The sequence below is a fragment of the Rissa tridactyla genome, chromosome 11 (genome assembly GCF_028500815.1).
Source record: "Rissa tridactyla isolate bRisTri1 chromosome 11, bRisTri1.patW.cur.20221130, whole genome shotgun sequence".
Taxonomy (NCBI): domain Eukaryota; kingdom Metazoa; phylum Chordata; class Aves; order Charadriiformes; family Laridae; genus Rissa; species Rissa tridactyla.
This window is the reverse complement of record NC_071476.1, coordinates 21,059,480-21,331,172: the sequence shown is the minus strand read 5'-3', so window position 1 is coordinate 21,331,172 and position 271,693 is coordinate 21,059,480. Positions and strand designations below refer to the sequence as shown.

At 57.8% G+C, this 271,693-nt stretch overlaps 17 protein-coding genes and 1 long non-coding RNA gene across 35 annotated transcripts in view; 9 read left to right on the top strand and 9 right to left on the bottom strand.

Moving 5' to 3' along the window:
* CXXC5 (CXXC finger protein 5) overlaps positions 1-33,490 on the bottom strand; it is a 38,538-nt gene extending 5,048 nt beyond the window's left edge. Inside the window, exons 1-2 of one of the 4 annotated variants that reach the window (XR_008468882.1) lie at positions 3,508-3,902; positions 525-1,682 (exon numbers count right to left, since the gene is read on the bottom strand). Coding sequence is in view for 3 of the 4 variants with exons in the window: in XM_054217664.1 (XP_054073639.1) it covers positions 609-1,394 (786 nt within the window). In the remaining variant the exon portion in view is untranslated. Of the gene's footprint in view, positions 1-524; positions 1,683-3,507; positions 3,903-33,359 lie in introns of those variants that run through there. The other 3 variants (XM_054217664.1, XM_054217665.1, XM_054217663.1) reach the window with 3 other exon arrangements.
* A 46,831-nt stretch (positions 33,491-80,321) lies between these two features.
* UBE2D2 (ubiquitin conjugating enzyme E2 D2) lies at positions 80,322-110,775 on the bottom strand. Of its 8 annotated transcripts, none has more exons than XM_054217669.1 (7): positions 110,676-110,775; positions 101,006-101,069; positions 96,291-96,322; positions 96,122-96,199; positions 95,928-96,033; positions 83,849-83,942; positions 80,322-82,057 (listed from the first exon to the last, which is right to left on the bottom strand). In XM_054217669.1, the coding sequence occupies exons 1-7, from the start codon at positions 110,697-110,699 to the stop codon at positions 82,012-82,014; spliced, it is 444 nt and encodes a 147-aa protein (XP_054073644.1). In that variant the 5' UTR covers positions 110,700-110,775; the 3' UTR covers positions 80,322-82,011. The 8 variants fall into 8 exon arrangements, with proteins under 8 accessions (XP_054073644.1, XP_054073649.1, XP_054073642.1 ...); XM_054217674.1 differs by lacking the exon at positions 110,676-110,775 and adding an exon at positions 110,054-110,199; XM_054217667.1 differs by lacking the exon at positions 110,676-110,775 and adding an exon at positions 106,147-106,738.
* Positions 110,776-120,222: 9,447 nt separating this feature from the next.
* LOC128916271 (uncharacterized) lies at positions 120,223-129,876 on the bottom strand. The gene is made up of 3 exons (XR_008468883.1): positions 129,758-129,876; positions 121,584-121,779; positions 120,223-121,114 (listed from the first exon to the last, which is right to left on the bottom strand). It is a non-coding gene; the product is annotated as an uncharacterized LOC128916271 (long non-coding RNA).
* On the top strand, positions 127,002-137,669 carry STING1 (stimulator of interferon response cGAMP interactor 1). The gene is made up of 7 exons (XM_054217661.1): positions 127,002-127,494; positions 127,825-128,069; positions 128,690-128,870; positions 129,787-129,895; positions 130,053-130,288; positions 132,524-132,710; positions 137,186-137,669. Exons 2-7 carry the CDS (start codon positions 127,825-127,827, stop codon positions 137,377-137,379), a joined length of 1,152 nt encoding a protein of 383 aa, XP_054073636.1. The 5' UTR covers positions 127,002-127,494; the 3' UTR covers positions 137,380-137,669.
* A 7,829-nt stretch (positions 137,670-145,498) lies between these two features.
* On the bottom strand, positions 145,499-151,760 carry LOC128916267 (uncharacterized). Its single transcript, XM_054217662.1, has 3 exons — positions 148,846-151,760; positions 148,451-148,612; positions 145,499-147,050 (listed from the first exon to the last, which is right to left on the bottom strand). The coding sequence occupies exons 1-3, from the start codon at positions 149,176-149,178 to the stop codon at positions 146,781-146,783; spliced, it is 765 nt and encodes a 254-aa protein (XP_054073637.1). The 5' UTR covers positions 149,179-151,760; the 3' UTR covers positions 145,499-146,780.
* A 90-nt stretch (positions 151,761-151,850) lies between these two features.
* On the top strand, positions 151,851-153,051 carry LOC128916310 (SLC35A4 upstream open reading frame protein). Its single transcript, XM_054217760.1, has 3 exons — positions 151,851-151,912; positions 152,050-152,148; positions 152,340-153,051. Exons 1-3 carry the CDS (start codon positions 151,898-151,900, stop codon positions 152,535-152,537), a joined length of 312 nt encoding a protein of 103 aa, XP_054073735.1. The 5' UTR covers positions 151,851-151,897; the 3' UTR covers positions 152,538-153,051.
* On the top strand, positions 152,388-155,065 carry LOC128916309 (probable UDP-sugar transporter protein SLC35A4). The gene is made up of 2 exons (XM_054217759.1): positions 152,388-152,526; positions 153,060-155,065. The coding sequence occupies exon 2, from the start codon at positions 153,124-153,126 to the stop codon at positions 154,069-154,071; it is 948 nt and encodes a 315-aa protein (XP_054073734.1). The 5' UTR covers positions 152,388-152,526; positions 153,060-153,123; the 3' UTR covers positions 154,072-155,065.
* A 7,002-nt stretch (positions 155,066-162,067) lies between these two features.
* Positions 162,068-166,551, bottom strand: CD14 (CD14 molecule). 4 transcript variants are annotated; one of them, XM_054217874.1, is made up of 2 exons: positions 166,142-166,551; positions 162,068-165,233 (listed from the first exon to the last, which is right to left on the bottom strand). In XM_054217874.1, exon 2 carries the CDS (start codon positions 165,221-165,223, stop codon positions 163,877-163,879), a length of 1,347 nt encoding a protein of 448 aa, XP_054073849.1. In that variant the 5' UTR covers positions 165,224-165,233; positions 166,142-166,551; the 3' UTR covers positions 162,068-163,876. The 4 variants fall into 4 exon arrangements, with proteins under 4 accessions (XP_054073849.1, XP_054073848.1, XP_054073850.1 ...); XM_054217873.1 differs by having other exon boundaries at positions 166,285-166,551; XM_054217875.1 differs by having other exon boundaries at positions 166,310-166,551.
* A 2,299-nt stretch (positions 166,552-168,850) lies between these two features.
* TMCO6 (transmembrane and coiled-coil domains 6) lies at positions 168,851-175,836 on the top strand. The gene is made up of 12 exons (XM_054217605.1): positions 168,851-168,944; positions 169,549-169,670; positions 169,911-170,020; positions 170,162-170,345; positions 171,566-171,670; positions 172,320-172,405; positions 172,987-173,103; positions 173,756-173,867; positions 173,962-174,136; positions 174,264-174,358; positions 174,832-174,999; positions 175,484-175,836. The coding sequence occupies exons 1-12, from the start codon at positions 168,857-168,859 to the stop codon at positions 175,646-175,648; spliced, it is 1,527 nt and encodes a 508-aa protein (XP_054073580.1). The 5' UTR covers positions 168,851-168,856; the 3' UTR covers positions 175,649-175,836.
* Positions 175,837-175,985: 149 nt separating this feature from the next.
* NDUFA2 (NADH:ubiquinone oxidoreductase subunit A2) lies at positions 175,986-177,415 on the bottom strand. The gene is made up of 3 exons (XM_054217606.1): positions 177,282-177,415; positions 177,082-177,188; positions 175,986-176,184 (listed from the first exon to the last, which is right to left on the bottom strand). Exons 1-3 carry the CDS (start codon positions 177,386-177,388, stop codon positions 176,093-176,095), a joined length of 306 nt encoding a protein of 101 aa, XP_054073581.1. The 5' UTR covers positions 177,389-177,415; the 3' UTR covers positions 175,986-176,092.
* A 105-nt stretch (positions 177,416-177,520) lies between these two features.
* IK (IK cytokine) lies at positions 177,521-187,804 on the top strand. Its single transcript, XM_054217540.1, has 20 exons — positions 177,521-177,621; positions 178,323-178,389; positions 179,301-179,393; positions 179,885-179,944; positions 180,494-180,661; positions 180,746-180,860; positions 181,095-181,165; positions 181,272-181,318; positions 181,586-181,749; positions 181,854-181,962; positions 182,390-182,429; positions 182,857-183,082; positions 183,388-183,406; positions 183,985-184,065; positions 184,337-184,415; positions 184,988-185,045; positions 185,765-185,853; positions 186,146-186,254; positions 186,892-186,926; positions 187,338-187,804. The coding sequence occupies exons 1-20, from the start codon at positions 177,606-177,608 to the stop codon at positions 187,363-187,365; spliced, it is 1,674 nt and encodes a 557-aa protein (XP_054073515.1). The 5' UTR covers positions 177,521-177,605; the 3' UTR covers positions 187,366-187,804.
* A 687-nt stretch (positions 187,805-188,491) lies between these two features.
* On the top strand, positions 188,492-190,869 carry WDR55 (WD repeat domain 55). 2 transcript variants are annotated; one of them, XM_054217315.1, is made up of 7 exons: positions 188,492-188,718; positions 188,815-188,915; positions 188,995-189,082; positions 189,205-189,384; positions 189,488-189,587; positions 189,680-189,849; positions 190,485-190,869. In XM_054217315.1, the coding sequence occupies exons 1-7, from the start codon at positions 188,513-188,515 to the stop codon at positions 190,798-190,800; spliced, it is 1,161 nt and encodes a 386-aa protein (XP_054073290.1). In that variant the 5' UTR covers positions 188,492-188,512; the 3' UTR covers positions 190,801-190,869. The 2 variants fall into 2 exon arrangements, with proteins under 2 accessions (XP_054073290.1, XP_054073291.1); XM_054217316.1 differs by having other exon boundaries at positions 188,576-188,718; positions 189,015-189,082.
* A 4,170-nt stretch (positions 190,870-195,039) lies between these two features.
* On the bottom strand, positions 195,040-198,776 carry DND1 (DND microRNA-mediated repression inhibitor 1). 2 transcript variants are annotated; one of them, XM_054217766.1, is made up of 4 exons: positions 197,733-198,772; positions 197,150-197,611; positions 196,051-196,449; positions 195,048-195,759 (listed from the first exon to the last, which is right to left on the bottom strand). In XM_054217766.1, the coding sequence occupies exons 1-4, from the start codon at positions 197,848-197,850 to the stop codon at positions 195,743-195,745; spliced, it is 996 nt and encodes a 331-aa protein (XP_054073741.1). In that variant the 5' UTR covers positions 197,851-198,772; the 3' UTR covers positions 195,048-195,742. The 2 variants fall into 2 exon arrangements, with proteins under 2 accessions (XP_054073740.1, XP_054073741.1); XM_054217765.1 differs by having other exon boundaries at positions 195,040-196,449; positions 197,733-198,776.
* A 578-nt stretch (positions 198,777-199,354) lies between these two features.
* Positions 199,355-214,224, bottom strand: LOC128916153 (histidine--tRNA ligase, cytoplasmic). Of its 2 annotated transcripts, none has more exons than XM_054217462.1 (13): positions 214,132-214,224; positions 212,829-212,918; positions 210,834-210,953; positions 210,548-210,643; positions 209,856-209,981; positions 207,668-207,775; positions 206,103-206,201; positions 203,409-203,502; positions 203,129-203,256; positions 202,785-203,027; positions 201,423-201,539; positions 200,828-200,974; positions 199,355-199,857 (listed from the first exon to the last, which is right to left on the bottom strand). In XM_054217462.1, exons 1-13 carry the CDS (start codon positions 214,207-214,209, stop codon positions 199,798-199,800), a joined length of 1,506 nt encoding a protein of 501 aa, XP_054073437.1. In that variant the 5' UTR covers positions 214,210-214,224; the 3' UTR covers positions 199,355-199,797. The 2 variants fall into 2 exon arrangements, with proteins under 2 accessions (XP_054073437.1, XP_054073436.1); XM_054217461.1 differs by having other exon boundaries at positions 199,355-200,339; positions 214,132-214,222.
* A 155-nt stretch (positions 214,225-214,379) lies between these two features.
* LOC128916086 (histidine--tRNA ligase, cytoplasmic-like) lies at positions 214,380-221,152 on the bottom strand. 2 transcript variants are annotated; one of them, XR_008468844.1, is made up of 12 exons: positions 220,875-221,152; positions 220,662-220,781; positions 219,956-220,051; positions 218,199-218,324; positions 217,911-218,018; positions 217,635-217,733; positions 217,231-217,324; positions 216,951-217,078; positions 216,607-216,849; positions 215,701-215,822; positions 215,285-215,431; positions 214,380-215,038 (listed from the first exon to the last, which is right to left on the bottom strand). XR_008468844.1 is itself a non-coding variant. In XM_054217318.1 (12 exons), the coding sequence occupies exons 1-12, from the start codon at positions 221,088-221,090 to the stop codon at positions 214,982-214,984; spliced, it is 1,551 nt and encodes a 516-aa protein (XP_054073293.1). In that variant the 5' UTR covers positions 221,091-221,146; the 3' UTR covers positions 214,380-214,981. The 2 variants fall into 2 exon arrangements, 1 of the variants encoding a protein (XP_054073293.1); XM_054217318.1 differs by having other exon boundaries at positions 215,706-215,822; positions 220,875-221,146.
* A 33-nt stretch (positions 221,153-221,185) lies between these two features.
* ZMAT2 (zinc finger matrin-type 2) lies at positions 221,186-233,555 on the top strand. Its single transcript, XM_054217319.1, has 6 exons — positions 221,186-221,287; positions 224,304-224,397; positions 224,903-225,026; positions 228,772-228,845; positions 230,874-231,019; positions 232,712-233,555. The coding sequence occupies exons 1-6, from the start codon at positions 221,270-221,272 to the stop codon at positions 232,853-232,855; spliced, it is 600 nt and encodes a 199-aa protein (XP_054073294.1). The 5' UTR covers positions 221,186-221,269; the 3' UTR covers positions 232,856-233,555.
* A 10,535-nt stretch (positions 233,556-244,090) lies between these two features.
* LOC128916159 (protocadherin-10-like) lies at positions 244,091-248,520 on the top strand. The gene is made up of 4 exons (XM_054217474.1): positions 244,091-246,592; positions 247,785-247,843; positions 247,949-248,037; positions 248,261-248,520. Exons 1-4 carry the CDS (start codon positions 244,106-244,108, stop codon positions 248,518-248,520), a joined length of 2,895 nt encoding a protein of 964 aa, XP_054073449.1. The 5' UTR covers positions 244,091-244,105.
* Positions 248,521-266,230: 17,710 nt separating this feature from the next.
* Positions 266,231-269,091, top strand: LOC128916246 (protocadherin alpha-2-like). Its single transcript, XM_054217627.1, has 2 exons — positions 266,231-268,735; positions 268,993-269,091. The coding sequence occupies exons 1-2, from the start codon at positions 266,231-266,233 to the stop codon at positions 269,089-269,091; spliced, it is 2,604 nt and encodes an 867-aa protein (XP_054073602.1).
* The last annotated feature ends 2,602 nt before the right edge of the window (positions 269,092-271,693 follow it).

Genomic DNA, 271,693 nt, shown 5'->3' with positions numbered 1-271,693 from the left:
GTGGTCCCCACGGGTGACAGGCGGTGACAGCCCAGGTACCGCCCCAAGCCTCACGCTGCGGGGGGAACAAGGCATCCCCGCGCTCGGCAGCGGCGGCAGGAGCAGGGGTGCTCCCGGCTCGGCTGGGTGCCGGACTGCGGTAACTCGGCTGGTGCCTTATGGACTCACCGGAGCCATCCTGGCTGGGGCCTCACCGCCACTGGTTGCCCCCAAGCTCTGCCCCGAAAAGCCACCTCCTGCCTCCCCACCTTCCCACCCCATCACTGGCCTAGTAGCCGGTCGCTGATGCAGGGAGGTGCAGCCCCCCCAGGACAAGGGATGGCGGCACTGCCCGCTGCCACCCGCGTCTGCAAAGGGGACAAGAGCGCGCCCGGGGACCCCCAGGAGAGACCCCAGCCCTCCTCCCCAGGCCAGTCAACCCCAGTAACGTAAGGGAGGGTGGGGGCTGGGGGCACAGGGGAGAGCACACATCTCACAGTGAGAACTGTTAATGGAAAAGGGGAAAATAAAAAAGTAAGAAGTACCAGGTGTTTTATTATCTAGGGCAAGATCCGAACCCAGGAGCGCAGCCCGAGGAGGGGTTAGGGTGCCTGAGAGGGGCCGGTTACCTCCAGTGCTGCAGAAGGCTTCTTTTTGAGTTCTTCACATTTTCGGAATTTGCAAATCTGGTGGCCAGTTTTGCGATTCCTACAACTGCTGCACTGCTCGCAGTTTATCCGTCTTCGGCAGGGCGGGCACATGCCGCATCTTTTCCGTTTCTTTTTCCCCGAATTGATGGCAGATGCCAACTCATTCTGCATGGGATACTCTGCCAAGCCAGCCATATGGAGCGCGCTCTCTGCCAGAAACACGCCGGCAGGGGTCATAATGAAAAGGCCTGGGTTGATGGGAAAAGCCCCCAGGTAAGGAAAATCAGAGGGGCCGTTCATTGTCTCTGCAGCTGAGACGGCCTCCATGTCAGAGATACCAGTCCCGTGGTCGCTTGCTAGAGGGAGATGCTCCTGTACCACTCTTTTGAGCATTTCTGTCGACTGAGCAAACTGTTGTAGGGCGGTCTGTCCTTCTGAGGAGATCTCCGACACCCGGTCTAATTTGCTCAGCATACTAGAGATGTTTTTGTGCTTTGAGGTAGAATGACTTTTATCCACAGTCGCTTCATTGCCATTAGCTAAGGGGTTGCCTTTCTCTGAATGTTCGCTTACCGAGCTGCTGCTACCAAAGGTGGAATAGTGGGAGAGTGGACGGGACTTCTTAAGACTTTTGTTCAAAGGTTCACTTATTATTCCACTTTTGTTCCTCCTCTCGGAGTTGACGGGGGGTTGAGAGTCATCTTGGTTATTTTTTTCCGTCTCTGGCTTGTTCCCAGTGTCTTGATGGGAGCCCGAATTTGACATGGTGCCCAGAGCACAACAACAAAACCAAACCCAAAATTAAAAAAAAAAAAAAAAAAAAAGGAAACAAAAAAAAAAAAAAACAACAAACAACCCCAAAAACCCACCCCCAACGCCAAAGCGAAAGACCCCCAAAGCCCCTTCTGGTAGCACCAGCCCGCCGGCCACCAGGGAAAGCTCAGACGGGAACGCTCATCAACGGGGTGTCTCCTCCAGCGCTGGCCGCAGAGGGCTTCAGTCCGATCTCAGTGCACAGACATACTCTGTGGCTCTGGGACACAACACGCGGCTCTGCAAGCGGAAAAGAAAAGACAGTTAGCGCTGGCAAGAGCCAACGGGCTTTTCAAAGCGGCTCTTCCTCCCCCTGCCATGAAAAGTCTCAGCGCCGCAAACAAAGGAACTCCAGGGAACGGACCTCGGTGGAGATCCGTTCCGCTGCTCTTTAAAAGGGTCGCCATCCAGATAGAAATGGGGGGTCACTGGGGAAGTCCTGGCCTGGGAGCAATGGCACTACGACGCTTAAAGGCCCTATGTGCCCGGCTCTCCTCCCCCAGGGACTGCACCCCCAGGGAAGTCACGGGGCTCATCTCCTGCTCCGCTCCAGCGGCATGCGGCCCCCATGCCACATGGGACACGGCCGCCCGTGGGATGTCACCAAGCTGGCAAGGGGTGCCTGGTCCCCACCCTGCAGCCGTCGTGTCCCTGCGCCCTCCCAGATGATGCTGCTCACCCTGCTCATGCTGGGCTGCTCCCCCTACCCTCCTCCTCCTCCTCCTCTTCCTCCTCCTGGACCCTTGTCCCTGGGCCACCACTGCACACCAGCGCTGGGCAGGGGAAGGAGGCCACCTAGGGAGCTGTAGTGTCCACCTCCGAGCCCTACAGGGAGCCACAGCATCCACCTCCAAACCCCACCAAGAGCTGCAGCATCCACCTCTGAGCCCCATGGGGAGCCACAACATCCACCTCCAAACCCCATAGGTTGCTGCAGTGGCTATCGCCGAGCCCCTGCAGCATTTATCTCCAAGCCTCATGGAGAACTGTAGCATCCACCTCCAAATGCCATGGGTAGCCATGGCATCCACCTCCAAGCCCCATGGGTAGCCAAGGCATCCACCTCCAAACACCATGAGGAGCCACAGTGTCCACCTCCAAGCACCATGGGTAGCCACGGCATCCACCTCCAAGCCCCATGGGTAGCCATGGCATCCACCTCCAAGCCCCATGGGTAGCCAAGGCATCCACCTCCAAACACCATGAGGAGCTACAGCGTCCACCTCCAAGCCCCATGGGTAGCCAAGGCATCCACCCCTAAACACCATGAGGAGCCACAGCGTCCACCTCCGAGCCCCATGGACAGCCATGGCATCCGCCTCCAAGCCCCATGGGGAGCTGCAGCATCTACCTCCAAGCCCCACGAGGAGCCACAGTGTCCACCTCCAAGCCCCACTGCTGACCTCCTGCCGTGCCCCGGCATGCCTTGCCCCAGGCGCCCGGCTGCTGTGGCGGAGGCAGGGGCTCAGCGGCAATGGTGGGAGCCCCCCCTCGGCGCCGTTCCCCACAGCGGGGGCGATGCCGCCATCCCTGGGGCGGCTCTGGGGCAGCTGGGCCCAGCGTGGCTGCAAACACTTGTTGTGAAATTCCTCCTCCTCCCCTCCGGAGCACGCACGCACGCACGCACAGGCACCGCCGGAGTAATCAGGCTTTAGAGGAGAAAAGCTGCAGGGCTTAGCGGAGCAGGAACCCACGTCCCCACCCCGGCAGCAGCTGGGGGAGGGCAGTGCCGGCAGGAGGCCCCTCGCCTGCCCTGTCTCTCCATCCCGGCTATCCTGGCTGCCTCCCCTTTGGAGTCCAAGCAGGGACGCAGCCATGTGCGGAGAGCTCTGCCAGGACCCAGCGATGCAGCTGAGCGAGGGGTACCCCTGCTCACCCCTCACCCTTCGTGTCCCCTTCGTCCCAGCCGAGCCGCGATGCAGCCCCAGCCACCCCTGCTGCAGCCCGGGACCCTTCGCCATGGACACGGCCCGGCAGCCGAGCCAGGGGCATCGCCATTAAAACGCTGACGGGGACAATGTCCCCCGCGCCAACCACCATGGCAGAGGAAGACAGCCCGTCTCACCCCGGTGCCAGAGCTGGCTCGCCTGTGGAGAAGCCCCCCCCGCCGCCCTCGCGCTAAAAACCGCTTGCTTCAGCTGCTGCGGGATTTAAGATGCAGCGCGGATCGATGCAGGGCTCAGGTTCCAGCCGGGAGCTCGCCAGGCCACGTGGGGAGGGAGGGCTGCGGCCGCAGGACAGACTGCCCTTCCCCAGCGGCGCGCTCCGGCCGGGCAGGGGGGTGCTGGGCGACGGCGAGGCCGGGGAGCATCCGAAATGGGCCCTGCAGCTGGACCCCCCGTCCCCCGCTGCCGGGAAGGTGGGGACACCCGACCCTGCAGGCGTTAGGATGGGTCACACCTTAACGCCCCAAGCAACGGGTGCTGGGGCCGGAGCGGGGAGTGCGGCAGGAAAAGCGCCGGACGAGAGGATGTGAGATAAAACCGCCCGGCGGCGTTATCTCGTGCCCGCCCACGGCCGCCTTTCCTGCGGCCCTGCACCTCTTCCGCCCCAGCGGGGAGCCAAGTGCCGGCACCCATCGGCCCGGGATTTACCGGCCTCGTGGCTGCCGCGGCATGAACCGGGGCTCTCCGGCCACGACAGGCAGCAGAGCAGGAGGGGCAGCAGGACTTCGCCTCCCGTCGCTCCGGCAGAGCCCGAGCCGTGCCCGCGTGAGGCTGGCTGCCACGCCGAGGGGTCCCCCCACTCCCACTGCACACGACGGTGGGGTCTGGGTGCCAAACCAGGGAGGACACTGTCCGCAGGCACGCTGCCATCGCCGCCGCCATCAGTTCACGCCTTCCCCCATGGAAGGAGGTCTTCCCCAGCCGCTCCCACCCCGCCACGTAAATCAGGTGCCAGCGGCTCCGAGCCCCCACCAGCTGCAGCCTCCTCCTGCTGGGGCTGACGGCTGCAGAGCCCGGAGCACGGTCCCCCGGCGCACCCGCTGCTGCGGTGGGTGGCACTGCGGGACGAGGGCACCCCCGCCCACCCAGCGCAGCCCCCCGCCACCCGCGGGGACACGGGGACGCCCCAGCGGTGCAAGGCGGTGCCCAGCTGCTGGTGCGGGGTGCGGTGCCGAGCTGTGCCATGCCGAGCGGCACCGCCGCACAATCCCGCCATTGTCCCGGCCGCTGCTCTGCCTCCGCCAGCTCCCGCCATCTGCAGCCGCCCGCTCTGCCCTCCAGCTCCTCCGTGGCGGCAGGCACCGGGCACCGCCGTGTGCTGGGTCTGTCCCTACGCTGTCCCCCCCCTCCCCGGGAACCCCAGGCCCCGCTTGCCGTGGGGTGCCCAGCTAATTTGCACAGAAGGGGGTGTCCCCCCCAACCCCGGCACCGCGGGACCACCCAGCTCAGCAGCCGTCTCAGCTGCTCCTCGCCAGCCTCTGCCCGGCCGGGGTTGCTAATTGCAGCGGGGGGAGGAATTAATGATCTTAATCCCTTCTTTATGATTGACCCGAGGAAAGACGGCGAGGTCCCGTCCCGTCCCCCCCCGCCCCCCGCCCCATCCCGTTTCTGCCCCTTTTCCGACCCCCATCCCCTGGGGAAGGCGCCGGCAGCGTCATCTGGGTCCCTCCCTGTCAGAAGGTGCTTAGTGCCGGCCGCGGCATTAAGGGGCACGTGATGGGCTCCCTCGCCCGGCTTCGTGCAGCGGGCAGCTTAGCAGCCTGGAGGGACGCCAGGGTTCAAGGGGACACCGCCAAGGTCGGGAGGCCCCAGCACACACCCAGAGGGTTCCCAGCATCACCCCGCACCCCCCCTGCTCTGCAATCCCCCTGACCCACAGGGTCTGCAAGCCCCGGGGGCCTCAAGCAACCTGGGAGCCACAGCACCCAGGCGAGGCCATCCCTTGGGTGTCACCCGCTTCACCCTCCCCTCTCCCACCGAGATCCATTTCCATGGGTCACCCCAAAAAACAGCCCCCGCCAGCCCGGGATGCTCATCTGGGCCGAGGCAGCGGCATGGTCCGAGGAGGGAGAAAGGGAGTCACGCCTGGAGCTCAGCCATCACCACCCCGCATACCCCGCTTCGCTCTGCCCCGGGCCTCTCTGCCTGTCCCAATGCCTCCAAAAAAAAAAAAAACACAGTAAGGGTTGTAAAAAGGAGCTCGGGTGGTCCAGCACCCGGAGAAACCGTCCCCAGACGACGGACTAAGAGTCTCCCTGATTGCAGGCACCATTTACCGGCAGAGGGGAGCAGGAAGAGGAGCTTCGCTTCTCGTAAAAAAATGACAAGCTGTGATTTCCAGCCCGCTCCCCTGTGTTATTTCACCGCGTCGCTGGAAAGCCATCAGCTCCTGCCGACGTAAAAAGTCTCGTCGCCCTCGAGAAAGAACTTCTGCTTTCCTTTAATTTTAAATAAATCAACCTCCTCCCGGAAAAGCTGCCGGTCGGTCAGCTGTGCACAGACACGGCTGTAAAGGGAGAAGAAAGCAGCAAAGCCGACGCCGAGCTGCTCCCGGGCGCCGGAGACAAAGGGAGAAAATAAAAGTTCGGCTTTTTTTCTAATCTCTGGGCACTGGGTGGGCACCGGGGCCGCCGGCTTTGTCCGCCCGGAGCAGACGGAGGACGAGGACGGAAGGGACCCCGGCGTCTTTTCAGCCTCGAGAAAGGCGGTAATTGTCCCCTCTGCCGGGTTTTTGTCCCTGCTTCCTCCCCCTCGCCACGCGGCTGCCCACCCAGCGCGGCCCCCACCTCCCCGGCAAAGCCCTGGGGATGGACAGACAAACGGACGGATGGATGGACAGACAAATGGATGGATGGATGGATGGATGGATGGATGGATGGATGGATGGAAAGACAAACAGACAAGCAGATGGACAGGCTCAGCTGCGCCACAGGCAGCTCTAAGGAGGGCACCCACCACCGGCACTTGCCCCTCTCCAAGGCATCCCAGGAAGGGTGTAGGTCAACGGAGGCTGCAGCTGGAGGGACCTTCCCAGCTGGAGGTACCACTCATGGCTCCAGAGAGGGGCCAGAGATGGGCCCCGTGCTCCTCAACCAACAGCCATGACCAGGACCTCGGGATGGCCAGGACTGTGGGGCCATGGGTGGTGGGAGTGATGCATGGGGAGACCCAAGATCCCTTCAGGCATCCTGGTGTCTGAAACACACCTTGGGATGAGAAAAGCCAGCAGGTAGCACAGGACCACCACCCTATAGCCCCATCGTGGGTTAGAGGGTGCAGCTCCAACCCAGGTCAAAGGCTCAAGAGAACAAGCACCAGCAGAACAAGGTTCAAAGCAGCTCCACGCCCAGTGCCACAACACCCCACTCAGCTTCTAGGCACCCCATTTCCACAGCACAGTTCAACCTGCTGCTCCCTCCACTGGGTGACACAGGTCAACTGAAAGCAGGCGGTGAGGTCTCATCACAGCCTCATTGACCACAAGTCAGGCAGCAGGTGCCAGACCAAAGGGCTACTGGACCTTTTCGACCACACAAGGAAGCACCATCAAGTCTTGAGATGCCAAGGTCTCAGCCAGGCAAGAGCCAGCCACGGGGACTGCTGGCAGGGCAGAGACTTCTGCCAAAGCCACAGCGGGAAACAAGATGAACCAAGAGAGAAATCAAGCCACCACCATCTCCCAAGGTGGAATATCCCCGCAGGACACCCATTCAGGGAGAACATGGTGCCTGATAACTAGGCACGGGCACCCTGAGGCAAAGACAAGCATGTCCTTCACCTACATTGTTTGCAAGTCATCCTCTCTGTCAACCCAACAGCCCCCAAACTCTGCTCTTCGCATTAATCCGCTCAGAAACTGGTCCAGCCAGAAGATCCACTCCTGGATGCAACATGGAAGTTACCCGTCGCCCACTACATTTTCTCTGGACATCAAGAGTGGACGCCCAGGCCTGGGGGAGGTTTGGGCAGTGTCGTAAATGCTAAGCCTCACCCTGGGCGTCCACAGGTTAACGAGCCAGAGGTATGACGGGTTGCCAGATGGGTAACTCGTATGGAGATAGTTCATCTCCCGTGCTCCAGAACATCCTTCGACGGGCCAGTTGTGGCAGCCGCTCAGCTCATCTCTGCTGCTGAGGAGGCACTGAGGGACATTAAGAAGCCAACTCCTGAATTAAAAACGCTATGGAAGATTAAATCCAGCATCTGGAGTTAGCCCTGGAAGCAGATGGCGAATCATCATGGCGCACAGAGTGGCTTTCACCTGACTCCTCCTCGCAGGCAGCCACTCGGCTCTGGTGGTGCCTCCCAAGAGCAGCTCTGGACACACACAGAGCCCGGCCAGCAAGGGCCAGAGACGCACCGTGCCAGGCACGTACTCCAAGGGCGGTGTGGTGGAGCCATGAGTGACGTGGTGAGGCCATGCGTGATGTGGTGAGGCCATGCACGACGTGGTGAGGCCATGCATGATGTGGTGAGGCCATGTGTGATGTGGTGAAGCCATGCGTGACGTGGTGAGGCCATGCCGCCACCCTGCAGATGCCCAGCTGAGCAGGCAGGAGGTGATGCCACCTCCCCGTCGGCCAACTGGGCTCCTGTGCCTGGCCTCCAGCAAAGGTGTCTATTTCCCCGCTGGTGGGGGTTTTCCCCACATCACCACGGGTGCTGAGGGCTTCCCAACCCGCCGGCATGGTCAGACATGTAGGGACGCCCAAGCAAGGCTGAGCCCATCACCAACATGCCCTGGACTTCCAAGGAGGTTACCACCACGGAGAGGACAAGGACGTCCCCAGAGACACCATCACCTCCATGCGCATCCTTGAACCTCCCCGTCCCCATGCACACCCGGGGCCACCACCATGGGGACCGACCTGTGCCTGGGGCCGCCCCCCGCCACCCGGCTGGGAAACGTGGCTGCGTCCCGCCTCTGCGGGGTGGGGGTTGTGGATTAAGGAGTCTTAAATGTCAGACGACCAGGCGCTCCCTGGAAATCCACTTATCTCCGCTGCCACTCGGAGCGGCCGGAGCCGGGCGGTTCTGGAGATAACGCGATTTGAAACGTCCACCCAAGCATTGCAGGGCTGCGGGTGCCCCGCGGACAACGCCAGGCACCTCCTCCCCTCCTCCGCTCGCCCAGCTGCTGCCCAGAGAGCCGGGTGACGGCCGCGCTGCTCAGCCCGGGGGCTGCACCCACCTGCGCCACCCCCTCCACCCCCCCGCTTCCCCAAATCGGGGGGATGAGGGAGGCTTGGCAGCCTCACACCCCCCCACCACAGCGCTCATCCATCCCCCCTCCCCGTGCCAAAGCTGCGCCAATTCGCTGCCCAAATCCTAAAACGACTGTAACTAAAACCTACCAGATTGAGCCTCGGGAAGGGCCCCCCCTCCTGTTTCTCCCCCCCCCCCCCCCCCACTCCCTTTCCAAATGGGATTGAACAGATCTGCGCTCGCACGAGCCCAGCTCGCAGCCAAGCAGCATCTGACATTCACGCGCCGTGGCACGGCTCTCTGCCGCTCGCCCACTCCCCCTGCCTTGGCATCGCCTTTGCTGCCCCCCCCGGGAGATGAGGCATCGCTCCCAGTCTCGCAGAACCCCCCCCTGCCCTCTGCAAACCCCCCCCCCCCAGACCCTCCTGGAAGGACCAGGAGGGTCCCTCCCTCTTTGGTCCAGCTAGTCTCCAGCGTCCCCTCCACCAAGGGAGGTCCCCAAAGTGATTTCAGGGCTGTGCTGTTGAGGAGACCAGGCTGAATGACCCAAGGACTTCGGGGCCAGGTGGATGGGGGGCAGGCGCTGCCCGGTGGCAGATGCCAGCGACAACGGGCATCCCTGCAGGAGCCCCAAGAGCCACCGCAAAGGGCGACGGAGGACCCAGGCAAGGCTTCACCCTGGGGAGACCCACACGCAGCCCGCCAAGGCCAAGCTGAGACGTGTGAATCACTCCCGTTAACAGATGGGGCGATTACAGCGGAAATGACTCGGGGTCTAACCGCTAACCGGGTCACGGAGAGACTCATCAGCAGGCGCAGAGCTCCGAGAAGTTCATTAAAAATAAGAAAAAAAAGTTGTAGGCACAGCTGCATGGGAATATTGGATGGCAAAGAGCCCCAAACCCAACAGTGCCACCTCCAAGTGCCACCTCCAGTGGTGCCCACATCCACCAGTGCTACCTCCAAGTGCCACCTCCAATGGCGCCCAAACCAATCAGTGCCACCTCCAAGTGCCACCTCCAGTGGTGCCCAAATCCATCAGTGGCACCTCCAAGTGGCACCTCCAACGATTCCCAAAACCACCAGTGCCACCTCCAATGATGCCCAAACCCATCAGTGCCACCTCCAAGTGCCACCTCCAATGGAGCCCAAACCCATCAGTGCCACCTCCAGTGGTGCCCACATCCATCAGTGCTACCTCCAAGTGCCACTTCCAATGGTGCCCAAACCCATCAGTGGCACCTCCAAGTGCCACCTCCAGTGGTGCCCAAATCCATCAGTGCCACCTCCAAGTGCCACCTCCAATGGTGCCCAAAACCACCAGTGCCACATCCAATGATGCCCAAATCCATCAGTGGCACCTCCAAGTGCCACCTCCAGTGGCGCCCAAACCAATCACTGCCACCTCCAAGCGACACCTCCAATGGTGCCCGAATCCAGCAGTGCCCCTTCCAAGAGCAGCCCCAGCCTGGAGAGGTCCCCTTGTGCTCCCCCCTCTCTCAAAACCCTATCCCTCCACATCCTGCCAGGCATCTCCACAGTGGCAGAGCACAAAGCGAGGGGCTATTCCAGGTCCCAGGAGCGCTGGCAGTGGGAAGGGCCAGCGCACCCATGCCAGCACCTGTGTCACCACCACCACCAGTGAGCCAGAAGCGCGTCGGCAGTGGGAACGCGCACTCAAAAGCGCCGGGGTGAGCTCAGTGCATTTGAGTTTGGTCATTAAGGGGCGGTGGGGACCTCGTGGTCCTTAGTGACGAGACCCTCCCCACCTCAAGGGTGGCAGGGCAGGGTTGACACCTCGGCGCCTGCGCCCCACAGACCAAGCGAGCGCCGGGAAGCGAGGCAGGAGCTGTGCGAGCAAGGGAGCACCCAGCCTGGCTCTGTGGGCTGGAGAAAACACTGCCATCCAAGAGGCATCTCCACTGCTCACGCCACAAACCCCCCGGAGTGCTGGATCCCTGCTGCTTCTGCGCTGGTGGGATTAAGGTGTGCGATCCCGCCCGAGCAGACGCTCCTGAAGGCGACCGCTTTGGAGGAATTGCTTTTGCCGCCAGGAAGGCGGTGGCCCCGTCGGAAAGCCACCGGGGGTCGAAAACGGCAGCTATTGACAGATGTCTAAGAGGACGGCAAATAATCCCGTCTTCCTCTGGGAGGATTCGGGTCGCCCTCGCCCTCGCCGGGTTTATCCATTGTCTGGATCTGCCGGCGGTTGTTATTTTTGGTCAGCATCGCGTTTTGCTTGGCCTCGCTGGCAGGAGGGAAACAGGAGGAAGAAGAGAAAGGGGAGGAAGGCTGCTTGGCCAGGGCTGGGGTGGGGGGGGGGAAGAAGAGCAGCTCCTCTTTGGGAGGGCTCAAGTGGGGCACCCCGCAGCCCTTGGGGAGTCCAGCTCGGTCTCCTCCCAGCCCCACAGCCTTGCTGAGCACAGCCAAAACTCGCCACAGCGATGGGGCTGGCCAACCCAGGCATCACAGCCTCCCCAGTGCCTGGGAAATGGCTCCCAGTAAGCCCAGTGGACCAGAGAAGCTTGAGGGGTTTTGGAGGGAAGGTCTCGCTGTCCAGCTGCCAGCAGCCCCCCTGCGCCGGCCGCAGTCGGGGTCACCTCCAGCAGCAACACAAAGCGCAGGGGGGCTCCAGCAGGGACAGGCAGACCCTGCCCGCTGCCAGTGCCATCCCAGGCCCTGCCTGCAGACCCCCACCTGCCTCAGCTCCATCCAGATGGGCCAAAAAAAGCTGGGAAGCCTCAGGAAGGCAAGTCTCTGACCCCCCCTGACTCCCCCTGGGCTGTGGACCCCCATCCCTCGCGCTTCATCCCCAGCGCTGCGGCATCCCCGGCGGCAGGGAAGCTCCACCGGCAGGTCCCATCCTCCCCGATGGCTTGGGTTTGCCAATGCCGCAGGATGCAGCTCAGCCGGGATCCGCACCGTCCCTCCAAGCCGGGCACAACGGGAGGTGCGGGCAGAGCCGGGCTAAGAGGCGCCCAAGAGTTCCCGGGGAGAAGATGCGCAGCCGTGCCCCGAGATTTTGCCCTTCTCTCCATCCACCCGGCAGCGACTCGGGGAGCATCCGCGCTCGCCGTCCTCCTGCGCGTCGCCTTTCCACCACCACCCACTCCACCTGCCAAGCGCCAAGACAATAAAAAGCTGCCTCCCCACTCGCCGGGCTTTCGCTCCTGCAAGAGATGGAGGGCACGCCGCACAAAACCGCCTTTCCCCAGCTCTCCCCACGCTCGGTGCCGCTTGTCATTCAAGCAAACCCCGTGGCCTTTAAGCTGCCAAGGTACCAGAGCTGCTCCGGAATCAGAGTTCGCTCGGCTCCTGCCCTGGAGCAAGGAATCTGAAACGCTGCCACTGGAAACGAAACAGAGCATCCGTCATTTTACTTGCCAGGAATATATCCAGCCCCCAAAAAAAGAAATACTGCCTGCTAAAGAGCCAGCAACAAAAGCCCTCGATTTCACCGGCAAAGCAGAGCCCGGCATCGGACATTCCCACCCGGGTCCCGACTCTCTGATGAATTCAAAATCACCCGAAATAAAGCGAGCAGCGGAGTCGGGTGCCGGGTCAGGATGTCTGGATGGACCGGTGGGCTCCGCCCGGGATGCTACAAGGAAAAGCCATGGGTTGGGGAAAAAAGGAGGCAGGTGGCAGAGGCAGGGCTGGAGGGGACGAAGGCTCCCTCCCTCCCTCCCTCCCGCCGCCCCAGTGCGCCCCAGCACAGCCAGCCCCGCTGCGGTGGGTGCTCCCGGGAAGCCACCCTGCCTGCGGCACCCCCCCGGCCAGGCGGGTCGTCACTCTCCGGCCATTCCCAGTGGCATCCCCAGGAAAAGGAGCAGCGCGTTCCCAGCCAGCCCAGCCCCCAGCCCAGGCACGCCAACCCAAATATCTGCGCGAGGCGCTCCCCTCCATGGGAACGGCGACTCGGCACAGAGTTCACATGCCCCAGCAATGCCTGATTAAACTCCCAAACTCCCAGGGAATACCCCTGAGGCTGTCTGAAGATAAGCGAGGAGCGAGGCTGCTCTCAGGAAATGCAGGAACTGGGAAAGAGCAGTCACTTTTTTTTTCCTTTTAAACCCAGAATAATACAGAGCAAACCCCGGCGCGCTCTAGCTCGGATGCAAGCACTCGCTGCCGTGCGCCCCGGGGAGCTTCCCGCTCCCCGGCACCACCGGGAGGTCACGGGTGACCCCAGCGCGGAGCCGGGTCCTGCCAGAGGTGGTGGGGATGGAAACCGGGAAGCCCAGGACGACTCAAGGCAGCGCCGGCGAGCTGAGCATGACCTGCCGGGCTCTGGGTGCCGGGCTGGAAAAGGTTGAGCAAGAGGACGGTGCTGGGGACCTGGGCGGAGGGAACGCTGCTGCTGCTGCTGCCGCAAGGCCAGCGGGCACCAGGGGACGGGGACACTTGCTGCCGACACTTGCTGCTCGGCACTGGTGAGGCCCCACCTCAAGGGCTGTGTCCAGTTTTGGGCCCTTCACAACAAGACATTGAGGTGCTGGAGTGTGTCCAGAGAAGGGCAGCGGAGCTGGTGAGGGGTCTGGAGCACAAGTCTTGTGAGGAGCGGCTGAGGGAGCTGGGGGTGTTCAGCCTGGAGAAGAGGGGGCTGAGGGGAGACCTTCTCGCTCTCTGCAGCTCCCTGAAAGGAGGGTGTAGCCAGGGGGGGTCGGTCTCTTCTCCCAAGGAACAGGCGATGGGACAAGAGGGAACGGCCTCAAGTTGTGCCAGGGGAGGTTTAGATTGGGTATCAGGAAAAATTTCTTCACCGAAAGGGTTATCAAGCATTGGAACAGGCTCCCCAGGGGAGTGGTGGAATCACCATCCCTGGAGGTATTTAAAAGACGTGTAGACGTGGTCCTGAAGGACATGGTTTAGTGGTGGACTTGGCAGTGTTGGGTTGATGGTTGGACTCGATGATCTGAAAGGTCCCTTCCAACCCAGGCAATTCTAAGAGTCTGTGACACCTCCAGGACCCGTAATGCCCTGCAGGTGCTCCATCATTTCGGTTCACCCTGGGGAACATCTCAGACACTGTTTTCACTGGTCCTCGGGTCTCCTGCGACCCTCAATGCCCTTCTCCTTCCCTTTGGCTTTTCCATGACAGGTAGCTGTAGTACTAGACCCAGATTTCCCAAGCCATCCACACGCTCAAGGATGAGGGTAGTCGAGGAAATTATATTGGTGCAGGGACCAACACGATGGGCAAGCTGGAGCATCCCAGGATAAAGAGGAAGGAGATGACGCTCCTCCCTTTCATACCTGCTGGAGCCCAGGGAGCAACCATCTCCTCATCCTCTGGGAGAGCGGAGCCACAGGGAGGGTTTGCACCACGATCTGGGGAGAGTGAGCCCTGGCTCCATGGTGAGACACCGCGATCCCAGCTCTGATGGCAACCGACTGTGATGTCATAAGCTAGAAGTTCCACCTTCAACCAGGACCACTGCTGGGAAGGAGAGCTGCACCGAACGCATGCCGTGCTCTCGGATGGGCGTACGTGTCTGAGGCCAGAGGAGCACAAGCGATGCAGCTACCCAAGCCAAGTTCTCCTTGGGAGGAGATGTCTAACGGCCCTCTTGGTTCTTGACGCTTCTTCAGGAATCAGCCCAAGAGGAAGGGTCTCTTCCTTCCCATTAGCGTGCCAGCAGAGGGTGGAAGAACAGCAGTCCTGGGCAACCTGATGGGAAGAGTCATTAGGAAAACAGTTCCCAGAAAACTGCTGGGACAAGAATTCCTGCCTCAGGGATGTGGTGGCACGGCGGGAAGGGGTTGCACCAACATGGCCCAGCTTGTCTTTGATCGGATACCAGTTTGGCTGCAGAAAGCATTCAGACTGCTACAAAACGCTTAGGTTTTCACTGTGTGTCTCACACGCAGCCACGAGACCTTACCGTGGCCTTTCCATAGATGAAGGAGGCATCTAAGAAGGATGGAGAGAGACTTTTCACCAAGGCCCGTCATGACAGGACAAGGGGCAATGGTTTTAAACTGAAAGAGGGCAGGGTTAGGTTGGGCATAAGGAAGAAACGTTTTACAATGAGGGTGGTGAGACGTGGCCCAGGTTGCCCAGAGAAGCTGTGGATGCCCCATCATTCAAGGCCAGGTTGGACGGGACTTTGAGCAGCCTGGTCTGGTGGAAGATATTGTGGAAGTGCAGGGAGAAGGGACTGGATGATCTTTGAAGGTCTCTTCCAACCCAAACCATTCTCTGTGGAGACAAGCGCTGTGCCTTACCAAAAAAGCAGACGGGAGACAGGTGAAGGTGGTAGATCTCAAAGAACCAGCCACAAGACAGTTGGAAAGCAGAGTGGGGGACCTGGGAAGGAGGAAGGGGTCACCACCACCACCACCAGCTGCGACACAAGTCAGGACCGGGGGGACACCCTCAGATGAAAGAACTGCAGGACACACGGTAAGAAACAGAGGGGCTCACTGTAGGTGTGACCTCGAGGAGAGCCGCCATGGAAAAACCCATCTAAAAGATGTCACAACACGGATGAAGAAAGGGAAGAGCTGCCAGGCCGAGCCTTGAGCATGAAGGAAATGCCGCATTGCGGGAGCTGGAAAGGGCTCGATGTGCTGAGCTTATCCCACTGGAGATGTGCTTCCAGGGGACTTGATTACAGGGCGTAAGCATCCTTCTGGACTCATGGTCCTTCTTGGCCCCAAGTTCTGAGGGTCTACAATTAAAACTACCATTAGATATCAATGCTCCTGCCTTTCCTCACTTCCCCAAAAGCTGAGGAACAAGGTGGCAAGCTGGAATGGCAAGGAACAAGCTGGATGTGGTTGTCAGAGTTGGTGCCTGCCCCGTGGTGGTCCACCCCTTCCCCAGCCAGGCCAGGGTGGGTTCAGAGTCCCTAGCCTTCCCCCAGGGACCTGCCTGCTCAAACGGTGACTCCCCTGCAAGAGAACCATCTTCCTTCACCTGTGCAGAAGGGTTTGACCCTATGTCCCCCTGAAACCCAACACCCACCTCCCCATCTCTGGACGCAGCACTGGCAAGCCTCTGAGATGGCTCCTCCAGAGCACGAGGCACCAACCCAAAGGGTTGATGTCCCCAGTGCCCGTTCTCGGCTTCCACGATGGACATCCTCCTCCCTCTGCTGCTTTCTCCATCTCCTCCTGCTCCCTCTTCCCCATGCTGGCACCGCCACGCCAGGGAGTCCTGCCCTGGGTGACACGCTCCATGGTGGACGAGCCCGAGCAAGCCTGGGGGACGAGCAGGGCTTGTGGGAACAAGCTGGGCAGGGAGCCCCAGCAAACTCCATCCCCCCAGCCAGCAGGAGCTCAGGGGAACTTGGTCTTGCAGGCGGTGGGTGGATCGAGCAGAAAGAACCCTGTCCTTGCAGCGAGGATGAGCCACCGGCATTTTCGGGACTGTCCAGGACACCTTCCTTGGTCTTCTGGCGGGGGGTCAGCAAAGCAGCGGCGTGACAGAGGGCAGGGTGTGGGGAATGCCGTGCTCACACAGCAGGGGAAGGCGCGTTTCCATCCCAAGGACTTCACAAAGACCCATCCTTAGGGTGTTTTTGTTTCCTCCTTCAGTATCTTCCGACACATTTGGACATAGGGCACGGCCAGGTTGAGGGTAGAAAAAAAAATCCCCCAGCAATTCCTGACCGGGTTCCCCTTGACCAGCGTGGCTTCCCCATCCTCGTGCACCCCAGACGGACCCACGTGCCCTCCCCGCGCCTTTCCCCTACACGCCGTGAAGCTGACCCTCAGCACCCGGAGGGGGAAGATCCTCCTTTAAGGATTTTACAGGGAAAGAGGTGCTTTTTCTACCCCAACGGCACAGTTTAACGCATCAAAGCCAAACCCCCGCCTCGCCAGGGCGCTCCCAGGGCTGCCGTCCCTGTCCCTTGAGGCCTGGGGAAGCGGGGCATTCGGGACGGGCGTCTCCGGAGGGTGGCCGCCGACGTCCCCATGTCCCCGCAGCGGGCGGCCCCGTTTCGGCTCAAGGGGTTTAAGCTGAAGTAGTGCAAGTCCCTCCTGCAGACCCCCGAGGCGTAAGGCTCCCTGAGCTCTTAATGGGCTTACGGAGCTGCTGGGACCAGAGCGGCTCCCCCAGCGCAGGGGCTGGGGGGACTTAAAGGCACCGCCGGCCAGCAGCCCCCCCCGGCACCCCCGACACCAGCCGTCCCTGGCACGGCGGGGGCCACCCGCCACCCCCGGCCCAGCTATCCCTGACGGCACCGAGCGCTCAGCCTGCTCCCACCCCATCCCAAATCCCACCCAAGCGTCCCCGGCTGGGTCTCGGGGACAAAGGCGGGTGCGTGCGTCACCCCCCCACCCCCAGCAGCCCTAAATCCCCCCACCCACCAGCCCCAGCATCTCTGTCCCATACCTCAGCCCATGCCCGCATCTCCCATTTCGCCCCACATCCCACCCCGCTGCTGGGCTGAGCCCACCCAGCAGGACCCCCCGGCATCGGGGCAGGATGGGGGCAGGATGGGATATAGGCTTCCCCCCCCTCCCCAGGGGGCTCAGACCCCCCTCAAATTCAGGCTGGGGGTGACAGCAGCGTGTGCCACCCAGCACTCTACCCGGGGAGGATGGAGGGGCCAGCACACCATCCCACGCCATCCCCGGGAAATCCTGGTTTTCCAGGCTTGGATCAAGCACGGGGGGCTGGGAACGACAGCCGTCAGGAGCAGGGCCGTCCAGGGGAAATCCTGCTGGATCCCCATCCCCAACAAGCCCGACCGGCGCTGCCGAAGCAGCCCCCCGCCGCGCTCCAGGGGCAACAGCTCCGCCGTCCCGCTTCAACATATTTTGGGGGCTCGGACTCCAGCGTGCGCCTTCGGGTATTTTCGGAGAGAAATAGATATTAAAAAAAATAAAAAATAAAAAAAAAAAAGGGCAAAACCCACGCCCCCAAAATACCTGGGCACGCAACTAAGCTGCTGTGATTTCCGTATCAGCTGCTGTACACGCACGCGGCATGGAAAAATCCTTAGGAAATTTCTGCTAAAAAAAAACAAAAAAAAACAAAAAAAAAAAAAAAGGAAAACCCACAGAAGGCTGAGCTCGCCGGACACAGCACGCCAGGAGGGGCTGACAGAGCTGTTACGGTCTATTGGGCCAATAATCCACAAACTAAGACGGATTTATTGTACATGGCAGATCGTAACAGCTCCAAAGAAACCATCACTGTCTCCCGGTGCTTAAAATTCACTTTCTTGGGGGGAAAAAAAGGGGCCAAAATATGGCTTTATGAGATAAGATGCGTGGTTGTACCGTTCGGTGACAGACAGAAGCCTGTGCAAACGCATATATGGGTGGGTTTTTTTTCTTCCTATATAAATAAATAAAATATCTCCTCTCCCAAGGCGAGCGCGACTGCATTACCCGGCTTGGAGCGCTGTCGTTACCACCGGATTACCCGGCTTGGTTTCACCTCCCTTAGCAAGATGGATTTGCAGGGACCTTGTTTCCGCCCCAATATTACCACCCGAACGCACCAGAAGATCAAAATTCAATTAATTAGGGCCAACTTGAGCCCCTGCGCCCATCTGCCTCCTTGGGACGGGTGGATTTGGGTCCCCTCTCCTTGGAGGGGCATGCCAGCAGCAAGATGCCGGAGCGGAGAGCAGGCTTTTCCCACCGGCGCCACGCCGCGCCGGCAAGCCCGGGATGGGAGGATAGTTGGAAAATAATAATAATGAAGGGCAGAGACGGTGCTTTCCTGGGCAGCTTCGCTTCTGGGCAGGCAGGAGCCCCAGCCAGCGCGGAGGAGCCGGCGCAGGAGCGAGAACAGCCCGACCCCGGCGGTAATTGCGGCGTCTGTTCGAATCGCCGCCACGCTGGAAATCACGCCGGGCCCGGCCGAGAGCTTACCGGCCGGCTGATCATATCAGACGGGGATCAAAGAGGCTCAGCTAACGGGTTTAGTGCACGGCTCGTCCCAGCCGGCGCTGCCGCCGAGGGGGGAGGCCGGAATCCCGCTCGCCCCGGGAGGGGGCCGCACGCCCAGGATGCTCGCGGGGAGCACCGCAGCGGGAGCGAGTGAACCTCGGTGGGGCGATACCAGAGGGGTGCCGGCCCTGAGCAGCCCCCCCACCACCCCCCACAACAGCGTCACGCCTGGGCGATGGGTTGGATACGCCACGCTCTCGCCCTGCCAACCCATCCCCCCCCTCCCCGCTGCACCCCAAAACCATCCCGGGGGAGGGAAAGCAGTGGGATGCTGGAGCGGGCGACCACGAGAGCGGCTTTCGGCCGCGCTGGGAGACTCGGAGCGATGCTCGCGGGCAGGGAGGGGGTCGCACGGGGTGCTCCAGCCCCCCACCTCCCCGGCAAACAGCGCAGCCCGGCCGCAGAAAGCGACGTGCCGGGCCCGGCTGGGTGGCTCCAGGGAGGGAGCGAAGCCGAGTAATTAGAGCAGGAGGCTGTGAGTCAGCAAACGATGCGTAACCTCGGCGAGGCTGACAATGAGGCAAAAGATGGCAGTTTCGACCCAGAGCGCCCGCCGAAAGGGCATGGGCAGAGACGCGGGAGGCAGCAGCTCCCGGTGACGGCGGGGCGCTGGCGACCCACTCCCCAAACCCGCGGCTCCACAGCCCCCGGCCGGCTGCCCAACATCCCGCGCCTTTCTCCAAAATCATGGCAAATAGAGACGCGGCCGGTCACAGCCCAAATTCGAGGGGAGCAAGGTGGCGGGGACAGCTTCCCGAAAAAGGGGGTTCAGGGTCGGGGGGGAGGCACCCCCTCCTCCGGCACCCCGTGCTGCCCGGGGAGCGGGATGCGGCTGGGCTCCGCAGCTGACCTTGCTCCGGATGCCCGGGATCCTGCCGGCACGCCCGCCGCGCTCCGGGATGGATGTCAAGGGCCAGGTTTGGCTTGGAAGCAAACCCCAGCCCCAGCCATGGGCTCATGTCCCCCACCCCCCCCTGCCCCCAGCTTTTGAAGGGGGGGTTCCATGAGGGCTGCAGGCAGGTAGGGCCGCAGCCCTCGGCGAGGAGAGTTTAATTAACCCCGGAAAGCAATCGTTAAACGGCCAGCCCGGGTAATCGATGCGGAAGGGGCAGCTTGCTGCCGAGGGACCATCTGCTCCAGGGAGGAATGGCAGCCCGTCATCGTCATCGTCCCCCCCACCTTGCCGGGAAGCCGCCGTGGGGCAGCTGGTTTGGGGGCCCGATCCTGAGCTTAACACCGGCCGAGCTGCCCCCCAGCAGGACGGGAGCTCCAGCGCGGGTCCCTCCGCCCCTCGCCTCGACCCTCGCTTCCCGTCAAGCCCCAGGCCCCCGAGCCACGTGATTTCCTACCCGTCGCAGCCCCCCCACCCCGGCACAAAGCCTGGCCAAGGGGGGACCCTGCCAGAGCGTCCCCCCAGAGCAGCCCCCGCAGCCAAGACGCCACTGAAGGAGAGCTGGGCAGGGATGTGGCCAAGCGTCCTCCTCGCCCCGCGGTTATTTTCACCCGTGCGATGAGTTTGGGGCAGTCTCAGCCCCCAAGGGCACAGGGTGGGGGTGTCTGTTGGAGCACCCAGCCTCCCACACATGCATATGGCCACGCTCCCAGGGGAATACTCCAAGGGATGCTCTCAGCACCCCAGCATCACCCAGGCTACCAGCTGCCCTGCTGCAGGGCACCGCGTTCCTGCCCATCCCTGCCTGGGCAAGGATGCTCCACGGCAGCCGGGCGGGAGAGCAGCCGGACAACCCAACCCCCGCAGGCAGGGGCTCCCTGGAATAGCTCCGCTGCCAGAGGGAAACTGAGGCAGGGAAGGGCTGGGATGTGCCCACGCTGAGGGACCCGGATGCAGTTTTTCGTGCTGCTCACCGGCCCGTGGCCACCCCGGTACAAGCGCACGCACGACTTCAAACTCTGGGCCCTTCTGCAACACCGTACTTCCAAGTTTCTCCTAAACTGCTTTTATTTCCACCCAATCGATAACTGATGCCAGGTGCATCGGGGGGCAGCGGGGCCAGTGTAGGGGGGGACGGTGCGCCCACTCCTGAGGGACACAGGAGCTACTCCCCGCTCCGGGACACTGACTCCAGCTCCAGTCCAGGATGGGGGCAGGGATATCCCTGACCCCTTGCCCCACGGTCAACCCCTGGGAGAGCTTTTGGGGTGCACCTGGGGATGCAGCCGTCCATCCAGCCGGGGTGAGGAGAGCAGGATTTTGTCCTCGAGGATGGGGCTCGGCGAGACCGGTGTCCCCAGCAGTGTCACTACTCCCTCTCCTACCGTCATCACACCCGGCCCGGCTCCCAGTGCCACCAGTGGCATGCCCCCCACGGCGGGGAGTGCTGGTGATGCAGATGCTGGGCATGGAGCTGGCATCCTCCTCCCGGTCTGGATCTGTCCCCACCCCGCAGGAGGAGAGGGGGGGACATCCCCGAGGAGGAGGGCGGCTGCATCTCATGGAAAGCCAGGAAACGCCGCGAGGAGCCGGATGGTGCTACCAGAGCAGGTGCTGTGGCAGGGACGGACAAGGAGGGACAAGCCCTGGGACACGCCACAGCCCTGGCACCAGGACAAAGCCCTGCCCTCGTCCCCTGCCCCCGGGACGGAGGGGAAGGTGCAGCTGCTGCCAACCCGGGCGCAGGCAGGGTGACAGATGGGTCCCCAGGGCGGCCGGGACCCGCAGGGTTCAAGGTGACCTGCGAAGCAAAAAAAGTCCCCGGGCTGGGAGACACCTCGGGCTCCTCTCCACCACCTCCTCGTGCTGCCCCAGACCCGCAGCCCCCCGGGGAAGGGGACAGCGTGGTTCTCCCCTCTCCGACAGCAGCAGCTCTTTGGGAAGGGGACGGTGCGCCCTGCACCCATGCGTGCACCCCCTCGCGCACCATGGCGCGGGCATGGGTCCCAGCTCCAGGGAGACCTCTGCTCCAGGAGAAGGTCCTGGTGGATTCAGATCCCATCCGGAGATGGCTGCTGGGATGGCCAGGAGAGCAGGCTCAGGCTCCGGCATGGAGTTGGCCAGGCGAGGGCTTGTCAGCGCACCCCATGGCACCCGAGTTCCCAGCGGAACGCTCCCGAGGGATGCTCTTGGTACCCCAGCATCACCCGGGGTACCGGCCGCCCTGCCACAGGCCGTGGGGATGCAGTGTTCCTTCCCATTCCCGCCTGTCTGGGCAGGAGGCAGCGGGGACACCCCTGGAAGAGCTCTGCTGCGGGAGGGAAACTGAGGCAGGGAAGGGCTGGGATGCACCCGCATGCTTGGTGCCAGCCAAGGGACCCAGAGCCGGCTTTTCCTGCTATCCCATGGTACGAGTGCACACGGAGGAGGACAGGGAGCAAAGAGGGAGCAGGAAAAACCCACCCTGAAACGGTGCTGGGCCCCCCCCAAACCAGCACCCAATGCTCAAACTGGTGCTCCGCTTCCCGAAATGGTGCTCCATCCTCAAGCCAGTGCTCGTCCCCGCCACGCCGGCGCTGGACCCCTGAGCGGGCGCTCAGCCCCCCCCGCACCGCTCCTTGACCCCCGAGGTGGTGCTCAGCCCCCCACCCAGCGCTCAGACCCCCCGAAACAGTGCTTGATCCCCAAGCTGGTACTCAGCCCCCTAAAAAAGCACTCGACCCCCCCCAAACCAGTGCTTGACCCCAAGCTAGCGCTTAGCCTCCCAGAATGAGCCTTGACCACCGAGCCGGTCCTCAGCCCCCCCAAAACGGTGCTCAACCCCTGTGCTGGTCCTCAGCCCTCCGAAACGGTGCCCCCCCCGAACAGTGCTCAACCCCCAAGTTTGGTCCTTAGCCCCCAAAAATAATGCTTGACCCCCCAAGCCAGTGCTCAGCCCCTCAAACCAGTGCTCAGCCCCCTGAAATGATGCTCGACCCCCCACCAAGCTGGTGCTCAGCCCCCTCTCCCCCAAAAAAATCCCCTCCCCATCACCCACTGCCGGCTGTGGCTGCCTGTGGCCACCACCAGCCACCAACTGCCTGGCCCCTGGGGACCCCCGGGGACCTGCCACTGCCCCCACCAGCCTTTTTCCCCCCGGGTCTGGCATCTCCAGACCCTCACTCACAGTCCCATCACTGCGCCATCCCCCCATCCCACTGCCACCCCCACCCCTAAACACACTGCCACCCGCGGCACAAATTCATCCCATTTTTTAATCTTCACAGTGCATCAGCATGGGGAGGGGGGAGGAGCGGAAAACACCTTTTTTCCTTTTTTTTTTTTGGGGGGGGGGGTGTCTTAATCTTTACCTGGGGTCATATTTACTAATCCCCTCGCTAATCCCCCAACGCCTTCGCAAAGAAAGAAGCTGCCCGAGATGCAGCGAGCAGCGGCTGCTCCCGGCGGGAGCGGGGCTGGGAGCAGCCGGAGCCTGGCGAGCGTGTGCCGAGGCCCCCCGGCACGGTGGGTTTGGCACTCAAGGTGACTCCAGTTTTCCCCAGCGAGGTGGCCAAGACGTGTTTTTAAAGGCTTTTTCAGTCGAGGAACCCGAACGTGAGGATGGGGAGAAGGGAGGCGACGCGGCAGCGGGGAGACACGGGTGCGCCGGGCGACGGAGGCGAAGCCTGCGGGTCTCGGCTCGACTGACGGGCTCCAATATTTCGGAAATATTTAGGGAAAGGATGAGAAACTGCCTCTTAGAAAGGATCTGGTGGAAAACCATCCACTGCTGGTTTGCACCCCCCATGGATGAGGTGCACGAAGACCCCCAGGAGCATCCAAGGCCAGGTTGGACGGGGCTTGGAGCAACCTGGTCCTGGTGGGAGGTGTCCCTGCCCAGGGCAGGGGGTGGCACTGGATGGGCTTTAAGGTCCCTTCCACCCCAAACCATTCTGTGACAGATTCGATGACACCCCCCCCAACGCTGGTCCCTGCCTGCCGGACACGCAGGGCCCCGAGCCACGGCGGTGCTGGGGGTGCAGGCAGCAGCGCCACCCTCCTCTGCCTCAGTTTCCCCATGTGTCGAGGTGACGGGTCGCCCCCTCTCCCCGGGGAGTCTGACAGCACAGGCTGCCCTTGAGCTGCCCCCAAGTCCTCATCCATGCCGGGCAGGGGACACTCAGGAACCATCCCAGGGCTCTGCAGAGGTGGGGTCAGGGGTCCCTGGGCATGGCAGGGACACAGGGCTCTGCAAATATGGGGACAGGGTTCCCTGCAGAAGGGGGGGATGGGGGTGCCTGAAGACAGGAGGGAGCACGGGGCTCCAAAATGGGGGACAGGGCCCTGTAGATGGGGGGACAGGGGTCTCTGCAGACCAAGGGGCTGGGGGTCTCTACAGAAGCGGGGACGAGGGTCCCTACAGATGGGGGAGCAGGGGCTCTGTAGAAGGGAGAGAAGGGGCTTCGCAGGCGAGGGGGGGACACAGGGGACGGGATTCACTGCAGAAGGAGGGGACGGGGGTCCTTGAAGACAGTGGGACAGAGAGGACCTTGGAGACCAGAGGGGACAGGGGTCTCTGTCGATGGGGGGACGGGGGTCCCTAAGATCTGCCCTTCTCAGCCCAACCCCGGCGCACTGGGGCTGCCCCCCACCTCTGCCGCACAGACAATCCCCCCCTGCCCGGCGTGGCGGGAGGCAGGGGCTGCCCGCAGCCCCCCGCGGGCCCTCGCACCCTGCCGGCGGCCGGCAAGCTAACCGGTTATGGCAGCGCGGCCCTCTCGGCCGCCAGACAGCGCACGCTCGGCCGCGGCCGGCACCTTGCCGCGCCAGCCTGGAATTTGCAAGCTGTCCTGATGCATTAAAGCGCAAAAACCCGGCGTCCGGCTCCCAGCCCTGCCAAGGCCACGCCAGGCTGTGCTGGGCCATGGCATCCCCTCCCCAGGGACGCCGACGCTGGGGCCAGCTGTCCCCAAGGGCGGCTGGAGCCACCCTCGCCATCTTCACCCTCTACATTCGTGTTTCTCCCCCCCGCCCCAGCTTGAAATAGCTCCTTCGGCAGAGCGGGGAGACGCTGCCAGGCTCCCGCTGCCGCCGCAGCGTGGCAGGGGACGCGGGGGACATGGGAAGCGGAGGGTCCCCACCAACGCTGGCACTGCGGACAGGCGGCCCCGGCCAGGCGGAAGCAGGGCAGCGTCGTCGGCAATGGGGCCCCTTCCGGCGGCAGCCCGGTGTGCCGGGTCGGTGATGTGCACCGGGGCACGGAAGGGGATGGGGAGGCGCAGACGGACACAGGGGGACAGACGGACGGGATTCTCCGCTCGCCATCCCCAGCGGGGAGCGGGTCGGGCAGAGGCACAGGACCCCGAGGTGGGTGGCACCCACCCATGGGCACAGCACCGCGAGGACCACCGGAGAGCCGGCCGGAGACGGGCTGCAGTCCCCCTGGGGAGCACCCATTCCCTGGGGACCCCGAGGTCCCCCCTCCCCTGCACCCACAGCCCCACCGTGTCCCCCCCAGACCCCCTCCCCACGCTGGGTGCTTCCCACCGGGGCCAGCACCCACCACCCCACGTCCCCCACCCCAACGCCTTTCGGAGAGCCCCCTGCTCCCAGGGGACTCCCTGGGACACCCCCCCATGGCCACCCATCGCGTGTGCCCTGAGCTGCCCCTCCAGGTCTTTCCAGCGGGCTGGGCGCGCTGCGGGTGGCTGGGGCCCCCGCCAAGGCTGTGGGCAGAGGGGACACCCGGCTCCCAGCCATCGGCACGCGCTCGCCCCTCGCCCACACGCCCAACGACACCCTCAAATGGCCATGGGACCCGATGCTCGCCCAGCGCAGACCTGCAAAGGGACACATCCATCCCGCGGGACACATCCATCCCGCCGCCGGGCAGGATGGGCTCGACTGGCCCTGCCGATCCCAGCCGGCTCGGGGCAAACGGCAGCGGGATGCCCGTGGGAGGAGGGAACGGCAACAGCCGGCTGGAATAGGAGTGTGAAGAAACGCCTCTTGCGTGCTCTGTCCGGAGCCAGCTAACGAGGCCATATTTGAAATGCTTCGCATACCTCCGGTCATCAGATTAGCGAGATGCAGAAGGTAAAGCAGAGGGCAAGGGGAGTGCTCCCGGAGCCAGCAATCCTCGGCCGCTGGCTCCCACGGGCTGCGGGAACTGGGGGAAAAGTCCCCGGCTGGCAGCGGGGACCCCGAGAGCGACGGGTGCCTGCAATCGACCTCCCTGCTGTCGTCCCAGCAGGACACGGCAGGGATGCGAGATGGGAAGGTGGGGAAGGAGAACCCAGACGGGCACTGGTAGCCCTGGGTTCGGCCGCCCTGGCTGTCCGCACGCCCGCTACCACGTCCTGGCCACCAACCACTGACCTCCCCGTGGCCCAGTCCAGGCCTGGACCTGCTGAAAGACCTTTTAAGACATAAAAGGGGCTTGTAGGAAAGACAGAGGAAGACTTTCTACCAAGGCCTGCAGTGACAGGACAAGGGGCAACGGCTTTAAACTGGAAGAGGACAGGGTTAGGACGGGCATAAGGAAGAAACGTTTCACGATGAGGGTGATGAGACATTGGGACAGGTTGCCCAGAGGAGCTGTGGATGCCCCACCATTGGAAGTGTTCAAATTCTGGCTGAAGAGTGCTTTGAGGAACCCGACCTAGTGGAAGATGTCCCTCCATCTTCTGAGGGGAAGTTGGACTAAATGATCTTTGAAGGTTCCTTCCAACCCAAACCATTCCATGAGGTTACGGAAGGAGGCAAGACCCCACACTGCCTCCAAGCAACACCTGTGAGCACAGGTCATTTGCCCTCCCTTCGCCTAGACCCAAACCCAGAGACAGATGCCTGCAAAGCAGAGGGCAGAGCGCTGGTCTGCACCTCCCACGGGTGTAGACCTCCCTCCACCAGGCTTTGCACCCGTGTTGAAGGGTCTCCAGCCACCCTCAAGACATCAACGCTCCTTGGGCACAAACGGTCCTCCCCAGCCACGCTCCAGCTCCAGGAGAGGCTGGAGAGCAGGAACCTGCCTCCGGGCAGCAAACAGGCACAGTGGAGAAGAGCCTACAGGACATGGAGGCAGCAGAGCTGAGAGCACCCACGTCTGCAAACCCTTCAGGGCGGGGACGTTCAGGTGAGAAGCCCTCAGCCTTCAGGATGTTCAGGTGAGAGGCTCAGGACTCAGACCTGCACCCCAAACTGCTTTTCTTGGCCTGTCTCCGAGGGAGGAAAAGAGGCACCAAAGCCACAAGGGCGACTCTCAGCAGGCCTGATGACCCCAGGAACCTTGGGGACACCAAGAGACCATCTCTGGTGGTCCACGTCTGAGTGGATGGAGCTGCGTTGCTCATTTGGGCACAGCCGAAGACTCATAAGGAAGGCCGTGGGAGGTGAATATTGCCCAGATATCCCTATGAAGTGCTGGAGGACAGGCACGAACTCAAGGAGGGTTTGCAAAGCCAAAAATGAAACACCCATCAAGCCACAGCCGCAGGCGAGAGCAGGGCTGCCTTCCAACAGCGGACAACCACCAGCAAACCAAGAGATGACCAGAGACAGCAGCACCAGAGGACACCAGAGGTGACCATGCCCCATCCCACCATACCGGAGCACAAACTCAACCCTCGCTCAAGCCTGGGCCATCCCCAGGAAGCCCAACAAGTGCTGAGGAAACGTATGCTGGGGTCAGTTGAGGTCTCGTGGGTGGCAGCAGCCTCCCAGAACCCCCTGGAGTCACCCAGAAGCACCTCGCAACCCACAGGGACAGTATATTCCCCAGTCCTGCCACAACCCACTGTCCAGTGCCACACAGGTGACAATCAGACCCTTGGGATGAAGCCCATCTCAGAAGTGCCCCAGAAATGCCAGGCTACATCTCACACCGTGGCACAGGTACCACCCAGCACCTGCTGAAGAAATGTACCACAGCGTTGACGTGGGGCAGAGCCCGTGACCTAAGCCCTTTTCCAGGCCCGACCTCACTGAGCCGGGAGAGCGGAGATGGAAAAGCACATCCCGCTTGGAAAAACCAGAAAATGGCATTTCCTTTCTCTGACACCAGTTCCAGGGTGGAGGCCAACACGTACCTCCCCGCGTCCGGGCCACCACGCCATAGGCATCCCTCTGTGAGAGGCAACGGGTCCTCATCCTCCCCGCACAAAGGATGTCCAAGTTCCGCTGATGGAAGATGCTTCAGTATGAGCGACACGGTTCGAGTACGAGGACATAGAGCCGGATCCACAAATCCCAAGGGAAGATCACGGCCTGGCAGCCAGGCCTTCACAAGGTGGACACCGCAGGGCCGTTATTCAGGTCCCTTCTCCATGCCCTAACGACGGATGGCTGGAACCCAGGGACACCAAGGCAGTCTCTTGAAAACCCTGTGACCTTAAAAATCCTTTTATTCACATAATAACAGGCTGCCGCCCCTGTGCAGCAAGGGCTGTCACTTCAGCCCGTCAATGCCCTCCACCTGCTTGCAAGCCAGGATGAAATCACTCCGAAGACGTTACTGAGGAACCCCTCCAGCCCCGCAGTGCCACCAAAGGACAGAATACGGGGCAGGACGAGGAACTGCCCCACAGCACGTCCGCACCATCAGCGCTGAGACGTTGATGAACCCAAAAGCTTCTTTCAACCCTGGTCTTCAGGCGCCGGAGGGCCATTGGCGAGGGTAAAACATGCCCTTTGGACTCTCCCACAGGTGACGGGACCCAGAGGTCGCCCTCAGCCACTCGTCGGGGTCCCACCGTCCTGCTGCCTGCGTCTCCCTGGAGCTCTCCTAGGGCTCCAACACCATGAGCATCCCAAAGGACACTGGGCATGGATGGGGACACAGGCTGCTCCTTGACCTCATGCCCTTGATGCCCACCTGGCGGCTTCCCCGGCACAAGGAGTCACACACCAGCCCATCTCCCCACCAGAGCACATCCCTCCGGTGAAGGCAAAGTCCGCTGCAGGCCTGATCCTACCCGGCTCTGCCACAAACCCACGTGTTTCCTCCCCACCGCTCCGTGCCCAGGCTTTCCTGGATGGTTCTTCCCGGAAGTTGTTCCCCCTCCAGCCACCCCTTTGCTCTTCCCTCCTTGCCCATCCTGTGCCACTGCCTGCCTTCACGGCATCACCGAAGGGTTTGGGTTAGAAGGGACCTCTAAAGACCATCCAGTCCGAACCCTCACCGTGGGCAGCAGCATCTTCCACCAGACCGGGCTGCTCAAAGCCCCATCCAACCTGACCTTGAACACCTCCAGGGATGGGGCATCCGCAAGATCTCCAGGCAACCTGTTCCAGTGTCTCACCACCCTCATCGTAAAACATTTCTTCCCTCTGTCCAGTCTAAATCTCCCCTCTTTCCGTTTAAAACCGTTCCCCCTCGTCCCATGGCTCACTTCCCTGATCCAGAGTCCCTCCCCAGCTTTCCTGGAGCCCCTTTAGGGACTGGAAGGGGCTCTTAAGGTCCCCCCGGAGCCTTCTCTTCTCCAGGCTGAAACCCCCCAACTCTCTCATCCTCTCTCCATGGCAGAGCTGTCCCAGCCCTTGGACCGTTTCGGTGGCCTCCTCTGCCCCAACTCTCACAGGTCCGTGTCCATCTTGTGCTGGGGACCCCAGAGCCGGACGCAGCGCCCCAGGGGGGTCTCACCAGAGCGGAGCAGAGAGGGAGCATCCCTTCCTCGACCCGATGGCCACCATGACAGTGATGCAGCCCAGAAGACACTGGCTTTCTGGGCTGCGAGCGCACGGTGCAGGCTCACATCCCACCTGCCACCCACCAGTAACCCCAGTCCTTCCCCGCAGGGCTGCTCCCAACCCCCCAGTCCCCCGGCTGTGCTGGGACTGGGGGTTGCCCCGACCCAGCTGCAGGACCTTGGCACTTGGCTTGGCCGAACCTCTCCCTGTTCCTCCTGCCCCGTCGCCCACCCAGCAGGAAAACAGCCGATCCCGCACACCGGCTACCACCAGCAGCTCCATCCCACCCCCAGCCACCGCGGCCCATCCCTGTGTCCCCAGCAGGGCAGGGGGGGGCCACCGTTTCCCCGGGATGGTGGTTTTCCATCCTCCTCCCCAGCCTGGATGGGCTTCAAGAGCCCCATTCCCTGGTGGCGGGGACACCGGGCCAGGCGAGTCCCCCCAACCTCCCTGCCCAGCTCTTCGCGGAGGGGAGGCTGTGAGGAGCAGCGGGGACAACTTGGGGGGCTGAGGGGGAAGGGGGGGGGGGGGACGGGGGGCACAAGACCCCCCCACGCTCCCAGGAGTCCAAGTCGAGGCGAGGGAAAAGGAGGGGAAAAGGAAAAAAAAAAAAAAAAAAAACAAAAAACAAAAAACCAACCCTTTGGAGTGCAATATTTTAGTTGAGCAACAGAGCATGAGTAAAGGAGGGAGCTTTTCGTGGTCTGGTGAGTTTAAGCTATGAGCTGAAAGTTTAACTATTAATACACTTAATCAAGAGGTTGTTCCTACGGCCGGGGTTTGGGAAAACAAACGGGCCGGTGGGGCGAGGAGAAGGCAGGGGAGTGGTGGCACCCGCTGCCGCCACCCCAGACTGTCCCTGCTTGGGGGAGCCGGGGGGACACAGAGGGTGCGGGACCAGCCGGGGCCGGACGCAGCCGAAGGGCTGCAGCAGGAGGTGCCGGGGGGGACGTCGGCTGCGAGGGCCGAGCGCCAGGATCCGGCCCTCCTCCCGGCCCCCCCCACCCCACCCCCGCAGGAGATTTGGCGGAAGGGACAATTTTGGGGAGGGGATGCCACCCCCAAGTCCTGCAGCCTCCCCAGCTCCTGGGCAAGCAGCACCTGCGCCGCCGCCACCCACCCGTCCCCAGCGACAGCGGGGGATGCCGGTGGGTGAGGGAACCCCAGGGTGGGGGATCCCCAAAACACCCCCCTTCCCCGTACCCCCCCAACGGCTTCTCCCCCGCCGCCCGCCTTTGCGGAGGAGGAGGATGAGGAGGGAGAGGCTGAATTTTGGGGCAGGGCGCCCGGAACCCCTCTCCCCTGCCCGCCCACCTCACGCCCTGGGCAGGAGGTGCCGGCAGGCGCCTGGCAGCGCGCCGCGGCCGCCCGCATCTCCGCCACAAAATCCATGTCAAGGACGACGCGGCCGCCTCCTGCCTTCTTCCCACCCAGGCGGGGAGCGGGGGAATGGCGTGCGCGGCTCCCAGCACAAACAACCCCCCCTCAAACCCCTGCCTGCACACACACACACCCACACACCCCCCGGCAGCCAGGCAAAGCCCCCTCCCTGCCCACGAGGCCACCGAGGCCACCAAATCCCAAGACTGCGCCGGACGGCCGTGGCAGGGGGCCAGGACGAACTTCTGAGCGCCACCGGCGAGTCCTTTGTTACTTTGCTTTTGTTGTCACACGCCGGCGCGTCCCCGTCCCCATCGTCCCGTCATCATGTGTGTCCCCCACACACACCCCCCAACGCCGGCCCCGGGGTCAGGGCGCGACATCTGCCAGCTCACGGGGCGGCATCGCGGGGGCGACGCCGGTACCGGCATCCCCGGGTTTGCCAGGCCTTGGGTGGGTATCCGCCGGCAGCCGGAGCCACCACGCGCGGTGACACTTTTCGGGTTCGAGCCTCGGCCCACGTGATGCCGCCACCGATTTGAATTCGATGCGGTGGCAAGAGCCGGCGGCGGCGGCAGCGGGGAGGCGAGAGCTGGCGTCCCCAGCGGGCTGGGATGCTGGGAACGGGGGTGCTGCGAAGGAAGGTGGTTCTGCAGAGCTTTCCCAGATAGGCGTTTTAAGGAGAGACGGACAGACGGACGGACAGAGAAGGGTTTCCATGCCTACGGGCGCTCCCGCTGAGCGGTACCTTTGAGGGGGGGGGGGTCACCACCTCCCCCCCACCTCCGCCTCCTCAACCGACCCCTCCTCGTCTCAACCCTGCTGCCCTCCCGGGGAGGGGGATGCCACTCAACTCCCCGGGGAGCCACGAAGGGATGGGGAGCGCCGCGGGGGCGGGGGGGGGGGGGGGGGGGTGTCCATCCCTCCGCGGCCCCAGGTGCCGCTGGGCAAGGGGGCCGAAGCCGGCGGAGGTGGCGGCGGGGTGGGGGGGGGGGGAGAACGGACAAAGCGGCACAAAGGGGCTGCTGACACAGCAAGGGCCCGTTTCCAGAGAAACAAAACTTCCGCCGGCTCCGGCCTCCGCGCCCCAGGTAGCCGGGCTTGTGCATCCCCCCCCCCCCCCCCATCCCCAAATCCTGCCTCAAACCCCCCCCCCCATCCCCGCAGCATGTCAGCTCCCCCCATCTTCCCCCACCCCCCCCCCCCCACCCCTTCTTCTTCTTCTTCTTCATCTTCTTCTTCTTCCCGGGGTCGCTTGCAGGGAGCGGGGGGGGTAAAGGTTGGCCGGCCCGGGGTCAGGGGCGACGGCGGCGCACACATGTGATCCGTTATCGCAGGATGTGTGCGCAGCTTTGTTTATGCGTGGGACGCGGAGCGGGGAGGGCGGCAGCGCTTTGCCCCGTGTCCCCCCCGCCCCGTCCCCCACCTCCATCCCACCCACACACCCCCCCCCCCCCGCGCCGCTTCTCTCCCCAATCAATCACCCCGGCAAAGAATAAACCGACCCGAAGCAAGCAAACGCGGGCCCGCAGAAGAAGGTCGGCAGCGCTTGCGGGATGTGGTGGGGGAAAAAAAAAATAGTACTAATAAAAATAAAACAAGAGGGGGGTGGAAACCCCCCACCCCCCCCCCCCCACCTTCCCCCCGCACCGTGGGGCGGCGATTCCGCGGAGTTTGGTGCCACAGTCCCAGGGCTCGGGCATCGCTCGCAGACCCCGCGGTGGCTTCGGGGCTGGCAGCGAACGGGGAATATTCCACGGCGGGCGCCGGGATCCGGCGGGATCTCCGGGAGCCGGGGTGCGCCGGGTGTCGTCCCCCCCCCCCCGCCCCAACGCGAGCGGGGGGTTCGGGAATCTCGACTGACGGCGAAGCCAGAGTGGCGGGGGGGGGGGAATTACTTGGGAAGACGGGGTGGGGGGGGTGGATAATAAAGTTGGGCTAGTTGTTGCACATGGCTGGGCGATGGCGAGCGGCGCCGCTCCCACGGCCACCCCGCCGCCGGTCACCGGCGGAGGAGCCCAACTGCCGCCGGAGCCCGGCGCGGCCCCGGGGGGGGGCGGTGAGAGCGACCCACGCGGGGACCCCGAGCGCAGAGGGGCGGCTGCGAGCCACGGCCGCCGGGGGGGGGGGGGCTCCTTCCCCCCCCCTCCATCCCCCCCCCGAGGCGATCCGCCGCGGGTGGCGGTGGCCGGTCCTGCGCGCTCCCCCCGGCGCCGCGGCGCTGCCGCCCCCGCCGCCCCCCGGCCGCGCCGCCACCATTGTCACCCGGGAAACCACCGGGCGATGCCGCGTCGAGGGGGGCGAGGGGGGGGCTCGCCCCCATCCCCCTCCCCCCCCCTCCGCCTCCCAGCGCATCCCCGCCGGGATGCGGGGGACTGGGACCGGGGACCGGGACGGAGTTGGTGGGGGGGGTGGGGGTTCAGCCGCACCGGGAAAAACTTTGCTCGTTACCCCCGTTTCCCCCCCCCGCCTCCCCGCCCCCGGGAAGCGGCGGGGCCGCCGGGGCGCCGCGCAGGCAGCGCGGAGGGCAGGCGGGCAGGCGGCCAGCTCCGCGCCCCGCCGCCGCCGCCGCGGGCAGCCCGGTAACGGCGCCGGGCGGAGCGGGGCCAGCCGCCGCCGCCCCCCGCCAAACTTTTTCTTCACCCCTCTCCCCTTTTCCCACCATCCCCCAACCCCCCCCATACACACACACCCCCCCAACTCCGCCCGCCGGAGCGGCCCCGGCCACCGGGCACCTACCGGGGCTGCCCGGGAGGCGGCGGGGAGGGGAGAGGAGAGGAGAGAGGGGGGGGGATCAGCACCTGCCCGGTGCCGGGGGGGGGGGGCTGGGGAGGGGGGGGGGGGGTGTCCCGGGGAGAGGGGCCCCGAGGCGGGCAGGGTGCCCGCCCGCCGCCGCCGCCGCCGCACACCCACCTCCACATCGCCGCTCGCTCTGGGAGTGCACAGCCCCCGAACCGCGCTGCACGGCGCTGCCGCCGCCGCCGCCGCCGCCGCCGCTGCCCGCGGCTGACGGCAAAACCCGGACCGGACCGCGCCGCCCCGCCACGCCGCCGCGCGCGCGCCCCCCCGCCGCCCCCCGCGCGCCACGCGCCCGGAACGCACACCCCCAACCCCCCCCCCCCACCCCCCCCCACCCTCCACCTCCCACCGCACACACACACACACACACACACTCCCCCGCAGCACACACCCCGCACCCCCTACACCCCCGGCCCGCACCCCCCCCGACACCCGCACCCCACAACCCCCCCCCCGCACCCGCGCCCTCCCCAGACCCTGACACCCGCACCCCCCCGACACCCGCAACCCACAATCCCCCCCCCGCACCCGCGCCCTCCCCAGACCCTGACACCCGCACCCCCCCGACACCCGCACCCCACACACACACACACACACACCCACCCCACACAACCCCACACCCCACCCGCACCCGCATCCCCCCATACCCCACACACACACCCCCCTCGACAGCAGCACCCCCCCCACCCCACACGCCCCCCCGCACTCGCACCCCTCCCGCACCCACCTCACACCCGCATCCCACACACCCCCCCGCACCCATCCGACACCCGCACACCCCCCTGGACCACACACCCGCACCCCTCCCCAGCCCCCGACACCCGCACCCCACATAGCCCCCGACACCCGCACCCCCCGCACACCCCCCCTCAGCCCACACCCCCCCCCCCCCCGACACCCGCGCCCCACACACTCATCTGACATCCGCACCCCCCCCACCCCCCCCCCGTCCCACACCCACCGCCGCGTCCCGGTCGCCCCCCCCCCCCGCCCCCACGCGTGTCACCCCTCCGTGTGGCATCCGCCCCCGCGGGTGTCAGCGGAGCTGCCCCCCGGGTCCCCTCTGCCCCCCCTCGCCCCCCCCCCAGGGGTTCACCCTACTCTGACTCACGTGTCTTACCTGTGTCCCCCCCACCCAGGTGTCCCAGTCACCCCCCACGGGTGTCACCCTTCTGAGCCACTCGTGTCCCACCCACCCACACAGGGGTGTCACCGCGGGCGGTGTGCCACTCGTGTCCCGGCCACCCCCATGGGTGTTAGTGGAGCGTGCCCCCCCCCACATCACATCTGCCCCCCACGGGGTTCACCCTACTGTGGCTCATGTGTCTTATCTGCCCCCCCCCCCCCCGCCATGTCCCAGACGCACCCGTGGGTGTCACCACAGTGTACCACTCATGTCCCACTGCCCCCACGGGTGTCACCCCGCCGCGTCCCCTAGGGCTGTCCACCCCCCAGGGGTGCCGCTGTGGTTGCCCCCACCCCCCGCTTCCTAGCCATCCCCACGAGTGCCATCACAGCGTGCCCACCGCCCCCGCGTCCCCTCTGCCCCCACGAGTGTCACCCCACCACGTGCCATCCGCCCCCACGGGTGTCACCATGGTGTGCCCCTCGTGTCCCAGCCACCCCCACAGGGTGTCAGCAGAGTGTGGCCCCCGTGTCCCATCTGCCCCCCACGGGGTTCACCCTACTGTCACTCACGTGTCCTATCTGCCCCCCCCCCCCGAGTGTCACCGTGGTGTACCCCCCACCCCATCCCTCGTGTCCCAGCTGCCCCCACAGGTGTCACGCACTGTGCCCCCCCCCCCCTCCGTGTCCCATCAGCACCCATAGGATGTCACCATGGTGTGCTCACCCCCCCATGTCCCACACACCCCCACCGGTGTCACCCCGCTATGCCCCCCCCCATGTCCCGTGTGCCCCCAAGGGGTGTCACAGTGGTGTGCTGTCCATGTCCCATCCGCACCCACGGGTGTCACCCCCCTGTACACCCCACCTCTCCCCCACGGGTTTCCCCCTGCTGTGCCCCCCCCCCATGTCCCAGCCGCCCCCACAGGTGTCACCCCACTGCGTACTCCCATGTCCCATCTACCCCCGTGGGTGTCACCCCGGCGCATGTCACCCCCATCCCCTCCTGTGGGGTGTCGTGCTGCTGTGCCTCCCCCCCCCCCCCCGCCCCGAGCGGTGACACCCATGTCCCCCCCCCCACCCCACCCACCCCGTGGCTTGTCCCCAGGGGTGTCACCCTGGCCTGCGCCCACCCTCCGTGTGCCCCGGGGGGCTGTCACCCCAGGGTGCCCCTCCAGCCCCCACAGACCCTGTGAAACTTCACCTCGGCAGGTGGCCCCCATCCCTCTGCCCCCCTGCTGGGGTGACCCCGGAGTGTCCCCCCATCCCTCTGTCCCCACCCACGGGGTGCCCCCCGGCGTGTGCCCCATTCTTCCATCCCACCCCTGGGGTGCCCTATTCCCATGGGATGTGCCCCATCCCTCTGTTTCCCCCCCTCCCTGCCGCGTCCCCCCCGCCATGTACCCCATCCCTCTGTGTCCCATGTGGGGTGCCCTACCCCTCTGTCCCCCTCCCGTGGCATCCCCCCCCCCGTGTCCCCCATCCCTCTGCCCCCCCGCGGGGTGTCCCCTGGCATGTGCCCACATCCCCCTGTCGCCTCCTCAGGGTGCAGAGCCCCCCCCATCCCACACCAGGGAGCTCCGCGTTGGCCGGGGGTGGGGGGATGAGGAACCCCAACCGCGAAACGCCGGACCCCCCGCCAGCTGGGGGGGGGGGACACCTCGCGGGTCCCCAAGGCGCAGCATCGCCCCGGATAAACATCAGATAATCAATAAGTCACCCGGAGCAGGGGGGGACAAATCCCCCTGAGGTTTGTCCCCCACGGGGGGGGGACGGACGACACACACTTGGCCCAGAAGTTTCCAGTTTAACTTTTTGTCAGGATTTTTTTGCTGCTGGGGGAGGTGTTGGGGGGGGGGGTAGGGTGGGGGGCGGAATTTCTTTTTTTATTTCCCCCCTTTTGAAGGGTGGGCACTGAAAAATTGGCGGTTGAAAAAAAAAAAAATTCATTAAACCCCCGCTCCGGAGGCGAGGGCAACTTTCCAGGGACAAACAGCCCCCCCGCCGCCCCCCCCCCCCCCCCCCAAAAAAAAAAACACCACCCCCCACCCAACCCACCGCCCCCCATTCCCGCAGCCTTTCCGCCCGCCAGCGAAAACGCCCCAAACCTCCCCAAAGCAGAAACCCTGACAAAAATGAAACCGGGTTTGTGTTGCCGTTGATTTTTTTTAAAAAATTTTTTTTTTTTTTTTTTTTTCACGGGAATGCGAAATCGCTTCCCACCCCGCTCCCTCCTCTCGGAATGAAACAAAAAAAAATAAAAAAATTTCAGGTTTTAGAGGTTGGGGGGGGGGACTGGGATGGGGGAGCAGCGCGGATGCGCCGTTTATTTGAGCCACGTCTCGTGAACGATGCGCCTTCGGCAGATTCAGGCATTGGGATTTTTGGCCACGCTCCGGCTTCCCAAAAACAACCCCCTCTCCTGGGTGGCAGCGATGGGGGGGGCCATGCCCCATCCTCCCGGGCACCCCTTGTGCCTGGGCCCGGTTGGCATCGCCCCCCTCCCCCCGGCGCGCTCTTCCTCGCCTGCCCCCGCCATTCAGCTTCTCGCCCCCCCAAAAAAAGGCGGCGGAGGAGCCTCATGCCAGGGATGCGGGTGGCACCGGTGACGCGTGAGAGGGGACACCACCCAACTCTGTCACCGCCCGGCCGCGGTGACACCAGCGACACTGCCCAGCATGGGACACCTCCTCACCCACCTGGGCTTCTCGTCATCATTTCTTTTGCCCTTTTTTTGGCTATTTCTCAGCACCCGAGTGCGCCCCGATCCCCTGATGCCACCGCACAGGGTGGCCCATCCCCCTCGCAAAATCCAGCAGCAGGAGTTTGGCACCCACCAAATGTCCTCTCCCGGCCGCCGCGGGATTTCGCTGCTCCCGTGAACCAAAACTCGCCCTTTCCTGAGGGCTGAAGTCCCCTGGGAGAGGGGAAACTGAAGCACGGAGCCCAGTGGGCACCTGCTCGCAGTGGTGGCAGCAAGGCTGGGGCTCCAGCCCGGCGCTCCCCGGCAAACCTCCCGCTCCCCAGTGTCCCCCCATTGGTACCCGCTGCCCGGCACCCAGTGCTCTGGCCCTGGGGAGGACGGGGTCCCCCGGAGTCCCCAAACGGGCGCATCCTCACGGCATGGGGACAAGGGCTTCCTCCTGGGGACGCAGCCCATGAGCCTCCGTCCGGCTGCTGGACCAGTATCCCTTGGTGTGCTGGGGGCTGGGGGGGGCCACGGGGACGGGGTGGAGGGCAGAGGGGACAGGGATGGGGGATGGGGGGGCCAGGGATGGAGGGTGAGCGGGACAGGGATGGAGGGTGAGGGGGACAGGGATGGAAGACGACAGGGACGGAAGACGACAGGGACTGTGATGGAGAGTGCGGGGGCTGGGGATGGAGGGTGATGGGGATGAGGATGGAGGGCGAGGGGACGTGGATGGAGCAAGACGGAGAAGGGGATGGAAGGCGAGGGGGACAGGGATGGAGGATGAGGGGGATGGTGACGGGTATGGAGGGCAAATGGGACAGGGATGGAGGATGACAGGGACAGGATGAGAGGGACGAGGATGGAGGATGATGGGGATGAGGATGGAGGGCGAGGGGACATGGATGGAGCACGAAGGGGAAGGGGATGGAGAGTGAGGGGGACAACGATGGAGGGCAAGAGGATGGTGACAGGGATGGAGGGCAAATGGAACAGGGATGGAGGGTGAGGGTGACAGGGATGGAGGGCAAATGGAACAGGGATGGAGGGTGAGGGGGACAGGGATGGAGGGTGACAGGGACAGGATGAGAGGGGCGAGGATGGAGGATGACGGGGATGAGGATGGAGGGCAAGGGGATGTGGATGGAGGGCAAGGGGACATGGACGGAGCAAGACGGGGAAGGGGATGGAGAGTGAGGGGGACAAGGATGGACGGTGAGGGGGACAGGGATGGAGGATGACAGGGACAGGGACAGGATGAGGGGGATGAGGATGGAGGGTGACAGGGACAGGATGAGAGGGGTGAGGATGGAGGATGACGGGGATGAGGATGGAGGGCAAGGGGACGTGGATGGAGCATGACGGGGAAGGAGATGGAAGGCGAGGGGGACGGGCATGGAGAGTGAGGGGGACAAGGATGGAGGGCGAGAGGATGGTGACAGGGATGGAGGGTAAATGGGACAGGGATGGAGGGTGAGGGGGACAGGGATGGAAGATGACGGGGACAGGATGAGAGGGACGAGGATGGAGGATGACGGGGATGAGGATGGAGGGCAAGGGGACATGGATGGAGGGCGAGGAGATGGTGACGGGTATGGAGGGCAAATGGGACAGGGATGGAGGATGACAGGGACGGAGGATGACAGGGACAGGATGAGAGGGACGAGGATGGAGGATGGTGGGGATGAGGATGGAGGGCAAATGGGACATGGACGGAGGGTGACAGGGCCGGGGATGGAGGCCATGGGGCACAGGGGACAGGGACAGGGTGCCAAGCCTGCCTGCAAACAGCAGCGCCGCCGCCGCTCTCTGCCCACCGGCACCGATGCCCAAACCTCCCCCGCCGCACCGGGCACCAGCGGGGTTTGCAGGAATAACGCGGCGGGGGGACACGCAGGACATGGAGGTGACGCTGGGCAGCCAGGCCCTGTGGCGGTGACAGGGAGGGGGGTTCATGCAGGTCTGTGTCCCCCCCGGGTGGCGGCAGGGCACTGTGGGACAGCAGCTGGAGGGCAGGAGACGCATCCCAACAGCCCCCAGAGCCCAAACACGCTCCAAAATACCAAACCCCAAGCCCCCCCAAGCCCGGCCGCTGCCATCCGAGTGGGTGACAGAGCTGGCACTCGCTTGTCACCTCCTCCGCAGCGGGTGCAGGGCGTCTGCTGGCAGAGGGGACCTAAATCCGGCCAGACGCTGCGCCAGGAGCCCCCGACCGTGGTGACATCCCTGATTTTGGGGGTGGGATGGATTTTTTCCACCATCGAAAGCCTCTTGCAATGGGTTTCCCCATGTAACCTCCCAGAGCTGGGATGGGGGAACCTGGTGGGACGCACTGGGAAGCTGGACGGGATCCTCTGTCTGCTGCGCCAGGAGCGCCCCCCTACCCCCCGCCCCCGGTCCCAGCAAGTCGGGGTCAGGCTGGCACAAACCCCTTGTTTTTTTAGAAACCAGTTTGATGCCAGAAAAGCCAAGCTGGAGCTTTTTGGGCACCGGCCTCCAGAGTGTTCTGGCCACACCTGGGGTCAGAGTGACCCACCGTCCTGCCTGGTGGCTGCCCCAGGGGACACGCCACCCCCTTGTCCCCCAGTTGGGGGGCCACGGGAGTCCCCACCTTCCCGACCCCCAAAGCCTCGGGTGCCAGGGAGGGGGTGACCCGAGCAGCACGTAGCCCTCAGCCGGCCCCCGCCGCCCCGTTAATTGAGGCTCTGGCTGCGTTAATTTTTAACCCCAGCTGTCTCCCACATGGCGGCTCCCGCTGGCCCCGCTTCCCCCGGGGACGTCGCGGTGCAGGGACCGGCCACCCTTTCCTGGAAAGGGCTGGGGGGAGGACGCCGGCCCCCGCTGCCCAGGAGGGTTGCCAGGGGGTTGGTGGCCCTCCTGGGAGCCCAGCCTGGGTCCCCTGGATGGTTCGGGGAGGGGGACGTGGCTGCGGGGCAGGCGTGTGGCACTGGCCTTTGCAAGCCGGGGTGGGGGCCGCAGCCCGGGCTGTTCCCCCGGCTCCTCCGCGAGCGGCCACAGCCGCTGCCCGGGAATGTCCTGGCAGGAGGGACCCGGGCCTCAAAGCAAACAGACGCCGGCGGCGGTTGGGAGAAGGGCAGGAAGCCGCTTTCCCTCTGCCCTCTCCCACCCCGGCATGGCGGAGCCAGGGGGAAGCGCGGCACGGTGAGCAGCCCCCAGCCGCCGGCAAGGAGCCCAGGCAAGACCCCCACCCCAAACCAGCCCTTGTTGGGGGCCGGGGAGCTGCGCCAAGGGACACCCCGGCCACGCCGCCTTTGCCAGGAGGACGGGGGTCTGCCGGAGGGCCGGGGGGGCTGCTGGGCGACCCTACACCTACGTGCCACAGGGACACGGGAGCCGCAGCGTTCCCACCTCCGGGGACCCTGGCAGGCCTTGGATTTTTTAATTTTTTTTTAATTTTTTTTTTTTTTTTTTTTGAGCCGGGGATTCGCCTGGAATTCAGACGCCCACGTGGTCCAAAATAGCCTGGCTCCCAACATCCGGAGCGCCCTGCGAAAGCCATCTGCCTGCGCAGGCAGGGCAGGCAGCCGCAGGGCCGGGCACGCCGAGGCGGCTCCCGGCCCTTCTGGGGGGCTCCCGCGCCCACTGCGGGGGCTTGCAGGGACGCGGTGCCCCAGCCCCACCAAGAAGAGAGGGACAGGCGGGCGCCGGGACGCGCGGCCGGGCAGGGGACACTCGTCCTGGGTCACATTAACACGGGAGCTCTCCTGGCGCCCGCAGATCTTTGGCTCAAGCCAAGCTGCTGCTCGGCAGCCGGGTCTGGGAAGACACACTAGTGACACGAAAGCGCCCATTCTCAGCTCAGGGCGGTTGCCCTTCAGGTGGGAGCTGAAATGCAGAGCAAGCCAGGCTCAGGGGGAAAATTATCCCTGCTCCGCTCGTCTCCTCCCGTGTTTCGCCTCTTGGCCAGCCCTGTGTCACCGTCTCAAACCCAGCACCAGCCCCGTGGTGGCACAGGCGCCTTCAGCCCCAGCGCCTGGGACAAGAGGACGCCTGCTCGACGTGGTCCCTCCTCCTCGCAAGCCCCCACCACGGGGGCTGCCGGGCTGGACGGGGCGATCCAAACGGCACCCATCCACCCAAACAAGCAAACACCCACATGGGTGAGGCCAACCGCGGTTTTAGAAAAAGCCGTGCGAGTTAAATGATTTCCCTGGGAAACACCAGAAGTCACTTATGGCAAGAGCTAACTTGGGCAACGCTTGAGTCAGGAGCCGTGGAGAAACAACCGTGAAAACTGTGCCGGCCTCCTCCTCCTCCTCCTCCTCCTCACCAGGGCATCACCTCCTGCCCAGCACGCCCCGCTCCGTGCTGCGCCCCAGGTCTTGCCCGTACCCCTTCCCGGCAGGCAGCCTCGGCGGCAGCGGGGATCCAGGTTCCTGAGGATGACGGTGAGTCTCATCTGGGCACGTTTGGGTCTGATTGGAGGCCGCAGAGGAGCAATGGCCTGGAGCTCGTAGCCCAAGACCTGGTTCACCGCAGCATCCCTCCGGACATGTTGGTGTACGTGGGCTAGCAGCCAGCAATGTCCACGGGCACAGGAGAAGGAGACGACCTCTGGGTTGCCGAAGCAGGGGACCATCCCCCGTCTTTTATAGGGAACATTTTGCCCCACGGCAGGGCCCAGTTTGGGGGATCCGGCCCCCCGGGAGCGCTGGGAGCAGAGCCCCTTGCCAGCGAGGACGCCAGCCGGGGGGGATGCTCTGAAGAAGAGAATCTCTCGGGAGCCCCAGAGGCACGGGAACCTCAGAGCAGAGTTTAACCCAAAGGGTTATGAGCCCCACCCCGGCCATGGAAAACCCCGTCGTCCATCGCGTCCCTGCGGAGGCGGGTCAGGTCACCCCTTTGGCGGTGAGAAACGGTGAGGCTGAGAGGGCCTGGCAGCCAATTGATGCTCTGTCACCTCCCACGGTCACAAAGGCTCTGAGAAAAGGTGTGTGGTGGGTCCCTCCACGGTGACATCCCGCTCGGATGCATTCCCCCCCGATTTTCACCTCCCCTCTTCCCAGCAACGCAGCCGCAGCTGAGCCCCGATGGAGACACTGCGACAGGGACGTAAGCCATGCACACCCTTCCTTGCAGAGAGGACTCTCGAACGCCACCTTCTCCGCTTGGGTTGGTCTCCTTTGCCCAGTGCCACCACCGTAGGCCTGAGGAGCAATCACCCCCTGACTCTTAGGTGCCCCAAGCCCACCACGCTCCTCTCTGCTCCCGTTTGCTGCCCGTAAAAGGCGTCAGCAGCAACGTGTGATCGATGCTATTGAAAGAAGCTGACGGATCTGACTCTATGGGTATAGGAAGCCGTCCCCCCTTGGTCACCTAAACACCATCCATCATCCAGGCTGATGCCACCTCTGCGCTGATCCGCAGCCTGTATTGGATTGGAAGACGTCAAAAGGACCTGTTACATCCAGATGACTCTTCCTCCAGGAAGGAACCTTAGGGGCTGAGCAATATCTGCATGTCTTTCACATCACATCTGGAAAACACCTAAGAAACCTTCAAGGTATCTCTCCTCGCTCCATCTTCAAGGGACCCTTCAACATCAGAGTTCAACTACAACGGCAGCACCAAATTCTTGGGCAAGCTGAGATGTGCCAGGGGGCCCATCAAGATCTTCTGGGAGACACCTTGTGCAGCCAGGAGACAGCACTCACTCGCTCTCCTGCTGTCACAGAAGCCACCTCTTCACCAGGAAGTTCTCTGTGACCCGGCTGGGAACACTGGTCCTTAATGGAAACGGGCCAGATGGTCTCCCAACCAGCTGCTTCCCATCCCACCTTGCTGCTCTCCTTCGCTGGAGGCTTCCCTGAGCCCACCCATTCCCCACACCCAGGGGGGACCTCTGCTGCTCCCCAGGAACGTCTGGCATTGAAAGCCCCTGCAGGCGGAGAAGAGTTAGGCCTGAAGTTCTGACTTGTAGCTCCATTTCTTCTGGGGCAAACACAACCCAAGAAAGCACGGCAAAGCGCCAGCCTGGAGTTGGATGGGAACAGACCACCATCTCCTTACCTAGGAAGACCAACTGGACTTGTCAAGAGGAAAGAAATTCATCTACATCTCACACATATGGTCTCATCCTAATGGATATGTATGAGCATAAGGGAAGAAGAATAACCTTCTGGTTAGGCTAAGGGCTTGGCAGTTGAGATTTCGCGATGCTATTCTCAGCGCTGTCCACACCTTGCTCCAAAGCCTTGGAAAACTCTTTATCCATCCTCAGGCCTCACACTTCCATCTGGAAACGTGTCCGATACCTATTTTGCGCTCGCAGCGAAGGAGAGAGGAGGGACATTTGAGATGCGTCTCCCTCCTGGGGCGACTCTCGTTTCGAGTTAAAGAGAGCGGTCATGAGAGATGGGAAGAAGGAAGAGCCACGAGGCTCTGCCGGGAAAGTTCCAGCGCTGCTTCAGGCTTCCTAGAAAACTCAAACCTTGGTGGGAAGAGGGAAAAAAGTCCTTTCCCAGCAGTCCGGGGCAGCACAACGCATCACCTCTGATAGCCCAGAGCAAGTTGGAGCTCTCGGAGTATGTTTTCATCCTCATGACCCAGCCCCAGATGCTTCCTGGGCTCGATGTGTTCCAGGAGGGATCCATGGACATGCACTGTCTAAGCCGGGGGTAGCACCCGGGATGACCCGCCGGGCTGTCAGCCGGACAGGAGGCAACAGGCTGGTGGTGGAAACCCATTGTTTGTCAGAAAAGCTGCACCTAGAAGCATGCTGTTGCCTGCTGGAGGATGGTGCCACCACCAGGACCCACACCAGCCGGAGGCCCTGCCTGAGGTGCTCCAGGGAATGAGATCCTCCAGGCACCCCGAGATGTTCCAGGGGCCTGCGGCACGTGGCCGGGCTGGAGCTGGGAGAAGTCATTGGCTTCCCAGAGTTGGATGACGTGTCCCCTCTCCCCACCACTTCCCCATTGCTGGGAGACCCGGTGTCTCTCCGTGCCCATGCTGGGCAGCATCACCCACCTCCAGCCCAGCACGGGGGTCCCACCCCTGTCCTGCCTCTCCCAGCCCCACAGTGGCCTCAGACCACACCAAGGGTGGCCCTCCCCACCCTGCCTCCCCTAGCCCCCCTGCTCCCCCGGCTCGGCACTGGCTGGGACACCGCTCCCCGGAGGGACGCCATCACAGGCTCCCTCCTCCGTCTCCTCCTCCTCCTGCGGGGCATTTCTCCCCAGCCCTGCAAGGAGAACACGGAGCAGCCGTAAATCCTTCCCGGCAGACCAAAGCTCTGCCAAACTCTCCCTTCCACCCAAATTTATGGAAAAGCAGGTCCCTGCCAGCGAAGCGCAGTACAATGGCGAGGTAGAACATGCGGTGCTCGCCGGCTGCCTCCTCCGCTGACAGCCCTTCTCTTTCTCTTCCTCGGGCTGTCCCCCCACCTCACCGTGGCCTGGGGACGGATACATCCCTGCTCAGCCGGAGCACCCAGGGCACAGTTTGCCCCCCCCATCCCGCTCCCCCTGGGGAACACCAGCCCCCCAGGAGCGCCCCAAGCCACCAGTGTGAGCACGGAGCCCCAAAGCAAGGGACACTCCCCACGGATGGGCACAGATGAGCCCCCCACCACCTCGTGCCACCCCCTTCCCCCCTGTAACCCCCCGGGGCTGGCAGGGGGGAGAGCCCAGACGTTGTGGGGGGAAGACGGAGGGCTCGGGGAAGGAGTGGAGAGCCAGAAGCTGAGCATCGCCGGGGATTTCACCACGGTAGCAAAGGTCAGCCGCGTGCCAGCCCCTTCCTCCGCTGTCACGGCAGAGGTAGAGCTGACAGCAGACCCCAGTATTTGCATTTCCTGATGGCTGCGTGCTGAAATTTGCAGTCTTAATGGTGCATTAATGCTGGCTCCTGCATTTCATTACTTCCGAGAGCGAGAAAAGGCACAGGGCGAAAATAAAAATTCCCCTCAACTCAGCCGGGTGAGCCTGGCCACCGAGCGCCTGGCTCCTGCTGGCCACCCGCGCAGGCGTCTGCAGGCTGGCCCCCGGCCCTGAGCCGCACGTCTGCAGAAATCCCATTTTAAAACATCACCTCTTTCCTTCGTTTTATCCTTAACCCCGGGATGCTCCTTCCCGGTTACAGTGGAGCCCGGAGCCCGTGCTCCCCCCTGCCGGGCTCCCCCGGGACCCCCCGGCACAGGGGGAGATGCTCTGGAGAGGCGACTCCTCGGCCGCCTGCCCCGTGTCTCGCATCCCGCGCTGCACAGGTCAGGGAATTCAAGATACTTTTTTGCCCAAATCAGACTTGGCTGCTGCTTCTTTGCCGCAGCCTGGACACGCATTTCTGGGCCTGAGCACTTGGAAACCTCCCTGGTTTCCAGGGAGGAAAGCCCGGGGAAGAGGGACAGCCAAGGGAGCAAGCACCAGCGCTGGAGGGGGCCGAGCCGAGGGACCAGGGGGGAACCTCCCCGATGCTCAGCATGGGCCAGTGCAAAGCTTGCCTGCTGGCCACGCTCTCTGCAACGTGCTTTTTGGGGTGAGTTTTGGGGTGTCCAGCACGCCGATGGCCAGCACCCTCTGTGACCCTGGGGACTTTGACTCATGCATGTGTCCTAGCCCGACCCACGGGCCAGGAGGCACGTGGAGGAGAGCACCCGGGCAGGACCGCAGCATCTCCTGGGGCCTTCAGATCTGCAAACCTCTGTGTCTCTACCCACTTTGATTTTGAGATCCACCATCAGCAGGGTGGCTCCTCTCCCATCCCCTCCCTTGTTTGGGATTCACGAAGGTCTCAGACAGAAGGTCTCAGCCAGAAGGTCTCAGGGAATTAGGTCGGATGAATGTGACTCCCCAATCCCCCAAAAAAACCAACCCCATCCCCAGGGTCTCCAGACCCTCCATAACCCTACTTGAAAGCGACGGGCCAGAGCTGACCCCAAGACCTCCGTCTGAGCAGCCTCCCACCGTCCCCCGGGCCAGGGAGGACCATCCATCACCCCCATGCCATCTGGGGGGCATCGATAGCTGGGGAGCGGGGAGGGGGAGCCCTTCCTCCATCCCCCCCCACCCCCCAGGTGACCTTCCCGATGCCCAGCCTGAAATTCCCGCTTGCTCTCCCCAGCCTGGTTTCCATCGGCGCGGTGAGCCGGCAGCCCCCTCCTGCCCAGGCGGGCCTGCCCTGCCTTTCCCGGCCGTAAAAACAACGGGGGCAGTGGAAATATTTCGGAAACACCTTTTACAGTTCTCTAGGCAGGGCTGCAGTTAACCCCTAAAGGAGCTGGCTGCCATCAGGAAAAACAATTTCATTCCAGCCAAATTATTTCACAGGAAGAGGCTGATTTTGGTGCCATTTCTGACGCGGATGACTTCAGCAGCTTTGCCTCGGACTTTGCCATCTTTTCCTGCTCTCACATCGCGCAACAACCCGCTGCTCTGGCATTCACCGCAGCAAACATTTTCCCTCGTTCCACATTCAGCAGTTTCGGTTCCTCGGGGCGTCTGCCTCCAGCTGCCCCCCGTTTTGCGGGACGGTGATGCTGCGCCGCGGTGGGCGGCTCAGGTCCGGCAGCGCTGCTGAAACCCAGCCCCTCCGGCTATTTTCAAAGGCACCTCCAGAGCATTAGGTCACAGCGACTAAAATAGCAGATTCCGGTCCAAATCGGGGCGATGAGCACATTTTGTCCAGCCCTTGCCCAGGTCCCAAGCGCCCGAGCTGCTCCTGTCACAGCTCCGGGCAGGGACACCGTCACCCCGCGGGTGCCAGCGCCACCCCACCGTGAGGCACCTCATCAAACCTCTTGCTTCCAAAAGCGCTTCTTCCCCGCTTCAGACCTGCTGGAAAAGTCCAGCGCCTGGTCAGGATGAGACACTCCCCCCACCGCAGGGGACCTCTGCTGGAGTCCAGGCGCGGCGGGACGGGAGGGACACAACCCTCCGCAGTGGGGCAAACGGGAGGGTCTGGGGCTCAGACACCCCTCAAGGGGTGCTTTTGCTCCGCACGAATGACACGGATGAGGTCTGCGAGGGGCGAAGGCGCTAAGCTCAGCCCCACGGTGGCTCCTCTCGCGGCGGCGCTGACCTCCGCCGCGTCCCAGCCCCCTCGGCCGCTCCTGGAGACGGCAGCTCCAGGACGTGACATTCCCTTCGTTTTATCTTCACACATGGGCAGTTCTCAACAAGCACTTCGCTCCGCCCACAGCAAAGGCCAAACTCTTCCACCACCTGGCACGTAAGCCGGGATGGGGGCAAAGCCAGGCTGGGAGCGCCCGTGTCCCACACACAACCGGGGAAAAGGATACCCTATCCCCGTCACCCGGCTTGAGCCCACCACCAAGGTCCCCAGGAAGGGACAAACACTGCCTGGAGGTGGAAACCACGTTCTTTCAAGTGATGCCCTGGCTGTGGGGTCAGATTTATGGGTCCCAGAGAAACCTGGTCCTCAATCCAAGAGCGTTGCCTTGGTGCTGCTTGGGCCATGGCACGCTCCTGGGCCAGTCTGTGGGTGGGCACAGAGAATGTCCCAACGAGGGCCTCGTCTACATGTGGCACCGGCAGGTTGTACAAGCTGCCCCGAGCAAGCCAGGCGTGAATGACCTCCTGGAAGGTGAGGAGGACATCACCTCTGTCCCCTGCTCCCCCACTAGCTGGACCATCTCCCCGTGCTGGGGTTGGTGCCCCGGGTGGTTTTCCGCTAACCGCTCCCTCCTTCCTGAGGGCTCAGCATCCTCAACGAGTGCTTCAGAGGCAATCAAAAATCGCTATTTTTTGCCTCTGGGAAAATTCAGCAGCAATGCAGGAAAGAGCCTGGGATTCGGGCCATCTGCATTCGACATCAGTTACCACCCATGGCACACAGGGCTTGACTGAGTCTCTAAATCGTCCCGTGCTACCAGTTTCCCACCTTTCTAAAACAGAGAGGTCATTCCTTTAGTTGTCCCACTCTTTGTCCTCCCTTTGCGCGGAGTGTGGCTTCCCGGCAGCCAGGGGGTTGCCTAAATGCCCCGGTTCGGGAAAGGGGCTCAGGGAGGAGGTAAGGGATGGAGGCATGTCCCCCAGGGCTCGGCTGTCCCAGGAAGGAGCAGAAAAGGTGCCAACAGCCAAGCTGGGGCTGCAGGGGTGGCAGGAGCTCGGAGGGTCTGGTGGGACTGGTGGGCTTCGGAGAGGTGGTGTTATCCCCCAGGAACCCAGTCCCTCCCGGAACCAGGAGAGGGTTTGCAAGTCCATGCTTCCTAGCTCCATGCTTCCCTCCATGTCCTCCCATCTCCTCTGCCCCCTTCCAGCACCCACAGCCCGTGGATCCGGGACCCCCGGTCCCTCGGAGAGCCCCTGCCGCAAGGGCCGAGCAAGACGATGGGTGCCCAGGGTTCATGGGAGCCGACTGAGGGAGCTCCCCCGGCTCAGCTTCCCAAGGGACACCAGACATGCACAAGGACCTCCATGCCCAAGAAAACATCTCCCGCCTGATCTCCTGCACCTGTAGGAGGCGAGGGGGAGATGCCAGGGCTCCTCATTGCTGCCAGCAGCCCCCCACCAGGAGTCCCGGGGGAGGACGCCCAAATGAGTGGCGTGGACTTTGCACCCTGTAGCCAGGCTGGCCACTAGCCCCAGGCTCAGGAGTGCTGGCCCCATTTGGTTTGGATCCCAGGCCGCCTCCCCAGAATTGCCCCCGTCCCTGGAAAGGCAAAGGTCTCCGGCTGAGGCACAGGGAGGTTCAATGTGTCCTGATGGGACATGCCTGGGAATATGGGAAACCATCCGCCCTCCCTGGAGCTGGGAGCAGAGTGGGGGACTACCCCCTAAATGCGGTGAAGCCCAGGTCCCACCTCCCATCGCTGGTGGTGGGAGACCTGGAGCCCCCCCAGGGAGGGACCAGCAGGCTTCCACGGCAAGGGGCTGCCCTCCAACAAAGCCCTCCTTTCCCCGAAGCCCACCTCCCAGGGCACGGGTGGCCCGTCCCCGCCATGGGGCCATCCCGGCTGCGTGGGGTTGGGGGGAGGCAGAGGCAGAGCCCCCTGTCCCCCGTGGAACGGGGATGGAGGAACCGGCGGAGTTGCCATGGAGATTTTCTCCCTAGCAGATGCTCTGGGCAGGTGCAAGAAGAGGCTCTGCCCCCCTCGCTGTGCGGCACAATGCCAGCCGGATCCTGCAGAAACAGGAAGCCTCTGCCACCACCCGCCTGCCAGCCCAACGGCCACCGCCGCCACCGCCGGCCTCCCGGCGAGCAGGCGGGGGCGGCCGGGCCCCCCGCTGGCATCAGCGCGGGGAAACTGAGTCACCTCCCAAAGCTGCCCCCAGGTCCTGGCTTCACCCCCCGCTGTCCCCAGCCGCGTGCGATGGTGGCACATCGGGGGGCTCCAACCCACCTGTGGGACCCACCAGCCCCCCCAGCTGCCTGTGTGGGCTGGCACCCCCTTGCCTTCTCGCTGAGGAGGCTGTCTGCAGGCAGCACGCACCCTGTAGGATCCATAGGGCCCCCCCGACACTGCCGGGGTGGTCCCTCATGGGCAACCAACCTCGGCCAGCCTCTCCAGCCTGTCCCCAGGACCAGAGCGGCACTGCCGGCCTCGGGGAGCCACGCGGGGCAACCCTGCAGGGACGGGGGATGCCATCGGTGGGGACAGGTCCCCGTCCTGGGGGGCTCTGAATCCACCCTGGGACACCCCCCCACCACCACCTTTCCTGCTGCTCCCAACACTCCTCCCTCTCCCGGTCCCTCCAGCCGCTCGCTGCTCCTTAAAAACCATCCTCTGAAGTTCTCGGAGGTGTGACATTGGGTACTTCAAAATCCCCTTTCCCCGGCTTTTTCACAAAGGGTGCCTCGAAAAAAAACCGTGCCGCCGGGGCTCTCATCGTCACGTACTGGGGGGAAAGCACGGCTCCTCCGGCGGGACCTTTATTCGGAGCTGATTTCCAAGCGGGCTCCGGCCAGCCTTGGTTTTTTTTCAACTGTTTGCGTTGCCGGTTGTAAAGCGGTTGAGGCGAGCAGCCGGGAGGGTTTCGAAAGCGTTTTCCCCACACAATCAAAAGCCGCTCTATTAAGTCGGCGGCGAGCGTTTCCGTGGTAAGCAAAAGCCGCCGGTTTGTGTACCTAGCGCAAAGGCTGCGCTTCAAAACACGCTCGGGGTCGCTCTCCCGCTTGCGCCCAGAGCCGAGGAGGAGATAATGGAGGCAGTGTTTGGACATATTTCGGCGCTATCACGGAAATAACGCGAGCCGGCAAATCCTCCTGCAGCTGCACGACGCTCGCAGCACCCTCCCGGTGCCGTGGGCGCTTGCTGGGGGGGACCGCGGGCCTGGCCGCGCCGTGGGGGTGACCCCCAGCTCCATGGGTCAGTCCCCCTCCTGAATTCCGGAGGCATCAGGGGCGGTGGGACACCGCTGTGCCCATCCCGGCGTCCCGGGGAGGGCAGACGTGTGGCTGCTGCACCCAGTTGACCAAGGGCTGTGGGTGGCACTTACACCCTTGGGACAAGCTCTGAGGGTGGCAGCGCTGGGGGGGCGGGGGGGGGGGGGGGGGGCGCAGGAGCTAAGGGGACACAGCGCTGCGGTGTCCTGGAGGTGGGGGGACATACCTGCACCTTCCCCGGGGGTCTGCAGCACAGGGAGCGAGTGTGCAGGGCAGACCCGGCACGGCGCCACGGGGGGTGGCAGGGCAGGGGGCTGGGGGGGGGCTGGGGGGGCAGTGGGGTGGGGGGCTGGGGTGGGGTGATGCTGCGGGACGGCAGGGCAGGATGGCAGGGAGCACGGTGCCCGCCGTGATACCCGCTGTGACACCCGCTGTGACACCCGCTGTGATACCTGCTACGGCGCAGCCCCCGGCGCGGTGCGCTGGTTGTGCCGGGGTGGTTATGCCGGGCACGGTGCCGGCTGCGGTGCTGCCCAGCCTGGTGCCAGGGTGCCCGGCTGCAGTGCCCGGCGTGGCACTGGTGCCCGGTACGGCACTGCTTGGTGCTGGCGCGGCGCTGCCTGGCACTGGGTCGGGTGCCTGGCGCCGCAGGGCCCGCTTGGCGCTGCCCGGTTAGGTTGTGTGCCCAGCACACAGCACTCGGTTCGGTGTCTGCTGCGGTGCTGCCCGGTTCAGTGCCAGCCTGGCTCTGCCTGAAGCGGTGCCTGGTGCCCGGCACGATGCTGCCCAGCCTGACGCCCTGTTCTGTGCCAGGGTCGGTGCCAGGGTCAGTGCTGGTTCGGTGCCCGGTTCGATGCCCAGTTTGGTGCCTGGTGAGTACCCGGCGCAGCAGTGCCCGGTTCCGTGCCCAGTACAGTGCTGCCCAGCCCGGTGCCCAGTTCTGTGCCTGGTTTAGTAACCGATTCAGTGCCCGCTGCAGCCGTGCCCGGCGCAGTGCCCCTTCCAGTGCCTGGGTCTGTGCCTAGTTCCGTGCCTGGTCCACTTCCCAGTTGTTTTCCCAGGCCGGGGCCAGTTCAGCGCCCGATGTGGTGTCTGGTTCCGTGCCCAGTTCTGTGCCTGGTCCAGTGCCCCTGTGGTGCCTGGTGCGGTGCCCGGTTCTGTGCCCGGTTCAGTGCTCAGTGTGGTCCTCGGTTCCATGCCTGGTTCGGTGCCTGGTTCGGTGCCCAGTTCAGTGCCCAGTGTGGCACCAGTTCAGTGCCCAGTTCCATGCCTGGCGCAGTGCCTGGTTCCATGCCCTGTTTGGTGCCCACTCGGATGTCTGGTTCGGTGCCCCGTCCCATGCTTGGCCTGTGCCTGATTCAGTGCCCAGTTCTGTGCCCAGTGCAGTGCCCGTGCTGTGCGTGGTCTGGTGCCTGGCTCCGTGCCCTGTTTGGTGCCTGCTTTGGTGCCCACTCTGGTGTCCAGTTCTGTACACAGTTCCGTTTCCCTGTTCAGTGCCCAGTTCTGTGCCTGGTCCTGTGCCCGGTCAGTTTCCCGGTTCTGTGCCCAGTCCAGTGCCCGTGCTGCGCACGGTGCGATGCCCGGTTCCATGCCCTGTTTGGTGCCTGTTTTGGTGCCCACTCTGGTGTCCGGTTCTGTGTCCAGTTCCATTTCCCAGTTCAGTGCCCAGTTCCGTGCCAGCCCTGTGCCCGGTTCCATGCCTGGTTCCATGCCCGGTGCGGTGCCCAGCACTGTGCCCTGTTCTGTGCCCGGTTCCGTGCCCCGTGCTGTGTGTGGTCTGGTGCCTGGCTCCGTGCACAATTCCCTGCCCGGTGTGGTGCCCGGTTCTGTGCCCAGTCCATTTCCCAATTCAGTGCCCTGTTCTGTGCCTGGTTCCGTGCCCCGTGCTGTGTGCGGTCCAGTGCCCAGTTCCATGCCCAGTTTGTTTCCCAGTTAAGTGCCCAGTTCTGTGCCCGGTTCTGTGCCTGGTGCAGTGCACGGTGCCATGCATGGTCCGGTGCCTGGTGCAGTGCCTGGTTCCGTGCCCCATGCTGTGTGCAGTCCAGTGCCCGGTTCCGTGCCCAGTTTGCTTCCCAGTTCAGTGCCCGGTTCCATGCCCAGTTCCGTGCACCGTGCTGTGTGCGGTCTGGTGCCGGGTTCTGTGCCTGCTTTGTTTCCCAGTTCAGTGCCCAGTTCTGTGCCCGGTTCCGTGCCTGGTCCGGTGCCCGGTTCCGTGCCCCATGCTGTGTGCGGTCCGGTGCCCAGTTCCGTGCCCGATCCGTTTCCCAGTTCAGTGCCCAGTTCTGTGCCCAGATCCGTGCCTGGTCCAGTGCTCCATTCCGTGCCCGGTGCAGTGCCCAGTCCGGTGCCCGGTTCCGTGCCCGGTTCCGTGCCCGGTTCCGTGCCCGGTGCGGTGCCCAGTTCCGTGCCCGGTCCGATGCCCGGTTCCGTGCCTGGTTCCGTGCCCGGTGCGGTGCCCGGTGCGGTGCCCGGTCCGATGCCCGGTTCCGTGCCCGGTTCGGTGCCCGGTGCGGTGCCCGCTCTGCCGCCCGCCCCCTCCCTCGGCCGGGCGGTGCGGCTCCGCGGCGCGGCGTGGTCCAGGCCGGCTCTTCGGGGCAGCGCGGCGCGGGCGTCGCGCCAGGCGGGGTGTGCGGTGCCACCGGCGGGGCTCCCCGGGCCGCCGCCGCCGCCGCCGCACATTGGCTGGAAAGTGGAGCAGCGCGGCGGGGACGGTCGATGCGGATCGATCGCGGCGCGGGCGGCACCGCACGGCACCCGGCACCGCCGCCCCCCCACCCCAGCACCGCTCCCCTTCGCGCCCCCCCCCACAAACCCCCGCCCGGTCCCCGCTGGGGGCTCCCCGCGCCGCCCCCGCATCCTTCCCCCGCGGGATGCGCGCCTGCCCCCCCCCCCGCCCCGGAGCGGGCGGAACGGGAGCGGGAGGAACGCCGGGAGCCCGGCCCCGGGGAGGACCCGCATGGGGGGCTAGAGGGGGCGGGGGGGGAAGGGGGGGGGGGGCGGCGCACCGGTCCCCCCCCGGAGCCGGCAGCGAGTTTTGCTGGGGTGATGCTGCCCCGTCACCCAGTCCTTGCGACCCGGTGGGACGCGGATGGACGGGCTCAGCCCTGTACCCCAGACCCGCCGCGGCCGTCCCCACACCACCCCCCCCCCCCCCCCCAACTCCACTGGATACCCGCCGGGTCATTCCACATGGTGGGGGTCTCTCCCTCCCCCAGATCACGGGGCCCTTTCAGACCCAGCGGCAGGATCTGGCCCTCCCGCCCGTCTCCTTCCATAACCTCCCAGCTCCTTGCAGGTGTCTCCACCACAAAGAGCTCCACGACCGGCCACCAGCGGCTTTGGGACGAGGAGGGGGACGGTTGTGCCCACGGGGACCCCCAGGCTCGCCCCATCCCCGCCAGCTCTCAGCGTCTGCCGTCCCCGGAGCTGGCGAGGGCTTGGCTCCGGCTGCTTCTTTCAGGCTGCTGCACAGGGGACGTTGCCCAAAGTTTCCTTCCTGGCGGCAGGGAAACCTTTTTTAATAGAGGAAAGCCAAGCGTCTGGCTCGCAGTGCTCATGCGCCGCGTCCAGCGCAGCCCCGCTCACGGCCTGCAGCCGCCCGCGAGCGATGGCCGTGTCGCTGCCCTTTATCTTTCCCAGCCAGGGCCGGATTTTCAGGGCCAGGGACACAGCGGCGGTGACAAACCACCGGCGTCGGACATCGCAGCAGCATCTCCCCGTCTGCCTCGGCGGAGATGGGGTGGGGGGGGGATGCGCTGAGACCATGCGGTGCGGGATGACGGCTGTCCCCCAACGCTGGAGCGGGGAGAGAGACTTTTTTCCGAGAACGCCTTTAATTAATGGCAGAAGGAGCTGACGGGGCGGCTCAGCAGCGCTTAGGAAGGATTTTATCCGGGGAGTTGGCCGTTCCCGGCGGACACCCCCTCCCTGCGCAGGCAGCCCCCGGCCGCTGCCTGCTCTGAAGTCACTGGGTGCCGGCAGGACCAAAGTTTCACCGGATGATTTTAATAATAATGCGGCAGGATCCTCTCGCAGCAGGCACCCTGGGGAGACTGACCATCCGCCGGAGGGCCGGGGAGGGGGGGGCGGGGGCGGGAAGCGGGAAGCGTTTAAAATCAGGGGACTGGAAAGACTTGGTAAGAAATAAAAAAAACCCAAACAGCCAAATAAAACGGTAAATCGCGCTCCTGGGTTTGGCGTCCTTCGCTTTTTGCTCCCGTGGCATTGGCAGGGGGGCTGGGGAGGAGGTCACCTATGGCGCTTTGCATGAAGGGGAGGCGTAAGCCCACCTTTCCCTAATTTTTATTTTTTCTTTCAAAGAAGGAAAAGAAAAATCCCTTTCTTTGGCAACTCCTGCATGAATCAAGTTAGAATTTCACAGCTATTTAACACCTGGTTACAGCTTTCGCAGCAGAACCGATGATACTCCACGCTCAGCGCCCGCTTGGCATGGTGGGATCTCGCCCCTTCTCGCGTGGGGGTGGTGGGGGGTGGGACGAGCCTTATTTATTTCTCCTTTATCGGGCCGGGATTTAAGGCAGGAGGTGCTTGGCGTGACTTCGGCCGCGGGTTTCCCCCTGCCTCTGCCCGGCGGGGTGAAGCCCCAGCTCCCCCCGGGCTTTCACCCAACGCGGCCGCTAACCCCGTCCAGCTGCCATTACAGTCGGGTGGGAATCGACTCCAAGTCCTTAAACCCCAAGAGTTAATCAAAGTGCTTTGAATATGTAAATGCTGAGTATTGTTTATCATCGCCTAGAGCTGATACAGCAGTTTTCCTGCTCAAAGCCCCGTTCAGATGGTAGCTCATGAAAATTCACAACAGCCTCGCAAATAGGTGATGGGTATTATCACCCCCCGTCTTCCACACCAGCCAGCGCAGGAAGAGCCACCCCAGCGACGTTCCCTCCCCGTGGCAGCGGGAAGGAGCGAGGGAGGCCGGTGGGGTGCTGGCGGGGGGGGGAGACGGTGGTCTGCCCCCTCCGGGTGTAAATCAGCGCTCTCCCCCTTCTGGCCCAGCGTTTCGTCCCGCGCTGCCGGGCCTCCAGACGGAGTTTGGGACCGCAGCCGGCGATGGCTGGGTGTGACGCTCGCTGAAATACACACGCCGCCGGCGCCGGGCAGATAAATCCGCGCCGGCAAAGTGCAATTTTCCATAAGGCTCTTCTGCGAGGCCTCCAGCGACAAACACTCTATAAATTAATAAAACAACGCGCTCGACCAGGAATGTATGGCGGGCGTACACAGGGGTACCGGGGGGGCGGGGGGAGGAGGGGGCGGGCGAGAGGACTGCAGGCCCCGCAGGCAGCCGGGTGCCCGCGGAGGTGGGTCACCGAGTTGGTCCTAGTGGGGCTCCCCGGGCACCTGCATCCTGGGCAGGGCAGGGGCCGGCAGCCCCGGGGATGGCTCTCTGCCCTCGCCCGGGCTGTGTGGGATGGGGGGGATGGCACGGACCACCCCCCCATCACTCGGCTCCCCCCAGTGAGGGGACCGTGGGGCTGGGGACCTCGGCTCACTTCAGACCCATCCGTATCACCCAGGGTTCATCCCACAGCGCTTCCCAGCAGGTTCCCTCGGGTCAACCCGTTGACGCCAGCGCCTGGAAGAGTTTTTGCCATCAACTCGAGGCGGGTCCCCGCGTGGCCCAGAAGATGCCCCAGTTTTTGGGTTCCCCTGGCGCAGGGCAGGCGACCCTGGAGGTCCAGGGCGGTCTCCCGCGTCACGAGCCCTGCCTGCAGCAGAGCTGCCAACCTCAGGGGAGGCTGGGGGACAGCTGGGAGCAGGACGTGTCTCAGCCAGCCAAATTTAATCCTCCTACGTTAGCAAGGCTTAAAATAGGCTCCCTGCAGCATCGATGAGGGTGGTGGAGTTGGCCTACTCCAGCCCTCCCAAGTATTTTGGGGAAGAGGGGATGGCTGTATTGCAGACAAGCACAGCTGGGAGAAACTGCGCCGTGCTGCTCGGGTGTCCTTTGCCGAAGCCATCCCGGGAATTAAACACACCTTGCGGCACCTTCGCTCCTCCGACCTCCCACCAACGCAGGCTCCTCCTCTCAGGGTGCCACCTCCTCCCTTGCCGTTCTGCCGCAGTCCTCTCCCGCTGTCTCCCATGGCCGGAGGGCTCCTGCCCTGGCTCGTTTTTCCCTGCACCTCATTGAAACCAGCCCTTTTACTCAAGCCCAGCTCAGGGTTTGGTCTGGGTCCACCCTCCATCAGCTGCTGCCCCCAGGAGATGCGGTCCTGAGAAGTGGTCGCCCATGGCGTGACCCCGCTCACGGCATTTCAGCAGCTCTTGGGGGTAGTTGCCCCGTGGGACCGGCTCCTCCGTGGGCAGAAGGCCACAGAGGTGGCCACACCGGTGAGAGGTGTCGGGCTCCTGCTCCTTGTGGTGGAAAGCCCTTGAAGCGAGGCACACGTGGTGACGTGCTCAAGGAGCCAAGCTGGCAACTCTGAAGACATGAAGGCATTATCGACTCATCATCATCTAGAGGGACCATCTCCATGTCCCAAGTGTGCTGGATGTCTTCTCAGTCCTGGATGTCTTCTCAACACAAAATGCAAGCCCCTGGACTGCTGCAGGGCCAGCTCCAGCTGTTGACCACCATGGCGAGGAGCACCCGAGCTTCCCTGGGCTTCTGGCTTTGCTTCCAAGGTAGCCAGAGAGACCTTCCTTGGGCAGAGCCGAGCCCTTGTGGTCACCGGCTAGTGGCTGTGCGTCCTCCCCTTGGGAATGGGTACCAGCACTCGTGGGCCAGTGGAGGAGTCTGTCATTGGCCATCACCTTCCATCAGGGCAACCACAGGTGCTGAACAGGAGGGGCAGGGTGGACAGGTGTGTGTATGTGGATGTGCAGAATAATAGACCCAGATTAGCAACATGCCCTCTCCTCCCCGGGCCGTACACGTGTCATCCCAGCAGGACTCGGCAGCCTGGAAGAGATGTCCCGCTGCAGAGCTGGAGCTCTGCCCCCTCGAGCCAGAAGGTCCATCGGGAGCCAGGATCCAAGCCCAGAAGGTCTGACCACGCTGGAGTGGGACCCTTGAGCATGTCCCAGCTCCCCCCTGGGCAGGGCGGGACGGGGGCTCCAGGACAAAGGGCTCCTGCTTCCCCTCGCCCCCGGGGCTGAGGGGGGGGCTGTGTGTGTCAGTGTCTCTGGGGGACCAAGCTGTGGTGGGGTTTGGGGGCTAGTGCTAGTCCTGCTCCTAGCCCGGTGGCCACATTGGCAATGCCCATGCTCAGCGGTGGGGCTCGGGCACTGGAGCTGGTCCGGCCCCCGGGGCTCTGCCCCCCTCCTGCCCAGCCCCTGCGGACCCCGCTCCCCATCCCCTCCGGGGCCAGAGGCTGGGGCTCCCCTGGGGCTCTGCCCTCCCTGTCCCCCCCGCCCCCACCAACACCATCCCACCTCCCCACCACACCCGGGCATTTAAAGAAGCCGTTTTTCCCTTTTCTCCTTCCTCTGTGCGGCTTCTCCCCGGGCCCACGCACCAGCTGGGCCCCCCCCACCATGCGACTCCCACCTCCCCTGCCGCGCTCCTGCCTGCGCGGCCGCCCGCCACCTGCCTTCACCTGGGGGGTCCGGCCCTGCGCGGGGGGCGGCGAGCGCAAGAAGAGGCAGGAGAAGCCCCCTCCTCCCGTCCTGACCTCCGCCAGCTGCCCGAGCTGGTCTCTTCCTGCCTGGGGGAGCCCCCGCCGTGAGCTGCCCCTCGTCCCAGTGAACCCAGCGCAGGACCATCGCCGCTGCGGGCGTCCCTCCGGGCTCAGCTCCCCCCAACTCTGGGCTTTCCTTCGGCTCTTTGCGGGATCAAAGCTTCCTCGGGAGGGGGTGCGGGGGCAGACCCCCATGTTCCACTGGGCTTTGCCCCCGGCCATGCCAGCCGGGAGCTGGCAGCATCCCGGCGTTGCCCCCCAGCCCAGCGTTTGTCACTTCGCAAGGCTTCGCTTTTTCCTCCACGTCCCCAAAAGGGGCTTCTAGACCGTTTCGACTCATTACCCGCACGGCAACCCAATGGTGTCCGTCCCCGCCACAACACCGTGGTCCTGTGGCAGCGGAGACCTGCCTACGCCACTCTGTCTGCCCGCTGTCTCCGGTGTCGCGGCGTGGACGCGGCTGGCCCCAAAAAACCCAGTCAAAGCCCCTGATTGTGTGTGTGTGGATGTGGAGGAGGGATTTTATTACCGAGAAGCGGCGGCACGTCCATCGTTGGGAGCTGGCAGGGGGTGGCCAGCGGGCAGCCAGGCCGAGCACCACGCCAAGTGGTGGCAGATCTGCTCCTCACCAACTGCACGACCTCCGTGGCGTCCATTCCTCCGTCCCTCCGTCCGTCCCTCCCTCCTCAGGCCCCCTGCCCCAGCCCCGAGGGACCAGTGCAGCTCCATGCATGGAATGTCACCCCGTTTCTCACAGATCTGACGGCCGTCATTGGGTGATGAGGAGGGGAAAAAAAGTCCACAGAAGCTAGGAGAAGTTAGCAAGGGAAGCCAAGGGACGCAGAAACCCCCTGGACCATGGAGAGACGGAAAAGGGCGAGGGTTTCTCCCCAGCAGCAATAAAGAGGCGGCGGTCTGGAGCGTTAGCAAAATGCCAAGGAGAACCTGTGGCGATGGATATTCCCGCTTGTGTTCAGAAACCCTGCTGGGACAGGACAGTTGCTACCCCGGGATGATGCCAAAATGTCCCCAGGGGGTCCGGGAAGACTCTGTCTGGCTGTGGGCACCAGCGCTGGCAGCTGCTGGCACACGGGGAGACCTTGGGATGCCCAGAGCTGCCTTGAAATCCGTCGCGTGCTGATGGCGTGGCGAAAAAAAAAAAACAACTGAGCATTTTGCTGGTATTTTAAAGGAGGGTGTGGGATGCCCTCGCCTGGGACCTCGACAAATGGAAAATTGGAAGGATCTGTTCAATCCAGAGGGGCAGAGGAGCCGGGCAGTTTGTGCCCGTCCAAACACACGAGCTCGGTCTTGCCTGATGCCGAGAAAATCGCGTTCTGCCGGGGCCGATGCGCGGGTTGGCAGCAGGAAGGCCGCTGCCAGGCCGGGCTTCCGCAAGACTTCCTCTCCCCTGGCCCTTCGTTAGGGAATTAGGACGTAACGAGACGAACGCAGCGGAGAGGAAACGAACACCGGGGGAGCCGCCGCCGGGGGAGTTTCGGGGGCTCTGCCCTGGCCCCGTTTGCTCTCGCCAGGGAGGAGGAAGGAAAGGCAGGCAGGCTCCGGCAGGCGCCCCACGGCCTGGGGGCAGCCCCCCGCCCCCGGCAGGGTCCCCAGCCCAGGGGACAGACAAGGCACAGCGTAGAGGCGGGGGAAGGCCAGCGATCGTGGAGCTGGGGGCGGGGGGGGGGGTGCAGCGGGAGGAGGGACGCCGGGGCTTGTGGTCTCCACGCCAGCGCGACAGAGGGTTGACCGAAGAGGTGATGGGCTTGGCGTGGGGCGAGACCGCCATGGGGCCATGGCCAGCCCCAGCGCGGGCAGCGGTCCGGGGCCCATCCCCGCCATGGGGCTGAGCCCCAGAGAGGAGGGGACGGAGCCCGTGTGGGTGGGTGGCTCAGAGCCTGTCCCCGGAGCCATCCTCCCACGCCGGCTGGCTGGAGGATGCCGGGGGGGGGCCGCAGGACGTTCTCCATCCAACCCCCCACCCAGGGAACAGCCTGGGATTTCCCCTTCTGCACTCCAGCCTGGATGCGGCCCCAGCTGCGCGCCAGCTCCAGCTCCAACGTGCTGCCAGCCGGCCATGGAAAAGGCTGGAATAGCCACATCGACTCTCCCTGGGGTGAATCCTGCCGCCCCCCTTCTCCCGGGATCAGGGAGGCTGATTCCCCTCCACGGCTCTCCTCCAGCCCCATCTCCGGTGTTCCGGACCTCTGAGCGGAGCACGGGAAGCTCCTGCCCTCCCAGCCCGGCTCCCCCACGTCCCCCCGGCCCGGGGCAGGGGCAGGACGGGCGGCAGGGATGCCGCTTTCCAGCCCTTCGCTATTTTTAATTGCTCTTTCCCAGAAAAGGCTGGTGTAGGCTCCGAAAGCCGTTTCCAGCTGGGAGCTTGGAAAGCTGGTTCCAGTTAGGCGCCCGGCGCTCGCTCGCCGCGCTCCGAGCTGTTATTTTTAGACGGGCTGAAGGCAGCGGTTCCCGCTCGGCTCCGGCCACGGCTCACGGTAGCCAGTACCTCGCCGGACCCTCGGCTGGGGAACGTCTCGGCGGCGTGATTTTACGACTGCCTCTTTCTATTTTTTTTTTTTATTATTTTTTTTTTTTTTTTCCTTCTTCTGGTGCTTTTTTGGCCAGGGGGGACTTTCATCTCGGCCTGTCCCGCTGTGCAGCCAGGAAGAGCAAAGGCGGAGGATGTGAGCGGTGGTCATCCCCGAAGGGCCGGGGCGCGCGGCGGCGGCGGCGGCGGCTTCTGCTTTTCATTAAAAAACCATCCGCTGGCAAAGTTTGAAGGCGCGAGCGGTGCCTGGGCCAGGACAGGGCCAGCAGGGAATGGCTCCGGGGGTAGAGACCGGCACCGGGGCTGACGGCTGCCCGCCGCGCTGCCAGGACCTCCTGCCCCACACCCGGGTCCTGCCCCACACCCAGGCTCTGCCCTCGCCCCTTCCTCTGCTCCCTCCCGCCCCGCTCACTCTCCCCTGAGACCCCCTGGTGCCACATCTCCTCCCTCCCCTGGTCACCCCATGGATGGCCGTCCCCCCAAGGGGAGCCCTCCCCGTGCCCAGCCCCACAGAGGGGCCCCTGGGCTGCCCAATTTGGGGGGTCAAGGGCTGGGGCTGCCCCTCGGCTGCCCGGCCACAGGCTCCCACCCTGTCCCCAGAGCGGGACCACCCGCTCCCAGCCCCCTGCTGTGGTCCACAGCCTTTTGCCACGGGCCCTGTCCCCGCACTGTGACCCCCATTCCTCTGCTGTGGGGCTCATCGCATCGCTGTGACCCCCCAACCTCCTTCCACAGGGCTCATCTCATCCCCATGACCCTCAGCCCTTTTCCATGGGGCTCACCCTGTTCCCATGACTCATAACCCTCTTCCATGGGGTCCACCCTGTCGCTGTGACCCTCAGGCTTCTTCCATGGGGCTCATCCCATCACCCTGACCCCCAACCCGCTTCCGTGGGGCTCCCGTTGATGTGAACTCCTAGCCCTCTTCCACGGGGCTCATCCCATCACCGTGACCCCAAACCCTCTTCTGTGGGGCTCATCCCTCTGCCATAACTCCCAGTCCTCTCCCATGGGGCTCGTCCCATCGCTGTGACTCCCCCCCAACCCTCCTTCCATGGGGCTCATCCCATCGCTGTGACCCCCCCCCAACCCTCCTTCCATGGGGCTCATCCCATCGCTGTGACCCCCCCCAACCCTCTTCTGTTGGGGTCACCCCACTGTCGCCTCCCCCGTGGGGGCTGACCCATCTACCCCACACACCCCTCAAGAGCCAGGCTCACTTTTCCCCAGCAGAAATTTTTATCCTCGCAGCATAACGCCCCCCCACCCCCCCACTCCCCGGAGACCGGCTCAGCGTCTCCTCGCAATAGCCGCCTCTAATCAGCTGTATTATCTTCGCCCCCATTATTCACGCGCTGGCGGCTGGCGGCCCTCCCAATCCCGCTGCCCCCCAGCACTGCCCCGGCGCAGGGGCTCCTCTCACCGCCCCCCACCTGACCTCCAGCTTTCCTTCCTTCCCACCACCCAGCCTGCCCGTGCCCCCCCGGCCGGCACCCGCCACCCCTGGCTCGCCGGCCCACGGCGTTGCCCCACGTTTTGGCTTCAGCCTCCCCCTTGGATCCCTAAATCTGATAACGGAGAAGCGGGGGGTGAGTGGGTAGGGTTGGGGGGAGGTGGGGGGGGTGGGTGCTGCTTTCAAAGGAGCAGGGCTGACCTTTGCCGCTGCAATGAGAGCCGCATGGAGGAGAAAAATTGGCTGCGGCGAGCGAGGGGGAGCGAGCGAGCTGCTGTGGTTTTACAATCCCTAAATAACGCCGGGAGCCGAGCCGTAAACACATGGCGGTATTGCCTGAGCGCGTCCGCGTTGTCGTCCCCCCTCTTCTCACCCCGCCCCCCCCCCCCCCCGAACCCCGGCTTGAAACCCGGCTCGCAAAATACTGCGACCTTAAGGAAAAAAAAAAAAATAAAGAAAAACAGCTTTCTTGCAAATAAATAAAAAAAAAAAATCTCCTGAATTATTTAGCGAAGGGTTCCAATAGGATGGGTAACACTGCCGGCAGACACTGGCTGCCGGAGCCTGGCGTTGGAGATGGCCATGGGCAAAGGCCGGCGGGAGCCAGGTGGTCCCAGCCCGGGGCAGCCCCCTCCGTCTGGGGGCTCCCACCGGCGCCGCTCAGGGAAGAGGGGAGGGTCCCTGCCTGGTTTTCACCCTGCCAGCTCCTCTGCCATCACACCCCGTCTCGTTACTGGCCGAGGGGGCAGCGGACGGAGCCACCCCGGCCAGCAGAAGGGAAGATGTCCACCACCCGGCCTCTCTCCTCCGCTCATCCCCTCCACGTGCCAGGCGCAGACCCCCAGAGGACAACCCCGGTGGGGGGAGCGGGACGGCCGCGGCTCTCCATCACCCCGGCACCCCCATCCCGCAGCCCCAGCCCACGGCAGGCACCTCGAAAGGCCCCGTCCCCCCAGCCAAAACCCCACCGCCGGCTCCCCGGCAGCATCCCGGCACCGGGGAGGGCTGCCACTCCCTTCCCCCTCACCTGTTTCTTCCCAATTTTTTTTTTTTTTTTTTCGGAAGCAACTAACAGTTTTCTTTGAAGAGCAACAGATGAGCGAGACCCTCCCCGTGCCTTTTATGATGGTAAATTTATTGCCTGCCCTCACAATTGCCGTTTTACCGATGAACACTCCCGCAGCTTTAATGCGCCTGGAGGGCCGGCATGAAAAAAAGAAGCGGGGTGGGGGGACAGGTTGTCTCCCGGCTTCTGGAGGAGAATGAACTCCAGCCCATTTCCTGGTCCTTGCACACAAAGTTTTGCCAAATAGATAAAGCGTTTCATAATTTCGTGGCAGCGCGGAGCTCTGTTTGGTAAGGGAGGCCCTCTGCTGGCACCAGGCTGGCTGGGGAGCCCGGCCTCCAGAGCAGGCTGGGGAACCACCACGGAGGCACCAAGCCTGGGCTGACACCTCCAGAAAGTGGTACCTGGAGAACCAAGCCTGGGCTGACACCTCCAGCAAGCCATTCCTGGAGAACAAAGCATGGAGAGCCACCTCCAGCAAGTGGTACCCGGAGAATCAAACCTGGAGAGCCCCCTCCAGTAAGTGTTATCGGGAAAACAAGCCTGGAGAACCACCTCCAGCAAGATGTGTCTGGAGAGCCAAGCCTGGGGCAACACCTCCAGCAAGCCATCCCTGGAGAACCAGGCCTGAGGAGATACCTCCAGCAAGTGGTACCTAGAGAGCTGAGCCTGGAGAGCCCCCTCCAGCAAGCTGTGCCTAGAGAACCAAGCCTGAGGAGACACCTCCAGCAAGTGGCACTGGGAGAACCAAGCCTGGAGAACCACCTCCAGCAAGTGGTACCTGGAGAACCAAGCCTGTAGAGCCAACTCCAGCAAGCTGTGTCTGGAGAGCCAAACCTGGGGCGACACCTCCAGCAAGCCATCCCTGGAGAACCAAGCCTGAGGAGACACCTCCAGCAAGTGGCACTGGGAGAACCAAGCCTGGAGAACCACCTCCAGCAAGTGGTACCTGGAGAACCAAGCCTGTAGAGCCAACTCCAGCAAGCTGTGTCTGGAGAGCCAAGCCTGGGGCGACACCTCCAGCAAGCCATCCCTGGAGAACCAAGCCTGAGGAGATACCTCCAGCAAGTGGTACCTGGCAAGCCAAGCCTGGGGAGACACCTCCAGCAAGTGGTACCTGGAGAGGCACCTCCAGCAAGCTGTGCCTGGAGAACCAAGCCTGGGGAGACACTGCCAGCAAACCATCCCTGGAGAACCAAGCCTTCAGAGCCCCCTCCAGCAAGTGGTACCTGGAGAACCAAGCCTGGGGAGATACCTCCAGCAAGTGGTACCGGGAGAACCAAACCTGGAGAACCACCTCCAGCAAGCCGCACCTGGAGAATGAAGCCTGGGGAGACACCTCCAGCAAGCCATACCTGGAGAGCCAAGCCTGGAGAGCATGGAGAACCACTTCCAGCAAGCTGTGCCTTGAGAACCAAGCCTGGAGAGACACCTCCAGCGAGCCGTCCCTGGAGAACCAACCCTGGGGAGCCACCTCCAGCAAGCTGTGCATGGAGAGCTGAGCCTGGAGAGGCACCTCCAGCCTCCATCATTGGAGAGCCAAGCCTGGAAAGCCATACCCTGGGAGCCAAGCTCAAAGAGCCATGTCCAGCAAGCCATGCCCAAGGCAACAGGCCTGGAGAGCCCGCAGAGGTGAGCACAAGGAACTGAGACCAAGGAAAAGAGCCTGGGAAATCGAGTCTGGAGAACCAAGCTCAGAGAGCAGAGTCTGGGGAGCCATGGTCGGAGAGACCTGGACCTGGAGAGCCGCGTCTGGCCAGACCAGCCCGGAGAGCAAAGCCTGGAGGGCCATGCCCAGGACCTGAGGACATCTCAAGTCCTGCTTCATCCGAAGGCGAGCCCCATCCCTGCTGCCCACGCGGGGCCACCGGTGGGGCCAGCGGCCGCACTCGGCGCTGTGCAAAGCCCAGGGGGACATCCCAGCCCTCCCCCAGCAGGGGTGGGGGGAGCCCCTGAGCACAGAGCCTGGGGGTGACGGCCCCCGCGGTCCCGGGGGGGCAGCTGGTCCCTGCCTGGGGGAACCTGCTCCCAGCCAAGGGCAAGGACAGGCCTGAGGCTGGTGATGGGCAGCACCCACAAGCCATGGCGGGGGCCAGCCCCGCACCCCACACCCGGGGACTTAACCGAGGACACGCGCTCATCAGCAGATGCCGCTTTATTTTTATTTTTTTTTTTTTTTAACGGAGCCTGAAACTCGGCCTGGGTTATCGGGGAGATATTAAATTGCTGCTGGAAGCACCACCAGTGGGGCGGAAAAGCCGCGACGTGCTCTTACCTCTTCCCACAAGGTCGAGCCAGCCAGCCCCGGGGGACGACGCGTTTGCCGCGTCCTTCCTGTAACGAGGATCACATGTCAGAGCCCAGCGAAGCCCGGAGAAAATTAAACCCGTGAGCTCACCGCCTCGCCGAGCGCAGGCGCCAGCCGTCCCCGCAGTCCCCAGCCTGGGCCGCCAGCCGGGGTGACCGGGCAGCGTTGGCAGCTCCAGCAGGGTTGCCCGCCTCCCCGGGGGACGGCAGCGGTCCCCGACGGTGTCCCTGCAGCCAGTGTGGGACGGAGGAGCTTTGAACCCCAGCGTGCATCACTGGGTGATGGTGAAGGGCCCTCCCATGGGAAGAAGCTGTCTGCCCCGGCAGCACATGGCCGGTAATGTCCCCTGAATGCCCTCAGCCAGATCTCCTCCTGGGATCGAAGGTCTTGCTTGGGCAAAGGGACAGATAGATGGGTGGCACAGACAGGTGGGCAGCCACCTCTTGTCCTTGCCGTCTCCTCGCCATGTCCTTGTCCATCTCCTCACCATGTCCTTGTCCATCTCCTCCACACTTGGAGATGGCCGGGCACCCGGGCTGCATTTCTTTCAGGGCAAGGTGAGTCCTGCTGCACCGTTCCTCTGCGACACAGGGGACGGAGGGTGGACAAGGACAGCAAGAGAAATACAACACCGTCCCCAGCAGAGCCCATGTGTGCATGGGGCGGGGGGGGGGGGGGGGCGGTCACTTGGGTCCCCAGGAACCCCAAGCAAGGACCCGAAGCAGCCCACACCCCTCGGTGATCTGCGACCGACATGGAGGAAAGGGCACCATGAGCAACTCCGGCTGGGGAAGCCAAGAGGGGCCTCCTGCTTGGCGGGGAGGGATGCTCCCAGGGTGCCATGATCCCAGCATCCAGACCCCTGGGGACTGGAGGTGACCAGGGTCCCGGTGGCACAACTGTCCCCACGGTCGACCCATCCCCTGCTGACTCCGCGGCCCAGCTCGGGCAGAGCAAAGGCCTTTTGGCAAAGGATGTCGGGTCTCGGCCCACGGGGAAGGGTGATGTTTCATGAGGGAGAGGACCAAGAGAGGACCCCCCCGAGAGGGGCACGGCTGGAAAAATCCCCGTGGATGAGGGCTGTTCCCGGGGCAACTCCCGCTCTCCCAGCTTTGCTTGCGCTCTCCAGCTCGGGGCTGGGGGGGGGGGGGAGCAGAAACGCAGCTCAGCCCCCGTCTCCCCCCTCCAGCCACGCGCTCCTTCATCACCCTCTTCCTCCTCGCACCAACCCGGCTCTGCCCCTTGGCTCTGCCCCGTCCCAGCCAGACGGGAAGCACCAGGGCTGGTGTTTCACACCACGCTGGGCGTCCTCGGCGGGGAGCGGGGTATCAACGCACCCGCTGGCAGAGCCCGGGGACGCAGCCGCCCCCCCCCCGGCACCTCCCAGCCCCGCTTCAAGCACGGCCAGAGACCCATCAGGCAGTGCATCCCCCCCCCCAAAACCCCTCTCCTGCCACCACGGGGACCCACACGCTCAGCTGCCCCCAAGCCTGCCCCTTGGATGTGACAGTTGTGCCACCGGCTCACCTCGAGTCCCCAGGGGTCTGGATGCTGGGATCACAGCACCCCGCGAGCATCCATCCCCCCCGGGCAGGAGATGAGACGCCAGGGCTGGGGGTGAGGGGCTGCATCCAGCCCCTTGGCAGAGCCCTGCCTGGATGGGGGCTCCAGCCCCACACCACGGAGCCGAGGGGGGCAGCGGGCAAGCGGGAGGCGGGCAGGGATGCCGGCAGATGCCCTTTGGCCAGGAGCAGCTGGGCTTTTTTTCCAGCCCGGAAAAAAACCCAACCGTGGCCAAGCCCCGTCACAAGCCAGCTGCAGCGAAGCGGCGAGGAGGCAGCAGATAAGAGGCTGGAGCCCGCGCCGAGGCCTCACGGAGATGAAAGGCGATTGCGAGCGAGCCTCCCCATCCCCTGCGGACAAAAGAGCTCCTAAAATATTAACGAGGCCCCGTGCCGCCGGGTCCCCCGGCCCCCATCGCCGGCAGGAGCCGGCAGTACCCGCGCTGCCGGCCACGGGGTCCCCAGGGGGATGGAGGCGCGTCGGGGAGCGGCGCAGGATGCTCATTAATTACCTTCCGCGCTCGGCGCTGGCAAACCTGCCCCCCGTTTCCCTCGGCGCCCCGGGGAGCCGTGGCCGCTCCCACCCCAGCGGGGGAACTGCCGCCTTCCCAACAGCTCGGCATTCCAAGCGCAGGGAGCAGGGGGCCGCGCTGGAGACAGTGACCCCTCGCTGCCACCTCAGCACCCTTGGGTATGGCCGCGTCCCCCCAACACACCTCGGGGTGAGCTGGGGGGCAGCCGGGGCCGCTCACCGGGGTATTTGCACACCAAAGTGGGGAAAGGAGAGGGGGGGACAGTGCTTGGTTCGGCTTTTTTTTGTGTCTGCGTGTGGTTCACGCAGCCCTCCCCGTTGGGGATGGGGTCCCTGGGGTGGGGGAGCGGGGTGTCCTGTGGGAACAGCTGAGCCCCGAGCGCCACCCGCCTGGCTGGGACATCCCTGTCGCTCCCGGGGTGGCACCGTTCCCGGCGCCGAGGTCCCTGCTGTGCCGGTCAGCCCGGGGACCCTGCTCCCCCGGCTGCGTCGGCTGCTCCAGCCACTGAGCACGACTCAGTCCCCACCAGTCCCCGTCCTCGGAGCCCCGCGGGCAGCGCGGCCGAGCCACACACCCCGCTCCATCCCCAGCCCTGGTGTCACTTCTCCTGCCTGGGGGGGATGGACGCTCCCGGGGTGCCATGATCCCGGCCGGCATCCAGACCCCTGGGGACTCGAGGTGACCTGGCGGCACAACTGTCCCCACGGCCGACCCGTCCCCTGCTGACTCCGCGGCCCAGCTCGGGCAGAGCAAAGGCCTTTTGGCAAAGGATGTCGGGTCCCTGCCCACGGGGAAGGGTGATGCTTCTGCTGCTCCCAATCTGCCGCTGGGTGCTGGAAGGGAGGAGGAGCGAGATAATAACAGCTCCCGTCGTCGCTGGGTCCGGAAGCGGGTCCGCAGGCAGCCGTCAGATTGGGGGATTTGCATAGCACAGATGGCAGCCCAGGAATTTCAAAGCATCCCCCCGTGCCGCGGCAGCTGAACGGCTCCGTGGCCCCGTGCAGCTGCCGGAGGAGAGCTGGGCTGCCCCGGCCTCCAGGCCTGGGCTGCCGAGCGGAGGACACGCAGCACGGCATCTCCCCGCTGCTCCCCAGCACCGCTGCCCGTGGCCCAGGGTGGGCAGCAAGGCGGCCATGGCGGGTGGCGAGGGGGCCGCGGCAGCAGAAGCCGGGGAACGTGGAGGCTCCGGCGAGGAGCCGTGGGGAAAGGCTCCCGCAAGGGCTGGAGGGGCATGACATGGGAGAGACGGCGGGAGCTAAATTTACACCGCCGCGAAGCGAGCTGCCTCCAAGGAGACGCGATCGCAGGCTATAAATACCTGCGAGGAAACAACGGGGACAGAGGCGGTGAATTATTCACAGGCGCAAGATGGCAGGCCGCGGAGCGAGCCAGGCCACGGGGGGGGGGGGGGGAGCCAGCGCCGTGGGGGCACCCTGAGCTGGATCCCAGCCGCGGGGCGCCATGGCGAGGGGGGTCACCCCGTGTGCCGGGAGCCAGGGAGCCGGTGGCTCCTCGGGAGAGGTGCGAGGGTGCCGGGGGGGGGACGCAGCATCCCAGCCTGGCACTGCCGAGCCCCGAGGTGCCTCAAGGAGCCGATGGCCACGCACCCGCGCCACGTCCTCGGCACCAAGCTGCCGGGAGGGAAGCGGGGGGTGGCCGGGCTGGGGGGTCCCCACCTGCCAGACAGGGGGTGATGGGGGGGGGGGGTCCAGCTTCCCCCATCCTGGCCTGGGGTCTGCAATGAGGTGACGTCCCACACCCCCTGCCCTGCGCCGGGGGCACCCCCTGGGCCCTCCCCGGTATCGCTCAGCCCCCGGCCCCCCGGGGGGGTGCCGAGCAGCTGCCGGGTCCCCTCCCAAACCACAGCAGCAGGACGAGCCCTCTGCATCTCCAGGAGATAACTCGGGGAGGGGGGGGGGGGTATGGATTTGGGGCACTGGAGCATCGCAGAGCTCATCTGGGGATGGCGGAGGGCGGGGGGGGGGGGGGGGAGGATGGAAGCTTGCTTTTTATAATAATAATAAAATATAGTAATAAAACGAAGAATAAGAGCAGCTTCCAAAACGCAAGGCCTGTCCGTGCCCGGCCCCGCCGGCAGCCGGGGGGTGCGGGGAGGGCAGGCGGGGCGGGGGGGGGGGGGGGGTGCGGGGTTGGGGGGGGTGCTCGGACAGCGGCTGCCGGCGGCGCTGCCTTCCCCGGGCCTCTGCTGCCCCCCCCCGGCCGCTCCGCTCCCCGCACGGTCCCGCCGGCCGAGGCGGGGCGGGGGGGCCGGGGCACCCCCTTACTGGTGTGTCGGGGGGGGTGGGGGGGGGGGGGGCGGTATTTCCCATTTTTGGCCCTGCTTGGGGCGGGGGGGTGGTTATTGCCGATTTTCAGCCGGATTTTTTTCACCCATGTCAAGCGATGCGATGGGCTCGCCACTGGGGGGGGGGACAAGTGTGTGTCCCCACCACCACCCCCATCCCCACAGCTCCCAGCACCCACACGCTCCGGAGTCCCCTTGTGCCCGGCTCCGTTTGCAGCTGGAAAGCCCAATCCTGGCCCCACAAATCCCACCCGAGTGACAAACGTGGGTGCCCCTTCCCACGTCCTCGCTCCCCCAGCAGCGCAGTGCGGGGGGGGGGAGAAATTTTGCCCCACAACCCCCCCAGCACCCCATGGGGCCCTGGGTGAAGGTGTGAAGGCCCAGCGCGCCACATCCCCGCTCCGAGTAACGTCCCTCGCCAGGGAATGGGTGCCCTGCGTCCCCCTTTCTCCTGGGCAAAGCCGCAGGTAGCGAGGATCACACAATCCCAGGCTGGCAGGGGTTGGCAGGGCCCTCTGGAGATCACCCCGTCCAACCCCCTGCCAGAGCAGGGTCACCCACAGCAGGTGGCACAGGAACGCGTCCAGGTGGGTTTGGAATGTCTCCAGAGACGGAGACTCCACCACCTCTCTGGGCAGCCTGTGCCAGGGCTCTGCCACCCTCACAGCAAAGAAGTTCCTCCTCGTGTTTAGGTGGAACTTCCCATGGTCAAGTTTGTGCCCGTTACCCCTTGTCCTGTCGCTGGGCACCACTGAGAAGAGCCTGGCCCCATCCTCCTGACACCCACCCTTTCAGTATTGATAAGTGTTGATGAGATCCCCCCTCAGTCGTCTTTTTTCCAGACTGAAGAGACTCAAATCCCTCAGCCTTTCCTCATCAGAGAGGTGTTCCATCCCCTCAGCATCTTGGCAGCCCTTTGCTGTCCCCTCTCCAGCAGTTCCCTGTCCTTGAACCAGGGAGCCCAGACCTGGACCCAGCACTCCAGGTGTGCCCTCCCCAGGGCAGAGCAGAGGGGGAGGATGACCTCCCTCCACCTGCTGGCCACGCTCTTCTGGATGCCCCCCAGGATGCCATTGGCCTTCTTGGCCACAAGGGCCCATCGCTGGCTCATGGGCATCCTGTTGTCCACCAGGACTCCCAGGTCTCTTTCCACAGAGCTGCTCTCCAGCAGGTCACCCCCAACCTGTCCTGGTGCAGGGGCTTATTCCTCACCAGGTGCAGCACCCTACACTTGCCCTGGTTGAGTTCCACAAGGTTTCTCTCTGCCCAACTCTCCAGCCTGGCCAGATCTCTCTGGATGGCGGCACGGCCTTCTGGTGTGTCAGCCACCCCCCCCCAGCTTTGTGTCATCAGCGAACGCTCTGAGGGTGCACTCTGTCCCCTCATCCAGGTCATTGATGGATATATTGAAGAGGACTGGACCCAGCACTGACCCCTGGGGAACACCACTCCTCACTGACCCCCAACTAGACTCTGTGCCCCTAATCACGGCCCTCTGAGCTCTGTCTTTCAACCAGTTTTCAATCCCCCCCACTGTCCGTTCATCCAACCCACACTTCCTAAGCTTCCCTACGAGGATGCTGTGGGAGACCGTGTCGAACGCCTCGCTGAAGTAGCTCCAGGGCCACCATGGCTAGTGCGAGCCCACCCCCGGCCCGCCAGGCAGCTCTGCCTCAGCCCCCCAGCCCTTGCAGGCTGTGAGGAGAAGACTCCTCGATCCTCGCTGGAGAAGCCCTCGAGCTCCCAGCGGTACCCAGAGCCCGGCAGCCCAGGGGCGGGAAGGATGTCATCTCCTTGGAAGGAGTTTCTGGGTTGGGTTCCTTTCTCCGTGTGAAGGCTCAGTCTGGGCCATTCCGCTTCATCTGGGATCTAGGGTCAGATGTCACTCGGGCTCCAAGAAAGGAGCATGAATTCAGCAGATCCCCTCTTTGCAGTAGGTCCCCTATTAACTGAGGTTCAAGGATTCCTGGTCTCATCGGAGGCTCCAGCTCCTCTCTCCCAGCAAAGAAAATTGCGGCAAGAGTCAGAGTCACCGGCTGATCGGCAGAGCTGGAAAAAAAAAACAACCCCACACCTAGAAACACCGAGTTTTACAGCGGTTGCACAAGCCAACTGGAGAATTCCAGCTTTCAGCTCCCAGGGACAACCCCAAGAGGCTCCCAGCTCCCCACCACCCCCATCCCACACCAACCCCTACGGGGAAACTGGTCCCACGGCTCCCGCAGCAAGCGAAGCCAAGGGAACCCGCTCCTTGCCAAGCCATGGGGGGCGGGGGGGGCAGGAGAAGGCTCCCCAGGGCCAGGCTGGACCACCCGGGGGGGCCATGCCCCTTTCCTGGGCTCCCAGAAGCATCCCCGCTGCGCAGTCGGAGCAGGGATTGGGCCCAGGCTCTCCCCGGGAAGGAGTCGGGAGCAGCGTCCAGGCAGAGGTGGGAACTTCACCCCGGTCTTCAAGCCCCCGGCAAAAGCAAAGCGGCACCTTCCGCCGCTGCTCCCACACCTTCCCGAGGGTCCGGGGCTTGGCCAAGAGTCCATCTCTGCTCGGACGCTGCTGCTAAAGCACCCAAGGGCTTGGGCAAGGGCTGGGACAAGCACAGCCCGGCAGAAAGGCAGGTTTGGTGGGAGAAGAGGAGAAAAGAGACAGCAATAAAGAGGAGAAACGGGGCCGAGGAGCCTGAAGGATTAAGGAATTGCACGCGGTCCAGGGTAAGGCAACGCAAGTCACCCCGGCGGGGCGGGAGCACGGCGCTGCCGCGTGACAGGGACCCATCAAGGCAGGGGAGGTTCGAGCCCCACGGCTAATGCCCTTCAGCTTTGCACCAACGGGGCCCCACCGACACCTCCATCCCCATGTGCCCCGTCACCTCCAGCTCCTCGGCACGGGGCTCCGGGTGCCCCCAGGTCTGCCCCATCCCCCCCTCACGGGGCTGAGCTGGGGCTGCATCCACTCCCAGGACCCGGCCAAGAGGAACTCTCCTCCGGAGCGGGCACCGACACAGGGAAGGCCCACACATCCCCCCGCACAAGGAGAACGGTTTTCCCGGTGGGCGCCTTGTGAGGACCACGTCGTTTGTGAGTTGGGTGACTTGACTGAGGCAGGATTTGACCGGAGGAAAGATTTTAGCATTTAAACACGGAGGGACGAGCGGAGCGTCTGTGCTGACCTGCTGTGGGTCACCTCGGACGGCCGCATTTGCAGCCAACAAACCCAGTAGCGTCCACTCGGCAAAAGCCCGTCCTCCTGTGAGGTGTCCAAGATGGATGTGGAGAAGTTCCTATGGCTTCTTCATCAGCGTTTTCCAAGAGCGGATTGCAAGTCGAAACACCGAAGACTTTGTATCGGCATTTAGGGTTAGAACAGGAAAAAAAGCAAACTTACACGGGGCTTTATGCAAGTGATAAATCCACCGGGGTCCATCCCCGTCGCGACCTCGGCAAGATCAGCACGCAGCACGCGCTGCCGACGGCTTGCCAGGGACCCGGGCGCCACGACCGGGCTTCGCAGGAGCCGCTATCTCTGGAGCCGAGAGGCCGCTCGCACCCGCTTCGTTACAGCAAACAGCGCAGGTACGGCCGGGAGCGGGCTGGCACACCACAGCCCCCGCCTCCACCAACCGCCCCGCTCCCTTCCCTTTGCCTTCCTCCAAACTGGAGCTGTTGTCCTGCAAGGTGTTGGCTGAAGGGGATGAAAAAAAAAAAAAAAAGGAAAAATCAGGGAAGCCACGCGCAGAATTGACGGGAGGAGAGCGGCTCGGGCACCGCACAGCATCCCTCTTGCTGGGGGGCAGGCAGGGCAGCGCACGGGGGGCAGCCAAGGCAAAGCCATGAGCTGCAGCCATGGTCTTCCTGAAGCTCTGGAGACACCGGGTTACTCAGCACGACTGCCGCCAGGGCTGCCGAATCTCCTGGAGCTGCTCCCGAGCGCAGGGCGAGGGACATGCGCGGCACCCGACAGTATTAGTGAACCCCACGGTGAACCAGCAACACACAGACACCCCCCAAACAACCCCCGAGAGTCACGGCCTCGGCTGCCAGAACTACCAGGGGGGCCTCAGCAGCTGAGCAGGGAGAGGATTTAGACACAGACCACCAGTTTTTAAGGGAAAGGAGGGCAGGAACCTCTGCAACGGTAACTCCAGGTTCCCCTTTGCTCCATCAGACCACGGAATTAACGCTTCCCCCCACCTAGAACACCACCACCGGCACTTCTTCCCGTCTTGCTGCCAGCTGTGGTGGCCTAAATGTTGTTCCCTTCCCTGGCCTGACCGGCCCAGGTGCCACCACCAGGAGCGGGGAGGGGGACGCTGGCTGCTGGCCCTGGGGTTGGTTCCGGAGCCACCTCCGGCAGCTGAGGCCGGGCGAGGGCAGGACCACGCTGTTCAACCACACACAGGAACAGCGTGGGCCGAGAAGAGGGAAATGAGAGATACAGTGTTAACGGCTTCAGGACACCCATCGCATCCTATCAAGAGGAACGTGGACAACACACCTGCCCAGCAGCCCGCGCTGAGACCAGGACGGAGCCCCGCAGGACACACACAAGACCGTGCCCGTGGCCATGCCCGCTGGCACCACAGCTCGCACCCCGCGCCTGCCCCCGGCCCCATCGTACGGCTTTGGTCTGTGCCGCGCAGTCCTGGTCACCCCACTTCATCCTTCATTGATGTGACGGAGAGCAGCCCTGTGGAAAAGCAGCCCTGCGGAAAAGGACTTGGGGGTGCTGGTGGACGAAAAGCTGGACACGAGCCGACAATGTGTGCTCGCAGCCCAGGTGGCCAATCGCATCCTGGGCTGCATCAAAAGAAGCGTGGCCAGCAGATCCAGAGAGGGGATTCTCCCCCTCTGCTCTGCTCTCCTGAGACCCCACCTGGAGTGCTGTGTCCAGCTCTGGAGCCCTCAGCACAAGGAGGACATGGAGCTGTTGGAGCAGGGCCAGAGGAGGCCCCGGAGATGCTCAGAGGGCTGGAGCCCCTCTGCTGTGAGGACAGGCTGAGAGAGTTGGGGGGGTTCAGCCTGGAGAAGAGAAGGCTCTGGGGAGACCTTAGAGCCCCTTCCAGTCCGTGAAGGGGCTCCAGGAAAGCTGGGGAGGGGCTGTTGGCAAGGGCATGCAGCGATAGGACAAGGGGCAATGGTTTAAACCAGAGCAGGGCAGGGTTAGATCAGCCATTAGGAAGAAGTTCTTTCTGCTGAGGGTGGTGAGACACTGGCCCAGGTTGCCCAGAGAGGGGGTGGAGGCCCCATCCCTGGAGACATTCAAGGCCAGGCTGGATGAGGCTCTGAGCAACCTGATCTAGTTGAAGATGTGCCTGCTGACTGCAGGGGGGTTGGACTAGATGGCCTTTAGAGGTCCCTTCCAACCCAACACGTTCTGTGATTCTATGATCCTCTCCTCCGAAAGTTTGCTTCCAGAGGCAGGTGCTGCCTAAGGACTCTGACGTGACGCTTTATGTGTTCGTCTTGTGACAGCAGCCTGAGAGTTCACAGGTCCACAGCTCCCCTTGGGCTGGTGGGCCCTCTCACCAGCACCAACCTATCAAGAACGTCACATAACTCGACATGTAAAAAATAAAATAAAAAACCCACCAAAAAAAAAAAAAACCCACACAAACAAATCACAAAACAAAAACCCTCAAAAAAAAAAAACCAACCCCCAAAAAAACCAACCCCCAAACCCTCCCAAACTAGGTTGTCTTCTGAAAAAAAAAAAAAAAAAGACGTCAAAGGCCAGCGAGAAGAAAAGCCCTACAAAATTTCCGGTCTTTGTGGACTGTAAGTTCACTCTTGTCGAGACCGAGGAGGCGGTGAAGCCGAGCGGGCGCTCGGATGGGGGCAGGGGCACCTGGGCACAGACCCCCCGCCCTCGGGTGCTGAAAGCTGCTCCCTCTGTGTTTACCTTCCGTTAGGAAAAAACATTCTTCCGTCACGGGCGTCACACACCTGTGCAGCGTTTTCTAAGGTAGAAGTTTAACAGCACTTCTGTTTTAACATTCCAAGTTGTCCAAGTTCCCTCCATCTGGCCGTTCCTGGCTGACCATCCAGGAGAAGCCCTGCAAGCATCGCCAACGCCGCTAAACCGCTTCCGATTGACAAGATCAAACGTGGATGAACGAGAAGAGATCGCACAGAGGCAGGGACAGACAGGACACGTCCACATAGGTCTGTCCAAGAGGTTACGGACCCCGCGCTTCCCCTCAGGATCAGATCGAGCATCCCAGCTGCCCATCCCGTCCCTCTCTTCTCACACCTGCCTTTTACTTTTGGTGACTGGTGGAGAACGAAGAGGGTCCAGCTGGACTTCCAGTGCCCACAAACATGATTCCTTATGCAGGACGGCCGCGCAGAGGCCAAGAACTACCACGAGCGCTCGCAGTGGCGAAAGAAGGTCAGCTCCCGGCTTACTCAGAATTCCAAGGTGCATCTACAAGCCCGTGACTCGGTCCTTCAGCCCACCCTGCATCTCCTCCAGGGGCCCAGCAGACCCCGCTGCCGTCCATGAGAAGCTCCAGAGCAGCGAGAGCTTCCATCAACGGGAGCCAAATGACTTCTCCCCACAGCTGGGGGCAAGGAAGAAGCGCGTACGGGCAAGCAATTTGCCAAGATAAACTCGCCGATAAATCTCTCGCCCAGCAATTCAGCGAGGGATTTCTCCATCAAGAGCATTCTTTATAAACACATTTGTTCATGAAAGGGCAAGAACTGTAAATACACCGGATTCCCCCCCACCCTGAGATGCTTTGACCTGACTGTACGGCACTAAAAACTAACTATTCTCCCGCAGGGAAGGGAAGAGGGGGGACGCCGAGAGGAAGAAACACAATAAAACCCAACCCGCGGATGCCGAACGGGAGGCGGCGGAAGGCCCTAGGGTGAGGCGTGGGTTGGGGGAAAGCCCTGAAGAGTCAGGATGGCTCCGGCTTCCTCGGATGCCACCTCGTGCTCTCGCACCAGCGCGGATCCCAATTCTGCAGAACCAAGAGCGAGGACACCGAGGCGAGGACACCGAGGCGAGGACACCGAGGCGAGGACACCGAGGCGAGGACACCGAGGCGCTGGCAGCAGCTGGGTAGGAAACCACCACTTCCACCGAGGGCGGCGCTGGGCTGGGTGAGAGCACACGCGTCTCCTCAGCAAGCAGAAGACCACCCATGCTCCGCCACGTTGGCCACAAAGTCCTGCCCACGCTCAGGGAGGAAGCCAGGCTTCGCAGGGAATGACAAAAAGCAAGATGAAGGCGAGCGGAGACGGGCGAGCAGAGGACGGAGCGGGACTGGATCACGGGGGAGGAAGGAAAGAGGAGCCACAAGAGGAAAGAAAACAAAATGAGCCCCCTAAAAAATATAAATAAATGGGTAAAAGGCACAGGTAAAGCAAAAAAAAAAAAAAAAAAAAAACACCACGAAACTAAAAAGGAATCAAGCCACGGTAAGTTTAAGGGAATTATTTAATGGTGATCAAATCGCAGCGCGTTACAAGAGTACAGGCAGCGTCAGCACAGACCCCGTCACAGACACCTCCGGGCGAGGGCAGGGCGGCAGGAATCCCTCCCAACGCCGCCGGCCGCCGCCACTCGGGCAGGGCTTGGTCTCCACGCACCTGGGAACTGGACACAGCAAGGCTTCTTCCTGCTTTTAACCTTCCAACCAGGTGCCCTCACCACATTTCTCATCCCTGCAGAAACAGCTTCTGCCAAACCCCCGAACAACTGAGATTTCCGACTCTGATCTGCTCGAAGTCTACACAAAGGAACGAAGGGATGGAAGGGAACAGCGATGGGGGGGATGAAACGCTTTTCCAGCTGTCTGCCGGAGGGGGAGGTAGGCTTCCCTAACGCTGGAGGAGCGAGACAACTGCGCCAAGGTTCTTTCGAGGACGGCCTTCCTCCCAAGCCAACGTGCCACAGGGCTTTTCCTCCCGCAGGAGCCTCAGCCCAAGGGCTCCTCCACCTGGAGTGGAAGCGCAGAGCACCTTCCGAAATGGTGATATCCCAGTTCTTCCGAGCAAGGTGACACGTGAGTAAGTTTTAACCCCTTCGCGCGGTTTTTCCACTGCGTGTCCCACATACCCCAGGTGTCCTGCCCCGCTCTCCCCAGCGAGAGCCGCCCAGGGCGCGGGGAAAACCAGCTTTAACTGGGCAACGCAATTCCCATTGTCCTTCCTTTGGGCTCCCGATCTTCTACCGCGCATCGGAACTGGGAACAGGAGCGGCTCTAGCGCCGTTTGGCTGCTGCGAGTAGCAAGAAGATGATTTAAGACTGTCGGAAAACGCAGCCGGGCGTTTTTGTCAGCAGCCGCAGCCGCCAAACGGGAGGAAAGCCACGGCCCGCAAGGGCCAGGTTAGGGTTTGCTTTCCTGAGCGCGCCGGGGACACAAGCTCATATCCAACTTAGTCCCGCTGGTCTTTCTACACCATTCCATGGGCGCAGACTGAACAGAAAAGTCTGTACACACTTCACTATGCGTCTTACTTGAAAGCATTGCTAGAGCAAGGTAGTAACACCCCAAAAAAAAAAACAAAAAAAACCAAAAAAAGACATCACTCTTGCGTCATCAAAAAGCTACCGAAGAACTGCGGCAGCACAGACTACAGAAGGACAAGCCAGATATTCCATTCAGAGTAACCAGGTCACCAGTACTGCCCAGAGTCAGCTCCATCCCAGCCCATCGAACCCTGAGCCCCGGTAACCTTGAAGCCAACCGGCAGCTGCTCCGTACGCAGCCAGACCAGCTCCTGAAACGCACTGGGCCGTGTTCTCCCGTATGCGAGCACAGCACCCGTGAACAGCCCCCAAACCCCAGGCTACGGGCGAGAGACACTAGGGCAGGGGTACGTGCTGTCACGCAACGCCAGCTGCTGACAACGGCATCGATCTGTCGACCACCTACGCGGGGTGCGGCTCACGGAACGGGGGGCAACGGCTCCTCTCTTCACCCTGTTGCGGCCCACGGACGCCAATGAACGCACGAACGTACCCGGGCAGAGCATTCCAGCTTTACAGCGCTGCCAGAGCCGGAGGAATCTAAGCAGAGCGGCGTTTCTTATTTTAAATAAAACACATTTGGCTTAGCACGTGACAGGGAAAACGGGAAGCTGCACGCGCGATCTACATCCACAGAAGTCCTGCAAAGAATGCCATGCAAAGCAAAGTAGTTAACTTAAAATACTAAGTTAAAAAAAAATAAAAAAATAAAAAAATGGACAGGGACTGCAAAAGTTTGTGACGTGACAAGCTCAGAGTTCCCAGAAAGGCAACAAGCAGAGCCCCTGGCCTCTTGTACCGTTTCACATTAGAACATACACAACACGCAGTTTCAAAAGAGCAAGTTTCTAGTCCCTAAAAAGGCTAATCTGCATCAGGTTTGAGGTTAAATCCTAGGAAAAAAGGCTCCTTCACCTAGGTCACAGTATGAACCCCCAACGACATCTGGTTTCTCTACTTCAGGATCACCAGGCTGGCTTTTACTGTCCCACAGCTTCCGTCCCGCCGCCAGCAAGAACGTCCCACCTGGTCAAACGCTGGTCATCGCGAGTACGAGACCATCGCCCCACGACAAGCAGAGGTGGTGACATGTTACCCAAGCTCCAGCTGCTGTAACCTTCAGGACTCGCACCCCGTTTCAACCCACGTATGGCTGCAGTACTCTCCTGTCACCCAACGCGTGCGACTTCTGCCCCACCAGAACGGGAAACCATCGCCCTCAACTTTGCACTCGCTCCTGCTCCCTTCTCTCGCCAGTAGAGGCCTCTCATCTCTTCCACTGGCTGCCAATGCCAAAAACCAGCCAAATCACCACTAAAAAAAAAAAAAAAAAAAATATTCTCAGGTGGCTCGCTTTTAAAGCACATCAGGGGAATTCCCCCCCACACCAAAGAGCATGCTGCAAGGTCTGCCATCACTCCAACCCACCTCCCCGTACTTCTCCGAGCCAGTACCTGGTGACCCCGCTGCAGAACCACGGGATGACTCTGCCACGGCTGGGGCAGGGTCTCTCCCTTGGTCACAGCGGGTCTCGCAGGCACATTACCCCGCCCGGCAGAAGAGTTCAGTGCCAGGTAGGGCCAGGCACAGCTACAGGTTGACACAGACCCTAGCGACACCACCAGGCTCTGGTTTTGACCACGCAAGTTTTCATCCAAGGCCACGCTTCAGTGCCAGGCCACACACTGCTCCCTACACCAGTACGGACACCAACACCCCACGGCGTAACGCAGGAGAGCCAAGGGCTGGAGATGACCCAAGAGCCAGGTTTGTCCTCCTGCGCAGCATTTTCTCCCCCGCCCCTGTAGCTGTCACCCCTACGCTGTCACGCAGCCAGGACACAAGGCCGCATGCTCCATTTCTTTACAAGCTTTGGAAGCCGTTCCATCCCCACAGCAGCGTCACAGCACCGGAGCAGCTCGCCCTGGCCACGGGAGAGGCACCAAACTCCGCTTCGCCTACACCTCGCTCTAAGAGGGCTCCAAGAAACACGGCCACCATCCACCTCCAGAGGTACGTACACGAGGACATCGAGAGATGAGACAAGCGGAACAAACACATTTAGACCAAAAGCAGTGGACATTTATTCCTCAATTTGTGCAAGAGTGTAAAGATGCATCGGAAAAATGGCTGGGACAGACCCCTGTGGCCGGAGAGCTGGAGGCCACAGCCTCTCCTTCATAGTCGATGGCTTTGTTTACAATTCTACTAAGAGGAGATAAACTTGCAGACTCACCTATTTCACACCAACGATGCTGGCAAATACACTTGTATACAAAGAAAAGTTTCAAACTACATTTTTTTTTTTTTTTCCACTAGATTCAAGTGAAGACTTTGTTCAAAAAAAAAAAAAAAGACACATACAAGTACAATTTAAAACTGTATGAACATTTGCAAATGTTTAGTGCAAAGTAATTATGTAAAAGCTACATTTTATGAAAGTTTGTGCTGATGTGTTTGGTAGGTTTGTTGTTTGTTTTTTTTTTTTTTTCCTGTCTCTTTTTTTACCCTTTTACATCCATTATTTTAGTTACATAAGGTTTCACTTACCTACAGTACATACGCATTGTGTTAGGTCCCATGCAAGTGGGAATAATACCATTAGGCTTTGTTAAAAAAAAAAAAAAAAAAACCGTCACTCAGATTCTCATTCAGTAAACTGCTTATTTGGTTTTTAACAGTCAAGTTCCTGGCACACTACACAGCCTGATTTCATGTTAAGTGCTTCAAAGCTTATGTTTGTCCCGTTCAGGTGCACGGCCTGGTGTGATGCGAACCCAAACCGCTTCGTGAGGCTTCCGAATGCAACCAGTCGCGAATGCAAACGTTTTCCAGAACTCCACCGTTTTAAGTTTTAGCCTGTAACAAACTGCTCTCCAAATTAAAAGCCTATTCACACAAAGTTATATGTAATGACTGTAGTAATCAGTTTATTACACAGATTAATCATTCTTGAACGTACAAGCTCCAGGGGAGCGGTTGGGTCTTTAAATATACACAAGTTTTCTGTCAAATGGATTTTTACCCTTACATCCAGAAAGACCTAAGCAGTTAAAAAACTTAAGAAAAATAAGAGCTATTAGCTATGTATTAACTGAGAAACCACATACAAACCAAAAAAAAAAAAAAAGTATGAAGGAGGGGAGAGAGTTGAAACAAATCAACATCACTTGATGCACTAATAGCTCCAAATCCATTTAAATGTTGACCGGTTAAACTTCGACCTTAAACACAGGATGTGGGTACAGTTTATCTCATTGGTCATAACATTTACCTAAGGTGTAGGTCCTTCAGAATAAAATGAATACAGAAACAGCTTCAAGTTCTTCACCTTGCTTTTCATAACTGTTATGAGTTTAAAAGGATTCCACTTAAAAAAAGCCTTCGTGGATCAGCAACACCGTCCCTAGAAATATGAAATCCACCATAGCTCGCCCATTCACATTTTATTACCCAATTTAAATCAAACGAGGAATGCTTTTAGGCTCACAAAGTTATGACTGAAGAACCAGCTTTTTCACACACACACTTCTCTGCTAGGAGTCAATGTTGGTACGGGGAAAATACAGTATTTCTATTTTGTTGTTCCAAGTATGTACAACACGCAGCACTGCTGTATCAGGTAAACATGTGCACAGGGGAAGATGAGGCGTGGGCTCATAGAAAGCAGTCAAATGGAAATCAAAAGGACTTTCTCTTTCAGAGTTCCCCTATCTTTATTTGTAGAGGTTATCCAATAATTTCTTTTAATTACATCGCATACTTCTGAGTCCATTCCCGAGCTATTCTGTTGTACCTGTATGTATAAAAAGAGGATTTACTCAGCATAACATCCAAACAGCATTCCAGCTCCAGCAGCCTAGGCTACGCATGGCACGAACTCACATTTTCTCCAGCAGTATCAGGAATTTGTAAAGTTTAAGAGCAAACCGAAACATCGGCCAAACCGGGGAAAACAAGAAAGGCCACAGTACTTCATGGAAAAGAAATAGCTAGTCGTATTTACAACAGGGATACCAGATCTTTGTGATTCAAGCCACAAAACAGAGCTAGATAAAAATGGATTAGATTAACATTTCCCCTCCCGCCTCCTTCTTCTTCTTGCCTTAGAAGTTAAGCCCAGTACCTGGTGTCTGCTTGGCTGCCAAACCCCCACAGCCTTGTTTCATGCTACTTTTGGCTATTTCAGCGACTAGCAGGACATAATGATTTGTCCACCGGAATTATTTTTTTTTATATATATATATTCCGAAGGCACAATACGCTCCTTTTCCCAAGTCACTTGTAGCTTTTTGTGCCCAAATGCCCTTTAGAGCCACTGCTAGAGGGAGCTCAGGATACTTAGGTACAACATTGGATTAACAGGACTGATAAAAGCTCGTTTCTGACAACAGAAGGCGAGTTGTTCTTGTCCTACAGAATTCGTGGAAGAAGCGTTAAGACACTTATAGCAAAACATTTCCTAGTTACATACACTGACTAGGTTCTCGTGCTGGAATTCAAGTCTGTAGACAACGTTCTTTAGCTTAAAGAATGAGACAATCCACTCGTGGAGGCGAGGGCATTTGTTACTTCACTGTTCTGAGCCTACTCAAGAAGCAAGTCCAGTTATTGTTTAAGCGCAAAATTTATTTCCCTATTTTTGGGAAAAAAATAAGGAGGGGCCTGCATACACTAAGCGCAGTCAGTGACTATTAGCTGCGTCTCGAAATACGTACTGCTACTCTTGCAGGTCTCCTTAAAAACAGGGCGCATGCACTTCTCTACCACTGCTCCTCAAGTATGCAGAGTAAGCAAGTTTCCTTCCTATCTCGTCCTCATCAGATGACCGTGCAGCTTCAGAAATTAACACTACTGATCACATCTGGAAGGGAACAGCGAGGTAGAAAAGTGTTTTCAACGGTCATTAAGCTGTTGCTTTTAAAAGAAAGCGATTTAAAATCTCCTCAGCGGTGCTACAGTTCTCTCCATTCTCGCTGCTTGGAGTCCTCCCACCCCCCCTCTACCCCACTTGTCCCTTCCCTTGTGCTGTCCAACGAAGATGAAACGGGGCGGTTTTGTTATTTCTCTGCTTGTATGACTCCATCACCAACAGCTAGCACGGAAATATTCTCCCACTAGAGTAACTTGTTCTCCCTCTGCTGGTTACGTAGAATTAAAGCAGGCAGCAAAGGCTCTTAAAAGCAGGGCCACATCCAACTTAAGAGCTCCATATGGAACAGATTTGCGTTATTCACTTCACATTTTCATTAAATCAAGAAAACCTGTAATTAACAGCTACGACACTAATGAAAGACCATTGTGTGGAATAAGAATACAGTAACAAACCCACAGAAGTACAAGGCCTCTACATCCTTCACTTTACTGGCCTATATACCTCCTTCCTACAGCAGCGCAGTGCTGTCAGAACAGCTGCGCCCCAAATCCCAGGAAAAATCTCCAAAGAGACCCCAGTTAAAGTGAAAAAGGCAAATCAAAGTTCACACTCTTTTCCACGAAGCGGGTCCTTTCAGGTCCCCTTTACTACAGAGCAGCGTGGATTCTGCTCTGTCAAGAATGTTACGTGGGTTTTGGCTTCCATACTCACTTTTCTCTATCTGTTTTGTAGATCCGTGCAATCTCAGGCACTAAAGGATCATCTGGATTGGGATCACACAACAGAGAACAGATGGACAAAAGTACTAGGGAGAGAAAAAGAGATACTGAATTAGAGTTTAAGCGCAGCTGAAGACACTGCAAAAGTCAGCCCCCCCAACGTCTTCCCCTCTAGCATCGTTTTTTTAACATGCCAAAGAGCAGCAATACTTCGGCCAAGTGATTCGGAACAAAAATCCTTACCATTTAACTACACAACTTTGCGTGAGCACAATATTTGAAACATCCCCTCAACAGGTAACCTCCTGGATAGGTGTATCCGGCTCCAGAAGGCAGAAGTGTGCTATCTGAAACTGTACCTGGAGCCTTCTCCCAAAACCAGCTTCGCTTTTGCACCCGAAATTTGGCTTTTCCCTAAACCAGACGACCTCGTTTGTCAGTGACTTGCGGAGCACTAACCAAAAGTCGAAAGAGCAGACAGCTCCAACTGAGATGAAGGAAGCATGAGCTGCTCGCAGCTACTCAAGAACTGTTTAAAAAAAAAAATGCTAGTCTTGCAGGGAATTAAGAAGCTTCATCCAATTATTTTCTGAGCGTAAGGTAGGTTGAGACGGATTAATTGTGGAACAGCATTCAAAATGAATCAAGAAAGCTCAGCTTACTGCGCTCATACCAACCACAAAGCCCTGAACGTCAAAGTTTCCCTATAAATATATATCCCAGAAGCCACATCCCATTCATATGGCACCGCTCAGTGTACTGTCAACCTTCATCCCTATCTGGAGCCAGGAGAGCGCCTACAAAGCTACCAACAGCACGGGGCGCGTTCCTACATTCACACCGAAGTAGGAGGGATGAGGAGGCAGCGAGTTATAAGCAAAGCACAACGGGACAACACTACATGAGGCCCGTCAGGGACGTCTTGCCCCCTTCCCCGAGAAATGCCAAGCATTCCCTTGTATTCTTTCTCTCAGCCTGTTTGGATCACGCGGTGCCGCTCCGTATGTCCTTTTGGCAACAGCAGCAGCAGCGGAGTTGTCACAGCACATCCCCCAAGCGAGCTGGAGATGCCAGCAGCCTGAAGTTTGAAGGCACTAAACACAAAGCTGATCGAACTTCCATGGGTCGCTGCTGGCTGCGGAGCAGGAGGCAGAGCTACCGCGCCGAGACCTCAGCTGGGAAGCGAGAGAGCACCGCCGGCAATTCCACCGCTCTGTTTGAGGGCAGGGGGGTGCCTTTTTTTTTTTTTTTTGCTTAAAATAGTTTAAAGTCAAGATTACAAAACAAAGAACAGCCAGATACAGCCAGAGAGAAAGGGGAGAACAAGTTGCAAGAGACCTTTAATACCGAGTCCAATCCTAAACCTAGCACTGCCAAGTCCACCACTAACCCATGTCCCCAAGCGCCACATCTATGCGTCTTTTAAATCCCTCCAGGGATGGCGACTCCACCACTCCCCTGGGCAGCCTGTTCCAGTGTTTGATAACCCTTCCAGTGAAGAAATTTCTTCCTAATATCCATTCTAAACCTCCCCTGGCACAACTTGAGGCCGTTTCCTCTTGTCCCATCACCTGTTCCCTGGGAGAAAAGACTGACCCCCCCCTGGCTACATCCTCCTTTCAGGGGGCTGTAGAGAGCGAGAAGGTCCCCCCTCGGCCTCCTTTTCTCCAGGCTGAACACCCCCAGCTCCCTCAGCCGCTCCTCACAGGACTTGTGCTCCAGACCCCTCACCAGCTCCGTTGCCCTTCTCTGGACACGCTCCAGCACCTCAAGGTCTTTTTTGTGGGGAGGGGCCCAAAACTGGACACCGCACTCGAGGTGGGGCCTCACCAGTGCCGAGTCCAGGGGGATGGTCACTGCCCCAGTCCCGCTGGCCACACTATTCGTGACACAGGCCAGGATGCTGTTGGCACTCTTGGCCAATATTCATGTAAACTGGAAAAGATTTTCAAAGCAGGACAAAAGCAAAAGCTTCACTAGGTCTTAACTGAGCTACTCGCTGAGCCATGAGAACACCAAGAACTCAGAAACCCACTTAGTTCACTTTTCCCACATACTTCCATAGCCGCTTCGGTAACAAACTATCAATTTCAAGTTAAATGCTTCTAGAACAAGTTTAGTAACAAACTGTTCCTGATTTAAGTGACCAGATTTCTTTTTCTAGAACAAAGAACCACCTTTTCCTGATTTTCTATGGCACACTTGTGAAAGAGTTAAGGGCCTAATTATTCTCCACCATCAAGCAACACTCACGCCATTTATTCAACTCCTCCTCAGAACACAGCTTCAGAGTGCGAAGATTTTTATTTTGTGCTGGAAGCACGTAGAAGCTGCTAGTCCTGAACTGCTGTCCCTTAGCAAGGGACGCAGCACGTTTAGCACCTGTAGCACTTTCTATCAGCTTCGGCACTGGTTTTCCCACACACACACACTGATAAAACTCACACTCGTGTTCAGCAGCGAGAATCTCTCTGCCACCTTACACCCAGCCGCTGCTGGTCAGTTTAGCTTCAAACACAGTCATTTCTCCAGCTATTTTCCTGCAGCTCCTTGCTCTGTGTTTGCCAGGCTCCACTGCTCTGCCCACTGAAGCTCCTTCAGCTGGTACGATGAGTAAAACAGGTAACATCTGTCCCCTCCCTTTATCACAAGCCACAGGAAATCCAATCAAAGTTTTCTGGTCAACTATTAGAACTACTCCCTCACGTTTTATCTTACCACACTCCTTTAATAACCAAGGACATTTTCGAACGCGATGGCTCTCCTTTCGTCAGCAGAACCAAGCTGCAAGTCCGTCCAGTCCCCTCTGCCTGCCTTCCCCAGCCACCATCCTGCCCCCTTTCCCCACCGCTCGTGGTCCTGGCTGGGAGCGAAGCGCGCAAGGAAGAACATCAGCCTTGCACAACCCACACCACCAACTGCTGTAAGCACCAGCCCAGACAAAGGCGGTGCTCGGGTGTTGGTCAGCACCGGCACCGGTGACAGCCGGGGTGCTGCTTTGTGTCCTCCAGCTGCAAATCTGCCTCAAACAGCACCTCAAAACCAGGCAGAGTTAGCCCCTGTCCCAGTCTAGGAGTTTTAGTCCTTGGTTTACAGGCTATCAACACGAGGGTATCGCTGCTACTCGCTGGCCATTAAAAAAAAAAAAACCCCATGCTGCTAATACTCTTTACTAAAACGGTCTGTGGTTTGTTAGAACTCAATCAGTAGCTTAAATGCTTCCCATGATGAATTTTGGCAGTCTAGTCACTTCAAAAACAACATTTATAGATTTCATTCCTCAGCAGTTCGCTTGTTTGTGTAAGTATTACTCCAAAAACCTTGACTAAAAATGGGACACAATTATTTGGCTTCAAGCTGCACTGCCACATTCAGCTGCTCTTTTTGCAAGTCTTCATTAATCAAAACTATTCTCCATTCTGCTTGCTCTCGCTGATAACTTCACGTCTTTCCCATTTTATCGGTATAGCCTCAGCAAGAAAAACATTTTTAAGTGAGTTATCTAAACCAGTTTAATTTTAATAGCCTGCTGGAGCCAGTTATTGATCCAAAATAAACTGAAGAAGTTTCTCTCCCGAGGTTTTCCACCAGAACACGGCATACGTGCGTGTCTTTTAGACCAACCAGTGTAAGCAGCCTGCGGAACACTACGAGAAGGCCCTTGGAAAAAGGTACCGTCTCATAAAAAGTTTAAGGAGCCAAGAGGAAAGAGGAAATAATCCTTTAAAGTGCGAGTTGTGTATAGGAGTTCTTTGATGCATCACAGTAACTAATTAAACCAACACTGTGGAACAGAGAGAATCAAGTATTATTGCAATGAATTTCACAGCAAAGCCTTAACGCTTACTAGTCAAATGACCACAACATTAGTAGAAGGCAATTTAACAATAGTTCCCAAAACCCAACTTTTGTAACCACAGAATCGGGTTGAGTAACTACACAAAGACAGGGAAGTGACACTGCTCCACACCTCGTCCTACTCATCCCGCGCGACCACAGGGCAAGGCTGTTCTGGTCGTATCAGTTCCAGAGCATCCCTTTGAGTCTTCCACTGAAGGAGATACAGAAGCGCACACTCTTCAGAATTTAAGTTGGGATTTTTGTCACTAATAGCAAAACAGGTAAGTATTGCTTCCCATTGACTGAAGGGGTTCAAGTACAGAGTTAGTTCTCATCTCCTCATTCTTAGCTGTCAAAGCAGTCCAGTCTGTAGCAAAACATTAAGCAATTTAAAACAGAGTTTCAAGTTCCCTTTCATTCAAAAACTGGGTTTGCTTCAGCTTTGTTTTATTTCACCAATCACACAGCCTATTTAACTCCAATACTTCAACTGCGATCCCCATCCAGCTATTGCAGGCAACGAAAACAGCTTATCCCTTACTGGGCTTCCTACTGCTGTGGACTGGCACGGACCGAGTACTTCACAACCACCAAGGAACTGGAAGAACCAAACTAACCAAGCAGAAAGACTGCTAACGAAGTGTTTCTTGGAAAGTAATGGGCTTAGCTTCCCTGTAGAGCAGTGATACAAATGCATTCTCATCAAGCAGAACGATCACTTAACATCAAGAATGCTCCAGAAACGTGCTCTCTGAGGCAAAGCGAGGCTTACCAGTGCAACGCAGCACAACCCTGACCCAAGTTTCCACTGCAAGACTTCCCTTTACAGAGTACGTAACACTCCAAAATTCCAGGACAATCTCAAGGCAGCTCCTCTGTGCAGAGGATCATGCCATTTATAGCCCGTCAACAAGTTCGGCTACAGTTTATCACTGCCTGATCCACCTCGTCTCCTCAGCAGGCTTCTGTGCTGTGCTCTTACACCATTAAGAGTAGTCTGCCATTTCTGATGAGTAATTTCATCTTCCTGGTTCTACCACACCTCAGACTGGCAGTGCGGGTAGATGCAAATTCAATACGTAAATTCCGTGGCGGAGTTTCTTTTGCTATGAAGCAGCTCAGTCATTAGTCGGGACAATTCATGAAGTCAGCTCTCCGCAGATCCTTCCAACAATAGCCGAATGAGCAATACGTAAAACCATCTAAACCACTACCTGTCTCCTGGAACATCTATTGGCTCGTAGGAATCTAAGAGGCACATCAACGCTCTGGAACTCAGGAGGTGAACAGACTCTTTTTTAAAAGCCACAAGTGCTCAGCTCCAGTTGGAGGGAATAAGCTCCACAGCCAGAAGACGAACGTCTTCCCTAGAGTGTCAACAGGAGAAGGAAGCCAAGAGGTGCTAGCAATTTATACATGGCAATTCGCTTCCGTTGATGAAGTGCACCACACAGCTATGACACACCCTCGCACGTCCAGAGCACGTAGTTGCAGCCGAAAGTTGTCTTTAGGAGTCACAAGCAGCTGTGTACAAGCCACAGTGTTTAACACACCCTTCTGCAAGTTGTGTTGATTTTTCAAGTCAACTGGGCTAAGCTGAGTTCCACAGAAGCTCACCAGTCCAGGTCACCACTGAAAAAAATTCTATTTAAGCCTTGTTAGGGCACAATACAAGACCCAAAAGCTATACCCTCTGGTTTTTCTTAGATACCAGCGCTAGAAAGGCTAGTATGAGTTCTGCCCTATCACCCTGTACTGAGACAGTCATCCCCGTTAATCAAGAAGTATAGAGAAGCCTGAGACATGACAGGCAAGACGCTGACTTCCAAAAGACTGCCAAAAGCAGCTGATCACTATCTCCACTTTCCCAACGCAGAAATCATCTTCCAAATGCAAAACGCAAAGCCTTCCATTTGTTTGCAGAGCCTGAACAGGTCTAACATCTGTCACTTCCAGCCGTCCCCTTAATACAGGGTCCCAGCCACTATTGATACTACTATTTAAGTCTACCTGGAATTGCAAACAAAACTTGCTCCAGTAAAGCGCTCACCTATGGGACACTTCAGGAGAAGGAGAAGCAACTGAGGAGCAATGAAATCTCCAGCTGAATCACAGCAGGGAGATAGAAAGCAAGCACCAATTCTTCCAAGGTAATGAGCTACCCAGGAAAAAAGACATCTGAACTGGTCGTGTTCTGATTCACCAGCCGTTGGGTGCAGTTACTGCTCTTGGAAGAAAAGAGCCAATTTAGAATTCATCTAAAAGGGTTTTTCAGGCACCGAGCAGCTTAGGTCAAAAAGAGATCATGAGTGAAAGCCTTAGCGCTCTCCTTGAAGACCCCTGCTACCTCAACTTCTGCATTAAAGGCAAAGAGCGTATTACTAAATCAGCAGAATGAGGGGAATAGACGAGATGCCTTCTTTTAAAAGAAATTACTCCTATAGACTCAACTCCTGCATGGAGCAAAACGCCCCAGACGACCCCAAGCCAGTCTCCTCCCAATAAAGGAAGGTCCACCTCTAAGGAAGCGCCAGTGAAGTTTTTGTTACAGTACCAAGACAGTCCCTTTGTGTGCCAGACTGTCAGGACAGCAGGATGATACTTCCTCAGCTATCTGTCCTGGCTGAAGTCACACAGTACTCCCAAGATCACCGTATAACCTAAAAGCTCACGCGCTGCCACGGAGCACTGAGATACAACAGGGAAGTACCAAGTCTCACGCACCATGCCAGTGTCACGAGCTCCCAGCACTGGAAGCAGCCCATCCTGCCTGCTAGGCCCCAGGTGAATGACAAATACTACGCCAGGAAGTTCTTTCTATGCAAAGCAATTTGACACCCTCCCGCAGACCAGGCCACAGGCTCTGACAGCGCTGTGCTTTTTGATCCACCTGATGCAGCCAAGTTGCTGAATACGAAAGTAAAGTTTGTCGGCTCAGGTTTAATTCAGCCTGCTACTCTGGGGATTATGAAACATCTCCGTTAGCGTAAATTTGAATTTTGGACACATACCGCTGCTGAGGAATTCTTAGTTCCATTTCAGAGGCTTTATCCAGCTGTCCTGCTTCTCACACCAGCTAGGGCTAACGACAGCCTGACAGCCAAAAGCCTCCACGCTGAGGTCCATTAGATCTCCATTCCTCAAAAATAGGAAGAAAGCTGACTCCTGGAAGGAGTATTTGCCTGTACAATCAATACATTTGAGCTTCAGGCCCCAGACCCTTCCAACTTTTGAGGCATACGGTTGTCAGTGTTATCAGCACTGACAAACATTATGCTTTTGACATTACAACACAACTGAAAACACCACCACCCAACAAGTTCAAGTGTTAGCGTCCAAACAGCAGGCTTCTGCCTGTGAATGAGCAAAATGCATCCAAGAAAATTAAAGCAATTCCAGACTCTGCTCGAGTTAAATCCTATTTCTTAACCATAATCCCATTCCAAACTCTTCCAGCGATCTTACCTAGTCTCACAGGAAGTGTACCTTTAAATCTGAGCAGTTTAAACTTCTTGCTTCAAAGCAACTTGAATTCCTGCTAAGTCAGTTCAACAATTTCTGGTGACAAGAGAAGAAAAGTTAAGTTTTGCCCTGCGCATCACAGGCTGGTTGAGGTTGGAAGGGGCCTCTGGACGTCATCTTCTCCAACCCCCCTGCTCAGGCAGGGCCACCTGGACCCATGTCCAGGAGCCTTTTGAATACCTCAAAGGACAGAGACTCCACAGCCTCCCTGGGCAACGTGTGCCAGTGATCAGTCACCCTCACAGTAAAAAAAAAAAAAAATATGCATTTTCTGATGTTCACCAGGGCCCTCCTGTGTTTCAGTTTGTACCTGGGGTCTCTTGTCCTGTCAACTGGGCACCACTGAGAAGAGCCTGGCTCTATCCCCTCTGCACCCTCCTTGCAGGTATTTATATACACTGGTAAGATCCCCCGGAGCCTCCTCTCCTCCAGGCTGAACAGTCCCAGCCACCCCAGCCTGTCCTCCTGAGATATACTCCAGTCCCTTCACATTCCTGAACCTTCACTGGACTCTCTCCAATACATCCACGTCTTTTGTCGTGGTTTGGTCCAGACTGGCCACTGAGACGAGACTCAAACCAGGACACTCGTTCTCTGCAGCCCAGCCCTGGACACAGTGCTCCAGGTCCAGCTCCACCAGTGCCGAGCAGAGGAAGATCACCCTCCTCCCCTGGTGGTGACACCCCCATAGCGCAGCCTGCTTTGCAGCCAGGACAATGTCTGGGAAGATACACATGTGGCTACGTTAAAGCAGCGAAAGAATTGAAATGCAAGAATAAAAGTTGCCCATACAACCCTAACTCAGCACATACGTAGAGACTGACATGACAAAGTCATGTCCCTCCCACATCATTTGGTTAAGGACTACAACAGGCAAATTAAAAGCCAAGAGGACACTCCAGAAACCAGCTTCCTGATTTCGAAGACTGCCCTGTGAAGGTCACGTTCATTTTGGTTGCTGGATACTTGGGAGTTCCCACCCAGTAAGGCGATTCTCAAACGCCTGCAAGAGCGGCGCCACAGAAAAGTCACGCTGCACGCGGAAGAGTTTGAACAGCACGAGCCAAACTCTGGCGTGAACGAGACTGAAGTTACCCACTGCCATCCACCAGGCAGGGGCTTCCAACGCACTTCAGATAAGCCCCACATTCCCTTAGGTATAAAATACAGTGGGGAGAAGTGGGAGGGCACAGGGCAAGTCAACCTGACCCTTACTGAAGTATTCAGTTTGGTATTAACTCTTGCACATCCACTCACCAAATTCAAGAGAAAGGGGGATTTCCCCCCCCCAAAATGGCTAAAGACTTACAGGGATTCTTATTTATGCAGACTTTGAGATAACGTTTTTAATTTAAGCCTACGCATTCTGCTTAAGCTTTGGAGTTTACATTAACCACCAAGGTGTTTAATATTGTATTTTGAGATTATTTATTCTAAAATACATATTCCTTAAGGAACACTTACTTCAGAACTACTAATTCAAGCAAGTTAGCTATTACGGAATCACGGAACCACGGAATTTCAGAGTTGGAAGGGACCTCTAGAGATCATCCAGTCCCACTCCCCTGCTAAAGCAGGGCTGCCCAGAGCCCTTTACTCAGGACTGCATCCAGGTGGGTCTTGAAAGTCTCCAGAGAAGGGGACTCCACGCCCTCCCTGGGCAGCCTGTTCCAGGGCTCTGTCACCCTCACCGTAAAGAAGTTTTCTCTCTTATTTGATCGGAACTTGCTATGTTCCAGCTTGTGCCCGTTACCCCTCGTCCTGTTACTGGGAACCACTGAAAAGAGTCTGGCTCCATCCTCCTTCAGCGCTGTTCTCCCAGTTCCTCAGAACCCCTTTTAACAAGTCTAGGAGGGGCAAACATTCAGAAAGACAGAACACAACACCCAGATGCCCGTCACCCCTACTGTCATAGCCAAGATCACTTTATCAAATTGCTTACAGAGGGAGAGAGACTTCCTTATTTATTTAGCTGGCTGAAATAAGACTGCTCCAACACCACTCAGGGCTCTGCCACCTTAGCCAGCAAAGAGGGCAGGGGCAGGCTCGCAAACCAGGTCCTCCAGTTGTCCTCTGGAGCAGCCTACCATCCTCCAGAGCACCAGGGGCCAAGACCTCTACCGCTTCACTGAAATGACTAAGTAACACTAACATGATTTTTCACATTTTTTTTTCCCCACCAAAAGTGGCGCTACAGATTAAAAGGAGGTCACTGCGTGCCCCTTCGCCTTTCCCCTTACAGGTGAGGGTGAAAAACATGTTCATGTACCACACATTAAGTGCAACGCAACGCCTGGCCCGTGCGAGCTGCTGACAATGCTGCCACCAGACGCCTCAGGAGGAGGAAGCTGTGTATGAGAAGCTGTTTCCTACAAGAACTGTTTCTAGTCTTCCCCAATTTATCTATCAGTAAAGAAAGTACACTTTTTTTTTTTAAAAAAAAAAGCTGTGTTCTAGTTACCTGCTTACAGATTTTTTAAATTTAAACACCTTGCTCCCAATAGCATCCCCTTTTAAAGAGTGGCAAAATTTAGGAAACACTCTAGGAAATCTACATTACAAATACTATAAATAACCAAAGTCTTTACTCAGTTTTAATTATCTAACCCAACAGCTTTTCCTACTAGCAACACAATTTATTCCTTGATAAGGCTATCAGAGTTACTATAGAGCTGAAACAGCCCCGAAGTCTACAAAGACACAGTTCCAAACTGACTGAAAACGAGATTTCCACCCTAAATGATGGAAGTTGCCTTTGTGGCATTTATTTATACTTGCTGAAAATGGAAATGCTTCTTTTACTTATCAGCTCTTGCCTCTTACGAAGCCGAGGTCTGCTTTCTGACGAGACATCCCTCTTATTTGAGGGCGGTATTCCGAATTTCTGTGAAACCACCCATAAAAATTTCTTTTGCTGCCTTTAATTCCTTCATGAAACGAACACCGAGGCAACTCGGACAGGATTGTTTTCTCGCTGGTTACACCTGTATGGGTTTTGTGCTATATGAAGAAGAGTTTGTGCTTTCACATGAACACTTCTGCACCGAGTGAGAAGCGATCGACAATATCAGACACCTGATTTCAGGGAGCGGATGGTAAGAGGGAGACGGGGCGATAGAAGGGCCACAGTGATCCCATGGCTTACTCTAAGCCACAAGGATGCAGTTGGAAGAGGATGAGGGGAAAACAAAAAAATATTTCAAGGCAGAGAACAGAAGGAGACGAAGGCCTTAAGAGCATACCGCAACTATATTTGGGTTGCAAAATTAATGTTAAGATATATTTTGTGAGTGACTAAAGATGACAGTCATTAACAGGCTGTTCGCTGATGCCCTGTAACCTAGCCTCTTAAATCCTCGCCCCATCTTTTTCCAACTGTCCTAATTCCAGACTATCCTCCAGTATTTCAGATGTGCCATCTATCACCCCACTGCCTATCCGGTCATTTTAGACTCTCTAAAACAAATGAAAGAAAGACACCACGTCAAATTACATATCCTCCAACTCTAGTATTCTAACCAATTAGACAGCAATTTAATCAAAACATAAGGGATGTCAGTACTTAGTGCTTTTAACAGTAGCTAGTACTTGACTGAAAGCTTTTGTAAGGAAAGCTGCGCCAAACCTGACAATCGTCTTCCCTTTACTGACATCATTGCCTCAGTTCTTTCAACTCCCAGTGAGGGAGGAACTTTTGGGAGTTCAGTAAAAGGGAGACAGCTATGATGTGCAAGGGAGTCATCTGTCTAAACCAAAAAGCGTCTGGGAACATGACATGTAGTTGGAGAGAAGAATTACAGGCAACAGAACAGCCTCATAGAGCTGGGACACAGTGCGAAGGCTGCCGTAATTAAATAGGTGATATCTGCAGCATTTAATTACAAAGTGTGAAGCTACAAAAATGAAGCGGTCAGGACACAGTCCATGCACAGAAGAGACCAAAAATATTCTCAATTGCTATGGCTAGATCTACAAACCGTAGATGTACACTTTCAATAGCCAGAAAAACCAATAAAATTCAACCCCAAGTCTTCCTTTAAGGGCTTTAAAAATCTCCTATTTGCAATAAATAACATGAAAACTGCCCTACCCGGCAAACGATATATTCCAGTGGCACAAAAGCTGATGCAGTTTACAGGGACTAAGATGTTTTTAGCTTAAAAAAAAATTAAGATAGTGCAAGCTAGTTAAGTTTTAAAACATGTTTAAGTAGTCCATGTCATTGAAAGTTTTGTTAAAAGTGACCAACATGGAGCTATGATGTTCCCTTGAAAAGCGGACTTCTCTCTTTTTTTTTTTTTTTTAAGATGACAAAAATCAAAGCAGGTTTAGCATGTTTTAAAGGCCACTTGAAATCTTCCATTGTCATGTACTAGGTTTTATTTGGAGGGTTTGGTTTTAAGGGGTTTTTTTGGTTTTTAGTTTAAGCATTTAGACTCTGAGGCAAGGTGGCAAGACAATATACTTGGTATAGTTAAGACTTATCTGATCCCTGGGCAAATTTGAGTGGTCTCCCCATGGCCACAGGGAAATCAGACGTCCAGAGCATCCTGCGCCCATCAACTGGCCGCGAGCCAGATGTGGAGTCACAAGGATTGAAGTAGTGACCACAGAAACGGTTGACAGCAGGAATGCAGCAGTTTTTACATTCAAAATCCCAATCAGTAATTCGTTTCAGCAGAGTAAAATTAAATGAGCATTGGAGGTACCTTTTGAAATAGTTAGTGCTGGGGACCACTGTGATCGTAGAATATCAAGACAAATGCTGCCATTACTGTTAATATTTGGATGATAGATTCTTGTTGTAAATGCAACCTGCAGAAGAAGGAAAATGTCAGTGTGGGCTCACAAATGTACATCACACCACACGGTAATGAACGGATTTACAGTACAAGCCACTCACCTTAGGTGGTTTGAAGGGATAATCTGTTGGGAAGTGAATCGTCAAGAAAAATACTCCACCTTGATAGGGACTGTCATTCTGTTAATGAAAAAGAATCATTGCAGCTTGAGAAGTTATTACAAGATGACCGGTCATAAAGAGCTATGAACATCGATTCTCTCATACTTACTGGTCCCATTATTGTAGCTTGCCAATGGAACACTGAAAAAGAGAAAGATTTACTTCAGTTTGGAGAAGCTCAAGTAATGAACTACTTAATTCCAGACAAAGCAGCAAAGAAAAGTCTATTTTAAAAACAAAGCCTTCTGAAAGGCTGCAGGGAAGCAAGCCAAAAATATGAAACAGAGACAGAGCAAAGTACCCAACGCTCCCCATTCACTCAGTCCACACTTTGGGACTGCTGCGGTAGTACACACACGTCATGCCCTGCAAAAAATTCCTTTACCATCAAACAGATAGCTACAGTCAACATTTCAGACCCGACAGATTTGTGAGTTCAGCTTTGTTGTTTCCAATGAAGTCCCTGAACCAAAGCCCAGTTTCGAATGATGTCCCTCAGAATAAGCTACGGCAAGGGTACAATATGAACTCATGCCATTCTTAGGTAGGATCTCTCCTACGCAGATCCTCAGTTCAACAGAGAGTAAGCCTAAGCTTTGTACATACCATAGCTAAAGAGGCAGCCTAAGCCAGTGGTATCTTGACTGAATATTTAAGCTTAGTCTCCACAAAGGCTTCAAGATTTCATTAAAGCAGCAGAAAGCAATACAAGTCTTAAGAGAACGCGAAAATGACAGTCTGCTCAATACTCGGGACCAGGACGTGCTAGTACACACTTTGGGTTAAATGGACAAAAATTAAATCTCACTCGTATGCATCTGTCCAAGAGAACATCTTAATCTGGTAATACAGATGATTCATGAAGAATGTCTTTATGCTGCAGAACATAAGGAAAATAATCAAAGCTGTTAATCTGTACGAGGCATGTCAGGAAGTTCTGGGGGTTCCCGCGTTCTCCAAAGGCTCTAACACTAGCCTGAGCAAAGAGCACCAGCTTAAATTATTTGTGAAACAGTCCCGTGGGAAGTTTCCCTCCGCATGGATGTCAGCTACATCCCATCATCAGGGCTGGGGAGCTGTACAGAAGACTCCAGTTGTTGCGAGGTAAGTCTTCAAACCACAGAAGTTGAAGCCACCTGCAGCTGTGTACTTAACTTGCAACTGGTGTCTACAGCTTTCAAGACTACCTGTGCCAGAAGTCATTCTGGCCCAGAGCAGCACTACTTGTTCCAGTCTAGCATGAGCAGTTTTTAATTACACATGGCACAGGCATTACAACTGGGAATGAGCTCATACAAGGAAGGGGGAGAAAAAAAAAAAAAAAGCAGAGTGGGAACAGCCCTGCCAAGGCAAGGGGAGAAGAGCAGTTGGTTAGAGCAGCGGGTTTATTACAAAGGGCATTACAGCTGGTAACACCAGCCAGCATCTTGAGAAACTCTACACTCGGTGTAGTCAGGAAATCAAGACAGTGGCTCATGAGTTCATACGTAGTGTTCTCCCATTTTAAAAGGTTCGGTCAGCTTCGCAGAATTCCACATCACCTGCAGCAGGACACTGAGAAACCTAAGACAAGAGGACAAAGGGGCAGCAGAAACCCGGCAGTGAAGATTGCGGCTAATCACATAAAAACCATCAAGAATTTCACAGGCATCAGTAGACGCTGATAAGATCCACGGTGATTGCACTGGACGTGAACCTGCATATCTGCGCACGCTGAAAAGAGAGGCTGATATAACCAACTATTGTCTTAAACCAAAAAAGAAACCAGAGAAGAAAAATGCTTTCACAGTGAAACTTAACTTTTTGCAAGCTAGAAGGGTGGTTTGTTTTGTTGTGAGGGTTTCCCCTCCCCAGCTCCCACCACAGACTCAAAGGCAGTCCTTATTTAAGCTAAGCTTTAGATTCTCACAACATCCAAGACAAGTCTGATGAACTAAAAGACTGATTTGTTATGCAGAGCTTATTTCATTTGATTCTTTATTTTGAAATCAGCTGTTCAAGAAGTTATTAACGAAGTAAGGGGGTTGCTGACTTTCAGTAGCTAAGCAGAGGTACATGTTTAGAAGTGACCTGAGCCACCGCACAGCACTCTGGGAGCACCTAGTGCAATCCTGTCCCAAGGATATTTCCAAAACCAAGGCCAGAGGTGGGTGGAAGAGGGCTAGAACTCCATCAACTCGAGAAAGAAAATCCTGTCCCTACAGTTAACAAGGCAGAAACAGCTCTTCATTTTCCAAAGTCTATGAACGACAGGGACAAGCAGCTTACAACTGGGCACAGTTTACCTCGGCTGGACTAGCCAGGAAACAGCACTTTGCAAGCACGGCATGTCCCGAACTCTGAGAAATGTCATTCTGACAAGGCAAGCAGGGCAGACCTAGAGCACAGGGATCTCCAAGAATGCACCTCTCTGCTGCTGCCACCGCTACCCACTGAAATACATCCAAAGTGTTGCTCTCAATAGCAAAAGTCTTTCACTAGAGGTCTTTCAGAAAGGTGGCAGGAGGAGGAAAAACTGAATATTACTTTAAAGCTTTCCATATTCAGTAGCATGTTTCCATTTTAAGCGTTCACTAACCTATGTTACCACCTCCTCCACCAGACCACCTCCATCACCTTGGACAGTCTTTGGAAACTATGAAGTAGTTTATCGTGGCACAAATCACACCTGCTAATTTAAGGAAAGAAAAGCCTCAGACTGGCTCTACATCTTAGTAATTTCTCTTCCATGAAACTGTAAGCTTCTTTGAAATGCTACTTTGAAAGCAGAAATAAGTTGTGGAATAACTAGAATCAGCTCGACACTACTGCTAAAAACCCTCAAAACCAAGCGCAGCTTTCACTTGTTTGAAAGGATTGCCAAACAGTAACATCTCCACTAATTGCAGTATTTTCATTCTTAGGTTAAGTGCTTTTTTCAACCTCATCCTGGATTTCTATAGGAGTGTGCAAGTTGCTCTACACTTCAGCACTTCCAAATAGTCCAGAAATGATTCAGAATGATCTTGGCAGCTAATTTTTTCCTTTTAGAAAAGACACCTAAGCGTAAACTCAGTGCAGAAATGGAGGGTTTCCCTACTTAAATATCCCCTACTCTCACAAGCTTGGACACCTCACTGAATGCACACTCGTCAGAGACCGCGTTGCACAGCAAGGTTGGTGCATGCTGTTTAATGGGCATCCCAGTCAGAGGTGCCAAGCGTTCTTATGTAGCCTTTTTCTACACAGCACAGCTGCTACAAGACAAGAGCGTGAACGTATTCCCTTATCTCAGGCATTTTAAGCGTTAAATGACAACGCATTTCATACGTAACGCGAGTACCTGAATTTACTCCAAGGCGAAGTACACTAAGTTTTAAAGCCAAAGGTGAATTTGCAACTGTTCTTGTCTCACTGCAAGCATCCTACTGATCTTGCTCATCTAAGCTATGACCAAGAGTTTAACGTTGCTACAAAAAAGTAGTTCACCACAAAGCGTAATAATATGGAGACCACCAGACTGCTTGCAAGGCCTCTCACAGAAAACCACCATGAAGTCCGGGACAACAATTAAGTTGCCTTATTTACAGCTAACCAAGGCAGACTGGGGAACATTACCTAGAACTCGGATAAAGAAGCACTCCTATCAACACCATTAAGCCAAGTCACACGATGTATCTTGCCCTCCTCTCTAGCAAAAAAAATACGTGTGCTAGATGACAGTGGATCTTCTTACTGTAAAACCACGTTAGACAAAATTTAAGGGCAGGTGTTTAAAGAATAACTGCTTTTTTCCTGCTTTAACACGGCTCCTTGAGCTCCGAAATGGACAGAATAATCACTCCAAATTGCACAACGGGCAAACAACATTGCACAGGAAAGACGACCAGCCGATATGCAGGCCAAAAAGATCATCCTAGGGTATTCCCTATATGGAACCAGGCAGGGCCAACTAATTTGAGTTGTTTTTAAACATAACACTACTGACAGATGCTCCACCTGCACTTCTGATCTCATACCTAAGCAGCTACGTCCAAATCAAGCAACAAGTCAGCCATGACAGCAGGATTCCGTCATTCTGGTTTTGCTTATTGAGAAAGCCAAAAGTAGTATTCTAAATTGAGTGAAATCCTGCCTAAAAATAAAGAACCAAACCTGTTTTTCAGTTCTTATGCTCTGGTGTGCTCTATAATAAAACAGCACAGAACAAATTAAAGAACAACCAATTTCCAGTGTTCCTATAACTCATTTGACAACAGTGACTATTAATATTTTTTTTAAACGTCTAACATTACTTGACAATTCTACCAACTAGTTCTCCTTCCCTTCACATTTTAACCTCTTATCCCCAAAGAATACGCGTAGCCCTCTTACAAAATGTAGCGTTAACTCACTCCTGTATAAAATGCGGTTAATCCTCACCTCACTGTACTAATATCTAGGACTAGGAGCAGATTCTTCTACTTCTACAGAACACTATGTATAGTTTAGTTAACAAAGACGTTCAGAAAGCCGTATGAAGCTGCTTGCTGGTTTGGCCACAGAGCTACCGAAGTTTACCGACTTCTGCAGACAGCACGCCCGATGAGAATGCCAGAGCAGTTCCTTTGAAAGGTGTAAGTTAAGATGTCTTCAGCATGCAGTTGCCCAATCGATACAATGGGAGTGACACAGATCTCCAGTGACACACAAGGACGGTATTAAAGGATACAGAAGGGCAGCAAAGGTAAGATTAGTATGTGGAGTAAAAGGAACACACGGGTTCTTGCTAAGGAACTGGACATCCTGTTTTAGAAGGAAAAAGAGTCAGAGACTGCAAGTGTTTGCTGGTAGTAGCATACTTACTGTCATCACCAACAGGCCCTGCTGAACACTGTGCTGGAGGATCACGTGCCAGATCATTCAACTCCTAGAAAACAGGAACAGTTTATTTCATTTCATTTCAAATCCAATTATGTTACTGCTAAAAAAGCTGCTAGAAGCACTTTAGCTAGCGTTCTTGCTCACAAACTCAACGCTCATATCAGTGAGTTTTCTGAAACCACAAGAACGGCAACACCGCAAAACTAGTAGCCAGGACCCCAGAAAGCAAAGATGCATCTTAAACCCAGGTAGCACGCTTGGCATGTGCATCCCTTACCTCTCCAGGTTGCCCTATGCTACTGAGTCACAGCCACCCTCATCAAGTCATAGGGTCTATTAGGTTTGCCTTCATCGATAATAACTTAAGAAAGCCCATGCATTACCGAGGTATTATATACTCCACTATCTCTAGGTTATAGAGAGATAAGATGGCCTCAATCCAACGACTCCCAGCATCAGCCTTATTTTATCCCCTGTATTGCACCAGCTCCAGTGATCTAGTGTATCATCTCAAGCCTGCAGTAGCCTTTTTGCAGTACATAAGCCTTCAGTAAGCCGTGGTTGCCTCATCTCCAGATGCGTGCACCAGTGAATACAGGTGGTTAAAGGGAACAAAACGCAAGGCCTTCCGTACCTATAGATCTGCTAGCCCTTGAATGGAAATCCTCACTGTTTAAGTCCCTGCACCAGTCAGACTTTCCTCCGAAGAAATCCTATTATGAGTCTCAATTGTTCTGGCTAAACAGGTTGACTGACTCAGAACACTTCTGATCTACACCAACTTTCGATTTGAAACAAAATTTCAGCCCAGATCAGAAAAAAAAAAAAAAAAAAAAAAGAGTCCACACTGTCACCAGTAACACACACAAGCAATTTGCCCAGGAAGTGGACATTTACCAGGAAGTGCAAATAGAGTAAAACTTTGTCTGCTATTTCTGGCTCAGCCATTGACCTGCTTTGCATGACAGGCCCAAAAATACTAGCTTTTTTCTGTGCCAGCTCAGTCTAGAAAGCTAAACATAAACACCAGAAAACCAGTACGAGGACAACTAAATCTAGCATTCAGGAAACGCTCCTGTGCTGTCCCTGGCTGCACATTTTCACCTCACAGCCTGCAAGGGCCACCAGCAACAGTCCACAGGGAGTTTCAGATACCAGACTTATCTGAAGCTTTTGATAGACAAAACATTTAAGGACAATGATCAAGACAAGCTGATTGCAGGAATGGAAAAAGCTTGTCACTTAATGGCCTTTTGTTATTTACAGGCAGTATTTAAGCTCTTGAATAGATGATGCCTGGGAGTTCCAGCTTCTACTTCCCATGAATTGGGAGCCACCACTAACCAAACCCTCTTCTGTTACAAGAGAAGAATGCTGCCTCACACGAAACAAGAGAATCTTGGGATTTTTCCCCTCAGTGAGCAGTCCCCCAGAAGTCTGCAGTAGAGATACAAAGCTTCACACATACCCTGACTACTGTAAAGCATACACGAGTTTGGTTTCACTCTCAGCAGCTCCCAACTATTAAAAAGCCCAACTGAAAACCTCCTGCCTTGACACCAGACTGCTGAAGCTCCTCCAGTGCTCCCACCAAGCTTCTGACAGTGCTGACCCAAGCAAACTGGGCTCCCATGCTCCAGGGTTCAGCATGGACTCGGACAGCACCTGCTGAAGAGCCTACCACCTCCTGAAGGTGGAGAGCATCTCCAGATACCCCCTGGAGGAGGAAAGCCCTTCAGAGTTGTCAGTTATGCACGTAAATTAGAGTAGCCAACTTTAGCCAAGCGAGGATTCCTTCCTTACCTCCTGGTGGCAAGCACCAGCCAGCATGAGGGTCAGTAATATGCTCTCACTCCCCACCAGCACACTTCACACCACTCGCTGGACCCCTCAACGCCTTAAGTCCAGAACATTAAATATATCAAGTATCATCCCAAGCAACCAGAAGATTACTGCTCCACCCTAGAGAAGTGCACGTACCATACAAGTTTTCAGAGAGCGACAGCCTGAAAAACGCCGAGTAACAGCCTGCACTGGGCTCTGCTTCAGCATCTGTAAGCCAAGAGCCACCCCAGGCAGTCAGTGCAGAGGAACACGCAGCCACTTACACACAGCTCCACTGGCACCCGAAGGCCACACACCTTCCTCATGGTCAAGTCTAGCCGCGGCTACAAAGAATGAAGTGAGTCTCCACGGGCACAAATTCACAAGTACAGGCATGGAAACTTAAAAACAGGAATAGACCTACTCTATCTAAAGGTGTAAAGAGTACAGTCCACTTCCAAATGCTACTGGACTCTACCCTTCTGGAAAAGGCCATTTAATACTACAGTACCCAAACCCCCAAACGTATCTATTAAGAATACGCCACACATCTAAACCTCTCTCTACCATTTCTCATCCCCTTCACTCCTGTTTTAGGCATTAATATGATGCAACAACACTGGACTCGGAAGGAGTACAGTTGGAAGAATCCATGCTTTCCACCCAAAACCACAACCTACTATGGATTATATTTAAGAACCCAGCACGTACCTTCCCGACTATAAAAGGGGAAATAGTTGTAAACAAGGCTGCACCTCAAGCACATATTTTACCGACTAGTACAACACCCATCTCCAGCGCTGCCCTGACCTTCACCCTACGTCCTGCTGCCCAAAAGCGCCACTTCACCAGACTGGATGAAACAACACACCTTCAGTGACACCACAGGAGATGAGCCTCACAACAGACACAGAGACAACAGTGACCTTCAGTTAGCAGCTGCCCTGTTTCTCCTCAAAATACTATTTCTTTCTCTTCAGTCTTCAGCTGCACCTAGAAGGAATACTTTGGTTTTCTGAAGCGGTGTACAGTAGCTCACCAGAAAGAGATGGCTTACAATGAACACTCATACCACTTGTCTCAGTGATGCAGCTCTCACCTAAGGCAGCATTTCAGGTTCTGCTCTATAAATTCACAGATGGAAACGTCACAGATTAAAAGGCCTGTGTAAAAAGCAACGCGTAAGCTCCTTTCGCTTGGAAAAGTTCAGCCACAACTCTCAATTCAAACCCCTGTAATAGAAAACCTCCCAGCTTTCGGAGAACAACAGGTCGGATAACAGGACACTCTGAAGCAAAGCCTCTAGCTGCAGCAGACCCTCAACTGCCTCCATGCTCCGGAGAGGCTAACACATTACTGATTTCCTGGCAGGGCACAGACAATCGCTTTAACACGCCATTCTCTTCAAGTAAGACTTCCACTAGTCACTGGTCAGACCTGCCGAGCCAAGTTTAAAAACAGGAATGGTGGCTACGTATGGCTGCATTTACCCAGGCACAAGGGAGAGGAGCATCCACAGCACAGTGCCACGCTTTCCCATCTGTCCGAGAGGTTACTTTGCCTTTTGAAGACTTCTCTGCAGCTTCCAAGGTACTGCTAGCACAACGTCAGACCTAGTGAGGCCTCTGCTTCCAGAGAGAGCCAGCTGGTTTGTAACTCAGAACAAACGACTCTGGAGTTCACATAAAATTGGAACAAGTTTTTTTTAATGGGATTCAGTTACAGTTCAGTATCATCCACAAACCACCCGTGACTGCACGCATCGGGTCCTAAGCTGCAAGACCGCTGTATTTCCCTGTGTTCTAGGGAAGGCAATAACCAAGTCTGATCTTGACAACGCTGATTTTAACCTAAAACCTGAAGAAAGCCGTAGCTGGTTACCCTTCGAGACAGCTTCTGATCCTTAAGCACGTGCAGAAGGCTTTGCTTTAGGAAGTTAAAAGTGAAGACTCAAGCAGCTTTTAGATGAAGTTTCAGTTTGAGTTATTCAGCTCCCAGGAGGCCACCTCACACCGAACTGCCTTTAGCTAGGAAGCCAACTTAACAGAGCTTAAAGTTTCTGCCACCTCCCCTACAGCAGAATACCCCTGGGGTTGGGCCTACTGCTGCGGATCATACCATTAACTTGACCCATCTTACAGTTAAAAGTATTAATTAGTTCCTCAGCAAAAATGAGGAAGTGGAAGCATGGTGCAAAGCAAAGCAAAGTTCCAGGTGTCTGGCCCAAAGGCCAAGTTGAACAGAACTACTGACATTACATCCCTGAAACAGATACTCCAAAAGCTACAAAACTCACACAAGAAATGGACATTTAGGCTCCAGAAGTAGATTTAATTGTGTTCTTATGTTCCCAAAAAAAAAAACCTCCTACTCAGGAATTCCAGGAAGGCATTTTAAGGAAGAGGAGCGTGCTTACGCCAAGCTGTGCTTCCCAAGTCACGGGCCTCCAGGCACGCCGGGCAGCCAGTGCCACACGTCTCCCTCAGACCCACACCACCCTCCGTCCCAGCAGCTGCTACACTGCACTGTAATGCATCTTGACCAAGGAGCTCACAAACCACACAAGAAGTTTTTAAAGCACTATCAGACACAAGCGTTTTAAGTCTTACCTTCAAGTTTAAGCCCGCACATGTTTCAAGTTATAATTAGTTTTAATTGTAAACTCCAAAGACATTTGTTAGAGAAGTTCAAATTTATTCCTCTAGACAATTCCCTCCCCAGGCTAACACGCTCCTGGTAAAAACTGCTCCATCCAGAAGATAAGACTAGTTTTAAGGACTAAGTTAATGCTAATACAGCCTTTAGTAAGAATAACCAACATCAAGAAGCCAATCAAGCAAGTAAACGCCACCAGCCTTCAGCAGTCAGTTCCAGCTATTTTAATAAACCTTGGTACACAACAGAGCTCCCCAAATACACTCCAACACACCAGATGTACCCCTCCAAACAGACAAAGATTATCCAAAGTCCTTTTAGCTTGGACTCCATGGTTTTTCCTCCCTACTCCAGAATTGAACTGTAATTTACTCAGAGACCACATCATCAGCTTGATTATAAGCCTAATTTTTGCTTCAGGTTGCTGGTGTAAGCTTTTAATCTGCCTTTAGCAAGTCTATTTGCCTGAAGCCCACGAACCCTTCTGTGACAAGCAATCTAGGCCTACGTTACAAAATTGTGATTTATCTAAACAAAAAGGAACTTTCAGCCACTTAGCCACAAATTGTTAGCGGCTTTCAAGGCAGCAGTGCCAAGCAATACGGAACGAGGGCCAAAGTCAAACTGACAGCACTCTGCCTTACCTCAGCAGCAGGACCACGGCGCCAGGAGTGGCTGCCAGCCACCTGAGCAGGGCCAACGCGGACATCAGGTTGGGCAAGAGCCTGCTGCATGTTCCTTGGGCCAGACGGTTCTACCTTTGTCTGTCACTGGAGGTACTGTGTCGAGTGAGGGGTAAGAGCCCACATCCACCACACACTTCGCTCAGCTCTGCTCTCCACTTGCCAAGCCAGACCCTGTACGAGGTGGCACCCACACCTGCACACCAAGGTCAGATCACCGATTCCCTACAGCACCCACAGGTGCTCTCCTGGCCTACAGGACTTCTGTGATCCCACAGCATCTGCCATTCTAAGGCTACTACCCCTATTAAGAAAAGCATTTTAGTCTTCAGAAAGATTTTAATCCCTTCCCTTTCACAGAATCGGCTTTTTCAATGCTTGAAACGGCTCAGATACACTGACTTTGAGTTCTTACAAGACTCGGCAAAAGTGAGAAAGCAAGCGGTTAAGTGAGGAGCATGAGAAGAGTCAAGCTGCATGAAATACGGCAATAACCAAGGTACAGTTATAAACAAGCTCCGATGTAACTGCTACTTTTTTTTTTCTAAAGCCTGAATAGCAAGACCAAAGCAATGTCTAACTTCCTCGTGGTGTGGAAGCCGAGTATCAAAAAGCCTAGCTAGCTAACAGAAGCTTAACCAGCATTTTCTGTACTAACGACACCCGAGATATTTAACACAGATGGGCTGCACTAGCAGCTCCACGAACGCAGCAAGGGGCCATAACGGAAGAACCAAGTTGTTCCCACTGGCTACTGTAAAGCAGAACTGGTAGCACAGAAATAACCCAAAGTTTTCTCAGCACAGGTAGCACACGTACAACTCGGTGAACGCTAATGCCGTTCAACCAGCCAGCAAGTCTACTGCATCCCACCCACGGGCAGAGTTCATTTTGGCAGAAGTGATACTTAAGCACCTCAGGAGGTCGAGCAGCTCCAAGCTAGAGGCGTACCCATCATCTGCTGCAGCTGAACAGGGACATCACTATGGAACACGTGGTATAGTTCCACAAAGCACTACCTGTTTTTTGGGCCTCTACGTTACCAGCAGGAATAAGCCACCATTCCTCTGCTATAAGAAAATGTTTTGCTTCAGAAGGGCTGGAGCACAGCTTCAATTTCCCCTTCCCCCTCAGTGTAGGGTCCATCAAGCAGTTAATATATGGGGGAACCCATAAAAGACAGTGAACTAACCTTTTACTTGCTCTCCTATTCAAAGAGCTCCAAACCATGCCCTAGTTACTCAGTTATAGGTAACACATTTCCTAAGGATAAGCAACACAGATGGGCATGCGGCTTAAACCGAAGCGTTCTGGCTTAAACCCTAAAATGGAAGCCATTCATTATAGCCCTCTGGTATCACTCCCGTCCTACCCCTGGTTATCTTCACATTGCATTTCTTAGAAAAATATACCCATGTTAAAATAGATCATTGTTATATATATAAAAATAACAATGAAATTGTTATCCCCACACTTCAGGGGGACTCTGGCTGGCATCACTGCCCAAACGTTTCTCACAAGAGTTCCAAGTTTCGGACACGTAAGCACCTAACAAGAACTAAGACCACCACTGCCTGAGAGACTGCGGTGAATAACACAAGCAGCAATCTGAGAGCAGGTCTCCAGTCCCAGCTCTTTGGGAGCATCTGCTTAAACAACAGCTGCTGCTGGTGCGTGCAGACACATTATCCCAGCTCCAGTCTCTGGATAACCCCAAGAGCAGCCATGCCACCAGAGACATGCTGGGATGGACCACGCAGGTTCTTGCGCTACCTCATGCACCAGCCACACCACTACTTACCCAGCTGCAAAAAACTTCTTGTTCTGCCCCTCTTCCAGCCCAGAAGAGCTCAACACACAAAAGGCCATTGCAGGTAACACTGTATCAAAGGTTTACTTTCTGCTTGTTTCCAAGTTCTCATCCCTACAGTATCCAAGGACACAAAAGTTCTGGAGAAAACCCCATAGCCTGCAGTCGAGCATAAAACCCAAACTGCCAAGCACAAGAGCCAGTGGCAAGACTGAGACTTGCACATTGACATATCGAGACTTGATAATATCCTTTAGAACTGCCTAAGCAGCAGCTTTCCTTTTTCATTGCTTCTTTGTACTCAAGTCTATTGGGATTATTCCTACTTGATCCACATTCTGCAGGCTTTTGTTCTTGCCACAAGCTACAACAGCAAAGGTTGGAAACTTGCTGTTCCCCTCCTTATCCTGACAGGGATGGTCGCTACATGCAAGATACCACTGCTTTTCCCAGAGACCAGAACAAAGACAAGACGATGATATGAACACTCTCCATGGGGTTTAAAATAGCTGGTGTAAACAACCAGTGGTTATCACTTAAGTAGTTAAGCAAGACAACCACAGTAACTCAAGACTGCTCCTTTCTAGTCTGTAGCTTAACTCTCATCTAACTTAAAGCACCTGGACTGCTGGAACAAGCAGTTTTATTTCCCTTCACATACTTTGTTTGCTGAAGTGTTGCCTACAGCCCTATCATCCCCCTTCTCCTCAACAGCCCTCACACTTACTCCACTGAAATACTTGGTACTTTGCAGAGCTCAATATACACCACTGCTTCGGCGACGCTCTCACTACTTCCCAAGGCTTTAAGAGACTCTCGTAACCGTACACAGTCCCCATTATCCCTCAGGACTCTTTATCTTTGAAAAGCAGCATGAAGAATCGGCCCATGTTAACAAAGACTCGACACATTCAGCTTCTCTCCTGTTAAAAACCACAGACTAGAAACAGAAGTGCTCCGAGAAGAGTGTTGAATCCTGAACCTCAGCACGCACTAAACTACAATGAAGCAGTTTTTCCTGCTTCCCGAGTTACCTGATAGAAGATACACCCTCCCTACAAAAGGCCTGTACCATCTGTGTGTGCCCCCCGCCCCCAGCAGTCACATTTACCCTGCTCAGCATTCACTGCCGCATCTCCTCGGCCTGTTCCGACAGCAGGCCCAGGATCCGCTCCCGAGGAGGGAGGGCTCTTTCAGAACACCTGCGAGCCCACAAACACGCTGGGGAACCATCTCCACGGTGCATTGAGTATCGCCAAAGTGACGGAATGTTGCAGAAAAACGATACCCAGCTGGAGCACAACTTCCTTATGTAACCCGCTACCATACCCTTCTCTGGAAATTTCAATACACTAAAATTATACTCAAAATCCTTCCCTTTCAAGCTCTACTTATTCCACAAGCATACATAAACCTTCAAGCTCTCTTCCAATTTTCTTCTCCACCTTAGCTTTAATTTGATCAGTACGACACACGAAGCTTCACAAAAACTTCAAGATAACCTACAATCAAAGCAGAGATGTTAACACATAACCCAAATCTGACGCTACATACAAAACAGAGCTAGCAAGCTGATCTTAAATATTAGATAGCATGTTCACATCTGGTTCTAGACAAAAAATTAGACTTACACAGTAACAGAGACCACAATCCCCATAGGAGGGCTGGCTTCTACACCTGAAACCTTACATGGAGATTCCAAACTGACAGCTGCACGTTTTGCAGGGAAGAGGATATAAATTCCCCGTCTGACTCACCGAGGTAATAAAAGTGTACTTCAACAATCCTCTCTTTTTTTTCCCCCCGTAAAAGATACTATGATGATCAAGCAAAGTACGGTTCTAAGACTAGAGGGGGCTCAGCAGCACTGTTTTTCCAGAAGGCCGGGACACCAAGCGCAGTGCACCCCCTGCTCCGGGAGAAGAAGGCACCTCGCACGCCTCCCCCTACAAGCCTACTCGATGACTCAGGTGGCGGAGCACCGCTGGCTCCATTAAAACAATAAATCGCGCTATTTCGACTAGTTGAACGTGACGAGTTTACTACGCTCAGCCCTACCGGGACCGGGGCTCCTTGGGGAACAGGAAGCAGCTCCCGGAGGAGCCACGCCACAACTTCCAGGCGGGCAGCGCTCTGCTCCTCCGGGCTCCTTCTCCGGGGACTGCCGGCCCCGGCTCCAGCCCGGGGCTCCTCGCTGCCCCCAGGCCCGGCGCCGTTCCCCGCAGCACCCCCAGGCCCTGCCCTGCCCCACCGCCGGCGCCCCCTCGCGGCCCGGCCTCCGGGGGTGGGGGGGGGGTTGGGGTGGGCCACGTTGCTCCGGAGGAGCCGCCTAGGCCTGTCCCCGCCCCGGGGACAGGCCACGAACCCCAAGGCCCACGGCGAGGGGGGCCCTTCCCCGAGGGAAGGAACAAAGCGCCAGGCCGGGCCTGGGGGGACCCGCTCCCGGCACGGCGGGGCCCACCGTCCCCGCACCTCGGGCGGGCAAGGCCGCCCGTACCGCCCTCCGCCTCCCTCCTCAGCCGGGACCCGGCACCGGGGGCTCCGGCGCGGCCTTGCCTACCGCCAGGCCCGGGGCGGCGGCGGCCTGGCGGGGTTATGTAAGGCGAGGGCCCGGCGGGCGCGGCGGGGCCGGCCCCGGTGGCGGCGGCGGCGCCAGGGCCCGGCCCGGCCCTACCCTTACCTTGTGGATTCTCTTCAGCGCCATTGTGTGCGCGAGGCGGCGAGGAGGGGCGGGCGGGGAGGGGGCAGCCCGCGGGGACTATTTTCCGAGGGGGAGGGGTAGAAATGGGGGGGGAGGGGGGAGGAGCGCGGAGGTGGCGGGGGGGAGGGGAATGGGGGGAGGGGAAGGAGAGAGAGCAGGGGGGGAAGGGAAGGGAAGGGAAGGGGAGACCCCCCCCAGCAGGCAGCAGCGGGAGGGAGGGGGCCGGCGGGCGGCCGGGCGCGCTGCGGGGCTGGCGGCGGGGCTGGACCTGGCTGCCGCTTCCGCAGCTCCTACCGCATCCCTCCGCCGCCTCTTTATGTGCTGGCGCCTCCTCGCCGGCCTTCCGCGTATCACTCCGCCGCAGCGCCCTCACACACACCACCACCACCCCCCCCCCACCTCCTCCTCCGCCGCCGCCGCACGGCGGTGGGTCGGCGGGGCCCGCGGCAGGGCTGGGAGCGAAGGGGGAGGCCCGGGCGGGAGAGAGGAGTAGAGGCGGGGGAGCGGCGGGGACTATTTGTCCTGCGGCCGCCGTGCAGAACTCTCCAGAAGGGGGAGGGGGAGAGAGCGCGCGGAAGGATCCGGCGGCTGCGTGAGGTGCGGTGTGACGGAGGCGGCTGCGCGTGACGGCGGTTTCTCGCGAGAAGTCCGGGCGGGAAGAAGTCCCGGCCGCGCCGCCGCCGTGGGGCCGCTGAGGGACGGGGGCGCCGGGGCCCGGCCTGGGCCTGTGCAGGGGGCCCGGGCGGCACTCCGCGCCCCGGTAGCCGCCGACACCTCCCCTGCCGCCCTCCCTGCACCAGGAGGCGGTGTCCGGCCTCAGGCTGGGGACAGCAGAGGGCCCGAGGCCCCTTCCTGGAGGAGGGCTGGGGCCTGTGAGGCGGAGGCCGGCCGTGTGCCCTCATCCGGGGCAGGAAGGGCCCGTCGGGGAGATGTGAAGTGGCGCTAAGAGCCCTGCTAGCGACACCTTGTAGCTGGCGGGGGTGGTGTGTGGCTCGGCATCCCTTCCTCATGGGTAGTGGCAGAGGACTGGCACATGGCGATGGGTTTTTAGGCCGGGGAGGACGCGTGGATCGCAGCACACCAAGTAGATCACAGCATGGCCGCACAATAAAGGCTTGAAGCATTGAACAGACTTATGTAGCAAAGTGTTACAAATAACCAGGCTTACGGAGCGTACCAAAAGTGTAGCATTGAGTGAAAAACAAGATGAGCAACCAAGTGCAGGACTCAGGACCCTCCAAGTGTGGAAGAAAAATTAATTTCCATCCCACATCTCCTTGGAGAACACAGATATAGTCAAAAATAACAATTGTTCTCAGATGACCGAGCAGCTTGTATCAGAGAAAGGTCATCAGACCCTCTCACTTGATGACTACCGATGGGCTGAAGGGTTCTGCGCCGCTTCGGTGAACCTCGGAGCCCCAGAACCACGACCTGTTTGTGTGTCTGCACGATCAAAGCGCAAATGGGCACTCACCGCCAACAGCCAGATGGGAAACAAAAGAGCAGCTTCCCTTCAGGCCTGAACCATCAGAAAAGGAGCGAGCAAGGCTGGGAGCAGGACACGGCTTGGGACGAGGACTTTATGCACACGTTCAAACGAGGTACCTCTGCAGGGGAGTTCAGCCTAGCAACCAAACTGCCCGCACGTACACAAACCCGTGGGACAACTTGTAATAGTGAAACATCTTAAAATCTACATCAAATTGGAGCCTTTTCTGTTGGTCCTGCTTCTCTTCCCGCTGCTGGCTTTGGATCATGAATGGGGACTGGACACTTGCCCCTCTGTCTTAGGCCTGTGGTGGCCGGTGCCCTGTGCACCCTTCCAAGTTGGCAACCCTGCCACCGAGTCGAGTAAGGAAAATGCCAAGAAAAATTTTAATCAGGGTTGGAAGTCGTAAGACTTTCCAAGAAAGCATCAGGTTTTGTTCCTTTACAGGCACTTGTAGGAAAGCCTGGTGTCCTAGGGATTTCCCTCTTGTGCAGTGAACGTTTTTAGTGAATTATACTACAATTTTCTGTTATTGCCTGTCGTCTCACCTAATACTGCAGCAGGGTTGTTTTCCACTGTTCTTGTCAATCCCACACCTCCCGTGCATCTCTTGGCTGAGAGGGATGAAAGGCTTGAACAGGAGACTTTAGAGGTAAGTAAAATAACTCAACTCCAAGCAGCAAGAAGCAGCTCTGAGCTTGGAGCTCAGCTCCAAAACTTCTCCCGGGGTCAGACTGTCCCTTGCTAAACCGCCCTTCTGCCAGACGGTCACTGTAGCCAGCAGAGCTACCCAAATTAAGGATTAATTTGCTTGCTGCATTTGAACGGGACAGGGTTTGGAAACCCAGTGCTACTTCAGATGTCGTGCTGGCGAGGATGAGCTCACGCCCGCCTGCCCCTTCCTCCTGCCTGCGTGGCTGCGGCCGGCTGCCGTCGAAGCGGAGGTGAGGGTCTGCCTCGCGGGAGCCTGGGGACGGCAGCCTCTCGGCAATAATTGTGGTCTCATCTCTTGCTGGCTTTGCTGCCAGCCTTCCTGCAACAATTCAAGATGTCTTTTTTGATGGCTTTAGCATGGGGTGCCTTTTGAATTAATTTCCCTTTCCTCTTTCACATTTGGTGTGGAGAAAAATAAATGACAGATTCAGAAAAGTGGTCTCTGGTGGGGTTTTCTTCAACTACTTTGGTTCATTTTGTGGCTTCTTGCTCTTTTCTCTCTTTTCTGTTGCCTTTTGGGTTGCTGGACACCCCTTGATTGCAGAAGAGCAGACAACAACCCTACCCCGGCTCGTTGCTCTGCCCCCCAGCCCCACCCCAGCACAAGGGAGCCTGCTGTCCTCCCTTCCCACAACAGTCTCTACCAGCACAGGGAGCTGGAAATACTCAAATTAAGGTTCCCCCCCACAAGCAAAACTGCTTTTCTTCCAACATTTTCAGCTTTCCTCTCTTATTGCCCAGCCGACAGCTGATCCAGTCAGTCTGATCCTGTTTACTGTTTCTGGGGGGGTTTTCAAAATACCTTTGAGTCACGGCCTCTGGGGGCTTTGCTTCTCAGAGGTCTGCCCAGCAGCCAAGATTAAAGTCATCTTTTTCCAGTATTCTCAGGAAAAGTGTTGGATTTTGTCCCCAAATTGGAAAATTATTTTTGGCTCACGGTAGCAACAGAAACAGTCTGGATTGCTACATTTTCCTCGTCAAGCTTTGAAAAGTCCTCTCTGAGTAATAAAGCGTTGTAAAACTGAGTCCAGAGAATAAACAATTTTGAAAATAAAAAGAGATCGGAAAATTGTTTTGTTGGGGTTTTGGTACCAAGGATAACTGTGACCTGTTCTTTCTTACCAGACGGATGCGAACTTCTCTAAGAAATAAGAAATGGAAGTAGAAAAGTAATTTTTGTTGTTGTTGTTCACGAGGTCAGTCCCCTTCAATTTGCCGAAAGGCAAATCTCGGTTGCGGCTTCTGAGGTCTGTCCTGTAGCTGCAAGCAGGTGGATGGTAACCTGCTGCAGGGAATTGAAGACTGGGCCGTGTTTTCTCCAGGAGGCATTTTCCTCAACATTCACAGTTAGATCTTTGCCTGATGCGGCAAGAGATCAAACACTTTCCGCTGGAGCTTGGACATGTCTAAAAATGCCATGAGATGCCAAGAAAGATCAGGCACAAAGAAACACTAACCTGCGGTCCCAGGGAGCAGAGCCAGGGAATGGCTGGCCCTGTTGAGCTCGAGGTCAGGATTTCCCCACCTGGCTCTTTGCCCCATCGCACTATGAAAAACATGTCCTTTGCATTCTTTTCCCCTTTCCTTCCTCTCTGCTGAGGTTTGTTGTTGAGATTTCCCCTTCGTGGTCCCATCTGCAGCACTTTCTCACTGCCCTTCTCCCTGCTGTCTCTTGATTTCTACTTTCTCGTTAGGATTCCTTATCCCACCTGCTGTCTTTCTCCCTGGCTGCTCTTCTACCGCACCTGTGACTTTTGCAAGTGTCCTCCTGCAGGTTTCCGTCTCTTCCCATAGGAAGTGTGGGCTGGATGAGTGGCCAGTAAGGTGGATGGAGAACTGGCTGAATGGCAGAGCTCAAAGGGTTGTGAGCAGCGGCGCAGAGTCCAGTTGGAGGCCTGTAGCTAGCAGTGATCCCCAGGGGTCAGTACTGGATCTGGTCTCATTCAACATATTCATCAACGACCTGGATGAGGGGACAGAGGGTACCCTCAGCAAGTTTTCTGGTGACACAAAGCTGGGAGGGGTGGCTGACACACCAGAAGGCTGTGTCCTCGGCAGGCTGGAGAGTTGGGCGGTGAGGAACCTCAGAGAGTTCAACAAGGGCAAGTGTAGGGTCCTGCACCTCAGGAGGAATAACCAGTAACAGGTTGGGGGCTGAGCTGCTGGAGAGAAGCTCTGCAGAGAGGGACCTGGGAGTCCTGGTGGACAACAAGCTGCCCATGAGCCAGCAATGTGCCCTTGTGGCCAAGAAAGCCAATGGTCTCCCGGGGGGCATTGAAAAGAGCATGGCCAGCAGGTGGAGGGAAGTCATCCTCCCCCTCCGCTCTGTCCCAGGGAGGCCACATCTGGAGCACTGGGTTCAGTTCTGGGCTCCCCAGTTCCAGAAGGACAGGGAGCTGCTGGAGAGAGTCCAGCGGAGGCTACGGAGATGCTCAGGGCCTGGAGCGTCTCTGTGCTGAGGAAAGGCGGAGAGCCCTGGGGCTGTTCCACCTGGAGGAGAGCAGGCTGAGAGGGGATCTCATCACTGCTCAGCAAGAGCTAAAGGGCCGGGGGCAAGAGGACGGGGCCAGGCTCTTCTCAGTGGTGCCCGGGGACAGGACGAGGGGCAACGGGCACAAACTGGAAGACGGGAAATTCCATCTCAACATGAGGAAAAACTACTTTGAGGGTGGCAGAGCCCTGGCCCAGGCTGCCCAGAGAGGTGGTGGAGTCTCCGTCTCTGGAGACATTCCAAACCCACCTGGACGTGTTCCTGTGCCACCTGCTCTGGGTGACCCTGCTCTGGCAGGGGGTTGGACGAGATGATCTCCAGTGGTCCCTGTCACCCCCTGCCAGTCTGTGATTCTGTGATTCCCAGTCCTGCCTGAACATGAAGACAGTGGGATTGACCCATATGCATTTTTCTGTGTCCCACGTGAGATCATATCCCGGTCCTCTTCTCCAGAAGGATGAGTTCTGCTCACCAGCACCAGAGCAGATGCTTTGGGCTGCATCTGCGGTGAAAATTCTCAGCTGATCCCCATCCGTAGCATCCCCTGCTGCAGAGAAAGCGTTCCTTGTTAGGCAGGTGCTGTCTCCCCACACCAGTTGCTGCTGGCACCCCACCACGGCATTTTAGGAGGTGTTCCGCCTGCGGCCTTCTGCCTTCTCTCTCCTCGGGAGAGAGCTGGTCCTGCAGACCCGGGGTGTGGTGGGGCACTGTGGTCTCTCGTCCCGGGGGCACCGCTGTGTTCTCGGCTCCTGTGCCAAAGAGAAGCACTGAATGCTCCCCTGCCTGTGCCTGCCAACATCCCCCCGTGCCAACGTCATCCCGTGCGAAACAGCAGAGCATCCCCGGAGGAGGCAGCTGAGCCCTGCCTTATCCTCAGATGACTCCTGCCTCCATGTGCTTTTCCTTCACCATCTTCCTCTGACCAGCTCTGCTCGCAGGGTCAGGCTGCAGTGCTGTATTAGGGGGGAAAAAAAACTACACATCCTTAGGCAAAGGCACAAAAATTCAGAGGAGTACAAACTTTCCAGCCTAGCTGGCTAAATCTGATTTTTCTGGGCTTCTGTAACCAGTGAGGCCTTTGTTAGAAAGTGAAAAAAGGTAACTCTAAAGAAGGTGTCTTGGCTTTGGCTGGCATGGAGTTGATTGTCTTCCTAGCAGCTGGTGTAGTGCTGTGTTTGGGATTTAGCACGAGAACAATGTTGATAACACGGTGGTGTTTTAGTTGCTGCTGACCAGTGTTTACACCGAGTCAAGGACATCCCGCTGCGGGGAGCGAGCGAACGGCTGGGTGGTGGTCAGCTGCTGCCAGGTTAAACCAAAGGTAAGTCGCAACTGGAAAAGGACAGAACCCACACTTTACCAATGTTGAGAACCCACACTTTACCGACGTTGGGCAGACGCCAGTGGGCAAGCTCTATAGAAAAAAAAATTCTAGAAAAACAGACCTGAAGGAGTGGAGAAAGTGGAGTGAAGGGTTGGGGAGACCCGCGTCCCTTTCTGCAGTCATGAACTGAGGAGAACTGCTTGTCTCCGGAGCTGCTGAAAACCTCGTGTCTTTAAAAAACAGATTCTGAGTCCACTTTTTCCCCTTGCTGATCCGAGTTTCCTCCGGGACCAGCTGGAGCCCTGTCTGCTGACCTGCGGGCAGAAGAGCTGGTGTAATGAAGGCTCTTCTCAGCACAGCTCCTGCCCCAAAGGCGCTCTGCCCAGCAGCACCACCCGAACGTACAATTTCACACAAATTCTTCCCTCTGTTACACCCTGCAGAGCCACTTCCCAGTGGGACAGTAAGCCGAGGTCCAGGCCGGTTCATCCACAGAAGCAGGAACCATGGCAATTCCGGTGCAGAAGCTTGCCGACCCTGGGGTGAGTTGGCCAGGCTAAAAGCCTCTCGGGCGCAGAGGGGATTTGTCGGCCCTTCAGTTCAAAGCATTTCTAAGGAAAAAAAAAAAAACTTCTGGACTGAACTTACATACATAAGTCGCCATGTCTGTCACACGGAGACTCCCATCGCATAAAACACACTTTTTCCTTCTCCGGCTGCAAATCCTAGGCTTGACTGTACTCGGATGCAGGGCAACCTGTAAGTCAGCTCTAGCATCATTTCTCCATTGTCCTCTCCATCGAGAGACCAGACCGATGAGTATCCACAGCAACAGTTATCAAGGAGCTAATCCTGTGGGTTTTCAGCCCGGGTGAAGAGCTCTAGAAATGCTCTTGTGTCCAAGACCGTGTGTCAGTGGAACATGGGAGATCACAACCAGGAAGGAAATATTTGGAATGATTCCCAGCCACGAGTTTTGAAATCTGAAGATGTGTGTTACTGTAAAATGATTGGACTCCTTCAAAAACTGGAATCAGAAACTTGGGAACAGTCAGGGACCCCTGAGTTTGTGATGGTATGTGGCAGGAGGAAGGTGAAACTGACCACCTGAGCCCAACTGACGTGACCTCCATCACCCACCCCTGAGCACAACTGAGGTTCCTCCATCACCCACTGAGGCAGCAGAGCAGCAAGGTCTCTGCTAATCTGTCCCATGGCACCAGCTGTCCCAGGCTTGAACACGGGAGTCAGTTCAACCCTCAAACCATGACACCATGACCAAAGGACTGTGGAGTGTAGGAACAGAGAAGATAGGATTTCTCATAACACATCAACAAAGGGCAACGGAGCTGGTGAGGGGTCTGGAGCACAAGTCCTGTGAGGAGCGGCTGAGGGAGCTGGGGGTGTTCAGCCTGGAGAAAAGGAGGCTGAGGGGAGACCTTCTCACTCTCTACAGCTCCCTGAAAGGAGGATGTAGCCAGGGAGGGTCGGTCTCTTCTCCCAAGGAACAGGCGATGGAACAAGAGGAAACGGCCTCAAGTTGCACCAGAGGAGGTTTAGACGGGATATTAGGGAAAATTTTTACACTGAAAGGGCTGTCAAGCATTGGAACAGGCTGCCCAGGGAAGTGGTGGAATATCCATCCCTGGAGGTATTTAAAAGTTGGGCAGACGTGGTGCTTAGAGATAAGGTTTAGTGATGGGTTTTGTCAGAGTTAGGTTGATGGTTGGACTCGATGATCTGGGTCCCTTCCAACCCAGGCAATTCTACGATTCTTTATAAACTCTTCCAGTGAAGTATCCTGCCACAGAACAACCTGGGATCTCAAACTTCAGAGAAAGGGAAACAAACTGAAACAACCACAAAGGAAAGTCCAGGCGTTACCACCACCACCTTGCCCGCAAAAAAATTTCCGGCAGGCAGTGCATTGCTGCGGGCTGAAGGTGTCATAGCTGTCAATCTCAGTGACACTTTCTTTGGTGTCACAGAAGAGGCCCGGTACCCGTCTCTAGCTCACTCAGAACTCTGGATATCCTGGACCTGTCGTAACAAGCTTCTCCTAGCAGGACAGAACCCTTCTCCTTCTGTATTATTATGCATCCTAATCTCTGGCATTGGAGGCAGGAGGTACAAATTCACAAATGGCCTTTAAATAATCTAAATACAAACTGTTGCGGTAAGAAGCAGTTCTGTCCCCCTGCCCTGGCAAGCAAATGGCCAGCTGTTCTCCGACACGCAGTTGTGCTTAAATTGGATCACCTGATCCAAAAGTAACTTCTACCTTCTGAAGAACTTCTGGTTCTTTTTGAAATCGCTTGTGCCAACGCAAGGAAACAGGATGGAGGAAGTGCCCCAGAAGCGGACAAAACCACCTCTTTCACTGGTGGCTTTGCCTGAAAATTCATGCAATGCCAAGAGGAGCACGGAGGAACTTCCTCAGTTGCATTTCGGGCACTTGGAGATGTCCCAGAGAAGGTTCCCATCAGCAGCCACCAAACCTGCCGTTCACCAACAAAGTCTGGGTTGTTAACGCAAAGCCAGAACCGAGCCCCACGGTCCCTTGGTGCTGAGCACACACACGTGCACCCGGAGCCATGTTCCTCCTCGCCAGCTCTGACAGGTCTGATGTCTCCTTCTTGAGGTACCCTCCCTCCCTTCCTTCCTTCCTTCCTTCCTTCCTTCCTTCCTTCCTTCCTTCCTTCCTTCCTTCCTCCCTCCCTCCCTCCCTCCCTCCCTTCCTCCTCCCTTCCTCTTCCCTCTCTTCCTTCCTTCTCCCTTACCTCCTTCCTTCCTTTCCTCCCTCCCTGCCTCTCTCCCTCCTTTCCTCCTTCCTTCCCTCTCTCCTTCCCTCCCTCCCTTCCTCCCTTCTTTCTTCCTCCCTCCCTCCCCTCATTGCCCCCTCTTAGCTTCCATTGTGCCCTTTCCCGCCCCCTCACTCTCCGCAGGGGCCTCCTCAGCCCCTCACCATGTTGCCACCTGCCCTCCTGATGCTGCCGAGCAGCGGGTGGCTCTCCTGGGGCCTGCAGAGCATCTCCCCACCTTCTCATCCCTCCTTGGCTGGGTAACAGATGCCCAGGGCAGCTGCTGGAGCTCCTCACGCTGATCCAGCATTTTCCTCTGCTGCAGAGGGGTGCAGAGGGGCTGGATTTGCGGGGGGACCCCAGCAGCAGAAGTCCAGCAGGGGCCAAACAAGTTGGAGGGTCTTTAACAAACCCCATGGCGTCACGTGCCCCTGCCCCAAAGTGATTTTCCTTTTCCATGTCCATTCCTAGAGCCCTTTGCCGTGCGCTGAATGAATCAAATCCAGGACTGGCACAATTTTAAAACCTATCAGAAGTAACTTTTAAGGTGACTCATTCTCAGCTAAATGTGTTTAAAATTAAGTTAGGCCAGAAACTGCATATTATTTTTTCTTTAAAAATTAAAAAAAAAAAATTCTTTAATAAGTGCAAAAAGATCCAAACCTGAAGAAGTATCCATAGGTTTTACAGATCCAAAAGGCTTGTCTTGCTGTTTTGCTGATGGGGGTTTTACTTTGGGTATTTACCACCCTGTCTTCTCCCAAACTCCAATATTTTTTTGTAGGCTTTATGCTGGTTTTGGTGCGAATGTGGCTGTAGCTCATGGCACAGCCCCACAAACAGCTGTGACCGTGGCGGGGGGCGGGGGGGGAGGGACGACACATCAACCTGCCCCTGCCACCGTGTGGGACGCAGGAGACAAACTTAAATACCGAGACTTCGCTTGACCGAGATGGTCAAAAGCTTCCCCATCACTCAAGAACAGATTCATCCTCCCCAGCTCCCCTCCTCCAGCCGCAGGTTTCTGGAGCCGCCGATGGCAGAGTCGAGCCCCGCGTCAGGCCGTGCCAGTCTCAGCGGGAGGCTGGGGATCGCCATCGGAGCCAGGAAACAGAAGAAGAGGGATAGACCCAGAGCTTCTGTCCCAGTCCCAGGCTGGGAGGCTGCTGCGCTCAGCCAGCGCCACAGAGCGCTCCGTGGGATATTGAGGACAATGACAGAACAGTCGTGGAATCGATAAAATGGTTAAACGTCGTCAAAAAGAAACAACAGGAGCTTTTCGGGCAGAAATCCAAGCAGTGCCGACAGCTGTAGGCAGGCCCTGAATTGTTCATTCCCGTGTTCCCAGCTTGCTAAAAACTTTCTGGGCAGTTTGAGCTTCCGTGGATATTTGAGAGGGCATCCCAGCTGGGCCAGTCAGCCCGCATGTGTCTCCATCCCCTGCCACAGTGAATCAGAGACTTCCCTGTTACGCTCCGGGTCTACCCGTCTGTGCTGCGGGGATGGGCTCCGGTACGTCTGTCCTCTCTGGCCGTGGGAGTGCCAATGAACCTCCCTCGGATGCATGTCCCGACCAAGGAGGCAACAATGAATTTCCTGTAAGTGGTTGAAAGAGGAGGAACAAGGAAAGAAACAGGATATTTACACACGTCATCGCACCTGCTTGCATGGACAAAGAAAGCCTGGCACCTCCCCTCTGGCAGGCAGGTTCTGGCTCCGTTTTCCACCCAGCCATTGCCCCTTGCTCCAACCCCAGGGGCTGCCCAGCTCATCCCCCCTCCGTGTGCCCGCTGCCCTCCCAGCACCGCTCAGGCACTGCTGTGCCGGAGGTCCCCGCTCACCCCTGCACTCCTCACCTCCAGGTGGCATCTCCTCACCTCCAGGCAGCATCTCCTCACCTCCACTTCCAGACAGCATCTCCCCACCGTGGCCTCCTTCCCTTGGGAGTGCACGGAGGGCATCTCCAGGAGCCACAAGCGCAGTTCCCAGGCTGCTCCCTGCCACTCGCAATTCCCCAAAGCACTTTTTTTCAGAAAGACAATCTCCCTCCCTACCACACGCTCACCTTCTCCTCTCTTCACCCCCGAGTTTGTGTTGTCCCCCTTTCGTCCTTCTCGGCTGTACAAATGGCAGTCTTCCAGGGTCACCTGCCAGCTCTTCTTCTTTGCAGCGCTGCCCCAAGTGGGATCTGGCCACGTTTGGGGTCTCTGTGCCATCCCGTCGCACGGGACAATCCCGGCAAAGCTGCAAGCCGCCTGCTGCTGCGGAGGGAAGGGGGAACACCGTCACCGAAAAGCGTGCTGAGGTGAGACCCGCTGTTTTGCTCGAGGTCTCGCAGCCGGTTCAGAAGACGCTCTGCTGGCTCCTGTGGCTCCCCAGACATAGGATCCTGGCTGCAGAGACTGTCCTCTCTTCTGCTGCAGAGGTGGGAGGAAGCGCTAGGGAAAGAGCTTTCCAGGCGTCCCTGGGACGGCGGCGCTGAGCAGCCACCAGCTGTCAGCAAGCTTCTGGTGGCTCCGTCCCCAAAGCCAGCTTTGCTCATCCCGCAGGCTCGAAGATACCTGTAAAATAACCCCCAAGCGACCCAAAGGCGTGCGCGTACGCAGCCATTTATTCTGTTGTGGTTTTGCTTGTTCTCAGCTCGGCCCGGTCACGTCCCCACGGGACACATGGTGGGAGGCCAGAGGAGACACAGCCATACACTTCCCCTTCCGCGGCCTCGGTGACGGGGTGACTGGTGACAAAGGGCAGGAAAGTACGAGACTGTTGGAGGACAGAGGGCAAGATCACAGGTGCATGCGAGGGGAGAGGGCCCAGCAGGAGCCCCCCAGGGATCGGTGCTGAGACCTGAGCAGCTTAACACACGTGACCTGGAAGGGGCCTGGAGGAGACAGTCAAAGCGTTTTCACCAGCACAATCGAGTAGAAAACAGCTTCTTTTTGAAGAACAACTGAGTATCTGAGATGCTCCAGCCTGGGAAAGAGATGGCTGAGGTCTGAAGCCCTCAGTGATGTGGGGAGGAGGAAAGGGCGGGTTGCTCATGTCTCTCCCGGCACAACAACAGTCACACCGCCAACAGCCTCGTCACCTGTGACAGCTTCAAAACAAGCAAAAATTAACTTCTCCACCCAACACGTAACTGGGGCCTCAGTGCCACAGGATACTGCGGTTGCTGACAGTTTACAGGGGATCAAAAGACGACGGCGTAAATCACAGATGGATCCACTAACATTTATTAAATGGATAAAAACTCTCTCTTGGGCCGGAAGTTTGGGTTTCACGAAGGAAGGAAGAACCTTACGGGATGAAGGCCACGCAGCCCCCAGCGCAGCCCCACGCCGGGGGGGGTGGAGGGATGGTCCGTGCTGCTCTCGGGATTTTACGCTCCCCGTTGCTGGGGGGTCACAGCCTGGGCTGGGGGCGAGGCAAAGGCTCTCCCAAGCCGGGCACGTCGCTGGAAAGGCGTCCGATCTCCATGTGGACTTTGTGAGAGAAGGTCAGGACCCTGCATAATATGAAGCCGGGGGGGGACAATCAGCAAATCCTTTGGCCAGGAGGCCTCCCTGCTCCCCGCGCTGTCGCCTCTTGTCCCGCAATGGAACTGCTTCGATGAACACGTGAGAGCCGAGGTGTGCTTGGGAGATGGAGGGAGCAGCTTGCCCGCTTCTGCCAGAGTTTACCCAGCGCATCGATGGCTCCTCACTGCGTCAGGGGCAGCGAGCCGGGTCACACAGCCCAGCGCGACACAGAGTATCGCAGAGCGCTTTATTTTTTGCGAGGCGGGGGGGGCGCCGATAAAGCAAGCCCTGTCAGCGCGCAGGACCTCCGAGGGTACACGGGTGGTGCAACGGCAGCACTGAAAACACCAACTGTGGCACTTTTTCAGCCGGGGGCCCCAAAACCACTTTTAACACTCCGAAGCCACTTTCGACACCAGCCTGGCATCCAAACCCTGTCCCCACAGGCGTCCCCGGTGTAAAGCTGTCACTGGGCAGCCTGCCTTTTGGCTGAAGCCAGCAGCTCCACCGGCTTTTGCAAGGCGACGGCACATGATGCAAAAACGCCAGGAGGCAAGCCCTGCTGCAAGGCCCATCTGGCAGCGGGAGCCGGCTCTGTTACGCCCGGACCTGCTCGCCGGGAGCAGCCCTTCACCCAGGGAACGCACCGTGTTCCCGGCCTGGCTTTTGGCTGGGGACGTGCCACACGCATCCAGCACCTGCTCCCCGCGGCCTCGCACAGCGCCAGCTCCGGGCCGGGCTCCGGCGTTAATCCACCTTATACATAAGGCACCTCATACAGGGCCACCAGCGGGTCCCCGGAGGTGGGGGGGAGGGACTTCAAGCAAATTCGCAGCACCTGGCTACCCGCAAGGGGTCTCACCTCCTCTCGCTGCACATTTCCTTATTCTTTTTCCAGGTTATTACAAATTCTCAGGCATTTCACCAAAACCCTTGCCTGTCTAAGCCAAGTCCTGGCTACAGCTGTCCACTGCGCCCATGGCCACCGGGATGTCAGGAGAGGCTGATCCCTTCCCCAGGCCCAACCAGTGCACCAAGACCCTTCTGGAAACCAGCCTGTCTTGTGTTACGGGCCAGCTCAGCCCTTCTGGGTGCTCCCAAGGCTGGAAGTTGTCACGCTCTATGTTAAGGAGAACCTTGAAAGTACAGAGGTCAACTACGGCGACTGTGGAAGCCTTATTGAATGCCTCCAGGTCAAGATCAGAGAGGTTGTCTCCAAGGGGGATCAGAATCACAGCATCACAGAATGGTTTGAGTTGGAAGGGACCTTAAAGATCATGTAGTTCCAACCCCCTGCCCTGGGCAGGGACACCTCCCACCAGACCAGGTTGCTCCAAGCTTCATCCAGCCTGGCCTTGAATACCTCCAGAGTGGGGCAGCCACAGCTTCTCTGGGCAACCTGGGCCAGGGGCTCACCACCCTTACAGCAAAGAATTTCTTCCTGATATCCAATCTAAATCTCCCCTCTTTCAGTTTGAAGCCATTACCCCGTGTCCTATCATTACCGTCCCTGATAAAGAGTCCCTCCCCATCCCTCCTGTAGGCCCCCTTTAGGGACTGGAAGGCCGCTATAAGGTCTCCTCGGAGCCTTCTCTTCTCCAGGCTGAACAACCCCAACTCTCTCAGCCTGTCCTCGTACAGTAGGTAGGATCTTCCAGTAGATATCTGCTATCCACCTCCAAACCAAGACAATAAAGCCACCGAAGCAATCCTTGGGTTACTTAAGCAAGCCCTGGCTCAACAGAACCTGGTTCTTATGTGTGGCTTCAACGACCCAGACATTTGTTGGAAGAATAGTACAGTTCCCGAAATGCGTAGAGGGCTGCTTCCTCATACAAACATTAAATGTGCCAACCAGGGATGAGGCACCGCTGGACTTGCTGCTCACAAACCAAGAAACCTTAAACCAGGACACCTGCTTTGTAATACCTCAGTTAATGATAGCCTTGGCTGCAGTGATCGCAATATTTTTTGTCACCCCTCACTAGAGGAAAGACACTGAGGTGCTGGAGCGTGTCCAGAGAAGGGCAACGGAGCTGGTGAGGGGTCTGGAGCACAAGTCCTGTGAGGAGCGGCTGAGGGAGCTGGGGGTGTTCAGCCTGGAGAAAAGGAGGCCGAGGGGAGACCTTCTCGGTCTCTACAGCTCCCTGAAAGGAGGATGTAGCCAGGGGGGGTCAGTCTCTTCTCCCAAGGAACAGGCGATGGGACAAGAGGAAATGGCCACAAGTTGCGCCAGGGGAGGTTTAGATGGGATATCAGGAAGGAAAGGGTTATCAAGCATTGGAACAGGCTGCCCCGGGGAGTGGTGGAATTGCCTACCAGCTGTCAACTTCCTCCTCCTGATCCCCTGGCCTGTAGTAAACACACACAACATCGTCTCCAGCGTTAGCCGGCCCCTTAATTCCTACCCATAAGCTCTCAACACATTCTTCATCCAGCCCTGAGGCAGAACTCGATTCCAGTTGCTCTCTCGCATAAAGAGCAGCTCCACCACCACCTCCACAGGCCTCGCTGGCCTGTCTTTCCTAAAAGGCCATCCGCAACAGTGTTCCAGCCATGCGAGCTCTCCCACCGCGTCTCTGTAATCGCAAGGAGAGCACGGCCCTGTGACCACACGCAGATCTCCAGTTCCTCCCGTTTATTCCCCGTGCTGCGTGCGTTGGCATACAGGCGTTTCAGAGCGGCAGTCGAGCGTGCAGGTTCCCCTGGAGCGGTGCATCCTGTAGCCAGCCTGGATCTACCCATTTTGGCTACACAGAGGCCACAGGAGACCATGCCGAAAGCTTTGCTGAAATGAAGGTTCTCCCCTCATCCCCACGGCCGGTTATCCCACCTCACAAGGCACTCAGGTGGGTCAGGTGTGACGTGCCCTTTGTAAATCCCCGCTGCCTGTTGCCTTCGCATCCTTCAGGTGCTCGACAGCGATTGCTGGGAGGATTTGCTCCATCACCTTCCCAGGGACAGAGGTGACAGAGGTGCCGTTGGGCAGGCGGCAGTTCACCAAACCCTCTTTCTCCCCTGCTCAAAGTTGTGTGGGACGTTTGCCTTCTCCCCTTCATCAGGAACCTCCCAATTGCTACGATCTTCCAAAGACATGAGGGAGGAGCCTTGCCATGGCACTGGCGAGCTCCCTCAGCATCCTCGAGTGCTTGGCACCCGGTCCTGTGGGCTTGTGTATGTGTGCCCTAAGTCACCCTTCCTCTAGGATGGGCGATGCCTCAGTCCGGAGTTCTGGAGTCAGGAATGCATGGGTCGGGATCAAAGGCGGATGAACAGACAGGGTCCTCCTCAGACATCGGACATTGAAGAAGGAGGCTGACCCTTTGATCCCTCAGCTTTTACACTGAGCATGGGGCAGATGGGATGGGATACCCCTGTTGATCAATTTTGGGTCACCTGTCCTGTCCGCTCCTCCCCGCAGGTGGGACCCCTCTGCGCTTTTCCATTTCCGACCCTCCAACTGGGCAAATAACGAAATTAGCTGACCTTGGTTGTTACAGCAATAAGTATAAGCAAGAGCCTCTGTGCACACCATTCCTTGGCACTAACTGTAAACATTGGTCTTATCACGCTGAGAAGGAACCATTTTCGGCACCACGTGCTGTTAATTTCAGAGCGTTAGAAGAGGCCTAGCTAAGAAGTAAAATTACTGCATGGAAAGTTGTTTCTGTCTTTACCTCAAACCAGGACACCGCTGCAGCCTCTGCTGCTGGGACCGGGGACCTGGGAGCCTTGAGGGCAAACCTCAGCAGTAACGGCTGCGTCAAAGGCGGCCTGGAGTACCTCAGCTGCTCCGGGTTTGTGGTCACCAAGACCTGAGAGGTTTGAGGGCCTCACTGGCCAGCAAGAGCCCGGCTGCGGCAAGCCCCGCTGTGCCACCAGTGCCTGTGGGACACTGAGCTGGCATCTACCGGAGCTGCCTGGGGTGGGGGGAGCCAGGGAGCTGTGAGTCACCCTCTCTGCTACAGGGAATTTTCTTCTGTTTCGCCCCTGGAAACCTGCTGCACTTAATAAATTCAATCTCTAATAAATTCAATCTCGATAAATTCCGGCCTCCTTCCTCATTCCAGCTCGGCTCAGCCCCGCTCTGACCTGACAGACACGGAGGGGCTTTCCAGAGGTGTAAGCTCAGGGCTGTCGAAACCTGACGCATCCACCCAGCGCTGCCTGGTGCCTGGGAGACCTCCCGGGTGCCCTGCGTGGGAGGGCTCTGCTGCTTTCTGCAAGTTGCTGGCCGCCGCAAAAGACGCTTTCGTTTTCATTTTTCTCGGTGCCTGGAACTGTGCGGCTCCACCCGTGGCACCAGAAGCCACTGCGGTGCAGGGGCTCCCAGCCCCCGCAGCGGCAGCAGCTTCCAAGAAGAGCCGCGGCCGCCCAGGCTGGAGCCCGGAGCCCATCAGCGGCAGCGCAGGGAACCCAGGCAGCGGCCGGTCCCGCGGCTGGTTGGTAACCGCTCCGGTGAGCGCGGCGCGAGGCGCGATGGAGAAGCAGGGAGGGCTGGCACAGGGTTGGCATCGATTTGGGAGCGGGGTGGCCAGCCAAGCTCCGCCTTGCCAAGCCCATTTGGGCATGGGGGCCGGCCCCGAGGTGGCCTGGGCAGCACGCAAGGGAACCTCCCCAGAAGCGGCTGCATTTCAGCAGCTTGCAAAGGAAGGGACGGCTCCGCTGTGTGCTTTGGGGTGCTCAGCCAGCGCTGGGTGTGCGCGTCTGCCCCCCTTCTCCGCTCCCTGCGGCGCTGCTGTGGGCACTGGGGACGACGGCTGCTGCTGACACCCCCCTCTGCCGCAGATGTCTCAGGAACCCCAGCAGCCAAGACAACCCACCGCCCTGCTCATCCCCAAGGCCCGGGGAGGGCGAGCGCAACGTGCCACGTACCTGCTGCTGGCCCTGTGCGCCGCCGCGCTGTACCTCGCCGGGGAGCCCCTCATGCCCGCCGCCCGCAGCCTCACCTTCCACTTCGTGGCCCTGGAGATCAGGGCGCTGCTCAAGGGCATCTGCTACCTGGCCGAGGAGATCTTCCACCTCCAATCCAGGTGAGCCATCTCCTGGGCTGCTGGAACCACTCTGGAGACAAGGGTGTCGCAGCCTCCGGGTGTTGTGTGGGGATCTGCTCCCTCGTCTCTACCTCCACACGAGGCCTCTGTGGCAACGCTCTGCGGCGCCCCGGCAGCCCCCACTGCTCTCCATCACCCTCCCGTCACTCCCATCTCTTCCTCCCTCTCCTCCTCTCCCCCTCTCCTGCTTTCTCACATCCCTGCGTGTCTATGGACCTCGTCCTCCCCTCTCCCTGGTAGCTCCATAGTGTTCCCTTTCCCTGGGGGACAGATCTCTGCCCCCAGCCTCTCCCCACCACCCAGTGCCGGAGGGCACGGGGCTGTTGCAGACAGTCTCCCCTTGCTGTCCAGGGCGACGTTGCATCTGCTCTCCACTGAGACCCACGGGAGCAGCAAGGGACCCAAGCCCTCCCGCGGCTGGGGGCACCCAGGGTGCGCTGAGCAGGGTCCCGCAGGGCTCCCTGGCTCCGCGCCGCTCCAGGAGCTCAGCGGCACTGGCAGGCAGCTGGGAGCATCCCCCGGCCAGCACCCCAAGGGCTGCGATGGGGATGGCGGGCGAGTGGCCACCAGCCCATCTCCTACCCCCCTCTCCCACCCAGGCACCGCGGCAGCTTCTGGAGGGCCCTGAGCGCCTGCTTCTCCCTGCGCTGGCACGGGCCCCTGCTGCTCGTCTGTGGCTCAGCCTATGTGGCTCTTCGCGATGGAGATAGGCAGCCACTCGGCCTCCACCTCGGCCTCATCAGCTTCTGCGAGCTCCTCGTCCTGGCTCTGGGGCTCCAGGTAAGGCACCGACGCCTCCAGCCCGGCCGTCTTCCCGGGGAGCAGTTCAGCCCTGAGCAGCCGTGGGGACACGCGGCCCGGCCCTGGGTGGCCCCTGCGCGTATGGCCCACCCGCACGCAGCCCCGCAGCGGGAGAACTGCTCTCCTTAGCTCAGCCCCGGAGAGCAGATCTCCTCGGCCGGCGGCAGGGCCAGGCTGCCTGCTGATGGGCACGGCCACCCCGCGGCGCTGGCAGCAGCCCTGCCGCAGCCAGAGCCCCGCTGACACCAAAAACGGGGGGATTTTTAAATCTGGCAGTCAAGCTGGTGCTTCAGGGGAGAGGGGAGCCTGCGTGGTCTCCAAAGGGTTAATTATCACCCGTGCTGTGGGCGGCAGAGCCAAGCTCCAGGTACTTCTGCAGCACTGGGAGGGCTCTGCTTTCCCCCAGCAGAGCTGGAAGGGGAGAGGGGTCACGCAGGCTACGGAAAGGTGCTTTGGGGAGGGCAGCTGCCAGGTGCCTGCGGGGACTCAACGCCCATTTTCACGTAAACAAACACGCAAGAGCTGGCAGGGGCCACTGGTGTCCCTGGAAATCCCACCGTCAGGCGCTGGGATGTCTCCTCCCGCAGGCTGGAAGCACTGGGCTGGTGCACAAGTTGCACCGGGACACGCGATCCCCAGGGAAGGGGCAGCCAAAAAAGTGCCCGGTTGACCCCAGCATCAGCTTCCTGACCTGCAGGGGCTGTGTGGGCTACCCAGGGCTCTTGGCCCTGCGGCCCAAGGTAGTGGTGGTGGAAGGGGGCAGCGGGGCTCCTCACTCTCCAGATCTCTTTGGAGAGGGCGGCTGCTCTCCAGTCCCTGCAGAGACCCGACCGCTGAAGAAGAGCCCAGGTGGCGGCTTTCCTCACCTCTGGCCTGTCTGTCCTTCCCTCCGCAGAAGCCCTCAGCAGTGGAAATATCCGAGATGTCTGAGAAGTCCAAGCAGAATGTCGCTCACGGGCTGGCCTGGTCTTATTACGTTGGGTACCTAAAAATAGTCCTGCCACGTACGTAGCCGTTTCCCTGCATTATCACGCCTACAGATAGAAATAGCTCCTAATAAAAATCCTCCCACTTTTAGAGTGTTAGCAGGGAGATGGGGAGCGAGGCAGAAAGCAGCCGTACTCACGCCAGCCACCTCTGCCCCATGCTCTCTTCCACCAGGGGTGAAAAAGTCGATGGAGGAATTCAGCAGAGCCAACCCCAACGCACTGGTATGCAGGGAGACCTGGAAGCTCCACATCTTGGTCCCTTTGAGCTGTGACATCTACGATGACCTGGAGAAAGCTGACAGCAATATCCAGTACCTGACAGACCTCACCGAAACCACCCTGACTCGAGCTGGCACCAAAAAAAGGGTCTACAAACACAGCCTCTACGCAATCCGGGATGAAGACAAGGTACACCGAGCACAGTGTCGGGAGAGCAGTTGGCATGTGTCAGCCCAAAGGCCTTCCTGGCCTCAGATCCCAGACCAGAAGTGGCCATAAGGGCAGGACAGCGTCCCCCCCTCCTATCAGATACTCCCAGCTTTCAGCAGGATTCCACCAGTTGGAGAGGTCCTGTCCATGCTGGCCACCTGCACTCCTTCCTCCTGGCTGCCTCCTCCCAGGCTCAGCCCTTTGCAGGGACGTTGGGATCACTTAACCCCTCCGGGAGTTGTTTTAAGTCACGGCTGTGGACAGAGGCGTCGGCAGAGCGATGCTTCTCACCTGGGTCTCCCCAACTTCATAGAATCATAGAATCGTAGAATTGTCAGGGTTGGAAGGGACCTTAAAGATCACCTACTTCCAACCCCCCTGCCCTGGGCAGGGACACCTCCCATAGATCAGGTTGCTCAGAGCCCCGTCCAGCCTGGCCTTAAAAACTTCCAGGGATGGGGCTTCCACCACTTCTCTGGGCATCCTGCTCCAGTGTCTCACCACCCTCATGGTGAAGAACTTCTTCCTAACGTCCAGTCTGAATCGTCCCAGCTCTAGTTTTAATCCATTCCCTCTAGTCCTACCCTTACGCGACATCCTAAAAAGTCCCTCCCCAGCTCTCCTGTAGGCCCCCTTAAGATCCTGGTAGGCCACTATAAGGTCTCCTTGGAGCCTTCTTTTCTCCAGACTGAACAGGCCCAACTCCCTCAGTCTGTCCTCATAGGAGAGGTGCTCCAGCCTTCTGATCATCCTCGTGGCCCTTCTCTGGAGACATTCCAGCACATCCATATCTTTCTTGTAGTAGGGGCTCCAGAACTGGATGCAGTACTCCAGGTGGGGTCTCACGGGAGTGGAGTAGAGGGGGAGAATCACCTCCCTCGACCTGCTGGCCACGCTTCTCCTGATGCAGCCCAGGATATGATGGGCTTTCTGGGCTGCTAGTGCGCACTGACGGCTCATGTTGAGCCTCTCGTCCACCAGCCCCCCCAAGCCCTTTTCTTCAGGGCTGCTCTCAAACCAGTCGCTGCCCAGCCCCTATCGGTGCTTGGGATTGCCCCGACCCAGATGGAGGACCTTGCACTTGGTCTTGTTGAACTTCATGAGGTTGGCATGGGCCCACCTCTCCAGCCTGCCCAGGTCCCTCTGGATGGCATCCCTTCCCTCCAGCGTGTCAGCCGCCCCACACAGCTTGGTGTCGCTGGCAGACTTGCGCACTCTATGCCACTTGCCCTTTCGACGGTGGCTGAGCGCCGAGCTGCTGCTCTCCAAGCCCTGCCTGCAGGGCCTCCCGAGCCCCTTTCCTGGCCAAGCTCCTGGGGAAGTACAAACGCAGCCTCGGGTTTTTCCTGCTACCGCGCACGCACCGATGCTGCGCTTCATCTGCTGAGTCACTCGGCACCAAGCGAGCTCCAGCAGCTCCGCCGCCCGGACCCGACCTGACCCACTGCGTGCTCTCGCTGAAATCCGTCCCTCCGCTTGCTGCCCAGCCGTGGGTCCACGCGTGTGCGGCAGCGATGCCACCCCCCACCCTTGGCACCCATCCTCCACCTCCAAGGCTATTAGCTCTTTCCACGGCGCTGCATTTACCCAGGGATCCCGTCCCTCTTCCTTTTAATGCACTTCACTAAACTTCCCAGTTTGCCCAGTATAAGACTTACCGGTAACCGTACTCCTCCTTGGAATTTTTATGGCCTTAAATCTCCCCTCGTTTGTTTTGCTCTGCCTCTTTCTAGCTGTGTGTTTGCCTGGCCAGCATTTATCCTCTTCTCCCTTCTCCTACTCTCCATTGGTATGCTCGGACTTCTCCTTCTCTAGCAGAAAAGCCACCATGGTGGTGGGACCAGAGCTGGGTAAGGGGCATCTCCACAGAGGACCAACCTCCATGGGGAAAATCCCTCCCCAGGCTGCAGCTTGGGAGTGCTGCCATAGCCAGGGGCCCTGCGGGAGGGAGGCAGCTTCATGAGCCCGCCCGGCGCGCGGGGCACAGCCGTACCTGCTTCCCTGCCGGGACGGTGGCTCAGCGCAGGACGGGGGGACACTGGGGCCAGGACCAGCGTCCCTGTCCCGGGGGTCCAGCACACAGCACCAGCGCAGGGCAGGCCACGGAGCTGCATCGGGGTCCTTCGGGCTCTGCCCAGCACCGCTGTCCCCCAGCAGCCCTTTGCCTGACGCTTGGTCCTCCTGCCCCCATTTCTTTTTCTTCCCTCACGGCAGCTCTGGCACTGCGCGGTGGAGTACGCCACCCCGCTGCAGTCCCTCTACGCCATGTCCCAGGACGAGGGCGCTGCCTTCAGCCGGGAGGAACGCCTGGAGCAGGCCAAGCTTTTCTACAGGACGTTGGAGGAAATCCTGAAAGGCTCCAAGGAGTGCGTGGGCACCTACCGGCTCATTGCGTACGAGGGTGAGTGAGGAGGGGAAGGGGCTCCCCCAGCCCCCTAAGTGACCTGGGATCCGGGCAAAGACGGGGAAGCTGGGCAGGATTCGCATAGCGCGTGGGTGATACACCCACTCACACGGGCGTGGGGGTCCCTGCCGCAGTGGGAGGAAGGGGCTGCTTCCCGACGCAGAAGGATGTCTTGCTGTGGGTCTCAGAGGCGTGGGGAGGGTGCTGGCAGAGCTGGTCCCGGTTGAAGTCCCCAGAGTCACCCGAGACAAACGGTCTTCTGCTGTGGCAGCAGGAACGCTCCCTCAAGGATTAAATACAACAGCAGGAAGGAGCAGCTCCCTTCGCTGCTGATGTTCCTGGGAAAAATGGCTGGGGCCACCAAGCCGTCCCCAGCCCCGGGAGGAGCGGCGGTGTGTGAGCTGGCTCAGTGGCATCCCTCCTGACGGGGGATGAGGAAGAGCCAGGCTAGCCCTTCTTCCTCTTCATTTCCCTTCTCCTCACCTCTGCCAGAGCAGCAGGGCTTGAGAAACAGCTTGCTGCTTTTTGCTGAAATGAATCTCCTTGTTTTTCAGAGGAAATTCGGTGCTTTCCCTGACGGGGAGCAGCATTTAGAATCATAGAATCATAGAATCATTTAGGTTGGAACAGACCTTTGGGATCATTGAGTCCAACCATCAACTCCACTCTACAAAGTTCTCCCCTACACCACATCCCCCAACACCGCATCTTGAGTCTTGAACACATCCAGGGACAGTGACTCCACCACCTCCCCAGGCAGCCTATTCCAGTGTCTGACCACTCTTTCTGTGAAGAATTTTTTCCTAATGTCCAGCCTAAACCTCCCCTGCTGCAGCTTGAACCCCTTCCCTCTTGTTCTATCACTACCTGTGAGAAGAGACCAGCAACAACCTCTCTACAATGTCCTTCCAAGTAGTTGTAGAGAGCGATGAGGTCTCCCCTCAGCCTCCTCTTCCTCAAACTAAACAGTCCCAGCTCCTTCAATCGCTCCTCATAAGATTTATTCTCCAGGCCCTTCACCAGCTTCGTTGCCCTCCTCTGCACTCGCGCCAGCACCTCGAGGTCTCTCTGGTATTGACGTGCCCAGAACTGGACACAATACTCAAGGTGTGGCCTCACCAGTGCTGAGTACAGGGGGACAATCACCTCCCTCCTTCTGCTGGTCACGCTATTTCTAATACAAGCCAGGATGCCATTGGCCCTCTTGGCCACCTGGGCACGCTGCTGCCTCATGTTCAGCCGCTTGTCAATTAGAACCCCCAGGTCCTTTTCTACCGGGAGCTCTCCAGCCACACTGCCCCAAGCCTGTAGCGATGCATGGGGTTGTTGTGGCCCAAGTGCAGGACCCGGCACTTGGCCTTGTTGAAGCACATTCCATTAGCATTGGCCCATCGGTCCAATCTATCCAAGTCTCTCTGTAGAGCCTCCCTATCCTCATGTAGATCAACACTCCCGCTTAGCTTCATGTCATCTGCAAACTTGCTGATGATACACTCTATGTCCTTATCAAGGTCATCAATAAAGATGTTAAACAGAAATGGTCCCAACACTGAGCCCTGAGGGACTTGTGACCGGCCGCCAGCTGGATTTGACTCCATTGATCACCACTCTTTGTGACCGTCCATCCAGCCAGTGCTTGATCCAGCAGATCGTATGCTCATCCAGGCCATGAGCCGCCAGTTTTTCCATGAGAATTCTACGGGGAACAGGGTCAAATGCTTTTCAAAAGTCTAGGTAGACGATGTCCACAGCCTTTCCCTCATCCAATAAGTGGGTCATCTTGTCATAGAAGGAGATCAGGTTCGTCAGGCAGGACCTGCCTTTCCTAAACCCATGCTGACTAGGCCTGATCCCCTGCTTGTCCATTATATAGACTTGTAAAGGCACTCAAGATGATCTGCTCCATGACCTTCCGTGCTACCGAGGTCAGACTGACAGGCCTATAGTTTCCCAGATCCTTCTTTCTGCCTTTTTTGTAGATGGGCGCTACATTTGCTACGCTCCAGGCCATTGGGACCTCCCCAGTTAGCCATGACTTCAGGTAGATCATGGAAAGTGGCTTGGCGAGCACGGCTGCCAACTCTTTCAGCACTCTTGGATGTAACCCATCCGGTCCCACAGACTTGTGCACATCCAAGCGGTGTAGCAGGTCACTGATCACTTCCTCATGAATTGTGACGACCTCGTCCAGCTTCCCCTCCCTGTCTCCCAGCTCACGCGGCTGGGTGCCCAGGGAACAGCTCGTTCCACTGCTAAAGACTGAGGCAAAGTAGGCATTGAGCACCTCAGCCTTTTCCTCATCCTTTGTGACTATGTTTCCCTCTGCATCCAGTAAGGGAGGGAGATTTTCCCTAATCCTCCCTTTGTTGTTAATGAATTTATAGAAACATTTTTTGTTATCCTTAACAGCTGTAGCTAGGTTGAGCTCGAGCTGCGCTTTGGCTCTCCTAATTTTCTCCCTGCATAGCTTCGCTATATCCTTATAGTCTTCATGAGAGACCTGCCCCCTCTTCCAGAGGTCACAGACTCTCCTTTTGTTCTTGAGGTCCAGCCAAAGGTCCCTATTTAGCCAGGCCGGTCTCCTTCCCCGCCTACTTGTTTTTCGGCACACAGGGACAGCCTCCTCCTGTGCCTTTGAGACTTCTCTCTTGAAGTATGTCCAGCCTTCCTGGGCTCCTATATCCTTCAGGGCAGCCTCCCAAGGGACTTTGTCCAGCAGTCTTCTGAACAGGTCAAAGTTTGCCCTCTGGAAGTCTAAGGTGGCAGTTTTACTAACCACTCTCCTTGTTTCTCCAAGAATCAGAAATTCGATCATCTCGTGATCACTGTGCCCTAGACGGCCACCAACCTTTGCTTCCCCTACAAGTTCTTCCCTGTTCACAAGAAGCAGGTCCAGGAGGGCACCTTCCCTGGTCGGCTCACTTACCAGCTGTGTGAGGAAGTTATCTTCCACACATTCCAGGAGCCTCCTGGATTGTTCCCTCTCAACTGTGCTGTATTCCCAGCAGATATCCGGGTGGTTAAAGTCCCCCACAAGAACAACGGCAAGTGATGGCGAGATTTCCCCCAGCTGCTTGCAGAAAGCTTCGTCCGCCTCACTACTTTGGTTGGGAGGTCTATAGCAGACTCCCACAGCAATAGCAGCTTTATCGGCCCTTAACCTAATCCAAACACTCTCCACCCCGTCATCGCTATACTCGATTTCTGAGCTCTCATAGCATTCTCTAATATACAGGGCCACTCCTCCACCTCTCCTTTCCTGTCTGTCCCTCCTGAAGAGCTTGTAGCCATCGATTGTGGCACTCCAGTCATGTGAGGCATCCCACCACGTTTCTGTGATAGCCACTATGTCATAGTTTCCCTGGTGCATCATGGCTTCAAGCCCTGTTTCTTGCGCATACTGCGTGCATTGGTAGAGATGCACTTCAGATGTGCCAATGACTCCAGCACCTTTTTGTGGGTGTGGGCCCCATTTCCCACCAGACCCCTCTCGGGTGCTTCCATGATTTCTGAACGTCTATCCCTTCTCTCCAATGAAATGGCAGAGTGAGAGTCCTCGCTAGCCCACCATCCTTCAAGCCCTGGCATGCCTCCCTTGGGTTTACTCCTGACAGGCCCAGTTGTCTCCCCTTCCCCCCTCATATCTAGTTTAAAGCCCTGTCAATGAGCCTTGCGAACTCCTGCCCCAAAATTCTTTTCCCCTTCTGGGACAGGTGCCTTCCACCTGCCACCAGCAGGTCGGGTGACTCCTATAGCAGCCTGTGATCAAAAAACCCAAAGCCCTGCCAATAACACCAGTCCCAGAGCCACGAGTCGACCCGATGCCTCTTCCTGTTAATTTCCTCATTCGTGATTGCCACTGAAGGAACAGAGGAGAACACAACTTGCGTTCCTGACCCCTAAAGCTGCCGCCCCAAGGCTCTAAAATATCTTTTAATCGATTTTGGGCTCCTTCCACCCACTTCATCACTACCCACCTGAAATATTAAGAGGGGGTAATAGTCAGAGAAGTACTTCTAGTAATAGTAATAGTAATAGTAATAGTAATAGTAATAGTAATAGTAATAGTAATAGTAATAGTAATAGAGGGGGTAATAGTCAGAGAAGTACTTCTAGTAATAGTAATAGTAATAGTAATAGTAATAGTAATAGTAATAGTAATAGTAATAGTAATAGTAATAGAGGGGGTAATAGTCAGAGGAGTATTTCCACCCAGTGAGGCTGTTCCCGTCACAACAAGCACTACTGGGAAACCAGCACGTGGTGCCTGTGTTTCACTCTCCTCCCTGCACTTTGTGTTTTATTTTCTTTCTTCTGGCCTGCTGAAAGGGGAAAGTAAGAACCGTATTTTGACTCCTCAGGAAATTCTGCATATTTTGGAGCGTCTCCCAGAGACTCTGCTCTGGTCCCTGCCCAGACTCCTGCCTCGGGCCAGGCCACTGAAGGTGGGTTTTGTCTTTCTCCTGTTCCAGAGTCGGGCGAAGCAGAGACCCACTTCTTGTCCAGAGAGATCCTCTGGCACCTCCGGCAGCAGCGTCACGAGGAATACACCCTGCGCGAGGGGAACCAGCCGCACAATCCATCCACGACCCTCAGCTCAACGGAGCTCAACATCCAGATAAGTGAGTCGGATCTGCCACAGCCCCTGCGAAGCGACTGCTTCTGAAGCACCAGCGCCGCCCAGCCCCTCACCGCCACCTCGGGGCTCCAGTCCCCCTTCCCCAAGCCCCTTCCTCTTCCAGCAAGTGCTGCCCACGGTAGCGATCCCCAACCTCCTGCAGGAACTGCCCACCAAAGCCTCCTGCGCGTCGTGGTTACTGGAAACAGCTGACTCAAACCACACTCCTGTGACACACTTCCCGTTTTCTTTGTTATATGTATCTCATGTATGAATCTGTGGGTGTTTTGGTTTTTTTCATCTGCTTTGATTCATATTGTATAAAGCGTTTTCCTCTGGAGTAAGTTGCGTTATCCTGAATGTCGGGCATGATGTCTGCCCTTGGATATCCTGCGGTGTTGGATGGGGCTTTGGAAATCCCAGCCACGAGCGCGTCTGCGTGGGCTGGGTCCAACATCTCCAGGGTGTTCTGGCTAATCTGATGGCTTCCGCCGGGACAAGGAGCACGCGCAGGACTTCCAGGGTACTCTCCAGGCTGTGGGCCCCACTGTCCACCTCACGCATGAACATCCTCACTTTCCACCCACTGGGGATGTGGAGGTGGAAGAAGAGGTGGTCGGGTCCGGGGAACTCTGACATTCGGTGGTCCCAAGGTGCGGGAAACCTCCCTTCCTTTGCTCCATCTGGTAATTTCACACCAAGAGCCACCTGCGGTGCCTGCTGATGCCCTGCATGCCCGCATTCCTCCCAAGCGCTCCGCAGAAGTGTTTCTCCAGCCCCAAAGGATGTGCCAGCCCCCCTGGAGCTCTGGGAAAGGGGCAGGGTGCAGCCCTGGAACAACTTGCGTGGGGTTTTTGCTGCGAGACATCACCTCTTGGGCTGCTCGGGGCCCTCCGTGCCTGGGGGTGAGGTACCCCCGACAAGCCCAGCGAGCCGGGCTCTCCCTGCCTGCTTGGGCCCCACGTGGTCAAGTAGAAGCCGGGCAGAGGACGTGCGCAGCTCTGAGACAGACAATTTCTTAGCTCTGCCTGTCCTGATGCTCCTCCAGGATGTGCCTGGAGCTGCCTAGGCTGAAAAGGGGGCTGCACCTATGCCAGCCCCCACGCCTGGGCACCCCACCTAAGGCCACACTTGCTGGAGAGACCCAGCTTGTGGGGGATGGAGCCTACTCCCGAGGGACTGCCCAGGGCCAAGCAAGCAGATGAGAAATACAGTCCCCATGGGGGGCAGCTGGGAAGAGAGCAAAATCCCAAAGGTGTCCCGCATGACCTGGGCCGGCCATGGGGCAGGGGAGCCAGCCGGTCCCTCCGGCAACCGAGCATGAGGGATGCAGCATGGCCAGAGCTGCGCGCCACAGGGCAGAATGGTCACCCCAGGGCTTGTTGCCTGATGGAGATCGTGGTAGAGCTTCGCTGTGGTGCAGCTTGGCAAGGCCACGCAGCAGGGGCCGGAGCTGTGCGTCCGCTGCTCCATGCCTCAGTTTCCCCTTTAGTCAAGAGCTGAAGGAGGATCCGGCCAGCCAGTTGTGCCCTGGGAGGGAAGGGGAGGCAGCAGGCACCCAGTTGGATTGTTACCCTCTGAGGTTGCAGCACCCCTATGTGGATGTGATCCTTTTGGTCCCTCCCAACCCCCAGGACTTTGGCAAAAGGACTGAGGTCCCTTGAGAGCTCCCATTCGTGCTCAGCCTGAACTTCCAGCACTTGGGCCAAGCCACAGCTATGGCCTTCCTCTGGGCTAGCCATGGAGACCCTGAGGGGACTGTGGAGTCCAGGGGCCCAGAGGAGGTGACCTGGCCTCACGGCTGAAGATGGCGACAAGACTGCTGTGCCTGCTTCCCTCCTGGCTCCTCTCACAGCTTCCTGGGTGGCTGTTCCTGAATCCAGACACACGAAACTCCTAGGATGCTGCCACCTTTGTGGACACTGAATCACAGAATCACAGAATGTGTTGGGTTGGAAGGGACCTCTAAAGGCCGTCTAGTCCAACCCCCCTGCAGTCAGCAGGGACATCTTCAACTAGATCAGGTTGCTCAGAGCCTCATCCAGCCTGGCCTTGAATGTCTCCAGGGATGGGGCCTCCACCACCTCTCTGGGCAACCTGGGCCAGTGTCTCACCACCCTCAGCAGAAAGAACTTCTTCCTAATGGCTGATCTAACCCTGCCCTGCTCTAGTTTAAACCATTGCCCCTTGTCCTATCGCTGCATGCCCTTGCCAACAGCCCCTCCCCAGCTTTCCTGGAGCCCCTTCACGGACTGGAAGGGGCTCTAAGGTCTCCCCGGAGCCTTCTCTTCTCCAGGCTGAACCCCCCCAACTCTCCCAGCCTGTCCTCACAGCAGAGGGGCTCCAGCCCTCTGAGCATCTCCGGGGCCTCCTCTGGCCCCGCTCCAACAGCTCCATGTCCTTCTTGTGCTGAGGGCTCCAGAGCTGGACACAGCACTCCAGGTGGGGTCTCAGGAGAGCAGAGCAGAGGGGGAGAATCCCCTCTCTGGATCTGCTGGCCACGCTTCTTTTGATGCCACCGAGGAGACGCTGGCGAGTCTCCAGCTAAGCCAGCCTCCCTGCCACTATTTCTCCAACGTGGTTAGGGTCCCCCAGGCCCTGTCTGGACGTGGCAGACAATTGCCAGGTGCCAGGTATGTGATGTCTCTAACAGCAGGCTCAGGCTCCCCAGCAGAGCCACGGCTGCCCAGCCTTGCCATGTCCTTGCTGCATGGCTCCTACTGGCGGCACCCAGCTCCTCTCAGGAGCCCACCTCCCGCTGGGCTGAGCGTGCACAGCCTGTGTGAGCGCCGCGGTGCACTGGAGGGGTAACAAAACCAGACAAGAGCACAGAATCAACCACCGCTGTTGGGATCACAGCAGGGCACTGGGTTTCTTTGTCACCCCCAGGCCAAGGTGAAAGTGTTTGTGGCTGAGCAGGCTCACCTGGGACAAAGAGACACCGGTGGGAAGGGCTGGGTGGGCGCAGGCTGGGGCCGAGCCCGTGCCCCCACTCCTGCCCTTGGCTGCCCATCTCCTTTAACTCCCATAACCTTGCCGCTCCCATCCCAAAGATGATGGATACACATTCCTCTGCCCATGGCTCCCAAGGGAATGGTCATGCTTGGACACTCCTGGACACCTCCCTGAGCTGGGAACAGCCACAGGCCAGTGCTTCACCCTTCGGCAGGAACACGGGTGCCCCAGCCAGAGTCCCAGCCTGGGGGGCAGGGGTGCCTGGGAGCACCGGAGACAAACTGAACGGCTGCACATAGAATCACAGAATTGCCTGGGTTGGAAGGGACCTTTCAGGTCATCGAGTCCAACCACCAACCTAACTCTGACAAAACCATCACTAAACTATATCTCTAAGCACTATGTCTACCCGTCTTTTAAATACCTCCAGGGATGGTGCCGGATACAACAGATTTGGAGGCAGGGGGCTGTGTGCACAGGGCTCCCAGCAGGCGAGGAGGCAGCTCCAGTGGGCAGCCCAGCACAGCAGCAGGCGTTGCTGGGAACCAGGTTTAAGAGCAGCCTGTCCGTGCCGCCTCCAAGGGCAGCCCAAAGGGCTCCGACACGGCAGCGCTGCTTCAGCCTTGTTTGCTCCGCAAAGAGCTCACTGGGCTCATCTCAGAAGCGCAACCACACCACCCAGGGCTCCCCTCTGAGCGGGAGGAGAAAAACCTGGCTGTATGATTTTGAACAGATGGATGAAAGCTTGGGTGATTGGAGGTGGTGGTGGCCCCATCCCTGGACACGTTCAAGGCCAGGCTTGATGAGGCTCTGAGCAACCTGATCTAGTTAAAGATGTCCCTGCTCTCCTGGACCGCTCTCCTGGCCTGGAAGTGCGGTCTGTGCTGAGACACAGAATCACAGAATTACAGAACGGTTCGGGTTGGAAGGGACCTTAAAGATCATCTGGTTCCAAGACCTTGTGCCCCCAGCGTGACCCTGAGTAAAGAGGGATCGGCTACAGCTTATTCCTCTCTCATCTAAAGCACTGCGTGAAACAGCTCCGGTTCCTTCTGTCTCTCCCTCCCTTTCCTTCCCAGGATAAAACTGCTCTTACCTGGCAGCTGCCTCTCAGCAAAGCACCCCAGGTGAATAACAGGGCTCCGTCTTTCGCACACATGGGAGAACGTGGTGGGAGATGCCTCTCCCCGGCTCCAGCCCAGCGAGCTTACAGAGGAGATTCGACTGCACGTTGGTCCCGCCGGGACTGGGAATTGGAACCCATTTCAGGATTCAGTAAAACCTTAATCTGCAGCCTAATCTCTGGGTACTGCATCTGCGCAAAAGGCAAAAATGACAGCTGAAAGGGATGTTCAGGGAGGGTTTGTGACAGCAAAAGCTACTGCAAAGAGCCAGCTCCTCTTGGCCTGCTGGTCCGCAGAGGTGTCAGGGGTCTTTGTCGAGGTCTCCGGGATGTGCCGAGTGCCGGGAGCCGCACTGGCCGGGGAGGTGAGAGCTGTGCTGCTGCAGGACCTCCTGCTGGTGGCGTACCCCTGGGTGCATGGAGCAGAGTGCTGCGCCTGAGGGGTCTGGCCTTGGGGCGTGGGACGTGGGACGTGGGTCCTGATCACCCACCTCCTCTTTTGGAGCGGCGTTCCCGAGGGCACAGAGCAAACTCTGCAGGCCCCTGCTGAGATTCCAGGTAAATGCATGGCATCGGGGCTGAGCTCAGCAACATGGGAACAGCCAGAAGCGGCCGCATGAGGAGCAAAGCCAGTGCCACCACAGTCCACCAGGGTCTGCACCTTCGAATCCACCGGGATGGGCCACAAACACCGTCTCCTTCCTGACTCCCTGCTCCCTTATCTTGCGCTTCTTATCTTGCCCGTCGCCACCTTCATTCAGGTTGGGCTGGAGACGGTGGATTATCTCAGCCCTTTTTATCAGGGGACAGGTATAAAGACAGGCCCAAGCCCAGAGGAAACCTGATAGTAACCTTGTTCCAGCAGAAACTGTGCTGCCAGCCAAAGGCTCAGCTCCTGCCAGTGCTCAAGGGCAAAGCTGGAGACAAGAGAACAGCAAGGTGAAAGCTTGGTCGCAGGCAGAGTGGAATCAGAGCAGCAGGAACAGAAGAAGGTTTGAACCTCAGAAGAAGTGCCCAGGATACTGGCCCAGGTTTCCCAGAGCGGTGGTGGAGGCCCCATCCCTGGAGACATTCAAGGCCAGGCTGGAGGAGGCTCTGAGCAACCTGATCTAGTTGAAGATGTCCCGGCCTACTGCAGGAGAGTTGTAGACGTGTAAAAGGCCCTTCCAACCCAACACATCCTACGGTTCTATGATCCTAAGAAGTGGAAGCTGGCTGCCCAAGCTGGCAAACAGAGTTTAACCAGTTTCCCTAACAGCACAAATCAGCTCAGTTTTTGCGCTAATTGCAGCGTTCCACATCAGACCTGACACAGGGCTCCCCGGCTTCTGCGGGGGTTGAAGGTGCCGCAGGGCGTCAGCAGCACAGACACAGCCTGGCGGGTGCTGGCATGCACCAGGGCAGCGGCGTCCCCACGCAGCCCCACGCCCTCATCACCACTGTGCCCGCTGCCGTGAGGGGACAAAAGCCCTGGATGTCCCATGCTCCGGCACCACCTTGCTCCAGCGGTGGGCCATGCTCCAGTGCCATGGCTGCCCATGGGAAGCAGAGGTGTGAGTGGCACCAGCACTACCCCGATCTGGAGCCAAACGTGCAGGGACTACCAGGGCCGTGAGGACTGATGAGCGGATTTAGAGAGCATCTTCAACCTCAGCCCCCCGAGCACAAGCTGTGGGGGACAGGAGCATGGCACCAAGCCTAACCATCATGGAGAGGTGCCTGACAGGGGGCTACGAGCCCCAGTTATTGCTTATCCCTGGAGCAAGCACACAGCCATGGGAATGACTCATGGATGGGCTTGGAGCTGCAGTGAGAGATGGCTGGCACTGCTCTTGCCCTACTTTTTCCTCTCTCCACTGCTTCTCCACTGGGTGAGGACATGTGGGACGAGGAGCTGAGCTTTCCGGCCAGCTCTGCAGTGGGACTGCTGGGTCCCAGGCATCCAGGAGCCAAACCTTATGAAGTTCAACAAGGCCAAGTGCAACGTCCTAAACTTGGGTCGGGACAATCCATGTTATCAATACAGGCTGGGGGATGAGGTGATAGAGAGCAGCCCTGTGGAAAAGGGCTTGGCGGTGCTGTTGGACGAAAAGCTGGACATGAGCCGACAATGTGCGCTTGCAGTCCAGAAGGCCAATCGCATCCTGGGCTGCATCAAAAGAAGCGTGGCCAGCAGATCCAGAGAGGGGATTCTCCCCCTCTGCTCTGCTCTCCTGAGACCCCACCTGGAGTGCTGTGTCCAGCTCTGGAGACCTCAGCACAAGGAGGACATGGAGCTGTTGGAGCGGGGCCAGAGGAGGCCCCGGAGATGCTCAGAGGGCTGGAGCCCCTCTGCTGTGAGGACAGGCTGGGAGAGTTGGGGGAGTTCAGCCTGGAGAAGAGAAGGCTCCGGGGAGACCTTAGAGCCCCTTCCAGTCCCTGAAGGGGCTCCAGGAAAGCTGGGGAGGGGCTGTTGGCAAGGGCATGCAGCGATAGGACAAGGGGCAATGGTTATAAACTAGAGCAGGGCGGGTTTAGATTAGACATTAGGAAGAAGTTCTTTCTGCTGAGGGTGGTGAGACACTGGCCCAGGTTGCCCAGAGAGGTGGTGGAGGCCCCATCCCTGGAGACATTCAAGGCCAGGCTGGATGAGGCTCTGAGCAACCTGATCTAGTTGAAGATGTCCCTGCTGACTGCAGGGGGGTTGGACTAGACGGCCTTTAGAGGTCCCTTCCAACCCAACACATCCTCTGGTTCTATGACGAGGTATCAATTCCTTTGCATCCAGCATCACTTATATTTTGTGGGTACATCGCTATTTGCCATGGGGAAATGACCCTTTTTGTCTCCAGATTCAAGCCTTCGCACGGTTCCTCTAGCCCCGAGACTGTGCATAAGTCACCGCTTTCCTCAAAAATCAGAAAAACTTCCCGCGCCATTTAAATTCATTCAGTTTGTGGTGGGAACTAGAGTTGATCAAGTGCTGTACAAAATGCTTATGTACCCACTTATCATGAGCAGCAGCTTAAGGAAAGACACGTGGCTTAAAAGAAAGAGAAAAGATGCAGCATTCCTTGCTCTCGGCTATGCTCTCACTTGCTCATGTGTGAATCCGAGCAGCTGATCCGGATGCTGGTTGTCTCCCTCTTGCTCTCCCTGTCTGTGCTTGTGGGACCTTGTCCCTGCAAAGGCTGGTAAAGAGACTATTCTTACAACGCTGCTGGTTCGCGACCGGATTGTGGAAAATGTGTTGAGATTTCTCATTTTTCGCCTACATTCCTGGTAACTACCGTCTGCTGAAGTCTTACACCAAGCACACACCTTGGCTGTAACGTTTCTTTCTAACAGAAGAGCCAGAGTCAATTTTGACCCTCAAAATTTTATGCAAGGGCTTGAATATAAATGTCGGCATTACCAAACCAGACCTTCTAGAAAAGACCCACAAACCTGACCCACTGCAAGGCCCTCTCTGGTGCTGAGATGCAGGAATTGCTCTCAGCTTTGTGCTGCCGCCCCTCCGCTCCTGGGAACTACAAACTCATCCTGAAATTTGGGCCCTGAAGCCTTTGGGCAGAAACTTTCTGATTGTTCGACAAGGTCAAATTATGGAGCCTCGCAAATGCAGGATCATAGAATCACAGAACGGTTTGGGTTGGAAGGGACCTTAAAGACCACTCAGTGCCACCCCCTGCCCTGGGCAGGGACACCTCCCACCAGCCCAGGTTGCTCCAAGCCCCGTCCAACCTGGCCTTGAACCCCTCCAGGGATGGGGCAGCCACAGCTTCTCTGGGCAACCTGGGCCAGGGGCTCACTGCCCTCAGATAGACCCTAAAGCTGTGTAAGCCCTGAGTATGGAGAGGGAAACTGAGGCACAAGCTTGCTGGGGAACTAAGCTGCCATATCCTTCTGGAGAAGCATTGCAGGTTTAGGTGCTTGTGGGAATTCCATGCTTGGTCCTTCATCCCTTTCCTTGAATTCATCAGCTTCAAAGCTCCCTCCACGCTTCTGTATCTGGGGCAGGAGGGGAGAAGAAGCCAAAGGTAACTATTTCTGAAGTTTGGCAACAGCTAGAAAGATTGCCCAGGACCTACTTTTATTTGCATCCTTAAATCTTTTATCTGTGTAATTTCTAAAGAGCAGGTGAGTTTGGTCCAGAGCAAAGAACTCTTTGTGCATGATGATGCTTTACAACCAGCTTGTGCGGTGGCGGTCACTTCGCGAGGCCGAAATAACACAAGTGACAAGGCGTGCCTGACAATCAGGGAGGGTCGTGTGCTTCCATGGGGAAAAAAGCGCAGGAAAGTGTTTGTGAGGTTGGCCATGGATCCACCTCCCGTGAAGAAACAGCTCCAGGAGGCGAGCAGCAGTGACTGTTCGGTGGGGCTATGCTGCCCTCAAGCGTTGCTTTATAGCAATATCCAAATTTTCGAAGTCCGCCTGCACCGTTACGCTGTCCGAGGTTTGTGGCCGTGCACCAAAAAAAGGCCCTTGCAATCACACTGATATTTTTTTTTTTTTTTTAATCTTTTCACGTAGCAAAAGCAGGGCTTGAAAAGTGTGTCCGTTTGAAGGGGCTGAGGAAAATGGCAAGTTCGCCAAGTTCACGCCCGCCTGCGGTTAACGCTCGGCATCCTACGGAGCGAGGAAAACAGCAGCTCGGCGCTGCGGCTGTCGGCCATGGTGGGCCTCTCACGTCTCTCGGACTTAATCTGGCTATTAATTAACCGCTTTGTGCTGCACCGGCTACTGGCTCCACAGTCCCTTTCGTTTCCTCTTCCCAGTGGCTCAGTGAGAGCAGGATAATATATATATATATATATAGTGGGTGCGTATAATCGAGAGCCAGCAGCCTGACGGTCCAGAAGCCTTCACAGGGCTGTCTTCACGCCCTCGTACGCTGCCCGTTTTAGCACACAGCTGTGCCTGCGAATTCACACCGTTAAATCCCTGAGCCTTTAAGTCCTGGTGTAGCATCCGCGGGGGTAACATATACGTAGAACCCAACATCCCGATTTTTAATTAAATTGTTAGCCAGGCACCCGAAACGTGCATTTCTCACAATTCCTCACTCTTGCCTGTAGTTCCGTAGCGCCTCTTCCCCGACCTGAAAGTGCTGCAGTTTTGAGTTTCGCCGGCACCTTCAACGGATGTGTCAGATGGAGTACAGTCCCCGGCACGACTGCGCGACGCTTAGGTCTCACAGAAACGTGGACAAAGAAATGGAAAAACAACTTAAAGCCCCGAGTAGGGAAGCAGGGTTATTTCTGAGAGCCAGTCTGGGGTCTCAGGCGGCTCAGTGGGCCCTGCAGCTCTTCACTAAGCCAAGCTTCTTACCAGCAAACTGCCAGCTCCAGCCCTCAGATCATAACTTCACGGTGTTGGTTTTAGGGAGTCATTTTTGTTCTTTCCTCATCGATTTTGTTCTGGGCTCTGGGGTCTGCGGTAAGAGCAGGAGCCAGCCAGTGCCACCGGCCTGCTGCTCCCATGGCAGCTCAGCATCCCCCTGGACTGGCCGGTGTGGCACAAAGCCGTTCGGGGCAGCAGCGACCTGGCTAACGGTGGCCACGTGGATGCGGAGAGGACGCCCCGAGTCACCCTGAGCAAACAGCAGCGCCACCTGAGCTGCTTCGGCTGCCGAGAAAAGAGCGTGCACAAACACATCCTGCTCGTGAAAGGGAGAGGAAAAGGGGTTAATTAGGTTGGGATATGTTTTGTCTCTTTTTCCTGCGTCTGGCGCTGCCCCTGGGCTGGGCACAACCTCCCAAGGCCGGAGACGGTTGTCTCTGCCCTGAAACCAGCAGCAGAGAGCGTGGAGGGGGGTTGCCTCCACCCCTAGCTGTCGGGAAAAGGATGGCTGTCTCCGTGCTGTGGCCTAGGGACAGGAAGAGGGCGGGAGGGATCTCGAGCCACTTGACGAGGCACCACGCTTGGGACCAAACGCATCCTGCCACTTGGGCCTGTCACCAGCCCCACGACCAGTCGCTGGAGCCTCCAGTGCAGCTGTCCGCCAGGCCCACGCCAGCCCCACGCGGCGAGCGCTTGCCACAAGAGCCGGAGCAGAGACGGGATGAGACACAGACTCAAGCTGTTACCTGAAATAAAAGCCCTCGAAAACCAAAAGTAGTTTAGGGAGGAGAGACTGCTTTATTCAACGTCGGGTGCTAGGGGGAAAACCCACAAATCTAGCACCCCTGACCGGGGATATTCACCCATTATTTATACACAAAATAGTCTCATAATTCCGCCTACCTAATACGTAACTCCACCCAGGCTTACAGATGGCCAAATAGCCTTTTTGCACATGTGTTTTAAATTTTGCTGTGTTGGCAAAACGCTTCCAGGCAAGCATGAGCTTCTCGGTGGTCGTTTGGGTAAGAAGACCCTTCCTCACATTATCCTTTTGAGGTATTGAATCATCTCAGGACAGTCAAAGTTCGCTGTAAGTTTGCCAACTTCTTGAAGATAATAAGGATGTTCTTTGAAGTAGCTACAACTCTATATAAAAGAACCTCAAAGTGATTAACTACTTCTCGTTATCCCATCCTTGGTGACGAGCTACTTCTGGCTGTCTCCTCATTATCGCTATCTGTAACATCAGCTCAGTGACAAACTGTTTTCTCACACAGTAAGAAGGTCAGTAATTAGCTATTTTCTCACATAGGAAGAAGGTCAGTAGGAAACAAACAACATTTTAGTTAGCAGATGACTATAAACAAAGCCGAGGCCTGTCTTTGGTAACAAAGCCCTTGATGTTTTGGTACCGATCCCTAAGCTGGAAGCTGCTTTCTACCTTTCTGTGCTCTACACCTCTTCAGGAGCCGCACTAGCACACATTCACCCCCACACGGCGCTTTTCACCAACAAACACGTTGCAGGTAGCGATGCCCAGGGCTTAGCTCCCTCTGGGTTCCACGGAGAGCACACCCTTACCCGAGGGCTGCCCGTCTCCCGCCTGGGCTGTGGGGACGGCGCGCTCTTCCTGGCCACCCCCATGGGGTGAATCCCTCCCTCGCCTGCTCTGGTGGTACAAGGATTGCACACACATCGACAACTGTCTGCTACCTTTGGGAGGTCACCTTTGGTGGCCCTTGGCTTTTCTCTGCTGGCCTGGAGGCACTGCAACACAACCAGATGGAGAAGGGTCCCCAGCTCCGTAGCGTCGCCGTGGTGCCCCTCTGAGGAAGACATGGAAGGGGTGCTCAAGTGCTGAAAACTCCCTTTCACCTAAGAGGGGATCAAGTCGGAGTTGGTGTTTATTAGAAGACCTTTAAGAAGGTCCATTAGATGACTATTAACAGACTCAAGCTGGTACCAACCGCAGATAACCAGCCCCACAGCACAGCCGCTGACCAACAAGGGTCACTCATGCCCGCTCGGGCAGCAACAGCTGGACGCCGACGCCACCTGCTCCCCGAGTGACGCACTGACACACCAGAGCCCACCAGGAAGGCGCTCACCATGTCCCTCAGAGGGGCTCTTCTCCCATCAGATGCTGTATAAAATCCTGCTGTGTGCGATGGAACCGGCCCAAGTTTCATGCCCCCCAGCTGACGCTCGCCTGTGCCGGGAGCCTCGTGGTGTCCTACGCTCATCAGCTCCTGTGGATTCAAAACCGCTGCCAGCCTCCGGTCTCTCATCAGTTCTTGGGGGACTTTCACAGCATGTACTTCTCTCCGGCCTCCTGCTCTGTGGTAACTATTTCTCCATCCACACCTACAGCATCTGGTCACAAACTTACACAGCGGCATCCTTTGGGACACAAGAGCCGGCCCATGTTGGCCTGAAGGCATGGTACCCTGTGATGGGCACCATGTACCGACCAGCTGCCACCCAGGTCACGGGGAAACATCTTCTGCCTCTTGGGCGGGCAAGGGAGAAACAGCCATCCATTCACAAAACATCCTCGCTGCTATGAAGGACAAACCACGCCCCATGTCACTGCTCACGAGCGGGGCAAGACAGCGGTGTTCTCGGAGCACACATCTGCACCAAGGTGCCCCATGGCATGGTTGCAGGCAACCCAGCAGAGATCTCCTCAGACGGGTCCCCAGACATCCCAGGGAAGAGACCTGGAGGGAAGAGGGGCTGCAGAGGGGCAGGTCACAGCTGGGCCGTGCCAGCCTTGACAGCGCTTCCTTTGAAACCCAGCTCTGGACTCTGTCTCTCATCCAGCTGCCTTTGTCACCTTTGGTACCTCGACACTTTTCCTTCACATGTCCCCTCTTCTGACAGCAGCCCCTGCCCACAAGTGCATCACGGCACCTTCGGGAGATTGCGGGTAGAGGCAAACAGACCGACAAGCGACTCCTTCAGCCACAGCTCTGTACAACTTGCTGTCACCACAGCTAACTTTCGAGCTACGCTGAAAAACACAATGCTTGGAGGCATGAAGCACCAAGGCAGAGGAAGGCTGAGGTTTCCACCATCAAGGACCCCCCTTACCTCCCCCTTCAGTTCAGGCAGTGGGAGCAAGGGAAAAAACAATGACTCAAAGGCTCGTCCCAGCCTGCCCCTGTCTTCTGTCACTTACCGTGCAGCAGATGTGACGTTCCCACAGTGATCTCCACTCACCGGAACCATCCCCGCGGGGCCAGCAGGAGAAGGCTGATCCCACACCACGCTGCAGTTTGTCCTCCACCAGTGCGACAGACAGCAAAGGCAGCAGCATCCCTTCATCACCTCTTCATTGTACCCTCATCATCCTACTCATCTTCTGCTGCTCCCTTCCCAGGTCTGAACGCCAGGCTGTGACTGGAACCTCAAGCCCAAGGCAGAGCTTTGCCCATGTGGGCAAAACAGGACAGAAGGGGAAACGGAGGGAAATGGTACATGCAGCCACTGCAACGCTGCAGCCAACCCAACAGCACGGCAGCATCTCCTGGGGCAGAGACAAGGGGGCTCTGGCAAGTCACTTGGACACCTGTTGCCATCAGCCGGCAACTAAGGACTCCTAAGACTCAATTTTGGAGCGTTAAAAAGCAGGCATTCCTTATTGCAGCACTGCGCGCACAGGGGATTGCTCCGCCTAGTGCGCGCGCCAAGTTGCTCAACTACAAAAGTTGTAAGCGATCAGAATATACATATTCATTACTGATTAACATATTCATACTGTCACCTAGAGCTCTTTAATATATATAAATGTCCTTGACGCATGCGCATTCGTGACCATAGGTGGTCTTCTAGGGTCCTCTGGTGGTCATCGACAGTCTTCCTCACCGTGTCTTCAGGCGTGCTCAGTTCGTCTTTTGGCTTAGTTTGCAACTCCTGTTGTCACCCAACCAGCGTATTCTAGCACCTCTCCCCATCTACTCCACTCAAGGATACAATGTCTCAAGACTTCCTTTTATCCAGCTAAACCCTGCAGATGTTTAACCCGTCCGGTTACAAAGCATTTCAAACGCAGCTACATTATTCCAGTAAGGAGGAAACCATATGTTCTTTTTAGGTCGGTGTCCGTAAGGCCTGAGGGGCCTTCCACCCCAGCTATGTACGTGTCCTTTCGTGCTGTTGAAGGCTACTGTATCACCAGCTACTGTCTCACAGCTCCCTGCTGGGCCTGGGAGGGGGGAATCCCCCTGTGCTGCCCAGGGCAGACACTGGGCTGATCCTTGGACACCCGCAACAGAAACCGCCACGCAAAGAGATCCCCCTGAGAACACTGCCACAGGAGCATGCACCCACCCTGGGTGGGAGGTGTCCCTGCCCATGGCAGGGAGCTGGAACTAGCTGATCTTTAAGGTCTCTTCCAACCTAAACCATTCAGTAATCCCATCCTGTGCTGAAGGACCCCACACCCCAGCCATGCCAGGCCAGCGATTGCACACAGAATCCCAGACTGGCAGGGGTTGGAAGGGCCCTCTGGAGATCCCCCTGTCCAACTCCCTGCCAGAGCAGGGTCACCCAGAGCAGGTGGCACAGGAACGCGTCCAGGCGGGTTTGGAATGTCTCCAGAGACAGAGACTCCCCCACCTCTCTGGGCAGCCTGTGCCAGGGCTCTGCCACCCTCAGGGTAAAGAAGTTCCTCCTCATGTTTAGGTGGAACTTCCCGTGTTCAAGTTTGTGCCCGTTACCTCTTGTCCTGTTGCTGGGCATCAACACATGCACTGCCAGCAGCTCCCACCTGCTCGGGGCAGAGCAGGGCCACAGGCACAGCCCACAGCCCCACTCCAGGCCCACCAAGGCCCTTCCCTCACACAGGCACAGGACAAACAACTCCTCTCAGGGTCTCCTTCCCCGGCATCAGCCACCGCTACCCAGCACCGAGTGCCCCGGCAGCAGCCACCACAACTCCACTGCAACGCCCTCCGCCCCCGCAGGGCCGGCCCTCAGGGGGGAGGTGGCGTCCTCGCCATCATGGCGGCGCCCAGCCAACCCCCGCCTCAAGATGGCGGCGGGAGGGCCGGCGGCGGGGAGGCCGGGGGGGGGGGCGGTGCGCGCGGCGTCACGTGCGTGGCCGCGGCCCAATCAGCGACGGGCGGTGCCCGCGCGCTGGGCGGTGCCTGCGCTAAGATGGCGGACGATAAGGTGAGCGGGGGGGCGCGGCGGGCAGGGCCGGGACGGGCCTGGTGGGGCGGAACTCGGCCTGAGGGGTTCCCGGGCGCGTCCCCCTGTCCCCGGGCGCCGTGCGTGGGGCCGGGCATCATCCTGCGTGTCTCCCCCAGGACTCGCTGCCCAAGCTGAAGGACCTCGCCTTCCTGAAGGACCAGCTGGAGAGCCTGCAGCGCCGGGTGGAGGACGAGGTGCACGCCGGCGTGGGGCAGGTAAGGCGCTTCCCCAGCCTGTGTCCCGCTCTGCGTGCCTCGGGGTGCGCCAGGCACCCCGTTTTGAGGGAGCTTCGTTAAAAAAGTGCCTGGGGCGCATGCCTGCTTGGCATTCCCCACACAACCCACCCACCCACCCCACCCCCCCCACCCCCCCCACCTTGTGTCTCACTTTTGGCTCTTTTCCACAGGATGGCTCTCTGCTGGCCTCGCCCTTTCTCAAAGGCTTCCTGGCGGGCTACCTGGTAGCCAAACTTCGCTTCTCGGCCGTCCTGGGATTCGTGGCTGGGACCTGCACAGGGATATACGCCGCTCAGAACTATGCTGTCCCCAATGTTGAAAAGACAATCCGGGACTATTTGAGCTCTCTGAAAAAAGGTCGGGACTAGCAAGAAGTCCTTTGGCAGCAGTGACTGTAGGAACGGTACTCCTTAGTTAGCAGGCACGGAAGATTCCTAGGGCTTTCAGAGGCACATCACCTGCACCGTTATTTTCCACTGGAAAAGGGCTTTACACCACGTCGTTGCGAGACATCAGCGGGTCTGGTTATGGGGTACTTATTAGAGCACCGTGACAGCAGTGATCACTCCACTAACCCACAGTAGCTTGGAAGCATCGGCGGCCGACGGTTTGCCAGCTGCCTTTTCCCCTTACCTCTCTCCCCATGCCCCTGCGGACTGAAAGGCTGCCTGTGACATGTCATCACACTCACCACCCGTACGCCCTTCCACCGAGCCCACGCTTTGCCCTAGGAACATGCTTTGTGTGGCTTCCTGGGGAGGCTTGTAGTTCTCTTCCTAACAAAAGACAAAACTGTTCTCTTCCACTGCATCAGAAATGTAGCAGGTAACATCCTGTTTTAACCAGGCTCATTAAATTAATGGTATTTGGTCTCTTCTTGAATGTTCTAGGGTGGGAGTCTGTCTGACCTCTCTGCACTGATAGCAGCTCGCCCTCGCTGGCTACTGCCTGAAAATGGTGATGTTTGGTAATGCTGCTGGCTCTGCAAACCGGGTGCTCCGGAGGGGGCTGTGGGGACTGATGCTGGTCTTATCTGTAGCCATATACGGCTCTCATGCTCCCCTCCTGACCCTGTGCAAGGTCGACGGGATGATCCCCTTCAGCTCCGCCTCCGTCGTGGTTCTCGTTGAGCTGACAAAACTGGTCTTCTCCCTCCTGTTCCTGCTGACCTGGGACCGGGAGCTGTTGGGAGTCGCCGTGTCATGGCGCCACGTTGCCCCCTTCGCCCTCTCTGCCCTGCTCTATGCTGCTAACAACAACCTGGTGGTTCACATGCAGCTCTTCATGGATCCCAGCACCTACCAGGTCTTGAGTAACTTGAAGATCGTCAGCACCGCGCTCCTCTACAGCCTCTTCCTGCGCCAAAGACTCAGCATGCGCAAATGGCTGGCTCTCTTCCTGCTGGTGGCTGCTGGGGTGAGCTACAGCTGTGGCGGCCTGCAGGACCCTGGCAGCCCCTCCGTGATGCGGCTGCACATCACGCTGGTGGGCTTGTTGCTGATCTCGGTGTACTGCCTGATCTCGGGCTTGTCTGCTGTCTACACGGAAGCCATCCTGAAAACTCAGGCACTGCCTCTCAGCCTTCAGAACCTCTTCCTTTACTTCTTTGGGGTCCTGCTCAACTTGATCGGCTACTTCTGGAGCAGCGCAGAGGGCGGTTTCTTGGAGGGCTTCTCCTCCTGGGTGCTGGTGATTGTGGTCAGCCAGGCCGTCAACGGTTTGATCATGTCTGTGGTCATGAAGCACAGCAGTAACATCACCAGGCTCTTCGTGATCTCCTGCTCTATCCTGGTCAACGCCTTCCTGTCCGTCACCCTCTTCAACCTGCAGCTCACCCTCCTCTTCTTCGTTGCCGTCTCATGCATCGGCCTCGCTGTTCACTTGTACTATGGGGTCACGTAGCTGCTGCCTTCCTGCCCTGCGTGCGTCAGGGCAGGCTTTAGTCGTTCCTCAGGGGTGTTTAGTGCTTGTGCTGGGGCTGGCGTTGGAAGCACAGCGGTGTTCTGCTCCCTGCCCTGCCGTTTGCAGGGAGTCGTTACTGGTGGGCACATGCAAGACTAGTGGGGTCCCCTGGAGGAGGTGTGCTGAGGGGGAGGGTGCCCTGTCCCTGTGTCCAGGGGGGAAGCTGGACCCTATCCCAGCCTGGCCGGGCTCTGTGCCACGGGACTCCTGTGCAATTGCATGAGCCCAGCCTGGAGGGTGAGTCCCGAGTGCCTCGTTCATGTGACGTATCGTGTTCTCGAGCTGCTTCCCCCATCTTCTCCACACCAAAGGGCGCACACATTTCTCGTGCCTGTCAATGCTGCTGCAGTGGTGAGCTCCGCCGTGCTGCGGGCTCTGCGCGCGGGCAGCCCTGCTGCACAGTCGCTGCCAGGCCAGCCTTGGTCTGAAGCACCCCGTGGATGGTGCTTCCCCGTGGCAGGGCGGCCACGTCCATCCAACATGTCCAGCTGACGCCCAGCCCTTGGCTTCAGGGGAGTCTTGGCGCTGTGGGAGGTGACTCCCGCTGGCCTGTGACCTCTCGGAGCCCCTGGTGAGGTGGGGAAGAGGGTTCTCCCTCCAGGTCTCTAGAGGTACGAGCCCTTGGCACGGGACTGGGTGCCGCTGCCTGGAGAGCCGCATGCCACAGCCAGAGGCGTTTCTCCCACCTCTCCGTGGTTTTCCAGACCACCACTTGCCCCAGCCCCTGGCTCAAGGGCTGCTCTCCTCTCAAACATGGTGTTGTTGCTCGGAGTAGAGCAGATGGGGGACTAGAGGGATGTGGAAACTGTTTCATCTGGTCCCCAAAAGGGAGACAGCACCCAAATTTGTACCGGTGCTGTGGCTAGTGAGTTCCCGGCAGGCAGAAGTCGCTGCTGGCTGTGGCTGGGGTTATTAAAGTTGCGGTTGAACAGCAGACGTGTGTCTGTCCTCCCTGCGGGAAGGGATCTGTTTCGCGTGGCAGAGGTTTGGGGGCCAGGGGCGCGTCCAAGCCTGATGACACTCATCAGTGAAGGGGCACATGCTTTATTCCATGTGGCAGCCGGGGGACCACCAGCCCTCCCACCGTGTCCACTGCTCCTCTTGCAGGGCTGTGCCCGAGCCCGTGCTCCCGCAGGCATGTGCCCAGCAGCAGACCAGGGTTTTCTCGGTGGGGGCAGAGGGCTGAAGCGCTCCCCCCCTCCTGCCAGCGAGCACGCTGCCTGGGCCGGGTTTCTGCAGGGAGCACTCTCAGCAGGCGGGGCGGGAGGCCTTGCCCTCTGTTTTAGCTGGGGCTGGCTGGTCCCCTGGCATCGGGGCTGGTGGCTCACTCCAGGGAGGGGGGGGTTGAGGTGGCGGGGGGTCTGCAAGCACCCCATCCTGCCGGGGCAGCAGTGCCCACCGCCCTGGCATGCTGGCTCAGGGCGTCTGTGTGGTGGCATCGGCTGAGCCCGGCCGCCTGCCTTCCCGCAGCTGCTGGTTGTGAGCTGCGAGCTCCGCGGCGTCCCGCAGCACCTCCTGCAGCAGTGCCCGGTACCGGCGGTCCAGTGCCTCCCTCTGCTCCTCTGCCAGGCGCTGCTGGTCCCGAAGCACCTGAGGGGACACCTGAGGCTGCCTGGCGTGGCCCTGGCAGCCTGGAGGTGTGTCCCCAGCCCTTCCTGCCCACCTGCCTGCAGGCCTGCCTCTCCTGCCGGTGGCTCTGCAGCAAGGCCTCCAGGTTCCACTCGGCCGCCTCCCGCTCCCTCCGGGCCGCTTCCAGGCTCAGGCCCAGGGTGGCCACCTCCTGTTGCCAGCGAGCCCTGTCCCACTGAAAGGGACAGGGACAAGGGACAGCTCTGGGGCTGCCCTGGGACAGGAGAGCCTGGAGCCCACGGTGATGGGCTCTCTTCCCATGCCCACCTCCCTGGTTGCCTCCTGGCCGGGCGCTGCCCCGTCCCCGAGCTCTCGCTGGAGGAGCCGGCAGTGGTGAGCCCGCAGCCGCTGCCTCTGCGCCTTGGCCAGGGCGTGCTGGACCTCCAGCGACGGGCACGGCTGGCACCACCGCCCTGCCTGGCAGAGAGCAGAACCGGCTCGGGCAGCCTGGGGACTGCGGGCCCTGGGTGTTGCCCCTGCCCAGGAGCAGCAGCCGGGCACCCAGTGGGCTCCCACTCACCATGTCACCCCCGGTCAGTGGCGCTTCGTTCGGTGAGGGCTCCTGCCCTGCACTCACCGGGGCCCGGCTGTCCCCTCCCTGGCTGCTGTCACCGGCACCCGCCCCTGGGTGGGGAGAAGGAAGGAGAATGAGCGTGGCGGGGCCGAAGAAAGCAGGTTAAATGAAGGACTGAGGCCTATCTCAGGCCGACCAAAGCCGTTTCCCACCACGCAAAGCGATGCTCCGTGCCCACATATCAGCCACCCAGGCGTGGGGCACGTGCCCGTCCCCACGCTCCCCACCTGCCGGCTCCAGGCTGGCACCGGTCAGGGGCTTTTGGTCCCCAGGCTGATGGCCCAGCACTGCGCTCCCTGCGGAGACCTGGTCCTGTGGGAGCTGGAGGAGACGTTATGGAGACCAGGATTCAGGGCTTCTACTGCGACCGAGTTGTCCCTGGATGAGGGAGCTGTGGCTTGACCTGTGCCCACCTTGTCGCTGGGCTGATGCATCTGGCTTGTGCTGAGCTCCTCGGCTGCTGCCTGCTTCTTCTCCCACCTTTGGCTCTTCAGCACCTGCAAAATGGGTTGGGGGTCCTTGCTGGGGTGCTGAAGACCTCCAAGGACACGTCCCACCCCCCAGGCAGGCAGCCCCCAGCCCCTGCCCTCAGTGCTGGACAAGGATGGAGCCCAGACCTCATCCGACCAGGCGAATCGGTGCCGTCCTGGTCCCACCTGGTGGCCAGGGGCATTTCCCCACCTGCAGCTCCCGCAGGGCTCTCCGCAGCCGGGCCGCGGCCATCTTCTGCTCGGGGAGGCCATCTCCGGCCAGCAGCTCCGTCCGCAGCCCTCGGATCTCCCTGCGCCGTGCCGCGACCTCTTGCGCGGGGTCCCAGAGGGTGGCTGAGATGGTCTTGGCCAGCCCCTTCACCCGCTGGGCCAGCCCCAGCGCCGCTAGCGTCTCTTCTCTGGAGGTGTCTGGGACAGCAGCAAGCCCTGGGCAGGGGCTGCGGGTGTCCGCCAGCACGGGGACATCCCGGTGCCTGGCACAGGGTCAGGGCTGACGGGGATGAGCCGGTGTCCGGCTTCCGATGGCTGCAGGTGTCCCCCGGCAGCAGCCAGGGACCGAGTGCCGAGCGTGGGGCAGGGTAAGGGTGAAACCTCAGGGAAGGGACGCCCCAAAGCGGCGTCCCAGTCCCCGGGGGCTACCTGGCAGCGTCACGCACAGCAGCAGGAATGTCAGGCTGTTCCCCTCCAGCAGCCGCTCCACGATCCAGGGCAGGCAGCCGGTGTCAGGCGGGAGGTGGCCGGCGACCGATGCCCTGTGTGTGGGGTGGGAGAGGGATGGGGCTGGGACCCACATGCCCAGGCGGGAGAGCCCGGGGATGGGTTAGCCACACTGGGAGCAAGCCCACAGCCCTGAGGGGTGGCAGCAACCCCTCGGCTCCCTGTTGGGGTGTCTGTGTCCCTCCTCCATCACCTGCAGGTACTGCGGGGGTGCTGGAGAGGGGACCCGGCTCAGTACGTACGGCTCGGGGCAGGGCCCCACGGCCCCGGGGGACGCCAGGATCCTGAGAGCTGAGCGCTGGCGCCTGCCGCCCTCCAGCTCCCGCTCCACGGTGAGAGTGAAGAGGCTGCCGGCTCTGGGGAGAGGCCGGAGCGTGAGCAGGGCTGCGGCCGTGCCTAGAGCCAGCCCCATGCCCGCTCCTTCCCGATCCTGCGGGATATCGACCTAATCCCTCACCCCGGCGTGGCCGAGCGCCCGCCTGCGGGGGGCTGCAGCGCCGGGACGGCACCCAGCCCCCAGGCATAGACACTGATGGCAGCCTGGGCATCGGGCACAGTGATTTCCATCGCCTCCTCCACCATCCTGGAAGCAAAGGGAGGTAAGAACGAGCGAGGATGGTCGTGTCCACCCACCTCCTGCACACCTGGGCCCCCTGAAGGATGCCCCTGGCTGGGCACTGTGCTCCCTGCCCAGCCCCATGCTCGGCGTTGGGCTACCAGCCCCCCCCAGGAGTAGCTGCCCCACCACGGAGCATCAGGTACCTACAGGCCCAGGGGTGCGACATCCATCACTTGCAAGGCTCGGCCGTCAGGACGGAGCAGGTCCCAGGCTTTGTCATGGGCACCAACCTGGAACGGGGCTGTGTTAGGCTGGGGAGGGGGCAGAAAGAGGGGGCTCCTGGCATCCCGCACCCCCCGGGGGCCCCGGTTGCTGGTGGCCATGCACAGGCAGGGGCTGGGAAGGGCAAGATCTCAGGGTCACTTCCAGCTTTTCCAGCCCCGGGGTTGGGGAAAGGCAGAGGCCTGGGAACTCCCGAGCCCTTTGCGGAGCTTGGCAGGTCCCTGGCAGCATCCCAGAGCCAAAGGGCAGGACCCAGCCTGGTGGAAGGAGATGGCATGGCTCCTGTGCCAACCTGGCACACGCTGGGGGGGACCTTCAGGCCGCAGGGAGCGGTGGCTGGTACAAAAAGCCCAGCCATGCGGTGGGCAGGGAGGTGTTAGAGGGCTCCCCCGTTCCCACCGTGCTGCCGGAGCCTGGGAGATGCCCCACGGGCAGCCCAGGCTTCCCACCCCCGGGAAGTCCTGCGAAGAGGTGAGAAAACCTGGGATCTGAAGGTATCCAGCTCACAGTCACCTTCTGGCATATGGAACTGGACGCCAGTACTGGGGCACCACATGCCCCTCGGCGCAGCAGGGTCCGGCCAGTGGCAGAGGGGGGACGGGACCCCCACCCCGGGGCACCCTGGCCAGCCCTGCTCCTGCCCTACCTGGACCAGGCTGACAGTTTGCAGGTGCTGTGCGTCGCTCCCCACGGCTTCCAGCTCTTGGAAGACGGTGTCGATCACCTGGGGACAAGCTGGTCAAGCTGGGAGCCGTTGGGTCTTGGCACCCGTGGCTGGTTCTCACACCCGGACCAGCAGGACTGGGGTCAGTCGGACGACCCGGGAGCCCAGCGCCGTGCAGTTGCACTGTCACCTCTCCCTGTCACCTCTCCCCTGCCATGCCCTGTGCCCTCACCCGCCAGACGATGCTCTGGAATGGCAGCTGGGTCCCGGGGCCATGGGGGGCCCACAGCAGCAGGGACACGCTGTAGCCAAGGGGAAGCAGGGCCAGCTGGGGTCTTGCCAACTCCAGGATCTTCTCCTGGCGGGAGAGACGGCGCCAGCAGAGCGGGGATGGTGCGGCACAGCCAGCATGGCACGGCACAGCATGGCTGGGCCACCATGGTGCAGGTGGTCCAGCGCAGAGGGCATTGGCGTGGATCGGTCAGCACAGCACAGGTAGCCCAGTATGGATGGCACGGTGTAGATGCACAGCATGCAGGGCATGGGTGGCATGGCATGGCATGGGTGGCACGGCATGGCACGGTGGCGCACAGCACACCGGAGAGAGCACAGCAGGGGCAGTGGGGCACGGACAGCACATCCCAGCACAGCGGCCACCTCCCAGCAGCCAAGAGGAAAGAGGGAAGGGGTGAGCAACAGCAGCAGAGCCACCCATAGGACCAAGCCCCGCGTCCCCAGCACTGCCTGTGACACCCGAGGAGCTGGCAGCGGTGCCCAGTCCCTCCAGGACCGCGGCTTGGGCCAGCGTGTTCCTGGCTGAGGACAGGGGTGCAGAAGAAGGGCCCCCACAATACCTGTCCTGCATCCAAGCGGAAGATGCCATCGACAGTCAAGCAGCTGTCCTGGCGCGGGGGAGGGAGGGTGAAAATATTCAGCATTCCCCCATCCCAGTATGACCAGCGCAGGCTAAAGGAGGGGCTGGGCACACTGGGATGGAGATGATGGGGGTGGGGGGACACCCCTTCCCTTCCCCCGCTCTCTGGTAACCCCCAAAAGCCCCCCACAAGAGAGGGGCCCCTGGGGGTGCAGGGCAGGATCAGCCCAAGACCTCAGCACCCATCTGGGTCCCAAGCACGGCCGGGGGCTGCAACAGGGCTCCCTGATCCTGTCTGGTTCCCTGGGGACCCTCGTCCCCTCCATGCCCGTGTCCCCATCGCTCTCACCTGGATTTCCTTCCCAGCAAAGAGAAGCTGCAGAGGGTCATTGCCGCTGGCCCCCCAGCTTTCCCCCGGCCCTGAAAACACCGAGCGTGGGGTGGTGCGGGGGGTTCATCCCCACCTGCCCCAGCTCCGCCTCCCCCCACAGCCTGGGGCTGGGTCCCAGAGCTTCACACCCTCCCTGAGCCCTCCCGCTATGACCACTGTGCTCAGAGCCACCAGGGTCGGGGGGGACGCCCCCTCCCCATCGTCCCCGTCTAAGCCAGCCCCACCAGCGTGGCCAATGGTCCCAAGTGCCACCACGGCTGTGGCTGCTGCCCTGGCCCGTCTCCCCGGCGTGGGGGTTCGGGCTGAAGGCAGGTGTCCCCAGCACCAGCTCTACCTGCTGCCTGGTGGAGTCCCACGGCTGCTCGTACGGAGACATCCCGCTCGGCCTGACGGGACACAGGGCAGAGGGGCAACGAGCCGGCTCCTGCTCCACGCACCTGGCGCCAGCCAGGAGCCGGAGCAGCCCCTGGGGAGCTTGGCAGCGTCCGGCCATGCCGCACCGAAGGCAGGGGGACAGATCCCTCCAAACCGCCCCGTGGTGTCCCCCAGAACGGCACTCACCTCCCCAGCGTCCATGGCCAGCTCAGCACCGACAGCCCCTGAGCTGCTGTTTCAGACAGGGGCGGGGATGGGGTTACACAGGGGGGATCGTGTTCCCCTGCATTATTAATGGATGCCGGGCACAGCCATGGGGGCAGAGCCGGGTACGCACTGAGTCCATAGAATCACAGAATCACAGAATGTGTAGGGTTGGAAGGGACCTCTAAAGGCCATCTAGTCCAACCCCCCTGCAGTCAGCAGGGACATCTTCAACTAGATCAGGTTGCTCAGAGCCTCATCCAGCCTGGCCTTGGGGGCTGCTCCAGCTCCTGGCTGGCTCCGGATGCATGGGGGAGGAGCCGGCTTGTTGCCCCTCTGCCCTGTGTCCCGTCAGGCCGAGTGGGATGTCTCCGTACGAGCAGCCCATCTCCAGGGATGGGGTCTCCACCACCTCTCTGGGCAACCTGGGCCAGTGTCTCACCACCCTCAGTGTCAAGAACGTCTTCCTAATGGTTGATCTAACCCTGCCCTGCTCCAGTTTAAACCATTGCCCCTCGTCCTGTCGCTACATTCCCTTGCCAACAGCCCCTCCCCAGCTTTCCTGGAGCCCCTTCAGGGACTGGAAGGGGCTCTAATGTCTCCCCGGAGCCTTCTCTTCTCCAGGCTGAACCCCCCCAGCTCTCTCAGCCTGTTCTCACAGCAGAGGGGCTCCAGCCCTCCCACCATTGCCGGGGCCTCCTCTGGCCCCGCTCCAACAGGTCCATGTCCTCCTTATGCTGAGGGCTCCAGAGCTGGACACAGCACTCCAGGTGGGGTCTCAGGAGAGCAGAGTAGAGGGGGAGAATCCCCTCTCTGGATCTGCTGGCCACGCTTCTTTTGATGCAGCCCAGGATGCGATTGGCCTTCTGGGCTGCCAAGCGCACATTGTCGGCTCATGTCCAACTTTTCATCCACCAGAACCAGCCTGGAGGCACCGTGTTCTAGAGGCTGAGCCCCGCTGGGCAAGGAGGCAGCGGGGCTGTGGGAGGCAGGTGGGTGCTGGGACCCATTCACACCGTTAGCGCGCTGCCCGCTGCAGGAGGGACATCTTTGCAAGCCGGGGACAGGAGATGAGGGACCTCGGACTATCATGAAGGGTTTTCTAGACACCAGAAGGAACCACAAACCACAGAATCACATTTACTGGAGATCAGTCATACCAAGAAAGCACAAAAGGAAATGCTGAAGCTGAGGATCTACATGGTCTGTGGAAATGCGGCCTGTGGGAGACAGGAGGGAGGTCCTGGCACAGCTCCTGCCCCTTGCATTTGGACAGGACCAGGCGCAACAAGGAGACCCACGCGCGTCCCTCCATCTGCCGCTATTCCCCGTACAGAATGAGGTTACAGCGTTGCTCCTGGCTTTCCGAGCCCCCGCCTGCCCAAACGTCTTCAGGCTGGACATAAGATATCATCGCACCCAGGGCTCCATCAGGAGCGGAGCACGGGGTGGGTTTGTGCCTCATGTGGGTGCTGCGGAGGGAAAGCAAATCCTCGGATTGGGAGACACAGGGATTTCTCCTTCCTCATCCATCAGACGGCGGCTGCTGCTCCTCCTTCCCATGGTCCACCCAGCAGCGGGGCCGAGCACCAGCCCCCGGGCGCAAAAGCAGACACCAGGTGTACACACAGGTCCACGCGGGCCCACACGAGCAGAGCGGTGGCCTTCGCTGGCACCCATCTAACCACCCACGGCGCTCCCGGGAGCACAGCACCCGGGCGCCATGGCCCCAGCCCTCCCCTCCAGCTGCTCAGGGCTGACGTGAGCCCGCGGCACAAGCCCACACCCCCACCCCTGTGCCCCGAACAGACCCCAAGCCCATCACGGACCCGCGGATGGACCCTGCACCCTGTTTAGCCCCAGCTCCAGCCTTGGGTTTTTCCAGGCTCCGGTTTCCCACCCACCGGTTCGTCCAGCCCGTGTTTGCTCACGGGGTGCACGGACACGTGCACAAACAGAATAGAGCGGGGTGACAGAAATTACCCGGGAGCAGATTTTAATGAGAAGGGAGGACAGACCACGGGGACGAAGCGCCGGGCAGGCGAGCGCTGCCTGCCTACGACCAGACCCCTCCTTCCTCGTCCCCATTTTCCCACCCTCGTCCCTTCCCCACCCGCCCACCGTGATCCTGCCTTTGATCCTCCCCGTAAGCGTTCCCCTGCTCTCCCTCAGCATCCCGCAATCAATTTTTCTCTTTACTATGAGGCGTTTTCTGAATAACCCAGAATAAACCCGTTTCTTCTTATCAGTTAAAAAGTTTCCAGTTAAATCTCTTTGAGGTGACACTTGAGGGGTTTGTCCACCAGTGCCTTGAGAGCTCGGCTCTTGGTTGCGGTCTCTGCTCCCTCCCGCTCGTTAGCGTTTGCATATAGGGGTGTTTAATTTATTCATTTTCCTGTCTTTTGTGGTTTTTCCCTTATGCCGAATAGCAGTTAAGCAGCCACCCTCACAACCCAGCCGCCCTCACAGCCGTGGCCCAGCCATGGAGAGGTGGAGGGTCAGCAGAGGCTGCAAGGACGGCCGGGCTGGGAGGGCACAGGGCTACACGGTGGTGGTGGGGCTCGGGGGGGGACGGACACCACCGGACCCCAGCGAGGCTTGGGGCATCTGAGCACCACCTGCAAATATGATGGAGCCAAACTCCTCGTGTCCGGGGCAGACGGTATCACAGGGCGACGGGTGCACATTGGGGCTTGGGGAGTTGGAGTTGGCCATTAAGGAAAGCCCCTCTGGGGGGGTGCAGCCCTGGGGCAGAGCACGGCAAGGGGTTTTGCTTGGGGGGGTTTCCCCAAAACTTGGATGGGCAAAGCCACAGCCACCGTGGGAGAAATGCTGGGGATGGTCCCCTGCTCCTGGGGACACCGATAGAGCCCCTCACCAGCACTTGGGGGTCCCGTGAGTCTTCCCACGGAGCTCCTGGCCTTGCAGCCCCCGGGGCTGATCCCCTGCGGGGAAGCACTGGTGGGAAACGGTGGCACAGCCCCTTCACACCCTGCGGCAGGGCCGGAGCAGCCCGGGCCTGGACCTGACCAGGAAGACAGCACCGGCTGCGCCGAGCAGGGCGAGGGCAACGCAGACGGGGGCGATCACCGCGGCACTGTTACACCGCAGAACCGAGACCGGCACGTCCTTCACCAGCCTGCCCCGGTAGCCAGGGGGGGACTGACAGGTGTAGTCCTGGGGCCAGCCCTGCCCAAGGTGGCCCGTGGCTGCCAGCGCCTGCAGTCCCCCAGCCCCGGAGCACGAACAGTTGTAGGGGTTGCCAGCAGCAGCCACATCCCACAGGTGCTTCACCTCGTCCCACGGCAGCTCCGCAATCGAGTTGTTGTCGAGGTGGAGGGTGTCCAACATGGGGAAATTCCTGACGGAAGGAACAGCCCGCAGCATGTTTTGGCTGAGGAAGAGCTTCTTCAGGGAGCTGAGGGAGATGTCTACAGCACGGAGGTGGTTGCAGCTCATGTCCAGCACTTCTAGGCTGGGAGGCAGAGGTGTGAGGACTTCATCCAAGCCAGTGGCAGACAAGTTAAAGATTTGGAGGGCCACTGGCCACTGGCAGGAGGAGGATGGGTCTGCCGTGAGCTTGTTCTGGCTGAGATCTAGATGCTGAAGCTCAGGCAGCAGCCGCACACTTTCGCACACGCGGTGGTAGGATGTCAGGTTGTTGCCTTGCAGACTCAGCACCTGGAGCTGAGGGAAAGCCCCGCTGCAGAAGGCGGACGCCAAGCTCTCATCCCCCAGGCTGTTTTGTGCCATGTCCAGGAAGAGCAGAGCTCTGAACACCCTCCCGATGCCACAAGGCAGGCTGGTGACGTGGGAACCAGTGACAGACAGCTCCTGCAGGGTCCCCAGCCAGCTGCTCAGGCTGGAGAAGTCCTGCTGGCGGCCCGTCAGCAGGGCAGATGTCACGTTGTGGAAGCGCAGGGACAAGATGGGCAAGTCCTTGTTGGCCATTTCCTCCCAGTTGCCTCTCCCTTTGAAAATGCAGCTCTCAAACACCAGCTCCCGCACCGGAGTGTAGGAGAAGAACTTCAGGACCCGGGCAAGGAGTATCTCAGGCACCAGGAGATCCCTAAAAATTATTTTTCTGATGAGAAGGGAGCCCAGCGTTTCAATGGAGGAGGGGTCCAGATCGCTGATGGGGAAGGCTACGTATCTCTCCAGCTCTCCCCCCTGAAACTCCACGACAGAGGCTGCGAGGCACTGGATGATGCTGCTTACAGTTTCCTGGGACAGGTGGTAGCACACACAGTACTCCTGAGTGCGATTGAAGAAACACCTGCCTTCTGCCTCCAAAAACCCCAGCCCCAGGAGGAGGAGAACAGCCACGTTCATGGTGAACAACCTAGAAACGAGGAGAACAAGGGTGAAAGGCAGCTCTCTTGTGGCAGCTGAGGGGGACCATTCAGATCCCTCTGGCTTGGGCCAGGTTGAGCCCCGCAGAGCCACCACCGCGCCGCCCTCATGCCTCCTGCCCAACCGCCCTCCGCGTGGGTCCGGGGCACCCCACCAGCACCCGCCTGTCTACTCCTGACTCAGGGGAAAGCTCGAATCACCAGTGAAACACCCAGGAGCTACGCCTGTGCCACCCGCTCCCGGGCAGGGAGTCGGTGGCGCTGGTCTCACCCCACCCCAAAAGCGGGGTTTTTCTGCACAGCTCCTCCTGAGGCGGCGGCCGCCGGGCTCCCTGCTTTCCTGCCTGGGCTGCCGGGCTGCGGACTCCCGTTCCCAAGTGAGCAGGAAATCCCAGGGATCAGGAGAAACTTGAAATGTCGAGTTACGGACGGTGAAGCCAGACATCTCTGTCTGACCGCAGGATGGGAGAGCCGCAGCTCTGTTTGCTTCTCTGCGTGGCACGCGCTGCAATCTGGGGCAGGAAATTGCAACAGAAGGCTTCATATTTTCCTTTCCCAGCAATCTAATTCATTACCAGCCTCCAAGGGGACAGGAAAAAATAATTTTGGAGGGTCTGTGTGCATCCCCGTCAGCATCGAGTGCTGCTTTGCCACCCAGCTGACGGGAGAGTCTTATCAACAGATTGCAACGGAGCAGCAAGCAAAGATTAACGGCTCCTCAGAATGTGCTGACTCAGCTCTGCCCGAGCACCCAGCCCCGGCGGTGGCGAGGAGCCCCTGGGGGTCTCCAGTCCAACCCCTTGCTCTGAGCAGGTCTGTTGCTGGCACTATAGCCCCGATCAGCCACGGCTTTTCTTGGCCGTGTCTCACAAACCCGGGAGGACGGAGCTCTCCCTACCTCTCTGTGCCGTGCCGTGCCGTCCCTCCCGGGGGAAAGCTCTCCTGCAGCCCTTGCGTACAGTCCCCCTCGCTGCGAGGGCAGCTCGAAGCTGGGGTGGATTTGCCCAGTGACTCACCAGCCAGCTCACACCAAAACGTTACCTTGCCCCACGGCTGCTTCCTCTACCTGCTGCCAAATCCAGGGCTGAGTTGCCAAAGGCTCTGCGAGCGCTCAGCTCCCTCCCCCTGCCTCCAGCCGGAGGAGACCTCGCTGCCTGCAGGTGTCTTCCCACTGCTGTTGGTGCTTTCACAGCCCGTCCCGCCGCCGTTCAGATCCTCTCCGGCGCGGACCTGGCGACGGGCTCCCGGGCTCTCCCCTTGCTCCCGCCAAGTGACTTCCTGAGCAGGATGGGGACGGCTGTGCCACGGGAAGCCTCGCATCACACAGCAGCCACCCGAGTCACTTCTGCTTCGCCCCCCTGCGGAAAGGGGATCTCGCAGCCGCAGGCTGGGAAGGGTTTTGGTCTAAGTGCCCATGCTGCTCGCTTTCCTAGGAAGGGTGAGGGAAGAGGGCACGGTAAAGGTGCCCTAAATGCGCTCTCAGGACCAGCCCCAACACACTTCTGCTTCCAGGTGCTCTGGGCTTGCTGTGCCTTGGAGCCCCCTGGGCGCTGAGCGATGCAGAAGGACACCAGGCTGTCATACCCAATACCCAAACCATCCCCAGATGCCTGTGTCCCATGTAGGACGGGGACGGGGCAAATTCCCAACCGCTGCGTGCGCAGCCCAATGCTGCGAGGGGCACTTCTTCACCCAGCGTCGGCTTCCTTGGCAAGCTGGCTACTCAGCTTGGCCGAGGAACTCCCATCACTTGCCCCGTGCCCCGGCCGTGCCTACATCAAGATGTTAACGCTCTGCATCAGCGAGCGGAGACCACCAGGCGTTTGGAAAGACCTGTCAGGGATTCTTCATTCCCCGAGGACTTCTCTGCTTATGTTGCTTATGCTCTGTTCTGAAATGAAAGTGCCTCAGAAAGGCAGCAAAACTGCACGGCTAGAAGATGCGATTCCCAGTTTGTTGTTGTTAATGCGGCTTTACGGAGAGACACCGTCAGTGCGAAAGCGGCGGGGCAGGAGCTGCCTGTCCCACGCACTCTGCTGCTGGGACGGATGAAGGGAAGGTCTCCTTTTGGTGGTCACACCTACTGCAGCTCGTTTCCGTGATCCTGGCACCTCAGGCGGAGCACTGCACTGCTTTGCTGCCTTGCCTTGAGCGATTCCTGGTGCAGAGGGGTTCAGCGATTCTATCATTCCCCTCCTCCACCCTCGGGTTACACGAAACTGCTGCTGTGTGCACCGCGGAAAAGTCGTAGCAGCCTTTCTGAGCTCTCCTCGCTGCTCCTTTTGGCGAGGTCAGCAAAGGCCTGGTGCCTTTTAATTGCTCATTCCTGGCCGCCAACGGCGACTTCCTCCAAATGCCTTTCTGGGGAAAAATAAGCTCTTCTGTCTACCCAGTGGCCAGCCACACCCTGCTTCAGACATGTGGGTTTGGAGACTTTATTCTTTTCTTTGCCACCACGGAAGATCCCAGGACACCAAGACCTGTTGTCTTATGTTTCTGGGAAGTCTCTGGGCTTTTTTGGCTCCAACAAACACGCAACCCAGCCCTGTGTGAGGGCAGGAACCCCTCCCGAGCTCGGAGGCGGGCTGGTTTCTGCCCTGCAGGGCTGCTATGGCTTGAGGAACCCACAAAAATTGTCGTTTAGGCAATTATTCTGTCACCCAAAGACCCCTCCCCACCTGGGAAGGGGAATCGGGGGAAGACAAGGAAACCCGAGGGATGAAATATAAACGGATTTAATAGGATAGGACTAGATAATTAACAATAATACCACTAAAGAACCAGTATTGATGCCGATACCAATATAAAATAGACACGGACTGTTCTCAGCCCATCCCACCAGCAGGAGCCGTGCACTCCCCGCAGGGACAGCCAATGTGGGACCCTGCGAGCGCTGCGGCTGCGGGAGGAAGGGAAGGGCTCAGGGCTCCGGCATCGGGGCAAGCAGCGCTCTGGACCCTCGCCACCAAGGGAAAGAGAGAGAAAGAGAGAGAATTCGTCAGCAAACCTTCTAATTCATACTGAATATGCAGTTCGTGGTATGAAATAGCCCTGTTGGCAGCTTGGGTCAAGTGCTCGGGTCTCGCTCCTCCTCGTCCCCGCATGTGGCGAGGAAGTGAGACCTTGAAACCCGCTGTAACGTAAATATTTTCACAAACCCGGACACCAGAGTCTGCTCAAAGCCCAGTTTTCCCAAGAATTAGAAGAGACTTTAAGTCCCGAGTAGCCCCAACCAGGCCGCAGGAGCTCGTCCTCAGGCTGGTCCCCACCACGTCCCCGTCCATGTCCCCGTGTTTGGGCCCTGAGCCCCGGCCCTCACGACGGCCACCGCGACCCGGCCCCGGGGAGGGCCCGCCCCCGTCCTCCCGCGCTGGGGAGGTGGGTGGTGCCCGGGCCCGGGCCCCAGGGGCTCCCCGGGCCGCAGGGCCGAGCCCTCCGGGAGCGCACAGCCCCGACGACGGGGCTCGTCCCGGCCACCGGGACTTCCCGGGGACCAGGCAACGGCAGCGCCCGGCCCAGCGGCCGCGCCCGGCCCAGCCTCCTCCCCGCGGCCCGCCCTCTCCTCCTCCTCCTCCTCCTTCTCCTGCCGCCGCTCCTCCTCCTGCCCGCCGCCATGTGGGGCCGGCGGCGGCGCGGGGCCGTGCCCGGGGGCGGCCGGAGCGCGGAGGAGCTGCGGGCCCGGCGGCGGGAGCGGGAGGCAGGTCCGCGGCGGGGACGGGGACAGAGGCGGGCCCCGGGGGGGGGTTTGTGGCCGCCCACATCCCCCGGGGGTGTCGGGGCCAGGCCCCGGGGCGGTTGTGGGCCCGCCCATCCCCCGGGGGTGTCGGGGCCGCGGGTGGGAGCCCCCTGGTCGCCATCTCTGTCCCGCAGCAGGAGCCAAATAGAGCCCCGGCCCCGTCTGGTTGCACATCCCCACTGGGAAATGGCATCTGTGGCCTCCCTGCCCACTCCGGGAAGCATTTTGCAGCCTTATTTTGTGGTGTTTTTTGTTTTTTTTTCATTCACATGCCTTTTCTGCCCTGGGTGAATCAGTTGCCAGTGATTTGGGTTTTCCAAGGTCTTGCCTATGGACAACCGGCCTTGTGTCCCTCCCACCACGCTCCTCACGCCTCTCGCCTGCCTTCATGCCAGTTTGCCCAGCCGTGGCTTCATGGCCGGTCCCAACGTGGTCACTGCCTCGTGCCTCGTCCCTCCCTGCCTTGCACGAGGAGGAACTGGCAGTTTCTCCCCGTTCAAAGGCTCTTTGGTGGGATGGAAAAGCGGCTTGACCCAGGCAGGTGGTGACGGGGACCAATTCGATCGCAGCCCTCAGGAAAGCCCGGCGGCAGGAGCAGCTGGTCAGCAAGCGGCTTCTGCGGGAGGACACTGCAGAGGAGGGTGGGCAGGATGGAGCAGAGAGCGTGCCGGGCCCTCTCTCGGAGGACGAGGTGAGGAGCATGATGTTCATATTGGTGGGGGTCTGAGAGGACTTCCCAGCACGTGGAAGACCCTGGGTGGAGGTGGGTTTGGGAGCGTTCTCCGAGTTGCCACCACACGGTGAGAAACAATGAGGTTCTTTGTGACCCTCTGAACTTGTGCCCTGGGTTCCTTTGCCTCCAGGATTAATGCGATGAAATTCCAACCCTGACGCTGCTTGAAATTCACCCGTCTTTTAATTCTTGGGATAGGTTCTTCAGCTGCTCAGAGGTGTGCAGAGGGGTTCAGAGGACAGGAAAAGCTCACTCGGCCGCCTCCGCCGGGCTCTGCAGAACAAGGAGACTCAGCAGAAGTTTGTCAGGTCAGCCCGGGTTTGGCACTGCGGGGCTGTTACCAAGGGCACGTCCAGAGTGGCCCTTTGTCCCCGTCGTTGCGTGGGTGAGCGGGTGCGTGGCCGAGGGTGAGAAGGCAGGAGGTGACAGCACCCTTTGGGTTCCACCAGGCTGGACGGCAGCATCCGGACACTCATCGGGCTCTTCACCAGCAGCCTGGCTGACATGCAGATGGAGGCGGCCCGCTGTCTCCACGAGCTCTCCCACTCCAGTGACCCTGCTGTGGCTGAGGCGTGTCTACCAGTGACCTCCTACCTCCTCACCTACCTCTCGGGACACAGCGTAGAGTTCACGGTAAGATCCGTGCTTGCGTTTGCCAGGCCTCTGGCTCCTGATAATCCTTTGGGAGTGGTAGGGTGTTGACCTCTTTTGGCCAGCCTTAGCCTAACATGGCTCACATCGGAGTGCTGGTGGGAAGGGGCCCTCAGGAAGTCTCTAGTCCGTTCTTCCCCTTGGAGCTAGCCCAGGGTGGCGAGGCTTTGTCTGGCCAAGTCTTGGAAATATGGAGACCCCCTTCACTGTGCCCCATCCCGACACCAAGAGGAGTTTGGTTCCATGGTGTTTGCACCTCCTTCCAGGTAGCTGCAGGCTGCTCTTCAGTTCTCCCAAGGCTCATCTCGGACAGGGAAATCCTTCTGCCGCAGCCCAGGACACAGGGATTTGCCCCGTTTGCGATGGGCTGCTCCTCTTCAGCTCCAAGCTCCGTTTGGGGAAGCAGGGACTGCAGGCTGTGGCAGTTGGACTTCATCATCCGAGACGCGTGGGGTGGCCTCTTGACGCGGGCTGGGCCTGGACAGGAGGTACCTTGGTGTCTGTGTGGTGGGTAAAGCAGAAATAATAGATGCAGGTCAGTTTAGGTGTTTGTAAAGATCTTGGAAAAGTGAAAGAAATGAGCGGTGGCAGGCTGGGATGCAGGGACGGCAGCTTTGTCAGCTTACCTTCACGCAGCCAGCAGGGAGGCTTTCCTCCAGGTCCGGAGAAGAGCAGAATGGCTGTAGCTCCGAGCTGTGCAGTTTGATCCGGGGTGAAGGAGCCGACAGGCAGAGTAGCTCTGGGACGCCCGTGTGGTTTGCCAGCTGCCGAGCAGCACGCTGCGCTCCTCTGAGAAGCAGACGGCATCAGGGACGGGGTGGGGAGCAACCCCAAGGTGATGACCACATTTTAACGCAACACACGGGCAGCCTCCAGGAGAATACCGTGGGATTAGAGGAGACTCAGGGAAATGATGCAGCAATAATTTCAAAGCCTGAAAAACCTCCGAAGTAGAAGTGATCATATCCCAACCTGAGCCAGGTAGAAAAAGGAGAAATTGAAGCTGATGCAGCTGGGAACGGGGTAACTGGAGAGTCCGGCAGTATCCATCTGTGCGCACCCCTCTGAAGACAGCTTCTGCCCTGCTCAGGGGAAGCGTGTGCCCCGGTCCCGGGGTGCAGGGCCCTAGAGGCCCTGCCGGCTGCCCCGGGTTCCGCTGGGGAGTGCGGAGGAGGTGACCCGCTCTCCTGGGTGTGTTTCAGGAGCTGTGTTTGTACACGCTGGGGAACCTGGTAGTGGAAAGTGAAGCTGTGAGGAAGCAGCTTCTGCCTCAGGGCATCATTCCGGTGCTGGCATCCTGCATCCAGGTACGTGAAATGGCTCGGCCGCACTCTTCCCCTGCCCTGCCCCAGAACAATGTCGTTCCTTATGCCCTTTGGACACGTCTGGCAGTGCGGAGTTACCAGCCCTCCTGCCGGCTGTGGCTACGGGCAGACACCCCTCTGCATGGGCCTTCTCCCTTGTGGGTGAGGGTCTCTCATGGGCTTTCCTGCACTCCATTTTCGGGGCTCAGGTCGCCACCTTGTGCCCTTTTCCAGCTGAATCTCTCACATCCATAACCGCGGCTTGCCGATAAACAGTCTCTAACGCGGGGAGCTGCAGGCTTCTCCCCTCCGTACCGCTCGGGTCCAGCAGGCCAACACAGCGAGCAGGGCTTCATGTGCAGATCTGAACGCCCACGGCGGCACTGCTGCTGTGTTTGGGCTCATGGGTCCCATGTGCTGCAGCCCGTGTGGGTCCGGGGAGGGGACACAGCTCGGCTTCAGTGTGGCCACAGCTTGCTCTGTCACTGCCGGTCCCCTGCTGTGCCCCCCTCTTCCCCAGGCGCGGAGGGACTGCGCCGCTCAGCTGCTTGGTTTGGCGTTACAAAGAGGTATCGCCCTCTGACCGCAGCTGGCACCCCGGGATCCCCCCGGCTCTGTCACCCGGGATTAGCTCTGTTCCCTTTGATTGCAGTCCCCCCACGAGGCTGTGCTGGAAGGTCTGGGCTACGTCCTCTCGCAGCTCCTCCAAGCCAAGGAAGCCCCCACAGAGATCGTGCCGTGAGTCCGAGCCTCTTTAACCCTGCATCGGGATGGGCCCTGGGGCCCGGCATGGTATTTGCGTGCCGGGCACAACAACGCCTTTCCCATCCCAGTGATATTAATAGTTCAGAGCAGAATTCTACCGGAACTACAGAGGTTTTGTTGCGGATCAGGGCGCGGGGCCTGACTCCTTTCCCTCAGCATCATCTGAGCAGACAGCTGTGGTATTTTGGTAAAGGACAGTGTCGAGCAGGGTAGGCTCACAGGGAAATTATGGCCGTATTCCTCCTGCAAAGGAAAAGATCGGCTTGACAGGCCCCACCCCGTGGGCCCCCCCCCCCCCCCCCAAAAACGTGACTTCAGCCAAGGTGTCCCCGGGCCCTGTCACCAACAGGGACAGCTTGTGCGGGGCCTTAGAGGCGCCTGAGGCTGCAGCCCTTTGGGAAGAGTCTCTTCCAGGCGTGTTTTTGGAGCGTGTGGCCCCCAGTACGGGGGAGAGCAGGTCCCTGCTCGCCAGGCTGGGGTAGCGTCCCCGTCGGTTGTCTGTCCTGCTTGTGCTCTGGCCTGTGCCTCCGTTAACTCTGGTGTTCTGACCCCAGCTTGGTTCTGGACTCTGTTCTCCCCCAGCACATGCTTCGGCTGGTGTGCTCCGGCCTCAAGGCTGGGACGGGAGCAGCCGTGGAGTTTGCGTGGTGTCTGCACTACATCGTTTGTAGGTAAACGCGCTTTTCTCCTCATTTTGAGCTCCCCCCCGGGGGCAGCCAAACAGAGAGGCAGGAAAGCTCAGGGTCCTGCAAGGGGACCTGGATTGCCTCCCCTTGGGAAAGCAACTCCCCTGCCGTCCTGGGCGTTCCCGCTCTCTGAGCACACACACGCTGTTTGCAGGATCACTGGGTTCCTTTACAGGGTGATAACGGGCGATAAACCCGAGGAGGCTGTTCCTAGTCCTCTGAACCCCTCCCGAATCGCCTCCCCATGTCTGGAGTTGTCCCCTGCGCTCCCCAAGGCAAGCCCCCTGAACCCAGTGTCACCTGGCCGGGCTGGCTGCTGCCAACAATCTCCGCCTGCCTTGGCGTGGCTGCTCCGATGCCACCTCTTTCGGCAGCCCCAGCAGAAAAGAATGTGGGGGTACTCAAAGAAGGATCGGGGCTGTTGTTTCCAGATCCGCACCGATAATTCCAGTGGATCTGTTCTCCATGGGCTCTTAAACTTTCTCATAAGCACAGAAACAAGCTGCTATTCCGACACGAAAAAAAGCCCTGTGGTGGTTCAGGAGAGCGCTCTGAATTTCCGGGCCCTGTTGTTTGGCGAGGGCTGCGGCGGTTTTCCCCTCTCCGAGCGCCACCACGCTGTCCCTTCCCTTTGCAGCCATACAGCCAACGCCGTCTTGCTGTCGCTGGGGGCCTTGCCTGCCCTCACCTCGCTCTTGCTCGACATGGCTTCTGAAATCCCCCAGGATGCTCCCGAGGGCCTGGAGCTGGTAAGAGACGGGCAGGGTGTGCTGGCGCTTCTCGGCATTGCTGCGGGGATGCGGTCTGTCCGGCTGAAGGGCTTTGTGTTTCCCACCGTCACAGCTCGTCTGCCCGGTGCTGCGGTGTCTCAGCAACCTGCTCGCGGAGGAGACGGGCTGCGAAGGCCAGATCCAGGACGAGCGCCTGCTCATCGCCCTCTTCCTCATCCTGCAGAGCTTCTTCCAGCAGCACCCGTTCATCGTACAGGAATGTCTCTGGCTGCTCAACAACCTCACGGGTGAGTGTCCCACAGGGATATCACCAGAGCCAGAGCTGCTGCTGGGACCTGCCTCGATTGCTGGCAGGTCTTGGCTACACAGACCGCTCTCAGAAACAGTGAACTTTATCGATGTTTCCTTCCCTAGCGGATGAGCCCTTCTTCTGCTCCGCTCTGCTCTCCCTGGATTTGCTCCCGGCCCTGCTGCAGCTCCTGCCCTGTTCCCAGATGGCTGGTGTGTTGGTAAGACCTCGCCTGGTGCCCCGGCTGTGGGGAGGGAAAGCACTGGATTTTCAGGAACATGGGTCCTGCACGTATGGTGTTCGGGTTGGAGCTTGGCTCAGGGCAGTAGCAACAGCTTGGCAGAAAGTCTCGTGTTGTGGTAGTGTCACCGTGCCCCTCCCTTGAAGTCACTACGGCTGTATTTACCCTTAACAGAGTCTGGTTGACCCGGGGATGAACAATGCAGGTGGAGAAGGCTTTTAAAGAGCATTCAAAATCCAGGCAGTTGGTGGGCACGTGGCTTTGGGGAAGCACCTGGTGGGACCTCCAGGGAGGACACAGGGAGTTCTTTGGAGCCCTGTGGGCACGTGGCTTTGGGGAAGCACCTGGTGGGACCTCCAGGGAGGACACAGGGAGTTCCCTGGAGCCCTGTGGGGAATCCTCCGCCCTCTAACGAAGCATTCATTGCTCGTTCTCATGCCTTTTCCACCCAGGTCCTGACAGTTCTGTGCAACGTAGCGGAGAAGGGCCCAGCCTACTGCCAGCAGCTGCACCACCAGCCTGCCCTACCCCTGCTGCTGCCCGCCCTCGCGCTGCCCGACCCCGAGGTGGTGGGGCAGTGCCTGGAGCTGCTGCACCTCCTCTTCCTGCACTGCCCGGAGGTGAGAGCCGGGGAGTGGGGAGTGCCCGCCCCATGATCAAGCACAAGGTCATAAAGGCCGGGATGGGGATTATTATTACTATTGAAACGCTACTGCCTTCAGCCATTGCCACGCCAGCCCCCGTCCTTAGCACCCAGATGTGTGCCTGAAGGGGGACGCTTGTGCGATGCAGAGGCGGGGGAGCCCTTCTTGTGTCTCCGGAGAGTTCCTTTTCATTGACAAAGACTGGTTTTTGGGCAGGCTGGTTGTACCCTTTGAGGTTGTAATTGGGGGACTCCTTGATTCAGTTGTGCGTACTTCCAAGCTCTGCGCGCTCCCAGCCAGCGATCAGCACAGCTGGAGTTACCTGGCTTGGGACTTCAGCGTCTGGCTGGGCTCTGGGGAATTCCTTCAACTCCGTTCCCCGGGCTGTGCAGTGGTGCTCTGGGCAGACAGGATCAGTTGCAGCAGTTACTCAGCTCTCCCCCCTTCTCCTCCTGCACAGGCTGCTGCTGACTTCGTCAGGCAAGGCGGGCACCGGGCCCTCGAGCAGCACCAGAGCACCCCAGAACTGCAGGAGCGTGTGCGAGCGCTGCTGGACATGGTCGGGCAGCCCCTGGGAGCCTCCACCTTCAGTTCGTGCCACGCCGCGCTCTCTGCCTTCTCCTAGGCCATGCCGCCTCCCTTCCCTCCCCCTGCGCTCCGAGGAGGAAGAAACCCTTTGTTCGTCCTGTGCCCTGCTTCCCCAAGGGCTGGCCAGGGGTCTAACCACCAGCTGTTAAGCACCGGTGCTGGCTGCACTGGGATGCTAGTCCTGGGGAAGATACTGCTGTTCCCATCCTTGTCACCACCAGCAGGCTGCCCCGTGCCTCCCCAGCGCTCGGGGCAGAGCCCAGCCGCAAGCCAGGCAGACGGGCTCTTGATGCCGGGGAGGTGGGGCCTAAACCCTGCTGGGTGAGCCGTTCGCTCCAGCTTCTCCTTATGGCTTTAAACCCAACACGTGAGGCTCAGGGTAAGCACTTTGCATTTATGAGACGGATAAGTTAAAGATACACGTTTTTACATTAAAGATCATCAGTCAAGTCTTCGGCATGTGCGTATTTACTGTCTGTCTTCACGCCTTGCTTTTCACAATGTTCTCTAAGGCCTTGGCCACTTCATCCACGGTGAGGTTGTTCAGCGGCACGCTCTTCTCCTTGCCAAACTCTGCGGGAAAGACAGAGGGTGAGAGGGGAGGCCGGTGCCTCGGCCCTTTTCTGGTGCAAGGGCAACCCAAAGTCCTGCTTTAGGTTTCCCAAGCACTGCTGGCGTCACAGCCCAGGCTCCCATCACCGCCCTTTCGCGCCCACTACTCCCCAGCGTGCCTCCCTGCGCCCAAGTTAGTATTTCCACCTTCTCTTTCTTCTCAGCCTTTCCCTCGGAGAGAAGCCAGCGCAGCCTTAACGTACTTCCGTGCCTCTTTTTGTTAACTTTTACTGCGCAGCAGCTGAGCTGAGGCCGCCACCACATCCCAAAGCCACCTGGTGGCTTTCGGCCTGCTCACATCAAGATGCTCACCACCACTTCGGTAAAATAGTGCTGGAAAACTTGCTGTTCCTACAGCAGCCCCTTCCCGGGGGTACCTCTCCCTGCAAGTCACGCACAGAGGAGAGGCAGGCACTACACGGGCAGGCTCTGCTGGCCCGTGTGCTTGCACTGGGAGACCTGTGGTTAAAAAGTCATTGCATCTCTTCGAAAGGAAGTTGCTAAATTATTTTTGTCCAGCCCAGGTGGCTTTAGGAAGGAAACAGCAGCCTTTACAGAGGAGCTTTTGTGTTCCTTCATTGGCATTTCACTGAGAACACAGTGAAAACAAGGGAAAAACAGGAACATTTTTCTATATAGGAATCCTACAGGGGTGGGAGATGACAGCCACAAGTTGGCAAACCACCTTCTGGGCCGCAGGTCCCTTTTTTTGTCCCTCACCCTAACTCTAACCTTACTGTAAGGGACAAAACGTCCCTTACTGTAACCACCCAAGCCCCGCTGCTGCAGGCCGGGGGCTGGTGCTCCCTCCCAGCTCTCCCCAAGCGGCGGCTCCCGGCGGGGACCCCCCACACTTACCGTAGCGAGCCCAGAGCTTGGGCTGCACACCGGAGCACTCCCGGATCAGGATGGGGAAGTCGGGATTCGCCTTCTTCAGGGTCACGTAGTGCTGCTCGATGAAGTCTCTGCGGAGGGAAGGAGGAAAGGCGGATGCCTGTGGCTGAGGCCGGTGCCTCATCGCGCCCCGGCCGGCCCTGGCGCCCCAGTCCCCGGCTCACCTGACGCCGCGGCTGCCGGCGGAGCGCTGGCACAGGTGAATGCGGAGCTCCCGCAGGCCGCGGCCCAGCCCGCCCCCGATGCCCCTCACCACCGCCGCCGCCGCCATCTTCTCTCCGCTCCGGACAACAACACGGGGGCGTGGCTTCTGCGCCCGCCAATGGCGGAGCTCGCCGGTCGCGGCGCCCGCCAATCGCAGCGCTCGCCGGCACGAGGGCAGCCAATGAGGGCGGGGGGCGGGCCGGCCGACCGCGGAGGGTGCTGGGAAGGGGAGCCGAGCGGAGCCGAGCCGAGCCGGGCGGCGGAGCACAGTAGAGCGGTTCGCGATGCCGGAGCGCGACAGTGAGTGGGGCGGGGGGACACGGGGGTCTGGGACACCCCGAGGACACCCCGGGGGACGCGGCATCCAACGCCCGGGCGAGCGGTGCCACGGCTGTCGGGGCCGCTGGGGAGCGGCCCGGTGGCGGGGCCCGGGTGTAGGCCCGCCCCGGTCTTGGGACAGCGGGCTGCAGTGGGGGAGTGCGGGGAGCGCCCCGGGGGGGTCACGGGAATCCCCTAGCCTCCTGGGGGGAACAGCCCTTCGTGGGGAAGGTGACAGCCTTAGGAGTTGTCGGGGGGGGCTCCCGGGATGGGGCCCCGGGGCAGCCCAGGGGGTTCGGAGGTGCTCGGGGGGAAAGTGGGGACAAACCCGGGGGGGTCAGGCCTCAGTGTGGGGGCTGTGCCCTGGGGTGCGCTCTGGGGATGGACTGTGGGGCGTTTATGGGGGTGAGGGTGGTATGGCTGGTCCCAGGAGGGACACCCGGGGCGGAGGTGGCACAGGGTGTGGGGACACGCCTGGGGGAGGCACTGGGACACCTCCCGGGAGGATACAGGGACGCTAGGGTTGAGGGGGTGGCAGGGTCTGGTGGTGGGTGATGATAGCACTGTCCCTGTTGAGGCCACCCCAGGGTGCCAGTGGCCGAGGAGTGGGGTGGTGGGTGGCCAGAGGGGGGCTGGAGCCGTGCGGGCAGGCTCTGAGCACTCTCCTGCCACCTCTCCCCCAGATGAACCGTTCTCCAACCCTCTGGCCCCTGATGGCCACGATGTGGACGACTCGCACTCCTTCCACCAGTGAGTACGGTACTGGGGCAGGACTGGGCCGGGATCATGGGATCCCAAGCTGACTCCCCCATCTAGAGAGTGGGATTGATGAGTTTGGTTGATGAGAAGCTCAACGTGAGCTGGCAATGTGCGCTGGCAGCCCCAAAAGCCAACTGTATCCTGGGCTGGATCCCCAGCAGTGTGGGCAGCAGGGCGAGGGGGGGGATTCTGTCCCTCTGCTCCGCTCAGGGGAGACCCCCCTGCAGTGCTGCCTCCAGCCCTGGGGCACCAACAGCAGAAGGACACGGAGGTGTTAGACTGGGGCCAGAGGAGGCCCCGGAGATGATCCCACGGCTGGAGCCCCTCTGCTGTGAGGACAGGCTGAGAGAGCTGGGGGGGTTCAGTCTGGAGGAGAGAAGGCTCCGGGGAGACCTTTGAGCCCCTTCCAGTCCCTAAAGGGGCTCCAGGAAAGCTGGGGAGGGACTTTAGACAAGGGCATGTAGTGATAGGACAAGGGGCAATGGCTTCAAACTGGAAGAGGTTAGATTTAAAGTAGATATCAGGAAGAAACTTTTCATTATGAGGGCGGTAAGCCCCTGGGCCAGGTTGCCCAGAGAAGCTGTGGCTGCCTCATCCCTGGAAACGTTCCAAGCCAGGTTGGACGGGGCTTGGAGCAGCCTGGTCTAGTTGAAGATACCCCTGCCCATGGCAGGGGGGTTGGAACCGAATGATCTTTAAGGTCCCTTCCAACCCAAACCACTCTGTGATTCGTTCTTTCTGTGACTGGTGCAGTGTAACCTTAGGGCTCTCCCTCACCGGGGACTCTGTGGCTTGACTCCATCACGCAGGACAAGCTGGCAAACCCTCTGCCTCCTTGGAAGCCGTCAGGCTGCTGAAGCTCATGGGGAGATGACACTTTCTGTTTCCCCTCTTCCTTGCAGGTCCAAGCTGACCAATGAAGACTTCAGAAAGCTTCTTATGACCCCACGGGCTGCGCCAACATCTGCGCCACCCTCCAAATCTCGCCACCATGAGTGAGTAGGACTCCGTTTCACAGGACTGTGGGACAAAGCCTCATTGCTCTCCCCCTGGGGCTCCGTTCCTGCCTGACTCTCTCCCCCTGCACTCTGCAGTGGACTATTTAAAGGGGCTTTCGCTAACGAGTGCGCAGGCAGGGTCTGAGGAGCAGGCCTCGGCCTTGCTTTGCGCTCGGGTCCATGCAAGCTCTACACGTGTGTGTTAACTAGAGAAACAGGCGTGTCAGGACTGTTTTAAATAACAGCATAAGTCTTGTAAGGCTGTTAAGATGCTTCGTGCAGGAGGCAGATGTAGGTTTCGTCCTGTGGAAATCGGTGCTTTCCCTTCCTCTCCCTGCTCACGGAGTGGACTGAGGGAGAAACAGGACTATACTGTTCCCATCTTCAGGCGTCTCAGTGCCCTGCTGGGTCTGAAGGACTGTTCTGTCTCGCTGCCCGCGTTTTTGTGGCTCTGCAGACTGTGCATGTGGTTTCTCCCCCTTTTCCAGGATGCCCCGGGAGTACAACGAAGATGAAGATCCAGCAGCTCGCAGAAGGAAGAAGAAAAGGTAAACTGGGAAAGCAAATGCATCAGGGCTTGTCTTCGTACATCATGTCCGTCCCATGGAGGCAGCTTCTGAGCTCTTGAGCTACCAAAGAGGACCCTGGGTGGCCTGGCTTCTTTTGGGGCTTGGGTAGAGTAAGAGGAGCTCAGACTGAGTGACTGTCACTGCCTGTGGGAGCAGATGTGGGAGGGCGGCAGCGGGATGGGGGTGAAGCTTCCCCTCCAGCAGAGGCAGGGGAGGCTCTGCGGGTGTCTGGCGGAGCAGGGCAGCGGTGGGACATCTGCACTAGCGACTGTCTTTTGAGGGACATCTGGGCAGCGGGACTGCACTGCGAGGGAGGACTGAGCTCCTCTTCGGAGAGCCTCAGTGCAGCAGTTTCATCTTGCCCAGTGTCCTCCAGGCATGGTGTGTCCCATGGTGCTGTAGTATGGTTTTTGGGGAAGGGGTCAGGAGCAGGACGGGCACGTGTGGGGCCATGGGGACTGTTACTTGATCAGCACATCAAACGTGTGAACATGTTGCTCTAACACCGAGCTGTTTTTCCAACCCCAGCTATTACGCAAAGCTGCGCCAGCAGGAGATAGAGCGCGAGAGGGAGCTGGCTGAGAAGTACAGGGATCGAGCCAAGGAGAGGAGAGATGGTGTGAACAAGGACTACGAGGAAACAGAGCTGATCAGCACAACTGCCAACTACAGAGCTGTGGGGCCGACGGCAGAGGCGTACGTGAGCCTGCGGCGTGGCCGTGTCTTGCCCGTCTGCTCCAGAGGGGCTGTCTTGTAACTGGCTCCTTTTCTGTTGCGCAGGGATAAATCTGCTGCGGAGAAGAGGAGACAGTTGATCCAGGAGTCCAAGTTCTTGGGTGGTGACATGGAGCACACTCACTTGGTGAAGGGTCTGGACTTTGCGCTGTTGCAGAAGGTGAGCACGGATGTCACCATGCTGGTGTGCGTCTGTCCTGTCCGCTCCTGCAGGCAGAGAGGGTGGGCAGAGGGGTAGTAGTTGCTGCGTGCAGGTGCGTCAGTCTTGTCAGTGTGGATTTCTCTTCCTGGGAGAGATTTCCAAAGGGTTGGGGGGCTGGTGGAAGTGGGCTCGCTGGTTCTGGTGGGCAGCAGTGACATGGATTGGTCTGTAACGAATTTACTCTGTGGCCAGGTACGGGCTGAGATTGCCAGCAAGGAGAAGGAAGAGGAGGAAATGATGGAGAAGCCCCAGAAGGAAACTAAGTGAGTGGTTGAGGATTTTGCACTCCTGAGTGCAGCTGCCTCCCAGAGAGGAGGATGCAGAGGAGACATACGCTTGGCATAATGCTTCTGTTCCTTTTCTGTTCAGGAAAGATGAAGATCCTGAGAACAAAATTGAATTTAAGACCCGGCTGGGTAAGGCTGTGCGGATGTGGCTGTTCCCCACCTTGTGTTGTGCTGTGAATGTGGGAGAAATCCCAGAGGTTGAATGGAGGAATGAAAACCTTTAGTCTTTGGAGGGGGGAGAGTCTGAGGTGTAGGCGTCCTGAATTTGGGGACTGGAGGAAGGTATGTCTCTTGGGAGGCGATTCTGATGTTTCTGATAAATTAAATACGCTGCATTGTGGGCTTGTCCATTGTTCTCGTAAGAACTGCTCTCCCATGCGTTTCCTTCTGCTCCAGGTCGCAACATCTACCGCATTCTGTTCAAGAACAAGGCTTACGAGCGGAATGAGCTGTTCCTGCCGGGGAGGATGGCCTATGTGGTAGATCTGGATGATGAGTACGCCGACACCGATATCCCAACCACGCTGATCCGGAGCAAGGCTGACTGCCCCACCATGGAGGTACCCAGCAAGTCTCCAGGTTGCCTGACCGCATTGGTCCGAATTGGCCAGAGCCGGACTCTGACCAGGGAGTCATCCGCTTCCTCGGGGATTTCTCTTTTCAGGCACAGACCACGCTGACCACCAATGACATTGTCATCAGCAAACTGACGCAGATCCTCTCCTATCTCCGGCAAGGGACCCGCAACAAGAAGCTCAAGAAGAAAGACAAAGGTAGGAGCCGCAGGGAATCAAGTAGAAGGGCTCGGTGCTGGAAGCATATCCCGAGAGAAGGAGATGTGCTTTGGCTTGCCGCATTCCCCTGCGCCGTGAGGGACTTACAGGACCGTGATTTCCTATCGTTTCCTATAGGAAGGCAGGCTGTTCTGCGGCGGGACCGCGGGGATCTGGCTGCTGAGAAATTATAGCTGTGAGGGTGGCTCCTGCTCTTCTGCTTAAGACCCAGTTCCTCGGGGAAATGTCCCTGTTGGGGAGGGACACAGTGGCTTCCTGAGGGGGCTAGATAGGATGTAACCACAGAGGAATTCAGGACACCCTGGAGGTCACCACTCTGGGGGCTTGGAAGCCAGATTGGGGACAGGGAAACAGGGCAGGTGGCAGAGTGGATGATGCGCTTCTCACTGCCCTTCTGTCCTTGCAGGGAAGCTGGACGAGAAGAAGCCCCCTGAAGCTGATATGAAGTAAGTGCCTCCTTGCCCACAGACTGTGGGGTCACAGCTCTCTGTCTTAAGGAATGGGGTTTTTTTTTCTTGTCCCGCTGTGTTTGGAGAGGGCTGGGTTTGGTGCTTCCGGAGTGAGCTGCTGCTTTGGACCTGCGGTTTGAGGACAAGGCTGGAGGCAAGCTCTGTTGGTTTTTTTTTTTTCATGTCAAGCTTGAGGCAGGCAAGGGCTCTCTGTTGTCCTGGTCTACCAGAAGCAGGTCTAGGCAGGAGAAGAGAGCAGAAATGCGGTGATGCCTCTGGCAGATGTAGAAGCCGGTTCTAGCGGGCATCCTCAGCTCTCAGCGTTGGTGCTGCATGCTCCTTTATTCGGTGCCAGTTCAAAGCGGGGTGGTTGTGGCCTCTTCTCTTGCACCGCCCGTAACTGCAGGCTCTTTTCCACTTCTAGCATCTTTGAAGACATTGGGGATTATGTGCCCTCCACTGCGAAGATACCACGGGAGAAGGAGCGGGAGCGGTACCGTGAGAGAGAGCGCGACAGGGACCGGGAGCGCGACAGGGACCGAGAACGTGACAGGGACCGGGAGCGTGAGAGGGACCGGGAGCGGGACCGGGAGCGGGAGGAGGAAAAGAAGAGGCATAGCTACTTTGAGAAGCCCAAGGCTGATGATGAGGTGAGCCTCTGCTCGTGACTGTCCCACCTGATCTCTGCCTTTGGGGAGTGCAGCGGTGGGGTTGGTGTGGTCACCCTCTTGACTTTGGGTGTCTCTGGTTGTGCTCCCACCACTGGGCGGGTGGCTGGGTGCTTGTCCTCTCCTTCAGCAAGTAAGGCAGGACTAGCACAAGCCAGTAGCTCTGACGGTTCAGCTCTGCGTTTGCCACAAACAGTTTTAAAGTGGAGCTGCAAGTCACGCAGCGCTCTCACTGCCCGCTTTCCGCCATCCCGAGTGACGCGGTGTCCCTCTCTCTTTTTTTGCAGCCCACAGACATCGACAAAGGTGAGTTGAGTGACGTGGAGGGGAGGTTTGAGTGAGGCCGTATGTTTGAGTGAGGCCATGTGGGATTGCAGAGCTGCTTGGCTCGCTGGCCTGCCTGAGCTCCCTGCTCTCCCGGAGACTGCTGTGATGGAGGGAGTTGCTTGCCGTGAGGGTTTCGGGGTGACGAGTCTCGTGCCTGCAGGCTGGTTCCTGCCGGCTGGGGTTGAGTGTGTGTGCAGATCCTTCCCTGGCAGCAGACCAGCTCGAACAACCTTTTGTTGGCTGTAAGCTGAGGCTGTAAGCTCAGGGTCTCCTAGGCTCAGCCTGCCCCCTGTCCGTGCTTGGACTGGTCTGCTGCTCCTCGACGTTCTCCTGGCTCCTCTGCCTGTTACCCTGTCCCTCTGCCTGTTACGCTGTCCCGATGAACTGCCCCCTGTCCCTCTGCCTGTTACCGCGGCCCGATGAACTGCCCCCTGTCCCTCTGCCTGTTACCGCGGCCCGATGAACTGGTCGTGCAGACGGGGGCTCTGCCCAGCCCCATGTGTGTTACGGTGAGCTGTTCCTCCCCAAAACTCAGCCTGCTGCTCTCTCTGCCCCAGGGCCCGGCTCAGCCAAGGAACTCATCAAGTCCATCAACGAGAAGTTTGCTGGAGCCACAGGCTGGGAAGGAGCAGAGTCATATCCTTTACTGTCTGTCCCAGCCTGGCCAGCTGCGGGGCTGGGCTTCCCTTGCAGGAAGGCCTGTGTGGCTGTCCTTCCTCATTTGGGAAGGCTCTTCCTCCTGTAGCGGAGAAATTCTGCCCAAACCTTTCCGCTCAAATGCCCAACGTAAGCTCTGCGGCCTCCGATTGGGTTGTGTTAGGGCAGGAGATGGCTCTCTGCCTGGCTCTAAGGGCTTGGCCGTTAGCTGTTAGGCTACGTGCTGGGGTTTTTCCTTGACCGTTGTCACATTGAAGAAGCCAGAAGACAAGAAGCAGCTGGGGGACTTCTTCGGCATGTCGAACAGCTACGCCGAGTGCTACCCCGCTACGTAAGGAAGCGGCAAGGAGCGGCGGGTTGGGAGTAGGGTGTGCCAAGCGGCTGCTGCATCAGCCCCACTCCTTGTTGGGTGGAGCGGGCTTGGCTTTGGGGTTGCAACCTACTGTTAAACTGCTCCCCGAGTCCTTGGTTCTGGCAGGCGGGGCCTTTTCTTACCTGGTCTCTGCTAGAAGTGGCTACCTGGAGTCTGCCCCTCGCTGCCAGGGAGAGCCGAGGTGGCTGCGGGCCTGCCGGCTTCCCTGCTAATCATGGCGCTCATTGAGCTCCGAGCGCTAAGCCGTCCCTCGGTAGAAGAGGAACAGCTTCCAGCCTGCAGAGTCATCTTTGGAGCATTTGCAATCTTGGACGGCCTCGTGGTACAGCTCAGCTGCGGGACCTGCAGTTGGAGAAACTTCTCTCTGGTCCAGGAACTGTGTTTGGTCTGAGGCTGTGAGAGGTGGCTCCCACCGGCTGAGAGATGGCTCCCACCGGCTTGCAGCTCCTGAGCATTGCAGCCCAGCTCCAAGGCCCTGATCCGTGTCCCAGGGACCCACTCTGAGCTCTTTCCTTGCTTTTCTGTTCCAGAATGGACGATATGGCCGTGGATAGTGATGAAGAGGTGGACTACAGCAAGATGGATCAGGTAGGCCACCACTAGCTTTTAGGACCAGTGAGCGAGGCGCCAGCGCAGACCGAGAGGATGCCGCTGGGGAGAAGCGGGCTTGTGCAGAAGGGATGGGTGCCCTGAACTGCCGTGTGCCGGGGTCTGGGTGGGATCTGTCATCCCAGGGAGCAAACGCGGGACTCTCGAGGTGGTGGGGGAGGTGTGCTAGCCTGCTCTTCCACGGAACTCCAGTCCCTAAAGGGGGCTTACAGGAAGGATGGGGAGGGACTCTTAATCGGGGAGTGTAATGATAGGATGCGGGGGAACGGTTTCAAACTGAAAGAGGGGAGATTTAGATTGGATATCAGGAAGAAATTCTTTGCTGTGAGGGTGGTGAGGCACTGGCCTAGGTTGCCCAGAGAAGCTGTGGCTGCCCCATCCCTGGAGGGGTTCAAGGCCAGGTTGGACGGGGCTTGGAGCAACCTGGGCTGGTGGGAGGTGTCCCTGCCCAGGGCAGGGGGGTGGCACTGGGTGGGCTTTAAGGTCCCTTCCAACCCAAACCGTTCTGTGGTTCTATGAATCTCCCATTTGGGGCTTCTCAGGGAGGGGATCTCAGAGCCAAGGCCAGGCTGGGTCCACGAGCCCATTGAACTGGGGCCGAGGGGAGACTGGGATGTTGCCTGGGCGCACGGGGCTGTGTGAGATGCCCCGGGCCAGCGCCGACCAAGGAGTTGCTCTGAGTCGTTCTTTGGCTGCAGGGTAACAAGAAGGGGCCTCTGGGCCGCTGGGACTTCGACACGCAGGAGGAGTACAGCGAATACATGAACAACAAAGAGGCTCTGCCCAAGTGAGTGCAGCCCTTGCGCAGGGCGTGAGCGAGGGTTCTGGGTGGGGGTGGCAGCGCCGGCCAAACCCAGGTCCTGGGAGAGCTTGAGAAGGGGGTTCCCCTGGTGAGGACCTGAGGAGGAGCTGTGGATCCTGGCTGTGGTGGCTTGTCTTTGCTCTTAGTGTCACTCTTAAGGATTTCTGCCCAGCCGCTGCTTCCAGGGGCTCCAGCCATGGCTGGGGCAGACGCGTCCGTTCCCCCACGGGCCGTGGATCCCCCACAAATGCTGAGTTCTGTCTCGCTCCTTCCCCAGGGCGGCTTTCCAGTACGGGATCAAGATGTCTGAGGGACGCAAAACCCGTCGCTTCAAGGAGACGAATGACAAGGCAGAGCTGGACCGGCAGTGGAAGAAGATCAGTGCGGTGAGTGCCCGGTACCGGGGCATCATCTGTTTACGGGAGAGCTTCCACCTCGTCCTGCCCTCCCTGTCCTGGGCACGGCTCTGTGGTCCGGGACACGTCCTGGCAGGCAGGGTGTGGGGTGTGCAGCAGGTCGGGCTCTTTCTAGAAGCTGAATTTGCTCCTTGTGAGAGCGTCGGCCAAATACTTGGGGCTTCAGGACTGCAGAGGCAGCTGGAGCTGCGTCCCCGGGAGCAGTCCTGAGCCGGGGGCTTTTTGCTCCAGGCTCTGCAGCAGATGAACGTGTCCAAAACCAGCAGCTCTGAGCCATCCAAAGGGGCTTGGAGGGGACGAGGTGTTTTTAGCTGCTCCCTGTTTTCTAACCGGCAGAGCTGGGGGTTGACCTGGCAGGGGGAGCTGGCCATGAGCACCCCAAGCGTACAGGATGGGCTAGGGGAAGGCGGGAACAGATGGTCTTTGATGGCCAAAAAGGAGCAAAAGGGGAACAGGCCAAGCTTCTCCAGCCTTTGGGCCACAGCCTCCGCTCGCACTGGCCTGGCTCCAGCTCTCCCCGGGTGTATCTTGCACCTCACGGCCCTTCTGCTGTGGTTGTGGGCAGCAGCTGCCCTGAGGGTAACGGGACTTTGTGCTTTCTTTGCAGATCATCGAGAAGAGGAAGAAGTTGGAGGCCGATGGGTTAGTAAAGACATCCCCCGGACGGTGCTGGGGCCTGGCTGGGTCCTGCCACCTCTCCCAGGGGCTGCAGCGGGCAGAGACCTCCCTGCTGCCTCTCAGCAGTGGGGCTGGCAGGAGAGAGGAGGACATTTGTCCCCCCTGGGGGTGCTCCTGCCCTGCTGAGCTCAGCAGGGCCTGCAAGTCACCTCCGGGCCGTGGGTGGGTGCTGAGCAGACCCCGGGGCCGTGTTGGGGTTCCTCCTCGACCACCCCTTTCTGCCCCATCTGGCTGGGTGCTGCCGAGGAGCTGCAGGGCCTCCCTCGCTCTTCCGTGGGGTGAAACTGTGGGCCTGGGTGCTGAGCTGTGGGTGGGAGGGGGCCGGAGCCCTCTGCCCCCCATCCTCACCTCCTCCTGCCCCTCTGTCTCTTGCAGGGTTGAGGTGAAACGCCCCAAGTACTGATCCCTCCAGTATCTTCTCCTCCAGCTCCCAGAACCCCATCCTGCTGGATGCTGCCTCCCTGGAGCTTACTGGTGTCCTCTCTGTGCGCCTCCCCCCTGCCCCCAGCCCTCAACTTTCTGCTGTGGGTCGGGCAGCTGGTGTTGTCCCCCCACCTCAGGCCTCACGCCGTGGGGCTGCGCTGAGATTCCCCCCGTGTTTGCTGTACAGCCCGAGACCTGTAAATGTTGTAGTTTTAATAAAACTGCCTTAAATTTGCATCGGTGCCCATGGGGGCGGGGGGGGCAGCGCTCCTTCTCCCACCCACTGGCCCCCTTGTGGCTCTCATGGGGCCAGTCCTAGCCAAGGATGGCTACTGTGGGAGCCTTTTTGGGGTGGGGGGCAGCAGCCCCTGTCGAGCCCTGAATAAAATTAGCAAATAAACCTATTTGGGGGGAAATAATCCCAGTTGCGCAACCTGTGCCTCAAGGCGAGAGGGGGGAATAAATGGGACCCTTTGTGTGGGGAACCTAGTGGCCCAGAGTGGTGCGATGGCCCTGTGTGTGGCACGGGAGTGGCCGTGGCCCCTGGCCAGCCGCGGGGTGGTTGTGATGGGGCCAGCACCAGGCAGAGCTCGTCACTGCAGTGCGGGGCCAGCAGGGAGCTGGAATAGCCCCCCTGGGCAAGCAGGGGGAGGTTGTGGGTGGCCCCTGGCTGGGCTGGGGCACTGGGCAGGACCTCGGGATCCCCAGCCCTTGAAGGGGCATGAAGTAACAGCTGGTCCCTGGCCACCCCGACTCCGCCGGAACGCAGGGAAGGAGCCCACGGTGCCCATCAGGGAGCCTGCGGGGGCTCTCGCTACCGAGCGGCTGAAAAACAGCGAAATAAACCGCGGCGGGAGGGAAAAAAAGTTCTGGAGCATGGGAATTCCCGCCGAAACCGTCCCAGGGTGGCCCACGGGATTGGAACCCCTCGGGGGCGAGACACAATACGGACGTGATACGCCGAAGTAAGCGCTGGGCTATAACCAGCCCGCCGGTGGCTACCCCGCGGCGCGCTACCGGAGGAGCGCTGTCGGGGCGGGGTATGCAAATGAGGCGCTGTATGTAAATGAGGGGGCGGGGGATATGCAAACGAGCCCTCCCGCGCCTGCGCCCAGCGCGGAGCCGCCATGGCGGCGCCGGGGGAGGTGTGCGGGCGTGGGGGCAGCGCGGCCCCGGCCTCACCGGCCCCGCCGTCCCCCTCCCAGGGCTGCTCGGAGCCGCGGCTGCGGGACACCCCCGAGGACATCTGCTTCGAGGCGACGGCCAACGCCATCGCCCTGCACCCAGCCCGGCCCCTGCTGGCGGCGGGGGACGTGGACGGCGATGTCTACCTGTGAGTGAGGGGCCGCGGCGGGGCGGGGGGGGGTGGCCGGGCACCGGCCGCGGGGCTGCCGCCGACCCCGGCTAGCCCCCGACCCGCTGCCGGCAGGTACTCGTACTCCTGCACGCAAGGGGAGAACCGGCAGCTCTGGTCGTCGGGACATCACCTCAAGTCGTGCCGGGACGTGGCCTTCTCCCAGGACGGGCAGAGTGAGCGCGGGGCGAGGGGGGGAACGCGGGGGGCGCCGGGGGGCGCCGGGGCGGGGGCGCGCTGAGGCGGCTCCTCCAGAGCTCCTCACTGTGTCCAAGGATAAATCCATCCACGTCTTGACGGTGGAGGAGGGACGGCTGGAAACACGCTTCCCCAAGGCCCACGGGTAGGTCTGCGGGGGCGGCCTGGTCCGGGGGGGGGACGTCCCTGCCGGGGTGACACAGCCCGGCTGGCCTTGTCCCCAGCGTGGGCCGTGACCGCACCGGCGCGGGGCTGGGGTCTCCGCAGCTCGGCCCTCAACTGCGTGCTGCCCATCGACACCCACCTCTTCGCCACGGGCGACGACGACGGGGGGCTGAAGGTGTGGGACCTGCGCAAAGGGGACGCCGTCTTGGAGGCCCGGCAGCAGGAGGAGTACATCAGCGCCATGGCCGTGGACGGGAACGGGAAGATCCTGCTGACCGCCAGGTGCCGGGGGGCTCCGTGGGTCGGGCTGCCCCATGCTCGCACAGGGAGCTGCGGGAAGCGCCGTGTCCCCGTGCTCACCGCATGCCCCTTCCATCTCCTGCAGCGGCGACGGCACCCTGGGCGTCTTCAACGTGAAGAGGCGGCGCTTTGACCTGCTCTCGGAGCCGCAGAACGGGGACCTGACATCTGTCGTGCTGCTGAAGGTTGGCGCTGGGCCCTGCTGCGGAGCAGGATCCCGGATCCCTCTCCATGCTTCTTGTCCTGCCTCTGCCTTACTGTCCTCCATCTTGCCCAGAGAGGGAAGAAAGTGGCGTGTGGCTCCAGTGAAGGCACCATCTACCTCTTCAACTGGGACGGCTTCGGGGCCGCCAGCGACCGCTTCGCTCTGAGGGCCGAGTCCGTTGACTGCATGGTCCCCATCACAGACAGCATCGTATGCGTGGGGTCCCTGGACGGAGTCATCAGGTCGGGGGCAGGGGATGGGGTGGGGTAGAATGAGGTGGGACGGGATGAGGTAGGATGGGGTGGGATAGGATGGGACAGGACGGGATGGGATGGGATAGGATAAGGTGACATGAGGTGGGGTGGGATGGGATGAGATGGGACAGGGTGGCATGAGGTATAGGGTGGGATGGGATAAGGTGACATGAGGTGGGGTGGGGTGGGATGTGATGGGATAGGGTGGCATGAGGTATAGGGTGGGATGGGATAAGGTGACATGAGGTGGGGTGGGATAGGACAGGATGGGATGGGGTGGGGTGAGATGAGGTGGGGTGTGATGGGATGGGACGGGACAGGATGGGGTGAGATGAGGTGGGATGGGACAGGATGGGATGGGATAAGGTGAGGTGGGGTGGGACGGGATGGGGTGGGATGAGGTGGGATGGAATGATGTAGGGTGGGATGGGATGGGATGGGATAAGGTGAGATGAGGTGGGGCAGGATGGGATGAGATGAGGTGGGGTGGGATGGGACAGGATGGGATGGGGAGGGTGCGGGACACGATCAGCCTTGGTTAGGAGCAAGGGGAGGGAGGGCACACCGGGCTTGTGGTGGTCCAGGGCTCTGCCTCCCTGACAGGGGCCCCCCGTGTCCCCCAGGGCGGTGAATGTCCTGCCCAACCGGGTGCTGGGCTGCGTCGGGCAGCACGTGGGGGAGCCCATCGAGCAACTGGCGGTGGCCCCGGGGGGGCAGCTCTTGGCCAGCTGCGCCCATGACCAGAAGGTGAAGTTCTGGGACATCTCGGCCCTGGGGGGGCTGGTGGTGGACGACTACCGCAAGAAGAAGAAGAAGGGGGTGCCGCTGCGGGCTCTCAGCGGCAAGGCGGCGGGCAGCGGGGCCGATTTCTTCGCCGACCTGCGGGACGAGGCCGAGCCGGAGGCAGCAGCGGGGAGCGACAGCGACGACAGTGACTGAGGGGCCGGGACCCCAGGATGGGGGGGAGGTCGGGGACGGTGTGGCTGAGGGTCACTGGTGGGGACGGGGTGTCTCTGAGATGGGGGGACCTGGCGGCTGGGTCCCGGGGTGGTGGGGGGGGGGGCAGTCCTTGGTGGGGACGACTTGGGTAGGGGGAGCCTGGAGAGGGGGACGGGGGTTGAAGGACTGAGGGTCTCTGGTTGTGTGGGGTCCAGGGATGTGGGGATGTGGCCGAGGGTCCCTGGTGGGTGGGGAGGGGGTGGCACTGAGATGGGGGGGGGGGGTCACTGGTTGGGGGGGGGGAGGGGGGGCACAGACATAGGGGGAGGTGGCTGAGGGTCCCTGGTGAAGGGGTTTGGGGAGAGGGTGATGACTGAGGATCCCTGGTGGATGGGGAGGGACGGACTGAGATGGTGGGGGGGGACATGGCTGGGGGTCCCTGGTGGAGGGGCTTTGGTGAGGGTGATAATGGAGGATCCCCGATGGATCGGAAGTGGGGGGGGTCCCTGAGATGGGGGAGGGGGGCTCCCTGGTTAGGAGAGGAGCGGGGCAGAGATGTGGGGGATACGGCTGGGGGTCTCTGGTGGAAGGGCTTGGGGGGGCTGAGATGTGGGGGACACGGCTGGGGGGGTCCCTGGTGGGGATGCAGCCCTGGGACTAGGGCGGGGGGGGGTTGCTAATGTATTTGGGAGTCCTGGGGACTGGGGCAGGAGAGGGAGGTGGCGTCGTGGGGTCCTGCGTGTTCCTGAGGGTCCGTCCCTTTCCCGAGGGCTGCCTGGCTGCAGGGTGCCTGCAATGCAGGTGTGTTAATTAAATTAAGACATTGACTCTATTAAAAATAAACCCAGTGCCTTTCAGTTCCTGCTGCCTTGTGCCCGTGGTTTGGCTTCTCCCCCTTGGCACCCCCTGGCGCCTGCCTCGCGGGGCTCTGGGGACAGTGGGGACGGAGGGGTGGCTCTGGGGACAGCACTCGGCGTAGTGGCAGGGGGATGTCACAGACCGGCAGGGGTTGGAAGGGACCTCTGGAGATCACCCAGTCCAGCCCCCTGCCAGAGCAGGGTCACCCAGAGCAGGTGGCACAGGAACGTGTCCGGGCGGGTTTGGAATGTCCCCAGAGACGGAGACTCCCCCACCTCTCTGGGCAGCCTGGGCCAGGGCTCTGCCACCCTCAAAGTAGTTTTTCCTCATGTTGAGATGGAATTTCCCATCTTCCAGTTTGTGCCCGTTGCCCCTTGTCCTGTCCCCGGGCACCACTGAGAAGAGCCTGGCCCCGTCCTCTTGCCCCCGGCCCTTTAGCTCTTGCTGAGCAGTGATGAGATCCCCTCTCAGCCTGCTCTCCTCCAGGAGGAACAGCCCCAGGGCTCTCAGCCTTTCCTCGGCACAGAGATGCTCCAGGCCCTCGTCATCGTCGTGGCCTCCGCTGGACTCTCTCCAGCAGCTCCCTGTCCTTCTGGAACTGGGGAGCCCAGAACTGGACCCAGTGCTCCAGACGTGGCCTCCCTGGGACAGAGCGGAGGGGGAGGATGACTTCCCTCCACCTGCTGGCCATGCTCTTTTTTAATGCACCCCAGGAGACCACTGGCTGCTGCCTTGGCCACAAGGGCACAAGAAGGTCCTTGGGCGCTGAGTGGCAGAGCGGTGGGTGCCAGTGGGCCCCTGCTGGGATGGGTGGCCTGGGGGAGGCTGCGGGCAGCATGGACACCTGCAGGCTGGGTGACATCTGCCCCATGGAGTGGCCCTGGCCATCTGCAGTGCTGTCCCCTGACAGCCACCAGCTGCCCCACACCTCACCCTTGAACAGTGGGGAGCCAGATGTGCCCAGCTGTTGGGCATCTGCAGGTAAGCAAGGCTCTGGGTGCTACAAAGGGGTCACCGCCAGCACCCAGCTCTCCTGCCCTTTCGCCTTCCCTCGCAGCCCGGCCCTGGGTGGCACTGACCACCTTCTTGACCCAGCCAAGAGCCACACGGTTGACCGACTTGGAGAAGAGCACGATGCTGGTACAAGCAGCTGTGAGCATCCAGCAGCTCTTCGATGCCACCACCGAGTCCAACCTGTCCTGATGCCAACAGGAGGCAGGGACCCTGGGAGACCATGGGTTGGGGGTGGCCCATATTTCTCACTGGTGGCTGATGGGCAGCATGGACCAGGAGAAGGGCATGTGGGGCTGCAGCATCGCATGCCATCTTGTGTCCTGTTGAGGTCCCGACTTGAAGACCCCTGACTGTGTCTTCCTTGGTGGCAATGAGATGCCTGTGGGGCAAAAGGCCATTGAAACCCTCACGGTCACCTATGTGTACTGGGTGCCCAAACCTCAACATGTGGTCCTCAGGACTCTCCAAGCTGGTACATGCCTCCATCCCCCATCTCGCACAGATGTGGTTGAGGATCCCACACACTGATGTTGTCCAGACCGCCATCATGTTTCTGGCTCGGAGGATCAGCAGCACCAACTACATCAGCACCCCAGGTGAGGTGACCAGGGCCAACATGGAGGAAGCAGTCCATGCCATCGGTACAGACCAGCGCATCAGCAACCACTTCCCCGAGAGCAGTGTGGGTGTGTCTTGCACCCTCTGTCCCCATCAGTGAGCTGCGCTCAGGCTGTCCCTGCAGCTCTATCCTGGGAAGCACAAGGAAGGTCCCTGGTCCACCCCAGCATCCAGCCTGGGACACCAGTTAGCCTGGTGGGACCGTTTGCCTGATCAACTTAGTGGCCTTCTATGATGAAGTGACAACGTCAGTGGACAAGGGAAGAGCTACCGACGTCACCTGTCTGGACTTCTGTAAAGCCTTTGATACGGCATCCCCCAACATCTTTCTCTCTCAATTGGAGAGATGTGGATTTGATGGATGGACTGGTCGGTGGATGAAGAACTGGCTGGATGGTTGCATCCAGAGGGTAGCGGTCAATGGCTCAACGTCCAGATGGAGATCAGTGATGAATGGTGTCCCTCAGGGGTCCGTACTGGGACCAGTACTGTTCGCTATCTTCACCAATGACATAGAGAGTGGGATCAAGGGCACCCTCAGCACCTTTGCAGGTTGGACCAAGCTGAGTGGTACGGTTGACATGCCCGAGGGAGGGGATGTCATCCAGGGGGACCTGGAGAAGGTAGAGAAATGGGCCCATGTGAATCTCATGAGGTTCAACAAGGCCAAGTGCAGGGTCCTGCACCTGGGTCAGGGCAACCCCAGGTATCAACACAGGCTGGGGCATGGAGAGCAGCCCTGGCCTTGTTGACCCTCATGAGGTTCAGACCAACATCTATGGCCTCAGGGTGAAGAATGAGCAGATTATGCAGGACCTGCTCCAATCCATCAACACAGGTAGGGCCAACGCACACCTGGGGTGGATGGGACCACAAGCCACTGGTGCTCCCCAGCATCAAGGCTTGGAGCAGGTGGCTGATGCCACCCCAGGCCTGGCACTTGTGTCCCTGGGAGCATCTTTCTGCTGTGACTGTGCTGGTTTCCATCTTGCTTGCTCTCCATTGCCCACTGGTGCTCCACGTGGAAGGACAGGTTGGACTTGGTGTTGGGACTGAAGCTCTCCTGGATGCTATCCTCCTGAGACCTTGCTCAGCCCGGTCTCCATTGCCTCAGACCCCTATGAGACCTGTGTCAACACCCGTGCCATCATCACCTGCACATAAACATCTTCAAGGTAAGATGCTCCAGCCTTGGCTGTGGTAGCCTTGGGGCATCCACTAGGGCTAGCCTTGGTAGCCTTGGGACATCAGCTCTGCTCGTTCCCTTCAGCTTCTTCAACTTCCTCAGCTCTGATGTGCCCCATGGAGTGTCTACCTCACAATTGCCTCCACCCTGTCTGCCACCAGAATTTCACCTCGGTAGAGCCCCTTGGCCCTCGTGGTCCAAAATGTGGGGACACTGGTGAGCACAAAAAGGCGTTGGAGGCCACTGAGGGACCTTTGCACAGAAGGGATGAGAAGAGCTCTGTACTTCAGGCACCCAAGTGTGCCCTGAAACACACTTGGAAACCACTCGTAGACCACCTGGCACGCTCAAAGGCACTCAGAGGCCCCAGAGGAGAGCAGAAAGGTGCTACGATGACCCAGAGTTGCACCCAAAGGCAGTCAAAGACCTCTGAGGGCTCATCAAGAGGCGCTCGGAGGAGCCTGGGCCCACACCAGGAGGCACTCGAGAAGACCCCGGTGAGAAGCTTGGAGAACACAGGCTTCCTGGTGCGGATGGAGAAATGAGATGATGGATGGATGGATGCGCTGAGATGGTGCTGGCCGGGCAGGGAGCTGAGGACGCAGCAGCAAAACATGACATGACATAGCCGGTGCTTTCCAGGCTACTTTAATACCAAGTGAACAGCACGCAGCCGGACCTCCTGGGCCCGCGGAATCATTCATAGGCAGCCGGTAACCCTCGGCTGCTGCCCCACAGCACAAACAGCCCTGCACCTCCCAGCACCCGCAGACACTCCCCTCGTTAAAAAGCAGCTCCACCACCCCATGGGACATCCCCTGCTCACCAAGACCATCCCCGCGTATGGCCCTGTTCTCACTGGAGGCCATTCCTCAAGGACCAGGCATGGCAGATGTGGCCATGCACCATCCCCTGGTGAGCCCAGGCCAGCCCCAAGGTCCCCTCGGCAACACCAGCACTCTCCAAGGAGCTGCTTCTTCTCCCAAGACCTGCGCTGGGGCCCCTCCACCACAGAAGAACAACACAAACCAACTTAAAAGAAGCCAAACTCGGCTACGCCCCCGAAAAACAGAACCGTCCCCAAAGGCCAGCCGGGGACAGGGCAGCTGTCACGGACCAGGCCAGCAGCCCCATCCTCCAGAGCCGGCTCTCGAAACAAACCCAAACAAACTCAAAGCAAAGCTGGAACAGGCCCGGGTCCCCAGCGGGGCTCGCGCGCCGCTCCTGCGGTTGAGGTTCAACTCGTGGCTGGGGCAGAAGGGCTGGCTACGTCAGCGGGCACCCTGCGGCAGAGAGGACAGCATGGGGCTCTGCGCGGTGCTGCGGGGAGCAGCACCCCAAAACCCCCTCCCCTTGTCTCCTCCGCTTCCAACCAGGAATCCCACCCGGAGCTCAGAGCCACCGGGGCCACACTGGCGGGGGGGGGGGGGGGGCAAGGGGTGACAGTGATTCAGCCCTGCCAGGCTGGGTCCCCCCCCCCAACCCCAGACGTACCGCCGCTTCGCGCTCCCAGGAGAAGCTCCAAGACTTTGGGAAAGGCAGGGGGTTGGCACGGACGCCCTGCAAGGACTCACCTAGCAGCCGGAGAACCTGCAGAGCCACCGCCACCTTCGCCTCCTCATGGCCGCTCCTGCCTGGTCCAGCCGGACGGACCCACGTGAACCCACTGAAAGGCACCGGGCACCCCGGGATCACCACCCGGCACCAGAACCGCAGCCACCCGTTGGGGTTCGCCTGGATGCACTTGGTGAGGAAGAGGGGGGCGCCCAGGTACCGCCTCTGGCACAGGGCGTTCAGGCAGTCCAGCGCGTCGCGCAGCACCGGGGGCAGGGGAGCTGGCTTGGGGACCCCCAGGCGCTTGCCCCCTTGCACCCGGCTGGACGGCGGCTTCTCCTCGCCCGACTGCAGCTTCTGCTTCAGACTGGGGTTCAGCCAGTCCACCCTTACCTCCAACCCGCTGAGCCTTGTGCTCCCTAGGAGAGACCGACAGGAGATGCTCAGGCGCCAGCCCTCCGGCATCACCCCATCCCGTCCCCCAGCATGTGGCACAGCGATCCCCGTGGGTGGCGCGGCACTGACCCACAGCATCCTTCCCCCGCCTCCACCACCCCTCCGCCTCCACCACCTGGAGCTTCTCCAGCTCCTCTTGCCACCGAGGTGGGCTTGGGGCTGCCAAAGCTCTGGGGATTTTAGGGGCCGCCTGCCTTTAGGGACAGGAGCAAAAGATGTCAAAGCCAAATGCTTCTCAGCCGGGGCAGAAACAAGTACAAATCAGGACTTTGGAGGTTCCAGCTGGATGTCTAGGAAATGCATCCCATCGGAGGGTAGTGCAACCACGGGACGGGGCACTGAGGGGTAGGGCATCTCCATCGGGAGGATTTAATAACTTGGCCAAAGCTCTGTCTGCCCTGGACTGGTACTGGTGATGCTCCTGTTCTGAGCAGGCAGTGCCTGAAGACCTCCAGCAGCCCCTTCACCCCACCGCCACCAGGTCTGCACAAGGACTGCTGGAGGTCAGCCCCATTGAGGACAGATGGCCTCCCAGGGGACAACAGGGAGAGAACACGGGATGTCTCAAGCCTGAAGTCACCCCGCAGTTGAGCGTGGAGCTGGGATCAGTCCTTAGGGACACCGGGAAGACCAGCCCAAGCAGCACCCAGGCCTCCCACTTACCCTCCATCAGGGTCTTCTTGGCCATGGCAGCAGCCTGGTGCGAGCTGTACCTCAGCACAGCAAGCTGGGCCCGTTTTTTGCAGGGGCTGGCATACAGGGTGATGCTGAGGAATCCCTCCGTGACCTGCCGCAGCACGGCCTCCAGCTCCCGCCGGCTCACCGAGGCGGCCAGGCCGTCCATGCTCAGCTCGCACTTCTCCGTGCTCTTGCAGACCACGATGGCGCAGCCCTGCTGCACCTCGTAGTTGTTGAAGGCAGCAATGGCCTCCTTGGCGCCGCGCCGGTTGCTGTACTTGGCGTAGGCAAAGCCCCGGTTGAGCCCACTGAAGGTCATCATGAGGCGAAACTCGTAGAGCTTCCCCACGCTCTGGAAGAGCGGGATCAACACGTTCTCGTACATGTCCTGCGGCAGCTTCCCGATGAACACCTCTGTGCCGGCCGGCGGCGGGTCGCCCACCCAGCCTGTAGGCACACAAGAGACATGGTGGCCGTGGGTGAGACCCACCTTGCCTCCGTGCCCGACGGGCAACCTACGTGCCATGCTCCCAGGGCACCATGGCGCCGAGATGCTCTTCTCACCTACCTGGGGGGGGGGCACCGTATCGCCTCTGCCCATTGACCTGCACCAGGTCGATGCCGGTTTCTTTTGTCCAGGTAAGCAGCGCCATCTTATTGGCCTGGTTGATGCTGTTGGTCCACATCTGAGGAGGGAGGTGACGTTGGCACTTCTCTGGGCAAAGAGAAGCAACCTCCCAACTGGGAGCAACCCAACCCCATGAAGCAACTGCAGGGCCCAGCAGCAGCCAGCACGCGGAGGAGCAAATGCTGAACTTCTCTGGCCTCAGGAAACCTGAGGAGCCTCTCAACACTGCACATCCAAAGGACTACCCTGCTCACAGTCCAAGCCTGCTCCACATGACTGAGTCCAGCAACTTTGGTAGAGCAGAAGGACGCCAACGGTTCCTCTGGGGATGCCTGCGAGGGCTTGGAAAGCCAAGACACAGGCAGCCGTGCTGGCGCTGCAAGAGGGGGCTGGAGCACAGAGCCAAGGCGACCCATCACATCATGAGACCCCAGGCGGGCTGGGACCCTAAGACAGACAGCTGTCTTCTACCAGCACCTCCTCAGGCTTCAAGGAAGATCTGGAGCCACATGTTTGGCAACAGCATGAGGTTGTAGCTCATTCAAGTACTGCAAAGTCTCATTAGGGCCTCTGAAACCGTACACTGGGTGGGATTAACCCGAGCTCAGGCTCAGTGCAGCCTGGCTGCACCCTCCTCTGGTGCATCTCCAGGTGCATCCCCAGCTGGTGGCACCTCCAAGGGGTTTCCTCTTTCCCGAAGACTGGAAAACACCTTTGGATGCAGGCGGGGACCCATTTGGGAGAAACCTCTGCTGAGAGGACGCAGACGGGCCACCGCAAACCCTCCTGCCCGGCTCTTGGGTGCCGGCACCGGGCACCTCCTCGCCCCCCGCTACGGAGGGGGGTCCCGGGGCTCCTGGGCCAGGCGGGACCCGGCCCCTCCCCGGCAACCCCCGGCCGAGCAGGGCCGGGGGGGAGGGGCGCTCATCCTCACCCCCCGGGCCACCGTGGCCACCAGCCCACCGCGGGGGGGTCCCGGGCCGGGGATGGCACCGGGGACTCCCCGAGAGACACCAGCCCCCCCCCCCCACCCCCGCCCCGGCGTGAGCCGTGCCTCGCACCGGGGCTCCCCGCACCCCGCCGCCGCCCACCTCCGCCTCCATGGCCGCCGCTCGCCCCGCTCCTCCTCGCCGCCCCGACCGCGATCTGGAAAGTTCCACGGCTCCCGCTCCGCCCCCGGCCCCGCTCCGCCCCGGGGGGGGGCCGGAGCAGCGACCACCCCCCGCCCCGTCCCCGCCTTCCGCTCCCCCGGCAATTCCACGCGAAGAACCCGTGGATTTAGGAAAAACGAGGCGGTTTTGGGGGGGGACGGGATGGCGAGCGAGATGGGGGGGACAGCAGCGAGGGCACCCCCGAACCCCCCGCCTCGTTCCACCCGGGACCGGGGCAGGGAGAGCCCACCCAGGCTCAGGGGGAGCTTTGCAGGGGAGGCGGAGGCAAGGAGGGAGCGTGGCAGCTGGAGACACAACCACGATTTAAAAATGCGACATTTAAAAAGGCCAGCGAGGCAGGTACGTCAGTCCTCGCCCCGAGCGCAAAGCGAGGGACAAGGAGCCACGGAGTGGGAGCGACAGGTTTATTACGTTTCCGGGAGCAGCGCCTTTACATTTTGCTCGGGATTAAGGTCACCTCCCCGCGGCCGGAGCGGAGAGACGGGGCGGGATGCTGATTCAAAGCGACGGGGACAAGAAGCTGCAGCCAAGACCCCGGGGTCTGCTGCCAGCACGGGGCTCCGCGTGTCACCGCCGCCGTGGCACTCACCAGAGACACTTGAAAACATCTTTCCAGTGACATACTCGAGGGTCGGGGCACATGGTAGGAGTCGGTGCAGCCTCTCTGCTCCCGCCGGGAAAGGGAGGGCACGAGACAAGAATAAATACAGCTTTCAAAGGCCCCCCCCCACCCCGACCCCGCACCCGCTGCCACGTGGCCTGGTGGAAGGCATTTACAGGAGGAAATGTGTCAGCCAGAATCCAACAAACCAGCCGACGTGTCCCGCAGGGGTTTAAGGCTGGCTCGTTCGCATCCTGATCTCCTCCACCAGGCTCTCCCTGCGAACGTTGACCTACACAGGGGAGCACAAGGTTGCTTCAATACAACACAAGCGGCTTGACGTACCGTGACCTTCTCTGGTCCCAGAGCGATGTTCCCCACCCGCTTTTCGTGGCCCTGCATCTCGGGAGATGACGCCGTGGTGCTGTCACCAGTCCCTCTGCAGCCCCACCGAGCCCTCTCCTGCCCAACCACTGCGATATCAACGCTCTTCCCAGTCTTCCCTACTGGTTCCAAAGCCAAGACCAGTGACACAGATCAGCAAGGGTCCCGCTTGTTGAGACGGAGACAGGTGATGGTCCCATGCCCCGGATGGAAAGCAGAGCAGTCATACAGCCCATTGCGTTTCCCTCCAGGCTCCAGAACTGAGGAATATCTGGGAGTTCAAGGAGGCCACGCAATGGGAGACTCTCCAGAGTTGGAGACAGCAGTGCTCTACAGCTCCAGGAAACTGCACGGGGCGAGGAACGGGACCGTGGGGTGCCGCAGAAATTCCTGGAGAGACCAGTCAGTGCTTGAAAAAAAATCTAACGAAGCTGATGTATAAGCTCCTGAGAACCTGTTATAGGGGGCTCGGTGGCAAAATGACACCAGGGCACATGCTCCACAGCAAGTCAAGAGGGGCTGAGGAAACTCACCTCCCCCAGTCTCCAAAGGTGCCCCCACAAGGTTGCCACCACCAGCCCACAGGCCTCACCTCCAGCCTGCCCGCCCTGGCTGGTACCCCCCTGCCTGCTGCGTGTGGAGAGCCTGCCCCTCGCCCCACCTTCTGCCGCAGCAGCTTTGCTAAGCCCTGGAGGCTGGTCACGTCGAGTGGAAGCACCTTGCTCCTCTGATGTCCCCTTTGGGCACCACACCCAAAATGTGGGGCAGCAAAGCCACCTCGCCGCGTACAACCCGAGGGGTACGGCTGGGTCTGGCCTGAGCTGGGATGGAGGGTCAGCTAGCCACCCCCCTCACGCCAAGCCACCAACGGGCCTCACCTCCTCCCTGGTTGCCACGACCCGCAGCTTGACGACTCCATCCTTGAGCTCCTGCTCACCCACGATGGCAACGAGGGGGATGCCCGTCTCCTCGCAGTACTGCAGCTGATTCAGCAGCTTGGGGTTCTTCTTGTACAGCACTTCCGCCTGGGAGAGGGCGAGAGCGTAACGTCACAATCGGCACCAGCCCGCTGCTCTGCTCCCTCTCAAACCAGGCACTGCTGGGCCAGTCTGCGAATTGCCGTCTGGTGAGGGTAGGGGAGAAGATGGGCTAATGGAAAAGGCCGGGCATTACAGCCGACGAGTAACACAACACAGCTCAAAGGTACTGACAGGACACTGCTTATCCTGGGAAAACCCTGGGCCGTTAGCTCTAGTCCGTGTCAGAGCAGGGGTGACCCCTGCGGTGTCCCTGCAGGGTCAGGAGCCCCGCAGAGCGCCCAGACATTCTCCTCTGCTCCCCCATCAAAGGACTCTGCCTGCAGCAGGGCCCTGCCACACAGCGTGCCTTCCGCCTGCCGAAACCAGCCCAGGCTCCTCCTGGCCACAGAGAGCGGACCAGGCAGCTCCTGACTTGGCCATCACCTGCTCATACCTTGATTCCGGCATCCCACAGCTCAGAGATGAGCTTCAGCCGTTCTTCAAGGAGCTTCTTTTGGGCGGAGGCCACCAGCACCTGTGTCTCCGTTGTCCTGATCTTTTCCTCAGAGGCCTAGAAAATGGACAAGACTCAAAAGATGCCACGGACATACAGAGATACGAGAGAGCAGGACGGATCCCCACCCCAGGCCCATGAATTTAGCAGTGAAGGGGATTAGGCTCAGTGGGATAAACAGCAGGAACTCAGGAGAGTCGGGGAGGCCCCACAGACCCCCATCCTGGAGCAGAATCTCATCTTCTGCGGTTGTTCCAGGATAGGGGCTTAACACAGCTGCCCTCCTGAGAGAGAGCAACTTCCCTGCCAGCTTCTGCCTAGAGACGGCTCCTCCACACCCAAGGGCCTCCCAGAGACCTGCTCGGAGCAGCTCAGGAGCAGCGAGCCTGGCAGAGGCAGGACAGAGGCAGCTGCCTGCTCTCCAGGGTTACTCTAACTATGGCTGAGATTTAACAGCGGCGAGCTGAGATGCTGCGGTGCTGTCAGGAGCCACCTGCTCCCGGGGCAGGTGCTGGATACTCAAAGTGGCATTTTCCAGCCGCTGCTTTCGCTGAAGGGAGAATCCTTTAAAAGGTCACCTGCAGAGGAACAAACCCGGCCAGGACTGTAGGTGGTGGGGGAAGAATTCAGTTTCCACTTAGAAATCCCGATTGTGCCTGGCTGCCGAGAGAGAACTCCTCACAACACATCTCTGGGGGAGGGAAACGTGTGGCGGTGTTTTGGGAGCCTGCAAAGACCTATTGACACCCATTGATTGGGATGGAGGACAACACGCTGCTACAGCAACCTTGTGGAGGGGGGAGGAGGGAAAAGGTAACCGGAAAACCCCCAGAGGCACTGCGCTCCCTACCCTGGGACATCCGATCCCTGTCTGGTCTCTGCCTTGGGCAGGATGAGTAGACATGGGAGGCTGCTGTCTCCCTGCAGAGCAGTGCCAGCTTGCCCAGGAGGAGGTGGGGGTCACACGGATGCCTAATGCAGTGGGGAACACTAAGGCGCCTGACCTGGGAACCCGGTACTGCTGAGGACTGAAGTGCCCCCATCAGCTGCAGCCGAACAAGCTGCCTCCAAGGGCTGCAGTGAAAGCCCCACAGATCACCTCCCAAGCCAGAGAAAACAGGAGATCACGTCCTGGTTCAGACTCCCGCTGCAGAGCACAGCAGAGGCCTGGCTGGTTTCTCCATCAGAAACTGCAGCAAGGAAGGCTCATCTCACTTCAGCATCTGCTGGACTGGGGGTACACGGTGGGGATGTAAACCCTTGCTCTTTCTCCATGCTTAATTGAGCACCAAAGGCACCTACCTCCACCCTCTGCTCTAGGATGGAGAAGATCCGCTCGATCCCAATGCTGACCCCCACACAGGGCACCTTCCGTCCCTTGGGATCAAACATCCCCACCAGCCCGTCGTAGCGACCGCCTCCAGCCACGCTCCCAACGCTGACCGGCTCCTCCACGTGGTCGTTCTCCTGCTGCAGCAGGACAGCCTCAAAGATCACCCCCGTGTAATAGTCCAGACCCCGCGCCAGGCTCAGGTCGAAAGAGATCTGTAGGACACAAGGGAACCCCGTCACTGGGCGCACTCGGCGGGGGCCCAGGCTGCCCGGCCACGAAGGCAGCACCCCCTCCTGCCTCCGCACCTCCTCACCTTCCCTGTGATGCCAAACAGGGTCAGGTACTCAAACAGCAGCTTCATGTCCCCCAGCCCCTCCTTGGCCAGCTTGTTCTGGGACAGCTTGGGGTCCTGCAGAAGCCGCTCAATCAGGTCCAGGCCACCTGTGGGAACAAGCCATGCCTCAGGTCTGCCAGTGCAGCAGCACCCGCGATGAGGGGCCCGGCCAGCCGGGTGTGTGCCTTGCACCCCTGCATCGCTGGCCCTGCCTGGCCTGGAAGGACAAGGCCAAAGGCTTGACCCCCCAAGTGCTCACCATGAAGCTGGACATACTCCCCAATGCGATCCGCAGCCTCGGGAGAGAGCCCCTTCTCTCCTACCATCTCACTCCTCACTTCTTCCCACGGCATCTGCAAGGGGAGAGAAGAACATCAGCCACTGCTCCAGGGATGTGTTCTCTCCTGGGGAAGGTCCCCGGTGGCCCTGCCCAGTACAGACGAACAGACGTATCTGCCCTCAACAGATCTTTACATGGCAGAATCTCATCAGTGTCAGCATGGTTAAGAGGTGCATGAGAGAAGCAGCAGATCAAATGCTCTCAGAGCATGGTCGTAAAGTCATAACTCCATTTCTTGTACCTCTGCATAGTCTGTATCCCAACCCTGCAGTCAGCAAAGCTGGCCAAGAACTTCAAGCCCCAGGTCAAATACTTTGGCTTTGATTTCTGGCCAGAATCGAACATGCACTGAGTTCGAGAGATGTCTTGCTGCTGTGGTTTCCCGGGTTAGGTACTTAGTCGTAAATACGAAAACAAAAAAGGGTTACTGGTCATGCCTACCACCTGGAAAGGTGCGAGGAGATGGCTGGGTGGTGCAAAAGCCACTAAGCAGAACATGCCACAGTTTTCCCACTGACCAAAGGGTCAAAGAGAACCGGAGTCTTGATCACATCCGGCTGCACAGGGTTAAATCACAGCATTTCGGTATGAAAACAAGGAAATGATCCCATTCTAAAGAAGCCCAGTCCTCCCTTCCTATTGCTCTTCCACGCGCACACAGCCCCCAAACCTACACTTTGGTCATGCCTTTGCAAATAGATCTCCCTGCTCTAACAAGACTTTAAGTGAGCCTTCCTCTAGTTGACTTGATTTGACCGTCAGATGAGGCCTCCGAGGGAAAATGCAGTTCATCCTTGAACAAAGCAAAGCGAACACAGGAGACAAGATATGAGGCTGCGTTGTTTAACAGGGTTTCGCAGGAAGGTTAGGAGCCGTCAGCCTTTAAGCAGTCAGCCCACAGTGTCCCCCACGTGACTCTGAACACACACACACAGAAATTCACCTCCAAATTCGGCTTCGGATCCTGAGCCAAGAAAACGGAGGTTTTAGATTGCACTTCATTTTAAGATTCCTCTCCCTTAGCTATTAGCAGAAGACTGTATACACATTTATAGACCGATCTCCAGCATCTTTATACCTGACTAGGGCCTACAGTCAAGACAATCAGCTGCAAATAAAAAGCTGTACCTACACGGACACCTTTCCCTCCTCCCAAAGGGCCGCACAAGGCCCCAGATCCCTTAGAGACCTTCACAGCAGCCGGTGCTCGAGGCAGCTTCCTCAGCAGAAACTTGTGGGTCCCTCCTGCCTTGTGTCTTACAGGCACAGCTGCACACAGAGGGGGCCATCCTGCGTCACACCAAACCTAAGCCAGCCACACGAACAGCGATGTCTACACACAGCATGTTTTATAAAAGTACCCGTGCTACGTGCCCAGATCAGCAGAGGTGTGAGTGGGGTGAGCAGGAGACGCGACACACATGATGTCCCTGTGACCGCGTCCACCCTGTTAGAATGCTGCACGCTCCAGGCCAGCCCCAAGGAGCCCTGTTCCTAGAAAAAACATGCTGGCACTGATGGCAGCCACGCAAGAGTGTGAAGACACGCTGGGGGGGCACAGAGTGCAGCACAACACCGAACAGACCGGCCTTCCCTTGCCCAGGAGACAGGAACGTGCTGCTGGGATTATTTTTCAAGTCTGTGTTTCTGATCTCTTACTCCTTCTCACTCCAAATCCTTTTCTTCACTTCCAGGTAAAATACAGAAACCTCATCCGCACACGTCCACCTCACTTCTCTTTGCTGTCTCCCTGCTCCTCATCATCTCTCGAGGGTCCCTCGAGCAGCCAGAGGCACACAGTGTCCAGCGGTGCCCCGATCATGCTGAAACAGCCTGGCCAGTAACGTGCACATGCTGCAGACTCCGTGTCCTCAGCCGGGATGTCAGACATCGCATCGCCGATCAATAATAGCACCAACTTGCAGGACGGTGTTTATGAATAGGGTCCTGGACAACACAACCGCTCTGGCAGCCTACTCACCTTTGGATTTCCATTTAACTCGGTCCTGTCACCCGCAAGCTAACTGCCTCACAGACTGCGATTAGAGACTGTCACTTAGGATTGCACTTCTCTACTCCTGCATTACCACCGAGATTTACCGTTTATGTCACGCTCGCCTTGCAACTGACGTCTAAAATTTTAGTAAAGGGTGCACCGGATGATCTTTCAAGATCCCTTCCAGTCTGAGCTGTTCTATCCAGGACACGACTGTGACTCCGTGCACCACCTGACTGAACCTAATGCAGTTGAAAAGGCTTTTCAATGCCCTGGCCCAGTCTGGGGGCAGGTTTTCATGACCCTGGTTCATAAGCAGCAGCATCTTAAGAAGGCTAAAGGTCTGGGATGTTGAACCTACCATATGCAGAGCATTTTTCCCTCCCTCCTTTCCATTTGTCAGGACTATGTGGGATAGAGAGAAGCATCGGAGAAGAAAGCATAGGACCCAGTTTTCCTGTGCCCTGCATGCCTCCCCTCCAGAGAACGGGGAGAACTCGATGTTTATCAGCATTTTCCAGCCAGTTCTCATGGACTGTGGTAAGAGCAGCCCAGAAGGACAGAGACTCACTGAAACTCCAGCAGCGGCAGTTGCAGCCCAGGGCTCCAGCCCGTACCTTATCCAGTTTGTCAACGCTGGAGCAGATCGTTCGGAACTTGCTGTCTGGGACACCGCAAACTGCAAACATCCCATCAAGGATGCGTCGATCGTTGACCTGGGAGAGAGGGAGCAAGTCATTAACTATGAACGCAAACAGATGCTTCAGCTGTGTCCAGTTTCTCTCCTCTCTAGTTTTAAGTTTCTCTCCTCTCTAGTTTTAAGTCTCTCTCCCATTCCTGGGGAGCTAAGCTGCCTCTCTGCCCACAGCAGGACAGCTAACACAACTGGCTCCTACCAAGCCTGGGCAGAGCTACCACATTCTCCTTCTAGAGCCACAGACACCTCCACTCAACAGAGAAGAAAAACCAATGGGGCCCATGAGTCATGTGGACAGGTAAAACCAGCTCAGGAACAGACCACGGACTAAGGAGATGAATTCAATGCGTTACCCTGCCCTCTCAATGGAAGAACAAAGGGAGACATCCGATTATGTTAAAACCCGCTAAGGATTTTTTTTTTATTTTTACAGCATAGTTTAATTATGCTCTGTAATAGTAGGTCATTGAGAGCAAAGGCTTAGCCAGATTCAGCCTTTCCATGGGTAGTGAGAACATCTCCAATTAAATTAGACAGAAACAAAGAGTGCTCGGGAGTTTGCAATCCTCCAGCATCAACATGAACCGGAGAATGATTCATGGAAGACAAGAATAACTGCAGGCAGGTCACTCCGCTGTTCCCCGTTGCAGAGGTGCCTTCTCATCCTCAAAGGCATCCGCTTTCACCACTGCCCAAGCACACAGTAGCTGGACAGGCAGTTCCTGTGCTCAGCTCTTCACCTCCCCCCAGACAGGTTCAAGGGCAGGTAACTGCCCCCCTACCCAGTGGGGGCTGCACATCGGAGCGCAACACCCAGCCCGCACTGCTCACCTCCCCTGCAGAGCCCAGCGATGACCCTCTCAGAGGTCCCACCTCCCTCCTGTACACCAGGCACTCCTACCCCTTGCTCTCCTACACCCTTCCCTTTCCTGCCGGACCTGCACCTTTTGCTGCCACACCACGATAACAGAGGTGTTTTGAAGCAAATCGCAAGCTCAGCCTACAGTAGGGCACAACTCTTCTTCTGGAGGAGGCCTCAACCCCAGAAAGGACTTGGTGGGAAGGCAGGAGTCTGCAGACAGCACAGCACACACTGAGCAGATGTCATTTAGGATTTTTTTGGCACTGGGAGCTGGGACGAGGCAGCGATCCTGGGCCAGAACCTGCGCTTTACTGCAGGCAGTAAATATGAGAATCACCTGGTTGGTTAGTTGGCTGCCGGTTGGTTTTGCAGGGGACTGTGGGTAGCGCTAGAGAGAAGTCTGCTAACTGCAGCCTCAGGAAACCTCCGTGCATTCCCAGCTAGAGGCAAGTCTGACCTGAGGTCCAGCCTTTTAGCATATACAGCCCGAGGAGGCAGAGAGGAAAGATGAACTATAGCTTCTGAAACAGGTGTTAGAGTGGGAACAGGTGCCACTGCGGAAAACTACAGGAACAACAACCACTGCTTCCCACCATGGCAAAGAGAAACCTGCCCGGTCTCACCTTAATGAGAAAGTCCCCAAGCTGCAGATCACTCAGGATCTCATGCACAATCTTCAGGCACTCAGCATCGGGAATCATCGGGTCAAACTGGCCAGCGATGTCAAAATCCTGGGGGCACAGGAAAAGGCAGTGAGCAATTCAGGACCGCTGGCATGACTGCAGCAACACAGCTTCAACTCTGCTGGTAACAGCAGTTTGTTTACAAAAAGCAACAGAAACGGGTGTAAGGGAGCACGAGCCCTCCCCAGTAGGATCCAGAGGGGACAAGATGTGGGTTATGACCCTTTTTCATCAAAGGCAACAGTGGTCTTGTGTCCGCCACACTGCAAGGAGTTTGTATACTGTGTGGTGGGCAGCGCAGACAGTTTGCGAGAAGCCGTTCTGCTTCTCCCTGCTTTCTGCTCCTGGAGGTGTGTGACCTGCTCCCTGCCTCTGACACAGCAGTTTACTCTGTGATGTGCTTTGAAAACAGAGGTACTTGAAAAACAACAAAAAGGAGACAGCAGAGAGATCATCGTCACTAAATAAACAGAACAAAGGAACCAGTAAGGGGAGGAGAAAACTACCTATTATTTGGTATGACCTAAATGCCACATGTTTCATCTTGATTCTTAGGATATTCTTTTTTTTTCATACACATGCTGATCAAGTTAATGATCAGGGGAAGAAAACAACAGAAGCAATGTCAACTGAGGCAAAACCAGTTTCAACCGCCAAGACAGAAAAAGAAATCAGAACGCCTGAGTGGTCTCCACCAGAGATTACCAGATGAACTAGCACGTAGAACTAAAGCACAACAGCAAGATGTTTTAATAGGCTGGTACCCCGTGACTGGAAAACAGCAAAGACAACATCAACGCTCAGAGAGAAATAAAACACCACAGCAACAAGAGACCTCTTACTCGACTCATTTATGAATCCCCAAATGCAAAGTCCTCAATGATATTTTGAGTACAAGAATAATTTTAATTAAATGGGTACCTTTCAACTTCACCAGGCTTCCAAAATAAATTAGGGCAATGGAGGAGGAAAGAGATAAAGTCACATCAGTTAATCCCCAACCAGCCGAGTGCAAGAAAGGCTGATGCAATCCCTGTGGAAGTTGGGTGAGGTCTGGTACAGCCAGGAAAGTGCTGCTACACCACTGTGCCTGGTACAGGTGAAATCTCACTGAAAAAACCCAACCAAAGACTGGTGTATCGTATTTAAGAAAAGATGCAAAGCTACTATGCTGAGCAAAGCATCTCCAGGGAGAGACGGTATCAGAGCTTGATTTACGTGGTTTATTTGGGAATGGGGAAGAATCCATATCAAGGGAGGACAGCTACCATTTAAAGAGCTGCGCTGGCACAGGGAGAAGTAAACTATCAGACAAAAGTAAGTTTATCCTGGCTATTAGAAGACTATTTCTAGCTATCCTAGCAGCGAGATCTTGGAACGTTCTTTCGGATGAGACAGCAGGCAAAGACCCCAAGTTATCTGGAAACAGGAATTCACCAAGCTGGATCGGGAAGGTATGCACAGGGGCTGTATGATGAAACAGGAAGATTCTCAAACAAGAATTTGCAATATGAGGCCCTGGGGCCTGTGTTAGTACAGTGGAACAAAGCCCTTCCTCGGGGCTACCACGCTCGTCTGAGAAAGCCACAAAGGAAATTGCTTTCTTACCTGTTCTGTAATTTGGCCTCTGGGTTTTTCCCTTCCTTTGAAATAAAGATTGACTAAGCCCGAGACAGAAGCAGCATATGCTACGGCTGGGTCGCTTGCCTGGTTCATGTGTCCTGCTAACACACCCAGGAGTTCAACTGTTGCCAGATTTGGGATCAGAAGGAAATTCTTCCCCTCCACCAGGCTGGCAAGCACTGTGGGATGGAGCAAGGAGCTGCCCTCCTCCACAGCGGGAAGCAGGCCAGGTACCTGGGGCACCTGGGGGCTGTATTGCAAAGTTCCCTGATACACCAGCACCCCGTGTCCCAGCCATAGTCCTCACTCTCCAGCTGATTTTCACACCCATAAGGCCACACAAGGAAAATATCAGTGGATCCTCCTGAGCTTTCCACAGCCACAGGGAAGGCCACTGCAGGGTAACACAGCCTTTGGTCCTAAGTTATTATGGTGCTACATCCCCACAAGCGCTGCCCAAGCTACAGCCCCGCTCAGCACTGTCCCTGTCAATGGCCAAACTCACACACTGGTAGAACTCCCTGTAGCGGCCCCTGGTCATGGCCGGATTGTCCCGCCTGTAGACCTTAGCGATGTGATAGCGCTTGATGTTGGTGATCTTGTTCATCGCCAAATAGCGAGCGAAGGGCACCTGAGGTGGTAGGGTTAAGGATGGGAACAGGGAGAGATCACCCCACCCAGTTATCAGTCACAGGCAGTACTACGTCCTCACTATCTCCCCAACACCCAGCACGGTGTGGTGCGCACCCGTGGAGCAAAGCGACTCCTAAGAGACAGCTGGACTTGCCGCAGCTTCTCAGGGCCTCCACAACTGTCCGAGACACAGCCCACGCGTGCTGCCATTTAGGGTCCCTACAGGCATCTTCCAGCACCATCTCAGGTTGGATCCCGGTCTCACGTGGGCCGTGTAGCACAGCAGCCTAGTCTGGGCACCCTGCTGTAGGAGAAACCCCACTCAATACAGATCTTCCTTCCCTCCACATTCCTTCCCTCCACAGAATGCCAAACATTCTGTTTGGCATTACGTTGCCAAACAGAAGCAACATACAGTAAATAACCGAGCAAGGGTTCTGCACCCACTGAACCACACTGCCAGTCGGCATGCAGTCAGAGCCAAGGGCATGTCCCCAGCCCTCTGGACAGCGGTTCCCCAAAAGGGGATGACAAGACCCCTCAGCACTGGCTGTGGCAGGATACTGTCAGGTCATAGCGCAGGGACAGCAGCTCTCCTCCTTGATCTTTCAGATCGTAGATGAGCTTCGAGTCTTCACCGTATTTCCCCGTCAGCGTCTCCTACAACAAAAGGACACACGAACAAACAGCATCTTCAGTGACAGGGGATCAGCCCTAGAGCACACAGAAAACAAGGGGAGAAAGGGAGGACACCTCGGAGATGGAAGAAGATAACTCAGCCCTCAACGCATCGCAAGCCTTGACTACAGGATCCTCATCAGCTCAGCCAACTTGCTGTGTCCTCGCTCACCTTCAGCTCAAACACTGGAGTATCAATGACTTCTGCTCCATGGCGCTTGAAGCAGGTGATGATCGCATTGAAGACTCTCTCGCGAATGGCCATTTGCTTGGGGCTGTAGTCCCGCGTGCCCTGGGGTGAGACAAGGAAAAGAAGAGCAAACGACACACTAGGTTAGAGGTATGCGGCAGAGATAGATGTCAGAGGTGACGTGAAGAAGCCATCATACTGCTAACAAAGCCAGAGAGACCAGGTCAGGACACTAGATATCGGGAGAGCTGGTAAAAAGCAGCACCAAAGAATACTGGAAAACATCAGGACACAGCTCAGACATGCCATGGTCTGCAGAGCTAAATCCAATTCAGGAGTTTCACCATGCAGGAAACAAAGGAGCTGATGCAGATCCAACACTTGGGAGAGTTCAGAACTTCCGAGGATGATAGCTGTCCACAGCTCCAAATCAAATGTTATTAGCCAGACGCTTGCACGACAAGCCACCCTGAGCGGTGGAATCAGAGGACAGACACACTTTGAAGCCGTGAAACAACCAGCAGTTCTCCAATTTCCAAACACACATAGAGAGAAATCATCTTTTCAGAGTGTGATACCTGCAAAGTGCCCAGCTACTGTTCACTGGGATGCGCTCCCTTTTAATTTCTTTGCTGTTAAGGGTCACCGAATTACTTCGATGACCACCTTTAGGCTTAACATAAATCACTGTTAATTAACGAGACCTCCCTCTTTCCTTTTCTAGTGACCAGCAGCAAGGCAGGAGGAAGCAGAGAGAGCAGGCACTTCGCAACACCCCACCTGCAGGTCGCAGAGCGAAGAGCAGCTCTCAGCAGTACACTGACGTGGCTGAGACAGGCTGGAAACCCAAGCTGCGTTTCCCTGGCACTCACAGAGCTGCAAAATCCTCTCTCCACACCTTTAAACAGTAAAATACCCTTCCACTTTCCAGGTCACACATCACAATTACATTTACCAAAGCATACAATAAAGGAAATGGACAAGGGAGACAGGTTTGAGGCATTTCCTAAGTCAGTGGCATTAGCATAACCTGTTGTATTTGTGAGCAACATTCATAACTGTCTCCACACCGCAGCATGGAAGTACAGTTGGTGTTTGGTCAGCTGATAGCGACAAAACATTCAGGTTACAAAAACCTTCAGCATAAACTGCATTATGGACGCTATTTTCAGGGGCCAGGGGACTGAAAAGCTATGCCTGAAGGAAGGGTCCTTCTGCAGGAAGACACAAAAACGTCAGCGGCTGGCCAGACCTGCTCAGTAAATGGGATTACCCACTTCCACGGACAAAGGCAAGACCAAAAGCCACAAGAGCTCTCTTGCTCCTCACATTTCAACAGGTGCTGAACATTTCTGGCAAACACCGCCAGGCATCTGGGGTTTTTTGGCTGGTTTATGCTTTGCAGTTCCCCTGCAATGAGCCCTGCAGCAGCGGAGCTGCGCTTCGCGGCACTCTGTGCTCACCCAACCTACCAGCAGCTCCATCCAGGTTAACAGGGAACAGGACCTGCCTGAGGATCCTCGATCCACAAGAGCAAACATCTGCAGGCACTAGTGGGGTCAGTGCTACAAAAGCTCAAGAGTCCTAGCCCTTAACTCATCAGGGCGATGCAAGTCGTGACCTTACTTCAAATAGCGCAATCCAACCAGATATGAGCCCTCTTACACTGGGCAGCTACGATAAAGCTTAACCAAAAAGGAATTTAATTTCCTGACCACACCGGCTAGTGGGTGGCTTGTCACAGAAGCACCAGGAAGTCTTTAAGTTAGTAGGGTATCTGGGCTGGATGCTGTCAGGGATGTTTTCGCCCCCCTCTTCCCTGCTGCTAGAAGTGAAAAGGGAAACAGAAAGGAGAACTACAGGCAAGTCTGTGCTGAGATTCTGCACACGCAGGTGCGTGGGGGGTGCTGTGCGCGCGCAGGGGAGTAGGTCGTGCATACAGAGAGACACGCGAGCGCGTGCACTGGGGGAAGTTACCTTTGGGGTCTTGAGCACAAACTTGTGTTTCCCCTCATCTCCCCCAAGCTGCGCCTTCATCTCCAGCAGTTTTGCCACCTCCTTCGCAATCTGGCGAAAGAACAAGGAGGGAACTGGGGGTAAGCCTACTTGCCAGGCCCAGCCCACAGTCCTTCCCCAATACCTTCAGCCTCAGCATTCCCAGTACACCCAGACTCCTCAACCTCAATACATCCACTCTTTGCTGTCTACCACAGCAACCAGAGGAGCACTCCCTGCCCCTCTCCAGTACTCCCCACTTCTGCCGCAAGCACCCCAGTCTCAATGTCTCCACCACCCTCTGACTCCCACGACCTCCAGTACCCTCAGCACCTGCCTCCCCGGTTCCCACACCTCCCGTCCTACCAGCCTCCGCACCAGGCCCAGCACCACCAGCTCCTGCTACGCGTACCCCAGCATCGGCAACCTCCGGCACCCTCCTCCCAATCTTAACACCCCCAAGCATCCTTCTCTCCAATCCAACACCAGTATCACCAGTCTCCCCGGGCACCTTAGGCCCTCCGTTCACCAGCACAGACCCTCATCCTCCCCAACACTCCTCTTCCCAATGCCACCACCCGTAGCCCAGCAACACCTACACCAGTACTCCCAGTAGCCCACAGCACCCTCCCCCTAAACCCAGCAACCCCAACCCCACTCCAATCACCTCACCAGCCCCCCCTCCAGCCCAGCACCAGCACCCCCAGTTCCCCCCGATCCCCTCTTCCCCATCCCAGCATCCCCAGGCCAGCTCCCCCTCTCCCAGTGACAGAATCACTGAATGGTTTGGGCTAGAACGGACCTTAAAGATCATCCAGTTCCAACCCCCCTGCCCTGGGCAGGGACACCTCCCACCAGCCCAGGTTGCTCCAAGCCCCGTCCAACCTGGCTTGGAATGTTTCCAGGGATGGAGCGTCCACAGCTTCTCTGGGCAACCTGGGCCAGGGGCTCACCCCCCTCACAGCAAAGAATTTCTTCCTCATCTCTCATCTCAATCTTCCCTCTTCCAGTTTAAAACCCTTCCCCTTCGTCCCATGGCTCCCCTCCCTGATCCAGAGTCCCTCCCCAGCTTTCCCGGAGCCCCTTTATGGGCTGGAAGAGGCTCTACGGTCTCCCCGGAGCCTTCTCTTCTCCCGGTTGAACCCCCCCAGCTCTCCCAGCCTGTCCCCACAGCAGAGGGGCTCCGGCCCTCCCAGCATCCCCAGCACCCCGCTCCCAGTCCTACCGGGCCTCCTCCACCACCCCATTCCCAGCAAGCCCCGAAGCCCCGCGGGGCCGGTCGCACCTCGTCGGGATCGGCCTTATCCTGCTTGAGCCGCCGCACCGCCTCCGCCTGGGCCCGCACCGCCGCCTCGTCCGCCATTGCCGGCCCGCGCCTGCGCACTGCGCGCTCCCCCGCCGCCCCCGCGCCTGCGCACTGCGCGCTCCCCGCCCGTTGCCGGCGCAGCGGGCCCGCGCGGTGCCGCGCCTCGCCTCGCCTCAGCGCCGCCGCGAAGCGCGAATAAACGCCCGAGGGTGGCTTTTTGCGTTTTGTTTGGATTTTTTAATACATAAAAAAAAAAAAATACAGAGTTCCTCCACGGCCGCCCCAGCCGGAGCCAGCCCCCTGCTGTGTCCCTCCCTGAGGGGGCCCGTGCTCCCCACAGGCTGGGCCCGTCCGGGTGGGTCTGGCCCTCACAGCCCTCACAGGGGTAAGGGCTGGCCTTTCGTTTCCACCCTCTCCCTACATCCTGAGCCTGCAGGCGCCCAGCGCGCCACAGATTGTCCCCCCCCGTGCTCTGGAACTCGGCCTGATCCTGCTTGAGCAGCACCACAATCCATGTCTGCCCGGGCCATCACCACGACCGCCTACGGCAGACGGCAACGGCTGCGCAGTCACAGGTACCGCAATATTAGGAACCCGTGAGTTTGACCCGTCCTTCAGAGCAGTTAACCAGAAGGTTAACCCGGTGACTGCACTGTCCGTAACTTTTAAAACCCGCTTGGCTCCTTTCCAAGCAGATGTCGTGTGTTGACACCGCCTTAGCCCAGGCAGATGAGCCTCAGATGACCAACTTCAGCAGGAAGTGAACGGCAAAGGGCGCTGGAGGGTTCCAGTTGTACAGTTCAGTCAAGCAGCTCTGGCCAGAGAAGTCCTAGGGCTCCAGCCTTCTTCTGATCTCATCAACAAGCTTTTCTCTTGGGATATCAACCTACAAAGCAAAAGGAAAGCAGGTAGCAGCACTGGAACCCTGAGCAGAAGACCATTCGATCTGGCCCTAAGGACTTGCTGTGGGCACCAACGTAGTTTGTGACTGGTTTTCTGGAGCAGTCACCCAACAGATCTGTGCGACAGCTCCCCAAAGGAACAATGTCGCTGAGGAAAAACCCAGAGCCTTTCAGTAATCTCTAGATTTTTGGAAGCACTTTTGAAACCTGGTCTAAAAAGACATTCTCACCTCCTCTCTTGTTGCTACATCTCGCAGCTTGACGACTCCATCTGTCAGCTCTTGCTCTCCTACAATGGCAGCAAGGGGGATCCCCGTGTCCTCGCAATACTGCAGCTGCTTCAGCAGTTTAGGATCCTTCTTGTAGAACATCTCTGCCTAGGAGGGAGGGGAAAAAAAATTGCTCTGATGAATCTTGGAGCAAACCAGGCAGCGCCAAAACCCCATAGAAAACTCTTGACTCATTATTCCTGCAGCAAGCGGTTGCCTTTAGCGCTCTCAGCTGTTCTCCTTCTCTGCCTGCTAGATCTCAGTCAGGCCCGCATCTTGAAGAGACACACAACTAATGGTGTTGGTCTTGCTGTGTTACAGCTTCCTTCAGGCTCCCCCCTCCCTCACCCATACCAACGCCAAGCCCGAGTCCTTACTTCACCTTGATCCCTGCATCCCACAGCTCGGAGATGAGCTTCAGTCTCGCAGCGAGTAACTGTTTCTGAGGTGTAGCCACCAGCACTTCTGTCTCAGTTGCTCGAACTTTCTCCCCAGAAGCCTGCAGGGACAGACAGGCTCTGAGGGAATCCGCAGCTCACAACAAGCTCACCTCACCTTATCTTCAGGCCTTAACTTAGCTCCCCAAACCAAGCATACTTAAAAGCTAACTATCGCCCTTTAGTGAACGTTACTGAGCAAGGCTAACCTTCCAGAGTGCACAGATAAGACAACCTGGACACATTTAATGAGTCCCCCACAGAATCTGCATTGTGACAAGCTACTTAATCGCGTGTTGCTCTTCCCGTGAGACCTTGGCCTTCCTTCCTCCCCCCGGGATGGGACCTGGACGGCTTTCTGATGTCTCCTTTGATTCTTCAGGTCCAAACACATTGCTTCAGCCTCACTTGCAACGAATCACAAGCTCAGAACTAAATGCAAACTGATGAATTTCCTCACAGGCTTTCCCAGGGTGCTCATTACAGAGTGGGTGCCACAGCTGTTACCGAATTAATCACTTCACAATCCCCAGGACAGAAAAACTCACAGGCAAGAGCCAAGAGCAAAGTGACTGGGGCACAAAGTTCAGAGCTAGGAACAGAGCTCAGGGCCTGTCTCTAATGCTTCCTTGGTGTCTGCTACGAAATACTGCCTACAGCTGCCCGCGCCTGCATCCTGATGGGCTGCAGAAAAGGGCTCCATCTTCTATGCATGGACATTCGGGCATGAGAGAATCCATCTTCTCCCCCCAAATCCTCTCCTCTTGAACACCGTGGAGCTGCAGAGCTCTGTAGTAAACAATAGATGGCTTCTTAGAGCCCTTTCCCATGCCATGCACGACCTACCTTCGCCCTCTGCTCTAGGATGGAGAAGATCCGCTCGATCCCAATGCTGACCCCCACGCAGGGCACCTTCCGTCCCTTGGGATCAAACATCCCCACCAGCCCGTCGTAGCGACCGCCTCCAGCCACGCTCCCAACGCTGACCGGCTCCTCCACGTGGTCGTTCTCCTGCTGCAGCAGGACAGCCTCAAAGATCACCCCCGTGTAATAGTCCAGACCCCGCGCCAGGCTCAGGTCGAAAGAGATCTGTAGGACACGAGGGAACCCCGTCACTGGGCGCACTCGGCGGGGGCCCAGGCTGCCCGGCCACGAAGGCAGCACCCCCTCCTGCCTCCGCACCTCCTCACCTTCCCTGTGATGCCAAACAGGGCCAGGTACTCAAACAGCAGCTTCATGTCCCCCAGCCCCTCCTTGGCCAGCTTGTTCTGGGACAGCTTGGGGTCCTGCAGAAGCCGCTCAATCAGGTCCAGGCCACCTGTGGGAACAAGCCATGCCTCAGGTCTGCCAGTGCAGCAGCACCCGCGATGAGGGGCCCGGCCAGCCGGGTGTGTGCCTTGCACCCCTGCATCGCTGGCCCTGCCTGGCCTGGAAGGACAAGGCCAAAGGCTTGACCCCCCAAGTGCTCACCGTGAAGCTGGACATACTCCCCAATGCGATCCGCAGCCTCGGGAGAGAGCCCCTTCTCTCCTACCATCTCATTCTTCACGTCCTGCCATGGTATCTGCGAGGGGAAACAAGAGCCTCTGCTGCTGCAGGACACTCTCATCACCCACTGTCTCCACCAGCCCACGTATTCACAACACGCACAGGAAGACAGCAGTCAGCCATCTCACTAGTGATCCGCGTCTCTCCCAGGAATTATTAACAGAAACCACTGGAAACGCTAGGCTTTATTCTTAACTATGCACAAGAGCTCCCCGAATCTTTTACAAACACCAGTGGTGTAGCTGCTGTGAACCTCTTCGTGATGAGCAGAGCCACGACACTGCTCAGCCCGAGACATCCACCCTCCCCAGGGGCACAATGCTCACCTTGTCCAGCTTGTCCACAGTAGAGCACGTAGTTATGAACTTGCTCTCTGGGATGCCGCAGACGGCAAACACACCATTCAAAATCCGTCTGTCATTGACCTGGGGGTGGGAGAGGCTCATTTAGCTCAGGGGAGTTCCCCCCGCCACCACTTCTTCTTGCCCCAGGGGTGCAGGAAGCTGCAGCTATTGGTGTTTCCTCGTGTCTTCTCACCGGCACCTCAATCCCACAGGATGGGAAGGCACCGAAGTGTGAAAACCACTCAGGTCTGATCTCACCTTAATGAGAAAGTCCCCGAGCTGCAGGTCACTCAGAATCTCATGCACGATCTTCAGGCACTCGGCGTCAGGAATCATCGGGTCGAACTGCCCAGCGATGTCAAAATCCTGGGGGCAGAAGAAACGGCAGAGCCTCCTGGCACAGCTGAGGTGCTTTGGCACCCCCAGGCACCACACATGGCCCCACAGCAGCTGAAGGCAACCCAGCCGGTAAAATCCACACGTCCCCCCTGCCCTCCCACCCTGAGCAGTCTTGTCCCCTCGCACGGCAGCCACCACAACACTCACGCACTGGTAGAACTCCCTGTAGCGGCCCCTGGTCGTGGCCGGGTTGTCCCGCCTGTAGACCTTAGCGACGTGGTAGCGCTTCATGTTGGTGATCTTGTTCATCGCCAAATAGCGAGCGAAGGGCACCTGGGGGGCTGAGGAGTTAAGGACAGGAACGTGGAGATGCCCCGAGCTGCAGAAACCTGAACCTCAAAGCGCCCTGTCCCCCTTCCGCTTTGCCAGCTGCTCCCTGATCTCTAGGGAGATCATCAACTGTGGCTGATGAGTATGATGAAACCACACTGAGGTCTTCCAACACCAGGACACCTCCATCTCCTTCTTCTGAACCACAGTATGTCAACGCCTCACACACACAGACCTTTGCTAGGTCATTTCGCCCTCTCACGGTGCAATCAGAGACAATTCCACATATGGGAGTCATAGAGACGTTAAAGTGGAGAGCTTCTTGGTGAGATGTGGAGATGGAGAAGGCCCAGGATGGACACCTGCTTTGTACCCGCAGCAAACACCGCTGCTCTCTCAGAAGAGCTACCAAGACACTGGAAAGGTGGGATGGGCAGGACAGGAGCACACAGACATGGGGACTGTTAACCAGCAGGAGGTAAAACCAGTACAGTGGAGCATACTGGTGCATGTCCACAGAAGAAAAGGGCCGCTTTGCTGCAGCTCCTGGACTGGCTGTGGGGTGGTTTGAGGTGGGGTCATGCAAATGACAGCAGTGGTGTCCACTGCTCGGTGGGAAGGGGGTTTCTGTCACGGCGATGGGACCCGCAGGCAGGGCCATACTGTTCAATATCTTCATCAACAACACAGACAGCTTGGACAACACCAAGCTGAGGGATGGGATGCCATCCAGAGGGATGTGGACAGGCTTGAGAGTGGGCCCTTGTAAACCTCATGAGGTTCAACAAGGCCAAATGCAGAGTCCTGCACGTGGGTCGGGGCAATCCCAAGAACAAATCCAGGCTGGGGGATGAAGGGATGGAGAGCAGCCCTGCTGAGAAGAACTTGGGGGCCTTAGTGGATGAGAAGCTCAACATGAGCTGGCAATGTGCACTAGCAGCCCAGAAAGCCGCCCCGCATCCTGGGCTGCATCCCCAGCAGCGTGGGCAGCAGGGTGAAGGGGGGGGGATTCTGTCCCTCTGCTCCGCTTGGGGGAGACCCCCCTGCAGTGCTGCCTCCAGCTCTGGGGCCACCAACAGCAGAAGGACATGGAGGTGTTAGGCTGGGGCCAGAGGAGGCCCTGGAGATGAACCCACGGCTGGAGCCCCTCTGCTGTGAGGACAGGCTGAGAGAGTTGAGGGTGTTCAGCCTGGCAAAGAGAAGGCTCCGGGGAGACCTTCGAGCCCCTTTCAGTCCCTAAAGGGGCTCCAGGAAAGATAGGGAGGGACTTTTGACAAGGGCATGCAGTGACAGGACAAGGGGCAATGACTTTAAACTAAAAGAGGGGAGATTTGGACTGGATATAAGGAATAATTTTTTCACGATGAGGGCGGTGAGCCCCTGGGCCAGCTTGCCCAGAGAAGCTGTGGCTGCCCCATCCCTGGAAACATTCCAGGCCAGGTTGGACGGGGCCCTGAGCAACCTGCTCTAGTTGAAGATGTCCCTGCCCATGGCAGGGGGTTGGACCAGGTGGCCTTTACAGGTCCCTTCCCACCCAAACCATTCTGTGATTCAATGAAGGGTGACCCAACAAGGCGGAGGTGGCAGTGACCTCGGTGTGCCACCGTCCCCTCAGCGAGGGCAGCGCAGGATACAGTCAGGTCGTAGCGCAGGGCCAGCAGCTCCCCTCCCTGGTCCTGCAGCTCGTAGATGAGCTTCGCCTCCTCCCCGTACTTCCCTGTCAGAGTCTCCTGCGGGGAGACGAAGGGGCTGGAGAAGGACCCGGGGGGGCGGGCTCTGAGGTGCAGGGATAGAGCACAGAGCCAGGCCCCCCCTCAGCCCCACAACTTGAGCAGAGAGTGGGGCAGGACGGACGGGACATGACACACATCCCCCTCCAGCCCCCTCTGACCTGGGGCAGAAGAGGGGTCCACAGCCCTGTCCCCCCCACACAACGGGGACCCGCAAGGGACTATCATGGCTGCCCCCCCTCACCATGCCCCACATGGGGGGATCCCCCAGCCCTGCCCCACACCTGCCCCCAAGGAAAGGAGGTGCTCCCTAGTCCCGCAGGGAAAGGGGGGACCCCACAGCCCCACGGGGGGGAGCAGAGAAGGAGCCCACAGCCCCAGGGATGGCGGGGGGGCAGAGAGGGGTCCCCCAGCCCCCCTTCTTCAGCCCCATGGGGAAGCAAAGGGGGGTCCCAGAGCCCCACGGGGCGGGGGGCAGAGTAGCGGGTCCCACCGCCCCACAGCGGGGGGCGGGGGGGGCAGAGGGGGCTCTCCCGCAGCCCCGGTGGGGGTCACCGCCCGCACGAAGGAGGGAGAGGGTCCCGCCGCGGCCCCCCCTGCGCCGCCTCACCCGCAGCTCCAGCACGGGGGTGTCGATGGCGGCCGCCCCGTGCCGCTTGAAGCAGGCCACCACGGCGGCGAGGAGCCGGTCCCGGAGCGCCGCCTGAGCCGGGGGGTGGTCGCGGGTGCCCTGCCCCGGGACAGAGAGCGGCCGTCAGCGGCGGGGACAACGGGGGAACAACGCCCGGTAACCGCCGGCGCCGCCCCCGCTCCCCGCTGTTACCTTGGGCGTCTTCAGAACCGGGCCCCGACCGCCGCCGTGGGCCGAGCCCGTCACCGCCCGTACCTGCCGGGACAGGAGGCCGCGGTCACCCACCGGCCCCGGCGGCCAGGCCCGAGAGTGGCTCACCCAGCCCCTGGCGGGGCGCGTCGACCCCAAGCGGAGCCCGGCGGGCAGGAGGCGCCCGGCGGCAGCGGCGAGCGGGCCCAGCCGCAGCATGGCCGGTCCCGGGGAACCCGGAAGCGAATGGGTTCCACGTGACCGCCCGGCACCGCTGCCTCACGGCGCTCTAGGCCCTCGCGGCGGGCACTCGGTGGTGCTCGGGCGGACTGTCTCGCTTTACGGCCCGGGCCCCACCGCGCGACAGTTGCCGTTCCCTTGTCGCCCGCACCCTCAACATGGCGTCGGGCAGCGGGGTAGGTGCTGGCGGCGGCGGGGCCGCGCCCGTTGCTTTCTCTTTCGCTCGGTGGGCCCTGGGCCGGTGCCCCGGGCAAGGCCGGGGCGGCTGGGGCTGTTCCGGAGGGGCAGGCGGCGGGAAGGGTCGCCCCGCCGCGGCTGGGCCTCGGTCGGGGCCTGACGCCAGGCCGCGGCGTGAGGGACCCCCCGGAGGGGGGACGTGGCGGGGCCGGGGGTGCCTGAGAGGACCGGGACCCGCGGGGAGGCCCCATCCCTGCTTTTTACAGCGCTGTGCCCTCTGTGTGTGTGGGCGGTGGGAGATTCGGGGCCGCCTGAGAGGCCCCGGTGTCTTCAGGGCTAGAAGGGGGTGGACCTCACCCCGGTCTCCCCTTCCTAGGCCAGGCCTCCCCCATGGGAGCCCCTTTTTCATCCAGGCGGTGTGAGGAGATCCGAACCTGCCCCAGCCCCCGTGATGGGGATGCCCACCGGCCTTCAGTTCCCCGGGGGAACCAGCCCATACCAGGGGCCTCCTGGGGCTGGGCCGTAGGGGTGGAGGCAGCTCCCTCCTTCCATTGTCCATCTTGTCCTGCCCCTTGGCTTCTTGGCTCCCCTGGGAAGGGGTTACCTGTTTCTGGACGGCTCTCACGTTGTCCTGCTGAAATTGCTGCTTGCTGCCATCTGCCCTTCATGGAGAAACCGCTCTTTCTGTGACTGTAATCCTGGAGTTTCGGAAGGCTCCAAGTAACTTGATTATTTTGTTGGCGTTGCTCAGTTTGTGTAACGTGGCAGTGAAGTCTTTCTGCCTTTATGGATCCCACGGGATTTGGTGTTGGGAATGCCAAGGTTGCATCCCATCTCATCAGTGAGGTGGATGCCATTGGCGTAGTCTGACTGGAGAGCCGGACCAGTTTAAAAACCTCCAGTAATACCCCAGAGAGCCATCAGCAGCGCAGGGACTGTGTTTTTCTGCGTTTGTGGCTGATCTTTCCTTCACTTGAAGCCCCTTGCTGAGAAGCGAGGAGTGCTGGGAGAGGTCAGGGAGCAGGATGTCTGCCCAGGAGTGAGATGGGACCAGTGCTTTATTCTCAGCTGCTGGCGGTTGCGTTCGTGTTGGGTCGAGCCAGACTTGAGGCTTCTGTGTTATTTTATAGGCTTTGATGTTGGTACTGGGCAGATCATTCGGTGCCTGTCTGCAGAGGGAATGGGAAACCGTGGGGCGCTTCTGTTTTTTAAGTGTTGTTACTTATTCGGGAAATACTCTCTGTCACCCAAAGCAGTCATTAGGTAAAGATTTCAGGGCTTGCAGCCACGTTTGCATCCACCAGGCCAGTTAAGAAAAGTTTCTTCGGATAATGTCTAGCCAAGATCTTGTTACGCATTTGGGTTTAATTTCTTTCCCTGTGCCTGGACGAGGGAGATTGGTAAAAGAGCTGTGAAAGACTCTTTCCCTTTTATTACAACAGGAGAGCGAAGCAGCAAGTAAATCGCCTCCTCCCTGGGCTCCCACCAGCTATGATTTGTGATAATGCGTTGGTATGCAGGAGAGTCTAGATTCTGGAAAATACCCCCAAACATTAATTTACACTCCATGATATTTTCTTTTCTTTTGCTCAGGGTGGTTAATAAAACCTGTTATGACATGCTTAAAGTGCTTAAGAAGCTCTGGGAATAAATGAGAATTTTTCTACGCCTCCCTAAGGCATTTTCATTCCTATCAGTAGTTGTTCGTTCCATTTGAAGGATTGCCAGAGGAGAAAACGTTAAATGACTGTGCTGCTGCTATAGCTTCAAATGGGATTTATTTCCTTTGGATTGTGATTGGATTCTTGATTTGGCTGAACGGAGAAGGCGGTGGGGTGCGTAGGGGGGGGTCCTTCTTTCCCGGAGATATTTTAAAATACATCAGTCTTTTTTTTCTTTTAATACGAAACTGAGAGCCTCGCACTGCCATGCCGAGTGAAATGCAGTTTTCTAACCAAATGAGAGTTACCTTCTCAAGAAAGAAGTGTCCGAGTTATAAGCTGTGACCGATACCAGGTGCAGGGGCTTTAACTGCGTAGGAGGAAGAGGCTGTGCTGGTCTGGTGAGCACATGGAATGGAAGAGGGATTCTTGTCCAGTCACTTCTGCCCTCAGCGCTGGTGACTAGGTAAAAATCCCCCCTGAAAAGAATAGCCTTTGTACTCTTCAGTGCCAGCTTCACCTGAATTCAGCTTCTCTTCACGCAACTTACCCTGTCGCTGCCATGTAGAGTGCTCTGGGGGGCTGCCGAAGGGCCCGTCTGCCTCAGAGGTGTTTCTTCCCTTCCCTGCCTGTCCGCAGCGTGAAGCTGCAGGAGCAGGGCGGCTCACCGTGCGTTTCGTACAGGTGCTTCCCTGGTATCTCCACGCCTCGCCTTGACAGTTGGGGTTTCAGAGCTTTTTCTGGTTTGCTTGTACACGTGTCTCGCTTGAAAAAACGGTACTGGTTCCTGTGATTTCATAGCAAACTCGGCACTTTGATTCCTGTAATGCGCCGACATACTGCTGAGAGTGGGCTTACACGGCCTTCCGTACTCCTGCATCTTAATCAAACTCTTTACAGCTCGTGTTGTGTTTTGCGGCTTCCTCATCTGATATTTGCAGCTCAGGTGTAATTGACTTTGGGAAGAAGTGTGTGTAATGTGCTAATGACTGTGCTGTGTTTCTCAGGTGGCGCTTATGAGGTCTTAGATCAGTCGGTTTAAATCCCGTTGGTGTCTGGTTTTTCAAAACGAAAGCCTGGGTGATCATCTCAGGAGCTATTATGATAAAGTCGTTACTTTTCTCAGTGTTTTGATATCCTTCTAGAAGAAGTAGATATGGGCGTGCTGAGGGTTGTTCTCTTAAGCTACATCCTTAATTGCTAGATATGAAAACAGGACATGGGGATATAACGTAGTGCCCCTAATTTACAGCTGTGGCCGCACGCGCCGAGTGATTCCACCTCTTTCCCCAGTCTCCCCTCAGAGCTAGTCAAACTGTATAATAAACGTTAATACGTTTTGTTTCCTTCCCAGACTAAGAACTTGGACTTCCGCCGAAAGTGGGACAAAGATGAATATGAGAAACTCGCAGAGAAGCGGCTCACGGAAGAGAGAGAAAAGAAAGATGGTGCGTAGTGTACTGACTCCATGCTCATTTGGCAGCGAGTCACCCGAACACTTTGAGTTGGAGAGGGAGAGAGCAGCTAGAAGTGAAATCCCAAAGGGAAATAGCAGCAGTTCAAGGCTGGCTTGCACCGATCCTTTTTCCTGTGTTTGCCACTGAATAGATTTTTTTGACCAAAGTAATTACTGAGAACCTTTGCCTCTGTCTGCCTGTTCTTTGGGGAGGGAGAGGAACAATCGGCCCCTGGAAACAAGGAGATCTCAGAGTATGACCCACATCAGAGATGGAGGTACCTCACAGATCTACTGGTTCTAACAGGAACCAGGGAATCGTGAGGAAGAACTTATATTATTTACTGATTTTTAAAAAAAAAAAGGTACAATTTCTGCCTGAATCGGGTAGTTCCCAGGGTCCCAGCAGCTGCCTCTTCATCAAGGAAATTGTGAAATCCAGCATGTTGAGCGTGACCTTTTCTGATAAACAGTTTGGTTTATTGCATGTGTTTTAGGCAAACCAGCTCAGCCCGTCAAAAGGGAACTTCTGCGGCACCGAGACTACAAAGTGGACCTGGAATCGAAGCTGGGGAAAACCATCGTCATCACCAAAACTACCCCTCAGTCAGAGATGGGAGGGTAGGTTGTGGTCGTCGTTTTGTTGGAGTCTTGGAGTTGTGCTGGTGAGAGCAGGGGACTGTGATACAGCAGTGGGCCCTTACAGTGCATCAGGTGGTGATTTCCTCCCGTGTTTCGAGCCTGGTGCGATGGTGCTGCGCTGTGTTACACCGAAACTGGGTCTACTGGGGTAAAGTATGGAAGTAACGCAGCAGGCTGAGCCCCTTTGGACATTGTTAGTTGTTATTTGTGTTGCTCTGCTCTCCGGTAGAAACAGCTGAGGCAGATCTCTGCTGTTGATTTGAGTTTCTGATTTGGATATCTGTGCACTGGGAATGGGAAAAACATCCAGATACCTGTCCTTAGGAATGGTGTATGGCCACTGTTTGTGTGGCTCACGTTTGGGCAAAGGCTGAAAGGATTCTTAGCACATCCGAAGCCAGAAGAATGCATTAGGTTTGTACCATTATAAGAGTAAGGCTGTTGGTGTCTCACAGTCGTAGCCTAACAGCCAGCAGTGCCAGGGAGATCATGGAATCATAGAATCTTCATGGTTGGAAAAGACCTTTGAGATCATCGAGTCCAACCATACACACACAAAAAATACCCCTACAATCTCTGCCACTAGAGCATGCCCTGAAGTGCCACATCTAGATGTTTCTTAAATACCTCTAGGGGTGGTGACTCAACCACCTCCCTGGGCAGGCTGTTCCAGTGCCTGACCACTCTTGCAGTAAAGTAATTCTTCCTAATATCTAATCTAAACCTCCCCTGCCACAACTTCAGACCATTTCCTCTGGTCCTGTCATTGTTCACCTGGGAGAAAGAGGCCAACACCCACCTCTCTACACCCTCCTTTCAGGTAGTTGTGGAGGGCAATGAGGTCTCCCCTCAGCCTCCTCTTCTCCAAGCTAAACATGCCCAGCTCCTTCAGCCTCTCCTCATATGCCCTGGTCTCCAGACCCCTCACCAGCCTGGTAGCTCTCCTCTGGAGACGCTCCAGCACCTCAATGTCCCTCTTGTACAGAGGGGCCCAGAACTGAACACAGTACTCGAGGTGAGGCCTCACCAGTGCCGAGTACAGAGGCCCCATCACTTCCCCGCTCCTGCTGGCCACGCTGTTCCTGATACAAGCCAGGATGCTGTTGGCTGCCTTGGCCACCTGGGCATGCTGCTGGCTCATGTGAAGCTGGCCGTCCACCAGCACCCCCAGGTCCTTTTCTGCTGGGCAGCTTTCCAGCCACTCTGCCCCAAGCCTGTAGCGCTGCTTGGGGTTGTCGTGACCGAAATGCAGGACCTGGCACTTGGCCTTATTAAACCTCATACAGTTGGCCTTGGCCCATGGGTCCAGCCTGTCCAGGGCCCTCTGTAGAGCCTTCCTACCTTCAAGCAGATCAACACTCCCACCCAGTTTGGTGTCGTCTGCGAACTTACTGAGGGTGCACTCAATCCCCTCATCCAGATCATTGATAAAGATATTAAACAAAACTGGCCCCAAAACTGAGCCCTGAGGGACACCACTGGTGACCGGCCACTGAGAGGACTTCACCCCATTAATCACAACTCTGGGCACGGCCATCCAGCCAGTTTTTAACCCAGCGAAGAGTACACTTTCTATGCCATGATTCGCCAGCTTCTCCAGGAGAATGCTGTGGGGGACGGTAACAAAGGCCTTACCAAAGTCCAGACAGACAACGTCCACAGCCTTCCCTGCGTCCAGAAGGCGGATCACATGGTCATAGAAAGAGATCAGGTTGGTTAAGCAGGACCTCCCTTTCCTAAACCCATGCTGGCTGGCCCTGATCCCTTGGCTGCCCTGCACTTGCCGTGAGAGCTCACTCAAGATGATCCTCTCCGTGATCTTTCCTGGTATCTAGGTCAGGCTGACAGGCCTGTAGTTCCCCGGTTCCTCCTTCCGACCCTTCTTGTAGATGGACATCACATTAGCCACCTTCCAGTCATCTGGTACCTGCCGTGTTGACCAGGATTGTTGATAAATGATGGAGAGAGGCTTGGTGAGCTCCTCGGCCAGCTCCCTGAGTACTCTTGGGTGAATCCCATCTGGCCCCATCGACTTATGCGCGTCTAGGTGCAGAAGCAGATCATTGACTACTTCCTCCTGGATTATGGGTGGGTTGTTCTGCTCTCCATCCTTATCTTCCAGCTCAGGAGGCTGAGCACCCTGGGGATAGCTGGTCTGACTATTGAAGACGGAGGCAAAGGCGGCATTAAGTATCTCAGCCTTCTCCTCAACCTTGGTTGCAACTTTCCCCCCAGCATCCAGTAAGGGATGGAGATTCTCCCTGGCTCTCTTTTTGTTGATGTATTTATAAAAACTTTTTTTGTCGTCCTTAATGTTAGTGGCCAAGTTGAGCTCCAGCTGGGCTTTTGCCTTCCTAATTTTCTCTCTGTACAACCTAATGAGATCTCTGTACTCCTCCTGAGTTGCCTGTCCCTTTTTCCAAAGGCAGTAAACCCTCCTTTTATTCCTAAGTCCCATCAGAAGTTCCTTATTCATCCAGACTGGCCATTTTCCCCACCCTTTAGACTTGCGACACTTGGGGACAGCCTGCTCCTGGGCCTTTAAGATTTCCTTCTAGAAGAGCGTCCAGCCTTCCTGGACCCCTTTGCCCTTCAGGACTGTCTCCCAAGGGACTCTCTCAAGCAGTGTTCTGAACAAGCCAAAGTCCGCCCTCCGGAAGTCCAAGGTGGAGGTTTTGCTAACCCCCCTCCTTACATCACTACGAATTGCAAACTTGACCATTTCATGATCACTAAACCCAAGACGGCTTCCGACCACCACATCTCCCACTAGTCCTTCTCTGTTTGTGAACAGTAGGTCTAGCGAGGCACTTCCCCTGGTAGGCTCCCCTACCAGTTGTGTCAGGAAGTTCTCTTCCATGCACTCGAGGAACCTCCAAGGCTGCCTGCTCTCCGCTGTGTTACGTTTCCAGCAGATACCCGGCAGGTTGAAGTCCCCAACTAGAACAAGGGCTGGTGATTGTGAGACTTCAGCCAGCTGCTTGTAGAATACTTCATCTGTCTCCTCATCCTGGCCGGGTGGTCTATAGCATACTCCCAGCACAAGATCTCCCTTATTTGCCTTCCCCTTCATCCTTACCCATAAACACTCGGCTTTATCATCACTGGAATCTAACTCTATACAATCAAAACATTCCCTAATGTACAGAGCCACACCCCTGCCTCTGCGGGGGATGCGCGGCCCAGAACAGCATCCAGGGATGGAAGTGCGAGCCCTGGCTGGGTTTTTGCAATGGTTCTTAAGATGGGCAGAGCACTGCTGTGTAAAGCAGGGAGTTGCTGCTGCAAGGCGATGGAAGGACTTCCCCTGCAGCCAGGTGAGAGCCTTCAGCAGGCTGCAGCTTGGAAACCTGCGTGTCCTGCCGTGGAGGAGGGCAGCCAAGCCCTGCGGTGTCACAGAGTCTGTCCCACCCTGTTAGTTGTGACTGGAAGGCTGATGTATTACAGATTAGCTCATGTCTTGGTTTCTGTCATCTGTCAGAGTGGCGTCGGCATAAGGGTTGGTACCTCCAGTGTTATCCGGGGCGGCTCCATCGATCCGAGATATGCCCTTGCACATTTCTTTTCACTGGGGCTCTCTGTGATGGAAGTAGCTTCCCTCGTGCCTCGGAGAAAGGAGCCGTATCCCAAGTGACATGCAGATTTAGATTGTCTCAAATAGTTTTTGTGTGAGATGAGGTTTGACTCATGCTTTGGCATTAATGTTTTCTCTGTCTCCTGCCAGGTATTACTGTAACGTATGCGACTGCGTGGTGAAAGACTCCATTAACTTCCTGGATCACATCAATGGCAAAAAACGTAAGGATAATTTTTCCTGCCTTGTTGGAGGGTTGGTTGAGTTGGAGGGCTGCTGCAGCAGCGCTCTGGGCTGTTCCCTTCGCACGTCACCAGCGTCTGAGTGCTGACCACAAAGTGTGCTTTGGAGATCAGGATGGGAGGCAGCGTTTGCTCATGAGAGCTGTGGAGGTGCTGCCTTTATCTCCTGGCACTTCTCCGGGGTGTTGGACCGTTTGTATGGAATAAGCCCAGAAGAAATAGTGATTGGTTTAGCGTGGTTAGGGGGACATATTTTCCCCACTTAGAGTGTCTGTGCTGCAGGGTCAGCAAATGCTGATGTCTCCTCTGAACACCTGGAGATAGGCTTTTTTACAGCATTGAAATTTGAAAGAAATTCTTAGATAAGTAAAAGGTATGGGACTAGACTATTTTGGGATCAGAAGGTTCTCTTTGTAGAAGTAGAGTATGAAACTCAAAACTAGCTGGTCCCTGAGCTCCAGAGTGTGGACTGGAGTTCTACAAGGATGGAGGCTGAGGATGAGTGCGGGCAGAAGTGGGTCAGTTTGACCCCAGAGCTGCCATGTGCTCCTGCTGTTGTCCCATACAGCTCTCCTGGCAGCCCCCTTACATACCTCCTGGTGCGTAGTTTGAGCTTCCAAGTGCTGCAGTGTTCCTGGAACAAACCTGTGCATGGCTACTGGAATCAATGGGCTGTTTGGATCCATCAGGCAGTGTGGGTTGGAGACATCGCCAGGGATGGCCCCTTCACCCATGGCTTACTCATGAGCCGAAACCTGGGAATCAGGTCTATGAGGACAGGTTGAGAGAGTTGGGGTTGTTCTGCCTGGAGAAGAGAAGGCTCCAGGGAGACCTTATAATAGTCTTTCAGTACCTAAAGGGGCCTACAGGAAAGGTAGGGTGGGACTCTTATCAGGGAGTGGAGCGATAGGACAAGGGGGAATGGTTTTAAACTGAAAGAGGGGAGACTCAGATTAGAGATTAGGAAAAAATTCTTAACTGTGAGGGTGGTGAGCCCCTGGCCCAGGATACCCAGAGAAGCTGTGGCTGCCCCATCCCTGGAGGGGTTCAAGGCCAGGTTGGACGGGGCTTGGAGCAACCTGGGCTGGTGGGAGGTGTCCCTGCCTGGGGCAGGGGGTGGCACTGGATGATCTTTAAGTTCCCTTCCAACTCTAACCATTCTGTGATTCTATGAATCTGCTCTAAACAGTCACTGAATCAGAGGCTGGCGTAATATTCCATGTCTCTGCTTTAGCTAGAAATGTCCTGTGTGCTCAGGATCTCTTACTGAGAACCACTGATGTCTTGTTTAGCATCTCCCACAGCTGAGAGATGCCAGCCTGCCAGTTTTATTCTAGCCCCTTTTCCAACACTCCAACCTTTTCCGCTGGTCCGAGATTAAATTTTCTGAAGCGTCAGGACACCAACGTGGTGAGGAGCATCCTAATAGGGAACCTTAAAAGAAGAGGCTGCATCCTCCTCCTTGTAATCTGTCATCGTAGTCACTGCCTGATTTAGGTTATGGTGTCCCCCTAAAGCCCTATTTTGGGGCTTAAACATCCCCTTTAACATAAGAAATCCCAGTCTGTGTAAGAACATGGGACCAGATGAGGCCAGAAAGCACGTGTCTCTTTTGGGGGAGGAGGCACTGCTGCATCACGCTCCCCAGGCTGGCTTACCTGGCATGTCCATGGTGGGACCTGGTGTGGAGAGGAGTCCCTGAAGGCTGGGCCATGCCAGGCTCTGCCGCTCGGGAGCGCGGGGGACAACGCTGCTCCCTGCGCTTTTGAGTGATGGGCGGCCCATGAGTCAGTGCGGTTACGTCAGGTTGGAGCTCTGAGCCTCGAGGACATATGGTCTTGTGCATGGGTGTAGTCTGGCCCTGGAAGCTGCTCTGAGGGGATGGGTGACAGGGAGGAAGAGGCTGCCGTGCTGAGGTGTTTAAATTGGGGTCAGGGACGGGGGGCTATGTGCAGATCTTCCAAGGCTAAGGTTATCGCTGAACATGGCCGATTCCTCTCCTCTTTTTAGACCAGAGAAATCTGGGCATGTCCATGCGGGTGGAGCGCTCCACGCTGGACCAGGTGAAGAAACGCTTTGAGGTGAACAAGAAGAAAATGGAGGAGAAGCAGAAGGACTATGACTTTGAGGAGAGGATGAAGGAACTCCGCGAGGAGGTGAGTCTGGGCAATGGCTGATGAAGCAAATCCTCCAGAAACGTGTCTCCTGAGGAAGTCAACCCTGGTTCCTAATCTTTTTCCACAGAAGCCTTGTTCTTGGAAGCACGGGCTGCTTGTCTGCTGCTATGAGTGGGTTTTGTTTCTTTGTTGTTTGCTTTTTTTAAAAGTCTTCTGCTGCTGTCCCTGGAAGCCCCTTTCCCCTCTTTCTGCGTGAGGATAGCTGACAATGCTTCCGATTTCCACTGAGAGCAGCACAGCCCTGACAACGCACCTGGTTTTTGTCTCCCATTAGTTGTGTTTGAATTTGTGTGCTCTGATAAGCAGATCTGTGTCTTTGTCCCTTATCAGCCATTGGAGTAATCTTCCCAGGGAAGTGGTGGATTGTTCAACACCAGACACTTCCACGATTGACCTGGACAAGGTGCTCAGCCAACTTGTCTAGACCGTGCTTTTGCCGAGAAAGGTTGGACCAGATGATCCTCGAGGTCCCTTCCAACCTGCTATTCTGTGATGCTATGATTCTCATCTTCCATGGTTCTTAGGACTGCAGGGCTTCCTTCTCCATGTGACACATTGCTTCTGTGTGGCCTCACCGAGTGCGGAAGGGCTTTGTGAGCTGTGTGCCGTGGTGTGAGATGCGCCTGGAGGCAATGAAAGACAGCAGGTTCCTCTCAAACCTGGGCTTAGGTGTCAGCTCCCTGACACGAATGTCAAGTTTCTTTGAAAACCTGACAAAGTTCTGACAGTTGAGGAGCTTCTGTGGATGCTTCTCCTCCATCAGCAGTCACAGAACAACCAAACGTTAAAACTTGCTGCCCGTTTGAGTCTCCCTGCTCAAACCCTGAGCTTTGCTTCACCACAGGGTGCGCAGAGAGCAGCCCCATGCTCTGCTCTCCAACAGGCATTGCTGCTGCTGAGCTCGATCTGTTCGGGGGAGGTCGGAGACAGGTGCCCCGGCAGCACGGGGGAGGGCTGTGGGTTGAATCTGCCAGTCAACGTATGGCCACAAAGAAATCAGCAGCACCTCCTGGTGTAGCTTTCTCCAGGGCATGGCTGTCTCGAGTAGCTGCGGCGCAGCGGCCGGTGATGGGAATGGCAGGAGCAGTTGCTAAGTTGTGAGCCGAAGCCATGCTTCTGCGTCGCCCGGTACAAGCCTGGCGCTGTTCCAGGGCTTGTGATCCTTGCAGAGCAAACCACTTTGATTAGAGCAGCGCAGACTCTTTGATGCCAAAACCCCCCCCAGAGCAGCTCAGAGCTTCAGCTTCTTGTTCCAGTGAGCAGCTGTCACTCTGCCAGGCTGGAAGCCAACAGGCAGCGACATTCGGCACCACAGTCGCTGGAACGGGGCATCGTGCGAGGGAGAGGCCTCCTGCTTTGAAAACAGCCCCTTCTTGTCTCAGTGTTGTTTCCAGATGAAACTTCTGATGTTTGTGCAGAAGAGAGAGTTTCAATAACGCTTCTTTTTGGCTACATCCTCTGTGTGACTCTGCCCTTGGGGTGGAGACAGTGGGAAACCTCCTCCTGGGAGGCTGCGGTCCAGGATTTCTTTCCAGGTGGCCACTTTATTTCCTCAGACACAACTAGGGTGCTCTCGGTAGGACTTGGGTTAACTGTGCAGCGCCCGGTATCTCAAAAGCTTGCTCGGCTCAGGAAGTTCAAATTATTTTGCTGTTCTGTCCCTTGCTGCAGGAGGAGAAGGCCAAGGCCTACAAGAAGGAGAAGCAGAGAGAGAAGAAAAGGCGGGCGGAGGAAGATTTGACATTTGAAGAGGATGATGAAATGGCAGCTGTGATGGGTTTCTCTGGTTTCGGCTCAACCAAAAAGAATCACTGAGCAGCTCTGGACTCTCCTCTTTCTTGAAACAGATTGTTTTTACCCAGGGGACTCTGGATAACCCGTAAAAGACTTGATTGAGGACTTGTGTGTAAATCTCCCGGTAGAAGTTGGCTGGAGGAGTCGAAAAGCGATTCCATGCTCTACCTGTGCTGCAGAACAAGCTCCGCCTGTCATTAGCTTCCCAGCTCCTTCTGCGTCCCAGATCCGGCTGCTCATCACTGCTCTATGGCCTTGTGCGTGCAGGGAAGTGTTCTGCTGGGTACGTTTTTGTGTCGATAAAATGCAACAGTTCTGTACAGGTGGCCTGGTTCGGAATTAATCTAATTGTCAACCAGGCATCGTTGTTCCGGGCCCTAGTTCTTCTAGTTGTCAACAGGGCTGTGTGTTTGAGACGCAGGGAGTGATGCAGTTTCTTTTTGGATCACGTAACCGAAGGAAACGTGCCATGGCCAGCGGGGTTGAGCGTCTTCCCGGCTTGTGCTGAGCAGAGCTGGTGGCTGCGTGGGGTCTGGGTTGCCGAAACTTTCCTGTATCCCTGTCTGCAAGGGATACTTCCCTGCTTTTCTTTGTGTTTCGTCCCATAACTTTGATCTCTTTAAGGCAGGGGAGAAATTCCTCCCCACCACTGGTGTAGGATAGAGCAAATGAAAGAAAGGCGCGTGCAATTTGCCAGAAATAAATGAATCGTTTTAATGTGTCCTTTGGTGGGAGTTTGATTCCGTCTGTGTTTGGAGAGCTGCTGCCTCCCACCGAGAAGAGCTGCTGATGTCTCCCAAGCGGCGCAGAGCTGGTGGTGGCCTTCTGGGGACCTCGGTGGAGGCAAAGGCAAGGCTTGTCACCCCCTCCCTCTCGGCTCAGCTGCCAGCTCCCCTAGGCAGGCAGTTGCCGGCATCCTTGGCCTTTTAAAGTGATTCTGGAGATGGGTATAAGAACATGGGAGGGGAAGGGGGAAGGGAAGGGGAAGGGGAAGGGAGGACAGGACTGGGGACCTGCGTTTCCATTAGGCGATCCAAGAGCAGGCTGGGCTGCGTTGCGGAATTTACCAGCCTTAGTATATTAAGGGCCATTTTTTTTCCCTGTCTGCTGGCTATCGGTGTCTTCTCACCTCTGCCCTCCCCTAAATCCACTTCATTTCTGCTTTTATTTACCTCAGTCAAACCGTGTGTGACTCATTTCCCTCTACAGTTAGGATTTATATTTTGCGTGGCTGGGTTTTCATAGCTCTGTCTCGCTCCCCTCTCTCTTTTTATGTATATTGATGAGATCCTTGCTCTTGCCCTTCTCCGTACTCGTATGAAATTTCCGACCCAAGGAAGGCTGCAGTGTGTTTAGCCTGCTCTTTCTAATACATCTAGAACAAATCCTGTAATGCTTTGCTGCTGTTTTAATTCCTTAATCTTAGACTGCTGACAGCTTCATTGCCTCGGGTCTTTCCGCTTCAATTCAGATTATAATCCCCGTTGAAGATGCTATTGAAATGATATATAGCCAGTCAGATACAACTGTCCTTGGAGGTTTGACCCTTTTAACTTGGCAATCCTTTGACTTCGGCGAACGCTCTCTGAGCACACGAGCTGGAAAGGCGACTTTCATTCCAGCCACGTACCTAGCGATGTTCAGACTGCGGCACGTGGCTCCGGCTGAATGGGGAACAGGAGACGCTTGTGCCTTTGTGCCCTCCGGGGTGCGAAAGGGATGTTGCCGTGGTTTCATACACATTAAAAGTTTAGGACGTTTCAGAGAAGATTTAACAGCAGCCATTTTATCCCAGCCACCAGCTCTGCAGCCACCAGACCCTCGCTGCAGCCTGAATTGGGTTTGGGTTTCTGGGGAGGGGGCTGCCCTGCACCCCCTCCCTCTTCCCCAGGTTGTGACCTTGGAGCCAGTGGCTGCTGCCTTGGTTTCCCTATGGAGCATCCCACCGCGTCTTGTCCATCCTGGCGCACCCGAGGGGCGAGATGTGAAATGGGCAGCCCCTGAAAAACCTCCCCGGCGAGACGGCCGGGATCGTGCAGCCTCCTGGAGCCCGACCCAGCCTGTTGTGCCTCTGCCTGTTGCTCCCCATGCTGGGGGACGGGGGAAGAAATCCCTCCGCGGTCCAGCGGGGCGGGAGAGGCCTTTCATTAACAAGATTCCTCTTTGGTAGCACGCCCTGCCATACCCAAACCCCAGCCCGAGGCCATCTGCACCCTCTGGGCTGAAGCCCCAGCATCTCTGCGCCGCTGCTGCCGCCCGGTCCCAGCTCCCAGCGCTGGGGCTGCTCTCGCCGGGGGAGCGCGGCTCTTTGTCTGGGCGGCTTGCTGGGAGCAGTGGTGTGTGCGGCCGCAGATACAAGCTCCTGCTGGATTCCCAGCAGCGGGAGCTGCCTCTAGCCAAGGATGAAAAGCTGGTTTCATGGGAGGAAATAATATTTAGAGAAGAGACAGATAACATTGCCTGCATCCACCGTGTTAACCCTTTGCTCCCTCCGCTGCTGGGGGGTGTTATGCCCCCAGCCCTGGAGCAGCGATGCTCCGTGGCTCTTCCTGAGCGCACTCCATCTCCATGTGGAACTGTGAGGCTGCTGGTGCTGGACCTGCTCGCCTGGGTCAGGGTTTGGGGGTTTTAATTAGAGGGAGGGAGGCCCCGGCTCTGCGGCTGCCCTGCCTGCTTCCCCCCACGGGCTGCCCTTGTGCCTGCTGATTCCTGCTTCGCTCTTGCCAAAAAGGGGACGCAGCTCTTCCACAGCTTCAAACTGGGATCTGGTGGAGTAAGGAGGGGCGTTTCTCGTGGTTCCCACATCCAGGCTGGGGTCTCCTGCCTGGTCTCACTGTGAAAGTGTTTTTGAGGTGCCTGGAGGCAGCTTGGTGCTTTTTCTCAGCGCCCGGGCAGAGGGTTCAAGGCTCTGCCCTGGCCACGGAGCTGCTCCTCATGGCATGCGGCTGGGAAGACCTGGGGGGAGCATCTCCGGCTCCATCAGACCTCCCTGCGCACCCCCTGTCCCAGCCAGGCTGGGGACCATGCTCAGCCTGAGCCGCGCTACTGTGGCTCCAGCCCGTTAAATATTGATGGCAGTGTTTGGAGAAGCGCTGGGGTGTCACAGCAGACCCTAAAGAAAGCTGGAATCTATCTTGCCCCCACCGCTTCTTCTCTCCCAGCCGTCTTCTTCCCTGGCCTCATCCAGGGAGAGAGGGCTGGAGCCTCGTGGAGGGGCTGAGCACCAGAACCTCAGCGTGAAGCTGCTTTTCCCCCCGTTTTCCTTCCTTCAGAGGGACCTGGGGAGGCTGCTGTGCACCCCCTCAACCCCTCCCTCTCCTGCTCTCCCACCTTCCCGTCCCTCTTTTCAGGTCCTGCTCGGGACCGGAGCAGCAGCAGCCAGATCCAGCCCAGCATTCCCACCTTCCCAAGTAGAATGACTGGGATCAGGGACCTAGAGGGATCCTGGAGAAGAAGGGGTTCCAGCCTGGCCCTGTGCGTTACTCTGCCTTGGCCAGCTGAATCATTACCTGCTGCAGTCACTTCAGTAGCAACGTTGACCGGGAAAGACACAGCTTTTTAGCGATTTACGCCAGTTTTACATTCCACCCTCCCAAAACAGAGGTGTAAGAGCTTGGCTGGAGCTCCGGTCCTCCCACTGCCCAGGCCATAAGCTACTGCTGCCCCAGTTAGGCAGCCGTTCTCGCCGTTTGCCGTCATTAAGCTAAACAGGTTCCATGGGCGATATCCCTGGAATCTCCCCCGACTCCTGCTTTGCTCTGACCTGGTGCCGTGGTGCCAGGAGGATGGACCACCAAACTCTGCCGGGGACGGGCTGCGAGGCTCCTCGGTCTCCCACACCCCGTCAGCCGACTTTCTGCTGCAGCACCGTCCCACACAGCCCTGCGGACGGTATTCCTGCCCCCGCCAGCTCTACGGACACCCTGTTTCCTAGGTGCCACCCCCATTGGTCAACCGTTGGCCCAACCTGTCACTGTCTTGCTGTTCTCACCCGGGGGGACACGGTGTGTCCCCAAACTGTGCAAGGGCAAAGGTCCAGCCCCTGGTTGGAGTGGTGTTTCCACAGAAGGGATCAGGAAGGGATGGGAGGCTGGGATAGGGGAAGGTAGACTTGGGGTGGGGGGGGTGGTCCCTAGGCTGGGAGGTGTTTGCTTCCCACCCGGAGCTTGGATGGGAAACTTTTGGACACCCATTTTCCACGAAGGGCCAAGCAGGGAGCGGGGGCCGCCTACAGCGAGGTGGTGCTTGGCTGGGAGACCTTGGCAAGTTGGGCCACTCTCGATGCTGAGCATGGTCGGGCCGCAGATGGGGCCAAGAGGGAGCAAACAACGCTCTTGAGTGCTCCGAACTGGGAGGAAGGAGAGGGCCCCAGTGGGAATCCCCACCCCGGTTGGATCTGCTGCCACTGGAGGGCTGCTGGAAGGTTGGATGGTTTCTGCCAGGCTGGGTGATGGGGCTCCTGACCAAAGGAGAGGTATCTCTTTCTCGCCGGCAAAGTTAAAAAACCATCATCAGCCAGAGAACAAACAGCCCCGGGCTGGGGAAGGCTGAGGGAGACGGGGAGGAGCAGGGGGGTGTGTGGGGACGGGGGGGTGCATGGGGACGGGGCGTCCACGGGAGGTTTTTTCGGGGACTTGTGATCTCAGAGCAAATTTCTGCTGGTGGCTGCGCACCAGCGGCACCGTTTCGCCGCCCTGCGCGTGCCTCCCCCCCGCCCGCCGGTGCGCGGGGTGCCCCAGGGGGGGTCAGGGCCGCTCTGTGGAGGGGCTGCGGGAATACGGTCCCTGCTCGGAGAGCGTGTGATCTGCCAGGCAGCCGGGGAGCCCGGGGGGCACTGCCATCCCTTTGTTCCTCCTTCTCTTTCTTTTCCACCTTCAGATATTATTTTTTTTCCCCCCCCTCTGCTTCCAGCCTCCTGCGTATGCAGCACTCCCCCCGCCTTCCACCCACAGTTCCTGTCTTGATTTTCCTTCCCCTCAACAAATATGTGTTCCTCAGGCTCCTTCTCCTCCCTGCCCAGCTTCCCCCATCAGCGTCGCCTCCCCAAACTTGTCCTTTTTCCCCTCCCTTGCCCCCTCTCCCTGTTTTCCCCCCAGGCCCTTCCCCTGCCTGCTCCTCTCCCCTTCCCTCCAGCCGCTCGGGCCCCCCGTTCGCTCACTCTCCGTCTCCCCTTCTCTGACAGTTTGGGGGGAAATCTGTCTGTGTCAACGCACAAATTCCATTATTTATTGGCTGAGCGGAGCGAGGTCCTACACTCGTCTGTAATTGTCTGCAGATCAAAGCGCCTGCTGATGGCAGCTTTGCCTTCTCGCAGCAGAACACCACCCCCAGCTCCAGCGCTCCCCATCCTCCCGGGGGAGTCGGGTGCGTGCTTGTCGACACCCTCGATGACTGATCTCCCAGACAGAGAGGAAAGAAGTAGGGCTGGGGGGGAAGCGGGGGTGGGGGAGGGAGAAAAGAGAGACCTGGAGGATCCGCAAAGCTCCCGGGAGGAGATGGGGATGTTGGGGGGGTGTCTCAGGGGGTCACGCAACCCCCGGCGGAGGGTGGGATGGTAGAGGTGGTCCCTAGCTTGGGAACTGGGACAGAGAAATGAAGTGAAGGCCCGGGGAGGGGGGGGGCGCAGCAGGGAAGCAGGGAGCATCCCCATATCTGTCCAGAACTGGAAATGGGAATTTCTTCTCCAGAGATGCATCCCTGGAGATCCAGGATGGCTCAACAGAAGCAGATGGCTAAAAACCAGAAATGAGGACAAAGGAGAACGTGCCTTTTTCTACCTTTCCCTTCTGAAACCACCAACCCAGCCCGGGGACGGGGGCCGTCAAAGCGAAATGCAGGCACCCATTTGTTGTCTGGTTGTTGGTGGCAAGATGTGTGTGGGCAGAGGACGAGGAACCATCCACCCCAACTCCCGCCCCATGGCCTCCTCCTCGGGGTCCCAACTCCAACATTTCCAGCTGCTATTTAGGATGAAGGAGAGAAGAGAGGGAGAGGGAGAGGGAGAGGGAGAGGGAGAGGGAGAGGGAGAGGGAGAGGGAGAGGAGAGGAGAGGAGAGGAGAGGAGAGGAGAGGAGAGGAGAGGAGAGGAGAGGAGAGGAGAGGAGAGGGGATAGGATCCTGGAGTCCTGCAGAGCGAAGCTGTTAGGGTTATTTTGGGGTTATGTTCAGGTTATCGCCCCTTCCCTGGAGCCCTTTGGGAGCTGACAAGATACTTCCCGGTGGCAACAGGGCTTTCTTTTCATAGGAAAGAGCAGGTCAAATTTCTTGTAGGATCACCCGCATGGAGAGGAGAGCTGCAGCGGTTTCTCTGCGGGAGGAGGCGGGGGGTCACTCTGAACCCCTCTCCCCAGGGCCAGTCTTCCCATTTCATCAAGATACGCTGGGGAAATGGGGCTTGATGAACCCCCATCTTCTGTTCCACAGGGATCTGCAGGCACCAAGAGGCAGAGACACCATCCACAGGTCTGACAGCTCGATCCCCTCTCACGGCCCAGAGCACGAAGCCGTCCGGCTCAAGCTGCGGGTCCACATGCCTTTATCTGTCCTGTTGTCCCCAGCTTTTCCTCCTTGTGACGCCTCCCTGGCCCTGCCGTCAAACCTCCTCCAGCTTCTTTTTGCACGGAGAGTTCAGGCAGGTTCTCTTACGCTTCTCCCTGTAAGGTATTTTTCCAAGCCTTAAATCAGCTTTTTGATCTTCTTTCAAAAGTTCAGACGCCGGCGCTGCGTGCGGTGTTCCCAGATCAGTCACACTGGTGCCTGAGAGCAGTTATCTCCTCTCTCCCAAAGCCTCTGCTCTCCCCCCATGCAAGCATCACGCCGTTGCCCACCCTTACTTTCCTCACAGACCCCCCCCGCTCCTTAGTCCTTCCCAGAGGAGAGACATCCCCACAGGACATTTTAGGGAAGAGCCTCCAGGAGGATGCCCAGGGCAGTACGAGTCCCAGCTCTGAGGATAACGGGAACACAGCCCTTCTTCGGATTTGGCTCCAAGGTCTCTTCCTTCAAGAGGAACAAGACACCGGCCATGGAAGCAGCTCCCTTTGCAGGCTTGGGCTTGCAAGAAGATCCCCCCGCCTCTCTGAAACCGGAGCGGAGACGTTGGCTCCCTGAGCTGTGTCCTGCAGGGAGCCAGAACTGGCTCACCCAGAAGTGAGCGGAGACTGACCCCCGTGTCCTGAAAATGCTCAAAAGTAGATAATAGCTATGGAGGGTCCATGTGAAGCTGAGCCTTTGCCTCAGCCTCCATCTGTCCCAGCAGGAGGCCTTGGGGGATGTGTTGCTGTGTGTCGCTGGCCAAGAGAATACAGTTTACCAGTAGCGGCCCTTGAGTTGGCCACCTCAGCTACATCTTCTCACCTACAAACCGCCCGGAACTTCAGGAAAACTTTACTGACGCACCCTGGCTCCAAACCTGCCTGGTGCGAGAGGTCTACCTGCACCGCTGCCAGGGAACAGGAGGGTGCTGAGCAACTCAGGCACCTTGCAGGACAGAACCCAGGGACTTGGACTTCCAGTGGGAATGGAGCCCCAGCATCCTTCCTTGCTCCATACCCCACCTCTGGGCAAGGCATCTGTGAAAAGAAATGCCTCCTTGACAAACATGGGACCTGCGCTCTCCTGAAACCACGGCTCTCTGGGCAGCGGTCTCTGTCACCTTGGTGACTACTTCACCTCTGCTCAGGGGGGCTGCTACGGATTGGGGCTTTCTGAATCACACGACGGTTTTGATCAGTTGGGACGTCCAGAGGTCCCTGCTCAGGGCAGGGCTGGTAGATCAGGTTTCTCAGGAGGATCTCCAAGAATGGCAGTTCCTGCCTGAGTCTGGTTCCCGTGCCAGTGTTTTACCACCCTCACAGCAAAGATTGTTTTTTTCCCTAATACCTAACAAGAATTTCCCTTCTTCAGCTCATGCCCGTAGCTTCTCATTCCATCCCTGTGCGCCTCTGAAAGGAGATTGGACATGTTTCCTGGTTTTCATCCCAGCACCCAAAGGCAGGCAGAGTGCCCCACCAGCCCTGACAAACACACGGAGACAGCCACCACCCCCCTCGGGGCACTTTTTTCCTCCCAAGGGGAGGCAGGGAGTCAAAGCTTCGGCGGGGAAGGGGCGCTGAGCTGGGCATCCCACTGCACAGAGCTCTGGGACTTCAAAGACCGAGCCCCCAGCTCCTGACCCTGCACAACGAGCCTGGGGGGGATTTACCAGCCGCGGGGCCGGAGCTGATCTCGTCTTCAGTCAGGAGACACCGCCCCCTCCCACCACCGTTGCCCTCTTGGGCACTGGGAACTATAACCGCTCTCGCTTGGAGCAAGAAGGGAGCAGCAAACCCACATGCACGGCTGGGCAGACGGGCGCCTTGGGGAGCTGGGGGAAGGGACGCCCGGGCTGGCAGGGACAGCGTTTTTTGCAGACCCTTCTACTGGCCCAGAACGCGATGGGCAGGAAAACAAAGTGACGGTGGTGGCCGGGCAAGGTTTGGCGCCTGCAGGCAGCTGGGTGACAGCCTTCCCCCCCCAACCCCCCCAAACCCCTTTGCTCTCTCTGCGTGGCTTTTCCAAGGCGGCTCAACCTGCGGCGTCTCCTGCTACATCCCACCCTGATCTCTCCGGCTGGCCTTGCCAAGCCACATCAGTGCCGACCTGCGGCAACCGGCCACCCGCCCGCCTGTGCCAAGACATCTCAGAGAGACACCCCCCCCCCCCCCCGCCCCCGCTTCTCCTAGCTTCCAGCATCTTCCAAAACCAAGCTTCTAACCATGTCCTGATTCCTTACCCGGTGAGAACAGCGGTGGCAGCTGAATGCTCCCTTGGGTCACAAGGGGAGACTTTAAAATCTACTGGGCGTTAGCTGGGGTGCTGGGCTGTCCCCAGGCCATCTCCCCCATTCTGCTGTCCACCCTCCTCTGCTATGCCCCCCCTTCCCCCCAAAAAAAGCTCTTTTTTGGATCACACATCCCTCTGCAGCATCCTCAGCCTCCCCCCCAGCCTGTGCCATTTCATTCAGGAAAGGGATCCTGGGGACAAGCCCGTGCCCTTTCTCAAGCCCCCAACTTTTTAACTTGGTACCCTGGAATCGTGGGGGCTCGGGGGACCCCAGCATTTGGGGAAGTGAGGAAAAGGAACAGAATGGGACTATCCCGTGACCTCTCTTAGGGGAGGAAAGCAATGGGGGGGACTCGGATGGATCCCCTCCCAAGGAAGGGGTGATGGAGAGCTGCGGGGGGCGGGGGGGGGGGGGGGGGGGATCGCCGAGCAGACTGGGAAAAGGACAGGCAGGACCGGGCAGGGGGGCCGGGGGGGCCACGGCTCCTGCCGGGAGCATGTTGCACTAGGGAGGGGGGAGAATGAATATTTTAATCTGAATCCAACAAAAGGGCGAGAGCCGCTCCGAGGATTTTTCCCGGAACGAGCTTGGTCGGAGACGGGGAAGGACTGGAGGGGGTCGGGAAACGAGACCCCGGAAAATCTCGTTGTCCAGCGTCCCTGTCTTGTCCGTCCCCCCCAACATCCCCCTCCGGCCTGAGCAACCCTCGGGGGGGCTCCCGGAGCAGCCCTACCCTGGCCGTGCCACCGCCGGGGTCCCAGCCCCGGGCAGCGCTGGGCGGTGAGGCAGGGCTGGCGGGGGGGACACAGATCGTGTGTGGAAGGGGGAGAATTGTGGGATGAGAAGGAAACAGATCGGGGCGGCGGGGGCGGGGGGGTGACAAAGGCGGCGCCAGGGGTGGCCCTGGCGTGGGAGATGGTGCGGGGGACGGGACGGCCGTGATGGGCGCTGCCGATGCAGCCTGGGCTTCACTTACCGGCAGCCGTCCCGCTTCCACCCGGGAGCCGCCCGGGACCACGCGTGACCCGGCCGCGCCGCTGCTGCCACCCGCTCGCCCCGCCGTGCCACCCGCTCGCCCCTGTCCCAAACCGGTCCCGCGTGGGGCGCGCTGCGCTCCCAGGGACCAAATCCCTTTTCCAAACCCCTCCGAGCCCCGCCGCCTCCCGCTTCCTCCGGTCGCCCCTGGATCCTGCCTCCCCCGTGGGTAGCGGAGGCGCGGGGGGGCGGCTGTTCCCTTCCCACCGGGGACCGGGAGGCAGAGACAAAGGCGGCGGAATATCACCGCACGGCTAAAGCCGCTCCGAGCCCCTCCGAGCCCTTAACTAGATCGTTAGGGGATTATCCGCATCCTAAGCGGCCGCGGGGCGAGGCGGGGGGAGCGGCCGCCCCGTCCCGTTACCGAGCGCCCCCGGGGACGGCGGCGGTGGGAGGCGACGCGCGGAGCTGCCCGGACACGGCGGCGGCTGGAGACGGGTCTGCGGAGAGAACGGATCGACCAGCGGAGGGACCGTGATCGGTACCGGGGCGGGGAGGCGAGGGGGAGGGGGGGCGCGGGGGGCTCCGTCTGTCGCCCTCCGGGGGCCGGTGGGGGACCCGAGGCTCGCTCCGCGCCCGCCTCCCCCTCGCTTTCCGCGGGGGGCGGAAAGTTTGTGCCCGCGGGGGGAGCTTCCGTGGAGGGGGCGGGGGGGGGGGAAACAGGTCCTCGGGTCTCCGGCGGGATCGTGCCCCCCGAGCCCCAGGGGGCTGGCATTGGGGTGCCCGCTGGGGGACCGGCATTAGGGGCGCGGGGCTGTGGGCGGGCGGGGTGCCGGGGGTGGGAGCAGGCAGGGAAGAAGCGGAGCCGGGGGGGGGGGTCCTCTCTGTGCCTCCGCGCTGATGGGCTCAGCTTTATCCAGAGCTGTAATCCCCCCTGCTCCGGTAATTAAAAACTCCGCATTACAAGGAAAACGGTGTGCAGGGAAATGTAATCAAGTCTGGAGGGGCTTAACCATCTGGTAAAGGTTAGGACCGGCGCGGCGGGGGACGCGGCGGGGGGATTTGGCAGCCGCCGCGATCCGGGCTCCTCTTAATCTACCGCGGGGACGAGCGCAGCATCTGCGGGGTAATATCGGTGCCCCCGGCAGCGATCGGGCTCCCACCGCCGTTTAAGGGGACCTCCCCGGGGCTAGCCCCCTCCCCAGCCGCCCCCGGCTCCAGTGGAACGATTCCGGTGTGGCACCGGGGGCCCGGATTGCATTCCCTCCCCGGGGCCAGCGGGGAAGGGGTTAAGCGGCCGCCGGTGGCCGCGGTTCGGCCCCCCCCCCCCCCCCCCCCCCAGCTCCGGGCAGGGCCCTCCCCCGCCGCCCCCGGGAGCCCGAAACTCTTTGGGAGTGCGAGGGGCGAGCACAGGCGAGGAGGGACGCGGCGGCGCGAGTGGGATCCGGCGTCCCCGGGAGGGCTGGGGGGCCATGGGGGCCGAGGCAGGCTGCGGGCGGGGACAGCTCTTCCTCCGCTCCCTCCTCTTCCTCCTGCTGGCCGGGCCCCCCGCACCGCGCCCGGCGAGCGGGCAGCTGCGCTACGCCGTGCCCGAGGAGCTGGAGCACGGAGCCTTCGTGGCCAACCTGGGCGAGGACCTGGGGCTGGACGTGTCCACCCTGTCGGCACGGCGGTTCCGCATCGTGTCGCGGGCCGGGGCCAGGCAGCACCTGGAGGTGAACCTGGAGAATGGGATCCTCTTTGTGAACGAGCGGATCGACCGGGAGGAGGTGTGCGAGGCTGGGGGGAGCTGCCTGCTCCACCTGCAGCTCCTCGTCGAGAGCCCGCTGGAGCTCTATCGTGTCGAGGTGGAGGTACTGGACATCAATGACCACGCGCCCACCTTCCCCTGGCAAGAGTATGTGCTGGAGGTGGCCGAGTCTGCAGTGCTCGGTGCCCGCTTCCCACTGGAGAGCGCCCAGGATCCTGATGTGGGTACCAACTCGGTGCACACCTACCGGCTCAGCCCCAACGGTTTCTTTTCGCTCGAGGTGCAAACGCGCAGTGACGCCAGCAAGTTTGCAGAGCTGGTGCTGGAGCGCGCCCTCGACCGGGAGCAGCAACGCACGCACCGGGTGCTGCTCACAGCTCTCGACGGCGGTGTCCCCGAGCGCTCAGGCACAGCTCACATCCTCGTCACCGTGCTGGATGCGAACGACAACGTGCCTGCCTTTGACCAGCCCTCGTACGGTGTGAGCCTTCCTGAGGATGCCCCTGCCGGCACCCTGGTCATCCAGCTCAATGCCACTGACCTGGATGAGGGCCCCAACGGAGAGATCGAGTACTCCTTCAGTGGGCATGCGCCACCACGTGTCCGGGACCTCTTCCACATAGAGCCCCGGAGTGGGCAGGTGCTGCTGAAGGGCCCTCTGGACTATGAGCGGGCAAGCCTCCATGAGCTCTACGTGCAAGCAAAGGACCGTGGGCCCTCGGCTGTGGCTGTGCACTGCCGAGTGCTTGTCCACCTCCTTGATGTGAATGACAACGCACCAGAAGTGACCCTCACCTCAGTGTCCACACCTGTGCTGGAGGATGCCCCACCAGGCACCGTCATCGCTGTCATCAGTGTTCTGGACAGGGACTCTGGGGACAATGGGCGTGTGAGCTGCGAGGTCGGCCCCGACGTGCCCTTCGAGCTCCGTTCCTCCTTCCGCAACTACTACACGCTAGTCACCACGCAGGCACTGGACCGGGAGGTTGTATCCGAGTACAACGTAAGCATCACAGCACGGGACATGGGCTCCCCTGCCCTGCTGACCCGCAGCACCCTCACCGTCCCGGTGTCCGATGTGAACGACAATGCCCCACGCTTCCTCCAGCCCTCCTACAGCGTCTATGTGATGGAGAACAATGCGCCAGGTGCCTCCATCTGCTCCGTCAGCGCATTGGACCCCGACTGCCAACAAAACGCCTACCTGTCCTACTCCATTGCCGATGGGCACATCCATGGCATGCCTGTGGGCACCTACGTGTCTATCAATTCGGACAGCGGGCACATGTATGCCCTGCGCTCCCTCGATTATGAGCAGATCCGCAGCTTCCAGATCCAGGTGCAAGCACAGGATGCGGGTTTCCCGCCACTCAGCGCCAACGTCACCGTCCACATCTTTGTGCTGGACCAGAACGACAACGCTCCAGTCATCGTTTCCCCCATGCCGCGCAATGGCTCCGTGGCCACCGAGCTGGTGCCGCGATCAGCCGGGCCTGGCTACCTTGTGGGCACGGTGTCGGCAGTGGATGCGGATGCGGGGTTAAACTCACGCCTCTCCTACCAGCTCCTCCAGGCCACTGATTTCACCCTCTTCAGCTTGGCACCAGACACAGGTGAGCTGCGCACCCTCCGCTCCTTTCTAGAGCAGGATGCAACCCGGCAGCGGCTGTTGGTGCAGGTACGTGACGGTGGGCAGCCAGCCCTCTCAGCCACCGTGTCCCTCCTGCTTTCGGTGGTGGAGACCATGCCGCAGACTCTCTCTGACTTCAGCGAGTTCAGCCTCCCCCCAGAGGCCTCCTCATCCTCCCCGGTCACTCTCTACCTCCTTGTCTCCCTGGGCTCCATCTCCTTCACCTTCCTTCTCGCCATCCTCATCCTCACAGCCATTCGGTGCCGTGGAGAGCACCGCTCCCACCAAGGCGATGGCTGCTCACCGCCCCGCTGCCACTGCTGCCCTGGGTCCAGACCCTCCTCTGACAGCCTGAAGACGTCCAACCTGACGGCGCAGCCCCCCACGGGGACCACAGCTGCCACTTGCCTCGATGTGCCCGGGGGTGGCCCCCCGGGCTACTGCTACAAGGTCTGCCTAGGTCCTGAGTCTGCCCAGAGCGACTTCATGTTCCTCAAACCCTGCAGCCCGCCCCGGAACAACGAGAAGGACCCTGGGAAGCGGTCCCAGCCAGGACAGCATCTCCAGGTCTCCAAGCAGGTAATGTCATGTCTGGCGATCACTACAAGTGCTTTGAGGGTCTCCCCAGCCCCCTTTGTCAGCCTCTGTGCCGTGAGAGAAACGGCTTTTCGCAGAGAATAACTGGCGCCTTTGATCAGTGCGGGAATTAGGAGCCATCAGGCAGCGGGAAACTCTCCATCGAGCTTCCCGATGTGTCTAATTACTGGGGGAGCGTCAGGCTTGGCTGAGGCGAGAGGAAATCCCTTTCTGACACCTTTTGCACCCATTAGAGGCAATGGAGATGCTCCCGTGCCCTGGAGGGGTGGGATGGTGGGGGTGGCATCTCCTCTGTGTGGGTGAGCAATTCACGCTGGGACAGCCTGAGCGTCGCTGACGGTCCGCTTTTCCCCGTGCCGGCGGGGGTTCGCGGTGTCCCACTGCTGCACCCAGAGCTGGTCCCAACCCCGCTGGCACTGCTCGTGTCCCCATGTCTGGCACCCAGGCCTGGCTGCTGTGCCGCACCAGCCTGCGCCAGCGAGGAGGGAGTGGGGTCTTCAGGGCTGGATTTTGATGTCAACATTTGTTAGGTATTGAAATGAGGAACGTCTAATTTTCCCGATGAAAGACTCTTTCCGAAACGCGATTACAAGGATGGAGAGTGATGAGGCATCTAATCCACTTACGTTTGACTTTTAATAAAACAGCCCTTCCAAGGAGAGCCCAAGACTCGCTGCCAAGAGGCTCTTCCTGCACGTCTCCTTGCACCGCTGGATTCACTTCTCTAATACCTTAATGGGATTTTCCCCTAGCTGTTTGCAACCCCCCTTGGGATGTCGGGTCTGCAGCCCATTTCTGCACCTCTCACCCTTTGGTGCCTGAAACCTGGGCTAAGTTACCATCACACCTGCAAAAAAAAAAGGCTTTTTAAAATTAACGGAAATAGGAAAAGCCCCTCTCTCTCCCCAGAAGGACAGACCTGGGCATTTAAACTCCCAGAGAATGAAGAGTAAGCCCCAGACAATCCCAGTGTCTCAGGAGGGTGGGGAAGGTTCAGAAGAGAACAGGCTGGTTCAAAACTGCCTCAGTTTCCTTGAAATGGGAGTGTGCTCTGTGCTTCTCCACAAAGGAGGAGACGGGGTCCTGCATCCCTGGCTGCTGAGGCCTTGTGCTGGCAGGGCTGGGCTGATTAACAGTCCCAATAACCAGCCTTGCCCTTCCTTGTGTTTTCCAGATCAAACAGCCCAACATGGACTGGCTGCCTCCAAGCACGCAGCGACTTGCTCTAAAGAGGTACCAAATCCGGCCCTGTGGGAACAGAGGGAGTGGGTGGAAGGGGGGATGTGGGGATGGGGAGGTTATCTCCAACGCAGTTTTGAACCCGACTTTTCTCTTTAGCTCCCAGAGCCTGGAGGACGTGGGGGAAATCCGCAGAGCCCTTCAGAAGGAGCACGAGAGGCTGTGCACGCTGGTGACCCCTGTCTCGGGTTAGTATCGGTGCACTGGGGCTGGGAGGACCAGACCTTCTTGTCGTTTGGTGGAGGTGCAGTAGGGGGACACAGCCCTGCTCCTAGCAGTGGTAGAGTTTTGCCGGGTGGAAGGGGTGTCCAGGCTCCAGAAGGGAGTTTGGCGACACACGGCCATGGGCTTGCACCCTGGGACATGGATGTGACCTCCCTTGAGCCATTCTCCCACTCATCTTTCCTCCAGAGTTTCAGAAGGCCTCGGTAGGCACCAACAGCATCTGGACACCACAGTACAGCTCCTTGTACCCAGGGCACATCCCAGCCCTGGATTATCAGCACAATGTCTACATCCCCGGCACCCCCACTCTGCTTTCCAGCAAAGATGGGCCTCTCTTCCTAGGCCGGGAGAACAAGAACAGCTTCTCCACCTTTGGCAAGAGGAAGAAGATGACAACTTACTGTGACATGCATGACAGTGTGGTTATCAACAACGACCTGAAATAATGACCAGAGCTGGGCCTGGATGGCTCTGCCCAAGGCCCTGGGAATCACTTGCATTATTTCAGCTGCCAGGTCCCCCCCGCAGCACACAGCTCCATGTATGGACCACTCAGGACTTTGTGGGGCTGCTAAGATAGTGGCCCACCAGGGCATGGGGAAAGGATTTAAGGAGCACGATACTGAGAAGTGATAGGGATAGGGGGGCGGGGGACATTTCTCTCACCTCATCCTGCAAAGCTGTGTTGGCAGCAGGTGCTGGTGGGGGCCCATACAACCAGATTTAAGCAAATCTGCCTTGAGTTTATCCATTCCCACGTCCCCTTAGGGACCATTCATCTCTGTAAACGTTGTCACTTCTTTGTCTTGTTTGGCTGTGTGAATGTACCGAGCTGCATGCCTGTATTTCTGTCCCAGTAGGCATGGTAAACGTACGCAGACCAAGCCTGGTTCAGTGAGGCCTGACCCTACATATTGGGGCAGTGACCCATTGCTCTGTCCCAGAGATCCAGTGGGATGTTTTGCATGTCCAGAGCAGCCGTTGATGTCCGGCTTCTCCAGGAAGTGAGTGCAAAAGCCAACCACTGTGAGTGCTTCCTTTCAAACCCTGACCTGACACTTGCAGGACTGGAGACCCAAAGTCCAGGACACAGCCAGGGTCCAGGACACAGCCAGTCTTTGCTCTGGGAGCAGCATGGGCTGGAGCACACACACAGATTGGATGGCTCAGAAATGCACAAGGTGAGGCCCTGCTGGGTAACTCTCTAGCCCAAGGCAACATCATCTGAAGGAAAGAGAGTTTCCAGCCATTGTAGGGGCCCTGACACAGGTGACAGTCCTCTTCCCTCCTCCCCCTGCCCTCACCTGGATCTCTGTTTTCCCCAAGTCCTGAATGCCTTGGGGAATCACTCCACTGGGAGCCCCACTTGCATGGGACAGACATCTCACGCTGTGCCCTGCTTCTCTTTGAGGACTTTTAGTTGGCTGTCAGGAGCCCTCACGGGCAGGACTCCAGCCCCAGAACAGTCTCTCCCCCTGCCCTGCTCGCCCTACACCTGTCCACCCGGTCTGTCTGCCAGCATTGCCAATCGCTCCGGTCACGGGACAGTTCATTTCCAATCCATCTGTGCAGAACATGACAGCTCTTTCTAAACCGAGTTTGTTTCACGATGTCTGATTTGTACCAATAAATTGTATTTTAATAGCTCACCCTGTCTCCCGGCTCTCCCTGAGCTGCACAAGAAAGCGGGAATCAATGCTCAGCTCTTGGAGGAGGGCTCTCAGCTTCAGCAGACATGCGTGTCCCTCTGGCCTCCTGAGTTGCTGGAGCAGCCCAGAAGAGCTCATTTTATTCACTTCACCCATATGCTTGGGGCTCAGGGTGCCTTTCCCTCCCTCCCTGTACGTGGGATCACTTTGGGGTCATGGCCAGAGATGTCACAGCTCCCTGCCCCATGCTCCAGCTTGGGCAGAGACTCCGCAGGCATTTGTACCAAGGCATGGGCATAAAGGGCTTTGAACTGCTGGGGATAGGGGCTGGGGCTGGCAGTAGCGGCTTATTGTTGGCTTTGCGCATTGCTTTCTATGGTTCATGTAAGCTTTCCCCTGGATGCTCGTCACCCACCAGCTTGCCTCGGGAGCTGCAGAGATAACCTGGGCTTGTGCGGGCGTAGGGACGAACTGCCTGGGAACAGGCAAGCCAGTATGTGCTGGTGGGATGACTCGATGTGGGAAGTGGTTCACCTTCGGATGAAGTCCTGAGGCAGCCACACGCCGTGGCTGTCCTTCTCTTACCCCCCGCTTGCTCAGTGACGGGCTTGGGGAGGCTGCAATGCGGCTTTTGGGATTAACCCAGAAAAGTCCTTGTCTCAAGTGGGTAACGTGCTTCTTTGGTGGAAGCAGGGGGCAGGGAACACTCAAAGGGGCCCATGGGAGCCAGGGACGCAGGAGGACAGTGCTTTGGACATGAAAGGGACCTGGCTGCTTCTGGTGACTTCAGTCCCAGCTCACATCTGCCTGGCTGTCAGTAGATGAAATATTATTCCCTGTCCCAATTAGACGGTAGGACAAAGGGTTTTATGCTGCCGACTGCGTTCTTCAATGGTCTCTGCAGAGTGTTAAGGGTAAAAGAAGAACCCCAGACAGCCACTGCCTGAGACCCCTGTGCAGCATTAGCCTGTTTCACTGCTTCAAAAGAACGGGAGAATTACGTAAAGTGATACAGTAAAATTAATAACAGCCTCAAGAAGTAATAAAAGCATGAGATGGACCTGAGTCTCTGCGGGGGCAGAAAGCATTGCTCTCTCCTGGATTAGCTCTGGCAGTATCTTCCCTGCCGTTTCCAGGCGGTGCTGGTCAGGCGTTAGGAGAGGACTGCAGCCCCTCTCCAGCGAGCCCACAGGGGCTCAGGCACAGCCCCTCTGCAGCAGGGCCAAGCCGTTAGCTGTGTTTTAGCTCCCACAGCAAAAGGACACAGTACATGTGCTTCATAGTATCCAGGATCTAAACAAACGCGTGGAGCTGGTGCTTTGTGTTAGAGTCCCAGGTGTGGCTTCCCAAAGGGAGGTCTCAAAATCGAGCCCCAAAAACACACAGACATTTTAAATGGACAATTTGCAGCCCTGTCCTTGGAAATTCACGGGGTTGAGCAACCCAGTGGCCAGCTTTTGCCACTTCCCCATGAGTGTGTCACCCTCCAGTGCATTTTCTTGGTATTTTTTTAACCTCTGCTACCAAGGCTCATTTGACCCTCAGAAAATTGCCTCCCTTTTCTTTCCATTACTCCCAGCCATCTTCAGCCCAGGAGATGAAATCGATATGTGCACACTTCTGCTCCTCTTGCTGATCCCTAGGTTTGTGTCATAATACAGGTCAAGCCTCTTCCAAAAGGGATTTGAGGGACAACACAGTGCCCACCCCAGGTCCCAACACCCCACGTGCCCTGAGGATCTCCTTTTGCTTAGTTAAAGGAAGTCCTGCACTGGCAAGAGCTTGATTTCGTTCTCTCTTTTCAATCAACATATTGATAAAAAGGACAATAAAATGGGACTTGCTTTAGGGGAGAGAGCACTTGCTGAAACCTAATTCAACCACGCTACTATCCCTTCTTCAAAGGGCATGCCTGGTCAGAATCGTCCACGTAACGGATGAGATCTCCTTTGAAGGTCTCCCGCAGGGACAGGGCGTCATTAAAAATGCAAGGTCTTTGCCCTCCAACCAGTTATTTTTACAGCCCTTCCTGTGCTTGCACTCCTGCACAGTTCGTGAGCATTAGCCAGTTTCTGTATTCTGATAATGCACTGGGTAGGGAGCGCACTGGAGAGATACTCAGCAGAGCTCTCTATATACCCCTCTCATCTGTTCCAACTCTCTCAGAGATCCAGAGGCAAATCTGGCTTTCAGGGACCTGCCAGCCAGCTTGAGATTTGCTTCTCCAACAGCGGGAAAGCTGCCATGTGGTGCAGTTGGCTGCAAAATGCTGCAGGGCATGCTAGGCAGGCACATAGTGCTGCTGGGCACCAGCACAAAGAGGGGAGGTTTTTGTGCTCTTGCTGTTGCTGAATAGACTCTTTGGTTGGAAACATCACTTATATCTCTGTAATGACTTGAAAGCATTTACCAGCGAGACAAAATAAATCCAGAGGTAAAGGGAAAAGAGGCCAGAGAGAGAGGACCCAGAGGGACTGGTGCTCAGCTCTACTCCGCTCTGCCATGTGTGGAGTCAAGTAGCAGCCAGTGAAGCCCCCAGGAAACCTTAGTGGGGACACAGCAATCTGCACACAGCCAGGTGAGGCTGGGCAGAGCCATGGATACAGGCAGTCTCGGCTCCCCAGAGGGGCTGGTATCGGCAGGACAGAGCTAAAATCCATGGGGACCAGTGGGAGTCGGCACATTGACCTTGGAGGGTTCTGGATCCAGTCTGAAGTCTGTGGCACTCAGTGGTTAATTACGGTCTCCAAAGATGCTACGTCTTTGTTTTCTTTTCTTCTCTTCTCACTGAAAGACGATGCTGGAATTAACATACCTCAGTTTAGCCAGGACTGGGTCGAGGTCCATCCTGATTTCTTTGCAAATTGCCTCAGTGTCTTAAATATCTCCCTGGACTCAGCCTACAGAGCAGCCTGCTGTTCTTGGCCGGCTCCCCTCCTCCCGCTTCCTTTTTGATCTCAGTGGATGTTTTGGAGAAATAAATATCCTTTAGCTTTTGTCATAATAATTTAGCCTCTGCCACACTGAAAAAAAATGGTCTACATGATTGTCACGTGCTTATTTTCTCTGCTCCTTTGCACTTTTTTTTTTTTTTTTTTTTTTTTTTTTACTGCTCTGAAAACATCAGTTGCTGACTCCTCCGCAGAGATCAGATGAAGAAACGGGCCTGGGCTAAGGGAGGCTTTTGCCTCCCCAGTTTGCCTGTAATGCGTTTTCAATCTAAGTGGTGGAAATGTCACTGACTCTCTTTGCAGCATTCACTCAAGTGGAATTAATGCTTCTTGTTAGTGATAATATGACTTAATCAGCTTAATTATTGTGAGAGATAAGTAGACACCTTTGTGTATTGAATAACTTATGACATACTGGACCAAAAAGCACGAATGAAGGCTTTGAAAATAAATTAAATATGACCTCTAGTGCAGTCTGCACTTTGACTAATGATTCGTCTCCCATGAAATTCAATGATTTACAACTTTTACATTTGAATAAATGATACATTTTTGCATGTTTTAAACAATAGCAGCGATTTTTTATCTCAGCATTCGGAATTCAAAGTGTTTCTCCAATGCCAGGAAGCAGGGCAAACAAGTTCATGTTAAACGGATTGAAAAATAAAACATTTGTGCAGTCAACCATCAGAAACACATCCAGAGGATCTGCAGGCATTTGTGATGAGATATTTATTTTAATTCATTGCTAGCAATATCTGCAACAACAGGTGAAAAAAACCGCATCAGAAGAAATGCAGAGAGAGTGAAGATTCCTAGAAGGGTCGCTAAGGTCTTCACATCAAATCAGTTCATTTCAATAATGTCTACAACAGAAAATATCATTAAATAGCTCCAGAAATGTCTTATCATAAATTTTGCCTGCACAGGAAGTAAATCTTATTTATACGAAGGAAACAGAAGCAGGAAAAGCAACCCTCAATCAAGGAAATCATTATGAGTATTAGTAGGATTTCTCATAGGCCAAGAAGCAGAAACTGTGATAGCAGGCTGCGTGGGAAATGGAAAAATTGGGGTTAAATTGCTGTGTGAACCCAGAGAAAAGATGAGCTGTCCGAATTTGTTCTTTTCTATTGCAATGAGTCACTGAATTTCTGTATCCAAATCTTCCCCTAAAAAGCACTGGAGTTCATCGTGGTGCAAACAACAACGCAGATCTCTACACAGGGATTTTTTTCAGCCCAAGTCTATCTGAAATTCAGAGGTTAGTGTAGACTCTGGCATCACAGGGAAGACCGGTTGGTTTGATGAGTCTCCTTTTCAGTCCATGTCCATATTTCTTGGCGTTTTAACTAACAGAAAGTGGTTTTCATACAGACAAGGGTGAGGGCTGAGGGCTCTAGGCTTCGTTTTTCTGTCAAAGAGCTGCTGCTCTTTAGCACCCAGTTTATCACAGCTCTTGCTCTGCAGTTGCTCAGTCTGTAGTGACTAAATCTCCAAAGCTTCCCTGAGTACAGATGGAACATATCCACCCAGGTACTGAAATGTCATGAGTTTGCCCTGGGGAGGAATCCCACCTGTAGGATCCCATTTGTTCCCAGTCTCCTCCTTGATTTTCCAGGATCCCATTTGTTCCCAGTCTCCTCCTTGATCTTCCTTAAATATAATTTACCAGAAGCAGAAATAAAGCCCTACGTGCCCAGCACCTGTCTGTCAGCGGCATTTTATCAGAGACCAGAGGAACAAATATGCTATTTGCTTTGAGTCCCCGCTAGAAGACAAAACTTCAGGAATATAATCCTGAAATCACTTCCTAAAATGAAAATGTAATTTTTCTGTTGCCAGGAAATGCAATGTTACATTCAGTTTGCTTACCTAAACCATCTTTTCTCCCTTAGGTTCCCCCCGCAAAATAGTCTGGTAGTTGCCCCGGTATTCAAGGAGTTCTATAGCTTGGGAGAATCCTTTTCCCGTGTTCCCTGAGAGTCCTCTTGGCTGGTTGTGCCACATCACATGAGCCATTTGACTCCCTCAGTGCCTGTCAGATGGTGCTCACGGGGATGGTCATGTTCCTTTGATATCTGAACAGACTTCTTCATGCTACTGTCACTGCAGGGTCCACCCTCATGCCCTCTTTTTTGCCTCTCTTTTGGCTCAGGTTTTATATGTTATACTTTCCTAGCGAGGCTGGATCAAATCTGACCCTGCTTTGAGCAGAAGGCTGTCCCAATCACTTCCAGGCATCCTTTCAGTTTCTGTCATCATGTGAATCCATGAAAATCCCATGCTGAAAATTGCCAAATCCCTAGTGAAATTGTGTCCCCTCCATGTTACCCACAAGAGGCACAACATCACCAGCACCCAACTGGGACAAAACCATCCTATCTGCTGTGCTTGTGTCTACTGACCCATCTTGTGTGCAACCTCATGGTGTCTGAAAACCAGGGTGGATCAACGCGGGGTATCATGGCTGACCAGCAAGACACTTCCAATCTTGCAATGGAGGAGTCAGAAGATCATTTCTGCTCTTTCTGTCTTGGACACCAGGAGGGGCAAGTTACAGACTTTGTTTTAATGTTACCTCTTCTTTAAAAAGATAAAAAATAAATTCAAAACTTGGATCTGAGCTGCAGGGACAAATTGCAGCACAGAGCTTGGGAACACAACGGGGACCCTCGTGTCTTCCCCCACGGTTTTCTGTCTCATAAAGCGCTATCTGTCTGCTGAAGGAATGAGGAAGGAAGACCACTCTGGGAACCACCTGTGAAAAGCTTGATTCTGCTGGCATGCAGAATTTTTACAAAGGACCTCTATACTCAAATGGGAAATAGAGATGGAGCGGGAAATGAGCCCAGCAAAAAATCATGGAAGTTTTTTGCTGCCTGCAGGTGGAATTCAAGTGAAAAAGAGGAGGGAGAGGGAAATAGGAAAGAGAAATGAAACAGCCTCCTCTCTGCATAGATTGCATTGCTGGAGAAGCTCTGAATCTTGCAAGGCATAACAGTCGTCTGCTCAGAGGTTCCTTCCCCAGGGACTTTGCCTGGGATAGTTTCATCCATTTATCCCTGACTCCTGGCATCTGCATAACACGCTCGGGGAGAGAGTTATTAGTTTAATTTTCTTGTGAATTACAACAGGGGCAGAGAGAATTAGAAAAGACTTTTCTTTTTTATTATCATTACTTTTTGTTTTCCAGTTGAGAGATTGTAAATGAGGCTATCCATTCTACTAACATCAGTAGGGACCCAAACCCAAGCCTTGCTGGGGTAATTGGTTTCCGATGAGCAATCACTTGTAAAACCAATAGCAAAGGCAGGAAGCAAAATATAAATTCTCCCTTTACATGCCGAGCTTTTCGTTAGGATTGTGTGTCTGGTTTCTTTCTGGGATTCAGTGGAAAAGCCAAGAAGTGTTAAACAAGGCAGCGGAATAAGCCTGACAAGGAGTTTGTAACAGCCAAAAACTGGGAGAATAGCATTGCCCAATGTCCTCAAGAACAGATAAAGCAAATGCAGAATCCCTCACACTACAGCTTTCTAGTGAACCTTTGGGCCAAACTAAGGCCTTGGGCAGGAACCAGAGACAGCAGACCTTCTCATAAGCGTGTTTTCATGTGGGGCAGGCCTGGGTGAGCCTCTGCCCACGAGAGACCAAAAGGTTGAGGAAGGCCAAAAAAAATTAGAGACCGGGGACAGGTGTCCGTGCTGCAAGTCTAACCAGGGTGGCTGATAGAAATTTGCAGCCCCTGGTATCCCACAGTTTGCAAAACACAGCGGACCTTGTTATCTGGATTTGTTGCAAGGGCTGAGACTGTGAGTCAGGCTTCAGTTATCTTTTTTTTTTTCCTTTTTCTTTTTTCCTCCCAGTTCCAAACGAGGAGGCTGCTAATCTGCACTAGCTTTTGTTTCCCTGATGAACGTCATGATGCTTAAGGCTTGATTTATTTATTTATTTTAGCCGCAAATTAAGTATCAATCTAGATGCAGCTTTCAGTGTTTTCTGGGCTGGGGTTGTGGGGCTGTCATTCATTGGCTTAACTGGATTTCTTGCTGCTTTATGGTGGGTTTTTTTCAATAAAATCTTTTGGCACGCATACAGCTGGTTGTTGCCTTAAAGATGAGTAGAGAACAGCAGGCTTGACAAAGACAGAGAATATTTTTAAGCTCATGTACACAGAAAGGCTTCCAAAACAAGAATGATGCAGACATATCTCTAACAAAACAAACCAAGCAAAACTCTTCAAACAAATCCACTTTTTCAGCTTCCAAATGCTGAAAGCTGATCCCAAGGAAACCAACATGCAGAGTGAAACCACTGATTGGATTCAGCCCTGGGCAACCTGCTTTAAGCAGAGGGGAGTGGACTAGATGTTGTCCAGAGATCGCTTCCAAACACAACTAATCTGTGATTCTGTGATCACAGCTTTTTCCTTTCCTTAACCCTAAAGAGATGGACATGTTGCTGTGGCCACAGCAAGACAGGAGAAAATTCGGACATTTGCATATTTGCATCAGATTTGCTTACAACGTGTAGCCCAGTGCAATATTCTGCGGTAGCTGCCAAACAAACCAGTTTCTGTTTCCCTTGTGCGGAGCCAAGCTTTCCAGAAGCCTCCCAAAGCCTGAATGTACCCTGTACTAGCCAGGCTCTGCCACCTGCCCTGGCTTTTTGGCCTCTCGCCCCAAACAGCAGACAACCTTGTAATTTTGGTACTGCTTGAGCAGAAGAAAGAGTTATTCCATGACAATGCCCAGGGTCATTCACCTAAGCTTAAACATTGGAAGTTTGGGGGATATAAGGCATTGAGAAGAGAAAAGGTTTTTTAGTTAAGACTGTTGGATGACCTAGGAGCAGTGGAAGAGAACCAGCTGGTCCCAGCAGTTTTCCAAACTGCCCAAGCCCCTGGAATCAGTGATAATTCAGTCCTTTCTGCCTGCAATGTGGGCAGAGGTTTGTACCAGGTTTGTACCGTAGAGAAAACTTGTGCGATGGGAGGCTTGAGCCAGTGACAGTGACAAACTCTACAAGGACAACCCCCAGGGCCTGACCCTGCCTCCTCATCACTACAGGTTCCTGTTTAGAAATCTGTACAGGCACAATCAGAGTCTGCAGGTAATGAAGCATGCCCCATGAGCCCTGGTTCACCAGCACTTTCTCTCTTCCCCAAACATTTTCACATGCCCTTGCTCTGGGGAGAGCTGAAGTTGCCCGATGAGTTGTCTTTTGCACATATATCTGGCTGATCGTCAGAGCACACTTCCATTTGGTCTTTATCGGGATGTCTGCCCTCCAAGTGATGAAGAGTATGGCTGATCCTTTCACTCTCAAGGCAAATGTGGTGGAATAAAAGGGGGAAAAATGCAAGAAATCACTCCTTCTAACTTCTCTTTGTTTGTTTTGCTACAAAGTTCTACTTTGCAACTTCTGTTATTTTGGATATGCCTCATATTTTCCCTTGTTTGAATTCGGCAATGAGAAGGCTGGGACTGAAAAATTAGCAAAACACCAACAGATCACATAACTATACGTTCCTTTAAAATGTGTATGCTATTTAAAAAGATTCACTCATTGTGGTGACAATTTGTCAGAAGCACAAGTTGTGAGCGACTGAAGAACATTTACCAACCCAGAAAATATTTTTGTTGCTATTGCCGGTTTTGCTCATTCTCTGGTTTATTCTGTGACCTGGCCTAGCGAACTCGTTGAGGATGTGTGCATTCGGGAGGTCTGTGAAAGAAGAAAAGAGATGGGACTCAGGACCTGCACAGCTGGTGTGCAGCAACGGAAAGTGAAAGAAAACAATTATGGAGGGAGATTTGTCTGCTTTAACGGCCTGGGAGAATTTCTGCCATGGGATAATATTTGTAGTTGTTGTTACAGAACCAAGGAAGAGAGATGGGTAGAACAATCAAAACTGGGTAAAATTGCCACTATCTCACCAGGAACCCTGTACCAGCATTGGAATTTCTGTCCATCCCCTTTCCGGTGGACATTTCAGGGAATCTGTGATGTTAGGGGAACCTATGGATAGAAAAGAAAATCACTGTGTAAGCAGGGTGTAAGGTATTGTATGGATTCCACCTGGAATCGCAAAGAGCTCGGTCTCTGACAGCCCACAACCCCCCTTCATATCATGCTCACTGCCCATCTTAACACAACATCCCCAGCTTTTGCATCCTGATTCTCCTTTCCGCAGCAAATCTAGCTAGCACGATTTCATGCAGTTCTTCCCTATTGCTGTAGAGCAAGGAGAAGAAATTATTTTTTCCTGCAACTGCGTAATTCCCTCACTTTATTTACAGAGGCTGAAATGAAGAAAACTCACCCCTGCACTAATTCTGTTGGGCATGGTGAGCATGGTGAAGGCAAGGAAGTGGAATTATATTGCAAATGTCAGGAGCTATGAAAAATGTAACATACTTTATTATTCTGCTGTTATTGCTGAGAGCGTCTCTCACCTGCGCTCACAGAAAGTGAAGTGCCTTTTACCGAGCCCAGCTGCCACTGAGCAGACAAGACTTCCATGCTTCCTATTTTTATTTTAAAAACTACACTATGGCGTGCATCCTGATAATAAATGCACTTTCCCTCCAAACTCTGACTTTAACAATTAACCTTCTGCTTCAAGATTTAATTTCAGCCCTCAGCCTTTAGGGTTAACTCCTACATCGTGGTCCACTAAACTTCAAGGCCAAATGTCCTGCTACTTATACATTGCAAGTGACTTCTGCATTCCAAATCATAACCACAGCCCCTACTTACCATGATATCTAACACTAGCTGGTGCTGAGCCAGCCACTTGGATGCTGCTCTGAAGATGTAAAACATTAACTGTGCATCTCTCCATTGCTCGCTTTCCCGTGGGGTTGTGTTTCAAGGTAAGTGGTTTGCATAAGATCCCTCAGAGACCTGCCTTTAGTTTATTCAGTAGTATAAACAACCTGCTGCTTTTGTGCTTCTCCCTACAGAGCAAGGAAAAGCACATTTTATACATTAAAATTGAACGTAGCGTTGCTGAAAGGTCTGTGATGGCTTTTTCTGGAGCTCAGAGCATCTTATCTGGTTCCAAGAGAGGCCTCACAGGGCACAAGCAGTTTCTCCCCATACATCCCCCTCCTCTCTTAAGACCCTGTGTCCGAGAGGGAGTTGGGGTCACCGGCCCTCAGCTCTGCCTGTCTCGCTGCCCCTACTGTCCAAGCCTGCGGGAGTTCGTGTCGAGGGCAGTATCGTTTTTCTTCATGGGGTTATTTTCGTTTCACCTCGATACAGCCACCCCCAAGGTTCGGAAAGCGGCTCCGGGAGGGGGGGAACCTGGTTCTCCGCAACCCAATTAACATAACCCTGGGAAGCCACGGGCATAACTCCCGACTCCTGCTGTTTACTACGAGTCACGACATGTCGTTCGCTGCCAGATACCGGCGAAGCGGGCTGCCTCGGCTTCCAGCCCCGCCGCGGAGAGCGGCACCGGGGGGGCCCCAGGGGCTGGTCCGTGCTGTGCCCGCGGGGAGCGGGGCGACCCCGGCAGCGCTCAGCGGTGCTTCTCCCCGGGACACGAGGGCTGGGAGGGCCAAACCAAGGCTGGCATCAGACCCCGTTCAGTTCCCGGACGCTTATACGCGGGATCGGAGCGGGGCGAGGGGTGGAGGGACACACAAATTTCACCCTTTCCATCCTTGTGAGGTCGGTGCTGGTAAGGCGCAAAGAAGAGCGGCGGGAGATAAATGAACAGCTCCCCCATGGCGGGATTTGAGCAATCAGGAAATATAATCTGAGCTGGAAAGTGCCCGAGCATCTGTTGGGTTATTAATAAATTGTATGCAATCTGTCCGGGATGAACCTCGGGATGGAGGGGAACCATCTGCTCCCGAGCGGTAGCTCTAACGGCGTCTGGGGAATGAATTCAGCAAATGAAAGGCAACGGGATGGGGCAGCCGGGCTCCGGCTCCCACAGGGTGCGACAACACGGGGGCTCCGCCACCCCGGGACAGGATCCCGCACGGATGCGCAGAGAACTGGGATTCAGGCTGAGCGTGGGCATCTTCTGTCCAGCCTCGCAGGCGGGGCCAGCGGCCGGGGAACTTGCCTTGCCTTTCCAGATCCTTTCCAGAAATCAAAGGGTCCTGGGCTAGGGAAAACTGCGCTCCCAGGGGCTGCCTTTTGTGTCGCCCCCCTGCTTCCCCGGACGGGGAAGCCGATCTCGCCCGCCTTTTCTCTCGGTCGATGCTAATTTGCCCCGCATAAATGTTATTCTCCACGGTTTATCCTCCACCTCTAACAGCGCCTGGTGGGTGTTTTCTCGGAGCAGCTGGCGACGATTTCCAGCTGGACTGCTCCCGACGCTGGGCAGCCGAAGCCGGGGGCAGGGGGGGGGAGCGGGGGGGGCCTGGCTGTAACACAGCTCGGTGCCCTCCATCCGCCGGGAAAACGGGGCCGTGTGGGGTGCTGCCGGCGCCTAGATGGCAGTTATGTTAGTTGAGGCAGGCTGGGGGCGCGGAGGGGCTATCGCACGATAGCGGGATGAAGAGCCAAACGTTTATTGTAGACAATTATAATAGCCAAACTGTTTACTGCTGGAGGATATCTCCGCCTGGCCGCGATGGGCTGGGGGGCGGAGGGGGTGTTAGCAGACACGCTTTCCCGGAGAGGGAGAACACAGGATCGGGCAACCCTGCGCCTAAAACCGTAACACGGGAGAAAACCCGGGCTCCCACAAACCCCACTGGGAAGGACTCCGGCCTAAGAAACAAAGCCCAGTTGAGGCCGAAACCGACAGCGGGGAGGGCGGGCAGAACAAGTGCAGCCGGTACCCCGGCGGGACGGCTGGCTTCGTACAGCCCTGTCCCACGGGCGCCCGACAGCGCGGAACATCCCCGCTTCCCCCTTCAAGGAGGCGGGGGGGAGAGTGTGTGTGTGGGGGTGGTCAGGGAGAGCCCAGCCCCGCTCGGGGCGACAGCAGGGGAACCCGGCCCCGGAGCTGCCGCCCAGGCGGGGGTGGCCGCCGATCGCCCGCCGTGTCGCTGTCGCCCGCTGGACGCCGGTCCCGGAAAAAGCTGCCGGGTACTTCCGGCGGCGGGGAGGAAGCAGGGGGGTGGGAAGAGGCTCCGTGCTCTCCCGGGGAGTGGCTGTTGTGTGTTAATTTTTTATTTTTTTATATATTTTTTTTTTATATATTTTTTTTTTTTTAAATGCAGCTTCCCAAGAAGCGCCGGGGTCGGGAGGTGCTAGCTCTGGCGGTGTCCTTGGAGGCACAGGTGGGGAAGGGGACGGGTTTGGTGTCGTGCTGCCCGAGCCTGCCCCCGTTGTGTTGTGTGGCTGCCGAGGGTGTCGTGCAGAAGCGAGGACTAAACCCCGCGGCGGTGCGTGCTCCAGGTCACCTCCGTCCCCGGCCTCGCCTGGGGGACGCCCCGCTGAAGGACCCTTGGGACCCTCTACGGGCGGTCCGTCGCTCGGTGATTGGGGCGCTCTCGAATGGTGGGAGAGGCTGTTTTAAACGCTTTCAGTCTCGGGAAGGCTTTGAAACCAAACCTCGGCTTTTCCATGCCGTGCTCTAAGCGCTAAACTGCGTTAGAGAGGCGTGAAGGACCCGCTTCGCAGGAAGACAAATCCGACAATGTGAGCTCGGGGCTCGCCTGCCCTTCGGGAGCGGACGGGCTCTTCTCTCCGTATCCCCGACGACGGGGACAGTCGCCCTGAGCCGGCTGATCCGGAGCCGCTGAGATGAAGCGAGCTGATCTGGAGCACTTTCCATCTCAGGGATGGCAAAGCTGGAAGTGTCCTGTGTCGCGGCAGCGATTCTGCCAGAGCTCCTCGCTTTTCTCCCTCTTGCCAATTTTCCATGTCTTGTCTCAAAGTGTAACTGAAGTCGTGCTTTGAATTCAGAGGGGGTCGAAGTAGAGCTTTCCAAATATCCCTGGAAAAGTCTATCTGTCTCTTCACTGTCTCAAGAACGACAGGAGACGAATCTTTCGGCTGTGTTTGCCATTGGGCTCTACTTGCTTTTCTAAGAATCCAGCGTTCACTCCGTGAGCTCTGATGGATGAACTGAGCTCGGGATGTCGAAACCCGCGGTTATTTTTTGAAACAATTGAGCTAGGCTTTCATCCCTTCCTATCTAATGGAGGAGACTCAGGGTAACGCCCCAGCACTTGGTGGGTTGTCGGGGTGTGAGGTGAGTAGCTTTTACTGGTTTTTCTGTACAGATTCTTTATTGATGTGGATAACTACTCCTCACGTCTTGCTGCTTAGTCAGAGGCACAGGGCATACTCTAAGACTGACAAAAGATGGAGTAGCTAAACTAAGCCCTCTTCAAACCCGGGTGTTTTTCACAGGATCTCAGCTTTTTCTTACGACTTCGTAGCTTCTCATTATAGATATAGGTGGTATAAAAGGCAACTTAGTTGTACATCTGTGGTAGCAGTGCAATGCTACAGTGCTTAAGGATTTGCCAATGCTACCCACTACCCTACTATTACTCGGGTAGTAGCTGGATTTCATCAGAATGAGAACTTCACATGGACTGGGACCTTGGCTTTCACATGGCTAGGGACCTTTATCCCTAGCTAAGCTCACATCTCTAGCATTGTGGGACCGTTTATTCCAGCTGCTGCTTGGTGGATATAGGAATGATGCAGACAAGTGTTCAAACCACAGTAAAAGGGACATCATATCCTCTATCCTTGACGTCAGTGCTTGTCATCTCATTAATAGCTGTTTTACTGATTTGAAACGTCCTACTACATTTTACAGCAAGCTTAACTTAGACGCTAGCAAGACTGTAAGATACTTAAAATGGTGCTATTTTTGCTGACATCGGCATAATATTTTTATCCCTATAAATATGGCATGAAATATTCCTCCAGAGAAGATCTACTTATTCCAGGTAAGTTGATTAATTTAGCAAGCAGGTAAGTCGGGAAAACAAACAAACAAACAAAAAAATCCAACCAAAACCTATCCTGCTTGAACACCTCTTGTCCTGGACTGCCGTGGAGCAAATGTGATGAATTTGTTGATAGGAGATCTGTCTTGGCATCTCTTCCTATCCACGATTCAAGACGGCAATCTCTACCCAAACCTTTATTTATTTTGTCACACGAATTAAAACAAACTGCCAGAAAACTCCAGGAAACTCAGAGGTCGGGAACGTGTCTCCATATTAACGTGGCAAAAATAGTGCCTTGTAGCATCTTTTTCCTTGGTCCTCTGATCAAAAAGATCGATTCTGTTGCCTGCATCTGGAAGAAGTTAAGAACTGCTGTTCTGCTTGGTAGGGTAGATTTACCTCTGTCGACTTACCTCTGCTCAATGGTAATGATAGTGTGAGACTGAAGAAAATCCGTGTGTAGACCTAAACAATGGAAGAGAATTAGAAAACCTGTGTGGGCGTTGTGAATGAGATAGGGACGTGCTGATGGCCTTAGTAAGTCCGTGTCCCCAGCATCAGTGTCTGCCAGAGGTCCCTTTTGCCAGTTCCTGTGGGCTGCTCCTCTGTCGAGCAGCGCTGGAGGGAGAGTGCTTCATCTCCAAAGTCTGAAATTCCACAAGGATTTGTGATATGAAACGCAGTCTGTCTGAATGCCTTCCTCGGGGAGAAAACCCCGTCACTGGTCGGGAAAAGGAAATGCAGGTAAGTTACTAAGAGGCAATAGGAAGAGTTTTGATGGCATACGCCATACAAAAATGTCGTCAGAGACGGATCATAATATTTTGATCCATTTTGATTTCGGGAAAAGGAAACGCAGGTAAGTTACTAAGACGCAGTAGGAAGAGGTCGTCGTTGCGTTTTGATGGCATACGCCATACAAAAATGGCATCAGGGACGGATCATTGCTGTCCCCGGAAAGCCTGACCACCTTCAGCGGCGGATTTCCGTATGAACCGACGGCGCTGTGGAGATCAGTCGGGCAGGAATACAAAAAGGTCAGTAGGCGCAATGGTGTTCGATTATCTTTTGAACTGTTGTCTGTGTACATGAGCTGCAGAGGTAACGGCAGAAGTTGGTCTCATCCTCAGTCCGACTGCGGGAAGCGCGGCGGCCGCGGGGCCGGTGTGTCGCAGCCCGGCTGCCTGCGGGGGCCCGGAGCAGGCGATGGTGAATGCGGACGAGGGCAGACGAGAGCTGTGCGCGGCGGATTTTGCCTTGACGCTTCAAACGGTGGTCGAAAATCCTCCCACAGCTGCGCACTTGGCTTTGCCGGGGCGGGGATGCGGGGGCGGTATTCCAGTATCCTGCGACACCGACGAGCCTCCGGCAAAAGGCGAGCACGAATGGAGAGCACAGATAGCGGAAAAACGCAGCCCTGTCTCATTTAAAGGGAGGATCTCCCCCATGACACGGCTGTCCTGTTTTCTCCCAAGGGACTGGAGTCGACGCGTGTAGAATGCGTCTCCTCTCATTTATGCCGTCCCATGTGTCGCCCGGCTCCGTGTAGAGGAAAATGTGGAGGAATCTGCGTTTCTCAGAGTCTGCTTTCCTTCTACCTCCCCTTTCCACTCAAAGTTTCATAGCAGGGTGGTCATTTGCGCTGTCAGCAGAGCTGATGGGTAACAGGGAGTATCTCCTGTGGAGTTATCGCCGAATCGTTTGACCCTCCTATTCCGTCAGAGGGATGCTGTGCGGGGGAACACAGCGACCGCAAAAAGGGGATGTGTTTCCTTGTTTTTCCTCTTCCTTCTACCCTCAGTTCTTAAAAGAGTTGCTCACAGAACACCCTCACCCCGGTGGCGTGGTTACAAACCACTTCTAGATATATTTTGATGCAAAAAATGTATAGAACTGCGTGTGGAACGTGCAGTTCGGAAACACTTCAATTAAACCTTAAGGTTTCTGACAGAGGAACCTCAATCAGGGTATTTTGGGACCTGTCCCATTGATTGAAAACTGTGTTCAATATAATTTATGGCAAGACCATTTCACAAGAAAATAAGTGTGAAGTGTTTTCGGCCATTTAAACTGATGACAGGGGCTACAAATCAAGATGCACAGAGGTAACAATAAACACCAGTCGAAAAGCAAATAAAGCGTCTCCGAGAAGAAATAAAACTTCTATAGGATTTTTATGGATATTTTAACCAAAGAACAAAATTCAGGCCTCAAAATCAGGTGTAGTTAGTGAAAAGCACTGTTTCAGAAAAGCTGACAGAAGGGCCCTCTATGAAGAAGCTGGGGAGAATCATGTGAAGTTCTCCTAAACCAATGAAATGAAAATTCTGGGGATAAAATATTCGGCAACAAAGTGAGAAAGAATTGAATTGCATGGAATGGGAAAGGGCAGAGATGAAGCAAACCAGCGCTATTTGCAGAGAACCGTAAGAGGCAATTCGTCCAGAATGCCACATGATGTCGCTCTGACCTAATAAACGTATAATAAAAGCAGGGGGAGGGCGGGGAAAGACCTTCCGGTGCACATAAAAAAAGAATGCAGATGAGAGAAAGAGCAGCGCAGAAGATGCGCAGCCCCTGAGGAAGGATTTACTGTACAGCGCACGGCTAAAATCGTTCCAATATAAAGATCTTTAACGAGACGGTGGGGAAAAAACGGAATTGATGACTGCGATGGACGTTTACGGACCACGCCAGCAGTGCTGGTGTGCCGTGTTGCGGGTGGTGGTGGTGGTGCAGGCGGCGTGGTCGCTGGTCGCTGGTCAGGTGCGGTACTCGGTGCCGGAGGAAGCCAAGGCCGGGACGGTGGTGGGTCGTCTGTCGCAGGACCTGGGCCTGGAGGCGGGCGATGCGGAGTCGCGGCGCCTGCGTCTGGTGTCGCAGGGCCGTCGTGCGAGCGTGGAGGTGAGCGGGGCGAGCGGGGCGCTGGTGGTGAGCTCGCGTCTGGACCGGGAGGAGCTGTGCGGGAAGAGCGCGCCGTGCGCCCTGCGCCTGGAGGTGCTGGTGGAGCGGCCGCTGCGCGTCTTCCACGTGGAGCTGGAGGTGACCGACATCAACGACAACGCTCCGCTCTTCCCCGCCGCCCGTAAAAACCTCAGCATGGCTGAATTAACCACCGTGCCGGGGTCCCGGTTTCCGCTGGAGGGCGCGTCGGATGCAGATATCGGAGCCAACGCGCAGCTCTCCTATACACTCAGCCCCAGCGAGTATTTTGGTTTGGATTTACAGCGGAGTGAAGAATACCGTGAATCTCTGTCTCTCGTACTCACAAAACCGCTGGACCGCGAGACTTTGCCTGTGCACCGTTTGGTGTTGACGGCGAGTGACGGTGGCCGTCCGTCGCTAACGGGCACGATGGAGCTGTTGATCTCGGTGCTGGACGCCAACGACAACGCGCCCCAGTTCAACCAGTCGGTGTATAAAGTGCAGCTGCCGGAGAACGCTGCAGAGGGGACGCTGGTGGTGCGTGTGAACGCCACGGATCCGGACGTGGGAAGTAATTCCGAAGTGACATTCACTGCGATCAATATTTTTCCTCCGAAGGGATTAAAAAGTTTCCTTTTAAATACGCAGACGGGGGAGATCCGTCTCACGGGCGCCTTGGACTTTGAGGACGTCCGTTCATACGAGATGCAAATCGAAGCGACAGATAAAGGGACACCTCCGCTGTCGGGACACTGCAGGGTGGTGCTGGAGGTGTTGGACGTGAACGACAACGCGCCGGAGGTGTGGGTGACGTCGCTGTCGGTGCCGGTGTCGGAGGACGCGGCGGTGGGGACGGTGGTGGCGCTGCTGAGCGTGTCGGACCGGGACTCGGGGTCGAACGGGCGCGTGCGGTGCGCGGTGTGGCCAGCGTCGCCGTTCGGTCTGGTGTCGACGTTCGCGGGGTCGTACTCGCTGGTGCTGCGGGAGGCGCTGGACCGGGAGCGGGTGTCGGAGTACGAGGTGGAGGTGCGTGCGGAGGACGGCGGGTCGCCGCCGCTGCGCGCCAGTCGCGGGGTGCGTGTGCCGGTGTCGGACGCGAACGGCAACGCGCCGGTGTTCGCGCAGGCGGTGTACACGGTGCTGGCGCGGGAGAACAACGCGGCGGGCGCGGAGCTGGCGCGTGTGTGGGCGCGGGACCCGGACGAGGCGGGCAACGGGCGCGTGAGCTACTCGGTGTGGGAGGGCGGTGTCGGGGGCGCGTCGTCGGGCGGGGGGTGGCGGTCGGCGTCGAGCTACGTGTCGGTGGACGCGGAGAGCGGGCGGCTGTGGGCGCTGCGGCCGTTGGACTACGAGGAGGTGCAGGTGCTGCAGTTCGAGGTGCGTGCGGTGGACGCGGGGGAGCCGTCGCTGTGCGGCAACGCCACGGTGCAGGTCTTCGTGGTGGACGAGAACGACAACGCGCCGGTGCTGCTGCCGGCGTCGGGCGGCGGCGCGTGGTCCGGGTCGTCGTCGGAGGCGGCGTCGGTGCCGGGGTCGGGGTCGGCGTGGGCGTGGGCGTGGGCGTCGTGGGGGACGCCGGCGGGGCAGGTGGTGGCGAAGATCCGGGCGGTGGACGCGGACTCTGGCTACAACGCGTGGCTGCGCTACGAGCTGTGGGAGCCGCGGGGGAAGGGCCCGTTCCGCGTGGGGCTGTACAGCGGCGAGGTGAGCACGGCGCGGGCGCTGGAGGAGGCGGACGGCCCGCGGCAGCGGCTGGTGATCGTGGTGCGTGACCACGGGGAGCCGTCGCTCTCGGCCACGGCCACGCTGAGCGTGTCGCTGGTGGAGGGCGGCGAGGCGGCGCTGGCGGCCGCGGGCTCGTCGTCGTCGTCGTCGTTGTTGTCGGGGGTAGGGCTGCGTCCGGCGGAGGGCGGCGCGTCGGTGTCGTCGTCTGCGGCGACGAACGTGTGGCTGGTGGTGGCGATCTGCGCGGTGTCGAGCCTGTTCCTGCTGGCGGTGGTGCTGTACGTGGCGTCGCGGTGGGCGCCGCGGGCGGCCGTGCTGTCGGGGCCCGGTGCGGCGACGCTGGTGTGCGCCAGCGAAGTGGGGAGCTGGTCGTACTCGCAGCGGCAGAGCCGGAGCCTGTGCGTGGCGGACGGCGCGGGCAAGAGCGACCTGATGGTTTTCAGCCCCAACTTCCCGCCGCCGCCGGTGCCGCCGCCCGTGCCCGCGGCGAAGGAGACGCATCCGGAGCCGCCCGCTCTCCTGGACACGGTCAGTGGCCCTCCCTTTCTCGCCTCTCGCCCCTTCTCGCCCTCCTGTCCCGTCCCCTGGTCAGTCACTGTTGGGAGGGGTGTCTCATCCCGCGGGGGCGGTGGGTGGTTGTCGGGTGCTTAAGGTTGTGAATGGGACATGTTAATGAGACCATCTGCCTCAGCGTCCTTGCCACAGCTCCCCCCCTCTTTCTTCGGGGTAAAGAAAGATTTGACACACGGAGGAGCTGTTGAGCAGAGTGAGTTCTTTTTCCGTAGAGTAAAATGACGGCCGATTACGATGAGAGGTTCCACGACGTCAGGTTTGTAGACGCTCTGTCTTTACTGGTGTGTGGCATTTGCAGCCGAGCTTGCTGAAGGAGTGCAAGAGACACAGGCTGTGGTGGTGACAGTCCCCCAGGCACTCTTTCGTGTTTTATTGCCTTCTCTGACTGCTGACCGTGCTGGTATTAGATGTCATTTATTCTCTGTCCTCCATTTATTCTCCTCTGTAATAGACTTTTGGAAAATTGGGACTTGTCATGGATTTTCTGTTTCAATAGTGTGATATCTCCATGTTATTTGACCCATTGGAGTCATTATGAACATTGGGAAGTCGTTGTGGAATTTTCCTGTGTTCTTTTTCCAAGTATATTGTAACCAAAGTTAGTAGTAGAAAGTGTTTAGTCAGAGGAGTATGACCCAAGGTGTTAGAAACGGGAACATTTTTTTTCTTCTCCCACTCTCCTACCCGGGTTGTGAACTTTTGTTTCTGGCTGGACTATTGTCTTGACGTACACTGACCTGTTTTCATATTCTTTCATTATTTGCATTTATAGCAACACCCTTACAAATAGCCTCAAATTCTCTTTCCAACCACAAAAAACTCGCTTAACCCATTGTGCTACACAGTAGATATCATCTACTAGATTGGTGTTCTCGTCAACATGTGGGTTGGCTTCTCTCAGCAGAAAATCAGTGCCCGTTGCCATTAGAGTTGTCCCGACGTGACCTCTACAAGGAGTATTGTTCTCAGGTCTGTAACGTTTCCCTCTGTAATTACTGAAGAATTGCCAAACATAAAGGGTCATCTGCCGAGAGTTTGCTGGACACCATGTATACCATACCATCTGAATGATTTTTATGGTGGTCTCATTGATGGGAAGGGTGAGCAAAACTCAGATTGAGTGTTGAGATGGGAAGGGGCACTGTGGCATGCGGTGGAGGTGAATGTGGCAGTGTCACTGAGTAGGGTCTGGGCATTTCTTGATTTGAAGGGTAACGTTGAGCACTGGGAAGCCTTGTGTGAGGGAACTGGAAATCCTTGGGAAGACTGTGGGCCATGCCATGAGAAGAGAGTAATGTGATATGATGTGCATGTGTTGAGCAAGTTCCAGAGTGGGGAACGGAGGATGCCTAGAGGAAATCATGAGGCAGGATGGGCACATTGTGTTCTTTTGCGGGATTCTTTCCAAGGCTCCGTAGGGTCTGGTGTTGGAGGCCTTCTGGGTCTTGAGATAGTATGTGGTATTGAAATGCCCACAATGTCCTTTGAGGTTATGAATATCTCCCACCAGAGACAGTCTCTCATGCTGCCTGCGGCCTGATGTAGGCCGTATGTTGGTAAGAGGAGCTGAGATGCTACTGATGAATACTGCGTGATGGACCTTTTCCCTCTTGTTTTGGGAAAGGTGTTGTGAGTGTGTAGCACTTCGATCTGCTGTCCTGGTGTTGTGGTGGGCATGTACAGGACCTTCCACAGCCATTGGTGTTGCCATGATGATTCATTTCTCCTCCTAAGGCAGAATACATAAAGGAGGAGGTGAAGAGGTGAGTATAATCTTTGTGCTCCTGACTTCCCCTGCTTGTGCACTTGAATTTGCACTTGGTAGATATGCTGTGTCCTATTACACGTGGCTCATTCTGATACGTGCACGTACACGCCAAACCCTGCAGAGCAGCCCAGTCTGGTTTTCTATGGTATGGATTTCCCCACCCAGTTGCTATTCTGAGTGAGCTTGCGCTTCAGCGTTTGGTGTGGTTCTCTTGAAGACTATAATCTGTGTGGACTGAGATCTGAGCTGTCACAGCTCTTCCACAGCTCTAATCACAAAGTCTTTATGAACAGTAATGTGCAGCTCTGTAGAGTTTGCACCTGAAAATGCTGAAAAGGCAGAAAGTATTTCAGGTGAAGCTCAGGCATCTGGAAAGTGTCTGCCAGACAGTGAGTGACTTGGCATCTGTCCGTATGTTCTTTGTGCTGATGATGAGGGAAGGTGAGCATATGCGAAGGCCTGGGTCACGCTTAGAGTGGTGTTGAGAGCTAGGGCATGTTATTGTGATGGAGCAATATCTGGGTATTGTGTCAGTGATGCTCCTAGTGGCCCAGAGTTGGTCCTGGGCATGTGTCACTGGGAGGGTGATTTTGAGTGGGGAAGAGTCTTGCCTGATGGAAATGGAGATGCTGGGTGTCTGTGTAAAGGTCTGTGTCATTGGGGAAGGAGTGGAGAACGTCCGCTGAGCTGGAGATCTCATTTCGCATGGCGTGTTGTAGAAGATGCCCATAGAAAACCTTGAGAAGAGGCCTGATGTGCAGAGCTGATTCCTCAGGATCCTCTCAGGTCCTCCAGAAGTTCTGCACATCCCTGCACCCTTTTGACCTCTGTGGTATTCCTATGTGATGTGAAGACATCTGCCATAGGTTCTTTTAAAGATTCGCTCCTGAAGATGATATGTTATTGGTCAAATAGGTGGGTTTTGAAGTTTGAATCACTTTGTCCTCTGTAAAGCTCTCCTTGTTCATCTCCCTGCTCATCTCTTTGCCTTGCTAGGCAGGGGAAGAAGTGCTGTCTTTATTCAAGATGTTGGCAAGCCTTGTGTTTCAAACCAGTGGAATGGATTCCTTTGGTTAGCTACTCTCAGCCAAAATTCTCACCCTTTTAGTTTTTCTTCTCTCACATTGGCAATGTGTTGGTAACAG

What these genes read in the sequence shown, in the direction of transcription:
- UBE2D2 (XM_054217667.1), bottom strand. Translation starts at nt 106,236, where the DNA reads ATGCAGCAGGCTCTTGCCCAACCTGATGTCCGCGTTGGCCCTGCTCAG. An exon ending in AGGGCCTGTTGGTGATGACA is followed by an intron (nt 96,323 to 101,005) that starts GTAAGTATGCTA and finishes TCTCTTTTTCAG; the next exon opens with TGTTCCATTGGCAAGCTACA. An exon ending in AAGCTACAATAATGGGACCA is followed by an intron (nt 96,200 to 96,290) that starts GTAAGTATGAGA and finishes TTTCATTAACAG; the next exon opens with AATGACAGTCCCTATCAAGG.
- STING1 (XM_054217661.1), top strand. Translation starts at nt 127,825, where the DNA reads ATGTCTCAGGAACCCCAGCAGCCAAGACAACCCACCGCCCTGCTCATC. An exon ending in CCTAAAAATAGTCCTGCCAC is followed by an intron (nt 129,896 to 130,052) that starts GTACGTAGCCGT and finishes CTCTTCCACCAG; the next exon opens with GGGTGAAAAAGTCGATGGAG. An exon ending in CCGGCTCATTGCGTACGAGG is followed by an intron (nt 132,711 to 137,185) that starts GTGAGTGAGGAG and finishes CTCCTGTTCCAG; the next exon opens with AGTCGGGCGAAGCAGAGACC.
- LOC128916267 (XM_054217662.1), bottom strand. Translation starts at nt 149,178, where the DNA reads ATGCCTTCAGGCCAACATGGGCCGGCTCTTGTGTCCCAAAGGATGCCG. An exon ending in GAGCCCCTCTGAGGGACATG is followed by an intron (nt 148,613 to 148,845) that starts GTGAGCGCCTTC and finishes ATCCCCTCTTAG; the next exon opens with GTGAAAGGGAGTTTTCAGCA. An exon ending in CCAAAGGTGACCTCCCAAAG is followed by an intron (nt 147,051 to 148,450) that starts GTAGCAGACAGT and finishes TTTCACGAGCAG; the next exon opens with GATGTGTTTGTGCACGCTCT.
- LOC128916310 (XM_054217760.1), top strand. An exon ending in TGCACGCCGGCGTGGGGCAG is followed by an intron (nt 152,149 to 152,339) that starts GTAAGGCGCTTC and finishes TCTTTTCCACAG; the next exon opens with GATGGCTCTCTGCTGGCCTC.
- LOC128916309 (XM_054217759.1), top strand. Translation starts at nt 153,124, where the DNA reads ATGGTGATGTTTGGTAATGCTGCTGGCTCTGCAAACCGGGTGCTCCGG.
- CD14 (XM_054217874.1), bottom strand. Translation starts at nt 165,223, where the DNA reads ATGAACGTGGCTGTTCTCCTCCTCCTGGGGCTGGGGTTTTTGGAGGCA.
- TMCO6 (XM_054217605.1), top strand. Translation starts at nt 168,857, where the DNA reads ATGTGGGGCCGGCGGCGGCGCGGGGCCGTGCCCGGGGGCGGCCGGAGC. An exon ending in GACACAGCGTAGAGTTCACG is followed by an intron (nt 170,346 to 171,565) that starts GTAAGATCCGTG and finishes GGTGTGTTTCAG; the next exon opens with GAGCTGTGTTTGTACACGCT. An exon ending in CTGCACTACATCGTTTGTAG is followed by an intron (nt 173,104 to 173,755) that starts GTAAACGCGCTT and finishes TTCCCTTTGCAG; the next exon opens with CCATACAGCCAACGCCGTCT.
- NDUFA2 (XM_054217606.1), bottom strand. Translation starts at nt 177,388, where the DNA reads ATGGCGGCGGCGGCGGTGGTGAGGGGCATCGGGGGCGGGCTGGGCCGC. An exon ending in GCCGGCAGCCGCGGCGTCAG is followed by an intron (nt 177,189 to 177,281) that starts GTGAGCCGGGGA and finishes TTCCCTCCGCAG; the next exon opens with AGACTTCATCGAGCAGCACT. An exon ending in CAAGCTCTGGGCTCGCTACG is followed by an intron (nt 176,185 to 177,081) that starts GTAAGTGTGGGG and finishes TCTTTCCCGCAG; the next exon opens with AGTTTGGCAAGGAGAAGAGC.
- IK (XM_054217540.1), top strand. An exon ending in CGCAGAAGGAAGAAGAAAAG is followed by an intron (nt 179,945 to 180,493) that starts GTAAACTGGGAA and finishes TTCCAACCCCAG; the next exon opens with CTATTACGCAAAGCTGCGCC. An exon ending in GCCGAGTGCTACCCCGCTAC is followed by an intron (nt 184,416 to 184,987) that starts GTAAGGAAGCGG and finishes TTTCTGTTCCAG; the next exon opens with AATGGACGATATGGCCGTGG.
- WDR55 (XM_054217315.1), top strand. Translation starts at nt 188,513, where the DNA reads ATGGCGGCGCCGGGGGAGGTGTGCGGGCGTGGGGGCAGCGCGGCCCCG. An exon ending in GTGGACGGCGATGTCTACCT is followed by an intron (nt 188,719 to 188,814) that starts GTGAGTGAGGGG and finishes CGCTGCCGGCAG; the next exon opens with GTACTCGTACTCCTGCACGC. An exon ending in CGCTTCCCCAAGGCCCACGG is followed by an intron (nt 189,083 to 189,204) that starts GTAGGTCTGCGG and finishes GGGTCTCCGCAG; the next exon opens with CTCGGCCCTCAACTGCGTGC.
- DND1 (XM_054217765.1), bottom strand. Translation starts at nt 197,850, where the DNA reads ATGTGGACCAACAGCATCAACCAGGCCAATAAGATGGCGCTGCTTACC. An exon ending in ATACGGTGCCCCCCCCCCAG is followed by an intron (nt 197,612 to 197,732) that starts GTAGGTGAGAAG and finishes GTGTGCCTACAG; the next exon opens with GCTGGGTGGGCGACCCGCCG. An exon ending in CAAGAAGACCCTGATGGAGG is followed by an intron (nt 196,450 to 197,149) that starts GTAAGTGGGAGG and finishes GGTCTCTCCTAG; the next exon opens with GGAGCACAAGGCTCAGCGGG.
- LOC128916153 (XM_054217462.1), bottom strand. Translation starts at nt 214,209, where the DNA reads ATGGCGGACGAGGCGGCGGTGCGGGCCCAGGCGGAGGCGGTGCGGCGG. An exon ending in TTGGGGACTTTCTCATTAAG is followed by an intron (nt 206,202 to 207,667) that starts GTGAGACCGGGC and finishes CCTCTCTCCCAG; the next exon opens with GTCAACGATCGACGCATCCT. An exon ending in TGTGGGATGCCGGAATCAAG is followed by an intron (nt 200,975 to 201,422) that starts GTATGAGCAGGT and finishes GCCCTCTCCCAG; the next exon opens with GCGGAAGTGCTGTACAAGAA.
- LOC128916086 (XM_054217318.1), bottom strand. Translation starts at nt 221,090, where the DNA reads ATGCTGCGGCTGGGCCCGCTCGCCGCTGCCGCCGGGCGCCTCCTGCCC. An exon ending in CTGTGGACAAGCTGGACAAG is followed by an intron (nt 217,325 to 217,634) that starts GTGAGCATTGTG and finishes TTCCCCTCGCAG; the next exon opens with ATACCATGGCAGGACGTGAA. An exon ending in TGTTTGGCATCACAGGGAAG is followed by an intron (nt 216,850 to 216,950) that starts GTGAGGAGGTGC and finishes CGTGTCCTACAG; the next exon opens with ATCTCTTTCGACCTGAGCCT.
- ZMAT2 (XM_054217319.1), top strand. An exon ending in TCACATCAATGGCAAAAAAC is followed by an intron (nt 228,846 to 230,873) that starts GTAAGGATAATT and finishes TCCTCTTTTTAG; the next exon opens with ACCAGAGAAATCTGGGCATG. An exon ending in TGAAGGAACTCCGCGAGGAG is followed by an intron (nt 231,020 to 232,711) that starts GTGAGTCTGGGC and finishes CCCTTGCTGCAG; the next exon opens with GAGGAGAAGGCCAAGGCCTA.
- LOC128916159 (XM_054217474.1), top strand. Translation starts at nt 244,106, where the DNA reads ATGGGGGCCGAGGCAGGCTGCGGGCGGGGACAGCTCTTCCTCCGCTCC. An exon ending in CAGCGACTTGCTCTAAAGAG is followed by an intron (nt 247,844 to 247,948) that starts GTACCAAATCCG and finishes TTTTCTCTTTAG; the next exon opens with CTCCCAGAGCCTGGAGGACG. An exon ending in GCTGGTGACCCCTGTCTCGG is followed by an intron (nt 248,038 to 248,260) that starts GTTAGTATCGGT and finishes TCTTTCCTCCAG; the next exon opens with AGTTTCAGAAGGCCTCGGTA.
- LOC128916246 (XM_054217627.1), top strand. Translation starts at nt 266,231, where the DNA reads ATGGACGTTTACGGACCACGCCAGCAGTGCTGGTGTGCCGTGTTGCGG. An exon ending in CGCCCGCTCTCCTGGACACG is followed by an intron (nt 268,736 to 268,992) that starts GTCAGTGGCCCT and finishes CTTTTTCCGTAG; the next exon opens with AGTAAAATGACGGCCGATTA.